Genomic DNA, 261,343 nt, shown 5'->3' on the forward strand with positions numbered 1-261,343 from the left:
CCGTGTGCAATCTAAGAGTCACATGTCTGTCAGTATATACACTTTACCTTTTCTAAAAAACCATAGACGCTACAACACTATTAACAAGAGGCTCCACTAACCAAACACCACGAAGACCAAGGAGATCTCCAAACAACACCATCAACACCAAGGAGATCTCCAAACAACACCACGAAGACCAAGGAGATCTCCAAACAACACCATGGAGATCTCCAAACAACACCATGAAGACCAAAGACATCTCCAAACAACACCACAAAGTCTAAAGAGATCTCCAAACAACACTATGAAGACCAAGGAGATCTCCAAACAACACGAAGGAGATCTCCAAACAACACCATGAAGACCAAGGAGATCTCCAAACAACACCATGAAGACCAAGGAGATCTTCAAACAGCACCATGAAGACCAAGGAGATCTCCAAACAATACCATGAAAACCAAGGAGATCTCCAAACAACACCATGAAAACCAAGGAGATCTCCAAACTACACCATGAAAACCAAGGAGATCTCCAAACAACACCATGAAAACCAAGGAGATCTCCAAACAACACCATGAAAACCAAGGAGATCTCCAAACAACACCATGAAAATCAAGGAGATCTCCAAACAACACCATGAAGACCAAGGAGATCTCCAAACAACACCATGAAGACCAAGGAGATCTTCAAACAACACCATGAAGACCAAAGAGATCTCCAAACAACACCATGAAGACCAAGGAGATCTTCAAACAACACCACAAAGTCCAAAGAGATCTCCAAACAACACCACAAAGTCCAAAGAGATCTCCAAACAACACCATGAAGACCAAGGAGATCTCCAAACAACACGAAGGAGATCTCCAAACAACACCATGAAAACCAAGGAGATCTCCAAACAACACCATGAAGACCAAGGAGGTCTACAAACACCATGAACACCAAGGAGATCTACAAACAACACCACAATGACCAAGGAGATCTCCAAACAAGTCAAGGACAAAGTACAAGTCAGACTTTGATTATAAAAAAAAATATCCCAATCTCTGATGATCCCCCGGAGCACCATTAAATCCATTATCATCAAATGGAAAGAACATGGTACCACAACAAACTTACCAAGAGTGGGCGCGCACCAAAATGGTCAGCTCAGGCAAGGAGGACATTAATCATAGAGGCAGCACAGAGAGCGAAGGTGACCCTGAAGGAGCTGCTGAGTTCCCAAGCAGAGTCTTTAGTATCTGTCCATACAACCACAATAAGCCATACACTCCATAGAGGTCACCATTATGGAAGAGTGGGAAGAAAAAAAGCTTTTACTTACAAAAATCTTAATGCTCATTTTGAGTTTGCCAAAAGACATGTGGGAGACTCCCCAAATGTATTGAGGAAGGTGCTGTGGTCAGATGAGACCAAAATTGAACTTTTGGCCACGAAGGTAAACACTATGGCACCAAACCAACACAGCTCATCGCCCCAAGAACACCATCCCCACAGTGAAACATGGTGGTGTCAGCATCATTTTATGGGGAGGTTTTCGGCAGTAGGGACAGGGAAAATGGTCTGAGTCAAGGGGAAGATGGATGGTGCACAATACTTTTTTTTATAGTAAAACCTGCTTCAGTCTGTCAGTGATTTGAAAATGGGGCAGAGATTCACCTTCCAAGAAGACAATGACCCAAAACATACTGCTAAAGCAACACTAGAAAGGTGTAAGGGGAAACGTGTGAATGTTCTGGAGAGGCCGAGTCACAGCCCAGACTTTAATCCAATGGAGAATCTGTGGTCAGATGTGAAGATCACCGTTCACCAGAGGAAACATCTAACGTGAAGGAGCTGGAGCAGCTTTGTCTTGAGGAATGGGCAATATCCCATTGAATTTTGTAGCGGCTGCTACACACTCGGTGGAGCCACACTTTATAGCTTTGGTCAAGGTGTTTATATCTGGCTGCTGCCAGAACAAATGACAGCCGATCAGTAGGGGTGTTGAGCGTCGGACCCCCATCTAGCTGATATTGACTCCTATACTACAGATAGGTCATCAATATTATTTTACCGGACAACCCCTTTAACTTGAATAAATGGAAAGAAAATAAGGAAAGTGCAGGACGTTCTATTACAGGTGTAATGGGATGTAATAATGTGGGGCGCAGCACTCTGATGTGTGCTGCGCTCAGTTTGCTGTACCCAAACGCAGATAAAATGACCAAGATGGAGACGCTCGCAGGCACTATGGGCGCTGACAGCAAACTAGAGACTTGTAGTACTTCATGGCTCTTCTTTGTAGAAAGTAACGCGTTTTAGAATCTGAGCAGAATTCTGTTTCACTTGATGTTTGTTTTCTAAAACGTGTTATTTCTGCACAATGGAAAACCCTGAAGAAGTCTCCAGTTTGCTGTTAATGCTGACAGGCCTCTCCTCCATCCTGGGGTTGTTAGACATATCGTTAGTAAGTCCCATTATTCAATCAACTCTACCTACATAGTATTTTACTTACTGAAGGATATATGCTCTTTTTTTTTCTTGGGTTTTGTCTACATAGTAATATTCTGTTTATTTTCTAACTTTATGCCACCTTGTGGTTGCTGCACACGTTGGTCTTCAACCGTGCCCCTACCTGGCAAAGCCACAATGCTTTTCAGAAAGCTCGTGGCCACTTGCTGAGTGAATCACAGAAAGTGTCTAATAATCGTGGTGATGGGCAGCCGCTGTGTGCACTTGTGATGGGGGCAGAAATCATAAGAATGCCTATGCACTGAGCTCCCCGTGTGGCAGCTGCAGGGAGCAGATGGAGCTTGGTGTCTCTCAGGCCCCAGGTGCGCTCTCACTATGGTCCGCATAGTGGTGTGGTCGGTTGGACTGTTCAGTGAGCATGCCATTGCTTCTGTAATTATACTGTATTTGATGTAATATGAGAACTATGGTATAATGTGATATACCAGTATGGCGCAATGTATGGGCACAGAGTCACGTCTCACGTCCGGCAGCACCAGAAGCTGTCATCAGTGATAACAAACAACTCCGCAGCACTGGAGCTCCAGACCCACACCTGCATGAAGTCAGCGAAACAACATCCTAGCAGGGGTAGCAGAGCGCCTTTTATTTTACTCACATGTATAGCAGCCATTAATTCCACAGCGTTTTACAGACCTTATCGGCACTGTCCTCATTGGGGCTCACAACTTAGATTCCCTATCTGTATGCTTTTGGGGCTTCACCTTACCTGCTGCAGGGACAGGAGGAGTCGGGCTAGAGTCTGCAGGGGCAGGAGGAGTCGGGCTAGAGTCTGCAGGGGCAGGAGGAGTCGGGCTAGAGTCTGCAGGGGCAGGAGGAGTCGGGCTCGAGTCTGCAGGGGCAGGAGGAGTCGGGCTCGAGTCTGCAGGGGCAGGAGGAGTCGGGCTCGAGTCTGCAGGGGCAGGAGGAGTCGGGCTCGAGTCTGCAGGGGCAGGAGGAGTCGGGCTCGAGTCTGCAGGGGCAGGAGGAGTCGGGCTCGAGTCTGCAGGGGCAGGAGGAGTCGGGCTCGAGTCTGCAGGGGCAGGAGGAGTCGGGCTCGAGTCTGCAGGGGCAGGAGGAGTCGGGCTCGAGTCTGCAGGGGCAGGAGGAGTCGGGCTCGAGTCTGCAGGGGCAGGAGGAGTCGGGCTAGAGTCTGCATGGACAGGAGGAGTCGGGCTAGAGTCTGCAGGGGCAAGAGGAGTCGGGCTAGAGTCTGCAGGGGCAGGAGGAGTCGGGCTAGAGTCTGCAGGGGCAGGAGGAGTCGGGCTAGAGTCTGCAGGGGCAGGAGGAGTCGGGCTAGAGTCTGCAGGGGCAGGAGGAGTCGGGCTAGAGTCTGCAAGGGCAGGAGGAGTCGGGCTAGAGTCTGCAGTGGCAGGAGGAATCGGGCTAGAGTCTACAGGGGCAGGAGGAGTCGGGCTAGAGTCTGTAGGGGCAGGAGGAGTCGGGCTAGAGTCTGCAGGGGCAGGAGGAGTCGGGCTAGAGTCTGCAGGGGCAGGAGAAGTCGGGCTAGAGTCTGCAGGGACAGGAGGAGTCGGGCTAGAGTCTGCAGGGGCAGGAGGAGTCGGGCTAGAGTCTGCAGGGGCAGGAGTAGTCGGGCTAGAGTCTGCAGGGACAGGAGGAGTCGGGCTAGAGTCTGCAGGGACAGGAGGAGTCGGGCTAGAGTCTGCAGGGACAGGAGGAGTCGGACTAGAGTCTGCAGGGACAGGAAGAGTCGGGCTAGAGTCTGCAGGGACAGGAGGAGTCGGGCTAGAGTCTGCAGAGACAGGAGGAGTCGGGCTAGAGTCTGCAGGGGCAGGAGGAGTCGGGCTAGAGTCTGCAGGGACAGGAGGAGTCGGGCTAGAGTCTGCAGGGGCAGGAGGAGTCGGGCTAGAGTCTGCAGGGACAGGAGGAGTCGGACTAGAGTCTGCAGGGACAGGAGGAGTCGGGCTAGAGTCTGCAGGGACAGGAGGAGTCGGGCTAGAGTCTGCAGGGACAGGAGGAGTCGGGCTAGAGTGTGCAGGGACAGGAGGAGTCGGGCTAGAGTGTGCAGGGGCAGGAGGAGTCGGGCTAGAGTCTGCAGGGTCAGTAGAAAGGTGAGTTTGCACTGGATAGGAGTAGTCAAGAGAGAGTCTGCAGGAAATGGAGAAGGCGGGAGAGAATCTGCAGTAAAAGGAGGAAGTAGGATGCAGACAGCATGGACAGGAGAAAGAAAGTCTGCATGGACAGTAGGAGTTGAGAGAAAGTCTGCATGGACAGTAGGAGTTGAGAGAAAGTCTGCATGGTCAGGATGAAACAAGAGTGTCTGCAGGGATAGGAGGCAGTAGAGAGTCTGCAGGGACAGGAGGAAGCACAAGAGAGCCTGCAGGGTCAGAAGGGTGAGTCTGCAGGGACATGAGGAGGCGGAAGATAGTCTGTAGGGACAGGAAGATGCAGGAGTTTGCAGGGTCATGAGAAGGGTGAGAGAGTATGCAGAGACAGGAGGAGGCAGGAGAGAGTCTGCAGTAACAGGAGGAAGTGGGAGAGGGTTTGTTATGACAGGAGGAAGCAAGAGTCTTCAGGAGCAGGAGGGAACCTGCAGGAACAGGAGGAAGAGAGTCTGCATGGACAGGAGGAGGTGGGAGAGAGTCTGCAAGGACAGGAGGATGCAAGAGAGAGTCTGCACTGAAAAGAGGCAGGGAAAGAATTTGCAGGGACAGGAGGAGGTGGCAGAGTATTTATGGACAGGAGGCTGGAGAGTCTGCAGGAACAGGAGGAAGTAGGAGAGAGTCCAACAGCAGGAAGAGGCCGGAGTCTGCAGGGATAGTACTGGGTGTTAACAAGAAAGGAAGCTGAGTAATAGTCTATCTCTCCTGCCTAAAAAGTACCTGTGTGATTATATTGATTCCATATGTGTTTATGGTGTGTGTTGTGCAGGTTTGATGGATATGTGTTGTGTAAATTTATATTATGTGCAGTATATGTGTATATTCAGTATTTGAGTGTGTTGATGTATTTGTAATGTGCTTATGTGGTGTGTCCATGTGTGTGTGACGAAAACAAGACAGCGGATGTGGAGACAGCAGCCAAAACTGCTGAAGAACCACTACGTGGCTCTCACGCAGGACAACTATGTAGATGTACATAAAAAAGTTGAGTGCTCACAAAGAACACCCCAAGAAGGGAGAGAAATAAGCGCTGTGGTGAAGAAGAAAAGGAGAGTGGTGGTCTTGGCAGATTCCTACTCAGAGGCCGCTACCTGCCGACCGGACATTACTTCACGAGACGTGTGCCGTCTTCCAGGTGCACAAATCAAAGATGTGTCTGATCGGATATCAAGACTCCTCAGTGCTACAGACAACCACCAATGACCACTAATACACGTAGGAACAAATGATACAGCAGGAAAGGACCTGAGGACTATAGGCAGAGACATTGAAGACCTGGGCGGGAAAGTGAAGGAACTGGGAGCGCAGGTCGTCTTCTCATCCATCCTCCCAGTGGATGGACATGGACCTAGGAGACTGATCAGGATTCTACAGGTGAACAGCTGGCTACATTGTTGGTGCCGTGAGCAGTGTTTTGTGTTTCTTGACCATGGGGTGTATTACCTGTATGAAGGACTCCTTGCTAGAGATGGGTTGCATTTTATGAGAATCGGAAAACACATATTTGGTAGACGCCTCGCTGCACTCATCAGCAGAGCTTCACACTAAAGCAATATGGGATGAAAACCATACAGCCGGGAAGAAATATGCAGGTATGAATTACTTTGAGATTTTGAGAACCTGCTACTAGAAGTGGAAAGGAAGAACAAAAACAGCAAACTCTGAACGAAAATAGATAAGAGAAACCGACTACAAACTAAAATGTGTCGATACAACTGCACAGAGCACGGGAAACCAGGAGAAGCCCAGCTGCCGACTCCACTTCTCCTAGTTTGGTATTTTTCTCCTTTCACATTTCCATGTGTATTTGAGTCACTTGTTCGTTATGGCATCAGATCCACACTCCGGCCATGTGCAGGAGCTTTCTGCTATTTACAAGGACTGGTCGGTGCGAAGAATGGACAAGATGATCAGAGTGCGTGGAATATCACTGCTGTGCACAGGCACATAGGCGTTCATTGGGCAGCGCTGTCCATTCATAGGTTTATTGGGCAGCGATGTCCGTTCACAGGTGTTTATTGGGCAGCGCTGTCTGTTCATAGGTGTTTACTGGGCAGCGCTGTGCGTTCATAGGTTTATTGGGCAGCGCTGTCCGTTCATAGGTGTTTACTGGGCAGCGCTAACGTTCATAGGTGTTTACTGGGCAGCGCTGTCCGTTCAAAGGCGTTTACTGGGCAGCGCTGTCCGTTCACAGGTGTTTATTGGGCAGCGCTGTCTGTTCATAGGTGTTTATTGGGCAGCGCTGTCCGTTCATAGGTGTTTACTGGGCAGTGCTGTCCGTTCATAGGTGTTTATTGGGCAGTGCTGTCCGTTCATAGGTGTTTATTGGGCAGTGCTGTCCGTTCATAGGTGTTTACTGGGCAGTGCTGTCCGTTCATAGGTGTTTATTGGGCAGTGCTGTCCGTTCACAGGTGTTTATTGGGCAGCGCTGTCCGTTCATAGGTGTTTACTGGGCAGCGCTGTCCGTTCATAGGTGTTTACTGGGCAGTGCTGTCCGTTCATAGGTGTTTATTGGGCAGTGCTGTCCGTTCATAGGTGTTTATTGGGCAGTGCTGTCCGTTCATAGGTGTTTATTGGGCAGTGCTGTCCGTTCATAGGTGTTTATTGGGCAGCGCTGTCCGTTCATAGGTGTTTACTGGGAAGCGCTGTCCGTTCATAGGCGTTTACTGGGCAGCGCTGTCCGTTCACAAGTGTTTATTGGGCAGCACTGTCTGTTTATAGGTGTTTACTGGGCAGTGCTGTCCGTTCATAGGTGTTTATTGAGCAGCGCTGTCCATTCATAGGTGTTTATTGAGCAGCGCTGTCCGTTCATAGGTGTTTATTGAGCAGCGCTGTCCGTTCATAGGTGTTTACTGGGTAGAGCTGTCTGTTCATAGGCGTTTATTGGGCAGCGCTGTCTGTTCATAGGCGTTTATTGGGCAGCGCTGTCTGTTCATAGGTGTTTATTGGGCAGCGCTGTCCATTCATGGGTGTTTATTGGGCAGCGCTGGCCGTTCATAGGTGTTTATTGGGCAGCGCTGTCCGTTCATAGGTGTTTATTGGGCAGCGCTGGCCGTTCATAGGTGTTTATTGAGCAGCGCTGTCCGTTCATAGGTGTTTATTGGGCAGCGCTGTCCGTTCATAGGTGTTTATTGGGCAGCGCTGGCGGTTCATAGGTGTTTATTGGGCAGCGCTGGCCGTTCATAGGTGTTTATTGGGCAGCGCTGTCCGTTCATAGGTGTTTATTGGGCAGCGCTGGCCGTTGAGCACATGGCCATGGCCAGGAACGTGCACCTCATCTCATCTATTTTATACGCAGCGAGTCATGCAATATTTATTTTTATTGTATGAAGGAGGCGTCGCTGAGCTGCAAATGTGGCAGAAAGATCCTTGTTGTCACGTATTCAGCCTCCTTCTACATTTTCATTGTTGGTTAAATCTGGTGCTGGAAAAGCTGGGTGGTAACCAAACCAAGCACCATCACTGTGTCCTGGTGCAAGTAACAGTATCCGCACCAGATCTCCTGGATCGTGAAGTGACAAATCTTCAGATGTCGCTTCAATGTTTTCCCCACTTCTGTATTATTGATTGACAAGAATGAGTGCTGTACAGGATTCTGAGAAAGCTGGATCCCGTCCAAACCATATGTGATCCCTGATAGCATCTCTGTTGTATTACTCAGCTTTCCCAGAAAAAGGAACCAAGAACTAGAGCGGAGAGATGATGTCCAGCGCTGAAGCTGTCAGGCTTGTTGTGTTAGTAGTCACCCAACTTTCCCAGGAGCTGATAGGACAGATAGAACTGTGACAAAGTCTCTTCCGGATTCTTCCCACCCTGATTCCCTAGACCCTCTGTACACACACATAGGAAAAGACCCGTCCGGCAGGGGATTGGGGCGGGAGAAACCGGGAGAGGCATGTTACCGGAGACGCACGGTCCCTGGACCGATATTCAAACTTTGTTCTTCTGACACCGCGGGGTTTACAGTAAAACAATCACGGCTGCAACAATGTGACCAGTGATTCCTGCTGTTCGCGGACCGGGCTGCATGAATCGAATTCTCTTCCAGGATCTGTTCACATTGAGAATTTAGAGCAGAAACCCTCCAAATCTTTCTCAGAACTTGGAGGTTTGAGTTTTTCACAATGATTCGGAAACTTCCTGCTCAATTTCTGCTCCAAAATCTGTGTGAACACGACTGTAATGTCCGGGCGCGCAGAGTTCTGCTGACTGATGGGTGCTGGGCGTCAGAGCCCACTCATCTGTCACTGATGACCCATCATATGGAAAGTTCTAAGCAGTGGAAAACCCCCTTTAGGTTGGATTTATCTGTGCACTGCAGTCGGAGTACAGAGCACGATGTGCGGAGCGACCGGGGGGCTCCTATCCAGAATATGAGGCTGCAGAGCTTAGGTCAGGAGACCCATGGCCGAACCACACAGACCCTGACACTTATCTGCTGGGGTCTGCACGCTGAGCTCTGGGGTCTGTGCGCTGAGCTCTGGGGTCTGCATGCTGAGCTCCGCTCTGGGGTCTGCGCGCTGAGCTCCGCTCTGGGGTCTGCGCGCTGAGCTCCGCTCTGGGGTCTGCGCGCTGAGCTCCGCTCTGGGGTCTGCGCGCTGAGCTCCGCTCTGGGGTCTGCGCGCTGAGCTCCGCTCTGGGGTCTGCGCGCTGAGCTCCGCTCTGGGGTCTGCGCGCTGAGCTCCGCTCTGGGGTCTGCGCGCTGAGCTCCGCTCTGGGATCTGCGCGCTGAGCTCCGCTCTGGGGTCTGCGCGCTGAGCTCCGCTCTGGGGTCCGTGCGCTGAGCTCCGCTCTGGGGTCCGCGCGCTGAGCTCCGCTCTGGGGTCCGCGCGCTGAGCTCCGCTCTGGGGTCTGTGCGCTGAGCTCCGCTCTGGGGTCCACGCTCTGGGGTCCGCATGCTGAGCTCTGCTCTTGGGTCTGTGAGCTGCGTTCTGCTCTAGGGTCCACGTGCTGAGCTCTGCTCTGGAGTCTGCGCTGAGCTCTGGGGTCCACGCGCTGGGGTCTGCATGCTGAGCTCTGCTCTAAGGTCCACGTGCTGAGCTCTGCTCTGGAGTCTGTGCACTGAGCTCTGGGGTCCACGTGCTGAGCTCTGCTCTGGAGTCTGTGCACTGAGCTCTGGGGTCCGCGTGCTGAGCTCTGCTCTGGAGTCTGTGCACTGAGCTCTGGGGTCCACATGCTGAGCTCTGCTCTGGAGTCTGTGCACTGAGCTCTGGGGTCCGCGTGCTGAGCTCTGCTCTGGAGTCTGTGCACTGAGCTCTGGGGTCCGCGTGCTGAGCTCTGCTCTGGAGTCTGTGCACTGAGCTCTGGGGTCCGCGTGCTGAGCTCTGCTCTGGAGTCTGTGCGCTGAGCTCTAGGGTCCGCGTGCTGAGCTCTGCTCTGGAGTCTGTGCGCTGAGCTCTAGGGTCCGCGTGCTGAGCTCTGCTCTGGAGTCTGTGTACTGAGCTCTGGGGTCCGCGTGGTGAGCTCTGCTCTGGATTCTGTGCGCTGAGCTCTGCTCTGGAGTCTGTGTACTGAGCTCTGGGGTCCGCGTGCTGAGCTCTGGGGTCTGCGTGCTGAGCTTTGCTCTGGAGTCTGTGCACTGAGCTTTGGGGTCCGCGTGTTGAGCTCTGCTCTAGAGTCTGTGCACTGAGCTCTGGGGTCCGCGTGCTGAGCTCTGCTCTGGAGTCTGTGCACTGCGCTCTGGGGTCCGCGTGCTGAGCTTTGCTCTGGAGTCTGTGCACTGAGCTCTGGGGTCTGCGTGCTGAGCTCCGCTCTGGGGTCCGCGTGCTGAGCTTTGCTCTGGAGTCTGTGCACTGAGCTCTGGGGTCTGCGTGCTGAGCTCTGCTCTGGAGTCTGTACGCTGAGCTCTGGGGTCCGCGTGCTGAGCTCTGCTCTGGAGTCTGTGCGCTGAGCTCTGGGGTCCGCATGCTGAGCTCTGCTCTGGGGTCCACAATCTGAGCTCCGCTCTGGGGTCTACCTGCTGAGCTCCGCGCGCTGAGCTCTGCTCTGGAGTCTGTGCGCTGAGCTCTGGGGTCCGCATGCTGAGCTCTGCTCTGGGGTCCACAATCTGAGCTCCGCTCTGGGGTCTGCCTGCTGAGCTCCGCTCTGGGGTCCACACGCTGGGGTCCGCGCGCTGAGCTCCGCTCTGGGGTCCGCACGCTGAGCTCCGCTGGGATCTGTGTACTGAGCTCTGGGGTCCACACGCTGAGCTCTGGGGTCTCCTGCAGAGTCGAGTATCTTTGGTCTTCGACTCTTCTGCCATGTCTTTCTGTTCGCTGCACTGACCGTGGTCGGGGCACAGAATGTTATATTGCTGCGTCACTGGTGTGAACAGGCGACGATCCGCAGTACAAACCCATGACATCACTAAGCCGCCGTGTACACAGGAGGAGTCAGACAGGACTCAGGAGCCGCTCACATGTCACCTGCGTCATCATCACACTCCGATCTAATGCAATGTATCACATCCCAGCGTTAAAGGGACAGCATCTAAACAGTATCACACAAGAGAGGATTAGATACACGGCTCAACAGTCAGTATCACACAGGAGAGGATTAGATACAGCTCAGCAGACATTATCACACAGGATAGGATTAGATACACAGCTCAGCAGTCAGTATCACACAGGAGAGGATTAGATACACAGCTCAGCAGACAGTATCACACAGGAGAGGATTAGATACAGCTCAGCAGACAGTATCACACAGGATAGGATTAGATACAGCTCAGCAGACATTATCACACAGGAGAGGATTAGATACAGCTCAGCAGACAGTATCACACAGGATAGGATTAGATACACAGCTCAGCAGACAGTATCACACAGGAGAGGATTAGATACACGGCTCAGCAGACAGTATCACACAGGATAGGATTAGATACACGGCTCAGCAGTCAGTATCACAGAGGATAGGATTAGATACACGGCTCAGCAGTCAATATCACACAGGATAGGATTACATACACAGCTCAGCAGACAGTATCACACAGGAGAGGATTAGATACACGGCTCAGCAGACAGTATCACACAGGAGAGGATTAGATACACGGCTCAGCAGACAGTATCACACAGGATAGAATTAGATACACAGCTCAGCAGTTTCACACAGGAGAGGATTAGATACACAGCTCAGCAGTCAATATCACACAGGATAGGATTACATACACAGCTCAGCAGACAGTATCACACAGGATAGGATTAGATACACGGCTCAGCAGACAGTATCACACAGGAGAGGATTAGATACACAGCTCAGCAGTCAGTATCACACAGGAGAGGATTAGATACACGGCTCAGCAGTCAGTATCACACAGGATAGGATTAGATACACAGCTCAGCAGACAGTATCACACAGGATAGGATTAGATACACGGCTCAGCAGACAGTATCACACAGGAGAGGATTAGATACACGGCTCAGCAGTCAGTATCACACAGGATAGGATTAGATACAGCTCAGCAGACAGTATCACACAGGATAGGATTAGATACACAGCTCAGCAGACAGTATCACACAGGAGAGGATTAGATACACGGCTCAGCAGACAGTATCACAGAGGATAGGATTAGATACACGGCTCAGCAGTCAATATCACACAGGATAGGATTACATACACAGCTCAGCAGACAGTATCACACAGGAGAGGATTAGATACACGGCTCAGCAGACAGTATCACACAGGAGAGGATTAGATACACGGCTCAGCAGACAGTATCACACAGGAGAGGATTAGATACACAGCTCAGCAGTCAGTATCACACAGGAGAGGATTAGATACACGGCTCAGCAGTCAGTATCACACAGGATAGGATTAGATACACAGCTCAGCAGACAGTATCACACAGGATAGGATTAGATACACGGCTCAGCAGACAGTATCACACAGGAGAGGATTAGATACACGGCTCAGCAGTCAGTATCACACAGGATAGGATTAGATACAGCTCAGCAGACAGTATCACACAGGATAGGATTAGATACACAGCTCAGCAGACAGTATCACACAGGAGAGGATTAGATACACGGCTCAGCAGACAGTATCACAGAGGATAGGATTAGATACACGGCTCAGCAGTCAATATCACACAGGATAGGATTACATACACAGCTCAGCAGACAGTATCACACAGGAGAGGATTAGATACACGGCTCAGCAGACAGTATCACACAGGAGAGGATTAGATACACGGCTCAGCAGACAGTATCACACAGGAGAGGATTAGATACACAGCTCAGCAGTCAGTATCACACAGGAGAGGATTAGATACACGGCTCAGCAGTCAGTATCACACAGGATAGGATTAGATACACAGCTCAGCAGACAGTATCACACAGGATAGGATTAGATACACGGCTCAGCAGACAGTATCACACAGGAGAGGATTAGATACACGGCTCAGCAGTCAGTATCACACAGGATAGGATTAGATACACAGCTCAGGAGACAGTATCACACAGGATAGGATTAGATACACGGCTCAGCAGTCAGTATCACACAGGATAGGATTAGATACACGGCTCAGCAGTCAGTATCACAATCACACTGGATAGGATTAGATACACAGCTCAGCAGACAGTATCACACAGGAGAGGATTAGATACACAGCTCAGCAGTCAGTATCACACAGGATAGGATTAGATACACGGCTCAGCAGTCAGTATCACACAGGATAGGATTAGATACACGGCTCAGCAGTCAGTATCACACAGGAGAGGATTAGATACACGGCTCAGCTCAGTATCACACAGGAGAGGATTAGATACACAGCTCAGCAGACAGTATCACACAGGAGAGGATTAGATACACGACTCAGCTCAGTATCACACAGGAGAGGATTAGATACACAGCTCAGCAGACAGTATCACACAGGAGAGGATGAGATACACGGCTCAGCAGTCAGTATCACACAGGAGAGGATTAGATACATGGCTCAGCAGTCAGTATCACACAGGAGAGGATGAGATACACGGCTCAGCAGACAGTATCACACAGGAGAGGATTAGATACACGGCTCAGCAGACAGTATCACACAGGAGAGGATTAGATACACGGCTCAGCAGACAGTATCACACAGGAGAGGATTAGATACACGGCTCAGCAGTCAGTACCACACAGGATAGGATTAGATACACGGCTGCTCTCCCGGTGACTCTTGCAGGGAGACTCCGTCCGGTCATCGGATTATTATGCTCTTACACTCGGGGGCGTGGTCTGGATGTTTCTGTCTCGGGGTCACGTGCTTCTGTTTACAAGTCTGTGCTGTGAGTGGCTGACATGACAGCTGCATCAGGCACCGCCCATTGTGATCACACGTGACCACAGGCTGCAGCCACTCACAGGACGGCCCGTGGTCACATGACTCGGGTTACTTCATGGTCCGCACTTCGGGCGCCGGAGTTTCCGGTCCCGGGATGGGGGAGTGTCCGGTGTATCACGAGCGGCAGCGGCTGGAGCTGTGCGCGATCCACGCGCTGAACAACCTGCTGCAGAGGGCGGAGGTCACACAACACCGGGCCGAGGAGATCTGCTGGGGGTGAGAGACACCGACCGGGAGAAAAGGGAGAGAAGAGAGGGAGCGGGGAGGAAAGAGAGGAAGCAGGGAGGGAAGAGAGAGGGAGCGGGGAGGGAAGAGAGGAAGCGGGGAGGGAAGAGAGAGGGAGCAGGGAGGGAGCGGGGAGGAAAGGGAGGGAGCAGGGAGGGAAGAGAGAGGGAGCGGGGAGGAAAGAGAGGAAGCAGGGAGGGAAGAGAGAGGGAGCGGGGAGGGAAGAGAGGAAGCAGGGAGGGAAGAGAGAGGGAGCGGGGAGGAAAGGGAGGGAGCGGGGAGGAAAGGGAGGGAGCAGGGAGGGAAGAGAGGAAGCAGGGAGGGAAGAGAGAGAGGGAGCGGGGAGGGAAGAGAGGGAGCGGGGAGGGAAGAGAGGAAGCAGGGAGGGAAGAGAGAGGGAGCGGGGAGGAAAGAGAGGAAGCAGGGAGGGAAGAGAGAGGGAGCGGGGAGGAAAGAGGAAGCAGGGAGGGAAGAGAGGAAGCAGGGAGGGAAGAGAGGAAGCAGGGAGGGAAGAGAGAGGGAGCGGGGAGGAAAGGGAGGGAGCAGGGAGGGAAGAGAGGAAGCAGGGAGGAAAGAGAGGAAGCAGGGAGGGAAGAGAGAGAGGGAGGGGAGAGGGAGCAGGGAGGGAAGAGAGGAAGCAGGGAGGGAAGAGAGGAAGCAGGGAGGGAAGAGAGAGTGAGCAGGGAGGGAAGAGAGGATGCAGGGAGGGAAGAGGATGCAGGGAGGGAAGAGAGGAAGCAGGGAGGGAAGAGAGAGAGGGAGCGGGGAGGAAAGAGAGGAAGCAGGGAGGGAAGAGAGAGAGGGAGCAGGGAGGGAAGAGGGAGCAGGGAGGGAAGAGAGGAAGCAGGGAGGGAAGAGAGGGAGCAGAGAGTGAGCAGGGAGGGAAGAGAGAGAGGGAGCAGGGAGGGAATAGGAAGCAGGGAGGGAAGAGAGGGAGGGAAGAGGGAGCTGGGAGGGAAGAGAGATTGGGAGCGGGGAGGGAAGAGAGGAAGCGGGGAGGGAAGAGAGGAAGCGGGGAGGGAAGAGAGGGAGCGGGGAGGGAAGAGAGGGAGGGAAGAGAGGGAGCGGGAAGGGAAGAGAGGAAGCGGGAAGGAGGGAGGGAAGAGAGGGAGCGGGGAGGGAAGAGAGGGAGCAGGGAGGGAAGAGAGGAAGCAGGGAGGGAAGAGAGGGGGAGGGAAGAGAGGAAGCGGGGAGGAGGGAGGGAAGAGAGGGAGGGAAGAGAGAGGGAGCAGGGAGGGAAGAGAGGAAGCAGGGAGGTGAGAGAGGAAGCAGGGAGGTGAGAGGAAGCGGGGAGGAGGGAGGGAAGAGAGGGAGCAGAGAGGAGGGAGGGAAGAGAGGGAGCGGGGAGGGAAGAGAGAGGGAGCGGGGAGGAAAGAGGAAGCAGGGAGGATTGAGGGAAGAGAGAGAGGGAGCGAAGAGAGGAAGCAGGGAGGAGGGAGGGAAGAGAGGGAGCGGGGAGGGAAGAGAGGAAGCGGGGAGGGAAGAAAGGGAGCGGGGAGGGAAGAGAGGGAGCAGGGAGGGAAGAGAGGGAGCAGGGAGGGAAGAGAGGAAGCAGAGAGGGAAGAGAGGAAGTGGGGAGGAGGCAGGGAGGGGAGAGAGGAAGCAGGGAGGGGAGAGAGGAAGCAGGGAGGGGAGAGAGGAAGCAGAGAGGGGAGAGAGGAAGCAGAGAGGGGAGAGAGGAAGCAGAGGGGAGAGAGGAAGCAGAGAGGGAAGAGAGCGGGGAGGGAAGAGAGGAAGCGGGGAGGAGGCAGGGAGGGGAGAGAGGGAGCAGGGAGGGGAGAGAGGGAGCAGGGAGGGGAGAGAGGGAGCAGGGAGGGGAGAGAGGGAGCAGGGAGGGAAGAGAGGAAGCAGGGAGGGAAGAGAGGGAGCATGGAGGAAAGAGAGGAAGCAGGGAGGGAAGAGAGGAAGCAGGGAGGTGAGAGGGAGGGAAGACAGGGAGCAGGGAGGGGAGACAGGAAGCAGGGAGGGAAGAGAGGGAGCAGGGAGGGAAGAGGTAGCAGGGAGGAAAGAGGAAGCAGGGAGGGATGAGAGGGAGCAGGGAGGGAAGAGAGGAAGCAGAGAGGGAAGAGAGGGAGCAGGGAGGGAAGAGAGGGAGCAGGGAGGGAAGAGAGGAAGCAGAGAGGGAGCAGGGAGGGAAGAGAGGGAGCAGGGAGGGAAGAGAGGGAGGAAAGAGGAAGCAGGGGGGAGCAGCGAGGGGAGAGAGGAAGCAGGGAGGGGAGAGGAAGCTTGGAGGAAAGAGAGGGAGCAGGGAGGAAAGAGGGAGCAGGGAGGGATGAGAGGGAGGGAAGAGAGGGAGCAGGGAGGGGAGATAGGAAGCAGGGAGGAAAGAGCGAGCATGGAGGAAAGAGGAAGCAAGGAGGGAAGAGAGGGAGCAGGGAGGAAATAGGGAGAGGGAGGGAAGAGAGGGAGCAGGGAGGGAAGAGGGAGCAGGGAGGGAAGAGAGAGCAGGGAGGGAAGAGAGAGCAGGGAGGGGAGACAGGAAGCAGGGAGGGAAGAGAGGAAGCAGGGAGGGGAGAGAGGAAGCAGGGAGGAAAGAGGGAGAGGGAGGGAAGAGAGGAAGCAGGGGGGAAGAGAAGGAGGGAAGAGAGAGCAGCGAGGGGAGAGAGGAAGCAGGGAGGGAGCAGGGAGGGGAGATAGGAAGCAGGGAGGAAAGAGAGGGAGCATGGAGGAAAGAGGGAGCAGGGAGGGAAGAGAGGAAGCAGCGAGGGGGAGAGGGAGCAGGGAGGAAAGAGGGAGCAGGGAGGAAAGAGGGAGCAGGGAGGAAAGAGGGAGCAGGGAGGAAAGAGGGAGCAGGGAGGAAAGAGGGAGCAGGGAGGAAAGAGGGAGCAGGGAGGAAAGCGGGAGCAGGGAGGGAAGAGGAAGCAGGGGGGAAGAGAGGGAGGGGAGAGAGGAAGCAGGGAGGAAAGAGAGGGAGCATGGAGGAAAGAGGAAGCAGGGAGGGAGGGAAGAGAGGAAGCAGGGGGGAAGAGAGAGAGCAGGGAGGGGAGACAGGAAGTAGGGAGTGAAGAGAGGAAGCTGGGAGGAAAGAGAGGGAGGGGAGAGAGGAAGCAGGGAGGAAAGAGGGAGAGGGAGGGAAGAGAGGAAGCAGGGGGGAAGAGAGGGAGCAGGGAGGGAAGAGAGAGCAGGGAGGGAAGAGAGGAAGCAGGGAGGGGAGACAGGAAGCAGGGAGGAAAGAGAGGGAGGGAGGGGAGGGAGGAATCAGGGAGGGAAGAGAGGAATCAGGGAGGGAAGAGAGGAAGCAGGAAGGGAAGAGAGGGAGCAGGGAGGGAAGAGAGGAAGCAGAGGGAGCAGGGAGGGAAGAGAGGAAGCAGAGAGAGGGAGGAAAGAGGAAGCAGAGAGGGAAGAGATGGAGCAGGGAGGGAAGAGAGGGAGCAGGGAGGAAAGAGGGAGAGAGCAGGGAGGGAAGAGGAAGCAGGGAGAGAAGAGAGGGAGCAGGTAGGGGAGAGAGGGAGCAGGTAGGGAAGAGGGAGCAGGGAGGGGAGAGAGGGAGCAGAGGGAATAAGGAGGGAGATAGAGCAGGGAGGAAAGAAAGAGGGAGAGAGCAGGGAGGAAAGGAAGCACGGAGGGGAAAGAGCTGGGAGGTAAGAGACAGAGAGAGCAGGGAGGGGAGAGAGAGCAGGGAAGAGAGAGCAGAGGGGGGTGGGGGGAGAGAGGGAGCAGGGAAGGAAGAGAGAGCAGGGAGGGGAGGGCAGCGGCTGTTGGACGTTTCGGATTAGACCGCTGGGTTATTTGCCTTTTATTTCCAGGTTGTCTCCGAATTCGGTGATAAATCCGCATCGCAGTTTCCTCGGCACCGGTAACTATGACGTCAATGTCATCATGGCGGCGCTGCAGACTCTGGACTACGCTGCCGTGTGGTGGGATAAGAGAAGGTGATGACGACCCCTGACCTTAGAGATCTGTATTCATGGCAGATTCTGGGCGGGCCTGTGCCGGCCCCTGAGGATCTCTAAGCTCCGCCTCTTCCCCTGCAGGTCTCTGGACACTTTGGCCTTGAGTGAAATCTTCGGCTTCATCCTGAACATCCCGTCGCCCATCTCCCTGGGGTTCTTCTCTCTCCCGATCACCCGCAAACACTGGATCGCTGTGCGCCAGATCGGCGGCATCTACTACAACCTGGACTCCAAGCTGAAGTCTCCGGTGCGGCTCGGGGGCCCCCGGGAGCTGAGGTGAGTGATGGCCGCCTCCAGGGGACGTGCAGGCGGGGGCTTTTCCTGGAGAATGCCACAAGCCCCTTCCCCCGACTACTGTAATTTAGAGGCCAGCACCCTCTGCTGCCGGAGGTGGAGCTCCCTTTACGTGACGTTTGTGATGATATTGTGGCCCCCGAGGGCCGGTGTGAGTGTGTGGTTGATAGTTGGATGCTCCTCCGGAGCTGTAGTTGTAATTCTGCCGTCCTGTCGCCTCTAATTCTGCTGCTCTCTATAACTTCACTATAATGTATGTGACCCCTGCGGGGTGATGGGGCGATCTCCATGGCTCCGCCCCATTGTCACTTATTCCCTGTGAGCAGCAGATGGCGCTGCTGTAATGACAGTATATAGCGGCCTCGTTCATTGGACGTTTAACCCTTTCTGCCTCCAGGGATTTCCTGCAGGGCTGCATCTCCCGGGGAAGCTGCGAGATCCTCCTAGTCGTGACGAAGGACGTGGAGGAATCTCGGCTGTGGATGAAGGAAAGTGAAGAAACCTCATGAGCCGGACTCCGCTCTGCACCCAGAGACTTTACCACCATAACCCCGGCGGCGTCTATTTATTGGGGACCCCCCACCCCACCCCCGTCTTCCTGATCAGGTCACCTCCGCCTCATGGATGGAGTCTCCCATCATCCTGAGCCTCGAACTGATATGCACTACTCTGATGCCTTAATGCCGCTTGTTATCTTTTATTGTTTTTTTTTTTACCAGGTGCTGAATATTAATATATTACACGAACGTCGCTACTTTATGCTAATTCCATTAAAGACTTTTTATATATGAGCAGCAGACTCCGCCCCTGTATTCTGCGGCTAAACGATACGACCACGAGGCCGGGCTGTAGATTTACTTCATTCTACTTTTTCTGTGGTTGTTTAAAAAAAAAAAAAAAAAAAAAAGAATTTGGTAGAAAAAAACAAAAAAAAAAACGTGCATAAAACTGTAACTAACAAGACCTGACACCAGGTGGCGCTGTGTAGTTAAAAAAGCCTCATGTCACAGGCAGGAAGTTGTCGCCACCTGGTGACTGATGTCTTGTATCGCAGCCATAAACAAATCAATGAACGGAATATTACAAATACTTTTCTCTGAGGCAAAAAAAAAAGTTGAATATTTTATTAAAATTGTCATTTACAAGAGATTGTATAGAAGTGGATACATTTCATGGTGGAGGAGAATTAGAAATGTTCTCTCGCAACTCTAAAAAAAGAAAGGTGGTTCCGAAGTTCTTCATCCTTCATCTGTTTGTTTTTCTTTCTCCATTATGTTTTTCACACCTAGAAAAATAAAAAAATAAAAAAGTGAAGATGCGCTTCCAATTACATCGGGAGACCAGCAACGTATTGAAGAGAAAGGAACTTTTTGTTTTTAGTCTTTGCACTTAATATATTTAACTCTTTAGCGACCAGAGGTATTTTTCCATCTTCATTTTTTGCTCACCTTCTTCCCAGAGCCATAACTTAATTTTCTTCAGTCCATATGGCCAAGTGAGGGCTTGTTTTTTGGGGGACGAGTTGTACTTTTGAACAATACCATTAGTTTTAACATATCGTGTACTGGGAAACAAATTCCAAGTGCTGTGAAATTGCAAAAAAAAAAATTGCAATCCCACGGATGTATTTTGTGTTTTTGTTTACCATGTTCACTAAATAATAAATCTGACCTGCCATTCTGATTCTCCAGATCATTACGAGTTCATAGACACCAAACATGTTTAGGTTCTTTTTTAAATCGTGAAAAAAAAATCCAAACTATGTAAAACTAAACAAAAAAAAAATTGCGCCATTTTCCGAGACCCGTAGCGTCTGCATTTTTAATGATCTGGGTGAGGGCTTATTTTTTCTGCACAGAGTAGATGTTTTTAATGATACCATTGTGGTGCAGATATGATCTTGAGATCGCCTGTTATTGCATTTTAATGCAATGTTGTGACCAAAAAAACGTAATTCTAGTGTTTTGACTTTTTTCTGGTTACGCCGTTAAACGATCGGGCGATTCTGAAATCGGCGATACCAAATATGTGTATGTTTGATTATTTTTTTAGTGTTTTATTTTGAATGGGGTTAGGGTTAGGGTTAGGGTGATTTGAACTTTTATATTTTTATTTTTTTAATATTTTTTATAACTTTTGGCATGCTTCAACAATCTCCAAAGGGGAGCCTAGAATCTGCCATAATCCGATTGGCTCTGCTGCCCAATGTCGAAAAAGAGTTAAAAAACATCTGAGGCAATATATACAGGGACGCTGTCATGGCTGGTAATCTGGGGTACGGGCCCTTAAAAATAATTTTTATATATATTATGGGTTGTGATTGGACATAAACTGAAGCCGAAATTTGCTTCTGATCACACCACACCGCTCACAAGACTCGTGTTTGTAGCTTATACTCTGCCAAGAGGTTGGCAGAAAAAAAGATGAGTGGTGACAAAAAGAGTCCAGAAGGAAAGTAATAATCTAACCTCAATCTACAGTGGTGGCTGCAGACAGAATCTCATGTATCTCTGTATACAGGGAGCTCCCCCTAGTGGTGACTGCAGACAGGATATTATCATGTATCTCTGTATACAGGGAGCTCCCCCTAGTGGTGACTGCAGACAGGATATTATCATGTATCTCTGTATACAGGGAGCTCCCCCTAGTGGTGACTGCAGACAGGATATTATCATGTATCTCTGTATACAGGGGGCTCCCCCTAGTGGTGACTGTAGACTGGATCTTATCATCTATCTCTGTATACAGGGAGCTCCCCCTAGTGGTGACTGTAGACAGGATCTTATCATGTATCTCTGTATACAGGGAGCTCCCCCTAGTGGTGACTGCAGACAGGATCTTATCATGTATATCTGTATACAGGGAGCTCCCCCTAGTGGTGGCTGGAGACATGATCTTATCATGTATCTCTGGATACAGGGAGCTCCCCCTAGTGGTGACTGCAGCAGGATCTTATCATGTATCTCTGTATACAGGGAGCTCCCCCTAGTGGTGACTGCAGGCAGGATCTTATCATGTATATCTGTATACAGGGAGCTCCCCCTAGTGGTGGCTGCAGTCAGGATCTTATCATGTATCTCTGTATACAGGGAGCTCCCCCTAGTGGTGGCTGCAGTCAGGATCTTATCATGTATCTCTGTATACAGGGAGCTCCCCCTAGTGGTGGTTGCAGGCACAATCACTGTGATAGTGATAATGATATACTCAGATGTGTGTCACTTTGTGGACTATGCCATGATTTGTGTCAGTTCTATGTTATGTGCTTGTTCTCTGCAGCGTTCACCCTGGCTGTTGTCCTCTTATTTGTGGCTCTGTCGCACTGCTGTCTCTATGCTGTATCTCCCCTTGGTTGACTCGGCAGCATTCTTGCCACTTTGCTACGCACCGGGTTCTGGCAGGACGCGCCGCTGCAGGTGTTTTGGCAGCACTTCTGTTCACCCTCACAGTTGTTATCGGAGCTGCAGTGTTTGGTTTGGTCGCAGGTCGTCCCATCGACAATCTCAGGAGAAGGGCAGGAGCCGGGTTTATCTGGGGAGCAATGAAGATGGAGCGGTCACGGCGGGTCGCTGCTATGGTCTCCCGGTCGGACAGTCGGGTTCCTACTCACCGTCCGGGATCTGACACTGGAATCCGTCGCAGGACGTCTTACAACATTTGCGGTTGCCTTCACAGTCAGAGTCGTAGGAGCATTTCTTGGCGCAGATCCCAAGAGACAAATCACGGATAGTCGGGCACGTTCCTGGCTTAGCTGAAAGGGTTAAAGTAAAGAAATGAACATCATTGAGGCACGGACCCCGTCACCCATCTTGCCCCTGAGCTTAGGATTGCTGAATGGATGGAGCTTGCTGTGACTTGTGGTGCATCCTATTGGGCAGCACAGCAGCTTTTTTAGATGATGTTTCTTTGCATGTTACCCCGCCCCCGCAGAACCATCTATACACACACAGCCACGCACATTTACCTAAATCTTGTCCCTTCCGGTCACAGCTCAACAGTGAATGTGCCGAAGTCCTACAGTGACGTTTCTACAACCAATGGCTTCCTCCTGACAGCCTCCACCATTGCCTAAGGGTCTGGACGTGCCATGATATTAGTCTACAGCAGCGCCGTGTGCTCAGGAGCCGGGGGGTGCGCAGGATTTTGGCAATTATCTCTTAAAGGTCTGGACTGAACATTCCTATCAGAAGAGAAGACACGTCTGGTGAAGTCCAACAGAAAATGCATCTCTTTAACTTCGAGAGAAACAGAATGACAGCGTCCGTCATATCCGCCTCCACATGCTGCCGGAACGTCACGGCGAGACCCCCAGACCTGGACATGAGAGCTCAGCGCTGGGGCCACAGGAGGGGCACCTAACCTTACAGACCTCTAAAGATGGATTCCAGCCTCTCCATGATGGTCGGAGCACGGACAATGTATTGATTCTACATTGGCAGAACAGATTTACCGGCAGACGGTTCATCAGCGACAGAAGACCCTCAATAAGTCATTGCTTGTTCTCCCAAATAGTCCAAACCCCAAGTTACTGTGATGTCTGCTACAAAGGATTAGTGACATCACATGGAAAGAAAACAAGGGATGATTAGGACGACTGAGGGTCATCACCCAACAGGACTGGAATCGTTCATATTAGAATGGATAAAGGGTTAATGATCTGTAGAATTCTAGAATTCCGAAAACGAAATAAATGTCCTAATTGTCCAACATTCTGCGCTATTCAATTTATAGAAGAGGCGTCAATCCAAATACCCCCAAAGGTCGCCCAAAGATTATTGCTGCCCATGGGGGTGATGGCGCCCGTCTGGTCTGGACCATCGTAAGAGTGGTCAGTGCCCGGACTGCCCCCTGTATAACAAGGACCAGAACTGGACATGGAGCGATGAAAGGAGGAGGCCTTGTGTGGGGAACGGATGGCACCAGGACGCACTATGGGCAGAAAGAAAGCTGGCCGAGGTGGTGTGACGGGGGCCACGCTCTGCGGGGTGACGGGGGCCACGCTCTGCGGGGTGACGGGGGCCACACTCTGCAGGCATCGTACCAGGTACCTAGACATTGCGCAGCCCACCCTTCATGGCAGTGCGACTCCATAATTATCGGTCACGAATGGTCTGAGGATCGAAGTGATGGTTTCTCTCCAGATCCGTCATCAGACAATGATAGGGCCACAGCCAGGAGCGCACAGGCTGTAACATGGCAGCAGGGGCCCCGGAGCGCGTCCACGTCTTAGACATTGATCTCTTGCATCTCAGCAAAAAATGTTCAGAACTGAAGACGAGGATCTTGGGTGACATCTGATCGGACTGTATGGACCCCACAACCATGTCACCGCAAAGCTCTCAGAGGGGCCCGGACTATAAAGATGCAGCACCGCGGCCGCATGGATACTGCACCTGCAGGGGGTGCAGCCCACAGCACCATGCTGCCAGAATAAGACCCCATGGCTCCAGTTCACTCCACCCTACAAGCACAGCAGCAATGGCCGCCACACCTCACCAAGTGAAAGACGCTAAACCCCCTCACCTTCCACATGGTCTCATACTTCGGGCGCAGTCAGACGGCCGTGTAACATGGATGACGATTTCATCGCAGAGCTCGGACTGGCCGGCGGCTCTCCTGACCCTGCATAGAATACATGCGATCACACTCAGGTCTGGAGAGCCGCCGGCCAGTCCGAGCTCTGCGATGCGATCGTCATCCATGTTATACGGAGGTCTAACTGCGCCCTGAGAGCAAAAATAGGCAGAAACCCCCGGCGTCTCCTGGAAAAAAAAAGGGACAGTGTGCCGTGTGCTTTAGGTGGGCGCACAAGGTCAGGGACCCGCTAGGAGTCCGCACATTTTTGTGGATCCGCCGTGGTTCAATGTCGGAGTTGTGGACGTGCATCTTGGGATCCTACAGTTATAATGCACAGGATCTGCGGCCGATCCCACCGGATTTCTGCAGAGCAGTCTGGGAGAATTTGTCAGTAAAAACCACAATTGGAAACTCGTCACCACTTCTGCATTTATCACCCACTCCTGGTTTTGGCTACAAATACTGATTTAAAAGACTGACCAAATACTGCTAGTGTGAACGTGGCCTTAATCTTATGGCTGATGAGACGCCCGTACACCTCAGATCGTTGTGAATTCGGGTGGCTTTTTCTGTGGCCGCAGCCATTGCACTAGATCCCACATCCATGACCTGACGTCCCCGTAACCACCTGTGAATTATTCCAGGAGGGGCACAGATATAAGCGTCTGATTCCCACCTGCCACAAAACCTCTGGTAACATAAGACCCTCATGTCGGACCCCTGAGAGACATTGGGGTCAGGCAGAGTCATCTCTGCGCTCGGCTCCTAATGCAGAAACTTTCTAATTACATTGTAACCAAACAGTAAACAAATGTAACAGAATGTAACAAGATGTCCCATTCCCCCCGGGGTAGCACAATGGGGTCTGTGGGCCTTACCTACAGCTTTGGTCACCTCTGCTCCCTGGGATAGAACAATGGGGTCTGTGGGCCTTACCTACAGCTGTGGTCACCTCTGCCCCCCGGTGTAGCACAATGGGGGTCTGTGGGCCTTACCTGCAGCCGTGGTTACCTCTGCCCCCCGGGTAGCACAATGGGGTCTGTGGGCCTTACCTACAGCAGTGGTCACCTCTGCTCCCTGGGATAGAACAATGGGGTCTGTGGGCCTTACCTACAGCTGTGGTCACCTCTGCCCCCCGGGGTAGCACAATGGGGGTCTGTGGGCCTTACCTACAGCTGTGGTCACCTCTGCCCCCAGGGTAGCACAATGGGGGTCTGGGGGCCTTACCTACAGCTGTGGTCACCTCTGCCCCCCGGGGTAGCACAATGGGGGTCTGTGGGCCTTACCTGCAGCCGTGGTCACCTCTGCCCCCTGGGGTAGCACAATTGGGGTCTGTGGGCCTTACCTGCAGCCGTGGTCACCTCTGCCCCCCGGGGTAGCACAATGGGGGTCTGTGGGCCTTACCTGCAGCCGTGGTCACCTCTGCCCCCCGGGGTAGCACAATGGGGGTCTGTGGGCCTTACCTGCAGCCGTGGTCACCTCTGCCCCCCGGGGTAGCACAATGGGGGTCTGGGCGTCTTACCTGCAGCCGTGTCCCCCTCCTCCGCACGGACACAGGTCAGTCCCAGCAGCAGTGCCAGCAGGAGGTGTTGCTTCATTGTGCTGCTCGTGGCTCTGAGTGCACACAATCCTGCGAATCACCCAAATAGCATTTAATGTGAGGCGGCGCAGGGAGGAGCGGCCGGGGTGGGGTCTGCGGAGGGGACGGACCCTGACACCTGCTACCTGCAGCCTCAGGCAACTTCAGGAAAGAATTAGAAAACTCTCCAAGCTGAGATAAAGTATCCGCCGAGGTCAGATGGCAAAGAACGGAAAGAAACGCAACGTCTCAGAGGGAACAGTGTGTACGAGGTCCGGGACATCCAGATCTATGGGATCAAAAGGCTCAATGTACTGACCTCACCCTGTGTCCACAGACCCGGCCCCAGCACAGAGGCTTGTAGGTCCCCAAAACCCAGCACCTGGGGCAATTCATACTGGGAGTTGTAGTTCCACAGCCAGTGGTGTAACTTGAAGCTTGTGGGTTCCAATGCAAAAGCTCAAAGAAACTTATTGCAACTCTTTAAAGCAGGGGTGGATTAAGGGTAGCCAGGGCCCCGGGCTGTTCAGACACTGTGGGCCCCCCGGTCATGTGACGGGGGTCATGATATACCTGAACCAGATTATTCCAGAAAAATGGCCGGGCCCTACTCTACTGTAACCTATTAAATATTTGTTAAAATATGCAATACAATTTAGGTATATTTTGATTTATTTTTCAATTTTTAAAATTACCAATACCACATACAAGGAACAAATACCACCGCACCATGACCAGACCACAAATTACAACCAAAGTGATCGAATAATATCACATACAAGGAACAAATACCACCGCACCATGTCAAGACCACATATTACCACCACTTGGTGACCAAATAGCACATTCAAGGGACAAATACCACAACACCATTTCCAGACCACATATTACCACCACATAGTGACCGAATACTACAATACTGATCAGTAATAAAAACAAAGCACAATACTATCACCATAAGTGCCAGTATTCACAGGAGATCTGTACTTAGTATGCAGTGTCTGTGTAGAGGTAATACAGAGATCACTGGTGACATTATACACAGGAGCTCTGTATATAATGTATAGGTAATACAGAGATCACTGGTGGTATTATACACAGGACCTCTGTATATAGTATACAGTGTATAGTGTCAGTGTATAGGTAACACTGACTCACCAGTGACATCTCTAGGTGAAGTCCTTTATCTTTCATCCAGCACAGACCGCCATCACTTCATCCAGCCAGGACTCGTCTCTGCAGGAAATAAAACAGTTATCTCGAGCTCCGCTTGCAGAACACATTACTTAATTTTTCACAACTTCTACATTACACCACATGAAGAAAAAAAGGCGATATAGTGTCACTGCACAGTAACAGGACCGCACCCCCATTTAAAACAGTATACTCAAAAAATAAATTAAGTACATCACTGCAGTAATAATATCCCTTAATTAGCCCCTATGGTAATAATATTCCCCATCCTGGCCCCGTTTATCTCATTCCTGGCGTCAGCCATATGTTCTCGCATCCTGCCCTCATGAGTATCCATTTTGCCCCATATGATCTCCCCATCCTGCCCCATCTGTCTCCTTCGGATCCATCCTGCCCCATGATCCAATCCTGCCCCATGTCTTTCATTCTGCCCCGTGTCTCCAATCATGCCCCATATCTACATTCTGCCCATGCCTCCAGTCCTGCCCCCAGTGTGTCCAGCAATCTGCCCCAGTATGTCCAGCATATTGCCTTAGAGTGTCCAGCAATCTGCCCCAGTATGGTCACCATATTGCCCCAGTGTCCAGCAATCTGCCCCAGTGTGTCCAGCATATTACCCCCAGTGTGTCCAGCAATCTGCCCCAGTGTGTCCAGCATATTGCCCCAGAGTGTCCAGCATTGCCCCCAGACAGTGTGTCCAGCATTGCCCCAGTGTATCCATCAATCATGTGCCCCAGTGTGTCCTCCAGCATTGTCCCCAGTGTGTCCAGCAATCTGCCCCAGTGTCTCCAGCATTGCCTCAGGGTGTCCAGCTATCATCTGCCCCAGTTTAAAAGTTTAAAGGTATTGTTCTTTTCTTATAGGCTCAGGTCCCCTTAAGCCTGGGGCCCGGGTGCGATTGTGACCCCTGGACCTAGAGCAGTTATACCCCTGCCCACAGCTGGAGAGACACAAGTTATCGGGGCCAGACAGACCATTGGTGCAGCCGCCCAGGGGCCAAAGAGACGAGGGGCCACAGCAGGCCTTGTGCATCATGAGGAGCTGTAGGACTGCAGAGACCCCTGTCCTCCTGTCTGTGTCCTGGAGACCCCATTGTCACCTAGCCGGGGTGCGGGGGCTTCACACTTCCTTTGCTCTGGTTACATTCATACAACGGTTTCAATGTACATTGGGTTCAGTAAACTACGTGGATGATGTATCAGATGCGAGGGACTACACCTCCCAGCATTGCAATGAGACTTCTTCACCGCCACCTGCTGGTATTACAACTCGATCTCCAGATACCAGTAATGGGAGCAGCGCTGAGGTTTTGGGGCAAGTGACCCCTAATCTGGGCCTATTTCTTACCAAAGTGGTTGTCACTAATCTTATTGGACCCAACACTGTGGTTACAGACTCAGAAACACTGAAGCAATGTCTGCAGCTGTGTGCAGACCGGGGTGGTGACGCATGGAATTCTCTGAATCTCTTTACTGGGAAGCAATGGTGACAAACTGGTAAAAAGTTGCACAACTGAAGTCATGGAAACATGTTGTCATGTAGTGACGTGTGCCGGGCGCCATCGTGTGCAACGTTTTCATAGAAAAATAGAAATGGAATCGGCTCCTCTGCCATCCACTGCCGACACTGGCATCGATCCGGTGACAGTGCCCGGGCGGCTCAGACAGGTTCCGGTGCACTGTCCGCGTGGGTTCACCTCTGTACAGGGTTTGTGGCGTTTCTGACGCATTTCGCGCCTTCATTCTCATTCGCCATTGTCGTGTTTAGAGTCGCAGAAAGTTCTCTGACAGATTCGTGATTTGCGCACATTTTGGTGCAATTTTACAAATGAAAACCAAATTCTGATGACAATTGCAACAAATTTACCGTCCATTGTGCGTGTTCAGACACTGGTTGGGATTGACGCTGCGGACGTGATGACAGCGTGCACCAACACACCTGCGTTTCCAGTCCTCGGCGGCGTCTTGTTCCCGCTCCGCTCAGTCATTGCTGATGTAAGTGGATCTGCCGGAGCCGCCGCAGGTTTCTCCATTGTCAGGAGCTGATCATTTGGCTCCTCGGCTCATAGACCCGAGATCACCGGTAACGTCTCCACCAACGTCGCCTAATTGTGGTTGCTGTGATGATAAATTATGTTCCAAAGATGCCTAACACCGAAGCTGCCAAAATCCATGGCCCCGGAGTACAAACCCCACCGGGCGGCTGCGTACACATGTGATCCTGGCAATACGAGGCACTGAGGTCCACTCCAACTGCCCCGGGCTTCCTAGGGAAAGAAGAACCTGTTACTGACTGTACCCGGGAGCCTTCATCTTCTCATGCCTAAGATGTCTACATTGCAGCCATAAATCAGAACACAACGCCCTGTACCTGTCTACAGAGGGGCGAAAACTGGAGGACACGGCCCAGAAAGCTGCCGGACATAGGATCATTCACCACCGAAAGTGCATCTCCATAGGCACGATCTCAAAAGGAATATCCAGATCCTTCTATCCGCCTCCCCAAGAACCTTCTGTCTCCTCTAGACCCTCTAATCTCCTCCAGACCCCTCTGTCTCCTCCAGACCCCTCTGTCTCCACTAGACTTCTCTGTACCACATATACATCTGTTCCTCTTACAGACCCCTCCATCCTCTGCAGAACTCTGTCACTTTATATACATCTGTCCCCTTCAGATCCCTCTGTCTCCTCCAGACCCTTTTTTTCTCTCCTTACCCTCTATTCTTCACTAGACTTCTCTGTCTCCTGTATATATCTGTTACTCTTACGGACCCCTCTATCCCCTGCAGACCCCTCTTTTCCTCTTACAGACCCCTCTATCCCCTGCAGACCCCTCCATCCTCTGCAGACTCCTCTGTCCCCCTTACAGACCCATCCATCCTCTACAGACCCCTCTGTCTCTCTTACAGACCCCTCCATTCTCTGCAGACCCCTCTATCCCCTGCAGACCCCTCTGTCCCCCTTACAGACCTCTCTATCCCCTGCAGACCCCTCTGTCCCTCTTACAGACCCCTCTATCCCCTGCAGACCACTCCATCCTCTGCAGACCCCTCTATCCCCTGCAGACCCCTCTGTCCCCCTTACAGACCCATCCATCCTCTGCAGACCCCTCTGTCCCTCTTACAGACCCCTCCATCTCCTGCTGACCCCTCTGTCCCTCTTACAGACCGCTCCATCTACTGCAGACCACTCTCTTCCTCTTACAGACCACTCTGTCCCTCTTACAGACCCCTCTGTCCCCTTTACAGACCCATCCTCTGCAGACCCCTCTGTCCCTCTTACAGACCCCTCCATCCACTGCAGACCACTCTCTTCCTCTTACAGACCACTCTGTCCCTCTTACAGACCCCTCCATCCACTGCAGACCACTCTCTTCCTCTTACAGACCACTCTGTCCCTCTTACAGACCCCTCCATCCACTGCAGACCACTCTCTTCCTCTTACAGACCACTCTGTCCCTCTTACAGACCCCTCCATCTCCTGCTGACCCCTCTGTCCCTCTTACAGACCCCTCCATCTCCTGCTGACCCCTCTGTCCCTCTTACAGACCCCATCTCCTGCTGACCCCTCTGTCCCTCTTACAGACCCTTCCATTTCCTGCAGACCCCTCTGTCCCTCCTGTTCTTCTCCAGAGTCCTCTTGCCATATTTCATCATCTCTTTATGAGGCTTATGCAAATCCCAAATACTCAATGGTTTTCTGACATTTGCTTTGTAGGAACAGCCAGGACACCTCCTTATGTATCAGATGGTTGGGCGACAGTGGGTTTGGCAAACAACTTATGGATCCACCATTAGGCTGCAGTCGCGCACTGGTGTTTGTGGTGGGTCGCACCAATGTGCCCCCAATTTGTGCACTGCAGACCAGTTATAGTTGTAATCTCTGAGTAGTGTCTGTTACTGATATTCCCACCAGAATCCCCCTATATTACATCACTCGTCTCTGCCGCGACCCTGCGCTGCCCAATATCCCAACAGGAGCCCAATCAGCAGCCGCTCCAATGCCCAAATCTCCTCCTGGACCAATCGCTACAGTGTCGGGCAGAAACGACCACAGATAGGACCAATGATGGTTCTTAGACTGGATGGTCAGGAGCCTCATGGAAAAGCACCAGAATATGGGCACCGTGGTAATATGAAGCCTGCGCAACGACTCGCAATACTGGATTAATGCAGGATTCCATCCGCTTTGCATCTTCTTCTTGACGTTTCCTTCTCTTTTCCGTTTTATTGCAGAACATGTCATAGAGCATTAAGTCAACAGCCGTCTGGAAATATTAAATTCCTCCCCCCAATATTCACCTTCCATTTACTTAGCGATGTTGACATAACAAAGGATAATATTTCACGGCTCGAGATCTGCACTGATTCAATATCACCCCCCCCCCCCCCCCCACTCCTTAGATACAAAAGGTCCTTAAGGTCGATTTGCCAAGATGTTGTAAGAGGAAGACTCCCCATCTTGCATAACAAAGCCCTGAGCGGAGCTTATACCCTGCTGCATCTTCTGATGATCCCGGGTTGGATCGTCTCCTGGATTTGCAGGAAACGTTACATCTAATCACTGTTATCATGGTGAATGTGTCACTTTGTAGATTTCACGTTCCCAGTAACTTTTATTTTTTGCAACACAATTATAGAAAGGGTTGACGTTGTGCATAGAAAAGCGGAGGATCATCTGGTGGCTGCCGTAATAGGAATCCACCACAGTGGGGCGTGCAAGATGCCGATCGGTTGCCCTGGAGCAAGTGTCCACAATTTGTGTCTTTTCTCATAAACAAAGAAAAATGTGCTAACTTTTTTAACCTTTCTCTAAATGGTCTCATTAGTCAACACTTTAGTGTCCGCTGGAACCTGTTTGTCTTCTCCTGTCATGTCTCCCACATAGCAGAAGTGCGGCCATTGTGCTGCCGTCTTGTCATATTTGTACTCATAGTACATTAAGTACTAGGATAGTCTTAACCTATACGAAAGCAATAACGAAAAAAATGGTGATCGGAAAATGATTGACGGGAACTATAGATAAAAATCTGCGTTATAGCCTCCCTTCATGCCTATGACTTTCTATCTTTTGACCACAATCTTTATGACTAATTAATCAATAATGGTCTGGATCAGTTCAATTTATTGGAAGATGAAACAAACAATGTACGAGTAGAAACATCCTAGAATATGGAAAATAAACATATTCACTAATATGTCAGAGCAGTTTACATGAAATTATATCAGGGCTTGTTTGGATGAGCAACCCAGGATCCAGTAACTATCATCAAGATGTCCACGATAGGGTCTAGAAAAAGATAGACTTGTGCAGTCCTCGATGGCATTTTCTATTGATGTAAAACCTCCAGTTCAGAAAAAGAGGACAGGAAAAGTGACACCATTGAATATTTCAAAGAGTATTAGGAAGAACATTAACCAAACCAAGGAAATGGAGCAGAGCATGAACAAGGCAAGAAAAATAGTGTGGAACATTGACCTAACCTAACAAAATGGTGAAGAAAATGGACCAAACCAAGTAAAATGAAGACAAACATAAACCAGACCAAGGAAAATGGTGAAGGACAAGGACCAAGCCAAAGAAAATGGTGAAGAACAAAGACCAAGTCAATGAAAATAGCATAGGACTTGGACCCAGCCAAGAAAAATCATGAAAAAAAGGAACCAAACCAAGGAAAATGGGGTAAAGCATGAACCAATCCAAGGAAAATGGCAAAGAACATGTACCAATCCAAGAAAAAGGGTGAAAAACATGGACAAAGCCAAGGAAAATGGTGACGAAAATGCACTAAACCAAGTAAAATGGAGACAAACATGAACCAGACCAAGGAAAATGTGGTAAAGCATGGACTATTTCAAGGAAAATTGCAAAGAACATGGACCAAGTCAAGGAAAATGGTGAAGAACATGGACCCAGTCAAGAAAAATTGTGAAAAACATGGATCAAGCCAAGGAAAATACTGAAGATGGACCTAGTCAAGAAAAACAGAGAAGAACATGGACCAAGACAAGGTAAATGGAAAAGAAGATGGACCAAACCAGTTAAATTGGTGAAGAACATGGATTAAACCAAGAAAAATGGAGAACGTGGATCACATTAAGGAAAGTTGTGAAGAACATGGACCAAGTCAATAAGAATGGAGAAGAGTATGGACCAAATCAAGAAAAATGGTGGAAAACATGGACAAATAAAGAAAAATGGTGAAAAACAGGAACCAAGCCGAAAAAACGTGGTAAAGAACATAAGCAAAATAAATGAACATGGTGAACAAGTACCAAACCACATAAAATAGTGAAGACTCCCCATCTTGCATAACAAAGCCCTGAGCGGAGCTTATACCGTGCTGCATCTTCTGATGATCCGGGGTTGAATCGTCTCCTGGATTTGCAGGAAACGTTACATCTAATCACTATTATCATGGTGATTGTGTCACTTTGTAGCTTTCGCATTCCCGGTAGCTTTTATTTTTTGCAACACAATTATAGAAAGGGTTGAAGTTGTGCATAGAAAAGCGGAGGATCATCTGGTGGCCGCCGTAATAGGAATCCACCACAGTGGGGCGTGCAAGATGCCGATCGGTTGCCCTGGAGCAAGTGTCCACAATTTGTGTCTTTTCTCATAAACAAAGAAAAATGTGCTAACTTTTTTAACCTTTCTCTAAATGGTCTCATCAGTCAACACTTTAGTGTCCGCTGGAACCTGTTTGTCTTCTCCTGTCATGTCTCCCACATAGCAGAAGTGCGGCCATTGCACTGCCGTCTTCTTATATTTGTACTCATAGTACATTAAGTACTAGGATAGTCTTAACCTATACGAAAGCAATAAAGAAAAGAATGGTGATCGAAAAATGATTGACGGGAACTATAGATAAAAATCTGCGTTATAGCCTCCCTTCATGCCTATGACTTTCTATCTTTTGACCACAATCTTTATGACTAATTAATCAATAATGGTCTGGATCAGTTCAATTTATTGGAAGATGAAACAAACAATGTACGAGTAGAAACATCCTAGAATATGGAAAATAAACATTTTCACTAATATGATAAACTCGATCAAAAGGTCACTATATAATTACTGTGTGTAATTTGTAATATTCAAAAACCCACTTAGAAGTCTAATACGCCGCACGAAGCCATAGACCCCTATAATACACACTAAACCATAGTAAAATCAGTAATTTTATTAATAATATAATAATGCCAACAATAAACAATAAACAAAGAAAAAACCTCCAATGTACACAGAACGGACCTATACACATAACACCAAGATAATATTTGTCTAAGTATACAATGGCAAATGCCAGACCAAAATACACAAACTGCCTATTTATGCCAACAAACACTGGCCAGACAGTAAATCATCATACAATCAGAATGGCTCAGTGTGATAGGGAAGAGCACTATAAGGTAGATTAAGCTACTTGTTTAACTGCCAAACGGCATGTATATAATGTAGCGCAATCACCGAAATGATGCTATTGCCACTGCAACCGAACTATGGCAGAAGGAAAGGCAAGCAAAAAGTACACTTACAAAAGTATGTGGTGTCCGTAGTCCGTTCCTTCACCCCCTGTTCCTTCACCCCAGAGGGTGAAGGAACGGACTACGGACACCACATACTTTTGTAAGTGTACTTTTTGCTTGCCTTTCCTTCTGCCATAGTTCGGTTGCAGTGGCAATAGCATCATTTCGGTGATTGCGCTACATTATATACATGCCGTTTGGCAGTTAAACAAGTAGCTTAATCTACCTTATAGTGCTCTTCCCTATCACACTGAGCCATTCTGATTGTATGATGATTTACTGTCTGGCCAGTGTTTGTTGGCATAAATAGGCAGTTTGTGTATTTTGGTCTGGCATTTGCCATTGTATACTTAGACAAATATTATCTTGGTGTTATGTGTATAGGTCCGTTCTGTGTACATTGGAGGTTTTTTCTTTGTTTATTGTTTATTGTTGGCATTATTATATTATTAATAAAATTACTGATTTTACTATGGTTTAGTGTGTATTATAGGGGTCTATGGCTTTGTGCGGCGTATTAGACTTCTAAGTGGGTTTTTGAATTTTCACTAATATGTCAGAGCAGTTTACATGAAATTATATCAGGGCTTGTTTGGATGAGCAGCCCAGGATCCAGTAACTATCATCAAGATGTCCACGATAGGGTCTAGAAAAATATAGACTTGTGCAGTCCTCAATGGCATTTTCTATTGATGTAAAACCTCCAGTTCAGAAAAAGAGGACAGGAAAAGTGACACCATTCAATATTTCAAAGAGTATTAGGAAGAACATTAACCAAACCAAGGAAATGGAGCAGAGCATGAACAAGGCAAGAAAAATAGTGTGGAACATTGACCTAACCTAACAAAATGGTGAAGAAAATGGACCAAACCAAGTAAAATGGAGACGAACATGGATTAGACCAAGAAAAATGGAGAACGTGGATCATATTAAGAAACGTTGTGAAGAACATGGACCAAGTCAATTAGAATGGAGAAGAGTATGGACCAAATCAAGAAAAATGGTGAAAAACATGGACAAATAAAGAAAAATGGTGAAAAACAGGAACCAAGCCAAAAAAAGTGGTAAAGAATATAAGCAAAATAAATAAAAATAGTGAACAAGGACCAAACCAAATAAAATAGTGAAGTACATGGACAAAGATATGAAAAATGGAGAGGAACATGGACCAAGCCAAAGAAAACGAAGAAGGAAATGGAAAATGTTGAAAAATGTGGGCCAAACCAAGGATTATAGTGAAGAACGTGGACCAAACAAATGGACATGACGAATAACGTGGATCAAACCAAGGACAATGGTGAAGAACATAAGCGAGATCAAGGAAAATGGTCAACAAGGAACAAACCAAGGTAAATGGTGAAGAATGTAGACTAAGCCAAGGAAAATGGCAAAGAATGTGCACCAAACCAAGGAAGAATGTGGACCATGGCAATGTAAATGGTGAAGAATATAGAACAAGCCAAGAAAATGGAAAAGAATGTGGACCAAAATAAGGAAAATTTTGAAGATCATTGACTAAACCAAGGAAAATCTTCTTCAAGAACTGAAATGACCGGGCATATGCTCCATCTCTTAGTGGAAAATATTATTATCATCTCATCATTTATAGAATTTGGAAAATTCCAAGTATAAATACAACCGCCATGCAGATTTTAGGAAACGCATTATCACTTAGATTTTTTGCTCATTGTTCTGCTGCGTTGTCTTGCGATGCCTGTGATGACACAAAGCTTATTCTTCATTATGCCAGACGTATTGTTCAGTAGGTCAAGGGACATGAGCCATTGTTCATAGGAGCCTGTACATTGACTCTTGTATGTTAATTTGTTGAATGCCTGCTGATTACGTATCGTATCAACCCCTTGCGGTTTACTAGTCTACACACCTTGAAGAACAAAAATACAGGTTAATTGAACAATTAGGGATTACCTCCCCCGTCCTTCCCCCAATCCTGTGAGAATGCTCTGATTGAGAGCTGTGGAATATAAAAAGGGGCTTCTTCTATCTACAGAGAGACTCTGGAGCTGGAAAACACATGCTATGGTCGTGAATGATATCTGCCATCTGGAAGAGTACAGGCTGTGACTACAGACTACAGGTCCTTCTCAAAAAATTAGCATATAGTGTTAAAGTTCATTATTTACCATAATGTAATGATTACAATTAAACTTTCATATATTATAGATTCATTATCCACCAACTGAAATTTGTCAGGTCTTTTATTGTTTTAATACTGATGATTTTGTCATACAACTCCTGATAACCCAAAAAACCTGTCTCAATAAATTAGCATATTTCACCCATCCAATCAAATAAAAGTGTTTTTTAATAACAAACAAAAAAACCATCAAATAATAATGTTCAGTTATGCACTCAATACTTGGTCGGGAATCCTTTGGCAGAAATGACTGCTTCAATGCGGCGTGGCATGGAGGCAATCAGCCTGTGACACTGCTGAGATGTTATGGAGGCCCAGGATGCTTCAATAGCGGCCTTAAGCTCATCCAGAGTGTTGGGTCTTGCGTCTCTCAACTTTCTCTTCACAATATCCCACAGATTCTCTATGGGGTTCAGGTCAGGAGAGTTGGCAGGCCAATTGAGCACAGTAATACCATGGTCAGTAAACCATTTACCAGTGGTTTTGGCACTGTGAGCAGGTGCCAGGTCGTGCTGAAAAATGAAATCTTCATCTCCATAAAGCATTTCACCTGCATTCCCCAGGTAAAGCCACTTTTGAACCATAAACAGCGGCAGAGGCGCCTGACCTGGGCTACAGAGAAGCAGCACTGGACTGTTGCTAAGTGGTCCCAAGTACTTTTTTCTGATGAAAGCAAATTTTGCATGTCATTCGGAAATCAAGGTGCCAGAGTCTGGAGGAAGACTGGGGAGAAGGAAATGCCAAAATGCCTGAAGTCCAGTGTCAAGTACCCACAGTCAGTGATGGTGTGGGGTGCCATGTCAGCTGCTGGTGTTGGTCCACTGTGTTTCATCAAGGGCAGGGTCAATGCAGCTAGCTATCAGGAGATTTTGGAGCACTTCATGCTTCCATCGGCTGAAATGCTTTATGGAGATGAAGATTTCATTTTTCAGCACGACCTGGCACCTGCTCACAGTGCCAAAACCACTGGTAAATGGTTTACTGACCATGGTATTACTGTGCTCAATTGGCCTGCCAACTCTCCTGACCTGAACCCCATAGAGAATCTGTGGGATATTGTGAAGAGAAAGTTGAGAGACGCAAGACCCAACACTCTGGATGAGCTTAAGGCCGCTATTGAAGCGTCCTGGGCCTCCATAACATCTCAGCAGTGTCACAGGCTGATTGCCTCCATGCCACGCCGCATTGAAGCAGTCATTTCTGCCAAAGGATTCCCCACCAAGTATTGAGTGCATAACTGAACATTATTATTTGTTGGTTTTTTTGTTTGTTATTAAAAAACACTTTTATTTGATTGGATGGGTGAAATATGCTAATTTATTGAGACAGGTTTTTTGGGTTATCAGGAGTTGTATGCCAAAATCATCAGTATTAAAACAATAAAAGACCTGACAAATTTCAGTTGGTGGATAATGAATCTATAATATATGAAAGTTTAATTGTAATCATTACATTATGGTAAATAATGAAATTTAACACTATATGCTAATTTTTTGAGAAGGACCTGTATACCTGCAGGAGATACAAAAGTTGGGAGACCGTGGTTATCGTCTGGTACGGGGGCAGTGGAATTACCGTTCCCGGGTTGGGATCTCCTAGACTGGAGGCATTATGTGGTGGCCATCTGCCCGGAATTGCTGTAAGACTGTGGAGGTAAGGAATAAAAATAGTTGCATTGTTAACCTGGCTGGGTGATTATTACAACCCGCCACCTCAGATCTTCACAATGCCTCAGATAAAGTATTCACAAACATCAAAGGCCACGGATCCCAAAAAGGGAATCTCAATTATCATTGCTTATTAACAACCAAAAATTGTGCAATTTACTGACAGAACACCTGGATATAATTATGCCTGGGAAGCCCGATGCCCCACATTTCCAGGTGACAGTGAGGAAGAGAACGAAAGCTCGAACCTGCCCAAAAAGAGATTGAGACAAATGTATCTGAGACATTCACAAGGAATCCAGCAATGAGTACAGAGAGACCAATTAAATACGAAGGAACCGGAAGACAGAAAATGAAAAAGTATTACAACATGATCATAAGGTGGAAAAAGTCACAGAATCACCCCAAAAATAGACATTCAGTAGCATCAGTACAATACAGCAGTATTATAGTAGTTATATTCCTGTACATAGGAGCAGTATTATAGTAGTTATATTCTTGTACATAGGAGCAGTATTATAGTAGCTATATTCTTGTACATAGGGGACAGTATTATAGTAGTTATATTCTTGTAAATAGGAGCAGTATTATAGTAGTTGTATTCTTGTACATAGGAGCAGTATTATAGTAGTTATATTCCTGTACATAGGAGCAGTATTATAGTAGTTATATTCTTGTACATAGGGGACAGTATTATAGTAGTTATATTCTTGTAAATAGGAGCAGTATTATAGTAGTTATATTCTTGTACATAGGGGGCAGTATTATAGTAGTTGTATTCTTGTACATAGGAGCAGTATTATAGTAGTTATATTATTGTACATAGGGGCAGTATTATAGTAGTTATATTCTTGTACATAGGGGGCAGTATTATAGTAGTTATATTCTTGTACATAGGGGGCAGTATTATAGTAGTTATATTCTTGTGCATAGGAGCAGTATTATAGTAGTTATATTCCTGTACATAGGAGCAGTATTATAGTAGTTATATTCTTGTACATAGGGGACAGTATTATAGTAGTTATATTCTTGTAAATAGGAGCAGTATTATAGTAGTTATATTCTTGTACATAGGGGGCAGTATTATAGTAGTTGTATTCTTGTACATAGGAGCAGTATAATAGTAGTTATATTATTGTACATAGGGGCAGTATTATAGTAGTTATATTCTTGTACATAGGGGGCAGTATTATAGTAGTTGTATTCTTGTACATAGGAGCAGTATTATAGTAGTTATATTCCTGCACATAGGGGACAGTATTATAGTAGTTATATTCTTGTACATAGGGGACAGTATTATAGTAGTTATATTCTTGTAAATAGGAGCAGTATTATAGTAGTTATATTCTTGTACATAGGGGGCAGTATTATAGTAGTTGTATTCTTGTACATAGGAGCAGTATAATAGTAGTTATATTATTGTACATAGGGGCAGTATTATAGTAGTTATATTCTTGTACATAGGGGGCAGTATTATAGTAGTTGTATTCTTGTACATAGGAGCAGTATTATAGTAGTTATATTCCTGCACATAGGGGACAGTATTATAGTAGTTATATTCTTGTAAATAGGAGCAGTATTATAGTAGTTATATTCTTGTACATAGGAGCAGTATTATAGTAGTTATATTCTTGTACATAGGGGCAGTATTATAGTAGTTATATTCTTGTACATAGGAGCAGTATTATAGTAGTTATGTTCTTGTACATAGGAGCAGTATTATAGTAGTTATATTCTTGTACATAGGAGCAGTATTATAGTAGTTATATTCTTGTGCATAGAAAAGCGGAGGATCATCTGGTGGCCGCCGTAATAGGAATCCACCACAGTGGGGCGTGCAAGATGCCGATCGGTTGCCCTGGAGCAAGTGTCCACAATTTGTGTCTTTTCTCATAAACAAAGAAAAATGTGCTAACTTTTTTAACCTTTCTCTAAATGGTCTCATCAGTCAACACTTTAGTGTCCGCTGGAACCTGTTTGTCTTCTCCTGTCATGTCTCCCACATAGCAGAAGTGCGGCCATTGTGCTGCCGTCTTCTTATATTTGTACTCATAGTACATTAAGTACTAGGATAGTCTTACCCTATACGAAAGCAATAAAGAAAACAATGGTGATCGAAAAATGATTGACGGGAACTATAGATAAAAATCTGCCTTATAGCCTCCCTTTATGCCTATGACTTTCTATCTTTTGACCACAATCTTTATGACTAATTAATCAATAATGGTCTGGATCAGTTCAATTTATTGGAAGATGAAACAAAAAACGTACGAGTAGAAACATCTTGGAATATGGAAAATAAACATTTTCACTAATATGTCAGAGCAGTTTACATGAAATTATTACAGGGCTTGTTTGGATGAGCAATCCAGGATCCAGTAACTATCATCAAGATGTCCACGATAGGGTCTAGAAAAAGATAGACTTGTGCAGTCCTCAATGGCATTTTCTATTGATGTAAAACCTCCAGTTCAGAAAAATAGGACAGGAAAAGTGACACCATTCAATATTTTAAAGAGGATTAGGAAGAACATTGACCAAACCAAGGAAATGGAGCCGAGCATGAACAAGGCAAGAAAAATAGTGTAGAACATGGACCTAACCTAACAAAATGTAAAGAAAATGGACCAAACCAAGTAAAATGGAGACGAACATAAACCAGACCAAGGAAAATGGGGTAAAGCATGGACCAGTCCAAGGAAAATGGTGAAGTACATGGACCAAGCAAAGGAAAATGGTGAAGGACAAGGACCAAGCCAAAGAAAATGGTGAAGGACAAGGACCAAGTCAAGGAAAATAGCATAGGACATGGACCCAGCCAAGAAAAATCATGAAAAAAAAGGAACTAAACCAAGGAAAATGGGGTAAAGCATGGACCAGTCCAAGGAAAATGGCAAAGAACATGTACCAATCCAAGAAAAATGGTGAAGAACATGGACAAAGCCAAGGAAAATGGTGACGAAAATGCACTAAACCAAGTAAAATGGAGACAAACATGAACCAGACCAAGGAAAATGTGGTAAAGCATGGACTAGTCCAAGGAAAATGGCAAAGAACATGGACCAAGTCAAGGAAAATGGTGAAGAACATGGACCAAGCCAAGGAAAATGGTGAAGGACAAGGACCAAGCCAAGTAAAATAGCATAGGACATGGACCCAGCCAAGAAAAATTGTGAAAAACATGGATCAAGCCAAGGAAAATACTGAAGATGGACCTAGTCAAGAAAAACAGAAAAGAACATGGACCAAGACAAGGTAAATGGAAAAGAAGATGGACCAAACCAGTTAAAATGGTGAAGAACATGGATTAAACCAAGAAAAATGGAGAACGTGGATCACAAATAAATTAGTAAAGTACATGGACAAAGATATGGAAAATGGAGAGGAACATGGACCAAGCCAAAGAAAACGAAGAAGGAAATGGAAAATTTTGAAAAATGTGGGCCAAACCAAGGATTATAGTGAAGAACGTGGACCAAACAAATGGACATGACGAATAACGTGGATCAAACCAAGGACAATGGTGAAGAACATAAGCGAGATCAAGGAAAATGGTCAACAAGGAACAAACCAAGGTAAATGGTGAAGAATATAGACTAAGCCAAGGAAAATGGCAAAGAATGTGCACCAAACCAAGGAAGAATGTGGGCCATGGCAATGTAAATGGTGAAGAATATAGAACAAGCCAAGAAAATGGAAAAGAATGTGGACCAAAATAAGGAAAAGTTTGAAGATAATTGACTAAACCAAGGAAAATCTTCTTCAAGAACTGAAATGACCGGGCATATGCTCCATCTCTTAGTGGAAAATATTATTATCATCTCATCATTTATAGAATTTGGAAAATTCCAAGTATAAATACAACCGCCATGCAGATTTTAGGAAACGCATTATCACTTTGATTTTTTGCTCATTGTTCTGCTGCCTTGTCTTGCGATGCCTGTGATGACACAAAGCTTATTCTTCATTATGCCAGACGTATTGTTCAGTAGGTCAAGGGACATGAGCCATTGTTCATAGGAGCCTGTACATTGACTCTTGTATGTTAATTTGTTGAATGCCTGCTGATTACGTATCGTATCAACCCCTTGCGGTTTACTAGTCTACACACCTTGAAGAACAAAAATACAGGTTAATTGAACAATTAGGGATTACCTCCCCCGTCCTTCCCCCAATCCTGTGAGAATGCTCTGATTGAGAGCTGTGGAATATAAAAAGGGGCTTCCTCTATCTACAGAGAGACTCTGGAGCTGGAAAACACATGCTATGGTGGTGATATCTGCCATCTGGAAGAGTACAGGCTGTGACTACAGACTATACCTGCAGGAGATACAAAAGTTGGGAGACCGTGGTTATCGTCTGGTACGGGGGCAGTGGAATTACCGTTCCCGGGTTGGGATCTCCTAGACTGGAGGCATTATGTGGTGGCCATCTGCCCGGAATTGCTGTAAGACTGTGGAGGTAAGGAATAAAAATAGTTGCATTGTTAACCTGGCTGGGTGATTATTACAACCCGCCACCTCAGATCTTCACAATGCCTCAGATAAAGTATTCACAAACATCAAAGGCCACGGATCCCAAAAAGGGAATCTCAATTATCATTGCTTATTAACAACCAAAAATTGTGCAATTTACTGACAGAACACCTGGATATAATTATGCCTGGGAAGCCCGATGCCCCACATTTCCAGGTGACAGTGAGGAAGAGAACGAAAGCTCGAACCTGCCCAAAAAGAGATTGAGACAAATGTATCTGAGACATTCACAAGGAATCCAGCAATGAGTACAGAGAGACCAATTAAATACGAAGGAACCGGAAGACAGAAAATGAAAAAGTATTACAACATGATCATAAGGTGGAAAAAGTCACAGAATCACCCCAAAAATAGACATTCAGTAGCATCAGTACAATACAGCAGTATTATAGTAGTTATATTCCTGTACATAGGAGCAGTATTATAGTAGTTATATTCTTGTACATAGGAGCAGTATTATAGTAGTTATATTCCTGTACATAGGAGCAGTATTATAGTAGTTGTATTCTTGTACATAGGAGCAGTATTATAGTAGTTATATTCTTGTACATAGAGGGCAGTATTATAGTAGCTATATTATTGTACATAGGAGCAGTATAATAGTAGTTATATTCTTGTACATAGGAGGTAGTATTATAGTAGCTATATTCTTGTACATGGGGCAGTATTATAGTAGTTATATTCTTGTACATGGGGAAGTATTATAGTAGTTGTATTCTTGTACTTAGGGGCACTATTATAGTAGTTATATTCTTGTACATAGGAGCAGTATTATAGTAGTTATATTCTTGTAGATAGGGGCAGTATTATAGTGGTTATATTCTTGTACATAGGGGCAGTATTATAGTAGTTATATTCTTGCACATAGGGGCAGTATTATAGTAGTTATATTCTTGTACATAGGGGCAGTATTATAGTAGTTATATTCTTGTACATAGGAGCAGTATTATAACAGTAATATTCTTGTACATAGGAGCAATATTATAGTAGTTATATTCTTGCACATAGGGGCAGTATTATAGTAGTTATATTCTTGTACATAGGAGCAGTATTATAGTAGTTATATTCTTGTATATAGGAGCAGTATTTTAGCAGTAATATTCTTGTACATAGGAGCAATATTATAGTAGTTATATTCTTGTACATAGGGGCAGTATTATAGTAGTTATATTCTTGTACATAGGAGCAGTATTATAGTAGTTATATTCTTGTACATAGGAGCAGTATTATAGTAGTTATATTCTTGTACATAGGAGCAGTATTATAGTAGTTATATTCTTGTACATAGGGGCAGTATTATAGTAGTTATATTCTTGTATATAGGGGGCAGTATTATAGTAGTTATATTCTTGTATATAGTGGCAGTATTAGTATTAGTCTAAGGGTTTTTCCGTCTGTCTGTCTGTCTGTCTGTCTTTCTGTCTGTCTGTTCTGGAAATCCCGGCTCTCTGATTGGTCGAGGCCGCCAGGCCTCGACCAATCAGAGACCGGCACAGCATCAACGTAGAAATCCCGCGTCTCTGATTGGTCGAGGCCGCCAGGCCTCGACCAATCAGCAACAGGCACAGCGACGATGATGTCATAAAGGACGTAGAAATCCCGCGTCTCTGATTGGTCGAGGACGGCAGGCCTCGACCATTCAGCAACGGGCACAGCGACGATGATGTCATAAAGGACGTAGACATCCCGCGTTTCTGATTGGTCGAGGCCGCCAGGCCTCGACCAATCAGCGACGGGCAGAGCGACAATGATGTCATAATGGTTGCCATGGCGACGATGTCATAAAGGTTGCCTCGACCAATCAACGACAGGCACAGTCTGCCGCGAATTCTGGAATCATCATTGTCCATATACTACGGGGACATGCATATTCTAGAATACCCGATGCGTTAGAATCGGGCCACAATCTAGTAGTAGTTATATTCTTGTACATAGGGGCAGTATTATAGTAGTTATATTCTTGTACATAGGGGCAGTATTATAGTAGTTATATTCTTGTACGTAGGAGCAGTATTATAGTAGTTATATTCTTGTACATAGGAGCAGTATTATAGTAGTTATATTCTTGTACATAGGAGCAGTATTATAGTAGTTATATTCTTGTACATAGGGGCAGTATTATAGTAGTTATATTCTTGTTTATAGGAGCAGTATTATAGTAGTTATATTCTTGTACATAGGGGAAGTATTATAGTAGTTATATTCTTGTACATAGGAGCAGTATTATAGTAGTTATATTCTTGTACATAGGGGCAGTATTATAGTAGTTATATTCTTGTATATAGGAGCAGTATTATAGTAGTTATATTCTTGTACATAGGGGAAGTATTATAGTAGTTATATTCTTGTACATAGGGGCAGTATTATAGTAGTTATATTCTTGTATATAGGGGCAGTATTATAGTAGTTATATTCTTGTACATAGGAGCAGTATTATAGTAGTTATATTCTTGTACATAGGGGCAGTATTATAGTAGTTATATTCTTGTATATAGGGGCAGTATTATAGTAGTTATATTCTTGTACATAGGGGCAGTATTATAGTAGTTATATTCCTGTACATTGGTAGCAGTATTATAGTAGTTATATTCTTGTACATAGTGGCTGTATTATAGTAGTTATATTCTTGTACATAGCGGCAGTATTATAGTAGTTATATTCTTGTACATAGTGGCAGTATTATAGTAGTTATATTCTTGTACATAGTGGCAGTATTATAGTAGTTATATTCTTGTATATAGGGAGCAGTATTATAGTAGTTATATTCTTATACATAGGAGCAGTATTATAGTAGTTATATTCTTTTACATAGGAGCAGTATTATAATAGCTATATTCTTGTACATAGGAGCAGTATTATAGTAGTTATATTCTTGTACATAAGGGGCAGTATTATAGTAGTTATATTCTTGTACATAGGAGCAGTATTATAGTAGTTATATTCTTGTACATAGGAGCAGTATTATAGTAGTTATATTCTTGTACATAGGAACAGTATTCTAGTAGTTATATTCTTTTACATAGGGGGCAGTATTATAGTAGTTATATTCTTGTATATAGGAGCAGTATTATAGTAGTTATAATATTGTGTAGAATGTCCCTGGTGATCCCTGTATTACCTGTACACTGACACTATATACAGATCATCTATGTATAATGTCACTGGTAATCACTGTGTTACCTGTACACTATACACTATATACAGAGCTCCTGTGTATCATGTCACCTATGATCACTGTATTACTTGTGCACAACACTATATGCAGAGCTCCTGTGTATAATGTCACTGGTGATCGCTGTATTACTTGTACACTGACACTATACACCAGGGGTGTCAAACTGCATTCCTCGAGGGCTGCAAACAGGTCATGTTTTCAGGATTTCCTTGTACTGCACAGGTGATAATTTAATCACCTACACACAATGATTGCAGCACCTTGTGCAATGCTAAGGAAATCTTGAAAACACGCAAGGTTTGCGGCCCTCGAGGAATGCAGTTTGACACCCCTGCTATACACTTTGTAATATATAAGCTCCTGTGTATAATGGCACTTATGGTAAAATTACTATTGTTTTTAATGATCAGTATTGTAGCATTCGGTCACTATGTAATATATGATACGGCCATGGGGTGGAGGTATTTGTCCCTTGTATGTGGTATTATTCGGTCACTATGTGGTGGTGTTATGTGGTCTGGTCATGGTGTGGTGGTATTTGATCCTTGTATGTGGTATTATGTGGTCACTATATGGTGGTAATATGTAGTCTGATTATGGTGTGGTGGTATTTGTCCCTTGTATGTGGTATTATTCGGTCACTATGTGGTGGTTTTATGTGGTCTGGTCATGGAGTGGTGGTATTTGATCATTGTATGTGGTATTATTTGGTCACTATGTGGTGGTAATATGTAGTCTGGTTATGGTGTGGGGGTATTTGTCCCTTGTATGTGGTATTATTCGGTTACTATGTGGTGCTAATATGAGGTGTGTTCATGGTATGGCGGCATTTGTCCCTTGTTTGTGGCATTATAGGTCACTATGTGGTGATAAAATGTAGTCTGGTCATGGTGTGGTGGTATTTGTCCCTTGTATGTGGTATTATTTAGTTACTATGTGGTGGCAATATGTGGTCTGGTCATGGTTTGGGGGTATTTGTCCCTTGTATGTGGTATTATTCGGTTACTATGTGGTAGTAATATGTGGTCTGTCATGATGTGATGGTATTTGTCCCTTGTATTGGGTATTATTCGGTTACTATGTGGTGGTAATATGTGGTCTGGTCATGGTGTGGCAGTATTTGTCCCTTGTATGTGGTGTTATTCAGTCACTACGTGGTGGTAATATGTGGTCTGGTCATGGTGTGGCAGTATTTGTCCCTTGTATGTGGTGTTATTCAGTCACTACGTGGTGGTAATATGTGGTCTGGTCATGGTGTGGGGGTATTTTTCCCTTGTATGTGGTATTATTTGGTTACTGTGTGGTCGTAATATGTGATCTGGTCATGGTGTGGGGGTATTTGTCCCTTGTATGTGGTATTATTCGGTTACTATGTGGTGGTAATATGTGGTGCGGGCAGCCGTTTACTGTAATGGATAGGTTCGTTGGGGGGTGACGTGAGATGGGGGAAAGACAATGAATTCTGTTTTGTCCATGTTAAGTTTAAGAAATCTAGCGGAGAAGAAGGCTGAAATAGCGGATAGACATTGAGGGATTCTGGTTAGTAGGGAGGTGATATCTGGTCCAGAGATGTAGATCTGTGTGTCATCAGCATAGAGATGATACTGAAAGCCATGAGATTCTATGAGCTGTCCCAGGCCAAAGGTGTAAATGGAGAAGAGCAGGGGCCCTAGGACTAAACCTTGCGGGACTCCGACAGATAGGGGGCGAGGTGAGGAGGTGGTGTGTGAGTGGGAGACGCTGAATGTCCGGGCTGTTAGGTATGACGAGATCCAGGATAGGGCCAAGTCTGTGATGCCAAGGGATGAGAGGGAATGTAATAATAGGGAATGGTCCTCTGTGTCAAAGGCAGCCGACAGGTCGAGGAGGAGGAGGACAGAGTAGTGTCGCTTGCTCTTGGCGGTTAATAGATCATTGGTGACCTTAGTTAGGGCAGTTTCAGTGGAGTGGTGTGACCAGAAGCCTGATTGTAAGCGGTCGAAAAGGTAACAGGAAGAGAGATGGGAGGACAGTTCAAGATGGACGTGTTGTTCCAGTAGTTTTGAGGCATAGGGGAGAAGTGATATAGGGCGATAGCTAGATACAGAGGATGGGTCGAGAGAGGGCTTTTTGAGGATAGGTGTGATGGAGGCATGTTTAAAGCTTGAGGGGAAAACACCAGTTGTTAGTGATAGGTTGAAAAGATAGGCTAGGGTTGGGATGAAGACTGTGGCGAGGTTTGGGATGAAGTGGGAAGGGATCGGCCAAGTGCACAGGTGGTGAGATGCGATCTTGAGAGTAGAGTGAAGAGTTGATCTTCTATAATAGTGGAGAAGTTGGTTTTCGAGGAGGAGGGTTGGGTAGTTAGGAGGAAGGGCTCTGGGGTCTGATCTGGTCATGTTGTGATGGTGGTATTTAATCCTTGTATGTGGTATTATTCGGTCACTATGTGGTGGTATTATGCGATCTGGTCATGGTGTGACAGTATTGTTCCTTATATGTGGTATTATTCGGTTACTATGTGGTGGTAATATGTGAGCTGGACATGGTGTGGTGGCAGTTGTCCCTTGTATGTGGTATTATTTGGTCACTGTGTGGTGGCAGTATGTGATCTGGTTATGGTGTGGGGGTATTTGCCCCTGGTATGTGGTATTGTTTGGTCACTCTGTGGTGGTAAGTGGTCTGGTAATGGTGCGACAGTATTTGTCCCTTGTATGTGGTATTATTCGGTTATTATGTGGTGGTAATATGTGATCTGGTCGTGGTGTGACAGTATTGTTCCTTATATGTAGTATCAGCTACTATGTGGTGGTAATATGTGGGCTTGACATGGTGTGGTGGTATTTGTCCCTTGTATGTGGTATTATTTTGTTACTATGTGGTGGTAATATGTGATCTGGTCATGTGTCGTGGTATTTGTCCCTTATATATGGTATTATTTGGTCACTGGTGGTAATATGTGGTCTGGTCACGGTGTGACAGTATTGTTCCCTATATGTAGTATTTTTCAGTTACGATGTGGTGGTAATATGTGATCTGGTCATAGTGTGGTGGCATTTGTTCCTTGTATGTGGTATTATTTGGTCACTATGTGGTGGTGGTATGTGGTCTGGTCATGATGTGGCGGTATTTGTCCCTTGTATGTGGTATTATTTGGTCACTATGTGGTGGTGGTATGTGGTCTGGTCATGGTGTGGTTGTATTTCTCCCTTGTATGTGGTATTATTAGGTCACTATGTGGTGGTGGTATGTGGTCTGGTCATGTGTGACAGTATTTGTTCCTTGCATGTTGTATTATTGTTCATTTAAAAATAATGTATGTGACACATTCCCTTAAAGAAAATACACAAAAATATAACTAATATGAGTATTGGATATTTTAGCAAATATTTAATGGGTTAAAGTAGGGTAGGGTATGTGTTATGACCTGGTGGTCAGGACAATAATGGACCTGGTGGTTAAGAGCACACGGAATGACCAGATAGTTACTGATAATAAAGTACGAGCTCTGGGACGTGGGAACTCTGCTGACCGCAATCCCTAATCCTATCAAACACACTAGAAATAGCCGTGGATTGCGCCTAACGCTCCCTATGCAACTCGGCACAGCCTAAGGAACTAGCTAGCCCTGAAGATAGAAAAATAAAGCCTACCTTGCCTCAGAGAAATTCCCCAAAGGAAAAGGCAGCCCCCCACATATAATGACTGTGAGTAAAGATGAAAATACAAACACAGAGATGAAATAGATTTAGCAAAGTGAGGCCCGACTTACTGAACAGACCGAGGATAGGAAAGGTTACTTTGCGGTCAGCACAAAAACCTACAAAAAGACCACGCAGAGGGCGCAAAAAGACCCTCCGCACCGACTCACGGTGCGGAGGCGCTCCCTCTGCGTCCCAGAGCTTCCAGCAAGCAAGACAACAATAAAAATAGCAAGCTGGATAGAAAAATAGCAAACCAAAGAAATACAAGCTGGAACTTAGCTTCTGCTGGGAAGACAGGTCACAAGAACGATCCAGGAGTGAACTAGACCAATACTGGAACATTGACAGGTGGCATGGAGCAAAGATCTAAGTGGAGTTAAATAGAGCAGCCAGCTAACGACTTAACCTCGTCACCTGAGGAAGGAAACTCAGAAACACCCACCAGAGGAAGTCCATGGACAGAACCAGCCGAAGTACCATTCATGACCACAGGAGGGAGCCCGACAACAGAATTCACAACAGGTATGGCCAAAAGAGTCTACCTAGTCATGGTGGCTTAAAAAAAACCCTTGTAGCCAAAGCAAAAGCTGCTGGCTGTGTATGTGATCTGGTGTTAGATGGGAATGATAATGTGTGATTGGGGAGGACGTGGTGCAGATGAGGAGTTTCTCTATGAGTGGGCGGTGGGACTGTGGAATTGTCCAGGGTTGGCGGCGGAGTTGGTGTGGAACCTGGGTGGAGTCTCAATGGGGCCCGAAAATGTTGCCAGTATGGGGCCCCGAAATTCCTGGTGGCAGCCCTGGGCATTAGTACAGAAGTCTATGAATCGTCCCCTTGTGTCTGGGTCGCCCTGTACCGTGTCTTACAATGTGCCGCCCTTTCAGCCTCGGGAGTCTGCACGTTGTGTACGGGGCCGCGCTGTGACCCTGGGTTTGGATGCTTTTCTTTCTTTGCTGCCCGTGGGAACAAGAATGTGTTAATGACTGAGGATTGTAATAGAACCGGTTGCCTCAGGATTTCTCATGACTGATTATTAAGCTGTAAATAAATGACTTGGCGCGGGAAGAGGAGTATTTGATAACAAAAGGAATAGTGGGCGCCACCGGTGAGAGATCGAGCGTGACGGTAACAAGCGGACGACTTCCAGCGGATAATGCGCGGCTGCTTTTCAGAAATACTTGGTAACCTTAGGGGACTTGTGTTGTGTCGGGATCTATGGAGATGAATGTACCCGAGGCCACAAAGCCTCCATTGTGACTGGGGCAGGTAACAGGGACGTGCCAGGGCCAAGGAATCACCTGAGCGCTCCGCGGTGGGGCCCTCGGGACACAATCTGTGACTTGTGCCAGGAACGGTTCTTACGCTTCACTGGACGTTCGTGTTCCCAGAAGGATGGAGGTTACATTACATCAGGGCAGATTGCGGCAGAGATGACCTCTATCCTTCTAAACTAAGGCCACATAAGAAGAAGAGAATCTCTGCGGGAGGCCGAGGACTGGAGGCTCCTGGAAGCAACCAGAATGTGCCATGTCCCTGCGTCCACTGAGAGAGCGGTCATGTGTTTACATGGTATAGCGCCCCCTGGTGCGCACAGTGTGTATTAATGTGCACATCCCCCTCTGTTTATAGCGCCCCCTGGTATGCACAGTGTGTATTAATGGGCACAAACCCCTCTGTATATAGCGCCCCTGGTGCGCACAGTGTGTATTAATGGGCACATCCCTCTATACAGTGGGGCAAAAAAGTATTTAGTCAGTCAGCAATAGTGCAAGTTCCACCACTTAAAAAGATGAGAGGCGTCTGTAATTTACATCATAGGTAGACCTCAACTATGGGAGACAAACTGAGAAAAAAAATCCAGAAAATCACATTGTCTGTTTTTTTAACATTTTATTTGCATATTATGGTGGAAAATAAGTATTTGGTCAGAAACAAAATTTCATCTCAATACTTTGTAATATATCCTTTGTTGGCAATGACAGAGGTCAAACGTTTTCTGTAAGTCTTCACAAGGTTGCCACACACTGTTGTTGGTATGTTGGCCCATTCCTCCATGCAGATCTCCTCTAAAGCAGTGATGTTTTTGGCTTTTCGCTTGGCAACACGGACTTTCAACTCCCTCCAAAGGTTTTCTATAGGGTTGAGATCTGGAGACTGGCTAGGCCACTCCAGGACCTTGAAATGCTTCTTACGAAGCCACTCCTTCGTTGCCCTGGCGGTGTGCTTTGGATCATTGTCATGTTGAAAGACCCAGCCACGTTTCATCTTCAATGCCCTTGCTGATGAAAGGAGGTTTGCACTCAAAATCTCACGATACATGGCCCCATTCATTCTTTCATGTACCCGGATCAGTCGTCCTGGCCCCTTTGCAGAGAAACAGCCCCAAAGCATGATGTTTCCACCACCATGCTTTACAGTAGGTATGGTGTTTGATGGATGCAACTCAGTACTCTTTTTCCTCCAAACACGACAAGTTGTGTTTCTACCAAACAGTTCCAGTTTGGTTTCATCAGACCATTGGACATTCTCCCAAAACTCCTCTGGATCATCCAAATGCTCTCTAGCAAACTTCAGACGGGCCCGGACATGTACTGGCTTAAGCAGTGGGACACATCTGGCACTGCAGGATCTGAGTCCATGGTGGCGTAGTGTGTTACTTATGGTAGGCCTTGTTACATTGGTCCCAGCTCTCTGCAGTTCATTCACTAGGTCCCCCCGCGTGGTTCTGGGATTTTTGCTCACCGTTCTTGTGATCATTCTGACCCCACGGAGTGGGATTTTGCGTGGAGCCCCAGATCGAGGGAGATTATCAGTGGTCTTGTATGTCTTCCATTTTCTAATTATTGCTCCCACTGTTGATTTCTTCACTCCAAGCTGGTTGGCTATTGCAGATTCAGTCTTCCCAGCCTGGTGCAGGGCTACAATTTTGTTTGTGGTGTCCTTTGACAGCTCTTTGGTCTTCACCATAGTGGAGTTTGGAGTCAGACTGTTTGAGGGTGTGCACAGGTGTCTTTTTATACTGATAACAAGTTTAAACAGGTGCCATTACTACAGGTAATGAGTGGAGGAAAGAGGAGACTCTTAAAGAAGAAGTTACAGGTCTGTGAGAGCCAGAAATCTTGAGTGTTTGTTTCTGACCAAATACTTATTTTCCACCATAATATGCAAAAAAAATGATTAAAAAACAGACAATGTGATTTTCTGGATTTTTTTTTCTCAGTTTGTCTCCCATAGTTGAGGTCTACCTATGATGTAAATTACAGACGCCTCTCATCTTTTTAAGTGGTGGAACTTGCACTATTGCTGACTGACTAAATACTTTTTTGCCCCACTGTATATGGCGCCCCCTGGTGTGCACAGTGTATATTAATGGGCACATCCCCCCCTCTGAGTATAGCGCCCCCTGGTGTGCACAGTGTATATTAATGGCATGTATATCCATGACTGGGATCAGTGTAGATCTTATCTGGTGGAAGGTGTTAAAGTAGATGTTACCAGGCTGAATGTATTTTATCTTAAAAAAAAAAAGAAAAAAAAGCCTCTGGTTTGCTGGCCCCAGCTGCCAAATTATCCTCAATCAGCTCACACAATCCATCTCTTCTGACCCAGCAGTTTGGACTATAAATTTATAAATTATAAATTTGTAAATAAATAATAAATGTAAATAAATTTATAAATAAACAGTGCTGGCTGCAGACAGGATCTTATCCTATATCTCTGTATACAGGGAGCTCCCCCTAGTGGTGGCTGCAGACAGGATCTTATCATGTATCTCTGTATACAGGGAGCTCCCCCTAGTGGTGGCTGCAGACAGGATCTTATGTATCTCTGTATACAGGGAGCTCCCCTAGTGGTGGCTGCAGACAGGATCTTATCACGTATCTCTGTATACAGGGAGCTCCCTCTAGTGCTGGCTGCAGACAGGATCTTATCCTATATCTCTGTATACAGGGAGCTCCCTCTAGTGGTGGCTGCAGACAGGATCTTATCCTATATCTCTGTATACAGGGAGCTCCCTCTAGTGGTGACTGCAGACAGGATCTTATCCTATATCTCTGTATACAGGGAGCTCCCCCTAGTGGTGGCTGCAGACAGGATCTTATCCTGTATCTCTGTATACAGGGAGCTCCCCCTAGTGGTGACTGCAGACAGGATCTTATCATGTATCTCTGTATACAGGGAGCTCCCCCTAGTGGTAACTGCAGACAGGATCTTATCATGTATCTCTGTATACAGGGAGCTCCCCCTAGTGGTGGCTGTAGACAGGATCTTATCATGTATCTCTGTATACAGGGAGCTCCCCCTAGTGGTGGCTGCAGACAGGATCTTATCATGTATCTCTGTATACAGGGAGCTCCCCCTAGTGGTGGCTGCAGACAGGATCTTATCATGTATCTCTGTGTACAGGGAGCTCCCCCTAGTGGTGGCTGCAGACAGGATCTTATCATGTATCTCTGTATACAGGGAGCTCCCCCTAGTGGTGACTGCAGACAGGATCTTATCATGTATCTCTGTGTACAGGGAGCTCCCCCTAGTGGTGACTGCAGACAGGATCTTACCATGTATCTCTGTGTACAGGGAGCTCCCCCTAGTGGTGGCTGCAGACAGGATCTTATCATGTATCTCTGTATACAGGGAGCTCCCCCTAGTGGTGGCTAGAGACAGGATCTTATCATGTATCTCTGTATACAGGGAGCTCCCCCTAGTGGTGACTGCAGACAGGATCTTATCATGTATCTCTGTATACAGGGAGCTCCCCCTAGTGGTGACTGCAGACAGGGTCTTATCATGTATCTCTGTATACAGGGAGCTCCCCCTAGTGGTGACTGCAGACAGGATCTTATCCTATATCTCTGTATACAGGGAGCTCCCCCTAGTGGTGACTGCAGACAGGATCTTATCCTATATCTCTGTATACAGGGAGCTCCCCCTAGTGGTGGCTGCAGACAGGATCTTATCCTATATCTCTGTATACAGGGAGCTCCCCCTAGTGGTGACTGCAGACAGGATCTTATCATGTATCTCTGTATACAGGGAGCTCCGCCTAGTGGTGGCTGCAGACAGGATCTTATCATGTATCTGTATACAGGGAGCTCCCCCTAGTGGTGACTGCAGACAGGATCTTGCCATGTATCTCTGTGTACAGGGAGCTCCCCCTAGTGGTGGCTGCAGACAGGATCCTATCATGTATCTCTGTATACAGGGAGCTCCCCCTAGTGGTGACTGCAGACAGGATCTTATCCTATATCTCTGTATACAGGGAGCTCCCCCTAGTGGTGACTGCAGACAGGATCTTATCCTATATCTCTGTATACAGGGAGCTCCCCCTAGTGGTGGCTGCAGACAGGATCTTATCCTATATCTCTGTATACAGGGAGCTCCCCCTAGTGGTGACTGCAGACATGATCTTATCATGTATCTCTGTATACAGGGAACTCCCCCTAGTGGTGGCTGCAGACAGGATCTTATCATGTATCTGTATACAGGGAGCTCCCCCTAGTGGTGACTGCAGACAGGATCTTATCATGTATCTCTGTATACAGGGAGCTCCCCCTAATGGTGGCTGTAGACAGGATCTTATCATGTATCTCTGTATACAGGGAGCTCCCCCTAGTGGTGACTGTAGACAGAATCTTATTATGTATCTCTGTATACAGGGAGCTCCCCCTAGTGGTGGCTGCAGACAGGATCTTATCATGTATCTCTGTATACAGGGAGCTCCCCCTAGTGGTGACTGCAGACAGGATCTTATCATGTATCTCTGTATACAGAGAGCTCCCCTTAGTGGTGACTGCAGACAGGATCTTATCATGTATCTCTGTATACAGGGAGCTCCCCCTAGTGGTGACTGCAGACAGGATCTTATCATGTATCTCTGTATACAGGGAGCTCCCCCTAGTGGTGACTGCAGACAGGATCTTATCCTATATCTCTGTATACAGGGAGTTCCCCCTAGTGGTGACTGCAGACAGGATCTTATCATGTATCTCTGTATACAGGGAGCTCCCCCTAGTGGTGGCTGCAGACAGGATCTTATCATGTATCTGTATACAGGGAGCTCCCCCTAGTGGTGGCTGCAGACAGAATCTTATCATGTATCTCTGTATACAGGGAGCTCCCCCTAGTGGTGGCTGTAGACAGGATCTTATCATGTATCTCTGTATACAGGGAGCTCCCCCTAGTGGTGGCTGCAGACAGGATCTTATCATGTATCTCTGTATACAGGGAGCTCCCCCTAGTGGTGACTGTAGACAGAATCTTATTATGTATCTCTGTATACAGGGAGCTCCCCCTAGTGGTGGCTGCAGACAGGATCTTATCATGTATCTCTGTATACAGAGAGCTCCCCCTAGTGGTGGCTGCAGACAGGATCTTATCATGTATCTCTGTGTACAGGGAGCTTCCCCTAGTGGTGGCTGCAGACAGGATCTTATCATGTATCTCTGTATACAGGGAGCTCCCCCTAGTGGTGGCTGCAGACAGGATCTTATCATGTATCTCTATATACAAGGAGCTCCCCCTAGTGGTGACTGCAGACAGGATCTTATCATGTATCTCTGTATCCAGGGAGCTCCCCCTAGTGGTGACTGCAGACAGGATCTTATGTATCTCTGTATCCAGGGAGCTCCCCCTAGTGGTGACTGCAGACAGGATCTTATGTATCTCTGTATCCAGGGAGCTCCCCCCTAGTGGTGACTGCAGACAGGATCTTATCATGTATCTCTGTATACAGGGAGCTCCCCCTAGTGGTGACTGCAGACAGGATCTTATCATGTATCTCTGTATACAGGGAGCTCCCCCTAGTGGTGACTGCAGACAGGATCTTATCATGTATCTCTGTATACAGGGAGCTCCCCCTAGTGGTGGCTGCAGACAGAATCTTATCATGTATCTCTGTATACAGGGAGCTCCCCCTAGTGGTGGCTGCAGACAGAATCTTATCATGTATCTCTGTATACAGGGAGCTCCCCCTAGTGGTGGCTGCAGACAGGATCTTATCATGTATCTCTGTATACAGGGAGCTCCCCCTAGTGGTGGCTGCAGACAGGATCTTATCATGTATCTCTGTATACAGGGAGCTCCCCCTAGTGGTGGCTGTAGACAGGATCTTTTCATGTATCTCTGTATACAGGGAGCTCCCCCTAGTGGTGGCTGTAGACAGGATCTTTTCATGTATCTCTGTATACAGGGAGCTCCTCCTAGTGGTGGCTGCAGACAGAATCTTATCATGTATCTCTGTATACAGGGAGCTCCCCCTAGTGGTGGCTGCAGACAGTTAAGTCATGTACATATAACATTGGCTTAGCCCGTATATAATGATGCATTTGACGCCCTCCGTTTATTTTCCTGCCCTTTGATCTTACTTCCACGTCAATTTTCTTGCTTTTCTGGGGCTGAGTCCGGACGTCATGTAACAAGTAATCGCCCACCAGACAACGACAAGTCGGCAGCTGATTAAAAAACAAGGTACTTTTTATTTGTTTTTCTATAGAAAATACAGAGCTAAGAGTGAATCTGTCTGATTTGTACGGTCGGCTCTAATTTCTGGAATGTAAACCACCCCCAAGAGAAGAAAATAAAACGTAACGACCCGGGATGACGTCGGCAGCGCTGAACGATCTGGCACTTTAGCTCATGCGTCTCATGTGACCTCGTCGGAGCCACATTTACACGTTTTTTTTCCTTGGGAAGAGCCCGCAATCCCTAAATGCAGCATGCGGCCGGCCCCTCCCCCGCAGCGATCGTTTCGAGCTGATCTCACAGGATGCGACGCTGGACGTCTGCCACCCAAATCCAAAAGTAAACAAATAATAATGGCACCGGCAAGTAGCGTAAAATCAAGGATGGCGCCACTTCTCCTCCTGCCGCTCCACTGTATCCAGAGAACAATAACGGAGACGGCGGCGGCGAGTCACGTGACTTATCCCGACCCGAGCCAACAGGAGGGAGGGCATAAAAATGTGCGAGGGAAGATCTTCAGCAAATCCGACATCATTCAGGCACAGACAAAAGCAAAAAAGAGGAAAAGGCGACCAGGAACGTGTCCGTGTAGGAAGCCATGATGACCAGAGGAGGCGCAGCAGAGATTCCAGAGACCCCCGCGCCGGATCCACACCATCCTGGGCAGGGAAAGCAAAATGTAGGCCGAGGTCTCAGCCCGTCCCAAGGGCCCGGTCTGGGCGCTCTTCTCTCAGGCCGTACTTGGCAGCGAGTCAGGCTCTAACTGTCCTCGCCGTTCTCGCCAGGACCCTTAATCAGCCGCTTCTGTCCTCGTTTCCCCGCAGGTCCTTTGGGTTTGGCAAAAGCTTGTTTGAAGGCGTGCTGCTTGGGGTGCACCTCGTCATAGAGAAACTCGGGGGTCAGCTCCGCACCGTCCTCTATTTCAATCTGGAGGACAACAACAGATGGGGGTGAGCACAGCACGCCATGACGCAGGTGGCGACTAAAGGAGCGCTGCGCCGGCACCCAAAGGAGCGCTGCGCCGGCACCCAAAGGAGCGCTGCGCCGGCACCCAAAGGAGCGCTGCCCCGGCACCCAAAGGAGCGCTGCCCCGGCACCCAAAGGAGCGCTGCCCCGGCACCCAAAGGAGCGCTGCCCCGGCACCCAAAGGAGCGCTGCCCCGGCACCCAAAGGAGCGCTGCCCCGGCACCCAAAGGAGCGCTGCCCCGGCACCCAAAGGAGCGCTGCCCCGGCACCCAAAGGAGCGCTGCCCCGGCACCCAAAGGAGCGCTGCCCCGGCACCAAAAGGAGCGCTGCCCCGGCACCAAAAGGAGCGCTGCTCCGGCACCAAAAGGAGCGCTGCTCCGGCACCAAAAGGAGCGCTGCTCCGGCACCAAAAGGAGCGCTGCTCCGGCACCAAAAGGAGCGCTGCTCCGGCACCAAAAGGAGCGCTGCTCCGACTATGTAAAGACGGTGATAAGTGCCATAAGCTTCTATAATTCTCACCATTCTCAAGATCTCTGCTTGCTGTGACGACATTGAGGCTAAAACAGCTTCTTGGCCTAATAAGTCTCACAGCTGAGGGTTTGCTACAATTGTAACCAGTCTTTACAATCAATACACAATGTATCCGGCTCATCAGCTCACAGGGGACTTTCCAGACTGGATACAGGTGTAACAAACTCTCTGCTGTGAGAATTAGGGAATGTGTCCACATTCAGATGTTACAGCATAGTGGAGGGGATTTTATGAAATCCTGTCTGCACTATGCGGAACACGCACCCGGCGGCCCTGCGTTTACAGACATGCGGCGCGGCCTTTTAGATCGCAGCATGTCTGTTTACCTTGCAGCGAAGCACCGTCACCACAAGGTAAATCACAGGGTCCTATGTGTGGGGTGCGGAGATTCCGGATGTGTGCAATGAACACATCCGGAATCACCGCGCGTACAGAAGGGGGTGGCGCTTTTGGCAGAGCGGGTTTTCCGCTCCGTCCACAGCGCCGTCATTACGGACCGTGGACACGCACCCTTAAAGAAGCTTTATTGACTTATCAGCCTCTGGATGAAAACAAGGTTTCCATTCATTTCCAGCAAGCAGATATCCGATCATAAAACCAGTAGAAGCTGAAATACAGCTTTATTTACAGGAACCTGGAGTCCCCCTTTATAGAGAATGTCCCTCTATGAACGAAAAGGAAATTCAGAAATCAAAAATTATAGCTGTCTGCTCCTAGGAAAGTTGGGTGCCACCAAATAGAACTGCAATAATGGATCCAGCATGGTCGTCACTCAACTCAATGTGATCGCTGCAGAACAGGAGTTACCTTTTTTGCAATTTCAAGCTGAAAATCCTGCTCCACAGATTCCAGAAGTCGGTTCTTACAGCTGGAGTACAACATGCGCTCCTTTATACTGCACTTATAGCCCGGCATGGAGTAAATAAAAACTGGAAGAGAGAAGAGGGAATAATGAAAACATGCAAGAAAGTAAAAAGGAAACTTTTGCAGCATTGGAAAGAGTAAAATTATATTATTCTGCCTGAGGCCACCACTAGGGGGAGCTCCCTGTATACAGAGATACACGATAAGATCCTGTCTGCGGCCACCACTAGGGGGAGCTCCCTGTATACAGAGATACATGATAAGATCCTGTCTGCAGTCACCACTAGGGGGAGCTCCCTGTATACAGAGATACATAAGATTCTGTCTGCAGTCACCACTAGGGGGAGCTCCCTGTATACAGAGATACATGATAAGATTCTGTCTGCAGTCACCACTAGGGGGAGCTCCCTGTATACAGAGATACATGATAAGATCCTGTCTGCAGCCACCACTAGGGGGAGCTCCCTGTATACAGAGATACATGATAAGATCCTGTCTGCAGCCACCACTAGGGGGAGCTCCCTGTATACAGAGATACATGATAAGATCCTGTCTGCAGCCACCACTAGGGGGAGCTCCCTGTATACAGAGATACATGATAAGATCCTGTCTGCAGTCACCACTAGGGGGAGCTCCCTGTATACAGAGATACATGATAAGATCCTGTCTGCAGCCACCACTAGGGGGAGTTCCCTGTATACAGAGATACATGATAAGATCCTGTCTGCAGCCACCACTAGGGGGAGCTCCCTGTATACAGAGATACATGATAAGATCCTGTCTGCAGCCACCACTAGGGGGAGCTCCCTGTATATAGAGATACATGATAAGATCCTGTCTGCAGCCACCACTAGGGGGAGCTCCCTGTATATAGAGATACATGATAAGATCCTGTCTGCAGACACCACTAGGGGGAGCTCCCTGTATACAGAGATACATGATAAGATCCTGTCTGCAGCCACCACTAGGGGGAGCTCCCTGTATACAGAGATACATGATAAGATCCTGTCTGCAGCCACCACTAGGGGGAGCTCCCTGTATACAGAGATACATGATAAGATCCTGTCTGCAGCCACCACTAGGGGGAGCTCCCTGTATACAGAGATACATGATAAGATCCTGTCTGCAGCCACCACTAGGGGGAGCTCCCTGTATACAGAGATACATGATAAGATCCTGTCTGCAGCCACCACCAGGGGGAGTCATCGCTCACCTACAGACTCCAGGTAATCCCCCTCATGGGAGTGTTTATACAGGAAGAGGTGGTAGCGTGCGGTGTCCTTGGGGATCCGCGCCGGCAGCTCCTGGATGTCCGTGTGCTTCGTATGGACCAGATCGATGGTCTCCTTTTCTTGATCTAGTTTCTAACAGATGAGAGAAGAGATGTGATGTCGGTGACTGATGCCGACGACTATAACTCACATCCACAATATCTGATTTCTCCACATTGTGAGACTTTCTGATTTGTTACATTGTGGCTTCTACATTGTAACAAGCTGCAGCTGTTATCTCCATGACAACGATTGTCCCACACTACAGCACAGGTGTCAGGCTCCACCCATTTATAGGACTTTCCTTTCCATGTATAGGGGTCAGATACTAAGCATTGCCCAGGGTGGGGATATACCGGGCGGTGGTCTTCACCCCATGTGACTGGCGGCAGCGAGTCATCGTCACCCGATTAGTCACATGAGATGTTTGTCACATTTACCTCTTAACCCCTTAGTGACCGGGTCAACTTTTACAATTCTGACCACTGTCACTTTACGTTATAGCTCAGGAACGCTTCAACGCTTCCCACTGATTCTGAGACTAAAAACTTTTTTTTAGGGACCACCTCACATTTGAAGTGAGCGTGGGGGTCAATATGACAGAAAATATCTTAAAGTGACTCCATTCTAAAAACTGCCCCCCTCAAGGTGCAAAACCACAGTTAAGAAGTTTATTAACCCTTCAGGTGCTTCACGAGAACTAAAGAAATGTGGAACGAAAAGATGAACATTTTACTTTTTTCCACAAAAAATTTACTTTGGGACCAAATTATTTTTAACTTTCACAAGGAAATGAGGAGAAAATGGACCCTAAAATGTGTTTCTCCTGAGTGCGCCAATATCCCCTATGTGGGGGAAAGCCACTGTTTGGGTGCATGGCAGGGCTCAGAAGGGACAGAGCACCGTTTGGCTTTTTGAACGAAAAATTTGTTGGATTCAATGGTGGGAGCCATGTTGTGTTTCGAGACCCCCTGATGTACCTAAACAGTGGAAATACACAGTTATAACTCCAACCCTAACCCCAACACACCCCTAACCCTAATCCCAACCCCAACCATAATACGTCCCCAACCCCAACCTTAGCCCCAACCCCAACCTTAGCCCCAACCCCAACACACCCCCAACTCTAACCCCAACACACCCCCAACCCTAATCCCAACCTTAGCCCCAGCCCCAACCTTAGCCCCAGCCTTAGCCCCAGCCCCAACCTTAGCCCCAGCCCCAACCTTAGCCCCAGCCCCAACCTTAGCCCCAGCCCCAACCTTAGCCCCAGCCTTAGCCCCAACCCTAGCCCCAGCCCCAACCTTAGCCCCAGCCCCAACCTTAGCCCCAGCCCCAACCTTAGCCCCAGCCCCAACCTTAGCCCCAGCCCCAACCTTAGCCCCAGCCCCAACCTTAGCCCCAGCCCCAACCTTAGCCCCAGCCCCAACCTTAGCCCCAGCCCCAACCTTAGCCCCAGCCCCAACCTTAGCCCCAGCCCCAACCTAAGCCCCAGCCCCAACCTTAGCCCCAGCCCCAACCTTAGCCCCAGCCCCAACCTTAGCCCCAGCCCCAACCTTAGCCCCAGCCCCAACCTTAGCCCCAGCCCCAACCTTAGCCCCAGCCCCAACCTTAGCCCCAGCCCCAACCTAAGCCCCAGCCCCAACCTTAGCCCCAGCCCCAACCTTAGCCCCAGCCCCAACCTTAGCCCCAGCCCCAACCTTAGCCCCAGCCCCAACCTTAGCCCCAGCCCCAACCTTAGCCCCAGCCCCAACCTTAGCCCCAGCCCCAACCTTAGCCCCAGCCCCAACCTTAGCCCCAGCCCCAACCTTAGCCCCAGCCCCAACCTTAGCCCCAGCCCCAACCTTAGCCCCAGCCCCAACCTTGGCCCCAACCCCAACCTTGGCCCCAACCCCAACCTTAGCCCCAACCCCAACCTTAGCCCCAACCCCAACCTTAGCCCCAACCTTAGCCCCAACCCCAACCTTAGCCCCAACCCCAACCTTAGCCCCAACCCCAACCATAATACGCCCCTAACCACAACCCTAACCTTAGCCCCAACCCTAACCATAATACGCCCCTAACCACAACCCTAACCTTAGCCCCAACCCTAACCCTAGCCCAACCCTAACCCCAACACACCCCTAACCCTAAACCCAACCTTAGCCCCAGCCCTAACCTTAGCCCCAGCCCTAACCTTAGCCCCAGCCCTAACCTTAGCCCCAACCCTAACCTTAGCCCCAACCCTAACCTTAGCCCCAACCCTAACCTTAGCCCCAACCCTAACCTTAGCCCCAACCCTAACCTTAGCCCCAACCCTAACCTTAGCCCCAACCCTAACCTTAGCCCCAACCCTAACCTTAGCCCCAACCCTAACCTTAGCCCCAACCCTAACCTTAGCCCCAACCCCAACCTTAGCCCCAACCCCAACCTTAGCCCCATATATTTTTTTTAATTTTATTATTCTTACCTAACTAAGGGGGTGATTGATAAAGGGGGGTTTGATTTACTATAAACGTATTTCTCAGCACCGTTTAAGTGCGTATCGGAGGTCGTTAAGGGGTTAAAAAAACAGCCCAGAGAGCCTCCAGTGTAGCACTGGTGACTATTGGGGTCTGATCCATGATTTGCCCTTCAATCAGTACAATGAGCAGAGACTAAGTTTCCTGTAATGTGTATTGCCGCCTTATTGGATGCTTTACACTGCAGCTCTGCTCTATTAGTACCTGCCTCATCATACAGACTGCTGCTCCCCGCAGCCTCCTCTCGCTTTATACCGCAGCTCTGCTCTAATAGTACCTGCCTCATCAGATACAGACTGCTGCTCCCCGCAGCCTCCTCTCGCCTTACACTGCAGCTCTGCTCTATTAGTACCTGCCTCATCAGATACAGACTGCTGCTCCCCGCAGCCTCCTCTCGCTTTACACTGCAGCTCTGCTCTATTAGTACCTGCCTCATCAGATACAGACTGCTGCTCCCCGCAGCCTCCTCTTGCTTTACACTGCAGCTCTGCTCTATTAGTACCTGCCTCATCAGATACAGACTGCTGCTCCCCGCAGCCTCCTCTTCCTTTACACTGCAGCTCTGCTCTATTAGTACCTGCCTCATCAGATACAGACTGCTGCTCCCCGCAGCCTCCTCTCGCTTTACACTGCAGCTCTGCTCTATTAGTACCTGCCTCATCAGATACAGACTGCTGCTCCCAGCAGCCTCCTCTCGCTTTACATAGCAGCTCTGCTCTATTAGTACCTGCCTCATCAGATACAGACTGGTGCTCTCCGCAGCCTCCTCTTGCTTTACACTGCAGCTCTGCTCTATTAGTTCCTGCCTCATCAGATACAGACTGCTGCTCCCCGCAGCCTCCTCTCGCTTTACACTGCAGCTCTGCTCTATTAGTACCTGCCTCATCATACAGACTGCTGCTCCCCGCAGCCTCCTCTCGCTTTAGACTGCAGCTCTGCTCTATTAGTACCTGCCTCATCAGATACAGACTGCTGCTCTCCGCAGCCTCCTCTCGCTTTACACTGCAGCTCTGCTCTATTAGTACCTGCCTCATCATACAGACTGCTGCTCCCCGCAGCCTCCTCTCGCTTTACACTGCAGCTCTGCTCTATTAGTACCTGCCTCATCAGATACAGACTGCTGCTCCCCGCAGCCTCCTCTCGCTTTACACTGCAGCTCTGCTCTATTAGTTCCTGCCTCATCAGATACAGACTGCTGCTCCCCGCAGCCTCCTCTCGCTTTACACTGCAGCTCTGCTCTATTAGTACCTGCCTCATCATACAGACTGCTGCTCCCCGCAGCCTCCTCTTGCTTTACACTGCAGCTCTGCTCTATTAGTACCTGCCTCATCAGATACAGACTGCTGCTCCCCGCAGCCTCCTCTCGCTTTACACTGCAGCTCTGCTCTATTAGTTCCTGCCTCATCAGATACAGACTGCTGCTCCCCGCAGCCTCCTCTCGCTTTACACTGCAGCTCTACTCTATTAGTACCTGCCTCATCAGATACAGACTGCTGCTCCCCGCAGCCTCCTCTCGCTTTACACTGCAGCTCTACTCTATTAGTACCTGCCTCATCAGATACAGACTGCTGCTCCCCGCAGCCTCCTCTCGCTTTACACTGCAGCTCTGCTCTATTAGTACCGGCCTCATCAGATACAGACTGCTGCTCCCCGCAGCCTCCTCTCGCTTTACACTGCAGCTCTGCTCTATTAGTACCTGCCTCATCAGATACAGACTGGTGCTCTCCGCAGCCTCCTCTTGCTTTACACTGCAGCTCTGCTCTATTAGTACCGGCCTCATCAGATACAGACTGCTGCTCCCCGCAGCCTCCTCTCGCTTTACACTGCAGCTCTGCTCTATTAGTACCTGCCTCATCAGATACAGACTGCTGCTCCCCGCAGCCTCCTCTCGCTTTACACTGCAGCTCTGCTCTATTAGTACCTGCCTCATCAGATACAGACTGCTGCTCCCCGCAGCCTCCTCTCGCTTTATATTGCAGCTCTGCTCTATTAGTACCGGCCTCATCAGATACAGACTGCTGCTCCCCGCAGCCTCCTCTCGCTTTATACTGCAGCTCTGCTCTATTAGTACCGGCCTCATCAGATACAGACTGCTGCTCCCCGCAGCCTCCTCTCGCTTTACACTGCAGCTCTGCTCTATTAGTACCGGCCTCATCACATACAGACTGCTGCTCCCCGCAGCCTCCTCTCGCTTTATACTGCAGCTCTGCTCTATTAGTTCCTGCCTCATCAGATACAGACTGCTACTCCCCGCAGCCTCCTCTCGCTTTACACTGCAGCTCTGCTCTATTAGTACCTGCCTCATCAGATACAGGCTGCTGCTCCCCGCAGCCTCCTCTCGCTTTATACTGCAGCTCTGCTCTATTAGTTCCTGCCTCATCAGATACAGACTGCTACTCCCCGCAGCCTCCTCTCGCTTTACACTGCGGCGCTGCTCACTTACAGTGGTTTATATATACTGGCACCGACAGCCCCTTTATGTAGTTCTGCTCCGGTGGTCTTACACCTGCTGTCCAAGTACAACTCCTAGCACACCCTGGAAGTCAAAGGATGCCAGAGCATGCTGGGAGTTGTAGTTTCACAGAGAATCATGGCCTGTACTGTACAATGCTGATGACCTAAGAACAACCACTCCTAACATTCATGTGCATGATGAGTGTCCGCCACCTACCAGCTGGATGTAGTTGATCTTCCTCTGCTTCAGGAGCTGAACGGCCTCCACGGCCTCCGGCCTCAGAGGGAAGGACAATCCCTGCAGCGTCTGCTGCTTACTCTCCACGCTGATCTCAGTCTTCACCTGCAGAGGAGCAGAGGTGATTATAGAAGTGTGATGTGGCCCGGAGACCCCCAGTCACGTCCTCGCCCACCTCATTGATCTTGATCTCCCGCAGCTCCCTCTCGGCGGCGGTGAGCGGCGCGGGGGCAGCACAGGACGACACGTGTCTCTGGTATCCGCTGAGCGTGATGTCTTCCTACCACACAAAGACACAATGAGAACGGCCCCCCATGTAGATCCCACCATCCAATAGTCCGGAATGGCGGACGGTGGGACTAGTCCTGTATGTGACCCGAGCCGCCCGGCCCTCTTTGGATTCTGACCTTTATGGTGCCAAACAGTTCGTCCTTTATGTGTCCGCCGCCGAACTCTTTCTTCACGGTCGCCCTGGTGGCCGCGTACAACATCTTCAGCCGCACCTGTCAGCGGAGGACAGAGGACTCCGTTATATCGGAAGGGCACGACCCCTGAACACCGCGCCGGTCATTACCCAGAATCCCCCATGTGACGCACCTCCACAAAGGTCACATCCCAGAGTCGAAAAACTCCAAACGTTTACAACAGCATGAAACTTTCCATGTCTCTGCTTGCTGTCAGTGAATGCACCTTCCCCGCACTGATACATTGTAACACGCTGACAGCAGAGACTGATGCTCCGCCACATTCGCACCAGCACATTTTAACCCTCTGTTCTCCACTGTCTATAAAGCTTCACTGTCGCATCATGAAATGTTTTTCAACTTTATAATTGACTTTGTGCTTTAATTTATCTCCCTTCTTTAAGATCTGTGCTTGCTGTCAGTGACTGGAAAGTTCTAATATCTACAGTCAGAGGTGGAACAGTCGTCCTGACCTCGGCCTGCTTATAGAGCGGCTTGTTACAATGTGTCCAGACTATACAATCCTCAGATCTTTCCTGTGATGACTGTTTGTTACAATGTATCAGTGCAGGTAATAATGTATCAGGCTGTTCAGCTCACAGAGTCTACAAGTGTAACGAACCCTCAGCAGTGACAAGTACTAGGTGCCCATGCCTCTCCATGGATGTATATGACAGGCGGCAGCTTCAGATACAGAGGGTCTACCTGTGACCGGGGGTCTTACCGGCGAGTGATCAGGAGACCATGACAGGAAGAGCCACTCGTAGCCCTGTGCGTTCTGGCTGTCCAGGCGGTACAGGACGTAACACGGCTGAACGTCGTCCAGGAGCGGGAGGATGAGGGCGTCATAGTCATGGTCCCAGCTCTTCCGCAGCTCCTTGTGCGCCCCTAGAACGAGCTGCTCTGCAGGAGGGAAGAAGAAACGACACATTGTAACAAACCATCCAGGTACAACTACGTGATCAGGACCGCCGCTCAGCCTCTGGAGGTGAACAAGGAATCTTTCTATTCACTGACAACAAGCAAGAATCTGGAGAACAATGGCGAAGAGAAACAAAGCGAAAAAAAAAAAAAGTTTAAAACTGGACACTGGCCCTTTAATAATCACTCACTACCTCCCGAGCACATGATGACCCCAACATGTCCATCGCTGGCAGGCTTCTAACCAGCCCTGGTGGTCGCGTGTCCCGGCACGAGGTGTTTAGCTGGCAGCTATTCTGAGCGCAGCATTCCTCGCCGCCAGGCGCGCACTTTCCATGACATCTGCAGGGCTCCTCCCAGGTGACCAGACGTGGAGGACAAAGGGTTAAACGGGAAAAAGGTCATTGGCCGCCTCTGCTGCCACAGGCAGATGACGCCAGCGACATGTTATCTCTTAGTACATTATGCCTAAATGGGGATTCGGGGGTTAATGAGTCATCTTAAAGGGCCAGCGTCCAGTCTCTCAACCAGAGAGCGTCTTCACTGTATCCTAAAACGCTCTGCTATGTCCTGATTGGCGTTTTGTTTTCATTCGTCAGTCTTCTTAAGATCTCTGTTTGCTGTCAGTGAGTCCAGATTCAACATTTACATGCAGAGTTGGAGACTTCGGCGCTGTTACAATGTTTGTCATAATTTACCAGCTCTGATACATTGTATCTAGCCATTTACCTGGAGGAGGACGGCGCAGCCAGGATACAATTGTAACAAACCCTCAGATGGGACAGATGATGATCTTGTAAGCAAAATTAATATCGCTATTCACTGACAGCAAGCACAAAACTTGAAAGTGGTAAAGCTGAAAGAACGATGCAGAACTTTTCATACATGAATTACAGCTACACCTCAACGAAAGCAGAAACCGCACCGCGAGACGGGCCGGAAGATACTGTATCCACTCCAAGAAAGCCCACCAGTCCTGACACTTCCACCGAGGACGGCGCCCGGTGTTCACCCAGAGGGGCTGTCGCCGAGGCTGTCACCCAGAGGGGCCGTCGCCGAGGCTGTCACCCAGAGGGGCCGTCGCCGAGGCTGTCACCCAGAGGGGCCGTCACCAAGGTTGTCACCCAGAGGGGCCGTCGCCAAGGCTGTCACCCAGAGGGGCCGTCGCCAAGGCTGTCACCCAGAGGGGCCGTCGCCAAGGCTGTCACCCAGAGGGGCCGTCGCCAAGGCTGTCACCCAGAGGGGCCGTCGCCAAGGCTGTCACCCAGAGGGGCCGTCGCCAAGGCTGTCACCCAGAGGGGCCGTCGCCAAGGCTGTCACCCAGAGGGGCCGTCGCCAAGGCTGTCACCCAGAGGGGCCGTCGCCAAGGCTGTCACCCAGAGGGGCCGTCGCCAAGGCTGTCACCCAGAGGAGCCGTCGCCGAGGCTGTCACCCAGAGGGGCCGTCGCCTAGGCTGTCACCCAGAGGGGCCGTCGCCGAGGCTGTCACCCAGAGGAGCCGTCGCCGAGGCTGTCACCCAGAGGGGCCGTCGCCTAGGCTGTCACCCAGAGGGGCCGTCGCCAAGGCTGTCACCCAGAGGGGCCGTCGCCGAGGCTGTCACCCAGAGGGGCCGTCGCCGAGGCTGTCAACCAGAGGGGCCGTCGCCGAGGCTGTCACCCAGAGGGGCCGTCGCCGAGGCTGTCAACCAGAGGAGCCGTCGCCGAGGCTGTCACCCAGAGGGGCCGTCGCCTAGGCTGTCACCCAGAGGGGCCGTCCCAAGGCTGTCACCCAGAGGGGCCGTCGCCGAGGCTGTCACCCAGAGGGGCCGTCGCTGAGGCTGTCAACCAGAGGGGCCGTCGCCGAGGCTGTCAACCAGAGGGGCCGTCGCCGAGGCTGTCAACCAGAGGGGCCGTCGCCAAGGCTGTCACCCAGAGGGGCCGTCGCCGAGGCTGTCACCCAGAGGGGCCGTCGCCCAGCTTTCCAAAAGGCTGAATGGGAGTGAATTTACCACCTTAACTAATGGCCAAATAAGGGCGTCCATGAAAACAAGGTGACAAACTTTGGGGTACGATGACATTGACACCACGGGGACTATCAGGACTTATAAGCCTCCCACCCTCCCTGTGGCCCCCGGGGACTCACCATCTTCGATGACCACTTTGATCAGCCGGATGGATCCATTTCGAGCTTTTGCGAAGAAATCCTTCAGTTCCGGAGTAGCTACAAGAACCAAGAACATACCGGTGAGTCAGTGAGAGAAAGCGGGCGAGGGCTGCGCGCGAGGAGAGGGCTGCGGGACGTCTGTCTGGGATCAGCTACAGATGGGCAACAGCAGCACATGAGCTGAACCTGATCCCTGGCTGCGTCACCTCCCAAATATAGCCGAGGGCACTAGAGGGGGCGGCCGGCTGCTTAATACCAGGGGGATAAACACGGGGTCTTATGTACATAGAAACGTCTTTGTGGAGTCACCGGGGGCAGAGGGTGATGCCCATTGGTGCTCTACAGATGGAGTTTCCGCATCTTCCATGATTGATGGTCGGGCGGAATCAGCGTCTCCAGGAAACTCAGTGTAAGCAAATGCAGAAGGTGACCCCGAACCTGCACCACCGGGAGACTGCATGGCAGTAGTGATGTCACCGCATACAATGGGTTCTCTTGACCTGTGGGGGGAGGGGCCGTGTGCCCTCCTGACCAGTGGGGGAAGGGGCAGTGTGCCCTCCTGACCTGTGGGGCCGTGTGCCCTCCTGACCTGTGGGGCCGTGTGCCCTCCTGACCTGTGGGGGTGGGGCCGTGTTCCCTCCTGACCTTGTGGGAGTGGGGCAGTGTGCCCTCCTGACCAGTGGGGGTGGGGCCGTGTGCCCTCCTGACCAGTGGGGGTGGGGCCGTGTGCCCTCCTGACCTGTGGGAGGTGGGGCCGTGTGCCCTCCTGACCTGTGGGGCCGTGTGCCCTCCTGACCTGTGGGGGTGGGGCAGTGTGCCCTCCTGACCAGTGGGGGTGGGGCCGTGTGCCCTCCTGACCAGTGGAGGGGTGGGGCCGTGTGCCCTCCTGACCAGTGGAGGGGTGGGGCCGTGTGCCCTCCTGACCTGTGGGGGTAGGGCCCTGTGCCCTGACAATATACAGGGGGTGGTGTTGTGAAGGGAGCTGTGACCTCACGCCGACGCCACCTCCTCCCCCCGTGTGCCCTCCTGACCTGTGGGAGGTGGGGCCGTGTGCCCTCCTGACCTGTGGGGCCGTGTGCCCTCCTGACCAGTGGGGGTGATGCCGTGTGCCCTCCTGACCAGTGGGGGTGGGGCAGTGTGCCCTCCTGACCTTGTGGGAGTGGGGCAGTGTGTTCTCCTGACCTGCGGGGCCGTGTGCCCTCCTGACCAGTGGGGGTGGGGCAGTGTGCCCTCCTGACCAGTGGGGGTGGGGCAGTGTGCCCTCCTGACCTTGTGGGAGTGGGGCCGTGTGCTCTCCTGACCTGTGGGGCCGTGTGCCCTCCTGACCTGTAGGGCCGTGTGGCCTCCTAAACCTGTGGGGGGAGGGGCAGTGTGCCCTCCTGACCTTGTGGGAGTGGGGCAGTGTGTTCTCCTGACCTGCGGGGCCGTGTGCCCTCCTGACCTGCGGGGCCGTGTGCCCTCCTGACCAGTGGGGGAGGGGCAGTGTGCCCTCCTGACCTTGTGGGAGTGGGGCCGTGTGTTCTCCTGACCTGCGGGGGGGGTGGGGGGCCGTGTGCCCTCCTGACCTGTGGGGCCGTGTGGCCTCCTGACCAGTGGGGGAGGGGCAGTGTGCCCTCCTGACCTTGTGGGAGTGGGGCCGTGTGTTCTCCTGACCTGCGGGGGTGGGGGGGGGGGTGGGGGGCGTGTGCCCTCCTGACCTGCGGGGGGGGGGGCGTGTGCCCTCCTGACCTGCGGGAGGGGGGGGGGGGGGGCGTGTGCCCTCCTGACCTGCGGGGCAGTGTGCCCTCCTGACCTGCGGGGCCGTGTGCCCTCCTAAACCTGTGGGGGGAGGGGCAGTATGCCCTCCTGACCTTGTGGGAGTGGGGCCGTGTGTTCTCCTGACCTGCGGGGAGTGGGGGCGTGTGCCCTCCTGACCTGCGGGGGGGGGGGGGGGGCGTGTGCCCTCCTGACCTGCGGGGGTGGGGTGGGCGTGTGCCCTCCTGACCTGCGGGGCAGTGTGCCCTCCTGACCTGCGGGGCAGTGTGCCCTCCTGACCTGCGGGGCCGTGTGCCCTCCTGACCTGCGGGGGGGGGGGGGCGTGTGCCCTCCTGACCTGCGGGGCAGTGTGCCCTCCTGACCTGCGGGGCAGTGTGCCCTCCTGACCTGCGGGGCCGTGTGCCCTCCTAAACCTGTGGGGGGAGGGGCAGTGTGCCCTCCTGACCTTGTGGGAGTGGGGCCGTGTGTTCTCCTGACCTGCGGGGAGTGGGGGCGTGTGCCCTCCTGACCTGCGGGGGGGGGGGGGGGGGCGTGTGCCCTCCTGACCTGCGGGGGTGGGGTGGGCGTGTGCCCTCCTGACCTGCGGGGGTGGGGTGGGCGTGTGCCCTCCTGACCTGCGGGGCAGTGTGCCCTCCTGACCTGCGGGGCAGTGTGCCCTCCTGACCTGCGGGGCAGTGTGCCCTCCTGACCTGCGGGGCAGTGTGCCCTCCTGACCTGCGGGGCAGTGTGCCCTCCTGACCTGCGGGGCAGTGTGCCCTCCTGACCTGCGGGGCAGTGTGCCCTCCTGACCTGCGGGGCAGTGTGCCCTCCTGACCTGCGGGGCAGTGTGCCCTCCTGACCTGCGGGGCAGTGTGCCCTCCTGACCTGCGGGGCAGTGTGCCCTCCTGACCTGCGGGGCAGTGTGCCCTCCTGACCTGAGGGGCAGTGTGCCCTCCTGACCTGCGGGGCAGTGTGCCCTCCTGACCTGCGGGGCAGAGTGCCCTCCTGACCTGCGGGGCAGTGTGCCCTCCTGACCTGCGGGGCAGTGTGCCCTCCTGACCTGCGGGGCAGTGTGCCCTCCTGACCTGCGGGGCAGTGTGCCCTCCTGACCTGCGGGGCAGTGTGCCCTCCTGACCTGCGGGGCAGTGTGCCCTCCTGACCTGCGGGGCAGTGTGCCCTCCTGACCTGTGGGAGGTGGGGCAGTGTGCCCTCCTGACCTGTGGGGGGTGGAGCCGTGTGCCCTCCTGACCTGTGGGGGGTGGAGCCGTGTGCCCTTTTGACCTGTTGAGGGGTGGAGCCGTGTGCCCTCCTGACCTGTGGGGGGGTGGGGCCGTGTGCCCTCCTGACCTGTGGGGGGGTGGGGCCGTGTGCCCTCCTGACCTGTGGGGGGGTGGGGCCGTGTGCCCTCCTGACCTGTGGGGGGTGGAGCCGTGTGCCCTCCTGACCTGTGGGGGGTGGAGCCGTGTGCCCTCCTGACCTGTGGGGGGTGGAGCCGTGTGCCCTCCTGACCTGTGGGGGGTGGAGCCGTGTGCCCTCCTGACCTGTGGGGGGTGGAGTCGTGTGCCCTCCTGACCTGTGGGGGTTGGAGCCGTGTGCCCTCCTGACCTGTGGAGGGGTGGAGCCGTGTGCCCTCCTGACCTGTGGGGGGTGGAGCCGTGTACCCTTCTGACCTGTGGGGGGTGGAGCCGTGTGCCCTCCTGACCTGTGGGGGGTGGAGCCGTGTACCCTTCTGACCTGTGGGGGGTGGAGCCGTGTGCCCTCCTGACCTGTGGGGGGTGGAGCCGTGTGCCCTCTTGACCTGTTGAGGGGTGGAGCCGTGTGCCCTCCTGACCTGTCGGGGGTGGGGCCGTGTGCCCTCCTGACCTGTGGGAGGTGGGGCCGTGTGCCCTCCTGACCTGTGGAGGGGTGGAGCCGTGTGCCTTCCTGACCTGTGGGGGGTCGAGCCGTGTGCCCTCCTGACCTGTGAGGGGTGGAGCCGTGTGCCCTCCTGACCTGTGGAGGGGTGGAGCCGTGTGCCCTCCTGACCTGTGGGGGGTGGGGCCGTGTGCCCTCCTGACCTGTGGAGGGGTGGGGCCGTGTGCCCTCCTGACCTGTGGAGGGGTGGGGCCGTGTGCCCTCCTGACCTGTGGAGGGGTGGGGCCGTGTGCCCTCCTGACCTGTGGAGGGGTGGGGCCGTGTGCCCTCCTGACCTGTGGAGGGGTGGGGCCCTGTGCCCTGACAATATACAGGGGGTGGTGTTGTGAAGGGAGCTGTGACCTCACGCCGACGCCACCTCCTCCCCTCAGAGGGCTCCCTCTCCGCAGTTACTGATCCACATTTCTCTTTTCTTCATTCTCTTCTGGTCATTGATGATAATTTATTAACCCCTCCACGTCTGAAGCATCTGACTCTGCAGCTCGTCTCTGACCTGCCTAAGACTAGCGCCCAGTCCGGTCACACACGGAGCTCCTCGCCCTGCAGACTCTTATTACACTCCAGCACGATTATAACCACCAGGATTCAAGTTACTGGCCCTTTAAAAATCAGGTCCATGTTGTCAGCTCCGGCGCCCCCACAGATCCCGCTCACAGGCTGTATCATGCACAGCCAGGACGGGGATTACGTGGGAGCTGATTCCGTGAAGTCAGCATTCTATAAATAGCAGCGATTGCAGCAGCAGAGACACCACAAGTCCCAGCAACTTCATGGAAAACGTATCCATTAGATCTGCTCCTGAGGATTGTGACAGGCGGCCGTTACATTGTATCAGGCCATAAAGGAAAAACATGGAAAAGGTGATGAGTTACTGATCGCTGGGGGCCCGACCAGCAGAGCCGGCCCCCGGTATGATGGACCCTCCAGTCGAATATTCTCTGCTCACTGCGGCACTTGACTCTGTAGGGCGACCATCATATATAACTGCCCCCTCTGCCAGTCAGTTCCAGCAGTTGGACCCCCAGCGATAAGCAAAAGAGGTTCCCAGAATCTGGATGTTAGTAGCGTTCTCATTCACTGACAACAAGCAGAGATCCAGAAAATGGTGAAGAACGGAAAGGTCCACGAGGAAATGGAGAAATGTAAGAAGCTAAGAGGAATGTTATGGGGGTCTTATAAAGGACACATGCCTGGAGGATTCGGGAGTGGCAGCTGGAGGACCAGGGGAGGGGCACCGCCAGGAGGACCGGGGGGGGGGGGGGGGGGGGGGTAGGTTGAGGATTGGGGGATGGCGACACATTAGCTGGAGGATTAGGGAGGGGAGAGGGGGAAGACATCAGCTGGAGGGGGGAGGAGACACCAGCTGGAGAACAGGAGGGGGGGGGGGGACATCGGCTGGAGGATTGAGGGGGGGGGACACACTGGCTGGAGGATTTGGGGGGGGGGGGGGGGAAGACACCGGCCGGAGGAATGGGGGGGGGGAGACACCGGCTGGAGGATTGGGGGGGGGCGGAGACACCGGCTGGAGGATTGGGGGGGGGGGGAGACACCGGCTGGAGGATTGGAGGGGGGGAGACACCGGCTGGAGGATTGGAGGGGGAGACACCAGCTGGAGGATTGGAGGGGGGGAGACACCAGCTGCAGGATTGGAGGGGGGAGGGTGGAGACACCAGCTGGAGGATTGGAGGGGGGGAGACACCGGCTGGAGGATTGGAGGGGGGGGAGACACCAGCTGGAGGATTGGAGGGGGGGAGACACCAGCTGGAGGGGGGGGGGGGGAGACACCAGCTGGAGGATTGGAGGGGGGAGACACCAGCTGGAGGATTGGAGGGGGGAGACACCAGCTGGAGGATTGGAGGGGGGGAGACACCGGCTGGAGGGGGGGGGGGGAGACACCGGCTGGAGGATTGGAGGGGGGGAGACACCGGCTGGAGGATTGGAGGGGGGGGGGGGGAGACACCGGCTGGAGGATTGGAGGGGGGGGGGGGGAGACACCGGCTGGAGGATTGGAGGGGGGGGAGACACCGGCTGGAGGATTGGAGGGGGGGGAGACACCGGCTGGAGGATTGGAGGGGGGGCACCGGCTGGAGGATTGGGGGGGGGGGGGGAGACACCAGCTTGAGGGGAGGAGACACCGGCTGGAGGATTGGAGGGGGGGGAGACACCGGCTGGAGGATTGGAGGGGGGAGACACCAGCTGGAGGATTGGAGGGGGGGAGACACCGGCTGGAGGGGGGGGGGGGGAGACACCGGCTGGAGGATTGGAGGGGGGGGAGACACCGGCTGGAGGATTGGAGGGGGGGGGGGGGAGACACCGGCTGGAGGATTGGAGGGGGGGGAGACACCGGCTGGAGGATTGGAGGGGGGGCACCGGCTGGAGGATTGGGGGGGGGGGGGAGACACCAGCTTGAGGGGAGGAGACACCGGCTGGAGGATTGGAGGGGGGGGAGACACCGGCTGGAGGATTGGAGGGGGGGAGACACCGGCTGGAGGATCGGAGTGGGGGGGGGGGGGAGACACCAGCTGGAGGATTGGGGGGGGGGAGAGAGACACCAGCTGGAGGATTGGGGGGGGAGACACCAGCTGGAGGATTGGGGGGGGGGGGGAGACACCGGCTGGAGTATTGGGGGGGGGGGGGGAGACACCGGCTGGAGGATTGGGGGGGGGAGACACCGGCTGGAGGATTGGGGGGGGGGGGAGACACCAGCTGGAGGATTGGGGGGGGGGGGAGACACCAGCTGGAGGATTGGGGGGGGGGACACCGGCTGGAGGATTGGGGGGGGGGGACACCGACTGGAGGATTGGGGGGGGGGGGGGGGGAGACACCAGCTGGAGGATTGGAGGGGGGGAGACACCAGCTGGAGGATTGGAGGGGGGGGAGACACCGGCTGGAGGATTGGAGGGGGGGGAGACACCAGCTGGAGGATTGGAGGGGGGGAGACACCAGCTGGAGGATTGGAGGGGGGGGGAGACACCAGCTGGAGGATTGGAGGGGGGAGACACCAGCTGGAGGATTGGAGGGGGGGGGGGACACTGGCTGGAGGATTGGAGGGGGGGAGACACCGGCTGGAGGATCGGAGTGGGGGGGGGGGGGAGACACCAGCTGGAGGATTGGGGGGGGGGAGAGACACCAGCTGGAGGATTGGGGGGGGGGGAGACACCAGCTGGAGGATTGGGGGGGGGGAGACACCGGCTGGAGTATTGGGGGGGGGGGGGAGACACCGGCTGGAGGATTGGGGGGGGGAGACACCGGCTGGAGGATTGGGGGGGGGGGGGGGGAGACACCAGCTGGAGGATTGGGGGGGGGGGGAGACACCAGCTGGAGGATTGGGGGGGGGGGACACCGGCTGGAGGATTGGGGGGGGGGGGGGGACACCGACTGGAGGATTGGGGGGGGGGGGGGGAGACACCAGCTGGAGGATTGGAGGGGGGGAGACACCAGCTGGAGGATTGGAGGGGGGGAGACACCGGCTGGAGGATTGGAGGGGGGGAGACACCAGCTGGAGGATTGGAGGGGGGGAGACACCAGCTGGAGGATTGGAGGGGGGGGGAGACACCAGCTGGAGGATTGGAGGGGGGAGACACCAGCTGGAGGATTGGAGGGGGGGGGGGGGGACACCGGCTGGAGGATTGGAGGGGGGGGGGAGACACCGGCTGGAGGATTTGGGGGGGGGGGAGGCAGCGGCTGGAGGATTGGGGGGGGGGGATGTGTCTCCTGCAGGTGACATCTTGTGGGGAGCAGTCAGTCTCACACCTATAAGGAGCCGTTTCCTCAGTTCTTGGCGCTCCCGTCGCTGCTGTCTCGGGTTTTGTCGCACATGTCGCGCTCGTACTCACCGTGGATCCCGGTCTGGTGCGCCATGTCGTGATATCGTGACAGCTCGGGATCAGGGAGCGGCTCTCAGAGGCTTGCGGGGAGGGGCGTGGCCGGATACCGGGGAGGCGGAGCTAGGCCGCGGTGAGCGCAGTCAGCCAATCAGAGGTTGAGCCGCGCGGCGTGCTGGGAGGAGTGGAGCATGCCGGGAGATGTAGTCCGCAGCTGCTCTGCTGCCCCCAGGCGGCGCTGTGCTCTCTGCGGTCTCAGGAATGTGTGTGAGGCGCTGGGCATGCTGGGAGGGACTTGTAGTTCTAGATCCTCTTTTCTGACTCGTCAGGATTCAGAATTGTGTTTTTCATGACCAGAAATATCTGCAAGTTCATAGAAAACGCACCAGAGACGCTGCAGTCGCTCCGGGGCCTGAACGCCACTTCTGTCCTCATGAACAGACCAGAAATAATTGTGGCCCTTGTGGGAGTTTTGCATTAGGGCCCATGAACTTCACATTTCGCTCCTGGAGAAAGTGCTCGAAAATCCTGTCAGCGACAGAAAAGACGCCAGAAACGTCTGCGAGGAAAACACCGGAATTCAACAGCGAGCGGCTGCGGACCCCGACCTGCGGAACGTCCCCCCCGACCTGCGGAACGTCCCCCCCGACCTGCGGAACGTCCCCCCCTGACCTGCGGACGTTCGGAACGTCCCCCCTGACCTGCGGAACGTCCCCCCCGACCTGCGGAACTTCGCCCCCGACCTGCGGAACATCCATCCCCAACCTGCGGAACATCCCCCCGACCTGCGGAACATCCATCCCCAACCTGCGGAACATCCATCCCCAACCTGCGGAACATCCATCCCCAACCTGCGGAACATCCCCCCCGACCTGCGGAACATCCCCCCCGACCTGCGGAACATCCCCCCCGACCTGCGGAACATCCCCCCCGACCTGCGGAACATCCCCCCCGACCTGCGGAACATCCCCCCCGACCTGCGGAACATCCCCCCCCGACCTGCGGAACATCCCCCCCGACCTGCGGAACATCGCCCCCGACCTGCAGAACATCCATCCCCAACCTGCAGAACATCCCCCCGACCTACTGAACATTCCCCTCCCCTACTGAACATTCGTCCCCGACATGCGGAACATTCCCCCCTGCGGTATATTCATTCCCAACCTGCAGAACATTCATCCCTGACCTGCGGAACATTCCCCTCCCCTACGGAACATTCATCCCCGACATGCGGAACATCCCCCCGACCTGCGGAACATTCCCCCCTGCAGAACATTAATCCTGACCTGCAGAACTTTCATCCCCAACCTGCGGAACATTCATCCCCACCTGCGGAACATTCCCCCCCGCAGAACATTCATCCCCGATATGCGGAACATATCCCCCCCACCCCCACCCCCCGAACATTCATCCCCGACCTGCGGAACATCCTCCCTGCGGAACATCCCCCCTGAGCCGCAGAACATTCATCCCCAACCTGCGGAACATTCATCCCTGACCTACAGAACATCCCCCCTGAGCCGCAGAACATTCATCCCCAACCTGCGGAACATTCATCCCTGACCTACAGAACATCCCCCCTGAGCTGCAGAACATTCATCCCCAACCTGCGGAACATCCCCCCAACAGAACTTTGTGCAAATAAACAACGAGAGAAAATGAGCTCGGTGCTGACCGGGGATTTTGAACCTCTCATGCGCCATTTTAAAATATTTGGTGCAAAATATGAGAACAAAGATCACGAAGGAAATGAGAAGACGCAGGTGAGGAGTCGTCGTTTCTTGTGAACGCTTCCTGTAATTTTAGTGTTTGGGGAAACTAGAACCACCGGACACTTCCTCTAGATATTTAGAGAAATCCACACATTCGCAGTCGTCCGCCATGGCGGGATTCTGTCAGTCGCCTCCTTTATTGGGGTCTGTATACATTGCACCAGTAAATATTATATGTTATATTACGGGGGTCTGGTGGGATCGGTCTCTGTCGTCACAGTTTTCAGACTTTTGGGGGTCCGATTTTCTTTTATTCGACTCCTTTCATGAACTCTAGAAATTCTATGAAGAGAGAAAAGATGAAGAAATGAGGTTCTGTCGCAACGGTGTGCAGCCCTGCACCGTATATCGCAATATGGCGAGGCGTGCGGTCCTGGACTGTATATCGCGATATGGTGAGGAGCACTGCCCTGCACCGTATATCGCGGCATGGCGAGGAGCTGTACCGTATATCGTGATATGGCAAGGAGCACTGCCCTGCACATATATCGCGATATGGCGAGGCGCGCGGCCCTGTCTGTATATTGTGATATGGTAAGGAGCACTGCCCTGCACTGTATATCGTGATATGGCGAGGCGCGCGGCCCTGTCCGTATATCGCGATATGGCAAGAATCACTGCCCTGCACCGTATATCGTGATATGGCAAGAATCACTGCCCTGCACCGTATATCGTGATATGGCAAGAATCACTGCCCTGCACTGTATATCGTGATATGGCGATTCGCGTGGCCCTGTACCGTATATTATGATATGGCAAGAATCACTGCCCTGCACCGTATATCGCGATATGGCGAGGCGCGCAGCCCTGTACCGTATATTGTGATATGGCAAGAAGCACTGCACCGTATATCGTGATATGGCAAGAATCACTGCCCTGCACCGTATATCGCGATATGGCAAGAATCACTGCCCTGCACCCGCGCAGCCCTGTACCGTATATTGTGATATGGCAAGAAGCACTGCACCGTATATCGCGATATGGCAAGAATCACTGCCCTGCACTGTATATCGTGATATGGCAAGAATCACTGCCCTGCACCATATATCGCGATATGGCGAGGCGCGCAGCCCTGTACCGTATATTGTGATATGACAAGAATCACTGCCCTGTACCGTATATCGCGATATGGCGAGGCGCACAGCCCTGTACCGTATATTGTGATATGGCAAGAAGCACTGCACCGTATATCGCGATATGGCAAGAATCACTGCCCTGCACCGTATATCGTGATATGGCGAGGTGCGTGGCCCTGTACCGTATATTGTGATATGGCAAGAAGCACTGCCCTGCACCATATATCGCGATATGGCGAGGCGCGCAGCCCTGCACCGTATATCGTGATATGGCAAGAATCACTGCCCTGCACCGTATATCGCGATATGGCGAGGTGCGCGGCCCTGTCCGTATATTGTGATATGGCAAGAAGCACTGCCCTGCCCCATGTATCGCGAGCGCTCGGCCCTGCACCGTATATCACGATATGGCGACTATTTCCGGCTCCCGACGTGAACTTACCGTCGTAATCGATTTTGCCGTCATTGTTTTTGTCGCCGTCTTTCATCAGCTCCTCGATGTCGTCCTCGGTTATGGTCTCGCCGGTCGCTTCCAGCATGTTCTTCAGCTCCTCCAGGTCAATGTATCCGTCGGCATTTCTGCAGAGATGTGAAGATCTGGAAATATCTGTGTTCCTTCTCCCATCATGCCTTGCGCAGGAACAACTACCCAAATTCTGTCCCTAATTTGATACAATGTTGCGGGACTTCACAGATACTTTGTCATTTTTTACTTTCCTAACTCCCAGTGGCGTATCTAGGGGGGGGCAGCCGGGGCATGTGCCCCGGGCGCAGCTGGCAGGGGGGCGCAGTTGGGCCGCCAAATGTCTCCCCTGGCAGCTGCATTCTGCCGCCCTGCACTCGGAGTCAGCTGTTCTCTGTGTCGGACTGTCAAGCTGACATCCGGCACAGAGACGCTGCAGCGCGCGGCTCCCAGTGTTCAATTGTACTCGTATCTTACGGACATGAGTACAATTGAACATCTGACTGCACTGCAGGGCCTGTCTAGAATGGAGCTGAGGTAAGATGTCACCGGAAGGGGCGGGGCCTCCTTCAGTCCAGTGAAGGAACCAGGAAGCTGCTGGAGTCGTGTGAGGAGGACTGAGGGTCTGCAGCATGCAGCCATGTGAGGAGATTACCGAGGTGTGTGGGGATTGGAGGGATAATGATGAGGGGCTGTGTAGTGGATGATGAGAAGCTGTGGGGATTGGAGAGATAATGATGAGGGGCTGTGTAGTGGATGATGAGAAGCTGTGGGGAATGGAGGGATAATGATGAGGGGCTGTCTAGTGGATGATGAGAGGCTGTGGGGAATGGAGGGATAATGATGAGGGGCTGTGTAGTGGATGATGAGAGGCTGTGGGGAATGGAGGGATAATGATGAGGGGCTGTGTAGTGGATGATGAGACGCTGTGGGAAATGGAGGGATAATGATGAGGGACTGTGTAGTGGATGATGAGACGCTGTGGGGAATGGAGGGATAATGATGAGGGGCTGTGTAGTGGATGATGAGAAGCTGTGGGGAATGGAGGGATAATGATGAGGGGCTGTCTAGTGGATGATGAGAGGCTGTGGGGAATGGAGGGATAATGATGAGGGGCTGTGTAGTGGATGATGAGAGGCTGTGGGGAATGGAGGGATAATGATGAGGGGCTGTGTAGTGGATGATGAGACGCTGTGGGAAATGGAGGGATAATGATGAGGGACTGTGTAGTGGATGATGAGACGCTGTGGGGAATGGAGGGATAATGATGAGGGGCTGTGTAGTGGATGATGAGACGCTGTGGGGAATGGAGGGATAATGATGAGGGGCTGTGTAGTGGATGATGAGACGCTGTGGGGAATGGAGGGATAATGATGAGGGGCTGTGTAGTGGATGATGAGAAGCTGTGGGGATTGGAGGGATAATGATGAGGGGCTGTGTAGTGGATGATGAGAAGCTGTGGGGATTGGAGGGATAATGATGAGGGGCTGTGTAGTGGATGATGAGACGCTGTGGGGAATGGAGGAATAATGATGAGGGGCTGTGTAGTGGATGATGAGAGGCTGTGGGGAATGGAGGGATAATGATGAGGGGCTGTGTAGTGGATGATGAGACGCTGTGGGGATTGGAGGGATAATGATGAGGGGCTGTGTAGTGGATGATGAGAAGCTGTGGGGAATGGAGGGATAATGATGAGGGGCTGTCTAGTGGATGATGAGAGGCTGTGGGGAATGGAGGGATAATGATGAGGGGCTGTGTAGTGGATGATGAGAGGCTGTGGGGAATGGAGGGATAATGATGAGGGGCTGTGTAGTGGATGATGAGACGCTGTGGGAAATGGAGGGATAATGATGAGGGACTGTGTAGTGGATGATGAGACGCTGTGGGGAATGGAGGGATAATGATGAGGGGCTGTGTAGTGGATGATGAGACGCTGTGGGGAATGGAGGGATAATGATGAGGGGCTGTGTAGTGGATGATGAGAGGCTGTGGGGAATGGAGGGATAATGATGAGGGGCTGTGTAGTGGATGATGAGAAGCTGTGTGGGGAATGATGATGGGCTGTGTAGTGGATGATGAGGGGCTGTGTGGGGAATGGAGCATGATGAGGGGCAGTGTGGAAAAAGAAGGAATGATGAGGGGCTGTGTGGGAGAAGGGGGGTGATGAGGGGCTGTATGGGGGTGATGGGCTGTGTGGGGAATGGGGGATGAGAGGCTGTGTGGGTGATAATGAGGGCCTGTGGGGAATGGGGGGATGATGAGGGGCTCTGTGGAGAAGCGGGGTGATGAGGGCCTTTTTGGGGAATGATGAGGGCCTGTGGGGAATGGGAGGGTGATGAGGGGGAGATGGGGTTGATGAGGGGCTGTGTGGGGGATCAGGAGATGGGGGTGATGAGGGGCTGTGTGGGTAATGGGGGGATTTATTGTGTGGGGTTGAATTGGAGTGGAGATGGGAGATTTGAGGACACAAAATGAACAGCAAAGGGGGTGATGGGGCACAGAATAGAAACTGAGTAGTGGGTTCGTAGCATGGGGGCAGTGTAAGGGCACAGCCAGGAGGGGACAGTATACCAAGGAGGGGGAGTGTGATGAGAGAGTACAGTGTAAATACTGGGCCCTATATGGGGGACACAGTGTGAGAGGACAGTGTGAAGAGGGGACCGGTATGGAAAGGAGAGGTCAGTGTGAAGAGCATGTACCATAAGAGGAACAGTGTGGGGGTCATATTTTGTGAAGACAATATAGTGAGGGGCAATTTTTCATTCAGGAGCATTATAATGACACTTGTATCTTTAAGGGCATCGTGAAGATGAAGAAAAGAAGAACGACTCCAGAGACGACATCATCTATAAGGTACCTGGATGTAAATGTTAATTGTGATACTGACTAACTCTCATGTTTTTATTTATGTTAGGAGCATTAAAGGGGATGTCCAGGTTTGTAATGTGTCTGCAGTCATTCTTCGTGACTGCAAACTTCTGAGTTCTCACAGTGCTCATTGCACACTGTCAGGATTCTCTCGTGCTGGCAATTTACATACATGTGGTCACGTGCTGACTAGACATGTGTGGCCTCCGTCAATGAAAATGAACTGAGCGAGGCCGGGCACGTCTAGTCGGAATGTGTTCAGAATTATACAAATCACATGCTTGTACTGACATGACCGTCCACCAGCAAGGGAGAATCCTAAAAGTGTCCAGTGCATTCGTTGTGAGAATTCAGAAGTCTGCGATGTCAGGATTCAGGTCAGCAGGTTCCAGTAGTCGTCACATGGACACGTCACTCATATGTGACTTTCACACTTATGGTCTGGTGACAACGAGCTTTTCTTCTGCTTCTCAGTTTTTCACTGAACATTGAGAGCATTAGGGAGAGGAGCTTGTGGGTACATGACTAAGTGCGCAAATTGCATATGTGCTGGGGGGGAAGGGGAGGGGGGGGCGCCAAAATGAATTCTTGCCCCGGGTGCCAGAAACCCTAGATACGCCTCTGCTAACTCCACTCACATCCAGAGCTGCAGCAATTGTATCTCTAGTCTCCAGCCAGAGGTCAGTCTGCAGATCTGTGCTGCTGCCACCTGCTGGTCGTTGGCCTGTAGAGCACATCCTGCTGCTTTATGATGATGCCCTGTGTGGGATCTCAGACCCTCAGACAATGAATGCCAGCATAGTGCATGAAAGAGCAGAATTTAGACTGCAGCTCTGCATGTGAGTGGAGTATAAGAACTTCAAATGCAGCTGTGGATGTGACTGGAGTACACTATCTGTGTGAAAACAAAGGCCAATGTGAACAGAACAATAAATGCAGCTGTCACAGGGGTCATGCTGAGTGGTCGGCCCTGTGCCGCTGTCGTCTTTCCATGGTTTCCCTCACAATCACTTAATTTTGCAACCTAAATGTGACTGGAAAATATTACTTGTGAATGCAGCCCCTCGTGTGTGATTGTTGATGCAGCTTTGGATGTGACTGGAGCGTATACTATTATTATTATTATAGCGCCATTTATTCCATGGCGCTTTACATGTGAGGAGGGGTATACATAATCAACCCAAAGTGACCGTATAAACTAAGCACATGGCAGTGCAGGGGATAAAACATATCTCCCAACCATCCGGGATCCAACAGTCCTGAATGCGGGAGGTCGGGGGAAAGTCTCCAGAACATGGACATGATGGAGGAATAGGAGCCGACATAAGGACCTGCAGGTGATTGACAGCGCTGCTGTCTGCAGCCTAATCTCAAGCAGGTCAGTGCTGTCAATCATCTATGAGGGGGCGGGGACATGCAAAACCGTGGCTCTTGGTCACGCCCAGAGTGCACCAAGCACCTAATTAGTATATTTGATCAGAACTGTAGTTTCTGCAGAGGAGGCCGCGATCACTAACGGTGCGATGATTATAGGGGCCACATCCCCTACAAGGCCGTGTGCTTAGATTGGGCTGACACACTCCCTTTAATGCTGACCAGAGGATTTTGCTGCATTATGTCTTAAAGGGCAAGTTCACAATGTCCCTCATCACTCACTTGTCGAACATGCGGAAGAGATCTGACAGCTCCTCCTCGGATTTCCCTTTACTGTCGTCTTTCATGCACCGAACCATCATGACCAGAAACTCATCGAAGTCCACAGTGCCGCTGCCTGGAGGAGGGAAGCGCCAGCGATGAACATCATCATACACTGCCAGCCCCAGAACTACAACTCCCATCAGGCCTCCTGACATGCAGCATGCTGAGACTTTTCATACTTTAATCATTGTGCTCCAGTCCAGGGGTGGAGATGGGGCCCCGGAGATCAGGGGGCCACGGTCACCTCCAAAGCAGATGGAATTGTGCATTATGAGGAGCTATTGGACTGTAAGGGCCCATGTATTGTTCTTGCACAGGGGTCTCGTCTGTCTGTTTCCACCAGTGCTCCACTCACACCCAGAGCTGCAGTCACAGTTGTGCTTTGCTGCCCCCTGGTGGTTCTGTGTCTGGGCTGAGCTGCATATTCAGTGATGCTGCTCATGCAGCTGAACTGTGATTGCAGCTCTGGATGGGACTGGAGCATAAGATGTCAGGTTATATGTGATCTATAAAGTACAACTCTCACCATCCTCATCCACCTCGTCTATCATCTCCTGCAGCTCCTCGGGGGTGGGGTTCTGTCCCAGCATTCTCATCACTTTGCCCAGCTCCTTTGTGCTGATGCATCCGTCCTCCGCATCTTGGACGAAAATATCAAAAGCTGCTCTGAATTCTGGAAAAAAAATGAAAAAACAAAACACAAAACTTTATGAAACTGTAAATCGGAATGATGTCATTTGTAGCCAGTTATTGGGATATTGTGGAGTATTTTTAGGACAGGATGAATCTACATTTGTCCATCTGCTCATTTTCCCAAAAGACTCCTGGCAACTTCTTATCGCTATGCCTATTACCAGCAGAGTGACAGGAAGTGTTATCATGGGGACACAGGCAGAGCAGTTCTTATAAGTGGAAGTGGTAAATTCTAATTGTGAACTTCTGCTAATGAGCGCACATATAACATATATCAGGCGCCTTGTCTTCTGCTTCTTGTCAGTTCATTATTCATTTTTTTATAGATAGAATGAAAACCTGTACAAATAGCTTCTCACAGCTGAGGGTTTGTTACTTTTTGGATCGAATCTAAATAATCCTCTGTGACATAAACTCCCTGACCGCTGCAAACTGATACATTGTAACAAAATATCAGGACTGGAGAGACTTGTGCTGCTCGCAGAGGATTGTATGGACTAGATACAAGTGTAACAAACCCTCAGCTGTGAGAGGATCAGGATGGCATTTCAGCTCCTCACGGTTTCCATTCACTGACAGCAAGCAAAGCATTTACAGTTATGAAATGAAAATTTCCAGATTATTTGGATATTTACCGTTTTTTTGCTCGTCTGTAAGTTGTTCAACCTGAAAATTAAAAAGATGAAGAAGTAAAAGAGGAAAAAAACAATAATTAGTGTCGCTGTCAATGCACAATATTATTATTAACAACAAACCATAAAAAGCAACAGGTCAGTTACGATGGAAAAACTTGTTAATAGGAGCTTTATATATGCGACGCCCATTGTAACAAACCCTCAGCTGTGCACAGGACTGGAGGGGATTTCTGTTCACAGACATAAAGCGCAGATCTTGGAATAAATAATTGAATATCTTCTTTTTCTTACAAGATAAACACAGTTGTGATGATGGAACAATGGAGCAATCACCGGATGCTCCGAAGCGTCGCCCTCATCACTGTACTAAATCCAATCAGGCGATCGGCGCGGCCGGAGGATTATATCTGGCTCAGTGATACAAACGGCGGAGATCGGGATAAAACACCTTGTTCCCAGTGCTGGCAGCGAATCCAGGAGCCTTTATCTCCTCAGCCAGGAATAGCATCAAGAGGGGCCAAAATATAGTCCAGAGGGCACGTCACCTAATGTGGGGGGGGGGGGGGACCCAGAGGAACAGACCCCAAAACTGCCAAAATCCCCAGTGATACCATTCTCTGCGGTGCATCACCGCTGATCTCTGGTGATGGATAGGAGGCATTCTCGGTGAGGTCACCACTGATCTCTGGTGATGGACAGGAGGCATTCTCAGTGATGTCACCGCTGATCTCTGATGGATAGGAGGCATTCTCAGGGATGTCACCTCTGATCTCTGGTGATGGATAGGAGGCATTCTCAGGGATGTCACCTCTGATCTCTGGTGATGGATAGGAGGCATTCTCAGTGATGTCACTTCTGATCTCTGGTGATGGATAGGAGGCATTCTCAGTGATGTCACCTCTGATCTCTGATGGATAGGAGACATTCTCAGTAATGTCACCGCTGATCTCTGGTGATGGATAGGAGGCATTCTCAGTGATGTCACCTCTGATCTCTGGTGATGGATAGGAGACATTCTCAGTGATGTCACCGCTGATCTCTGGTGATGGATAGGAGGCATTCTCGGTGAGGTCACCACTGATCTCTGGTGATGGACAGGAGGCATTCTCAGTGATGTCACCGCTGATCTCTGATGGATAGGAGGCATTCTCAGGGATGTCACCTCTGATCTCTGGTGATGGATAGGAGGCATTCTCAGGGATGTCACCTCTGATCTCTGGTGATGGATAGGAGGCATTCTCAGTGATGTCACTTCTGATCTCTGGTGATGGATAGGAGGCATTCTCAGTGATGTCACCTCTGATCTCTGATGGATAGGAGACATTCTCAGTAATGTCACCGCTGATCTCTGGTGATGGATAGGAGGCATTCTCAGTGATGTCACCTCTGATCTCTGGTGATGGATAGGAGACATTCTCAGTGATGTCACCGCTGATCTCTGGTGATGGATAGGAGGCATTCTCGGTGAGGTCACCACTGATCTCTGGTGATGGACAGGAGGCATTCTCAGTGATGTCACCGCTGATCTCTGATGGATAGGAGGCATTCTCAGGGATGTCACCTCTGATCTCTGGTGATGGATAGGAGGCATTCTCAGGGATGTCACCTCTGATCTCTGGTGATGGATAGGAGGCATTCTCAGTGATGTCACTTCTGATCTCTGGTGATGGATAGGAGGCATTCTCAGTGATGTCACCTCTGATCTCTGATGGATAGGAGACATTCTCAGTAATGTCACCGCTGATCTCTGGTGATGGATAGGAGGCATTCTCAGTGATGTCACCTCTGATCTCTGGTGATGGATAGGAGACATTCTCAGTGATGTCACCGCTGATCTCTGGTGATGGATAGGAGGCATTCTCAGTGATGTCACCGCTGATCTCTGGTGATGGATAGGAGACATTCTCAGTGATGTCACCTCTGATCTCTGGTGATGGATAGGAGACATTCTCAGTGATGTCACCGCTGATCTCTAGTGATGGATAGGAGGCATTCTCAGTGATGTCACCTCTGATCTCTGGTGATGGATAGGAGGCATTCTCAGTGATGTCACCGCTGATCTCTTGTGATGGATAGGAGACATTCTCAGTGATGTCACCGCTGATCTCTGATGGATAGGAGGCATTCTCAGTGATGTCACCGCTGATCTCCGGTGATGGATAGGAGACATTCTCAGTGATGTCACCTCTGATCTCTGGTGATGGATAGGAGGCATTCTCAGTGATGTCACCGCTGATCTCTGGTGATGGATAGGAGGCATTCTCAGTGATGTCACCGCTGATCTCTGGTGATGGATAGGAGACATTCTCAGTGATGTCACCGCTGATCTCTGGTGATGGATAGGAGGCATTCTCAGTGATGTCACAGCTGATCTCTCATGAATGGACTTGTTACATTAAGAATCTGAGGTCACTCCGCAGGAAGGTAAGGGTTAATGGTGAGGTGGAGAATATTCCCTTTTTGGAAATCAAAGCTGAGTGGCAATATGTTCCATAATCCTCAGTGGTTTATTTCGAGCTGTGCGGATTTCTGTAGAATAGACAGGTGGGTGATAATCTCCATTGTCTCCAGTAATGTTACTATATATAGTGAGGATCACATGACTTCAGACATACGAGGACACATTCTGGGAATTAGGACGATCCCTGTGATGTTGGATCATCTATAGTCAGGTCTGTAAATGCAGCTATGAATTCTCTGCAGACAAGTGAGGCACCGAACACCTTGAACCTCTCTAGGCTCTACATTAGGATTTGTTTCCCCAGGAATGATCCTACAGTTCCTTGTCCTGCGGGAAGAACTCCGGATTATAGGACCAGAGACAAAATTACAAGTTTATCAAGTGCAGAAAATTCTGAACGTGCACAAAAAAGTCAAAATCTGGAATTTCCAGTATTTATTCGATCATCAGATTCCGTTATCAAGAACATGAATGTTCCTGTCACTCACCCTGTCCTACAATCTCCTCCCCTAGTAATGGCTGATAACAGGGAATAATAGCTTGTAGGCTCCTGTCCTACAGTCTCCTCCCCATTAATGGCTGATAACGGAGTAATAGCTTGTAGGCTCCTGTCCTACAGTCTCCTCCCCCAGTAATGGCTGATAACAGGGAGTAATAGCTTGTAGGCTCCTGTCCTACAGTCTCCTCCCCCAGTAATGGCTGATAACAGGGAGTAATAGCTTGTAGGCTCCTGTCCTACAGTCTCCTCCCCCAGTAATGGCTGATAACAGGGAGTAATAGCTTGTAGGCTCCTGTCCTACAGTCTCCTCCCCCAGTAATGGCTGATAACAGGGAGTAATAGCTTGTAGGCTCCTGTCCTACAGTCTCCTCCCCCAGTAATGGCTGATAACAGGGAGTAATAGCTTGTAGGCTCCTGTCCTACAGTCTCCTCCCCCAGTAATGGCTGATAACAGGGAGTAATAGCTTGTAGGCTCCTGCCCTACAGTCTTCTCACCAGTAATGACTGATAACAGGGAGTAATAGCTTGTAGTCTCCTCCCCAGTAATGGCTGATAACAGGGAGTAATAGCTTGTAGGCTCCTGCCCTACAGTCTCCTCCCCCAGTAATGGCTGATAACAGGGAGTAATAGCTTGTAGGCTCCTGTCCTACAGTCTCCTCCCCATTAATGGCTGATAACAGGGAGTAATAGATTGTAGTCTCCTCCCCAGTAATGGCTGATAACAGGGAGTAATAGATTGTAGTCTCCTGCCAGTAATGGCTGATAACAGGGAGTAATAGATTGTAGTCTCCTCCCCAGTAATGGCTGATAACAGGGAGTAATAGCTGAGGCTGTAATCTTGTTCTGATCTAATACATCTCACAGCTGGGGACTTGGTACAATTGGATCCAGGCCAGACAATCCTCTGAGGCCCTTGTCACAAATTTACCTATAACTCTATTAATACACTGGGTAGTTTGGATAATGAATGATGAGATGCTGCTTTTTTCTGTACAGAGTGAATCCAGTGAATTATGCCAAGTGCTGCCCATACAGTGAGGTTGGGGGCCCAGGTCTCCACAGGGGTCCGTCGGGGGATTCCCCTGTTACCCTGTGGTCCAGTCCGAGCCTGGCTACAATGTATCAGTCTGGAGTTCAGACTGTTCAGGTCACAGAGGATCTAGACCTGATACAATGTAACAAACTCTCACCTGTGTGTTGTATTCGATCAGGATTTTGTGTCTGGCTGCTAACACAAATGTTCCCATTTACCGGCAGCAAAGATTTAGAACTAGGTGAGACAATGAAGTGTACAGTGTATCAGAGGCGTCACATCGTATAGTCACTTACCGCTGCCTTGTAGATGTCGTCCATGATGGCGGAGGTTGCAGAGATGAGTGTAGCGGCATCGGCTGTGAGTGGAGCTTATATGTGAGGGGGGACTGTATGGGGTCCCAGCCCTGCGCCCGTCCCACCCTTATAGGGAGCACATCAGGTGCCTATTTATACCTCAGCCAGGACGCTGCATTGTCCTCAGCTGGGGGGACTCCTCACAATTGTCCCCATTTTCTGGCTGCGGTGGTATCTCACTCCGATGTAACGCACCAGAACCAAAAATGTGACAAAGCCTTGTAAGATTGCTCTCACTAAGTGTATTGGGGGACACTCGCTTGGCACGGGATTAACGTAGTCAGGCACGATTTTTGAACACAAAACAGTCCATGGGGTTTATTAAAGTGTCATAAACCGGGTTATGCACAGTTCATATTATACATTCCATAGAACACAATAGGCACCAACTGGTGATATTAACTTGCAGCTTTGTTTTAACACTTCATTTACGGCTTTGACTCACGTTTACGGCTTTGTCTCACAGACACTAAGCATGCTGGACCTCTCACTTCGCCCAGTTACCATGGCTGTCTGTACGCCGTACACTTCACCAATGTCCAAAGTCACATACAGCGCATATGACACTGGGTCGCGGTCTCTAAACACGCCGAACCTCACTCCGTTCAGTCACCGTGGGAGACCACACAGTTCATAGAGCATCACAAGCACCAACAGTCTGTAAAGGTACCTGACGGGAGCTCCTGCTCCACCTGCTGACTCCTCGACAGTCCTCTCCTCCGGGAAAGCTGCCTCACAGGGATCACCATCTTGCCTGTGCGGCATATCCTAGTCAGTCCAGACCCACCGAAGGACGGTAGCTTCCCAAACAGTTCTTCAGTGTGCTATTCAGGACTCCTACTCCCAGGAAATCCAACACACCAGGCTCACCAGGTCCAAAGCCCCACCATGTGCTCTTCAGGACTCCTACTCCCAGGAAATCCAACACAGGTGGTTCAGTGTGCTATTCAGGGATCCGGTCCTACTCCCAGGACCTCCCAACACACAGGCTCTCCAGGACTTTCCACTGGAACCATACAGAAACCATGTGACCCACACCCTGGTCACATTATATACCCTTAACCACTCCTCTAGATGGGAGTGTGGATGTGTGGCTAATTTGTCCCACCCATCTCACACAACTAGCCAAGTAAGTCTCCCTTACAGCTACACCATACATATACAAACTTGAGGGACTACAGGTCCCAGAACAACAACATTGCATCAAACTTACTACAAAGACTCCCTCTGCGACACATATCGGCCATTCATAACACAGCCAGTCACTGTTTCACCACCATTATCACAATAGATATGCCTCCATGCACATCCCAAAGAGCACTCACAGCGCCCCCTAGCTGTCACAGGGGTCACTGCATCACAGCCTATAGAAAAATCCTTAAATGAAGAGAAACAGCGTGTAACCAGTGGCGTAGGAAGAGGGGTGCGGGGGGGGCGGTCCGCCCCGGGCGGCACAATGCGGGGGGCGGCCGGCGCTGCAGAAGAAAAAAAAAAAAAAAAAAGACGCCCCTTTAAATCTTCGGGCGGCGCCGTCCGCCGCCACGAGCAGGGCCAGCTCCCCCCACCACCGGACCCCGCCCCCCGCTCTATACTCACCTCTCCTGGTTCCTGCGGCGCCGGCAGCTGCAGCGTCCTCTGACTCTGCGACGTCTCAGAGCAGAGGGCGCGATGACGTCACTACTGTGCGCGCCGCTCTGCCTCTCTGTCCTGAGCGTCGCAGAGCCGGAGAGACGCTGACTGCACCGGACCTGCGCTAGGAACGGGAGAGGTGAGGATTTTACTTTTTTTTTTCTTTATGTCTGACTGTCTGGGGCTGGGGCAATGCTGGAGACCATGGGGCAGATTGCTGGACACACTGGGGCAGTACTGGAGACCATGGGGCAGAATGCTGGACACACTGGGGCAATACATGAGACCATGGGGCAGATTGCTGGACACACTGGGGCAATACATGAGACCATGGGGCAGATTGCTGGACACACTGGGGCAATACAGGAGACTATGGGGCAGATTGCTGGACACACTGGGGCAATACAGGAGACCATGGGGCAGATTGCTGGACACACTGGGGCAATACTGGAGACCATGGGGCAGAATGCTGGACACACTGGGGCAATACAGGAGACCATGTGGCAGAATGCTGGACACACTGGGGCAATACAGGAGACCATGGGGCAGATTGCTGGACACACTGGGGCAATACTGGAGACCATGGGGCAGAATGCTGGACACACTGGGGAAATACTGGAGACCATGGGGCAGAATGCTGGACACACTGGGGCAATACAGGAGACTATGGGGCAGATTGCTGGACACACTGAATACTGGAGACCATGGGGCAGATTTCAGGACACATTGAGGCAATGCTGGAGACCCTGGGCAGACTTCTGGACATACTGGGGCAATACTGGAGACCATGGGGCAGATTGCTGGACACACCGGGGCAATATTGGAGACCATGGGGCAGAATGCTGGACACACTGGGGCAATACAGGAGACCATGGGGCAGATTGCTGGATACACCGGGGCAATACTGGAGACCATGGGGCAGAATGCTGGACACACTGGGGCAATACAGGAGACCATGGGGCAGATTGCTGGATACACTGGGGCAATACTGGAGACCCTGGGGCAGATTTCTGGACACATTGAGGCAATGCTGGAGACCCTGGGGCAGACTTCTGGACACACTGGGGCAATGCTGGACACTGGGGCAGATTGCTGGACACACTGGGGGTAATATGCTGGATACACTGGGGCAATGCTGGACACTGGGGGTAATATGCTGGACACACTAGGGCAGACTGCTGGACACACTGGGGAAAGGCTGGACACTGGGGCAGATTGCTGGACACACTGGGGGCAGTGCTGGACATACTGGGGCAGATTGCTGGACACACTGGGGGTAATATGCTGGACACACTGGGGCAGATTGCTGGACAACATGGGGGTAATATGCTGGACACACTGGGGCAGATTGCTGGACAACATGGGGGTAATATGCTGGACACACTGGGGGCAGGACTTGAGGCATGGGCAGAATGTAGATACGGGGCATGATTGGAGACACGGGGCAGGATTGGATCATGGGGCAGGACGGATACGATGGAGGCTGGTGGGGCAGGATGGGGAGATCATATGGGGTAGAATGGATACTCATGAGGGCAGGATGCGAGAACATATGGCTGGAGCCAGGAATGAGAAACGGGGCCAGGGTGGGGAATATTATTACCATAGGGGCTAATTAAGGGATATTATTACTGCAGTGATGTATTTATTTTATTTTTTGAGTGTACTGTTTTAAATGGGGGTCGGTCCTGTTACTGTGCAGGTGACACTATATCACCTTTTTTTCTTCATGTGATGTAATGTAGAAGTTGTGAAAAATTAAGTAATGTGTTCTGCAAGCGGAGCTCGAGATAACTGTGTTATTTCCTGCAGAAACGAGTCCTGGCTGGAAGGAATGATGGCGGTCTGTGCTGGATGAAAGATGAAGGACTTCACCTAGAGACGTCACTGGTGAGTCAGTGTTACCTATACACTGACACTATACACTGTATACTATATAGAGGTCCTGTGTATAATGTCACCAGTGATCTCTGTATTACCTCTACACAGACACTGCATACTAAGTACAGATCTCCTGTGAATACTGGCACTTATGGTGATAGTATTGTGTTTTTTTTTTTATTACTGATCAGTATTGTAGTATTCAGTCACTATGTGGTGGTAATATGTGGTCTGGAAATGGTGTTGTGGTATTTGTCCCTTGTATGTAGTATTATTCGGTCACTATGTGGCCTGGTCATGGTGTGGTGGTATTAAGTCACAGGTGTGGCATGTGGGGGTGACACCATTAGGCCCAGTTTAAGTTCTACAAAACAGGAAAACCGTTTTTGGTAACCTTTGTGTGTATTGAGCCGGGGGGGGGGGGGGGGGGGCGCCAAACTCGGGAACAGCCCCGGGCGGCAAAAGCTCTAGCTACGCCTCTGCGTGTAACATCCGGAGTCACTCCGCTCGGGGCGTTCATGTTGTGTGGAGACATTGTATCAGCACCCGTAGACTGGAGCCAGTGACACACATAGGGGGGATTCAATGGAAATGTTCGGAGGGGCTCAGATATTTCTCAGTCCCGGGGGCAGGAGCTGGAAATCATGATTGGCGTAAGTCCACATAGACGCACATTCCGCCACTATTCAGACCAGGCAGATCGGGAAGATTGAAGGTGACGAGAAAGCTGCAGAGAAAAGGCAGCGATGTTTACCTGCCCAGGTCTCCACACAACTTTGCTTTTTTGATGAGAAACCTGCGCCTGCGATCACAAGACGCACAGTCATCGGATGTCTCAGTAGCGCAAACTTGAGATGGGATGGAAATTTCCAGAACTTGTATCCAATCATCTGATCTGAAAGGGTTAAATTTACTAGAGGGATAGTTTTTGGTGCAGGTATAGAAACAATTTCTGCACGTTCCGCCCCCTCTGTGGCCGATGATGGAGGGTCCTGAATGTGTGATGTCTTTTTGCCGGACACATGATTTTTTTTAAAGAACATAAACATGAAATATGTTAATATGTTGTTCATGACAATCCTCAATGTAACATTTACCGAATTGTGTTCTTACAGTAATTGGCATTTTCCTAGCGCGTCTGCAATTTATGACTTGGCCACCAGGTGGTGATGTAATTTATTTATTTTTATTTATTTTACTCCTTTTATAGCGCCATTAATTCCACAGCACTTTACAGACATCATGTAACAAGAGCGTCAGACACTAAATAACAGAAATAATGGAAGAAATCCCTGATTCCTTCATTCTGCTCTCTGTGCACTGACTTCCTGAGCAAGCTGGAAAAGTAAAGCTGTAGTGTAAAGTATGGAGGAGGAACACAGAAGAAGCTTGCACCTCAAATGACACAAGAGGTCGGTTTTAGACTTGCCCAGTCTCCTACATTGTAGGATTTTTACATATTTAATTTGCATTTTATTGCGTGAAATAAGTATTTGATCACCGACCAACCAGCAGGAATTCTGCTCTCACAGACCTGTTAGTTTTTCTGTAAGAAGCCTCCTACTCTGCGCTCATTACCTGGATTAATTACACCTGTGTGACCTTATTACCTGTATAAAAGACCCCTGTCCACTCACTCAATCACACTCCAACCTCTCCACCATGGCCAAGACCAAAGAGCTGTCTAACGACACCAGGGACAAAACTGTAGCCCTGCACAAAGCTGGGATGGGTGACAGGAGAATAGACAAGCAGCTGGGCGAGAAGGCAACAACTGTTGGCACAATTATTAGAGGATAGAAGAAACACAAGATGACTGTAAATCTTCCTCAGTCTAGGGATCCATGCAAGATCTCGCCTCATGGGTTAAGGAAGATTCTGAGAAAGGTCAGGAATCAGCCCAGAACTACACAGGAGGACCTGAACAATGACATGACCTGAAGAGAGCTAGGACCACAGTCTCGAACATTACCGATAGTAACACACTACCTCGTCATGGATTAAAATCCTGCAGGGCTCCCCTACTCACACCAGCACATGTCCAGGAACATTTAAAGTTCACCAATAACCATCTGGATGATCCAGAGGAGGCCTGGGAGAAGATCATGTGGTCAGATGAGTGGAAAATAGAACTTTATGGTATCAACTCCACTCGCCGTGATTGTCGGAAGAAGGATAAGTTCAACCCCAAGAACACCGTCCCAACCGTGAAGCATGGTGGGGGAAACATCATACTTTGGGGGTGCTTTTCTGCAAAGGAGACAGAACAATTGGACCGTACTGAAGGGAGGATGGACAGGGTCTTGTATCGTGAGGTTTGAGCCAACAACCTCCTTTTCTCAGTAAGAGCATTGAAGATGGGTCGTGGCTGGGAATTCCAGTATGACAATGACCCGAAACACACAGTCAGGGCAACTAAGGATCGGCTCCGTAAGAAGCATTCCCAGGTCCTGGAGAGGCCTAGCCAGTCTCCAGACCTGAACCCAATAGAAAATCTTTGGAGGAGCTGAAACTCAATGTTGTCCAGTGACAGCCCCGAAACCTGAAAGATCTGGAGAAGATCTGTATGGAGGAGGGGGCCAAAATCCCTGCTGCCATGTCTGAAAACCTGGTCAAGAACTACAGGAAACGTCTGACCTCTGTGACTGCAAACAAAGGTTTCTGGACCAAATATTAAGTTCTGTTTTTCTGAAGAACGGTATCTAAACCTCCTAAAACAACAATTTGTCCCATCATCCAGAACAATGTGGGGGTGATTCTATTACCCCCATGATGGAGACCAGGTCATAAGTCAAAAGTGAGAACTAAGTGATTGGGGAACAAAACATTGACATTTTGTGTCCATGGGCAGAAACTCCCCAGATTTCATCCCACTGAAAACCTGCAGTCAATCCTCAAAATGAGACAAACAAAACCCCAAAATTGTGATAACTCCGAGCTTTACTGAGACAAGAACGGGCGGCCAGAAGCCGATATCCAGCTGCCGGGGGAAGGGCAGAAATCTAGTGAATAAGGGGCAGATGACTGGAGAATGATTGGCAGCAGTGTGGAGAATATGAGGCAGGAGTCTGGAGAATAAGGGGCAGGAGTGCGGAGAATAAGGGGCAGGAGTGTGGAGAATAAGGGGCAGGAGTCTGGAGAATAAGGGGCAGGAGTGTGGAGAATAAGGGGCAGGAGTGTGGAGAATAAGGGGCCGGAGTGTGGAGAATAAGGGGCAGGAGTGTGGAGAATAAGGGGCAGGAGTGTGGAGAATAAGGGGCAGGAGTGTGGAGAATAAGGGGCAGGAGTGCAGAGAATATGAGGCAGGAGTCTGGAGAATAAGGGGCGGGAGTGTGGAGAATAAGGGGCGGGAGTGTGGAGAATAAGGGGCGGGAGTGTGGCGAATAAGGAGCGGGAGTGTGGAGAATAAGGGGCAGGAGTGTGGAGAATAATGGGCGGGAGTGTGGAGAATAAGGGGCGGGAGTGTGGAGAATAAGGGGCGGGAGTGTGGAGAATAAGGGGCGGGAGTGTGGAGAATAAGGGGCGGGAGTGTGGAGAATAAGGGGCAGGAGTGTGGAGAATGAGGGGCAGGGGTGTGGAAAATGAGGGGCGGGAGTGTGGAGAATAAGGGGCGGGAGTGTGGAGAATAAGGGGCGGGAGTGCGGAGAATAAGGGGCGGGAATGCGGAGAATAAGGGGCGGGAGTGTGGATGCGGAGAATAAGGGGCGGGAATGCGGAGAATAAGGGGCGGGAGTGTGGAGAATAAGGGGCGGGAGTGTGGAGAATAAGGGGCAGGAGTGTGGAGAATAAGGGGCAGGAGTGTGAAGAATAAGGGGCAGGAATGCGGAGAATAAGGGGCGGGAGTGTGGAGAATAAGGGGCGGGAGTGTGGAGAATAAGGGGCGGGAGTGTGGAGAATAAGGGGCAGGAGTGTGGAGAATAAAGGGCAGGAGTGTGGAGACTAAGGGGCAGGAGTGTGGAGAATAAGGGGCGGGAGTGTGGAGGATAAGGGGCAGGAGTCTGGAGAATAAGGGGCAGGAGTCTGGAGAATAAGGGGCAGGAATGTGGAGGATAAGGGGCAGGAGTGCGGAGAATAAGGGGCAGGAGTGAGGAGGATAAGGGGCAGGAGTGTGGGGAATAAGGGGCAGGAGTGTGGAGAATAAGGGGCAGGAGTGTGGAGAATAAGGGGCAGGAGTGTGGAGAATAAGGGGCAGGAGTGTGGAGAATAAGGGGCAGGAGTGTGGAGAATAAGGGGCAGGAATGCGTAGAATAAGGGGCGTGAGTGTGGAGAATAAGGGACGGGAGTGTGGAGAATAAGGGACGGGAGTGTGGAGAATAAGGGACGGGAGTGTGGAGAATAAGGGACGGGAGTGTGGAGAATAAGGGGCGGGAGTGTGGAGAATAAGGGGCAGGAGTGTGGAGAATAAGGGGCGGGAGTGTGGAGAATAAGGGGCGGGAGTGTGGAGAATAAGGGGTAGGATTGTGGAGAATAAGGGGCAGGAGTGCGGAGAATAAGGGACGGGAGTGTGGAGAATAAGGGACGGGAGTGTGGAGAATAAGGGACGGGAGTGTGGAGAATAAGGGACGGGAGTGTGGAGAATAAGGGGCGGGAGTGTGGAGAATAAGGGGCAGGAGTGTGGAGAATAAGGGGCGGGAGTGTGGAGAATAAGGGGCGGGAGTGTGGAGAATAAGGGGTAGGATTGTGGAGAATAAGGGGCATGAGTGTGGAGAATAAGGGGCGGGAGTGTGGAGAATAAGGGGCAGCGCTGGGAATATTGAGGCATCACAGGAACTTCATGGATTTGTCAATAAAATGTAACACGGTGCGGAATGTTTATTATTGTCTGTCAGTAACCATAGAAACAACGACTAAAGAGTGAAAGCACTGAAGAGGCAAAATGTGAAAACTAAAACCTGTACCAGTCTCTGAACTTTTGGCCAAGGCTGTAGACATTTTGCTTGTGTTTGTGAAACAAGGAGGCAAATTAGTGTAATATAGTATTTTCCAAAAACTCATAACTTTGCAAAGGCTGATCAATAATTATGTATAACATTTTTTAGAGACCGTGCCTAATATTAATCACTGTGAATTCCTGTATCTTGCAGACTGGTTGCTCGGTTTTCGCTCTTTCTATAGGCGCTGTGCTCTATAGGGATTGTGCATCTGTTGTTTCCATGTCTGAGGCGGTGACACATTATGGAAACATTGGGTCACTGTTTGCCGATTGATCATAATACAGGGCTCAGGGTCTGAGCTTCATAAATCCGTGAGCCCCATTGTGGTGTGGAGTCATAGAGGAGGGGTCCCTGGTTAGGACCCTAAACAGCAGTTTTTCATTTTAGAGGAATCTGTGCCAATAAAGCACCATGCTCTATGCAGACATTGGACCAGCAGGGGGCAGCACTCAGATGTGAATTCAAACAGCAATAATGCTAGCATGAAGCCAATAGACTAGTGAGTGCAGCTCTGGACGTGACTGGAGTATTAGACGTGATGTAACAGCAGAATAGTGAGTGCAGCTCTGGAGGTGACTGGAGTATAAGACGTGACTTACGTGAATACCTGTAAAAAATTATAAATAATAAATAGTATAAAATCATGTAAGACCCCCGGCCCAGCTTCATTCATACTACTATATACAACCCCAACTACATTCACACCGTCCTATATACAATATTATATACAATATATACACTATAAACACATTATACTAAACCAAACACTATACAACACAACAAAACCCTGCTGGTCCCACTGCCGAACCTTACAGCCCCCCCTTACACCACCACATTCTCCCTACAACAAACCTAAACACAACACAGTGTACAACATTAACATTTGCTTTTTTTTTTTAATTTATTTATTTTATTTTTTTTATTTATTTATTTTTTTATGTTATTGGAATTTTTCTTTCACGTCCTTGATTTGTAGGACATGAACTTTCTCCATTTTTGTTCCATTTCCGGTTTATTTCTTTGTGGCTTTTTGTCGTTTGTTGTCGTCTGATTGGAGCTTTGTTCTTATGTTTTGTTCTGTTGTGTTTTATTTGTAATGTATCACAGTTATTGTCATGTAAAGTATTTCATTTTATTTAATAAAAGACCTGGAGTATAAGACGTGATGTAACAGCAGAATAGGGACTGCAGCTCTGGAGGTGACTGGTGGATAAGATACAATGTAACAGCAGAATAGTGAGTGCAGCTCTGGAGGTGACTGGAGAATAAGACGTGATGTAACAGCAGAATAGTGAGTGCAGCTCTGGAGGTGACTGGAATACAGATATATGTCTCTTCCAGAGAATTATTATTAACCTGCTGACTATATATAACTAATGATGTCCGTGTAACTCTGAGGGTGTGACGGGGGAATAATCGAGGCTTTCTCCGAGGTGCAGCGTCCTGGACACGACTGAGATTTTCCTGAATGCAGCGAATATTCCTCGCTCCTCGGAGACATCACATCATCTGCAGCTGCCACAATACAAGGACTGGGACCAGTTAATGCTGCAGCTGCATGATGGAGTCTGGTCCCTGACATGGAGGACACGGGGGATTCATGGCTGCTCCGCTCACCCGTGACATCATCACAAGTAACAAACTGGGGTCCTATGGAGCCCAGAACCCAGAACTGCAGGCAGCCGAGGATGTGCGCACTACAAATCCCAGCAGAGAAATGGAGGGTGTTCTAATCCACGTAATCAGTATCCTGCAACATCAGTTACTGAAAAGGTAGACAGTATCACACAGGATCGGATTAGATACACAGCTCAGCAGTCAGTATCACACAGGAGAGGATTAGATACACGGCTCAGCAGACAGTATCACACAGGAGAGGATTAGATACACAGCTCAGCAGTCAGTATCACAGGATAGGATTAGATACACGGCTCAGCAGACAGTATCACACAGGAGAGGATTAGATACATGGCTCAGCAGTCAGCATCACACAGGAGAGGATTAGATACAGCTCAGCAGTCAGTATCACACAGGAGAGGATTAGATACATGGCTCAGCAGTCAGCATCACACAGGAGAGGATTAGATACAGCTCAGCAGTCAGTATCACACAGGAGAGGATTAGATACACGGCTCAGCAGTCAGTATCACACAGGAGAGGATTAGATACAGCTCAGCAGACAGTATCACACAGGAGAGGATTAGATACACAGCTCAGCAGACAGTATCACACAGGAGAGGATTAGATACACGGCTCAGCAGTCAGTATCACACAGGATAGGATTAGATACATGGCTCAGCAGTCACTATCACACAGGATGGGATTAGATACACAGCTCAGCAGTCAGTATCACACAGGATAGGATTAGATACACGGCTCAGGAGTCAGTATCACACAGGATGGGATTAGATACACAGCTCAGCAGACAGTATCACACAGGAGAGGATTAGATACACAGCTCAGCAGTCAGTATCACACAGGAGAGGATTAGATACACGGCTCAGCAGACAGTATCACACAGGAGAGGATTAGATACACAGCTCAGCAGTCAGTATCACAGGATAGGATTAGATACACAGCTCAGCAGACAGTATCACACAGGAGAGGATTAGATACATGGCTCAGCAGTCAGCATCACACAGGAGAGGATTAGATACACGGCTCAGCAGACAGTATCACACAGGAGAGGATTAGATACACGGCTCAGCAGACAGTATCACAGGAGAGGATTAAATACACAGCTAAGCAGTCAGTATCACACAGGATAGGATTAGATACACGGCTCAGCAGTCAGTATCACACAGGATAAGATTAGATACACGGCTCAGCAGTCAGTATCACACAGGAGAGGATTAGATACACAGCTCAGCAGACAGTATCACACAGGAGAGGATTAGATACACGGCTCAGCAGTCAGTATCACACAGGATAGGATTAGATACACGGCTCAGCAGACAGTATCACACAGGAGAGGATTAGATACACAGCTCAGCAGTCAGTATCACACAGGAGAGGATTAGATACACGGCTCAGCAGACAGTATCACACAGGAGAGGATTAGATACACGGCTCAGCAGTCAGTATCACACAGGATGGGATTAGATACACGGCTCAGCAGACAGTATCACAGAGGATAGGATTAGATACACGGCTCAGCAGACAGTATCACACAGGATAGGATTAGATACACGGCTCAGCAGACAGTGTCACACAGGATAGGATTAGATACACGGCTCAGCAGACAGTATCACACAGGAGAGGATTAGATACACGGCTCAGCAGACAGTATCACACAGGATAGGATTAGATACACGGCTCAGCAGACAGTATCACACAGGATAGGATTAGATACACGGCTCAGCAGACAGTATCACACAGGATAGGATTAGATACACAGCTCAGCAGTCAGTATCACAGGATAGGATTAGATACACGGCTCAGCAGACAGTATCACACAGGAGAGGATTAGATACATGGCTCAGCAGTCAGCATCACACAGGAGAGGATTAGATACAGCTCAGCAGTCAGTATCACACAGGAGAGGATTAGATACATGGCTCAGCAGTCAGCATCACACAGGAGAGGATTAGATACAGCTCAGCAGTCAGTATCACACAGGAGAGGATTAGATACACGGCTCAGCAGTCAGTATCACACAGGAGAGGATTAGATACAGCTCAGCAGACAGTATCACACAGGAGAGGATTAGATACACAGCTCAGCAGACAGTATCACACAGGAGAGGATTAGATACACGGCTCAGCAGTCAGTATCACACAGGATAGGATTAGATACATGGCTCAGCAGTCACTATCACACAGGATGGGATTAGATACACAGCTCAGCAGTCAGTATCACACAGGATAGGATTAGATACACGGCTCAGGAGTCAGTATCACACAGGATGGGATTAGATACACAGCTCAGCAGACAGTATCACACAGGAGAGGATTAGATACACAGCTCAGCAGTCAGTATCACACAGGAGAGGATTAGATACACGGCTCAGCAGACAGTATCACACAGGAGAGGATTAGATACACAGCTCAGCAGTCAGTATCACAGGATAGGATTAGATACACAGCTCAGCAGACAGTATCACACAGGAGAGGATTAGATACATGGCTCAGCAGTCAGCATCACACAGGAGAGGATTAGATACACGGCTCAGCAGACAGTATCACACAGGAGAGGATTAGATACACGGCTCAGCAGACAGTATCACAGGAGAGGATTAAATACACAGCTAAGCAGTCAGTATCACACAGGATAGGATTAGATACACGGCTCAGCAGTCAGTATCACACAGGATAAGATTAGATACACGGCTCAGCAGTCAGTATCACACAGGAGAGGATTAGATACACAGCTCAGCAGACAGTATCACACAGGAGAGGATTAGATACACGGCTCAGCAGTCAGTATCACACAGGATAGGATTAGATACACGGCTCAGCAGACAGTATCACACAGGAGAGGATTAGATACACAGCTCAGCAGTCAGTATCACACAGGAGAGGATTAGATACACGGCTCAGCAGACAGTATCACACAGGAGAGGATTAGATACACGGCTCAGCAGTCAGTATCACACAGGATGGGATTAGATACACGGCTCAGCAGACAGTATCACAGAGGATAGGATTAGATACACGGCTCAGCAGACAGTATCACACAGGATAGGATTAGATACACGGCTCAGCAGACAGTGTCACACAGGATAGGATTAGATACACGGCTCAGCAGACAGTATCACACAGGAGAGGATTAGATACACGGCTCAGCAGACAGTATCACACAGGATAGGATTAGATACACGGCTCAGCAGACAGTATCACACAGGATAGGATTAGATACACGGCTCAGCAGACAGTATCACACAGGATGGGATTAGATACACGGCTCAGCAGACAGTGCCACACAGGAGAGGATTAGATACACGGCTCAGCAGTCAGTGCCACACAGGAGAGGATTAGATACACGGCTCAGCAGACAGTGTCACACAGGATAGGATTAGATACACGACTCAGCAGACAGTATCACACAGGATAGGATTAGATACACGGCTCAGCAGTCAGTATCACACAGGAGAGGATTAGATACACGGCTGAGCAGTCAGTATCACACAGGAGAGGATTAGATACACGGCTCAGCAGACAGTGTCACACAGGATAGGATTAGATACACGGCTCAGCAGACAGTATCACACAGGAGAGGATTAGATACACGGCTCAGCAGTCAGTATCACACAGGAGAGGATTAGATACACGGCTCAGCAGACAGTATCACACAGGATGGGATTAGATACACAGCTCAGCAGACAGTATCACACAGGATAGGTTTAGATACACAGCTAAGCAGACAGTATCACACAGGAGAGGATTAGATACACGGCTCAGCAGTCAGTATCACACAGGATAGGATTAGATACACGGCTCAGCAGACAGTATCACACAGGAGAGGATTAGGTACACGGCTCAGCAGACAGTATCACACAGGAGAGGATTAGATACACGGCTCAGCAGACAGTATCACACAGGAGAGGATTAGATACACGGCTCAGCAGACAGTATCACACAGGAGAGGATTAGATACACGGCTCAGCAGACAGTATCACACAGGAGAGGATTAGATACACGGCTCAGCAGACAGTATCACACAGGAGAGGATTAAATACACGGCTCAGCAGACAGTATCACACAGGATAGGATTAGATACACGGCTCAGCAGACAGTATCACACAGGAGAGGATTAGATACACGGCTCAGCAGACAGTATCACACAGGAGAGGATTAGATACACGGCTCAGCAGACAGTATCACACAGGATAGGATTAGATACACGGCTCAGCAGACAGTATCACACAGGATAGGATTAGATACACGGCTCAGCAGACAGTATCACACAGGAGAGGATTAGATACACGGCTCAGCAGACAGTATCACACAGGATAGGATTAGATACACGGCTCAGCAGACAGTATCACACAGGATAGGATTAGATACACGGCTCAGCAGACAGTATCACACAGGAGAGGATTAGATACACGGCTCAGCAGACAGTATCACACAGGATAGGATTAGATACCCGGCTCAGCAGACAGTATCACACAGGATGGGATTAGATACACGGCTCAGCAGTCAGTATCACACAGGAGAGGATTAGATACACGGCTCAGCAGACAGTATCACACAGGATAGGATAAGATACCCGGCTCAGCAGACAGTATCACACAGGATAGGATTAGATACACGGCTCAGCAGACAGTATCACACAGGAGAGGATTAGATACACGGCTCAGCGGACAGTATCACACAGGAGAGGATTAGATACACGGCTCAGCAGTCAGTATCACACAGGAGAGGATTGGATACACAGCTCAGCAGTCAGTATCACACAGGATAGGATTAGATACATGGCTCAGCAGTCAGTATCACACAGGAGAGGATTAGATACATGTCATTCTCACATTCACGGAGCAGTCACTGCTGACATAAAAATTAATGTACAATTTGTTGCTGTTTCTATAGTTCTGACTCTGCTCGGATCCCGCTGATCCAGGAGCAGAGATGATGGGAGTAGAGGTAGTTTTTATTTATTTTTTTACATTTCATTCTGTGGGAGGATTAATGCCTCACGATACAATGCAGCCACTATTCGGGGGGACGCAGACAGACGAGGCCCCGGCATAGAACATTATATGGGCCCTTTGAGGTCTGTATCTGCCCATATTGCACAGTTCTTCCTACTTTGGGGCTGGATGTGGCCCCCAGATCTCTTGGGCCCCTTTGCGGCTGCAGAGGTTGCACCAGTGATATGTTCGCCTCTGCACCCATGATATGGCGCCAATCACTGACTGGCCCTTATGGCGCTGGGGTCTTCCTTAAAGGGCTCCTGTATATTTCTACAAGCAGTGAGTGGAGATTCTGGATGTCGGATCCGGATCTCATCGTCTCCACATTTGGTTGTAATCTCATTATTTCGGGGTAATCAGCTGTAATTTGAGGTTTCCTGCACTAATTTCTCTCATTTAACATCCTCTGATGTAAGCACTGAGTGGTGAAGGGTTAATGGCCTGGATGTAGAACCGCTGACATACAGCAGCTTCTAGCACAGCGGCCACCCAACTTTCCTGGACTCTGAATGGCGAGATCTGGCTTGTGATATACTCCCCGGTCCAGATGTCACAGAAGCCGTGGTGGATGTCACCCGCTCGCCGCCATTTATAGCGAGACTTTCCTTTCTGTGCAGGAAACTCAAAGATCAGAGAGGAGACAGATTGGTTGTCACTCAACTTTCCTTGAATCCTGAAAGGAAAAACTGCCTAAATGATGAAATGATGTTCTCTCCCAATCCTAAATGATGGTGGTGATAGTGAGGATTATGATGATGTAACCCCAAATGATGGTGGTGATAGTGAGGATGATGATGATGTAACCCCAAATGATGGTGGTGATAGTGAGGATGATGATGATGTAACCCCAAATGATGGTGGTGATAGTGAAGATGATGATGATGTAACCCCAAATGATGGTGGTGATAGTGAGGATGATGATGATGTAACCCCAAATGATGGTGGTGATAGTGGGGATGATGATGATGTAACCCCAAATGATGGTGGTGGTGATAGTGAGGATGATGATGATGTAACCCCAAATAATGATGGTGGTGATAGTGAAGATGATGATGATGTAACCCCAAATGATGGTGGTGATAGTGAAGATGATGATGATGTAACCCCAAATGATGGTGGTGATAGTGAGGATGATGATGATGTAACCCCAAATGATGGTGGTGATAGTGAAAATGATGATGATGATGTAACCCCAAATGATGGTGGTGATAGTGAGGATGATGATGATGTAACCCCAAATGATGGTGGTGATAGTGAAGATGATGATGATGTAACCCCAAATGATGGTGGTGATAGTGAGGATGATGATGATGTAACCCCAAATGATGGTGGTGATAGTGAGGATGATGATGATGTAACCCCAAATGATGGTGGTGATAGTGAGGATGATGATGATGTAACCCCAAATGATGGTGGTGATAGCGAGGATGATGATGTAACCCCAAATGATGGTGGTGACAGTGAGGATGATGATGATGTAACCCCAAATGATGGTGGTGATAGTGAGGATGATGATGTAACCCCAAATGATAGTGGTGATAGTGAGGATGATGATGATGTAACCCCAAATGATAGTGGTGATAGTGAGGATGATGATGATGTAACCCCAAATGATAGTGGTGATAGTGAGGATGATGATGATGTAACCCCAAATGATAGTGGTGATAGTGAGGATGATGATGATGTAACCCCAAATGATGGTGGTGATAGTGAGGATGATGATGATGTAACCCCAAATGATGGTGGTGACAGTGAGGATGATGATGATGTAACCCCAAATGATGGTGGTGATAGTGAGGATGATGATGTAACCCCAAATGATGGTGATGACAGTGAGGATGATGATGATGTAACTGTTTCTGATGAGATTTAGGTTCCTCGCACTTTATTTTGGAGTTTGTGCCTTAGACAGAATCCAAAATTCCAAAAATGAATTTTTGTTGTTGTTGGACCCCTCCCAGGATGCATTGTGGTATCTGCCGCCAACCACAAATGGAAATAAATCACAGTAATGAGAAGGCAGAAAAGGGGACGAGGAATGAAAAAGGGGGAACTGAATTTAAATGGGACTTCTGTATGAATGTGGAGGCCGGAGCGGTGGCCAACCGTGAAGCTCATGGGCCCCAATGCCAAAGCTCCAACAGGGCCCCACTTATTGCAAACCTTTAATAGTGTTGGTATATTCATATAGGCCAAGGGGACTTTGGGGGCCGTTTAGGCTTCGGGACCCGGGTGTAAACCCTGCACCTACTGTAGCTATGTCCCTGGGCAGGGTCCGCACTTCTGGCTGCTCATCGTCACCGGACTGGACGGAATCCGCAGAAAGAAAACAATGTAACAAGAGCGGAGATCGTTACAGTATCCGCTACTGTCCATATAATCCGGCATCTGATAATCGGGAGCAGCATCTGAAGGGGCTGTGACCACCAAGAGCTACGAACCCGAGGCCCCCCATGGGGCCCGTAGACCGAGGGGCCCAAACCTGGATGGTCTTCTCCTTTGCTGATTGGGTGAAGGGAACCTGTATAGGTGGGAGCAAAGAAAGGTGTGCAGGAGGGTGTGAAGGGGTCCTTCTGTTCTATAAGTCAGACCCCCACCCCTCGAAATGAAGCACTGCCATTAGCAGCAGCAGCACAGAGGATTTCCAGCACTGGGCTCATGCTGCCGCAGGAGACCTGGAAATACATTTTTCTTTATTTTCGGAGTTAATTCCGAGTTGTGAGACGGATTGTTCTGCCCGGGGTTCAGGAACGCGGCTATTTTCTCTGAACCCCCTGAGAGGAGCTTTATGTAATTCGCTCAGTAGAGCTGGAACAGCATTACAATCCCTGAATGTCGGAAAAAAACAAAAAAAAAGAATTTTGCAGAAATTTCAACGTTTTCCACATCGTGAACCACAAAATAAGTAAATATTGAACTAAAAATGTAACAAAAAGTAGCAGAAACCTCAAATCCACGTCTGATCCTGGGGGGGGATGTAAATGTCCTTTATCATCCACATATGGGAGTGGAGGGCTCAGGTTACAGCTCGGTCCCTTTCTCCTTCTGCTTTTTTCCTTTCCTCTGGAAACATCTCGGTGTTTGGTCTCCGCAGAGAATCATTTACCAGGAATCGTCTGCAAGGACCAAGAACCTGGGGACAATTTTCAGGTTGGTGAAACTTAGTTGGAAACTTTTGGCATCTCCTGAGGTCGCTGGACCTTCACAAGGAGACAATGGAGGAGAGTTCTAGATGGCAATGGCGGGAGGTCACACATGCTCCATCTGATCAATGTATACTCACATGTAGCAGAGCTGACATTGTCATCTAGAAGAACTCACACAATGTGTTATTTGCAAACAGTACTAATGCATTCCCTACGCTCTATAAAGGTTTAATGACAAACTCAGCTCTGCTATATCTTATGTACGTGAATTGTGGTTGTGGAGGATTCTCCTGTCTTGTCCAACATGTAAATGAAGTCCAAGGTCAGTATGTAACTTTTATAGTGTGCCAATACTGTGTCATGTTATTTACAAGTCTGATGCCACTTACACTAAATGTCATAATAAGGCTATTAGCATAATAGAAATCACAAGGCACTTTCATTGGATGCCATAGATAAGGCAGCCACCACGAGAGGGAGTCCGTGAGCTCAAGGTGTATACAGCATGTAGGGAGCTCCCCCTAGTGGTGACTGCAGTCAGGATCTTATCATGTATCTCTATATACAGGGAGCTCCCCCTAGTGGTGGATGCAGACAGGATCTTATCATGTGTTTTTTGTATACAGGGAGCTCCCCCTAGTGGTGACTGCAGACAGGATCTTATCATGTATCTCTGTATACAGGGAGCTCCCCCTAGTGGTGACTGCAGACAGGATCTTATCATGTCTCTATATACAGGGAGCTCCCCCTAGTGGTGGCTGTAGACAGGATCTTATCACGTATCTCTGTATACAGGGAGCTCCCCCTAGTGGTGACTGCAGACAGGATCTTATCATGTATCTCTGTACACAGGGAGCTCCCCCTAGTGGTGGCTGCAGACAGGATCTTATCACGTATCTCTGTATACAGGGAGCTCCCACTAGTGGTGGCTGCAGACAGGATCTTATCATATATCTCTGTATACAGGGAGCTCCCCCTAGTGGTGGCTGCAGACAGGATCTTATCACGTATCTCTGTATACAGGGAGCTCCCCCTAGTGGTGACTGCAGACAGGGTCTTATCATGTATCTCTGTATACAGGGAGCTCCCCCTAGTGGTGACTGCAGACAGGATCTTATCATGTATCTCTGTATACAGGGAGCTCCCCCTAGTGGTGACTGCAGACAGGATCTTATCATGTATCTCTGTATACAGGGAGCTCCCCCTAGTGGTGGCTGCAGACAGGATCTTATCACGTATCTCTGTATACAGGGAGCTCCCCCTAGTGGTGGCCGCAGACAGGATCTTATCACGTATCTCTGTATACAGGGAGCTCCCCCTAGTGGTGACTGCAGACAGGGTCTTATCATGTATCTCTGTATACAGGGAGCTCCCCCTAGTGGTGACTGCAGACAGGATCTTATCATGTATCTCTGTATACAGGGAGCTCCCCCTAGTGGTGGCTGCAGACAGGATCTTATCATGTATCTCTGTATACAGGGAGCTCCCCCTAGTGGTGGCCGCAGACAGGATCTTATCACGTATCTCTGTATACAGGGAGCTCCCCCTAGTGGTGGCTGCAGACAGGATCTTATCACGTATCTCTGTATACAGGGAGCTCCCCCTAGTGGTGACTGCAGACTAGATCTTATCATGTATCTCTGTATACAGGGAGCTCCCCCTAGTGGTGGCTGCAGACAGGATCTTATCATGTATCTCTGTATACAGGGAGCACCCCCTAGTGGTGGCTGCAGACAGGATCTTATCATGTATCTCTGTATACAGGGAGCTCCCCCTAGTGGTGACTGCAGACAGGGTCTTATCATGTATCTCTGTATACAGGGAGCTCCTCCTAGTGGTGACTGCAGACAGGGTCTTATCATGTATCTCTGTATACAGGGAGCTCCTCCTAGTGGTGACTGCAGACAGGATCTTATCATGTATCTCTGTATACTGGGAGCTCCCCCTAGTGGTGGCTGCAGACAGGATCTTATCATGTATCTCTGTATACAGGGAGCTCCCCCTAGTGGTGACTGCAGACTAGATCTTATCATGTATCTCTGTATACAGGGAGCTCCCCCTAGTGGTGACTGCAGACAGGGTCTTATCATGTATCTCTGTATACAGGGAGCTCCTCCTAGTGGTGACTGCAGACAGGATCTTATCATGTATCTCTGTATACTGGGAGCTCCCCCTAGTGGTGGCTGCAGACAGGATCTTATCATGTATCTCTGTATACAGGGAGCTCCCCCTAGTGGTGACTGCAGACTAGATCTTATCATGTATCTCTGTATACAGGGAGCTCCCCCTAGTGGTGGCTGCAGACAGGATCTTATCATGTATCTCTGTATACAGGAAGCACCCCCTAGTGGTGGCTGCAGACAGGATCTTATCATGTATCTCTGTATACAGGGAGCTCCCCCTAGTGGTGGCTACAGACAGGATCTTATCATGTATCTCTGTATACAGGGAGCTCCCCCTAGTGGTGACTGCAGACAGGATCTTATCATGTATGTCTATATACAGGGAGCTCCCCCTAGTGGTGGCTGCAGACAAGATCTTATCATGTATCTCTGTATACAGGGAGCTCCCCCTAGTGGTGGCTGCAGACAGGATCTTATCATGTATCTCTGTATACAGGGAGCTCCCCCTAGTGGTGACTCCAGACTGGATCTTATCATGTATGTCTATATACAGGGAGCTCCCCCTAGTGGTGGCTGCAGACAGGATCTTATCATGTATCTCTGTATACAGGGTGCTCCCCCTAGTGGTGACTGCAGACAGGATCTTATCATGTATCTCTGTATACAGGGAGCTCCCTCTAGTGGTGACTGCAGACAGGATCTTATCATGTATCTCTGTATACAGGGAGCTCCCCCTAGTGGTGGCTGCAGACAGGATCTTATCATGTATCTCTGTATACAGGGAGCTCCCCCTAGTGGTGACTGCAGACAGGATCTTATCATGTATCTCTGTATACAGGGAGCTCCCCCTAGTGGTGGCTGCAGACAGGATCTTATCATGTATCTCTGTATACAGGGAGCCCTCCCTAGTGGTGGCTGCAGACAGGATCTTATCATGTATATCTGTATACAGGGAGCTCCCCCTAGTGGTGGCTGTAGACAGGATCTTATCATGTGTCTCTGTATACAGGGAGCTCCCCCTAGTGGTGACTGCAGACAGGATCTTATCATGTATCTCTGTATACAGGGAGCTCCCCCTAGTGGTGACTGCAGACAGGATCTTATCATTTATCTCTGTATACAGGGTGCTCCCCCTAGTGGTTTCTCTAAGAATTTTCTAATGTAACTATTTCTGTGCAGTGGATTTGGAGCTCTGTATCACTCACTGTAATGTCTTATTCTTGGTCTTCTCTCCTCAGGTACATTACATTGTTCATCTGACTGACACATTTCCATCCATTTGGCTTTGAACATGAACAGAATAAATAAGTCGGTATTTTTAGTGGTTTTCATTTTACTGTCACAATGCACCAAACCCTCCTTGTCTCAGGCCGACTGCTCAGGGGCTGTGTGCAAACCCCTGGAGAATTGTATATTGGAGGTGGTGGAGGTGGGGTCCTGCTGCCCATCGTGTGCACAGCTCGGGTGCCCATGTGAAGGTTACCAGTACTATGACTGCGTCAGTGTTGGATTTCAAGGTGGAAAAGTTCCTGAAGGCGAGTCTTACTTTGTCGACTTTGGCAGCACGGAGTGCAGGTGCCCCCCAGGAGGTGGAAGGATCAATTGCCATTTTATACCGTGTCCCGAACTTCCACCAAATTGCATTGACATCCTGCAGCCGGCAGACGGCTGCGCTCAGTGTGGTCGGATTGGCTGCATCCATGGCGAGGAGAAGTACGAGGCCGGGCACACGTTTCACATGTCGCCCTGTAAGGTCTGCCATTGCCCCAATGCTGGGGGCGACTTAATGTGCTATGCCCTTCCTGACTGTGACATGGAGGGAGATAACACCACCGAGAGCGACCCCGAGAGACAGTTTGACTACCTCTACAGCCACGAGCAGGACCCTCAGGAGATTGTGGATAAAAACAATAATTACAAGAGGAATGCTCTGCAGGATCACTCCATGGTGGACTATGAAGATGTCACCGACGAAGAGGTGACCATCTTATCAACCACTGCAACTCCCATCATCTTGGTGGAATACACCACTGCCCATTACTCAACTGATCCTACTACCCAACCATCCACCATGATCTACCCCTCCGAGAGCAGCACCACCATGGCTCCCATGACTTCCGAGAGTGGGGATAATGCCAAGACCACCGCCCAACCAGATGTGGCAGAGCCAAGCACCAGCCCTGCCCCCACCTCCCCGTATGAACCCATGGAGGAAATCAAAGCCTCGTCGATGGCAAACAGCACGGAGAAAGGCGAAACCCTGGAATCAGCGCCACCAATAAACCAAACACAGGAGCCGGATCTGGGAGCAAATAAAGATGATTTCCCAGAAAGGGAAAAGGAAGGAAACAACGTTTCCACAACCGTGAAAGCAACAGCGACATCTGTTCACTGGAGCACAAGTCCCTCCGAGGGGCCACAGGTCACCTTCCCTACTCTGGGGGCCCCGAAGGACGTTCTCAATCAATCTAGACCCCATGATGGTAAGATGCTGTGTACACGAGGAGAGGGAGCTACATTTAGGGTAAGGTTACACTTGTGACTATGGATCTGACATGTGGACCCTGGGCCCCTCCAGTCACTCTGGAACTTCAGCCCCCAACTTACTGACATGACTGGAGAATCTCAGGATCCAATGCATTCAATATACTAATCGCCAGATCCTCAGTCAGCCCTCTTGGCCCATCCAAAGCCCCATGAGGCTCAAGCATAGACCAAATGTGCAATAAATCAGGTTTAAAGGGGCCCTGTCTGCAAGGTGGGGGGGGGGCATTGCCACCTAAAAGGGAAATAGTAACACACCAACAGTGAATTAGGTGTCGCTTAAAAGATGCACATAGACAATGGCAGACACATAGGACCCCTGTTCAAGAAATGAACAGTATATGGGCCGCAGTGGTGTAACTATAGTCTGATGGGCCCCCTGGTATAATACCACATACAAGGGAGAAATATTGTTAACCGTGACCAGACCACATATGACCACCACATAGTGACTGAATACTACAATACTGATCATTAATAGAAACAATACTAACAACACTGTTATTACCACCAGTGACATTATACACAGGAGCTCTGTATATAGTGTCAGTGTACAGGTAATACAGTGATCACCAGTGCCATTATACACAGGAGCTCTGTATATAGTGTATATTGTACAGGTAATACAATGATCACTAGTGACATTATACACAGGAGCTCTGTATATAGTGTCAGTGTACAGGTAATGCAATGATCACTAGTGACATTATACACAGGAGCTCTGTATATAGTGTCGGTGTACAGATAATACAGTTATCTCCAGTGACATTATACACAGGAGCTCTGGATATAGTGTCAGTGTACAGGTAATATAGCGATCACCAGTGACATTATACAAAGGAGCTCTGTATATAGTGTAAATTGTGCGTATGCATGTGATACAATGACTCACTGGTGACATCTCTAGGTGAAGTCCTTCATCCTCACTTTTCTTCTTCATCGGGCACAAACGGCTATCAGTTTTTCCTGCCGAGACTGGTGTCTGCAGAGAATAACACAGTCCTTAATATCTGATCTCCTCTAGAGCACATTCCTCACTTTTTCCCCGACTTCTACACTATGCCAGATGAAGAAAATAAGCAATATAATGCCATCCTGCACAGTAACAGGACCCCCCATTTATTCCACCCTATGGAAAATAGTCTCCTAAAAAGTAAATTATATTATGTAATAGAGTCCCCTAGTTGCCCCCTACAGTAATTATATGTCCCTTAGCCTGGCTGATCTCCATGCATATCCCTTTGCCTGACTGGCCCCTATGTCCCTTGGCCCAGCTGGCCCCCATGTCTCTTGACCTGGCTGACCTCCATGTCCCTTGGCCTGGTTGGCTCCATGTCCCTTTTCCTGGTTGGCCCCCATGTCCCTTGGCCTGGTTGGCCCCCATGTCCCTTGGTCTGGTTGGCCCCCATGTCCTTTGGCCTGGCTGGTCTCCATGTCCCTTGGCCTGGCTGGCCCCATGTTCCTTGGCCTGGCTGGTCTCCATGTCCCTTGGCCTGGCAGGCCCCATGTTCCTTGGCCTGGCTGGTCTCCATGTCCCCTGGCCTGGCTGGCCCCATGTTCCTTGGCCTGGTTGGACTCCATGTCCCTTGGCCTGGCTGGCCCCCATGTCCCTTGGCCTGGTTGGCCCCCATGTCCCTTGGCCTGGTTGGCCCCCATGTCCTTTGGCCTGGCTGGTCTCCATGTCCCTTGGCCTCGCTGGCTCCATGTTCCTTAGCCTGGCTGGTCTCCATGTCCCTTGGCCTGGCTGGCCCCATGTTCCCTGGCCTGGCTGGCCCCATTTTCCTTGGCCTGGTTGGACTCCATGTCCCTTGGCCTGGCTGGCCCCCATGTCCCTTGGCCTGGTTGGCCCCCATGTCCCTTGGCCTGGTTGGCCCCCATGTCCTTTGGCCTGGCTGGTCTCCATGTCCCTTGGCCTCGCTGGCTCCATGTTCCTTAGCCTGACTGGTCTCCATGTCCCTTGGCCTGGCTGGCCCCATGTTCCCTGGCCTGGCTGGCCCCATTTTCCTTGGCCTGGTTGGACTCCATGTCTCTTGGCCTTGCCGGCCCCCATGTCCCTTGGCCTGGTTGGCCCCCATGTCCTTTGGCCTGGCTGGTGTCCATGTCCCTTGGCCTGGCTGACCCCCATGTCCCTTGGCCTCGCTGGCTCCATGTTCCTTAGCCTGGCTGGCCTCCATGTCCCTTGGCCTGGCTGGCCCCATGTTCCCTGGCCTGGCTGGCCCCATGTTCCTTGGCCTGGTTGGACTCCATGTCCCTTGGCCTGGCTGGCCCCCATGTCCCTTGGCCTGGTTGGCCCCCTTGTCCTTTGGCCTGGCTGGTCTCCATGTCCCTTGGCCTCGCTGGCTCCATGTTCCTTAGCCTGGCTGGTCTCCATGTCCCTTGGCCTGGCTGGCCCCATGTTCCCTGGCCTGGCTGGCCCCATTTTCCTTGGCCTGGTTGGACTCCATGTCCCTTGGCTTTGCCGGCCCCCATGTCCCTTGGCCTGGTTGGCCCCCATGTCCTTTGGCCTGGCTGGTGTCCATGTCCCTTAGCCTGGCTGACCCCCATGTCCCTTGGCCTGGCTGGCTCCATGTTCCTTTGCCTGGCTGGGCTTCATGTTCCTTTGCCTGGCTGGACTCCATGTCCCTTGGCCTGGCTGGCCCCATGTTCCTTGGCCTGGCTGGCCCCATGTTCCTTGGTCTGGTTGGACTCCATGTCCCCTGGCCTGGCTGGCCCCATGTTCCTTGGCCTGGTTGGACTCCATGTCCCTTGGCCTGGCTGGCCCCCATGTCCCTTGGCCTGGTTGGCCCCCATGTCCTTTGGCCTGGCTGGTCTCCATGTCCCTTGGCCTCGCTGGCTCCATGTTCCTTAGCCTGGCTGGTCTCCATGTCCCTTGGCCTGGCTGGCCCCATGTTCCCTGGCCTGGCTGGCCCCATTTTCCTTGGCCTGGTTGGACTCCATGTCCCTTGGCCTTGCCGGCCCCCATGTCCCTTGGCCTGGTTGGCCCCCATGTCCTTTGGCCTGGCTGGTGTCCATGTCCCTTGGCCTGGCTGACCCCCATGTCCCTTGGCCTCGCTGGCTCCATGTTCCTTAGCCTGGCTGGCCTCCATGTCCCTTGGCCTGGCTGGCCCCATGTTCCCTGGCCTGGCTGGCCCCATGTTCCTTGGCCTGGTTGGACTCCATGTCCCTTGGCCTGGCTGGCCCCCATGTCCCTTGGCCTGGTTGGCCCCCTTGTCCTTTGGCCTGGCTGGTCTCCATGTCCCTTGGCCTCGCTGGCTCCATGTTCCTTAGCCTGGCTGGTCTCCATGTCCCTTGGCCTGGCTGGCCCCATGTTCCCTGGCCTGGCTGGCCCCATTTTCCTTGGCCTGGTTGGACTCCATGTCCCTTGGCTTTGCCGGCCCCCATGTCCCTTGGCCTGGTTGGCCCCCATGTCCTTTGGCCTGGCTGGTGTCCATGTCCCTTAGCCTGGCTGACCCCCATGTCCCTTGGCCTGGCTGGCTCCATGTTCCTTTGCCTGGCTGGGCTTCATGTTCCTTTGCCTGGCTGGACTCCATGTCCCTTGGCCTGGCTGGCCCCATGTTCCTTGGCCTGGCTGGCCCCATGTTCCTTGGTCTGGTTGGACTCCATGTCCCTTGGCCTGGCTGGCCCCCATGTTCCTTGGCCTGGTTGGCCCCCATGTCCTTTGGCCTGGCTGGTCTCCTTGTCCCTTGGCCTGGCTGACCCCCATGTCCCTTGGCCTGGCTGGCTCCATGTTCCTTTGCCTGGCTGGTCTCCATGTCCCTTGGCCTGGCTGGCTCCATGTTCCTTAGCCTGACTGGTCTATATGTCCTTTGGCCTGGCTGGCCCCCTTTCCCGTGGCCTGGCTGGCCCCCATGTCCTTTAGCCTGGCTGGTCTTCATGTCCCATGGCCTGGCTGGCCCCCATTTCTCTTGTCATGGCCCCAGTATCCGCATCCACAGAAGAAAAAAAAGATTCCTCTGATCCCTGAGCCCAGAGGCCAGCGGCTGACATGAGTGCACGCCTCACAGGTGGCACGACAGTGACGTCATATGCCGGTGACATCACTGTCATTCGCTGCCTGCGATGGGCACACTCACATCAGCCGCCGTCTTCATTAACTAATGCGGCGGGACAATGCATTTGACAGAATGTGCATCCTCGTACATATATTCCGTTGAAATCAGTGGGCCCGCTCTACATCCTGCTATATCCAACTGAAGTATTTGCTGGCATCGGCAACCCCTGACCCACTGGGTCCGGTGACTACTGCAACTGCTGTCATTACGCCCCTGATAAGCTCATCTTTGTGACTGCTTTATGATTTGGAGGTGGTACTGGCCCCCACACCTCCTGGGCCCCTGTGTGGCTGCACATGTTCCGCCAATGATACGTCCGCCCCTGCATAGAGGTGCACTATAGAATTATCAGACTGGGGGGTGGACTTTTAGGAGAGCCGTGATGGATCCACACAATGATGAGCCAATGATGCTCAGGCCTTCCTGCTCCACAGATTCCTTATAGCGCCCCCTGTGGAAGTGACCAGTATCACTCATCAGGGTTCAATGTCAAGGTGGGCAGGTTCTAAAGTCATCTAGAGCCGCCAGCCGTCAGCGGTGTGTATTATATGCACATGGCCAGCCATAGTTCTCAAGGTAGAAAGGTCTCTGCAGAGTGGTCCGGAAAGGGAGGAGAATCTGAGGGAGAGAAGGATCTGAAGGGGACACAGGAATTGTAAAGGGTATGGAGGAATTTTGAAGAGAATTTGTGGTCTGGAGGGAACAGAGTTGTCTGGAGATGGGCAGAGGGATCTGGAGGAAGACATACAAGTCTTGAGGAAGACAGTTAAGTCTGGGAGAGGACAAGGAAGTCTGGAGGATAACAGAAGATTCTGGAGTGGGACAGAGGGATTTGCAGGATTACAGAGGAGTCTGGAGGGGGACAGAGGGGTCTGGAGGGGGAAAGGGGAGCTGGACAAGATCATGGGAGTCAGGAGGAGGAGGACAGGGCCGTATAGAGGGAGAGAGATAAGTCTGGAGGAGGACTGGAGAGTCTGGAAAAAACAAGGGAGCATGGAGGATGACAGAGGGGAGTCTGAATGATAACAGAGGAGTCTGGAGGGGTACTGAGGAGTTGGGAAAAGGACAGGTGAGTCTAAGAGGAGATAGATAAGTCTGGAGGAGGACTAGATGTCGTCATGAGGAAGTGAGTCTGGAGGATGACGGGGGTCTGGAGAATAACAGAGGAGTCTGGAGGAGAACAGGTATGTCTAGAGGGAGATAGATAAGTATGGAGGAGGACAGAGGAATCAAGAGGGAGACAGAGGGGTCTGGAGGGAGATAGAAGGGTCTAGAGGGAGACGGAGGAGTCAGGAGGGAGACAGAGGGGTCTGGAGGGAGACAGAGGGGTCTGGAGGGAAACAGGAGTCAGGAGGGAGACAGAGGAGTCAGAAGGGAGACAAAGGGGTCTGGAGGGAGACAGAGGAGTCAGGAGGGAGACAGAGGTGTGTCTGGAGGGAGACAGAGGAGTCAGGAGGGAGACAAAGGGGTCTGGAGGGAGACAGAGGAGTCAGGAGGGAGACAGAGGAGTCAGGAGGGAGACAGAGGAGTCAGGAGGGAGACAGAGGGGTCTGGAGGGAGACAGATGAGTCAGGAGGGAGGCAGGAGTCTGGAGGGAGACAGAGGAGACTGGAGGGAGACAGAGGAGTCTGGAGGGAGACAGAGGAGTCAGGAGGGAGACAGGAGTCTGGAGGGAGACAGAGGAGTCTGGAGGGAGACAGAGGAGTCTGGAGGGAGACAGAGGAGTCTGGAGGGAGACAGAGGAGTCAGGAGGGAGACAGGAGTCTGGAGGGAGACAGAGGAGTCTGGAGGGAGACAGATGAGTCTGGAGGGAGACAGAGGAGTCAGGAGGGAGACAGAGGGGTCTGGAGGGAGACAGAGGAGTCAGGAGGGAGACAGGAGTCTGGAGGGAGACAGAGGAGTCTGGAGGGAGACAGATGAGTCTGGAGGGAGACAGAGGAGTCAGGAGGGAGACAGAGGGGTCTGGAGGGAGACAAATGAGTCAGGAGGGAGACAGAGGGGTCTGGAGGGAGACAGAGGAGTCAGGAGGGAGACAGGAGTCTGGAGGGAGACGGAGGAGTCTGGAGGGAGACAGAGGAGTCTGGAGGGAGACAGAGGAGTCAGGAGGGAGACAGAGGAGTCAGGAGGGAGACAGAGGGGTCAGGAGGGAGACAGAGGAGTCTGGAGGATAACAGAGGAGTCTGGAGGGAGACAGAGGGGTCTGGAGGGAGACAGAGGGGTCTGGAGGATAACAGAGGGGTCTGGAGGATAACAGAGGGGTCTGGAGGATAACAGAGGGGTCTGGAGGAGTAGAGATGGATCTGGAGGGGAAAGATGAGTCTTGTGGGGACGGGAGTCTGGAGGGAGACAGAGGGGTCTGTAGGGCATAGATTAGTTGTGAGGGGAAGATTAGGGTCTGTAGGGGGACAGAGGAGTACATGTGGAAATGGAGTCTGGAGAAATAGCTGTTGGCCAATGAAGATGCCATGTTTAGCCGTAGCCGGGGCCACTATGGACTCCTCGTTTGTCACATGGTGCTGAAGATTGGCTGTGAATTGCTGAGGAAGGTGAGAATCCTGCAGGTAGGGACTGGGGCTGAAATTCTGGTCCCTGAGGACTTGCTTGCTGCTGATTTCCCTTGTAATTATCTCTTGGCTCCATCTTGTCCCAGTGGAAGAATTTTGTGTGGAATTTGCGCTGAGACATTTTGCAGCCACAATGATCCCAGGACACGTTATCTCTGTCTGTAGATAAGGGCTGTGAGACGTCAACGTCCCGCATGTTCACAACCGCCCGCAGGATGGCTGACGGTATGCGGGCTCCAGTTAGGCCTCAGCGCTCTGTTAGTGGGGCCCCTGGAATGTCAGGACTCCGGGCCGCATTCTGTGCATCGCTCTGTTAGTGGGGCCCCTGGAATGTCAGGACTCCGGCCCGCATTCTGTGCATCGCTCTGTTAGTGGGGCCCCTGGAATGTCAGGACTCCGGCCCGCATTCTGTGCATCGCTCTGTTAGTGGGGCCCCTGGAATGTCAGGACTCCGGCCCGCATTCTGTGCATCGCTCTGTTAGTGGGGCCCCTGGAATGTCAGGACTCCGGGCCGCATTCTGTGCATCGCTCTGTTAGAGGGGCCCCTGGAATGTCAGGACTCCGGCCCGCATTCTGTGCATCGCTCTGTTAGTGGGGCCCCTGGAATGTCAGGACTCCGGCCCGCATTCTGTGCATCGCTCTGTTAGTGGGGCCCCTGGAATGTCAGGACTCCGGCCCGCATTCTGTGCATCGCTCTGTTAGTGGGGCCCCTGGAATGTCAGGACTCCGGGCCCGCATTCTGTACATCGCTCTGTTAGTGGGGCCCCTGGAATGTCAGGACTCCGGGCCGCATTCTGTGCATCGCTCTGTTAGTGGGGCCCCTGGAATGTCAGGACTCCGGCCCGCATTCTGTGCATCGCTCTGTTAGTGGGGCCCCTGGAATGTCAGGACACCGGGCCGCATTCTGTGCATCGCTCTGTTAGTGGGGCCCCTGGAATGTCAGGACTCCGGGCCGCATTCTGTGCATCGCTCTGTTAGTGGGGCCCCTGGAATGTCAGGACTCCGGGCCCGCATTCTGTACATCGCTCTGTTAGTGGGGCCCCTGGAATGTCAGGACTCCGGGCCGCATTCTGTGCATCGCTCTGTTAGTGGGGCCCCTGGAATGTCAGGACTCCGGGCCCGCATTCTGTGCATCGCTCTGTTAGTGGGGCCCGTGGAATGTCAGGACTACAGGCCGCATTCTGTGCATCGCTCTGTTAGTGGGGCCCCTGGAATGTCAGGACTCCGGACCGCATTCTGTGCATCGCTCTGTTAGTGGGGCCCCTGGAATGTCAGGACTCCGGGCCCGCATTCTGTACATCGCTCTGTTGGTGGGGCCCCTGGAATGTCAGGACTGCGGCCCGCATTCTGTACATCGCTCTGTTAGTGGGGCCCCTGGAATGTCAGGACTCCGGGCCCGCATTCTGTGCATCGCTCTGTTAGTGGGGCCCCTGGAATGTCAGGACTCCGGCCCGCATTCTGTGCATCGCTCTGTTAGTGGGGCCCCTGGAATGTCAGGACTCCGGGCCCGCATTCTGTACATCGCTCTGTTAGTGGGGCCCCTGGAATGTCAGGACTCCGGGCCGCATTCTGTGCATCGCTCTGTTAGTGGGGCCCCTGGAATGTCAGGAATCCGGGCCGCATTCTGTGCTTCGCTCTGTTAGTGGGGCCCCTGAAATGTCAGGACTCCGGGCCGCATTCTGTGCTTCGCTCTGTTAGTGGGGCCCCTGGAATGTCAGGACTCCGGGCCGCATTCTGTGCATCGCTCTGTTAGTGGGACCCCTGGAATGTCAGGACTCCGGGCCGCATTCTGTGCATCGCTCTGTTAGAGGGGCCCCTGGAATGTCAGGACTCCGGGCCCGCATTCTGTACATCGCTCTGTTGGTGGGGCCCCTGGAATGTCAGGACTCCGGGCCGCATTCTGTGCATCGCTCTGTTAGTGGGGCCCCTGGAATGTCAGGACTCCGGGCCCGCATTCTGTGCATCGCTCTGTTAGTGGGGCCCCTGGGATGTCAGGACTCCGGGCCCGCATTCTGTGCATCGCTCTGTTAGTGGGGCCCCTGGAATGTCAGGACTACAGGCCGCATTCTGTGCATCGCTCTGTTAGTGGGGCCCCTGGAATGTCAGGACTCCGGGCCGCATTCTGTGCATCGCTCTGTTAGTGGGGCCCCTGGAATGTCAGGACTCCGGGCCGCATTCTGTGCATCGCTCTGTTAGTGGGGCCCCTGGAATGTCAGGACTCCGGCCCGCATTCTGTGCATCGCTCTGTTAGTGGGGCCCCTGGAATGTCAGGACTCCGGGCCCGCATTCTGTACATCGCTCTGTTAGTGGGGCCCCTGGAATGTCAGGACTCCGGGCCGCATTCTGTGCATCGCTCTGTTAGTGGGGCCCCTGGAATGTCAGGACTCCGGGCCGCATTCTGTGCTTCGCTCTGTTAGTGGGGCCCCTGAAATGTCAGGACTCCGGGCCGCATTCTGTGCTTCGCTCTGTTAGTGGGGCCCCTGGAATGTCAGGACTCCGGGCCGCATTCTGTGCATCGCTCTGTTAGTGGGGCCCCTGGAATGTCAGGACTGCGGTCCGCATTCTGTGCATCGCTCTGTTAGTGGGACCCCTGGAATGTCAGGACTCCGGGCCGCATTCTGTGCATCGCTCTGTTAGAGGGGCCCCTGGAATGTCAGGACTCCGGGCCCGCATTCTGAACATCGCTCTGTTGGTGGGGCCCCTGGAATGTCAGGACTCCGGGCCGCATTCTGTGCATCGCTCTGTTAGTGGGGCCCCTGGAATGTCAGGACTCCGGGCCCGCATTCTGTGCATCGCTCTGTTAGTGGGGCCCCTGGGATGTCAGGACTCCGGGCCCGCATTCTGTGCATCGCTCTGTTAGTGGGGCCCCTGGAATGTCAGGACTACAGGCCGCATTCTGTGCATCGCTCTGTTAGTGGGGCCCCTGGAATGTCAGGACTCCGGGCCGCATTCTGTGCATCGCTCTGTTAGTGGGGCCCCTGGAATGTCAGGACTCCGGGCCGCATTCTGTGCTTCGCTCTGTTAGTGGGGCCCCTGAAATGTCAGGACTCCGGGCCGCATTCTGTGCTTCGCTCTGTTAGTGGGGCCCCTGGAATGTCAGGACTCCGGGCCGCATTCTGTGCATCGCTCTGTTAGTGGGGCCCCTGGAATGTCAGGACTGCGGTCCGCATTCTGTGCATCGCTCTGTTAGTGGGGCCCCTGGAATGTCAGGACTCCGGGCCGCATTCTGTGCATCGCTCTGTTAGAGGGGCCCCTGGAATGTCAGGACTCCGGGCCCGCATTCTGTACATCGCTCTGTTGGTGGGGCCCCTGGAATGTCAGGACTCCGGGCCCGCATTCTGTGCATCGCTCTGTTAGTGGGGCCCCTGGGATGTCAGGACTCCGGGCCCGCATTCTGTGCATCGCTCTGTTAGTGGGGCCCCTGGAATGTCAGGACTACAGGCCGCATTCTGTACATCGCTCTGTTAGTGGGGCCCCTGGAATGTCAGGACTCCGGGCCGCATTCTGTGCATCGCTCTGTTAGAGGGGCCCCTGGAATGTCAGGACTACAGGCCGCATTCTGTGCATCGCTCTGTTAGTGGGGCCCCTGGAATGTCAGGACTGCAGGCCCGCATTCTGTGCATCGCTCTGTTAGTGGGGCCCCTGGAATGTCAGGACTCCGGGCCGCATTCTGTGCATCGCTCTGTTAGTGGGGCCCCTGGAATGTCAGGACTCCGGGCCGCATTCTGTGCATCGCTCTGTTAGTGGGGCCCCTGGAATGTCAGGACTGCGGGCCGCATTCTATGCATCGCTCTGTTAGTGGGGCCCCTGGAATGTCAGGACTCCGGGCCGCATTCTGTGCATCGCTCTGTTAGTGGGGCCCCTGGAATGTCAGGACTCCGGGCCCGCATTCTGTGCATCGCTCTGTTAGTGGGGCCCCTGGAATGTCAGGACTGCGGGCCGCATTCTGTGCATCGCTCTGTTAGTGGGGCCCCTGGAATGTCAGGACTGCGGCCCGCATTCTGTGCATCGCTCTGTTAGTGGGGCCCCTGGAATGTCAGGACTCCGGCCCGCATTCTGTACATCGCTCTGTTAGTGGGGCCCCTGGAATGTCAGGACTCCGGGCCGCATTCTGTGCATCGCTCTGTTAGTGGGGCCCCTGGAATGTCAGGACTGCGGGCCCGCATTCTGTGCATCGCTCTGTTAGTGGGGCCCCTGGAATGTCAGGACTGCGGGCCGCATTCTGTGCATCGCTCTGTTAGAGGGGCCCCTGGAATGTCAGGACTCCGGGCCGCATTCTGTGCATCGCTCTGTTAGTGGGGCCCCTGGAATGTCAGGACTCCGGGCCGCATTCTGTGCATCGCTCTGTTAGTGGGGCCCCTGGAATGTCAGGACTCCGGCCCGCATTCTGTGCATCGCTCTGTTAGTGGGGCCCCTGGAATGTCAGGACTCCGGGCCGCATTCTGTGCATCGCTCTGTTGGTGGGGCCCCTGGAATGTCAGGACTCCGGGCCGCATTCTGTGCATCGCTCTGTTAGTGGGGCCCCTGGAATGTCAGGACTCCGGGCCCGCATTCTGTGCATCGCTCTGTTAGTGGGGCCCCTGGGATGTCAGAACTCCGGGCCCGCATTCTGTGCATCGCTCTGTTAGTGGGGCCCCTGGAATGTCAGGACTCCGGGCCGCATTCTGTGCATCGCTCTGTTAGTGGGGCCCCTGGAATGTCAGGACTCCGGGCCCGCATTCTGTGCATCGCTCTGTTAGTGGGGCCCCTGGGATGTCAGGACTCCGGGCCCGCATTCTGTGCATCGCTCTGTTAGTGGGGCCCCTGGAATGTCAGGACTACAGGCCGCATTCTGTACATCGCTCTGTTAGTGGGGCCCCTGGAATGTCAGGACTCCGGGCCCGCATTCTGTGCATCGCTCTGTTAGTGGGGCCCCTGGAATGTCAGGACTCCGGGCCGCATTCTGTGCATCGCTCTGTTAGAGGGGCCCCTGGAATGTCAGGACTACAGGCCGCATTCTGTGCATCGCTCTGTTAGTGGGGCCCCTGGAATGTCAGGACTGCAGGCCCGCATTCTGTGCATCGCTCTGTTAGTGGGGCCCCTGGAATGTCAGGACTCCGGGCCGCATTCTGTGCATCGCTCTGTTAGTGGGGCCCCTGGAATGTCAGGACTCCGGGCCGCATTCTGTGCATCGCTCTGTTAGTGGGGCCCCTGGAATGTCAGGACTGCGGGCCGCATTCTATGCATCGCTCTGTTAGTGGGGCCCCTGGAATGTCAGGACTCCGGGCCGCATTCTGTGCATCGCTCTGTTAGTGGGGCCCCTGGAATGTCAGGACTCCGGGCCCGCATTCTGTGCATCGCTCTGTTAGTGGGGCCCCTGGAATGTCAGGACTGCGGGCCGCATTCTGTGCATCGCTCTGTTAGTGGGGCCCCTGGAATGTCAGGACTGCGGCCCGCATTCTGTGCATCGCTCTGTTAGTGGGGCCCCTGGAATGTCAGGACTGCGGGCCGCATTCTGTACATCGCTCTGTTAGTGGGGCCCCTGGAATGTCAGGACTCCGGGCCGCATTCTGTGCATCGCTCTGTTAGTGGGGCCCCTGGAATGTCAGGACTGCGGGCCCGCATTCTGTGCATCGCTCTGTTAGTGGGGCCCCTGGAATGTCAGGACTCCGGGCCGCATTCTGTGCATCGCTCTGTTAGTGGGGCCCCTGGAATGTCAGGACTGCGGGCCCGCATTCTGTGCATCGCTCTGTTAGTGGGGCCCCTGGGATGTCAGGACTCCGAGCCCGCATTCTGTGCATCGCTCTGTTAGTGGGGCCCCTGGAATGTCAGGACTCCGGGCCGCATTCTGTGCATCGCTCTGTTAGTGGGGCCCCTGGAATGTCAGGACTCCGGGCCCGCATTCTGTGCATCGCTCTGTTAGTGGGGCCCCTGGGATGTCAGGACTCCGGGCCCGCATTCTGTGCATCGCTCTGTTAGTGGGGCCCCTGGAATGTCAGGACTCCGGGCCGCATTCTGTGCATCGCTCTGTTAGTGGGGCCCCTGGAATGTCAGGACTCCGGGCCCGCATTCTGTGCATCGCTCTGTTAGTGGGGCCCCTGGGATGTCAGGACTCCGGGCCCGCATTCTGTGCATCGCTCTGTTAGTGGGGCCCCTGGAATGTCAGGACTACAGGCCGCATTCTGTACATCGCTCTGTTAGTGGGGCCCCTGGAATGTCAGGACTCCGGGCCGCATTCTGTGCATCGCTCTGTTAGAGGGGCCCCTGGAATGTCAGGACTACAGGCCGCATTCTGTGCATCGCTCTGTTAGTGGGGCCCCTGGAATGTCAGGACTGCAGGCCCGCATTCTGTGCATCGCTCTGTTAGTGGGGCCCCTGGAATGTCAGGACTCCGGGCCGCATTCTGTGCATCGCTCTGTTAGTGGGGCCCCTGGAATGTCAGGACTCCGGGCCGCATTCTGTGCATCGCTCTGTTAGTGGGGCCCCTGGAATGTCAGGACTGCGGGCCGCATTCTATGCATCGCTCTGTTAGTGGGGCCCCTGGAATGTCAGGACTCCGGGCCGCATTCTGTGCATCGCTCTGTTAGTGGGGCCCCTGGAATGTCAGGACTCCGGGCCCGCATTCTGTGCATCGCTCTGTTAGTGGGGCCCCTGGAATGTCAGGACTGCGGGCCGCATTCTGTGCATCGCTCTGTTAGTGGGGCCCCTGGAATGTCAGGACTGCGGCCCGCATTCTGTGCATCGCTCTGTTAGTGGGGCCCCTGGAATGTCAGGACTGCGGGCCCGCATTCTGTGCATCGCTCTGTTAGTGGGGCCCCTGGAATGTCAGGACTCCGGCCCGCATTCTGTACATCGCTCTGTTAGTGGGGCCCCTGGAATGTCAGGACTCCGGGCCGCATTCTGTGCATCGCTCTGTTAGTGGGGCCCCTGGAATGTCAGGACTGCGGGCCCGCATTCTGTGCATCGCTCTGTTAGTGGGGCCCCTGGAATGTCAGGACTGCGGGCCGCATTCTGTGCATCGCTCTGTTAGTGGGGCCCCTGGAATGTCAGGACTCCGGGCCCGCATTCTGTGCATCGCTCTGTTAGTGGGGCCCCTGGAATGTCAGGACTCCGGGCCGCATTCTGTGCATCGCTCTGTTAGAGGGGCCCCTGGAATGTCAGGACTCCGGGCCGCATTCTGTGCATCGCTCTGTTAGTGGGGCCCCTGGAATGTCAGGACTCCGGCCCGCATTCTGTGCATCGCTCTGTTAGTGGGGCCCCTGGAATGTCAGGACTCCGGGCCGCATTCTGTGCATCGCTCTGTTAGTGGGGCCCCTGGAATGTCAGGACTCCGGGCCGCATTCTGTGCATCGCTCTGTTAGTGGGGCCCCTGGAATGTCAGGACTCCGGGCCGCATTCTGTGCATCGCTCTGTTAGTGGGGCCCCTGGAATGTCAGGACTACAGGCCGCATTCTGTGCATCGCTCTGTTAGTGGGGCCCCTGGAATGTCAGGACTGCGGCCCGCATTCTGTGCATCGCTCTGTTAGTGGGGCCCCTGGAATGTCAGGACTCCGGCCCGCATTCTGTGCATCGCTCTGTTAGTGGGGCCCCTGGAATGTCAGGACTCCGGGCCGCATTCTGTGCATCGCTCTGTTAGTGGGGCCCCTGGAATGTCAGGACTCCGGGCCGCATTCTGTGCATCGCTCTGTTAGTGGGGCCCCTGGAATGTCAGGACTGCGGCCCGCATTCTGTACATCGCTCTGTTAGTGGGGCCCCTGGAATGTCAGGACTCCGGGCCGCATTCTGTGCATCGCTCTGTTAGTGTGGCCCCTGGAATGTCAGGACTCCGGCCCGCATTCTGTGCATCGCTCTGTTAGTGGGGCCCCTGGAATGTCAGGACTCCGGGCCGCATTCTGTGCATCGCTCTGTTAGTGGGGCCCCTGGAATGTCAGGACTGCGGCCCGCATTCTGTACATCGCTCTGTTAGTGGGGCCCCTGGAATGTCAGGACTCCGGGCCGCATTCTGTGCATCGCTCTGTTAGTGTGGCCCCTGGAATGTCAGGACTCCGGGCCCGCATTCTGTGCATCGCTCTGTTAGTGGGGCCCCTGGAATGTCAGGACTCCGGGCCGCATTCTGTGCATCGCTCTGTTAGTGGGGCCCCTGGAATGTCAGGACTGCGGCCCGCATTCTGTACATCGCTCTGTTAGTGGGGCCCCTGGAATGTCAGGACTGCGGCCCGCATTCTGTGCATCGCTCTGTTAGTGGGGCCCCTGGAATGTCAGGACTACAGGCCGCATTCTGTGCATCGCTCTGTTAGTGGGGCCCCTGGAATGTCAGGACTCCGGCCCGCATTCTGTGCATCGCTCTGTTAGTGGGGCCCCTGGAATGTCAGGACTACAGGCCGCATTCTGTGCATCGCTCTGTTAGTGGGGCCCCTGGAATGTCAGGACTCCGGGCCGCATTCTGTGCATCGCTCTGTTAGTGGGGCCCCTGGAATGTCAGGACTCCGGCCCGCATTCTGTGCATCGCTCTGTTAGTGGGGCCCCTGGAATGTCAGAACTCCGGCCCGCATTCTGTGCATCGCTCTGTTAGTGGGGCCCCTGGAATGTCAGGACTCCGGGCCCGCATTCTGTGCATCGCTCTGTTAGTGGGGCCCCTGGAATGTCAGGACTACAGGCCGCATTCTGTGCATCGCTCTGTTAGTGGGGCCCCTGGAATGTCAGGACTCCGGCCCGCATTCTGTGCATCGCTCTGTTAGTGGGGCCCCTGGAATGTCAGGACTACAGGCCGCATTCTGTGCATCGCTCTGTTAGTGGGGCCCCTGGAATGTCAGAACTCCGGGCCGCATTCTGTGCATCGCTCTGTTAGTGGGGCCCCTGGAATGTCAGGACTCCGGGCCCGCATTCTGTGCATCGCTCTGTTAGTGGGGCCCCTGGAATGTCAGGACTCTGGGCCGCATTCTGTGCATCGCTCTGTTAGAGGGGCCCCTGGAATGTCAGGACTCCGGGCCGCATTCTGTGCATCGCTCTGTTAGAGGGGCCCCTGGAATGTCAGGACTCCGGGCCGCATTCTGTGCATCGCTCTGTTAGTGGGGCCCCTGGAATGTCAGGACTCCGGCCCGCATTCTGTGCATCGCTCTGTTAGTGGGGCCCCTGGAATGTCAGAACTCCGGCCCGCATTCTGTGCATCGCTCTGTTAGTGGGGCCCCTGGAATGTCAGGACTGCGGGCCGCATTCTGTGCATCGCTCTGTTAGTGGGGCCCCTGGAATGTCAGGACTACAGGCCGCATTCTGTGCATCGCTCTGTTAGTGGGGCCCCTGGAATGTCAGGACTGCGGGCCGCATTCTGTGCATCGCTCTGTTAGTGGGGCCCCTGGAATGTCAGGACTGCGGCCCGCATTCTGTGCATCGCTCTGTTAGTGGGGCCCCTGGAATGTCAGGACTCCGGGCCGCATTCTGTGCATCGCTCTGTTAGTGGGGCCCCTGGAATGTCAGGACTCCGGGCCGCATTCTGTGCATCGCTCTGTTAGTGGGGCCCCTGGAATGTCAGGACTGCGGGCCGCATTCTGTGCATCGCTCTGTTAGTGGGGCCCCTGGAATGTCAGGACTGGGCCCGCATTCTGTGCATCGCTCTGTTAGAGGGGCCCCTGGAATGTCAGGACTCCGGGCCGCATTCTGTGCATCGCTCTGTTAGAGGGGCCCCTGGAATGTCAGGACTCCGGGCCCGCATTCTGTGCATCGCTCTGTTAGTGGGGCCCCTGGAATGTCAGGACTCTGGGCCGCATTCTGTGCATCGCTCTGTTAGTGGGGCCCCTGGAATGTCAGGACTACAGGCCGCATTCTGTGCATCGCTCTGTTAGTGGGGCCCCTGGAATGTCAGGACTGCGGGCCGCATTCTGTGCATCGCTCTGTTAGTGGGGCCCCTGGAATGTCAGGACTGCGGCCCGCATTCTGTGCATCGCTCTGTTAGTGGGGCCCCTGGAATGTCAGGACTCCGGGCCGCATTCTGTGCATCGCTCTGTTAGTGGGGCCCCTGGAATGTCAGGACTCTGGGCCGCATTCTGTGCATCGCTCTGTTAGAGGGGCCCCTGGAATGTCAGGACTACAGGCCGCATTCTGTGCATCGCTCTGTTAGTGGGGCCCCTGGAATGTCAGGACTGCGGGCCGCATTCTGTGCATCGCTCTGTTAGTGGGGCCCCTGGAATGTCAGGACTGCGGCCCGCATTCTGTGCATCGCTCTGTTAGTGGGGCCCCTGGAATGTCAGGACTCCGGGCCGCATTCTGTGCATCGCTCTGTTAGTGGGGCCCCTGGAATGTCAGGACTCCGGGCCGCATTCTGTGCATCGCTCTGTTAGTGGGGCCCCTGGAATGTCAGGACTGCGGGCCGCATTCTGTGCATCGCTCTGTTAGTGGGGCCCCTGGAATGTCAGGACTGGGCCCGCATTCTGTGCATCGCTCTGTTAGAGGGGCCCCTGGAATGTCAGGACTCCGGGCCGCATTCTGTGCATCGCTCTGTTAGTGGGGCCCCTGGAATGTCAGGACTGGGCCCGCATTCTGTGCATCGCTCTGTTAGAGGGGCCCCTGGAATGTCAGGACTCCGGGCCGCATTCTGTGCATCGCTCTGTTAGAGGGGCCCCTGGAATGTCAGGACTCCGGGCCCGCATTCTGTGCATCGCTCTGTTAGAGGGGCCCCTGGAATGTCAGGACTCCGGGCCCGCATTCTGTGCATCGCTCTGTTAGTGGGGCCCCTGGAATGTCAGGACTCCGGGCCGCATTCTGTGCATCGCTCTGTTAGAGGGGCCCCTGGAATGTCAGGACTCCGGGCCGCATTCTGTGCATCGCTCTGTTAGAGGGGCCCCTGGAATGTCAGGACTGCGGCCCGCATTCTGTGCATCGCTCTGTTAGAGGGGCCCCTGGAATGTCAGGACTGCGGCCCGCATTCTGTGCATCGCTCTGTTAGTGGGGCCCCTGGAATGTCAGGACTCCGGGCCGCATTCTGTGCATCGCTCTGTTAGAGGGGCCCCTGGAATGTCAGGACTCCGGGCCGCATTCTGTGCATCGCTCTGTTAGAGGGGCCCCTGGAATGTCAGGACTCCGGGCCGCATTCTGTGCATCGCTCTGTTAGTGGGGCCCCTGGAATGTCAGGACTCCGGCCCGCATTCTGTGCATCGCTCTGTTAGTGGGGCCCCTGGAATGTCAGGACTACAGGCCGCATTCTGTGCATCGCTCTGTTAGTGGGGCCCCTGGAATGTCAGGACTGCGGGCCGCATTCTGTGCATCGCTCTGTTAGTGGGGCCCCTGGAATGTCAGGACTGCGGGCCGCATTCTGTGCATCGCTCTGTTAGTGGGGCCCCTGGAATGTCAGGACTACAGGCCGCATTCTGTGCATCGCTCTGTTAGTGGGGCCCCTGGAATGTCAGGACTCCGGCCCGCATTCTGTGCATCACTCTGTTAGTGGGGCCCCTGGAATGTCAGGACTGCGGGCCGCATTCTGTGCATCGCTCTGTTAGAGGGGCCCCTGGAATGTCAGGACTCCGGGCCCGCATTCTGTGCATCGCTCTGTTAGAGGGGCCCCTGGAATGTCAGGACTCCGGGCCGCATTCTGTGCATCGCTCTGTTAGTGGGGCCCCTGGAATGTCAGGACTCCGGGCCCGCATTCTGTGCATCGCTCTGTTAGAGGGGCCCCTGGAATGTCAGGACTCCGGGCCCGCATTCTGTGCATCGCTCTGTTAGTGGGGCCCCTGGAATGTCAGGACTCCGGGCCGCATTCTGTGCATCGCTCTGTTAGTGGGGCCCCTGGAATGTCAGGACTCCGGCCCGCATTCTGTGCATCGCTCTGTTAGAGGGGCCCCTGGAATGTCAGGACTCCGGGCCGCATTCTGTGCATCGCTCTGTTAGTGGGGCCCTTGGAATGTCAGGACTCCGGGCCGCATTCTGTGCATCGCTCTGTTAGAGGGGCCCCTGGAATGTCAGGACTCTGGGCCGCATTCTGTGCATCGCTCTGTTAGAGGGGCCCCTGGAATGTCAGGACTCTGGGCCGCATTCTGTGCATCGCTCTGTTAGTGGGGCCCCTGGAATGTCAGGACTCCGGGCCGCATTCTGTGCATCGCTCTGTTAGAGGGGCCCCTGGAATGTCAGGACTCTGGGCCGCATTCTGTGCATCGCTCTGTTAGAGGGGCCCCTGGAATGTCAGGACTCTGGGCCGCATTCTGTGCATCGCTCTGTTAGTGGGGCCCCTGGAATGTCAGGACTCCGGCCCGCATTCTGTGCATCGCTCTGTTAGTGGGGCCCCTGGAATGTCAGGACTCCGGCCCGCATTCTGTGCATCGCTCTGTTAGTGGGGCCCCTGGAATGTCAGGACTACAGGCCGCATTCTGTGCATCGCTCTGTTAGTGGGGCCCCTGGAATGTCAGGACTCCGGCCCGCATTCTGTACATCGCTCTGTTAGTGGGGCCCCAGGAATGTCAGGACTGCGGGCCGCATTCTGTGCATCGCTCTGTTAGTGGGGCCCCTGGAATGTCAGGACTGCGGCCCGCATTCTGTGCATCGCTCTGTTAGTGGGGCCCCTGGAATGTCAGGACTCCGGCCCGCATTCTGTGCATCACTCTGTTAGTGGGGCCCCTGGAATGTCAGGACTGCGGCCCGCATTCTGTGCATCGCTCTGTTAGAGGGGCCCCTGGAATGTCAGGACTCCGGGCCGCATTCTGTGCATCGCTCTGTTAGAGGGGCCCCTGGAATGTCAGGACTCCGGGCCCGCATTCTGTGCATCGCTCTGTTAGAGGGGCCCCTGGAATGTCAGGACTGCGGGCCGCATTCTGTGCATCGCTCTGTTAGTGGGGCCCCTGGAATGTCAGGACTGCGGCCCGCATTCTGTGCATCGCTCTGTTAGAGGGGCCCCTGGAATGTCAGGACTCCGGCCCGCATTCTGTGCATCACTCTGTTAGTGGGGCCCCTGGAATGTCAGGACTCCGGCCCGCATTCTGTGCATCGCTCTGTTAGTGGGGCCCCTGGAATGTCAGGACTACAGGCCGCATTCTGTGCATCGCTCTGTTAGTGGGGCCCCAGGAATGTCAGGACTGCGGCCCGCATTCTGTGCATCGCTCTGTTAGTGGGGCCCCTGGAATGTCAGGACTGCGGCCCGCATTCTGTGCATCGCTCTGTTAGTGGGGCCCCTGGAATGTCAGGACTCCGGCCCGCATTCTGTGCATCACTCTGTTAGTGGGGCCCCTGGAATGTCAGGACTGCGGCCCGCATTCTGTGCATCGCTCTGTTAGTGGGGCCCCTGGAATGTCAGGACTCCGGCCCGCATTCTGTGCATCGCTCTGTTAGAGGGGCCCCTGGAATGTCAGGACTGCGGGCCGCATTCTGTGCATCGCTCTGTTAGTGGGGCCCCTGGAATGTCAGGACTCCGGCCCGCATTCTGTGCATCGCTCTGTTAGTGGGGCCCCTGGAATGTCAGGACTACAGGCCGCATTCTGTGCATCGCTCTGTTAGTGGGGCCCCTGGAATGTCAGGACTCCGGGCCGCATTCTGTGCATCGCTCTGTTAGAGGGGCCCCTGGAATGTCAGGACTCCGGGCCGCATTCTGTGCATCGCTCTGTTAGAGGGGCCCCTGGAATGTCAGGACTGCGGGCCGCATTCTGTGCATCGCTCTGTTAGTGGGGCCCCTGGAATGTCAGGACTCCGGCCCGCATTCTGTGCATCGCTCTGTTAGTGGGGCCCCTGGAATGTCAGGACTACAGGCCGCATTCTGTGCATCGCTCTGTTAGAGGGGCCCCTGGAATGTCAGGACTCCGGGCCGCATTCTGTGCATCGCTCTGTTAGAGGGGCCCCTGGAATGTCAGGACTCCGGGCCGCATTCTGTACATCGCTCTGTTAGTGGGGCCCCTGGAATGTCAGGACTCCGGGCCCGCATTCTGTGCATCGCTCTGTTAGAGGGGCCCCTGGAATGTCAGGACTGCGGGCCGCATTCTGTGCATCGCTCGGTTAGTGGGGCCCCTGGAATGTCAGGACTGCGGGCCGCATTCTGTGCATCGCTCTGTTAGTGGGGCCCCTGGAATGTCAGGACTCCGGCCCGCATTCTGTGCATCGCTCTGTTAGTGGGGCCCCTGGAATGTCAGGACTACAGGCCGCATTCTGTGCATCGCTCTGTTAGAGGGGCCCCTGGAATGTCAGGACTCCGGGCCGCATTCTGTGCATCGCTCTGTTAGAGGGGCCCCTGGAATGTCAGGACTCCGGGCCGCATTCTGTACATCGCTCTGTTAGTGGGGCCCCTGGAATGTCAGGACTCCGGGCCCGCATTCTGTGCATCGCTCTGTTAGAGGGGCCCCTGGAATGTCAGGACTGCGGGCCGCATTCTGTGCATCGCTCGGTTAGTGGGGCCCCTGGAATGTCAGGACTGCGGCCCGCATTCTGTGCATCGCTCTGTTAGAGGGGCCCCTGGAATGTCAGGACTGCGGGCCGCATTCTGTGCATCGCTCTGTTAGTGGGGCCCCTGGAATGTCAGGAATGCGGCCCGCATTCTGTGCATCGCTCTGTTAGAGGGGCCCCTGGAATGTCAGGACTCCGGCCCGCATTCTGTGCATCGCTCTGTTAGAGGGGCCCCTGGAATGTCAGGACTCCGGGCCGCATTCTGTGCATCGCTCTGTTAGAGGGGCCCCTGGAATGTCAGGACTCTGGGCCGCATTCTGTGCATCGCTCTGTTAGAGGGGCCCCTGGAATGTCAGGACTCTGGGCCGCATTCTGTGCATCGCTCTGTTAGTGGGGCCCCTGGAATGTCAGGACTGCGGGCCGCATTCTGTGCATCGCTCTGTTAGTGGGGCCCCTGGAATGTCAGGACTCCGGGCCGCATTCTGTGCATCGCTCTGTTAGTGGGGCCCCTGGAATGTCAGGACTCCGGGCCGCATTCTGTGCATCGCTCTGTTAGTGGGGCCCCTGGAATGTCAGGACTGCGGCCCGCATTCTGTGCATCGCTCTGTTAGTGGGGCCCCTGGAATGTCAGGACTCCGGCCCGCATTCTGTGCATCGCTCTGTTAGTGGGGCCCCTGGAATGTCAGGACTCCGACCCGCATTCTATGCACTGTAATGATCGCGGTTCTTACGTCTTTCATATGTCACCAACCTGGAAAATATCAATTGCGATTTCTATTATCGGCTTCACCTCCAGGGAAAATCTGACAAATTCCATAAGAACAGTCTGATACATTGTATAATGATACATTGTAACCACAGAGCAAAGGTCATCACTACATAACCCACATGGGACAACACTGAAGAGCTGACACTGATACAATGTACAGAAGTCTTTGGTGCCATCTAAATAGCTCAACACACAGCCATTAATGTCTAAACCGCTAGCAACAAAAGTGAGTACACCCCTAAGGGAAAATGGCCAAGTTGTGCCCTAAGTGTAAATATTTTGTGTGGCCTCTAGGGTTGAGTGAAACGGATCGTTCATTTTCAAAAGTCGCCGACTTTTGGCAAAGTCGGGTTTCATGAAACCCGACCCGATCCCTGTGTGGGGTCGGCCATGCGGTACGCGACTTTCGCGCCAAAGTCGCGTTTCGTATGACGCTCTTGGCGCCATTTTTTCAGCCAATGAAGGAGCGTGGGCAGAGTGATGACATAGGTCTTAGGGGTGTGGACGCCTATCGCCATCTTTTCGCTTGTGCGCTGTAGCGATTTGCAATGTGTAACACCAGTTTTTCTGTTCAGGGACGGAGGAGAGAGAGAGAAGAGAGAGAAAAAAAAATACCTATTGACTTTGCATTGGGTTTCGTGTTTCGGTCGATACCCGACTTTTTGCCATAATCGGCCGATTTCACTCGACTCGACTTTTGAGATAGTCGAGTTTCGCGAAACCCGACTCGACCCTAAAAAAGTAAAAGTCGCTCAACCCTAGTGGCCTCCATCATCTTCTGCCTTCACCCTCTTGGCCATGGAGGTCACTAGAGCGCCACCGGAGGCCCCTGGTATCGTCCTTCCCTGGTGATGTTGGAGACCCCACAGATGCCTATAGGGCTCAGCTCTGCAGACTTGGTCGGCCAATCCAGCACCAGTACCCTCAGCATCTTTACAAGGCGGTGGTGGTCTTGAAAAGAAAGTGACCCACCAACCCCAGACCCACCGCACGATTGTGACATATGGTAAGGTGTGGACTATGCAGGTGCATTCGTTTATATTCGCCGTCGTGTTTGCTTTTTTATTTGAGCAATAAAATCCAGAAAATTGATCCACAGTCTCAGTGGAAATTGCCGGCTAATGACGAGGATAATAACTTCCATCCGAAAACCATTTCTCACCCCTCCACCTCCAGCGTAAAAAACACAAATAATCTCTAACGATCAGGAAATATGTGATCCTGGCCGGAATGATGGATTCCAACCTCTCGCAGCCCGCGACGCTCATCACACTATTAATATAAACCCGCAGCCCCGTCCTTCAGCGGCGCAGCACATCTGTGTATCTGCAGCTGCCCAGCGATTGTACCGCCATCATCTCTCCACTTTACATTCAGTCCCATGTAAATGAAGCGTAATCACTGTTTAATGACTTTAGTCACAAATTTCCTATTAAAGATCGTCACCATCTACAAGATCTCTGCTTGCTGTCAGCAAATGCAAACATTCATTGTTGATCTTCACTGGCTGAAAGCACCAACCCTGACCTGTCACTTCTCACAGCTGAGGGTTTGTTTTGACTGCGTCCAGTCTGAACAATCTTCTGTGGACTCCAGGTTGATACATTTTACCTGCAGTGATACATTGTATTCACGGTGGACTTACAGGGACAGACACAGACAGGAGGGGCCCCTGTGTAAGGACATTATAGGGGCCCTCCGCAGTACAATTATGTGTCTGTGACAGAAGCTGCCCTAGAGGAGGTGGCCCCTGATTTCTTGGGGCCCCTGTGCGATTGCCCAGGTTGCACTATTGGGTGAAGATAGTAATAGAAGTACAGTCATCTGCAATGTGGAGTGTGAGCGAGAGGTGGAAAGACGGAGAAAAAACGGAAGGGCAATAGTTAAAGTTGCGATGGCGAAGCAGCGCTCCTCTTCCGTCAGCCCTATACCTGGCGCATATTACATACCGGCCTGTAATAACGTTAGAGGTATTTTGAGGTCAAACACAAATTAAAGGCGCCATCTTTTTTTCCCCCTCTATTTCTTTTTTGGCTCTTGTACCAAGCAGAAGGGTGGAGTGGGGGAGGGGAGGGCGCTGCATACCTGGGTCTTCCTTACATCACACCCCAAGTTGCGGCCAATTCCTTGTCCTAATCGGAATCACAGACGTATTTTCTTCTTCTCCCGTTTCTGACTCATTCTTTCCCGGCCTCATTACTCAGGTTTTCGTGCCTCTCTTGGCGAGGCAGCCCTGAGCTTACAGATGGAGCAGGTTGTAGTGAAGTCAGAAAATATTATTTTCTACTTTATTTCGCTTAATCAGATTTATTCCGGGCATCTCGTGTCCTAAACTTCTCACAATGTCAATGAATGGATATGGCGCTGACGGCGACAGTCGATGCCGGGGGGCGCGGGGTGGGGAATGGAAGGTGGCAAAGTTCATTAATTGGCAGCAATGAGTCCACGTGTAGGGTCCCATCCCAGTCCTATAGGAGCCAATGACTGTAGTTTACAATTATTTTGCCCTTGCTGTAATTTAAATCAGTGGAGAGCTGCAGTGTAAAGCAGGGGTGTCAAGCTGCATTCCTCGAGGGCTGCAAACAGGTCATGTTTTCAGGATTTCCTTGTACTGCACAGGTGATAATTTAATCACCTACACAAATAATGAGTTGGTGATTAAATTATCACCTGTGCAGTACAAGGAAATCCTGAAAACATGACCTGTTTGCAGCCCTCGTGGAATGCAGTTTGACACCCCTGGTGTAAAGCATGGAGGGTGGACAAAGAAGACACCTGAGTCTGGGACAGGATGTTGGCTTTAGACTACATGGCGAAAAGAACTTGGCGAAGTATTAAAAATAAAAAAAATAAAAACTTGCTATAGCTTTAGACTTTTGGGTCCATGCTCTACACTGCAGCTTTGCTTGTCCCTCCATAAACTCAGCAGTGATGACAACTTGATACAAAGTAGATCTACAAAAAAAAGTTTCAATTCCTGACTGAGTGACGCGTGGCATCGAGAGGGTTAATCCCGCATGCAGCCCACTCTCCTGCCTGATCCTTGGATCGTCTTGTTTTTCCATTTGGCACCAAACGTCTTTTTATAAAACTTAAATCTAATATTCAGGCCTTTGCTGTAAATTGGATATTTTGACCCCTCGGCGCCATGTTTTCCTTGGCCGCGGCGTCTTTCCTTCAGTTTCACTCCATATTCACATTATCCCGCATTCCCTCGGTTGCTGTTACAAACACGTTGGGAGCCGCCCTCCTCGGCTTCACGGTTTTTGACTTCCAGAAATTTATTTTTTTTCCTTTACTAAAAAAAAAAAAATGTATCATAAGAATTTAAACTAAACCAGAACCAAAGAGAGACGCGACCCCTCCGGGTAACGCAAGACTGGAACGCCAGCGAAACACGGAACAGCGAGAAAAAAACGAGAGGGAAGGGGCAAGCGGAAAAAGGGAAAATACGGAATAAAGTGAAAGGCGGCAAAATCCCCAAATCTGAAGAAATATCTGATGATTTCTGCATCTCTACATTAGGATATGGATAGGACAGGGTGGGGTATATACAGCATAGGCTATGGGGGTGTATATAGCGGATAGTGGAAGGGTTAAAGGTGGAGTTATGGATTGGAAATCCCAATATTGACCCCAAAATAGTCTTGCAGTCACTTCCATATATTTCCAAACCGATAAGAAAAGGAAGCTGGTGCCCAATGACATCAGAAATAATCTTTATTAATGCAAACAAAAGACAATAAACACAAAGGTGTACAGAAGGAAAAAAAGTATGCTACATTACTCAGAAAAATGATTGTAACACATGGACCCCAGCACAGGGAGCACCTGAAAAATACTAGTGTGGGTCAAATATAGCTAATATATACAGCTAATATATCAATAGAATGAAAAAGAACATAGTTGTATATAACCATTGTGCGGTATAGCTGGCTACACTATCTATGGACACATCAAGCAATGCACAAAGCAATTAGACACATTATAATAAATTCATACAAGCAAGTGGTCAATACATGATGTATGAATAGTGCAAATTCATGCCATTATGCAATGCTAGTAAATACGTTTGTAGCAAAAAAAAAAAAAAGTAGCAAAAAATGTTTATATATAAGTCACATAGTTAAGGTGCAACAGAATGAATCTAAAGTGCTAATGAGGGGAAGTGCCTGGTGAAGCATCAATAGATCACATCAATAGTGTGCAGCAAAAAGCTACAAATGACCAAATCTAATGTTATACCATATTGGCTACAAGGGCAGATGCTGGTGCGGAGCAGCCGTACAATACAAAGGCTTATAGGACCAAAGTTGTCATACTTATTACCACGACATTAAATGATGAAACATAACAACCAAAAATAAAGGGAAGATTGAAATATACAACCTGAGTAAGCAGCCGACAGGCATTTTTATATATCAAATTGATATATTAGCTGTATATATGTATATATTAGCTATATTTGATCTACACTGGTATTTTTCAGGCGCTCCCTGTGCTGGAGTCCATGTGGGAAGGATTGCTACAATCATTGCTCTGAGTAATGTAGCATAATCTGCATTGGTTTTTCCTTCTATACACAGGTGTGTTTATTGTCCTTTGGTTGCATTAATAAAGTTTTTTTCTCATTTCATTGGGCATCAGCTTCCTTTTCATAAATGTTTATTTTTAGAGTTATGGACTCGTGTATGGATAGAAGGGCCAGGTATATACAGTATAGGATAAGGGGGTGCACAGTATATATCTAGTGGTGGATAGGTGACAGGTAACATTATGGGCTGGTGTATGGATAGGGCGGCCTGGGGTGTATACTGTACAGTATAGGATATGAGAGTGTATATCTCTAGTAGTGGACGGGTTACAGGTAGAGTCATGGGCTAGTGTATGGATAGGATATGAACTGGGGTATATATAAGATATGGCAGTAAATACAGTATTTCTGATGGTGGATGGCCGGTTATAAGGAGGGTAATAGATCGGTTTATGGCCAGGATGGGCTGGGTATATACTGTATAAGATATGGGGGAGTATACAGTATATCTGATAATGGACAGGTTACAGGTAGAGTTATGGACTGGTGTATGGATAGGATAATGGGCAGAGTAATGTATAGACCATAGTGATATGTAGAATAATGGACGGGTTATAGGTCAGGTTGTGGACTAGTTTATGGATTGGATAGACATGGGCCAGGGAATTCACTGGATGCCTGATTGGCATATAGACACTATTAATTGTTGGGTACATATACGATAGTAGAGAGGTAAGGACACGTTCACACATTCAGTTTTTGGTCAGTATTTTACATAGTATTTCTAAATAAAAATCAGGAGTGAAACAATCAGACGAGAAGTATAATAGAAACACGTCACTACTTCTGTATTTATCACCCACTCCTGGTTTTAGCTTTCAATACTGATGTAAAATACTGACCAAATACTGATCTTGACCTTAGGCTGCCGTCACACTAGCAGTATTTGGTCAGTATTTTACATCAGTATTTGTAGCCAAAACCAGGAGTGGAACAAATGGAGGAAAAGTATAATAAAAACACATGCTCCACTTCTGCATTTATCACCCACTCCTGGTTTTGGCTACAAATACTGATGTAAAATACTGACCATTAGTGTGACGGCAGCCTTAAAGATAAATGAAAGTTATAGACTGGTGAATAGAGCAGACAGGGGCGACTCCGGCGAGGACAGATTACATACAGTCATTGCCAAAACTGACACAAGTTTTGGTTTCCACATTTTTCGTCTTCAGTGTTTTCGCTCTTTAGTCGCTGTTTCTATAGTTACTGACGGGCAATAATAAACATTCCGCACCTTGTTACATTTTATTGACTAATCCATAAAGTTCCTGTGATGCCTCAATATTCCCAGTGCGGCCCCTTATTCTCCACACTCCTGCTCCTTATTCTCCACACTCCTGCCCCTTATTCTCCACACTCCTGCTCCTTATTCTTCACACTCCTGCCCCTTATTCTCCACACTCCTGCCCCTTATTCTCCACACTCCTGCCCCTTATTCTCCACACTCCTGCCCCTTATTCTCCACACTCCTGCCCCTTATTCTCCACACTCCTGCCCCTTATTCTCCACACTCCTGCCCCTTATTCTCCACACTCCTGCCCCTTATTCTCCACACTCCTGCCCCTTATTCTCCACACTCCTGCCCCTTATTCTTCACACTCCTGCCCCTTATTCTCCACACTCCTGCCCCTTATTCTCCACACTCCTGCCCCTTATTCTCCACACTCCTGCCCCTTATTCTCCACACTCCTGCCCCTTATTCTTCACACTCCTGCCCCTTATTCTTCACACTCCTGCCCCTTATCCTCCACACTCCTGCCCCTTATTCTCCACACTTCTGCCCCTTATTCTCCATTTTCCTGCCCTTTATTCCCTACACTCCTGCCCCTTATTCCCCACACTCCTGCCCCTTATTCCCCACACTCCTTTCCCTTGTTCTCCACACTCCTGCCCCTTATTCTCCACACTCCTGCCCCTTATTCTCCACACTCCTGCCCCTTATTCTCCACACTCCTGCCCCTTATCCTCCACACTGCTGCCCCTTATTCCCCACATTCCCGCCCCTTATTCTCCACACTCCCGCCCCTTATTCTCCACACTCCTGCCCCTTATTCTCCACACTCCTTTCCCTTGTTCTCCACACTCCTGCCCCTTATTCTCCACACTCCTGTCCCTTATTCCCCACACTCCTTTCCCTTGTTCTCCACACTCCTGCCCCTTATTCTCCACACTCCTGCCCCTTATTCTCCACACTCCTGCCCCTTATTCTCCACACTCCTGCCCCTTATTCTCCACACTCCTGCCCCTTATTCTTCACACTCCTGCCCCTTATTCTCCACACTCCTGCCCCTTATTCTTCACACTCCTGCCCCTTATTCTCCACACTCCTGCCCCTTATTCTCCACACTCCTGCCCCTTATTCTCCACACTCCTGCCCCTTATTCTCCACACTCCTGCCCCTTATTCTCCACACTCCCGCCCCTTATTCTCCACACTCCCGCCCCTTATTCTCCACACTCCCGCCCCTTATTCTCCACACTCCCGCCCCTTATTCTCCACACTCCTGCCCCTTATTCTTCACACTCCTGCCCCTTATTCTCCACACTCCTGCCCCTTATTCTTCACACTCCTGCCCCTTATTCTCCACACTCCTGCCCCTTATTCTCCACACTCCTGCCCCTTATTCTTCACACTCCTGCCCCTTATTCTCCACACTCCTGCCCCTTATCCTCCACACTCCTGCCCCTTATTCTCCACACTTCTGCCCCTTATTCTCCATTTTCCTGCCCTTTATTCCCTACACTCCTGCCCCTTATTCCCCACACTCCTGCCCCTTATTCCCCACACTCCTTTCCCTTGTTCTCCACACTCCTGCCCCTTATTCTCCACACTCCTGCCCCTTATTCTCCACACTCCTGCCCCTTATTCTCCACACTCCGGCCCCATATTCTGCACTCTCCTGCCCCTTATTCTCCACTCTCCTGCCCCTTATTCTCCACTCTCCTGCCCCTTATTCTTCACACTCCGGCCCCTTTTTCTCCACACTCCCGCCCCTTGTTCTCCACACTCCTGCCCCTTATTCTTCACACTCCGGCCCCTTATTCTCCACACTCCGGCCCCTTATTCTCCGCACTCCGGCCCCATAATCTCCACTCTCCTGCCCCTTATTCTCCACTCTCCTGCCCCTTATTCTCCACTCTCCTGCCCCTTATTCTTTACACTCCTGCCCCTTATTCCCCACACTCCTGCCCCTTGTTCTCCACACTCCTGCCCCTTGTTCTCCACACTCCTGCCCCTTATTCTCCACACTCCTGCCCCTTATCCTCCACACTCCTGCCCCTTATTCTCCACACTTCTGCCCCTTATTCTCCATTTTCCTGCCCTTTATTCCCTACACTCCTGCCCCTTATTCCCCACACTCCTGCCCCTTATTCCCCACACTCCTTTCCCTTGTTCTCCACACTCCTGCCCCTTATTCTCCACACTCCTGCCCCTTATTCTCCACACTCCTGCCCCTTATCCTCCACACTGCTGCCCCTTATCCTCCACACTGCTGCCCCTTATTCCCCACATTCCCGCCCCTTATTCTCCACACTCCCGCCCCTTATTCTCCACACTCCTGCCCCTTATTCCCCACACTCCTTTCCCTTGTTCTCCACACTCCTGCCCCTTATTCTCCACACTCCTGTCCCTTATTCCCCACACTCCTTTCCCTTGTTCTCCACACTCCTGCCCCGTATTCCCCACACTCCTGCCCCTTATTCCCCACACTCCTTTCCCTTGTTCTCCACACTCCTGCCCCTTATTCTCCACACTCCTGCCCCTTATTCCCCACACTCCTTTCCCTTGTTCTCCACACTCCTGCCCCGTATTCCCCACACTCCTGCCCCTTATTCTCCACACTCCTGCCCCTTGTTGTCCACACTCCTGCCCCTTATTCCCCACACTCCTGCCCCTTATTCTCCACACTCCTGCCCCTTATTCTCCACACTCCTGCCCCTTATTCTCCAGATTTCTGCCCCTTATTCCCCACACTCCTGCCCCTTATTCTCCACACTTTTAAAAAAAATAACATTGCACTCAATCAGATAACTTGTGGCCACATCTGTATTGGGTCATGTTGAATACAATGTATTGTGGAGGGATTTTGTATTAGTGGGATAGAGATGGGTTGTAGGTGGGTACAGGCCGTGATAAGGAAGCTGATACGGTTATAAATAGGGTTATTTGCGGGATTCTGTAAGGGTCATAGATATAGATAAGGTGATGGATCAGGTCAGGGGCGGACATATCCTGTGGAGCTGCACAAGGACCCAAGATGTCAGGGGCCACAGCTGCAGGTGGAGGTGGAATTGTGCATTATGATAGGATATTGGACGGCCAGGGCCCCTCTACTGTTCTGCACAGGGGCCTCGTCTGTGTCCACCAGTGGATCAGGTTACAGGTAGAAGGATGAATAGGTACAGAATATGGATTCGGTTTTGGGTCGAGGTTTTGGGCCAGGTTCCCCTGTACAAGAGCGATGCAAGAGCAGCTCATCCAATACTGTACGAACCCTCCGGACTTCTCTGATGATGACGATGAGGATGATGGATATTTCCAGCTGTCAGTGACTTTTTCTTTCCTTTTTCCAGGATCCTCTAAGGATCTGGTGGAGACGTGCTGTGCGGCCGGTCAGCAGTGGTCCATTGACCATGGAGAATGTGAGAACCTGCCCCTGAGCGTCTCCGAGGACTGCAGGTAGGTGATAGCGCCCAGGTTATAGCAGCCAGGAATCCTGCTCCTCTTATCAGACCTTTTATCAGGAGGTGGAAAATGTTTTGTGATGTTCCATAGATTAAATATTTTACACATTAAAGTGATAGAATTCCATCCTCATGCAATACAGCCCATTACCAGCAGAGGGCGCATCCAACATAGGCTCCTCCCACATGACTCTCTGTGTTCCTCCAGTCATTGATGGGAACACATTTCAGCCCTAAATTAAGGAATGGAGTTAATTCTGGAGATATCGCGTCTTTCCTCCTCACCAGGAATCTGAATATCAGCTCTGCATGGAGATCCCCTCTAAGAAGTCTTTTAGGGGCAGCACATTTTCCTTTCCTGGCACAGAGGGTCTGATCCAACCACCGGAGCCGCTCGGTAATTGAACACAACTGCTGGTTACAGATGTCGACACGACATTCACCGCTGCACCAGGAAATTAAATTAAAGAAAGTGCTGGAAGCTTCGGCCGGAGATTGGGGGTTTCACATTTGTTCATTTCTTTGCTCGTAAAAACAAACACCCAAAACCGAATAAAAATTCCAAGAAACAAATAAAATCCACTTACAAGATTCTTCTGAGGCTTCATGAATAAGGATAACATTCAGTTTAAGCCACAGAGGTCCAACCCAGGAGGAACAGTCCCATGTTTTGTAGTCCTTTAATATTTGGTTGAGCTCTGTTCATCCTGGGCCTCCTGGTTCACTGCAGCACTGTTCATCCAGAGCCCTCTATTTCAGTATAGCATTGTCCATCCTGAGCCTCCTAGTTCAGTATAGCACTGACCATCCTGCGCCACCTAGTTCACTATAGTTCTGTCCACCCTGGGCCTCCTGGTTCACTATAGTGCTGCCCATCCTGAGCCACCTGATTCAGTATAGCACTGTCCATCCTGAGCCACCTGATTCAGTATAGAGCTGTCCATCCTGGGCCTCCTAGTTCACTATGGCGCTGTCCATCCTGAACCTCCTAGTTCAGTATAGCACTGTCCATCCTGCGCCTCCTAGTTCAGTATAGCACTGTCCATCCTGAGCCTCCGAGTTCAGCATAGCACTGTCCATCCTGCGCCTCCTAGTTCACTATAGTGCTGTCCACCCTGGGCCTCCTGGTTCACTATAGTGCTGTCCATCCTGAGCCACCTGATTCAGTATAGCACTGTCCATCTTGAGCCACCTGATTTAGTATAGAGCTGTCCATTCTGAGCCTCCTAGTTCACTATGGCGCTGTCCATCCTGAGCCTCCTAGTTCACTATGGCGCTGTCCAGCCTGAGCCTCCTAGTTCACTATGGCGCTGTCCATCCTGAGCCATCTAGTTCACTATGGCGCTGTCCATTCTGAGCCTCCAAGTTCACTATGGCGCTCTCCATCCTGGGCCACCTGGTTCAGTATAGCGCTGTCCATCCTGAGCCACCTAGTTCACTATGGCGCTGTCCTTCCTGTGCCTCCTGATTCAGTATAGCGCTGTCCATCCTGAGCCTCCTGGTTCACTATAGCGCTGTCCATCCTGGGCCTCCTGGTTCAGTATAGCACTGTCCATCCTGGGTCTCCTGGTTCAGCACAGCCCTGTCCATCTTGAGTCTCCTGGATCAGAATAGCGCTGTCCATCTTGAGTCTCCTGGCTCAGCACAACTCTGTTCATCCTGGGCCACCTGGTTCAGTATAGCACTGTCCATCCTGAGCCTCCTAGTTTACTATGGCGCTGTCCATCCTGGGCTTCCTACTTCAGTATAGCACTGTCCATCCTGAGCCGCCTAGTTCACTATAGTGCTGTCCACTCTGGGCCTCCTGATTCACTAGAGTGCTTTCCATCCTGAGCCACCTGATTCAGTATAACACTGTCCATCCTGGGCCACCTGATTCAGTATAGAGCTGTCCATACTGAGCCCCCTAGTTCACTATAGCGCTGTCCATCCCGAGCCTCCTAGTTCAGTATAGCGCTGTCCATCCTGGGCCTCCTGGTTCAGTATAGCGCTGTCCATCCTGAGGCCCCTGGTTCACTCTAGCACTGTCCATCCAGCCATCCAGGGCCTCCTGGTTCAGTATAGCGAAGTCCATCTTGAGTATCCTGGCTCAGCACAGCTATGTTCATCCTTAGCCTCCTGGTTCAGCATAGTTTTGTCCATTCTAGGACCGCTGGTTCAGCACAGCTCTGTCCATATGGAGACCCCTGATCAGATGACTGTGTGTGGTGATTATTCTTGGGGGTCTTGTCTATGTGGCACCCCAGGAATCCGGTTGTCACAGTGGTATTGCCTGCCTCCCGGGGAGGGTGATGCCATGCCTGGAAGCGAGAAGGAATCCCCTTAGCAGGTAACACTAGCCATTGGCTGAGGACTCCGGTGGTCTCACGCTCTCCGGCAGCAATCGCTCAGCTGCTATGGGGGTTTCTGCAGCATCTGGCTGGGAGCTGAGATGGTAAAAACAGCTGCACTCCCAGGCTTAGTTTCCATGGTGGTTGTGTGGGGCCCCTCACAGAGTTATCATGGGGACGCCCCGCTCTGCATAGATTTCATAGAATGCAACAAAGAAGAGCGGAGTTATCCGAGAAATTGCTAAATACTAATCACTGGGAATAGTTCTAATAGAAGTGGCCCCTGATCTGCGGCAGTGACCTGAGCAGGCAGATAGGGGGCGCCTGACTCCAGACTCCTGGGAGAGAAGAGGAGCTACAGGGAATAGTGTCTCCTTCCACATCTATCCAGCAGTAGATCCAAAAGCTTCATCCAGTAGTGCCGTAAAGGAATTGTTACTTCCGCGACTCCTGAGCCCTAGACACTGACTGTCCACAGGTGTCCAGATATCAAATCTGCCAGATTTCATGAATGAACAAATCCCTGGGATATTCTCAATCACGTTTTCCCCTTGGATGTTAATAACATTACAGCATGAAACACAAAAACTGCCAAACAGTGACACATTGTAACAGAGAACGTCCGGAAACAAAGCCAAGAAGTCTCATCTACATAATGAAAATTACCAAATATGAAGGAATCCTGATAACGAGCCAGAACAAGGACGAGCAGAAAAAAACCGACAAATATATCTGCAAAATCAGCGCAAATATGTGATATACTGTACATAGGAGCAGTATTATAGTAGTTATATTCTTCTATATAGGGGCAGTATTATAGTAGTTATATTCTTGTACATACGAGCAGTATTATAGTAGTTATATTCTTCTATATAGGGGCAGTATTATAGTAGTTATATTCTTGTACATACGAGCAGTATTATAGTAGTTATATTCTTGTACATAGGGGGCAGTATTATAGTAGTTATATTCTTGTACATAGGAGCAGTATTATAGTAGTTATATTCTTGTACATAGGGGCAGTATTATAGTAGTTATATTCTTGTACATAGGGGGCAGTATTATAGTAGTTATATTCTTGTACATAGGAGCAGTATTATAGTAGTTATATTCTTGTACATAGGAGCAGTATTATAGTAGTTATATTCTTGTACATACGAGCAGTATTAAAGTAGTTATATTCTTGTACATAGGGGGCAGTATTATAGTAGTTATATTCTTGTACATAGGGGCAGTATTATAGCAGTTATATTCTTGTACATAGGGGCAGTATTATAGTAGTTATATTCTTGTACATAGGGGCAGTATTACAGCAGTTATATTCTTGTACATAGGGGCAGTATTATAGTAGTTATATTCTTGTACATAGGAGCAGTATTATAGTAGTTATATTCTTCTATATAGGGGCAGTATTATAGTAGTTATATTCTTGTACATAGGAGCAGAATTATAGTAGTTATATTCTTGTACATAGGATCAGTATTATAGCAGTTATATTCTTGTACATAGGAGCAGTATTATAGTAGTTATATTCTTGTACATAGGGGCAGTATTATAGTAGTTATATTCTTCTATATAGGTGCAGTATTATAGTAGTTATATTCTTGTACATAGGGGCAGTATTACAGTAGTTATATTCTTGTACATAGGGGCAGTATTACAGTAGTTATATTCTTGTACATAGGGGCAGTATTATAGTAGTTATATTCTTGTACATAGGGGGCAGTATTATAGTAGTTATATTCTTGTACATAGGGGCAGTATTACAGTAGTTATATTCTTGTACATAGGGGCAGTATTATAGTAGTTATATTCTTGTATATAGGGAGCAGTATTATAGTAGTTATATTCTTGTACATAGGGGGCAGTATTATAGTAGTTATATTCTTGTATATAGAACAGTATTATAGTAGTTATATTCTTGTATATAGAACAGTATTATAGTAGTTATATTCTTGTACATAGGGGCAGTATTATAGTAATAATAATAATATAATAATAATTTTATTTATATAGCGCCAACATATTCCGCAGCGCTTTACAAATTATAGAGGGGACTTGTACAGACAATAGACATTACAGCATAACAGAAATACAGTTCAAAACAGATACCAGGAGGAGTGAGGGCCCTGCTCGCAAGCTTACAAACTATGGGGAAAAGGGGAGACACGAGAGGTGGATGGTAACAATTGCTTTAGTTATTCGGACCAGCTATAGTGTAAGGCTCAGGTGTTCATGTAAAGCTGCATGAACCAGTTACCTGCCTAAGTATGTAGCAGTACAGACACAGAGGGCTAATACTGCATAAAGTGTATGAGAACATGATGCGAGTTAGTAGTTATATTCTTGTACATAGGGGCAGTATTTTAGTAGTTATATTATTGTACATAGGGGCAGTATTATAGTCGTTATATTCTTGTACATAGAGGCAGTATTATAGTAGTTATATTCTTGTACATAGGGGCAGTATTATAGTAGTTATATTCTTGTATATAGGGGCAGTATTATAGTAGTTATATTCTTGTACATAGGAGCATTATTATAGTAGTTATATTCTTGTACATAGGGGCAGTATTATAGTAGTTATATTCTTGTACATAGGAGCAGTATTATAGTAGTTATATTTTTGTACATAGGGGCAGTATTATAGTAGTTATATTCTTGTACATAGGAGCAGTATTATAGTAGTTATATTTTTGTACATAGCAGCAGTATTATAGTAGTTATATTCTTGTACATAGAGGCAGTATTATAGTAGTTATATTCTTGTACATAGGGGCAGTATTATAGTAGTTATATCCTTGTATATAGGAGCAGTATTATAGTAGTTATATTCTTGTACATAGGGGCACTATTATAGTAGTTATATTCTTGTACATAGGAGCAGTATTATAGTAGTTATATTCTTGTACATAGAGGCAGTATTATAGTAGTTATATTCTTGTACATAGGGGCAGTATTATAGTAGTTATATTCTTGTACATAGGAGCAGTATTATAGTAGTTATATTTTTGTACATAGCAGCAGTATTATAGTAGTTATATTCTTGTACATAGAGGCAGTATTATAGTAGTTATATTCTTGTACATAGGGGCAGTATTATAGTAGTTATATTCTTGTACATGGGACAGTATTATAGTAGTTATATTCTTGTTCATAGGAGCAGTATTATAGTAGTTATATTCTTGTACATGGGGCAGTATTATAGTAGTTATATTCTTGTTCATAGGAGCAGTATTATAGTAGTTATATTCTTGTACATAGAGGCAGTATTATAGTAGTTATATTCTTGTACATAGGGGCAGTATTATAGTAGTTATATTCTTGTATATAGGGGCAGTATTATAGTAGTTATATTCTTGTACATAGGAGCAGTATTATAGTAGTTATATTCTTGTACATGGGGCAGTATTATAGTAGTTATATTCTTGTTCATAGGAGCAGTATTATAGTAGTTATATTCTTGTACATAGAGGCAGTATTATAGTAGTTATATTCTTGTACATAGGGGCAGTATTATAGTAGTTATATTCTTGTATATAGGGGCAGTATTATAGTAGTTATATTCTTGTACATAGAGGCAGTATTATAGTAGTTATATTCTTGTACATAGGGGCAGTATTACAGTAGTTATATTCTTGTACATAGGGGCAGTATTATAGTAGTTATATTCTTGTTCATAGGAGCAGTATTATAGTAGTTATATTCTTGTACATAGAGGCAGTATTATAGTAGTTATATTCTTGTACATAGGGGCAGTATTATAGTAGTTATATTCTTGTATATAGGGGCAGTATTATAGTAGTTATATTCTTGTACATAGGGGCAGTATTATAGTAGTTATATTCTTGTAAATAGGAGCAGTATTATATTAGTTATATTCTTGTACATAGGAGCAGTATTATAGTAGTTATATTCTTATACATAGCGACAGTATTATAGTAGTTATATTCTTGTATATAGGAGCAGTATTATAGAAGTTATATTCTTGTATATAGGAGCAGTATTATAGTAGTTATATTCTTGTACATAGGAGCAGTATATAGTAGTTATATTCTTGTACATAGGAGCAGTATTACAGTAGTTATATTCTTGTACATAGGGGCAGTATTATAGTAGTTATATTCTTGTACATAGGGGCAGTATTATAGTAGTTATATTCTTGTACATAGGTGCAGTATTATAGTAGTTATATTCTTGTACATAGGGGCAGTATTACAGTAGTTATATTCTTGTACATAGGGGCAGTATTACAGTAGTTATATTCTTGTACATAGGTGCAGTATTATAGTAGTTATATTCTTGTATATAGGGAGCAGTATTATAGTAGTTATATTCTTGTATATAGGAGCAGTATTATAGTAGTTATATTCTTGTACATAGGAGCAGTATTATAGTAGTTATATTTTTGTACATAGCAGCAGTATTATAGTAGTTATATTCTTGTACATAGAGGCAGTATTATAGTAGTTATATTCTTGTACATAGGGGCAGTATTATAGTAGTTATATTCTTGTACATAGGAGCAGTATTATAGTAGTTATATTCTTGTACATGGGGCAGTATTATAGTAGTTATATTCTTGTTCATAGGAGCAGTATTATAGTAGTTATATTCTTGTACATGGGGCAGTATTATAGTAGTTATATTCTTGTTCATAGGAGCAGTATTATAGTAGTTATATTCTTGTACATAGAGGCAGTATTATAGTAGTTATATTCTTGTACATAGGGGCAGTATTATAGTAGTTATATTCTTGTATATAGGGGCAGTATTATAGTAGTTATATTCTTGTACATAGGGGCAGTATTATAGTAGTTATATTCTTGTACATAGGAGCAGTATTATATTAGTTATATTCTTGTACATAGGAGCAGTATTATAGTAGTTATATTCTTATACATAGCGACAGTATTATAGTAGTTATATTCTTGTATATAGGAGCAGTATTATAGAAGTTATATTCTTGTATATAGGAGCAGTATTATAGTAGTTATATTCTTGTACATAGGAGCAGTATATAGTAGTTATATTCTTGTACATAGGAGCAGTATTACAGTAGTTATATTCTTGTACATAGGGGCAGTATTATAGTAGTTATATTCTTGTATATAGGGGCAATTTTTATTATAAAAACCAAACATAAATACAATTATAATAAAAACAAAAAATCACCCAGAATTACAAGAATTACAAAACACAATTCACTTTAGTCATATATACACAAGTACTAAATAATCAGATCATATTGATACATAAATTAAAGTGTCCACACCTGGAGGTAGAAGAAAATAAAACAAAAAAAAAACAAAAAAAAAAAAAAAAAAAGTCATATCATATTTTCTAACTGAATTTTACATTGCTCCATAACTTAATATTTCTCGGACTCCTTCCAACTTCTAGCGATTTTATCCACCGGAGTTCTGACATAACCTGAGCAGCCGCAGCGGTGTGATCGAACAGCTCATTGTGCAGTGACACCCGGGTTCTCATGTGCCAATGATAGTATTTAATGACGCTTATTATAATGTACATCGTCTCTCTGTCGATGTTACTAACAGTGGAGGGGACACCATAGATAATGTCAGGATACTTTAGAGTCCGCAGTCTGGGGATTTTTAGATTATCAGACACTTCCTCCCAGATCTTCCTCCCTTCCCAGCAATCACATATAAAATGCTCCATAGTCTCCTCCTGCTGACAACCAAGGGGACAATTCCGATCGGAGACACTCAAGTGTTTCAGGTTCCCCCTGACAAAGAGCCGACTATGCAGCGAAAGCCAAGTGATGTCAAACAGTTTAGGAGGAAGTCTTTTCCCGTTTAGGAACCTAAGGCTTTCCTGCAGGGTGGTGGTGACACAATCTCTCAGGGCCAGTGGAGAGTAGAAGAACGTCCTACATACATGAGCATACAGGTCTCTTCTCGTACTGCTCTCAATGTAAGACTTCTCCAGTCCCCACCTCCTAACACACTTCAGACCATAGTCCAGATACTGGGGGAGGTGGTCACCTGTCCATCTCCTCCTCTTGAGACTGCCGCCTCGCACCCAAGATTCTGCAAAAGGCAATATCCAGTACCTGATACTGTTTACCCACAGAGAGCTACTGTTTGAGTCCATGTTCCCAAAATTTACCTTTAGAAACAAGGAGTCAAAGAAAACCCTTGGATTCAACATATCCAGCCCACCCTCTCTCCGCCGTAGGTAGGTTATTCCCCTCTTTATTAGGTTCAACCTATTCCCCCACAAGAGCTGGAAGAACAGGCTGAAGAGCCTCGCTGAGAAAGATTCTGGCAAAGGGAAAATGACAGAGACATACAAGAAAACAGGGACCAGGTAAGTCTTCAACATTGCGACCCTTTCTCTGTAGGTCAGCCTCCAGTTCTTCCATCGCTGAACCTTTGCATTTCCGGCTTCCAATTTCTCCTCCCAATTTAGCGTGGCATTATCATCCCTCCCAAATTTAACCCCGAGGATCTTAATATGGGTGGAGGCTTTGGCAAACTGCCGCAGATCATAGCTGGGATCAGTATCTAATGTCCACAGAGCTTGACTCTTCTCAAGGTTGACCAGAGACCCGGAGGCCTCTGAGTAACTTCTGATAGACGCAGATAACATCTGCACCTCTCGAGGATTAGAGATCACCAACGTCACATCATCCGCATAGGCAACAACATTCAGAGGCAGGCAATGGGGGACCGGCACCCCCTGAAAATCACACTCCTGCAGTGACCTCAGAAACGGGTCTAGGACAAAAACGTACAGGAGGGGACTCAGTGGGCAACCCTGTCTCACCCCTGCCCCAACTCCAAAACTGTCACCCTGCCAACCATTAATCAGAGGAAAGCTCACCATCTCTCTGTACAATGTCTTCAGCCAATCCACAAATTGTCCCGGAATACCGTACTTTGACAAAGTGGCCCACAGATAGTCATGATCAACCCTGTCAAAGGCTTTAGCTTGGTCCAGACTAACAATATATTTCCCACACCGCAGGGCTTTACATCTCTCAAACATCTCCCGTATCGAGATGACTGCTCCAGAGATGTTCCGCCCTTTTACTGTGCCAAACTGAGAGCCTGCCAACAGTGCTGGGGACAAACAGACTAATCTAGAAAACAGGATCTTTGCTAGAATCTTCCTGTCCACATTCAAGAGGGCAATTGGCCTCCAGTTCTTGATGTCGCTCGGCTCTTTACCTTTAGACAGCAGAATCAACGAGGACACTCTCATGGATGGAGGCATCAGGTGATTTTCTAGACAACTTCTATACACATCCACGAGGATTGGAGCCAGGAGGTCTCTGAATTTCCTATAAAATTCTGCTGTTATGCCATCTGGACCTGGTGCCTTCTTCAGATGTAATTTATCAATAGCCTCCTTAACTTCCTCCACCGTTAACTCCGCTGTCAAAGGAGAAAAGTCCAGATCATTAGTATCAGGCGCAGGAGTTGCCTCCAAGAATTGAGCCATCTTATCTTTATCCAAAACTTTCCTCTGAAACAAGTCAGCATAGTAAGATCTCACCACCTCCAGGATACCCTCCCGTGAATCCTGCAATACACCCTGGAAGTCAGTGAGACCCGTGACCATTTTTTTGACTACCCTCTCCCTGCAATTCTCAAAGGGATCAGGGGCCCCCAAGGACCCATAATCCCGTTCAAGAACCAGGGAGGTATACCTACTATACTGATACTGCCTTATCTCAGATTTCAGTCGGTCGATCTTCACTTTGTCATCCCCGCCCGCCGAATATAGTGACTCCAATTCTTTACGCAGCTTTAGGTACTGGCTGTACTTATTCCTCCCTTTATTAACTGACAGTCTCTTTAAGAGGGATCTGATATCCTCCTTGACGTCCTCCCACCAGTCGGTCATGTTATCATAGAAGTCAACCCTATCTAGATGAAGCTGGATAAGGGAGTAGACACGACTCTGAACATAAGCATCATCCAGGAGACTGGAATTGAGCTTCCACAACCCTCTACCGATGTCTGGACGGTTAGAGGTCCCCAGACAGAAACACAAGGCGAGGTGATCAGAGTAAGGGACGACCTTCTCACTCAGGGTGTCAACAGCCTCAGTAGGACTCACAAAAGCAAAATCTATCCTACTGCTCCTGTTGGAACATGAATATGTGAATTTTGGCTGTCGACCTCCCCGTGCGAAAACGTCAGTCAGTCCAGCCTGCATTATAATGTTATGTAGGACCTTACCGTCCCTGGTCACTGTCCTGCCCGAGGAACTGTCACCTGACGTCAGTATGGCATTAAAGTCCCCTGCCATCACCACCGGAAGAGAAGTGAAGAGGTAAGGCTTAACATTATTAAACAGCTGGATCCTGTCAGTCACTGTCTGTGGCCCATAGATGTTAATAAGCCGGAGTCGCCTCCCATGAATAGTGACTTCCAGGACCAAACATCTTCCCATGACCACCTCCGTCATCCTATGCACAGTCACATCATTGGTGTTAAACAGGACAGCGACTCCGGCGTAAGGCTCCACAGCCAGTGACCAGAAAGAAGGACCGCACCGCCATTCCCTCTCAGCCTCTCTCATAAGCCCCAGAGATGTCAGTCGTGTCTCCTGCAGGAAAATGACATCGGTGTCCAGATGTGTGAGATGTTCATACACCACATGTCTCGTCCTCCTTGCCTTAATACTGTTGACATTACTTGAGGTCAGTGTTAATGAGAACCCCGCCATCACAACACAATAGAGAAGGAGCACAGTAACTGCCATCATCATGAGTCAGGGATGTTCTGTCCACCACCGGTGTCCATGTCAGACTCTACCCGAGGGTCCACAGATAAGGGCTTCCGCTTTGACGGAGGGTGGTCCTCTATGTCCCTGTCACACTCTGCATCAACTTTCCTCAACTCTGTCTCATAATCATCATCATTAGACTCCGATAAAACTCCATACTTGTTGGACACAACCATCACTCCTGCAGAATTCTGAACCTTCTTAGTAGCACTCTGACGGGCGTCATATTCTGCCTCAGGTTTACGGGAGGACGTGCTCTTTTTCTTCCTTTTATTGTGATTAACGCTCCAGTCATCAGATTCAGACAGTGATGCTGAAGGGGGGGCTTCCTGAGGCTGCTGGACCTGAGGAGCGACCTCCGAGTTCCCCTCTGCACCCTCTATACCCTGCTTCTCTGGTGTTACATGAATGGACTCCTGCTGGGCATCTGGGCTGGTCACCATCTCTCCTGACATTAAATCCTCCCCCTCATGCGCCCCTGCCACCACATCCTCATCCTCCTGAGCCTCTGCCCCTGCCAGTACAGCCTCATCAGGGAAGACTCTGCAGATATTATGCCAGGCGTCTGGACAGTCCCTGTGAGGGTGGCCCATCTTACCGCAGAGGTTGCATCTAACATCCCGGCAATCCACAGCGACATGGCCGATATCCCCACACAGGCTGCACTTCACCACAGTACAGGCGTTGGCCAGATTACCTTTCTCACCACATTTGAAGCATTTCCTGGGCTGCCCGGGGTAATAACATCTTCCCTTCTCCCTCCCAATGAAGGAGTTGGGTAAATGGGCAGTAATGTTATTGAGTTGCCGCAGTTTCACCACAGCTTTCCACCCCATTGTCCAGATACCATCCTCACCTCTGACCTTGGAGAGTCCAGAGGCGAGGTCACAGTGTCTCCGGAGCCACACCTCGATGTCCTGTGGGGGAACGGCCTCATTCCAGAAGGTGATGTTTACCGTGACAGTGTCCGGCCTGGAGATAGGAACCAATATAAACTTATTCCAGCCTTCAGCGTCTCTGAACCTGGGGTAATTGGACCAGAACCTGTCCAGGTCACACTGCAGCTTGAAGCTGACCTCATAGCCCTGTCTGTCCAGAAGATTGGACACCGCCAGTATCTCGTTTGCCACAAACCCCATCTGGCCGCATAGCAGCTCTCTCACCACATACCTGCGCTGTGGCAGATCCTCCTTGGCACCTATGTACTTAAACCGCACCACATTAATGCGCTTAAAAGTCTGGCTGGTATACCTGGCGCTGGAAGTGAAGGATGGGGCGCCGCGGCTCCAGGCATTCCTGGGGGGCACCTGCCGGGTCACACTGGGCCGACTGACAGGGAGAGGGTCTGCAGCAGGGAGAGGGTCTGCAGCAGGGGGGGCTGCCACACCTTGTGGACTAGATGGTAACGGGGGATAGTCACACATATCATGCATATTATTATTAGCAGTATCATTATCAGACAGTGCCACGTCCATGACAGAATGTGAAGCCTCCCCAACCCCCGACTCCATGGGCACAACATCACCAGCCCCGGTCTGTGCCTCAGCCTCAGCCTCATCAGCACAAACAGTCTCACAAACACTGTCCTGCTCCTGCATGGGGCATTCTGGGACCTGTGGTGCCTCTGTTGGAGTCTGAAGTGCATGCTCCTGTTCACACTCAGCTGCTTGCTGCTGCAGTTTTTTTCCTTCTTGGAAGCAGAAGCGGGCAGCCTGTAACACAGGCCGTGTCCGCTGCTGGGGGGTCCCGTCCTGAATATCAGGGGTCCTGGTCTCTACAGCACAGTCCTGCTTATAGGAGGCGAACCGCTCCCGGTTCCTGTAGGTCTCCGCCAGGGGCCCCATGCCCTCCAGCACAGATTCAATGTCCTGCACCACACTTGCCAGCTGCACCCCCAGTGTGTTCAGTCTCAGGTCATACACATCATTACTGGCAGGGTTAGTGGTCTTTAGACTATAGATGAAGTCTACCTCCATTTGCAGCGCTTTTTTTTGCTGCTGTAACTCACCCAGCTTTCTGACAAGTCCTGGTATCTCGTCCGCTAGCTGCAGCTCGGGTGCACGCGCCGGCTGCACAGGTTTTGTCTTCACCACGGGTACAGGGGTTTTGAATACAGACTTGTGCGGTTCCACCACAGATGGCTTTGTGGCTCCTCGGCTGGATGCCGGCTCCGCAGCAGGTTTATCGCTGCCACCTGACTGTGACCGGGTGCGTCCTGACAGCGCCACACTGCCATGTTGCTGCAAGTTCTCCTGTATAGTTTGTCTTTCCAAAGACGTCCGTCTCTGCCTGGAAGCAGGAGAGGTGATTGGTACAGCTGAGAGTGATCTCACCTGAGCCTCAGGCAGGGGCTGCTGACTGACCGGGGAGTTACAGGACTTCATACTGTGCTGTGGAACATCACTCACCAACACTTTACCTTCTGGCTTCTTTGCTGGACTTGGAGTAGATTTTCCTCCCAAACCTTTACTTGCTGGTTTTTCTTCCATCACAGAACTGCTGCAGCTTTGGCCGCTGCATTCACTGGTCTCACAGAGGCTTTGGGATTAACATTCCCATTCAGAGAGGTCTGGGAGCCTTGACCCAGTGTAGGCCGAGAAGCCTGGGCCTTGCCTGGGGAGCTTCCCCGCCCAGGGTGGCCCCTCCCTGGGCTTGCTCCAGACATCAGGAGAACTACCAACACACAACCTCACAGCTAGGAGGCAGTATTATAGTAGTTATATTCTTGTATATAGGGGCAGTATTATAGTAGTTATATTCTTGTACATAGGAGCAGTATTATAGTAGTTATATTCTTGTACATAGGGGCAGTATTATAGTAGTTATATTCTTGTACATAGAGGCAGTATTATAGTAGTTATATTCTTGTACATAGGGGCAGTATTATAGTAGTTATATTCTTGTATATAGGGGCAGTATTATAGTAGTTATATTCTTGTACATAGGAGCAGTATTATAGTAGTTATATTCTTGTACATAGGGGCAGTATTATAGTAGTTATATTCTTGTACATAGGAGCAGTATTATAGTAGTTATATTTTTGTACATAGCAGCAGTATTATAGTAGTTATATTCTTGTACATAGAGGCAGTATTATAGTAGTTATATTCTTGTACATAGGAGCAGTATTATAGTAGTTATATTCTTGTACATAGGGGCAGTATTATAGTAGTTATATCCTTGTATATAGGAGCAGTATTATAGTAGTTATATTCTTGTACATAGGGGGCAGTATTATAGTAGTTATATTCTTGTATATAGGGGCAGTATTATAGTAGTTATATCCTTGTACATAGGGGCAGTATTATAGTAGTTATATTCTTGTACATAGGGGCAGTATTATAGTAGTTATATTCTTGTACATAGGAGCAGTATTATAGTAGTTATATTCTTGTACATAGGAGCAGTATTATAGTAGTTATATTTTTGTACATAGCAGCAGTATTATAGTAGTTATATTCTTGTACATAGAGGCAGTATTATAGTAGTTATATTCTTGTACATAGGGGCAGTATTATAGTAGTTATATTCTTGTACATAGGAGCAGTATTATAGTAGTTATATTCTTGTACATGGGGCAGTATTATAGTAGTTATATTCTTGTTCATAGGAGCAGTATTATAGTAGTTATATTCTTGTACATGGGGCAGTATTATAGTAGTTATATTCTTGTTCATAGGAGCAGTATTATAGTAGTTATATTCTTGTACATAGAGGCAGTATTATAGTAGTTATATTCTTGTACATAGGGGCAGTATTATAGTAGTTATATTCTTGTATATAGGGGCAGTATTATAGTAGTTATATTCTTGTACATAGGGGCAGTATTATAGTAGTTATATTCTTGTACATAGGAGCAGTATTATATTAGTTATATTCTTGTACATAGGAGCAGTATTATAGTAGTTATATTCTTATACATAGCGACAGTATTATAGTAGTTATATTCTTGTATATAGGAGCAGTATTATAGAAGTTATATTCTTGTATATAGGAGCAGTATTATAGTAGTTATATTCTTGTACATAGGAGCAGTATATAGTAGTTATATTCTTGTACATAGGAGCAGTATTACAGTAGTTATATTCTTGTACATAGGGGCAGTATTATAGTAGTTATATTCTTGTATATAGGGGCAGTATTATAGTAGTTATATTCTTGTACATAGGTGCAGTATTATAGTAGTTATATTCTTGTACATAGGGGCAGTATTACAGTAGTTATATTCTTGTACATAGGGGCAGTATTACAGTAGTTATATTCTTGTACATAGGTGCAGTATTATAGTAGTTATATTCTTGTACATAGGGGCAGTATTACAGTAGTTATATTCTTGTACATAGGTGCAGTATTATAGTAGTTATATTCTTGTACATAGGGGCAGTATTACAGTAGTTATATTCTTGTAAATAGGGGCAGTATTACAGTAGTTATATTCTTATACATAGGGGGCAGTACTATAGTAGTTATATTCTTGTATACAGGGAGCAGTATTATAGTAGTTATATTCTTGTATATAGCAGCAGTATTATAGTAGTTATATTCTTGTATATAGGAACAGTATTATAGTAGTTATATTCTTGTACATAGGAGCAGTATTATAGTAGTTATATTCTTGTACATAGGGGCAGTATTATAGTAGTTATATTCTTGTACATAGGAGCAGTATTATAGTAGTTATATTCTTGTACATAGGGGCAGTATTATAGTAGTTATATCCTTGTACATAGGAGCAGTATTATAGTAGTTATATTCTTGTACATAGGGGGCAGTATTATAGTAGTTATATTCTTGTATATAGGGGCAGTATTATAGTAGTTATATCCTTGTACATAGGGGCAGTATTATAGTAGTTATATTCTTGTACATAGGGGGCAGTATTATAGTAGTTATATTCTTGTACATAGGAGCAGTATTATAGTAGTTATATTCTTGTACATAGGGGCAGTATTATAGTAGTTATATTCTTGTACATAGGAGCAGTATTATAGTAGTTATATTCTTGTACATAGGGGGCAGTATTATAGTAGTTATATTCTTGTACATAGGAGCAGTATTATAGTAGTTATATTCTTGTATATAGGGGCAGTATTATAGTCGTTATATTCTTGTATATAGGAGCAGTATTATAGCAGTTATATTCTTGTATATAGGGGCAGTATTATAGTAGTTATATTCTTGTATATAGGGACAGTATTATAGTAGTTATATTTTTGTACATAGGAGCAGTATTATAGTAGTTATATTCTTGTACATAGGAGCAGTATTATAGTAGTTATATTCTTGTACATAAGAGCAGTATTATAGTAGTTATATTCTTGTACATAGGAGCAGTATTATAGCAGTTATATTCTTGTACATGGGGCAGTATTATAGTAGTTATATTCTTGTTCATAGGAGCAGTATTATAGTAGTTATATTCTTGTACATAGAGGCAGTATTATAGTAGTTATATTCTTGTACATAGGGGCAGTATTATAGTAGTTATATTCTTGTATATAGGGGCAGTATTATAGTAGTTATATCCTTGTACATAGGGGCAGTATTATAGTAGTTATATTCTTGTACATAGGGGGCAGTATTATAGTAGTTATATTCTTGTACATAGGAGCAGTATTATAGTAGTTATATTCTTGTACATAGGGGCAGTATTATAGTAGTTATATTCTTGTACATAGGAGCAGTATTATAGTAGTTATATTCTTGTACATAGGGGGCAGTATTATAGTAGTCATATTCTTGTACATATGAGCAGTATTATAGTAGTTATATTCTTGTATATAGGGGCAGTATTATAGTCGTTATATTCTTGTATATAGGAGCAGTATTATAGCAGTTATATTCTTGTATATAGGGGCAGTATTATAGTAGTTATATTCTTGTATATAGGGACAGTATTATAGTAGTTATATTTTTGTACATAGGAGCAGTATTATAGTAGTTATATTCTTGTACATAGGAGCAGTATTATAGTAGTTATATTCTTGTACATAAGAGCAGTATTATAGTAGTTATATTCTTGTACATAGGAGCAGTATTATAGTAGTTATATTCTTGTACATGGGGCAGTATTATAGTAGTTATATTCTTGTTCATAGGAGCAGTATTATAGTAGTTATATTCTTGTACATAGAGGCAGTATTATAGTAGTTATATTCTTGTACATAGGGGCAGTATTATAGTAGTTATATTCTTGTATATAGGGGCAGTATTATAGTAGTTATATTCTTGTACATAGGGGCAGTATTATAGTAGTTATATTCTTATACATAGGAGCAGTATTATAGTAGTTATATTCTTGTACATAGGAGCAGTATTATAGTAGTTATATTCTTGTACATAGGGGCAGTATTATAGTAGTTATATTCTTGCACATAGGAGCAGTATTATAGTAGCTATATTCTTGTATATAGGAGCAGTATTATAGTAGTTATATTCTTATACATAGCGACAGTATTATAGTAGTTATATTCTTGTATATAGGAGCAGTATTATAGAAGTTATATTCTTGTATATAGGAGCAGTATTATAGTAGTTATATTCTTGTACATAGGAGCAGTATTACAGTAGTTATATTCTTGTACATAGGGGCAGTATTATAGTAGTTATATTCTTGTATATAGGGGCAGTATTATAGTAGTTATATTCTTGTACATAGGTGCAGTATTATAGTAGTTATATTCTTGTACATAGGGGCAGTATTACAGTTGTTATATTCTTGTACATAGGGGCAGTATTATAGTAGTTATATTCTTGTACATAGGTGCAGTATTATAGTAGTTATATTCTTGTACATAGGGGCAGTATTACAGTAGTTATATTCTTGTACATAGGGGCAGTATTACAGTAGTTATATTCTTGTACATATGTGCAGTATTATAGTAGTTATATTCTTGTACATAGGAGCAGTATTATAGTAGTTATATTCTTGTACATAGGGAGCAGTATTATAGTAGTTATATTATTGTACATAGGAGCAGTATTATAGTAGTTATATTCTTGTACATAGGGGCAGTATTATAGTAGTTATATTCTTGTACATAGGGGCAGTATTATAGTAGTTATATTATTGTACATAGGGGCAGTATTATAGTAGTTATATTCTTGTACATAGAGGCAGTATTATAGTAGTTATATTCTTGTACATAGGGGCAGTATTATAGTAGTTATATTCTTGTATATAGGGGCAGTATTATAGTAGTTATATTCTTGCACATAGGAGCAGTATTATAGTAGCTATATTCTTGTATATAGGAGCAGTATTATATTAGTTATATTCTTGTACATAGGAGCAGTATTATAGTAGTTATATTCTTATACATAGCGACAGTATTATAGTAGTTATATTCTTGTATATAGGAGCAGTATTATAGAAGTTATATTCTTGTACATAGGAGCAGTATTATATTAGTTATATTCTTGTACATAGGAGCAGTATTATAGTAGTTATATTCTTATACATAGGAGCAGTATTATAGTAGTTATATTCTTGTACATAGGAGCAGTATTATAGTAGTTATATTCTTATACATAGCGACAGTATTATAGTAGTTATATTCTTGTATATAGGAGCAGTATTATAGAAGTTATATTATTGTATATAGGATCAGTATTATAGTAGTTATATTCTTGTACATAGGAGCAGTATATAGTAGTTATATTCTTGTACATAGGAGCAGTATTACAGTAGTTATATTCTTGTACATAGGGGCAGTATTATAGTAGTTATATTCTTGTACATAGGAGCAGTATTATAGTAGTTATATTCTTGTACATAGGGGCAGTATTATAGTAGTTATATTCTTGTACATAGGGGGCAGTATTATAGTAGTTATATTCTTGTACATAGGGGCAGTATTATAGTAGTTATATTCTTGTACATAGGAGCAGTGTTATAGTAGTTATATTCTTGTACATAGGGGGCAGTATTATAGTAGTTATAATCTTGTACATAGGGGCAGTATTATAGTAGTTATATTCTTGTACATAGGGGCAGTATTATAGTAGTTATATTCTTGTACATAGAGGCAGTATTATAGTAGTTATATTCTTGTATATAGGGGCAGTATTATAGTAGTTATATTCTTGTATATAGGGGCAGTATTATAGTAGTTATATTCTTGTACATAGGAGGCAGTATTATAGTAGTTATAATCTTGTACATAGGGGCAGTATTATAGTAGTTATATTCTTGTACATAGGAGCAGTATTATAGTAGTTATATTCTTGTACATAGGGGCAGTATTATAGTAGTTATATTCTTGTACATAGGGGCAGTATTATAGTAGTTATATTCTTGTATATAGGGGCAGTATTATAGTAGTTATATTCTTGTATATAGGGGCAGTATTATAGTAGTTATATTCTTGTACATAGGGGCAGTATTATAGTAGTTATATTCTTGTACATAGGAGCAGTATTATAGTAGTTATATTCTTGTACATAGGGGCAGTATTATAGTAGTTATATTCTTGTACATAGGGGCAGTATTATAGTAGTTATATTCTTGTATATAGGGGCAGTATTATAGTAGTTATATTCTTGTATATAGGGGCAGTATTATAGTAGTTATATTCTTGTACATAGGGGCAGTATTATAGTAGTTATATTCTTGTACATAGGAGCAGTATTATAGTAGTTATATTCTTGTACATAGTAGCAGTATTATAGTAGTTATATTCTTGTACATAGGAGCAGTATTATAGTAGTTATAATCTTGTACATAGGGGCAGTATTATAGTAGTTATAATCTTGTACATAGGAGCAGTATTATAGTAGTTGTATTCTTGTACATAGGGGCAGTATTATAGTAGTTATATTCTTGTATATAGGAGCAGTATTATAGTAGTTATAATCTTGTACATAGGGGCAGTGTTATAGTAGTTATATTCTTGTATATAGGGGCAGTATTATAGTAGTTATATTCTTGTACATAGTAGCAGTATTATAGTAGTTATATTCTTGTTTATAGGGGCAGTATTATAGTAGTTATATTCTTGTATATAGGGGCAGTATTATTGTGGTTTCATCTCTTAAGTTGTTAATCTCTCCCATTTCCAGGCTGGCGGAGCGGCAATGCTGTATTTCTTACATTAAGGATAACTCTTGTATTTCTGGGATGATTGCCGCCAAAGAACATGGAGTCTGTCTTCAGGCAGAGAACGATCTCTGTGAAAGGTCGCACTTCAAGGTGAGTTACAGTGTAATGTGTATGGCGGCTGATCATCGTGGGAGATGTGTATCGGGCAGGGCCTGTCTGGTCATGGGCCGCCTCGTCTGCTACGTTGTTAGCAGAATCCGTGTTCTCAGGACCCCCATACTGTTAGGAGTTGTGATGGAGCACAAAGTCGCTGACTCCGTCACTTACCCCATCAGCCGCGGGGATCATTAGAAATATTGGTCTTGTAGTAAATCTTCCTTTCCTCCATCCAGGGTAATATTAGTGATAGATCCCGTCTGGTTCATGGGGACGGGGACAATTTGGGCCTGTGTGATTCCAAATGCCAGGACTGAATTTCAGCCCCAGTCCGTACCTGGTATCGGGGATGTCTGATCGTTTTGTTCTTCCGGTGTCCAGCAGAGATGTCTGTTGCTTTCTTGTACAGAACACAGGAGCACTCGGCCTAATGTGTGACTTTTAGTTCAGGCTGTTTTGCAGCAATGAGGATCATGTTGTAACATTGATACAAGCGGCTCCATAGATAAATCTAATGTAACCCCTTCTCATGTAAAGCACCATGGAATTAATGGTGCTATATAAATAAATAATAATAATAATCACAGGAGGACATGCTATGATACAGTGCAGCGCTGCCTGGTGGCCATCAGTGACACTGCAGCACATGGAACCATCATCCTGCGTTCCCCTGGGTTCTGCCTCATCCTCCAGAAATCTAAGTTTCCTCTACGGCCTTTAGGACACCACAATCCCCCAAGGATCAGGGACCCAAACCGTTAGTTCCCCTTCTCCAGGGATCCGCATTAATATTCCTTTGTTCCTCCCTCCTTGTTACATTGTAGCTTTGCTGTGACTGTTGTTCGCTGGGACTGAAGATCCAGAAGGAAGGAGATTCCTGCGAGTCCAACCTGAACCTGGGCTACCCCTGCAACCACATGATGATGCTGTGCTGCAATGGAGAAGAGCAGTTACTTCCTCCAGAAATCAAACTTCTGGCCAAATCCGAACCAACACCAGAACCTAAAAAAGGCAAGTATCCAACACCCCCCAATGATATACATATATTAAAATAGATTTTAAAAAAGGAAGTTTGCAAATAGATTATTATAATTAACATTGTGTGTCTACAGCTCCCATGCAGAGTGATGTATTTCCATGGTAACGGACTACAGCAATCCTTGTATTTGTTCCTGCAGTCACTGGTCACTTTCTATCTTCTACTGGCTTTAGGTTATTAAGAAAACAAGTGTAAGGATTAGATACAGTTCTGTTACCATGGAGACACATGAACCTGCAGAGGAATGTTCTGCCCCATATTCTACAGCAAATGTTTGTAGCCAAATGAAGTTCTCGCCTCAGTCCCCGCCGCTCACAAAATGTCAAAAGTGCTGCGTGTAACAACAATCAGGAAAGACATTGTATGTAAATCCCCCAATCTTATCGTCCCCGGGGGCAGATGTCGATGAGTGCAGCCTGAATACGCACACCTGTGGCAGAGGCGAGCGCTGCGTGAACACGGCGGGGTCGTTTGTGTGCGCCGTGGACGTGACGTGTGACATCGGGTTCACCCTGGATGACGGCGTATGTCAAGGTTAGAATTTGCCATTGAAATACTGCGAAGGGTTAATAAAAGTTATCAGAACATCATTGTGGGATCGTGGCCTAAAGATCTCTGCTTGCTGTCAGGGGAGATATTCATTGTGGGATCGTGGCCTAAAGATCTCTGCTTGCTGTCAGGGAGATATTCATTGTGGGATCGTGGCCTAAAGATCTCTGCTTGCTGTCAGGGAGATATTCATTGTGGGATCGTGGCCTAAAGATCTCTGCTTGCTGTCAGGGAGATATTCATTGTGGGATTGTAACCTACAGATCTCTGCTTGCTGTCAGGGGAGATATTCATTGTGGGATTGTAACCTAAAGATCTCTGCTTGCTGTCAGGAGAGCTATTCATTGTGGGATCGTAACCTAAAGATCTCTGCTTGCTGTCAGGAGAGCTATTCATTGTGGGATCGTAACCTAAAGATCTCTGCTTGCTGTCAGGAGAGCTATTCATTGTGGGATCGTAACCTAAAGATCTCTGCTTGCTGTCAGGAGAGCTATTCATTGTGGGATCGTAACCTAAAGATTTCTGCTTGCTGTCAGGGAGATATTCATTGTGTGATTGTAGCCTAAAGATCTCTGCTTGCTGTCAGGGGAGATATTCATTGTGTGATTGTAACCTAAAGATCTCTGCTTGCTGTCAGGGGAGATATTCATTGTGGGATCGTGGCCTAAAGATCTCTGCTTGCTGTCAGGGGAGATATTCATTGTGGGATCGTGGCCTAAAGATCTCTGCTTGCTGTCAGGGGAGATATTCATTGTGGGATCGTAACCTAAAGATCTCTGCTTGCTGTCAGGGAGATATTCATTGTGGGATCGTGGCCTAAAGATCTCTGCTTGCTGTCAGGGAGATATTCATTGTGGGATTGTAACCTACAGATCTCTGCTTGCTGTCAGGGGAGATATTCATTGTGGGATTGTAACCTAAAGATCTCTGCTTGCTGTCAGGGGAGATATTCATTGTGGGATCGTAACCTAAAGATCTCTGCTTGCTGTCAGGGGAGATATTCATTGTGGGATTGTAACCTAAAGATATCTGCTTGCTGTCAGGGGAGATATTCATTGTGGGATCGTAACCTAAAGATCTCTGCTTGCTGTCAGGGAGATATTCATTGTGGGATCGTGGCCTAAAGATCTCTGCTTGCTGTCGGGGAGATATTCATTGTGGGATTGTAACCTAAAGATCTCTGCTTGCTGTCAGGGGAGATATTCATTGTGGGATCGTAACCTAAAGATCTCTGCTTGCTGTCAGGGAGATATTCATTGTGGGATCGTGGCCTAAAGATCTCTGCTTGCTGTCAGGGAGATATTCATTGTGGGATTGTAACCTACAGATCTCTGCTTGCTGTCAGGGGAGATATTCATTGTGGGATTGTAACCTAAAGATCTCTGCTTGCTGTCAGGGGAGATATTCATTGTGGGATCGTGGCCTAAAGATCTCTGCTTGCTGTCAGGGAGATATTCATTGTGGGATTGTAACCTAAAGATATCTGCTTGCTGTCGGGGAGATATTCATTGTGGGATTGTAACCTAAAGATCTCTGCTTGCTGTCAGGAGAGCTATTCATTGTGGGATCGTAACCTAAAGATCTCTGCTTGCTGTCAGGAGAGCTATTCATTGTGGGATCGTAACCTAAAGATCTCTGCTTGCTGTCAGGAGAGCTATTCATTGTGGGATCGTAACCTAAAGATCTCTGCTTGCTGTCAGGGAGATATTCATTGTGTGATTGTAGCCTAAAGATCTCTGCTTGCTGTCAGGGGAGATATTCATTGTGTGATTGTAACCTAAAGATCTCTGCTTGCTGTCAGGGGAGATATTCATTGTGGGATTGTAACCTAAAGATCTCTGCTTGCTGTCAGGGAGATATTCATTGTGGGATCGTGGCCTAAAGATCTCTGCTTGCTGTCAGGGAGATATTCATTGTGGGATTGTAACCTACAGATCTCTGCTTGCTGTCAGGGCAGATATTCATTGTGGGATTGTAACCTAAAGATCTCTGCTTGCTGTCAGGGAGATATTCATTGTGTGATTGTAACCTAAAGATCTCTGCTTGCTGTCGGGGAGATATTCATTGTGGGATCGTAACCTAAAGATCTCTGCTTGCTGTCAGGGGAGATATTCATTGTGGGATTGTAACCTAAAGATCTCTGCTTGCTGTCGGGGAGATATTCATTGTGGGATCGTAACCTAAAGATCTCTGCTTGCTGTCAGGGGAGATATTCATTGTGGGATCGTAGCCTAAAGATCTCTGCTTGCTGTCAGGGAGATATTCATTGTGGGATCGTAACCTAAAGATCTCTGCTTGCTGTCAGGGAGATATTCATTGTGGGATCGTAACCTAAAGATCTCTGCTTGCTGTCAGGAGAGCTATTCATTGTGGGATTATAGCCTAAAGATCTCTGCTTGCTGTCAGAGAGATATTCATTGTGGGATCGTAGCCTAAAGATCTCTGCTTGCTGTCAGGGAGATATTCATTGTGGGATTGTAACCTAAAGATCTCTGCTTGCTGTCAGGAGAGCTATTCATTGTGGGATTATAGCCTAAAGATCTCTGCTTGCTGTCAGAGAGATATTCATTGTGGGATCGTAGCCTAAAGATCTCTGCTTGCTGTCAGGGGAGATATTCATTGTGGGATCGTAACCTAAAGATCTCTGCTTGCTGTCAGGGGAGATATTCATTGTGGGATCGTAACCTAAAGATCTCTGCTTGCTGTCAGGGGAGATATTCATTGTGGGATCGTAGCCTAAAGATCTCTGCTTGCTGTCAGGGAGATATTCATTGTGGGATTGTGGCCTAAAGATCTCTGCTTGCTGTCAGGGGAGTTATTCATTGTGGGATCGTAACCTAAAGATCTCTGCTTGCTGTCAGGGGAGATATTCATTGTGGGATTGTAACCTAAAGATCTCTGCTTGCTGTCAGGGAGATATTCATTGTGTGATTGTAACCTAATGATCTCTGCTTGCTGTCGGGGAGATATTCATTGTGTGATTGTAACCTAAAGATCTCTGCTTGCTGTCAGGGAGATATTCATTGTGGGATTGTAACCTAAAGATCTCTGCTTGCTGTCAGGGAGATATTCATTGTGTGATTGTAACCTAAAGATCTCTGCTTGCTGTCAGGGGAGATATTCATTGTGGGATCGTAACCTAAAGATCTCTGCTTGCTGTCAGGGGAGATATTCATTGTGGGATTGTAACCTAAAGATCTCTGCTTGCTGTCAGGGGAGATATTCATTGTGGGATCGTAACCTAAAGATATCTGCTTGCTGTCAGGGGAGATATTCATTGTGGGATTGTAACCTAAAGATCTCTGCTTGCTGTCGGGGAGATATTCATTGTGGGATCGTAACCTAAAGATCTCTGCTTGCTGTCGGGGAGATATTCATTGTGGGATCGTAACCTAAAGATCTCTGCTTGCTGTCAGGGGAGATATTCATTGTGGGATCGTAACCTAAAGATCTCTGCTTGCTGTCGGGGAGATATTCATTGTGGGATCGTAACCTAAAGATCTCTGCTTGCTGTCGGGGAGATATTCATTGTGGGATTGTAACCTAAAGATCTCTGCTTGCTGTCGGGGAGATATTCATTGTGGGATCGTAACCTAAAGATCTCTGCTTGCTGTCAGGGGAGATATTCATTGTGGGATTGTAACCTAAAGATCTCTGCTTGCTGTCAGGGGAGATATTCATTGTGGGATCGTAACCTAAAGATCTCTGCTTGCTGTCGGGGAGATATTCATTGTGGGATCGTAACCTAAAGATCTCTGCTTGCTGTCAGGGGAGATATTCATTGTGGGATCGTAACCTAAAGATCTCTGCTTGCTGTCGGGGAGATATTCATTGTGGGATCGTAACCTAAAGATCTCTGCTTGCTGTCAGGGGAGATATTCATTGTGGGATTGTAACCTAAAGATCTCTGCTTGCTGTCAGGAGAGCTATTCATTGTGGGATCGTAACCTAAAGATCTCTGCTTGCTGTCAGGGAGATATTCATTGTGGGATCGTAACCTAAAGATCTCTGCTTGCTGTCAGGGAGATATTCATTGTGGGATCGTAACCTAAAGATCTCTGCTTGCTGTCAGGGGAGATATTCATTGTGGGATCGTAACCTAAAGATCTCTGCTTGCTGTCAGGGGAGATATTCATTGTGGGATCGTAACCTAAAGATCTCTGCTTGCTGTCAGGGGAGATATTCATTGTGGGATTGTAACCTAAAGATCTCTGCTTGCTGTCGGGGAGATATTCATTGTGTGATTGTAACCTAAAGATCTCTGCTTGCTGTCGGGGAGATATTCATTGTGTGATTGTAACCTAAAGATATCTGCTTGCTGTTGGGGAGATATTCATTGTGTGATTGTAACCTAAAGATCTCTGCTTGCTGTCGGGGAGATATTCATTGTGGGATCGTAACCTAAAGATCTCTGCTTGCTGTCAGGGGAGATATTAATTGTGGGATTGTAACCTAAAGATCTCTGCTTGCTGTCGGGGAGATATTCATTGTGTGATTGTAACCTAAAGATCTCTGCTTGCTGTCGGGGAGATATTCATTGTGTGATTGTAACCTAAAGATCTCTGCTTGCTGTCAGGAGAGCTATTCATTGTGGGATCGTAACCTAAAGATATCTGCTTGCTGTTGGGGAGATATTCATTGTGTGATTGTAACCTAAAGATCTCTGCTTGCTGTCGGGGAGATATTCATTGTGTGATTGTAACCTAAAGATCTCTGCTTGCTGTCAGGGAGATATTCATTGTGGGATCATAACCTAAAGATCTCTGCTTGCTGTCGGGGAGATATTCATTGTGTGATTGTAGCCTAAAGATCTCTGCTTGCTGTCAGGGGAGATATTCATTGTGGGATCGTAACCTAAAGATCTCTGCTTGCTGTCGGGGAGATATTCATTGTGTGATTGTAGCCTAAAGATCTCTGCTTGCTGTCGGGGAGATATTCATTGTGGGATTGTAACCTAAAGATCTCTGCTTGCTGTCAGGGGAGATATTCATTGTGGGATCGTAACCTAAAGATCTCTGCTTGCTGTCGGGGAGATATTCATTGTGTGATTGTAACCTAAAGATCTCTGCTTGCTGTCGGGGAGATATTCATTGTTGGATTGTAACCTAAAGATCTCTGCTTGCTGTCAGGAGAGCTATTCATTGTGGGATCGTAACCTAAAGATCTCTGCTTGCTGTTGGGGAGATATTCATTGTGTGATTGTAACCTAAAGATCTCTGCTTGCTGTCGGGGAGATATTCATTGTGGGATTGTAACCTAAAGATCTCTGCTTGCTGTCAGGAGAGCTATTCATTGTGGGATCGTAACCTAAAGATCTCTGCTTGCTGTCGGGGAGATATTCATTGTGGGATTGTAACCTAAAGATCTCTGCTTGCTGTCGGGGAGATATTCATTGTGGGATCGTAACCTAAAGAACTCTGCTTGCTGTCAGGGGAGATATTCATTGTGGGATCGTAACCTAAAGATCTCTGCTTGCTGTCGGGGAGATATTCATTGTGTGATTGTAGCCTAAAGATCTCTGCTTGCTGTCGGGGAGATATTCATTGTGTGATTGTAACCTAAAGATCTCTGCTTGCTGTTGGGGAGATATTCATTGTGTGATTGTAACCTAAAGATCTCTGCTTGCTGTCAGGGGAGATATTCATTGTGTGATTGTAACCTAAAGATCTCTGCTTGCTGTCAGGGAGATATTCATTGTGGGATCGTAACCTAAAGATCTCTGCTTGCTGTTGGGGAGATATTCATTGTGGGATTGTAGCCTAAAGATCTCTGCTTGCTGTCAGGGAGATATTCATTGTGGGATCGTAACCTAAAGATCTCTGCTTGCTGTCAGGGAGATATTCATTGTGGGATTGTAACCTAAAGATCTCTGCTTGCTGTCGGGGAGATATTCATTGTGTGATTGTAACCTAAAGATCTCTGCTTGCTGTCAGGGGAGATATTCATTGTGGGATCGTAACCTAAAGATCTCTGCTTGCTGTCGGGGAGATATTCATTGTGTGATTGTAACCTAAAGATCTCTGCTTGCTGTCGGGGAGATATTCATTGCGCACCATCAGATGTTATAGATCTAGCTCTGTGATCACAACTGGTGGTTGTCACAATGTATCAGAGTAAATAATAATAATTACGTGTATAATATTTTGTCACAATGTATCACTGTAGATATATATATTTGGGACAGGGGTTTGAGGAAACAGTTAAGGCACCCCTAGAGATAGTGGGTCCCCCGTTGGGCTTTGCTCCGGCCCCTCCCCTGGGACCTCTAGAGATAGTGGGACCCCGTTGGGCTTTGCTCTGGACCCCTCCCCTGGGACCCCTAGAGATAGTGAGTCCCCCGTTGGGCTTTGCTCCGGCCCCTCCCCTGGGACCTCTAGAGATAGTGGGTCCCCCGTTGGGCTTTGCTCCGGCCCCTCCCCTGGGACCTCTATAGATAGTGGGTCCCCCGTTGGGCTTTGCTCTGGGCCCCTCCCCTGGGACCTCTAGAGATAGTGGGACCCCGTTGGGCTTTGCTCTGGACCCCTCCCCTGGGACCCCTAGAGATAGTGGGACCCCGTTGGGCTTTGCTCTGGGCTCCTCCCCTGGGACCTCTATAGATAGTGGGTCCCCCGTTGGGCTTTGCTCTGGGCCCCTCCCCTGGGACCCCTAGAGATAGTGGTCCCCGTTGGGCTTGGCTCCGGCCCCTCCCCTGGGACCTCTATAGATAGTGGGTCCCCCGTTGGGCTTTGCTCTGGGCCCCTCCCCTGGGACCTCTATAGATAGTGGGTCCCCCGTTGGGCTTTGCTCTGGGCCCCTCCCCTGGGACCTCTATAGATAGTGGGTCCCCCGTTGGGCTTTGCTCTGGGCCCCTCCCCTGGGACCTCTAGAGATAGTGGTCCCCGTTGGGCTTGGCTCCGGCCCCTCCCCTGGGACCTCTATAGATAGTGGGACCCCGTTGGGCTTTGCTCTGGACCCCTCCCCGGGACCCCTAGAGATAGTGGTCCCCGTTGGGCTTGGCTCCGGCCCCTCCCCTGGGACCTCTAGAGATAGTGGGTCCCCCGTTGGGCTTTGCTCTGGGCCCCTCCCCTGGGACCTCTATAGATAGTGGGTCCCCCGTTGGGCTTTGCTCTGGGCCCCTCCCCTGGGACCTCTAGAGATAGTGGGACCCCGTTGGGCTTTGCTCTGGGCCCCTCCCCTGGGACCCCTAGAGATAGTGGTCCCCGTTGGGCTTGGCTCCGGCCCCTCCCCTGGGACCCCTAGAGATAGTGGGTCCCCGTTGGGCTTGGCTCCGGCCCCTCCCCTGGGACCTCTATAGATAGTGGGTCCCCCGTTGGGCTTTGCTCTGGGCCCCTCCCCTGGGACCTCTAGAGATAGTGGGACCCCGTTGGGCTTTGCTCTGGGCCCCTCCCCTGGGACTTCTATAGATAGTGGGTCCCCCGTTGGGCTTTGCTCTGGGCCCCTCCCCTGGGACCTCTAGAGATAGTGGTCCCCGTTGGGCTTGGCTCCGGCCCCTCCCCTGGGACCTCTATAGATAGTGGGACCCCGTTGGGCTTTGCTCTGGACCCCTCCCCTGGGACCCCTAGAGATAGTGGTCCCCGTTGGGCTTGGCTCCGGCCCCTCCCCTGGGACCTCTATAGATAGTGGGTCCCCCGTTGGGCTTTGCTCTGGGCCCCTCCCCTGGGACCTCTAGAGATAGTGGGACCCCGTTGGGCTTTGCTCTGGGCCCCTCCCCTGGGACCTCTATAGATAGTGGGACCCCGTTGGGCTTTGCTCTGGGCCCCTCCCCTGGGACCTCTATAGATAGTGGGTCCCCCGTTGGGCTTGGCTCCGGCCCCTCCCCTGGGACCTCTATAGATAGTGGGTCCCCCGTTGGGCTTTGCTCTGGGCCCCTCCCCTGGGACCTCTAGAGATAGTGGGTCCACCGTTGGGCTTTGCTCTGGGCCCCTCCCCTGGGACCTCTATAGATAGTGGGTCCCCCGTTGGGCTTTGCTCTGGGCCCCTCCCCTGGGACCTCTAGAGATAGTGGGACCCCGTTGGGCTTTGCTCTGGGCCCCTCCCCTGGGACCTCTATAGATAGTGGGACCCCGTTGGGCTTTGCTCTGGGCCCCTCCCCTGGGACCTCTATAGATAGTGGGTCCCCCGTTGGGCTTTGCTCTGGGCCCCTCCCCTGGGACCTCTAGAGATAGTGGGTCCCCCGTTGGGCTTTGCTCTGGGCCCCTCCCCTGGGACCTCTAGAGATAGTGGGACCCCCATTGGGCTTGGCTCCGGCCCCTCCCCTGGGACCTCTATAGATAGTGGGTCCCCCATTGGGCTTTGCTCTGGGCCCCTCCCCTGGGACCTCTATAGATAGTGGGACCCCGTTGGGCTTTGCTCTGGACCCCTCCCCTGGGACCCCTAGAGATAGTGGGACCCCGTTGGGCTTTGCTCTGGGCCCCTCCCCTGGGACCTCTAGAGATAGTGGGACCCCCATTGGGCTTGGCTCCGGCCCCTCCCCTGGGACCTCTAGAGATAGTGGGACCCCGTTGGGCTTTGCTCCGGCCCCTCCCCTGGGACCTCTATAGATAGTGGGTCCCCCGTTGGGCTTTGCTCTGGACCCCTCCCCTGGGACCCCTAGAGATAGTGGTCCCCGTTGGGCTTGGCTCCGGCCCCTCTCCTGTGTGTGGCCCTGTGGGGTCCCGGCCAGAGCGGTCACTGGTGTCCTGTGCGTCCTGGACTGACTTTCCTATTCTTTCAGATATTAACGAATGCTCGTCCAGCCCGGCCCCCTGCACACAAGGATTCACCTGTATCAACACCCTGGGGTCGTACGTGTGCCAGCGGAAACACCTGAACTGCAACCGAGGGTACAAGGCCAACCACAACGGGACCACGTGCATTGGTGAGGAGGGTCACACAGTACTCAGCCAGCCATAGATCCTCCTCTAGTCCTGGGCCCCAGGGTAGACCCTGTGCCAGCGGCCCCTCGGCCCCCGGCAGGCACCAGGGCTCCACAATCCCCCCTCTCCTATTTTTGGAAACACAACCTTGCTGTCATTGAATAGACATATTCTTTCCAGCTGAGGGCTGGTGACATTCGCATTCAGTAGCAGCACACATCTTTCTTCGGTTCTGATAATTTGTTACACTGTATCAGCGCAGGTGTAATTATTAGACCCATTTTCATACCATTGGGGTTAGGGTTTGTGTGGTGCTTAACCCTTTCAGTCCTGTGTAGAGTGTCTGGACATGAAGCCCCCACTGAAGAGCTCCTGGGGGTCATATCATTGGTGCAAGCTGTGCAGCTAAACCAGGGCCCTGAGTTGAGGGTCCACATCCACCTCCAGAACAGATGGAGCTCTTGGATGCACATGGCTCGTAGTACGGGGGTCCCTCTGCCTGGTCGCCAGTCTCCGAGTGGATCAGATGTGGCCCCCAGGTGCCTGGTAGACTCGGATGTCACATTGTGTCCCTTCATTGCAGACATTGATGAATGTGCCGGGGGGGCACACAACTGCTCGGCTGAACAGGCCTGCCACAATGTCGCTGGGTCGTATCGCTGTGACTGTAAGGCCGGGTATCGCTTTGACACGTTCCGGCGGAGATGTCTCGGTGCGTAATATGCAGAATACTATTATAGTCTCGTATAATCTCCAACACTTGTGTCTTCAGCGTCTCCTGTCCGATCTTTTCAGACGTCAATGAGTGCTGGGTGTATCCGGGGAGAATGTGTCACCACACGTGTGAGAATACGGTGGGCTCCTACCGCTGCTCCTGCTTCACCGGCTTCCACCTGGGGCAGGACGGGAAACATTGTGAAGGTAAAACTGCACTGTCCTTCCTGTGTGTCAGTCCACACTGCAGTCCTGTCATTCTGTTCATCAACCAAAGCTCAGGGGCCATAGGCAGAGTGTACACTCAGGACCACCCATGGAGCGCGGTCTATCCAGGATGATTGTACATCAGACATGTGACCTGTGATTGTTTATCTGCAGATGTAAATGAGTGTGAGCAGAACCCGTGTAACCAGGAGTGCACCAACATCTACGGCTCCTACCAGTGTTACTGCAAGGAGGGCTACAAGCTGGGCGACGACGGCGCCACCTGCGAAGGTAACATGAGCTAGAGACACTGGGGCACCGTGTGCTGCTGTTATTGGGGCACTGTGTGATGCTGTTATTGGGGCACTGTGTGCTGCCGTTATTGGGGCACTGTGTGCTGCTGTTATTGTGGCACTGTGTGCTGCTGTTATTGGGGCACTGTGTGCTGCTGTTATTGTGGCACTGTGTGCTGCTGTTATTGGGGCACTGTGTGCTGCTGTTATTGGGGCACTGTGTGCTGCTGTTATTGGGGCACTGTGTGCTGCTGTTATTGGGGCACTGTGTGCTGCTGTTATTGTGGCACTGTGTGCTGCTGTTATTGTGGCACTGTGTGCTGCTGTTATTGGGGCACTGTGTGCCGCTGTTATTGGGGCACCGTGTGCTGCTGTTATTGGGGCACCGTGTGCTGCTGTTATTGGTGCTCTGTGTGCCGCTGTTATTGGGGCACCGTGTGCTGCTGTTATTGGGGCACTGTGTGCTGCTGTTATTGGGGCACTGTGTGCTGCCGTTATTGGGGCACTGTGTGGTGCTGTTATTGGGGCACCGTGTGCAGCTGTTATTGGGGCACCGTGTGCCGCTGTTATTGGGGCACTGTGTGCTGCTGTTATTGGGGCACTGTGTGCCGCTGTTATTGGGGCACTGTGTGCTGCTGTTATTGGGGCACTGTGTGCTGCTGTTATTGGGGCACTGTGTGCTGCTGTTATTGGGGCACTGTGTGCTGCTGTTATTGGGGCACTGTGTGCTGCTGTTATTGTGGCACTGTGTGCTGCTGTTATTGGGGCACTGTGTGCCGCTGTTATTGGGGCACCGTGTGCTGCTGTTATTGGGGCACCGTGTGCTGCTGTTATTGGTGCTCTGTGTGCCGCTGTTATTGGGGCACCGTGTGCTGCTGTTATTGGGGCACTGTGTGCTGCTGTTATTGGGGCACTGTGTGCTGCCGTTATTGGGGCACTGTGTGGTGCTGTTATTGGGGCACTGTGTGCTGCTGTTATTGTGGCACTGTGTGCTGCTGTTATTGTGGCACTGTGTGCTGCTGTTATTGGGGCACTGTGTGCCGCTGTTATTGGGGCACCGTGTGCTGCTGTTATTGGGGCACCGTGTGCTGCTGTTATTGGTGCTCTGTGTGCCGCTGTTATTGGGGCACCGTGTGCTGCTGTTATTGGGGCACTGTGTGCTGCCGTTATTGGGGCACTGTGTGCTGCCGTTATTGGGGCACTGTGTGCTGCTGTTATTGGGGCACTGGGTGCCGCTGTTATTGGGGCACTGTGTGGTGCTGTTATTGGGGCACCGTGTGCTGCTGTTTTTGGGGCACCGTGTGCTGCTGTTATTGGGGCACTGTGTGTTCCTGTTATTGGGGCACTGTGTGCCGCTGTTATTGGGGCACTGTGTGCTGCTGTTTTTGGGGCACTGTGTGGTGCTGTTATTGGGGCACTGTGTGGTGCTGTTATTGGGGCACTGTGTGGTGCTGTTATTGGGGCACTGTGTGGTGCTGTTATTGGGGCACTGTGTGCTGCCGTTATTGGGGCACTGTGTGCTGCTGTTATTGGGGCACTGTGTGCCGCTGTTATTGGGGCACTGTGTGCTGCTGTTATTGGGGCACTGTGTGCTGCTGTTATTGGGGCACTGTGTGCTGCTGTTATTGGGGCACTGTGTGCTGCTGTTGTTGGGGCACTGTGTGGTGCTGTTATTGGGGCACTGTGTGGTGCTGTTATTGGGGCACTGTGTGCTGCCGTTATTGGGGCACTGTGTGCTGCTGTTATTGGGGCACTGTGTGCCGCTGTTATTGGGGCACTGTGTGCTGCTGTTATTGGGGCACTGTGTGCTGCTGTTATTGGGGCACTGTGTGCTGCTGTTATTGGGGCACCGTGTGCTGCTGTTATTGGGGCACCGTGTGGTGCTGTTATTGTGGCACTGTGTGCTGCTGTTATTGGGGCACCGTGTGGTGCTGTTATTGGGGCACTGTGTGCTGCTGTTATTGGGGCACTGTGTGGTGCTGTTATTGGGGCACTGTGTGCTGCTGTTATTGGGGCACTGTGTGCTGCTGTTATTGGGGCACCGTGTGGTGCTGTTATTGTGGCACTGTGTGCTGCTGTTATTGGGGCACCGTGTGGTGCTGTTATTGGGGCACTGTGTGCTGCTGTTATTGGGGCACTGTGTGCTGCTGTTATTGGGGCACTGTGTGCTGCTGTTATTGGGGCACCGTGTGGTGCTGTTATTGGGGCACTGTGTGCTGCTGTTATTGGGGCACCGTGTGGCGCTGTTATTGGGGCACTGTGAGCTGCCGTTATTGGGGCACCGTGTGCTGCTGTTATTGGGGCACTGTGTGCTGCTGTTATTGGGGCACTGTGTGCTGCTGTTATTGGGGCACTGGGTGCCGCTGTTATTGGGGCACTGTGTGCTGCTGTTATTGGGGCACCGTGTGGTGCTGTTATTGGGGCACTGTGTGCCGCTGTTATTGGGGCACTGTGTGCTGCTGTTATTGGGGCACTGTGTGCTGCTGTTATTGGGGCACTGGGTGCCGCTGTTATTGGGGCACTGTGTGCTGCTGTTATTGGGGCACCGTGTGGTGCTGTTATTGGGGCACTGTGTGCTGCTGTTTTTGGGGCACTGTGTGATAAAGCACAATAACCAATGATCGTTCTATTCCAGATATTGATGAATGTCGACAGAGTATCGGCTCTCTGTGCACTTTTGCCTGTGTCAACACGCCAGGAAGCTACCAGTGTGCGTGCCCAGAGCATGGATACACCATGGCAGCCAATGGGCTAACGTGCAAAGGTAAAATGTAACTAAATTACATTTTCAGTGGTCCTGACATTCACATGTCTTATACATAGTATCCACTAACAACAAACACCCACATAGAAGAATCTGTCATGACCGCACCCCAAACCCCCCAATAAGAATTACATAGACTGCAGCTCCATCTACTGGATAATGTCATGTAGTGCAGAAAAATCAACTTTACTGAAACATTTCATGCTCTGACCAATATGAATTATTCTTGGAATCTTCTTGCTTTCGTTCTGAGCGTCTGTTTAGTTTTCTAATGCACATTAAGTTGATGATTCTGCCTGTAAATAGGTTTTTAGCGCTTAGAGTAACATTTTCATTAATTTGTTTAAACTACAAAGTTACATTGATGTTAAACTTCTTTTTCTTGGTCAGACATTGATGAGTGTGAAATCGGGACCCACAACTGCTCAACGTCAGAGGAATGTTACAACATCCAAGGAAGTCACAAGTGTTTGTCCTTTGACTGTCCAGAAAATTACCGAAGAGTCTCCAACATGTAAGTTTTATAGACTGAAACGTAATTTATATATTAGTGACATCAATGTACATAGAAAGTAGGAAATAAACTCATCAGTCGTGGCTTCAGACACAATCTTGTCATGTATCTCTGTATACAGGGAGCTCCCCCTAGTGGAGGCTGCAGACAGGATCTTATCATGTATCTCTATACAGGGAGCTCCCCCTAGTGGTGGCTGCAGACAGGATCTTATCATTTATCTCTGTATACAGGGAGCTCCCCCTAGTGGTGACTGCAGACAGGATCTTATCATGTATCTCTGTATACAGGGAGCTCCCCCTAGTGGTGGCTGCAGACAGGATCTTATCATGTATCTCTGTATACAGGGAGCTCCCCCTAGTGGTGACTGCAGACAGGATCTTATCATGTATCTCTGTATACAGGGAGCTCCCCCTAGTGGTGACTGCAGACAGGATCTTATCATGTATCTCTGTATACAGGGAGCTCCCCCTAGTGGTGGCTGCAGACAGGATCTTATCATGTATCTCTGTACACAGGGAGCTCCCCCTAGTGGTGACTGCAGACAGGATCTTATCATGTATCTCTATATACAGGGAGCTCCTCCTAGTGTTGGCTGCAGACAGGATCTTATCATGTATCTCTGTATACAAGGCGCTCCCCCTAGTGGTGACTGCAGACAGGATCTTATCATGTATCTCTGTATACAGGGAGCTCCCCCTAGTGGTGGCTGCAGACAGGATCTTATCATGTATCTCTGTATACAGGGAGCTCCCCCTAGTGGTGACTGCAGACAGGATCTTATCATGTATCTCTGTATACAGGGAGCTCCCCCTAGTGGTGACTGCAGACAGGATCTTATCATGTATCTCTGTATACAGGGAGCTCCCCCTAGTGGTGACTGCAGACAGGATCTTATCATGTATCTCTGTATACAGGGAGCTCCCCCTAGTGGTGGCTGCAGACAGGATCTTATCATGTATCTCTGTATACAAGGTGCTCCCCCTAGTGGTGGCTGCAGACAGGATCTTATCATGTATCTCTGTATACAGGGAGCTCCCCCTAGTGGTGGCTGCAGACAGGATCTTATCATGTATCTCTGTATACAGGGAGCTCCCCCTAGTGGTGGCTGCAGACAGGATCTTATCATGTATCTCTGTGTACAGGGAGCTCCCCCTAGTGGTGGCTGCAGACAGGAGCTTATCATGTATCTCTGTATACAGGGAGCTCCCCCTAGTGGTGGCTGCAGACAGGATCTTATCATGTATCTCTGTGTACAGGGAGCTCCCCCTAGTGGTGGCTGCAGACAGGATCTTATCATGTATCTCTGTATACAGAGAGCTCCCCCTAGTGGTGGCTGCAGACAGGATCTCATCATGTATCTCTGTATACAGGGAGCTCCCCCTAGTGGTGGCTGCAGACAGCATCTTATCATGTATCTCTGTATACAGGGAGCTCCCCCTAGTGGTGACTGTAGACAGGATCTTATCATGTATCTCTGTATACAGGGAGCTCCCCCTAGTGGTGACTGTAGACAGGATCTTATCATGTATCTCTGTATACAGGGAGCTCCCCCTAGTGGTGACTGTAGACAGGATCTTATCATGTATCTCTGTATACAGGGAGCTCCCCCTAGTGGTGGCTGCAGACAGGATTTTATCATGTATCTCTGTATACAGGGAGCTCCCCCTAGTGGTGGCTGCAGACAGAGTCTTATCATGTATCTCTGTATACAGGGAGCTCCCCCTAGTGGTGGCGGCAGACAGAATCTTATCATGTATCTCTGTATACAGGGAGCTCCCCCTAGTGATGACTGCAGACAGGATCTCATCATGTATCTCTGTATACAGGGAGCTCCCCCTAGTGGTGGCTGCAGACAGGATCTTATCATGTATCTCTATACAGGGAGCTCCCCCTAGTGGTGGCGGCAGACAGAATCTTATCATGTATCTCTGTATACAGGGAGCTCCCCCTAGTGGTGACTGCAGACAGGATCTTATCATGTATCTCTGTATACAGGGAGCTCCCCCTAGTGGTGGCTGCAGACAGGAGCTTATCATGTATCTCTGTATACAGGGAGCTCCCCCTAGTGGTGGCTGCAGACAGGATCTTATCATGTATCTCTGTGTACAGGGAGCTCCCCCTAGTGGTGGCTGCAGACAGGATCTTATCATGTATCTCTGTATACAGAGAGCTCCCCCTAGTGGTGGCTGCAGACAGGATCTCATCATGTATCTCTGTATACAGGGAGCTCCCCCTAGTGGTGGCTGCAGACAGCATCTTATCATGTATCTCTGTATACAGGGAGCTCCCCCTAGTGGTGACTGTAGACAGGATCTTATCATGTATCTCTGTATACAGGAAGCTCCCCCTAGTGGTGACTGTAGACAGGATCTTATCATGTATCTCTGTATACAGGGAGCTCCCCCTAGTGGTGACTGTAGACAGGATCTTATCATGTATCTCTGTATACAGGGAGCTCCCCCTAGTGGTGGCTGCAGACAGGATTTTATCATGTATCTCTGTATACAGGGAGCTCCCCCTAGTGGTGGCTGCAGACAGAGTCTTATCATGTATCTCTGTATACAGGGAGCTCCCCCTAGTGGTGGCGGCAGACAGAATCTTATCATGTATCTCTGTATACAGGGAGCTCCCCCTAGTTATGACTGCAGACAGGATCTCATCATGTATCTCTGTATACAGGGAGCTCCCCCTAGTGGTGGCTGCAGACAGGATCTTATCATGTATCTCTATACAGGGAGCTCCCCCTAGTGGTGGCGGCAGACAGAATCTTATCATGTATCTCTGTATACAGGGAGCTCCCCCTAGTGGTGACTGCAGACAGGATCTTATCATGTATCTCTGTATACAGGGAGCTCCCCCTAGTGGTGGCTGCAGACAGGATCTTATCATGTATCTCTGTATACAGGGAGCTCCCCCTAGTGGTGACTGCAGACAGGATCTTATCATGTATCACTGTATACAGGGAGCTCCCCCTAGTGGTGGCTGCAGACAGAATCTTATCATGTATCTCTGTATACAGGGAGCTCCCCCTAGTGGTGACTGCAGACAGGATCTTATCATGTATTTCTGTATACAGGGAGCTCCCCCTAGTGGTGGCTGCAGACAGGATCTTATCATGTATCTCTGTATACAGGGAGTTCCCCCTAGTGGTGACTGCAGACAGGATCTTATCATGTATCACTGTATACAGGGAGCTCCCCCTAGTGGTGACTGCAGACAGGATCTTATCATGTATCTCTGTATACAGGGAGCTCCCCCTAGTGGTGGCTGCAGACAGAATCATATCATGTATCTCTGTATACAGGGAGCTCCCCCTAGTGGTGACTGCAGACAGGATCTTATCATGTATCTCTGTATACAGGGAGCTCCCCCTAGTGGTGGCTGCAGACAGAATCATATCATGTATCTCTGTATACAGGGAGCTCCCCCTAGTGGCGGCTGCAGACAGGATCTTATCATATATCTCTGTATACAGGGAGCTGCCCCTAGTGGTGGCTGCAGACAGAATCGTATCATGTATCTCTGTATACAGGGAGCTCCCCCTAGTGGTGGCTGCAGACAGGATCTTATCATATATCTCTGTATACAGGGAGCTCCCCCTAGTGGTGGCTGCAGACAGAATCGTATCATGTATCTCTGTATACAGGGAGCTCCCCCTAGTGGTGGCTGCAGACAGGATCTTATCATGTATCTTTGTATACAGGGAACTCCCCCTAGTAGTGGCTGCAGACAGGATCTTATCATATATCTCTGTATACAGGGAGCTCCCCCTAGTGGTGGCTGCAGACAGAATCGTATCATGTATCTCTGTATACAGGGAGCTCCCCCTAGTGGTGGCTGCAGACAGGATCTTATCATGTATCTCTGTATACAGGGAGCTCCCCCTAGTGGTGGTTGCAGACAGGATCTTATCATGTATCTCTGTATACAGGGAGCTCCCCCTAGTGGTGACTGCAGACAGGATCTTATCACGTATCTCTGTATACAGGGAGCTCCCCCTAGTGGTGGCTGCAGACAGGATTTTATCATGTATCTCTGTATACAGGGAGCTCCCCCTAGTGGTGGCTGCAGTCAGAATATTGTCATGTATCTGTATACAGGGAGCTCCCCCTAGTGGTGACTGCAGACAGGATCTTATCATGTAAGGTTATACACATGGGAAGAAGGAATCAATATCACCATTACACACTGAATGGGAAACCACTGGGTAAATCTGACAGGGAGAAGGACTTGGGGATCCTAGTTAATGATAAACTTACCTGGAGCAGCCAGTGCCAGGCAGCAGCGGCCAAGGCAAACAGGATCATGGGGTGCATTAAAAGAGGTCTGGATACACATGATGAGAGCATTATACTGCCTCTGTACAAATCCCTAGTTAGACCGCACATGGAGTACTGTGTCCAGTTTTGGGCACCGGTGCTCAGGAAGGATATAATGGAACTAGAGAGAGTACAAAGGAGGGCAACAAAATTAATAAAGGGGATGGGAGAACTACAATACCCAGATAGATTAGCGAAATTAGGATTATTTAGTCTAGAAAAAAGACGACTGAGGGGCGATCTAATAACCATGTATAAGTATATAAGGGGACAATACAAATATCTCGCTGAGGATCTGTTTATACCAAGGAAGGTGACGGGCACAAGGGGGCATTCTTTGCGTCTGGAGGAGAGAAGGTTTTTCCACCAACATAGAAGAGGATTCTTTACTGTTAGGGCAGTGAGAATCTGGAATTGCTTGCCTGAGGAGGTGGTGATGGCGAACTCAGTCGAGGGGTTCAAGAGAGGCCTGGATGTCTTCCTGGAGCAGAACAATATTGTATCATACAATTATTAGGTTCTGTAGAAGGACGTAGATCTCGGGATTTATTATGATGGAATATAGGCTGAACTAGATGGACAAATGTCTTTTTTCGGCCTTACTAACTATGTTACTATGTTACTATGTATCTCTGTATACAGGGAGCTCCCCCTAGTGGTGGCTGCAGTCAGAATATTATCATGTATCTGTATACAGGGAGCTCCCCCTAGCGGTGGCTGCAGACAGTATCTTATCATATATCTCTGTATACAGGGAGCTCCCCCTAGTGGTGGCTGCAGACAGGATCTTATCATGTATCTCTGTATACAGGGAGCTCCCCCTAGTGGTGGCTGCAGACAGGATCTTATCATATATCTCTGTATACAGGGAGCTCCCCCTAGTGGTGGCAGCAGACAGGATCTTATCATGTATCTCGGTATACAGGGAGCTCCCCCTAGTGGTGGCTGCAGACAGGATCTTATCATGTATCTCTGTATACAGGGAGCTCCCCCTAGTGGTGGCTGCAGACAGGATCTTATCATGTATCTCTGTATACAGGGAGCTCCCCCTAGTGGTGACTGCAGACAGGATCTTATCATGTATCTCTGTATACAGGGAGCTCCCCCTAGTGGTGGCTGCTGACAGGATCTTATCATGTATCTCTGTATACAGGGAGCTCCCCCTAGTGGTGACTGCAGACAGGATCTTATCATGTATCTCTGTATACAGGGAGCTCCCCCTAGTGGTGGCTGCAGACAGGATCTTATCATGTATCTCTGTATACAGGGAGCTCCCCCTAGTGGTGGCTGCAGACAGGATCTTATCATGTATCTCTGTATACAGGGAGCTCCCCCTAGTGGTGACTGCAGACAGGATCTTATCATGTATCTCTGTATACAGGGAGCTCCCCCTAGTGGTGGCTGCAGACAGGATCTTATCATGTATCTCTGTATACAGGGAGCTCCCCCTAGTGGTGGCTGCAGCCAGGATCTTATCATGTATCTCTGTATACAGGGAGCTCCCCCTAGTGGTGACTGCATACAGGATCTTATCATGTATCTCTGTATACAGGGAGCTCCCCCTAGTGGTGACTGCAGACAGGATCTTATCATGTATCTCTGTATACAGGGAGCTCCCCCTAGTGGTGGCTGCAGACAGGATCTTATCATGTATCTCTGTATACAGGGAGCTCCCCCTAGTGGTGGCTGCAGACAGGATCTTATCATGTATCTCTGTATACAGGGAGCTCCCCCTAGTGGTGGCTGCAGACAGGATCTTATCATGTATCTCTGTATACAGGGAGCTCCCCCTAGTGGTGGCTGCAGACAGGATCTTATCATATATCTCTGTATACAGGGAGCTCCCCCTAGTGGTGGCCGCAGACAGAATCTTATCATGTATCGCTGTATACAGGGAGCTCCCCCTAGTGGTGGCTGCAGACATTATCTTATCATGTATCTCTGTATACAGGGAGCTCCCCCTAGTGGTGACTGCAGACAGAATCTTATCATGTATCTCTGTATACAGGGAGCTCCCCCTAGTGGTGACTGCAGACAGGATCTTATCATGTATCTCTGTATACAGGGAGCTCCCCCTAGTGGTGGCTGCAGACAGGATCTTATCATGCATCTCTGTATACAGGGAGCTCCCCCTAGTGGTGACTGCAGACAGGATCTTATCATGTATCTCTGTATACAGGGAGCTCCCCCTAGTGGTGACTGCAGACAGGATCTTATCATGTATCTCTGTATACAGGGAGCTCCCCCTAGTGGTGACTGCAGACTGGATCTTATCATATATCTCTGTATACAGGGAGCTCCCCCTAGTGGAGGCTGCAGACAGGATCTTATCATGTATCTCTGTATACAGGGAGCTCCCCCTAGTGGAGGCTGCAGACAGGATCTTATCATGTATCTCTGTATACAGGGAGCTCCCCCTAGTGGAGGCTGCAGACAGGATCTTATCATGTATGTCTGTATACAGGGAGCTCCCCCTAGTGGAGGCTGCAGACAGGATCTTATCATGTATGTCTGTATACAGGGAGCTCCCCCTAGTGGTGACTGCATACAGGATCTTATCATGTATCTCTGTATACAGGGAGCTCCCCCTAGTGGTGACTGCAGACAGGATCTTATCATGTATCTCTGTATACAGGGAGCTCCCCCTAGTGGTGACTGCAGACAGGATCTTATCATGTATCTCTGTATACAGGGAGCTCCCCATAGTGGTGGCTGCAGACAGGATCTTATCACGTATCTCTGTATACAGGGAGCTCCCCCTAGTGGTGGCTGCAGACAGGATCTTATCATGTATCTCTGTATACAGGGAGTTCCCCATAGTGGTGGCTGCAGACAGGATCTTATCATGTATCTCTGTATACGGGGAGCTCCCCCTAGTGGTGGCTGCAGACAGGATCTTATCATGTATCTCTGTATACAGGGAGCTCCCCCTAGTGGTGGCTGCAGACATTATCTTATCATGTATCTCTGTACACAGGAGTCTCTCATATGGATCCTTGACTTCCCAATTCACAGATTTACCTTGATAAAGGCCCAAATGACTGAAACATTGGCTTGTTTTTTTTTTTTTGTGAAGACATCAATCTCTTTTTTGAATGCATCTCATATCCTTATTTAATTTGCTATTTTTGTGTGCTGAAGTATTTTCTATATACAGGCAGCTCCCCTTAGTGGTAGCAGCAGACACAATGTTATACTATATTTCCATGTGTTTTCAGGGAATTTGGAGCTCTGGATCACGAAATTGAGCTCTAACAGCAGTATAGACATAATAGATAATCAATTAGCACATTTTGTCTTTATTTAGAGTAAAATAAACCCAAATAATGGGAATTCAGTTGACACCTGGATCCCTTTAATACATGTTGATCTTTTATGTGATATTATGCTGCATTATCAGGGATATAGCTCCATAACCAGTAGTTACAGAAGCCTTCTCTGATCAGGGATTACTCTTGTGATGCCACACTGTAACTTTCCTTTTATTTTCTTTTTCCAGCCAATGTGAGCGGATCACCTGCTTCAACTACCAGGACTGTCAGAACACCCCGGTGCGGATCTCCTATCATCGCCTCAACTTCCCAATCGGTGTGGTGGTCCCAGCTCAGATTTTCCGCATTTCCCCGTCTCCAGCCTATGCTGGAGATAGTATCATCATGGACATCAAGAAAGGAAATGAGGAAAATTATTTCAGCGTTAGAAAATTAAATCCATATACTGGTATCCTCTACATGCAGAGACCCCTCAGGAAGCCCAAGGATTTCCTGCTGGACGTGGAGATGAAGCTGTATCGCCAGGGAACATTGACAACCTTCCTGTCTAGGATATACATATTTATAACTGCGCCTGTCTCCTAATATTGCTGTCTTTATAACGAGGACAACAGTAAAGTTACAGGAACCTAAGAAGGGGTCATGGGATGTGTCTATTCATACTGCAGCATCTCTGGAAACAGGTCCGAGCGAGATCAGCAAGATGGAATATGGGCATCTGGAAATGGGACTAATGTACCCAACAATGTAACCTCCATAACCTCAGTTATCTGTAGGAAATCAGCGTAATATTTATACTCAGGTGATGGGTTGGGATTTGGTTTGGTTCCATGGAGCAAGTGCTGATGTTTTTTCTTATATTATTTATCTTTTAAACTGTGGGAATGAGTTAAATCAATGAGGCACCTTGCAGCTCATCCCTCATTGGTGTCACCAGGTTATCGAATATTTCTCATAAACGTTGGCCACTCCTACAAAATAATGGCAGCTCCCACATTATCGAACGTTCCTTTAAAAGTCACGCTTCTAGTTAATTGTCTTTCGCTCTTTTATATTTTGCGTATGTTATATTTTAGGGCTTTTGCATTTGCTACCTACAGGGACTGCATGTACCAGATCTGTGGTATTTTATTTATTATGTTTTTAATTTATGTAAATGAATGTAACTTTGTTTATTCGCACAAATAAAAAAGGTAATGCTACGCTAATGTTGTCAGTTGTTGCGAATCTCATGGCAGAGGAGATAATGATCCTTCAAGAATTTCACAAACTGGAGGTTCAGACAGATTCAAAAAGATCTCAGGATCTCCCAGGGTTACACAAATATGACATTCTATGCAATATGTCTCTCAACCTCCGCATTAGAGGGCACTGCCCAGCAATAACATGTCAATGTGCTGTTTATTCCAGGCAGTCAGTGTATTTCATTGGTTAGTGTTTACATACAAAAAAATCAGGTTTCACACCGCACCCAATTTGGAGGAGAACATAATGCCTGGAGATGGACACAATGGTCGAGGGTGGAGGATCATGGGCGTAGATGAATGAAGCTTTGGCTTCGGATATGTTGGCGACTTGGGTCATCACTGACTATTACGCTATGTGCACACGTTGCGGATTTCACTGCGGATCCACAGCGGATTGGATGCTGTGGATTTGCAGCAGTTTTCCATACGGTTTACAGTACCGTGTAAACCTATGGAAAACAAAATCCGCTGTGCACATGCTGCAGAAAATACCACGCAGAAACGTTGCAGTTTATTTTCTGCAGCATGTCAATTCTTTGTGCGGATTCCGCAGCATTTTTCATCTGCTCCTCAATAGGAATCCGCCGGTGTAAAACAGCAGGTAAAATCCGCACATAAAATGCAGGAAATCCATGAGTAATCCGCAGGTAAAATGCAGTGCATTTTACCTGTGGATTTTACAAAAACTGAGCAGAAAAATGTGCACAGAAATCCGCAAGGTGGGCACATAGCCCTGCACCACTTTATTACACTATTTAGGATATGCACTGAGAGATTCAGCACTCTCCCACACTCCACACGCAAGGAGCTGTAGGTCGCTGGTTCCTAGATTGGCACCAAGTAGAGGCTAAAAATGAGCCTAATAATAGGAAATGTGACAATAACCAAAAAAAAATACAAAACTATCAAATTTAATCCATTGCTGATATGAGGCTACTAATTTGATTTGTTCCTTAGGCTTCCTTCACACTTGCGTTGTTTGTAATCCATCGCAATGCGTCGTTTTGGGGAAAAAACAGATCCTGCAAATGTGCCGGCAGGATGCGTTTTTTGCCCATAGACTTGTATTGCCGACGGATCGTAATGTATGGCCATACGTCGTGCACTGGATGCGTCGTGTTTTGGCGGACCGTCGGCACAAAAAAACGTTCAATGTAACTTTTTTTGTCTGTTGCGTCCGCCATTTCCTACCGCGTATGTGCAGTCGGAACTCCGCCCCCTCCTCCCCGGGACATAGAATGGGCAGTGGATGCGTTGAAAAACTGCATCCGATGCCCACGTTGTGGCGAATTTTCACAACGTACGTCGGGCCGACGCATTGCGACGGCCCCGTACCGACGCAAGTGTGAAAGAAGCCTTAGTGACGATGTGATACACATTTGTCTGCTGCAGACAATCTCTGACCGCTGCACTGATCATGTGGCTGTATATCATGTCCATAAAGAAAACAGCACATAACATCATTTTCTTTGCAATTTTTATCAATTTGGATTTCATAAGTTTATGTTCAAATACTTCATTCTTTCATAATATTCTATTCCCTAATGTGAAAAAAACATCCAGAGTGCGATGCGGGCTCCAACAAAGCTTCCAGGCTGCAGTCACAGCTTTGGTGTGGGCCGTACATGGGCACATGAGCGCCGCCGAGGAATGAACAGAGATGCTGAGCTACAGGGAAGCGCCTGAGGCCACATTTGTGGGGACCTACCCCTGTGTCAAGCCTCTATGAAAGCATAAAGGGTGGCCTTGTTCACACTAGCAGTATTTGGTCAGTATTTTACATCAGTATTTGTAGCCAAAACCAGGAGTGGAACAATTAGAGGAAAAGTATAATAGAAACATATGCACCACTTCTGCATTTATCACCCACTCCTGGTTTTGGCTACAAATACTGATGTAAAATACTGACCCAATACTGCTAGTGTGAACTGTGGACCGGACGTGTGAACTGTGGACCGGACGTGTGAACTGTGGACCGGACGTGTGAAATGTGGACCGGACGTGTGAACCGTGGACTGGACGTGTGAAATGTGGACCGGACGTGTGAAATGTGGACCGGACGTGTGAAATGTGGACCGGACGTGTGAACCGTGGACTGGACGTGTGAAATGTGGACCGGACGTGTGAAATGTGGACAGGACGTGTGAAATGTGGACCGGACGTGTGAACCGTGGACTGGACGTGTGAAATGTGGACCGGACGTGTGAACCGTGGACTGGACGTGTGAAATGTGGACCGGACGTGTGAAATGTGGACAGGACGTGTGAAATGTGGACCGGACGTGTGAACCGTGGACTGGACGTGTGAAATGTGGACCGGACGTGTGAACCGTGGACCGGACGTGTGAAATGTGGACCGGACGTGTGAAATGTGGACCGGACGTGTGAACCGTGGACCGGACGTGTGAACCGTGGACCGGACGTGTGAACCGTGGACTGGACGTGTGAAATGTGGACCGGACGTGTGAACCGTGGACCGGACGTGTGAACCGTGGACCAGACGTGTGAAATGTGGACCGGACGTGTGAACCGTGGACCGGACGTGTGAACCGTGGACCGGACGTGTGAACCGTGGACCAGACGTGTGAAATGTGGACCGGACGTGTGAACCGTGGACCGGACGTGTGAACCGTGGACCGGACGTGTGAACCGTGGACCGGACGTGTGAAATGTGGACCGGACGTGTGAAATGTGGACCGGACGTGTGAACCGTGGACCGGACGTGTGAACCGTGGACTGGACGTGTGAAATGTGGACCGGACGTGTGAAATGTGGACCGGACGTGTGAACCGTGGACCGGACGTGTGAAATGTGGACCGGACGTGTGAACCGTGGACTGGACGTGTGAAATGTGGACCGGACGTGTGAACCGTGGACCGGACGTGTGAAATGTGGACCGGACGTGTGAACCGTGGACTGGACGTGTGAAATGTGGACCGGACGTGTGAAATGTGGACCGGACGTGTGAAATGTGGACAGGACGTGTGAAATGTGGACCGGACGTGTGAAATGTGGACCGGACGTGTGAACCGTGGACCGGACGTGTGAAATGTGGACCGGACGTGTGAAATGTGGACCGGACGTGTGAACCGTGGACCGGACGTGTGTACTGGACCTGTGGACCGAGGCCAGGATGCCAGTGAAGACCCCTCTGTTTTCACTCGTGGCCCCTGCAGCTGAGGAGACATGACCCCACTGCCAGTGTCTCAGGTCCTCGCTGCCCCTTCCGCCATCAGGTTTGTTTACACAGAGAACATAAATATTTAAGAATCAGAACAGAATTCTGTAAATATTGAAGTCAGAGAAAGATACAATGTAACAACCAGAACCCTCCGCTGGCTCCTCCCACAATCCCGCCCCTGGGAACGTCCCGGCAGCAGATTGGACGGCGCAGAGTGAGAAGTTGTAGTGGGCGGGGCCGCAGTGATTGACGGCAGCGCTGCTCCAGGCTAAATTGTGAGGAGGAAGATGTGAGGCCGCGACTGCCCGGAGCACAGGGGAGGACGGCGGTCAGGATGAGCTCCAAGCCCGGCGCGGAGCGGGACAGTGAGTGCGGAGGCCGCGGGTGTGTCCGGGCCTGTAACATCGTGTACAACACAGCGACCAATCCGGAGATGCTGGGGGTGATGTGCTGCCGACCGTGTGTGAGGGGAAGGGGGGCGATGTGCTGCCGACCGTGTGTGAGGGGAAGGGTGGTGATGTGCTGCCGACTGTGTGTGAGGGGAAGGGTGGTGATGTGCTGCCGACTGTGTGTGAGGGGAAGGGTGGTGATGTGCTGCCGACCGTGTGTGAGGGGAAGGGTGGCGAAGTGCTGCCGACCGTGTGTGAGGGGAAGGGGGGCGATGTGCTGCCGACTGTGTGTGAGGGGAAGGGGGGCGATGTGCTGCCGACTGTGTGTGAGGGGAAGGGTGGTGATGTGCTGCCGACCGTGTGTGAGGGGAAGGGTGGTGATGTGCTGCCGACTGTGTGTGAGGGGAAGGGGGGTGATGTGCTGCCGACCGTGTGTGAGGGGAAGGGGGGCGATGTGCTGCCGACCGTGTGTGAGGGGAAGGGGGGCGATGTGCTGCCGACCGTGTGTGAGGGGAAGGGTGGCGAAGTGCTGCCGACCGTGTGTGAGGGGAAGGGTGGCGAAGTGCTGCCGACCGTGTGTGAGGGGAAGGGGGGTGATGTGCTGCCGACCGTGTGTGAGGGGAAGGGGGGCGATGTGCTGCCGACCGTGTGTGAGGGGAAGGGTGGCGAAGTGCTGCCGACCGTGTGTGAGGGGAAGGGTGGCGAAGTGCTGCCGACCGTGTGTGAGGGGAAGGGGGGTGATGTGCTGCCGACCGTGTGTGAGGGGAAGGGGGGTGATGTGCTGCCGACCGTGTGTGAGGGGAAGGGGGGTGATGTGCTGCCGACCGTGTGTGAGGGGAAGGGTGGCGAAGTGCTGCCGACCGTGTGTGAGGGGAAGGGTGGCGAAGTGCTGCCGACCGTGTGTGAGGGGAAGGGTGGTGATGTGCTGCCGACCGTGTGTGAGGGGAAGGGTGGTGATGTGCTGCCGACCGTGTGTGAGGGGAAGGGTGGTGATGTGCTGCCGACCGTGTGTGAGGGGAAGGGGGGTGATGTGCTGCCGACCGTGTGTGAGGGGAAGGGGGGCGATGTGCTGCCGACCGTGTGTGAGGGGAAGGGTGGCGAAGTGCTGCCGACCGTGTGTGAGGGGAAGGGTGGCGAAGTGCTGCCGACCGTGTGTGAGGGGAAGGGTGGTGATGTGCTGCCGACCGTGTGTGAGGGGAAGGGTGGCGAAGTGCTGCCGACGTGTGTGAGGGGAAGGGGGGTGATGTGCTGCCGACCGTGTGTGAGGGGAAGGGTGGCGAAGTGCTGCCGACCGTGTGTGAGGGGAAGGGTGGCGAAGTGCTGCCGACCGTGTGTGAGGGGAAGGGTGGTGATGTGCTGCTGACCGTGTGTGAGGGGGAAGGGTGGTGATGTGCTGCTGACCGTGTGTGAGGGGAAGGGTGGTGATGTGCCGCCGACCGTGTGTGAGGGGAATGGGGGTGATGTGCTGCCGACCGTGTGTGAGGGAAAGGGGGGGTGACGTGCTGCCGACCGTGTGTGAGGGGGAAGGGTGGCGATGTGCTGCCGACCGTGGAATAAAGGTGCGCTGTGAGATTGCTGAAAAGCCTGTGTCACTGAGTAATGAGGGAAGGTTTTCTGTCGGTTGTTCTACGTGCGCAGCCAGATGTCCCCGTGTGCTGGCGAATGCTCCCAGGATGGCGATTACCCGGCTGACCAAGAGGTGGCGCTCAGCAGTGACACCTCCTGGTCACCAAAGCGCTAAAAATGGCAAACACTGAACCCGCTGCAATGTGAGAGCGACTCGCTGAGCACAAGATTCCGTCTTTTGTCGCTTCTAGCTCCCCCTAGTGGTGGCTGCAGACAGAATCGTATCATGTATCTCTGTATACAGGGAGCTCCCCCTAGTGGTGGCTGCAGACAGAATCGTATCATGTATCTCTGTATACAGGGAGCTCCCCCTAGTGGTGGCTGCAGACAGAATCGTATCATGTATCTCTGTATACAGGGAGCTCCCCCTAGTGGTGGCTGCAGACAGGATCTTATCATGTATCTCTGTATACAGGGAGCTGCCCCTAGTGGTGGCTGCAGACAGAATCGTATCATGTATCTCTGTATACAGGGAGCTCCCCCTAGTGGTGGCTGCAGACAGGATCTTATCATATATCTCTGTATACAGGGAGCTCCCCCTAGTGGTGTCTGCAGACAGAATCGTATCATGTATCTCTGTATACAGGGAGCTCCCCCTAGTGGTGGCTGCAGACAGGATCTTATCATGTATCTCTGTATACAGGGAGCTCCCCCTAGTGGTGGCTGCAGACAGAATCGTATCACGTATCTCTGTATACAGGGAGCTCCCCCTAGTGGTGGCTGCAGACAGGATTTTATCATGTATCTCTGTATACAGGGAGCTCCCCCTAGTGGTGGCTGCAGTCAGAATATTGTCATGTATCTGTATACAGGGAGCTCCCCCTAGTGGTGGCTGCAGACAGGATCTTATCATGTAAGGTTATACACATGGGAAGAAGGAATCAATATCACCATTACACACTGAATGGGAAACCACTGGGTAAATCTGACAGGGAGAAGGACTTGGGGATCCTAGTTAATTATAAACTTACCTGGAGCAGCCAGTGCCAGGCAGCAGCGGCCAAGGCAAACAGGATCATGGGGTGCATTAAAAGAGGTCTGGATACACATGATGAGAGCATTATACTGCCTCTGTACAAATCCCTAGTTAGACCGCACATGGAGTACTGTGTCCAGTTTTGGGCACCGGTGCTCAGGAAGGATATAATGGAACTAGAGAGAGTACAAAGGAGGGCAACAAAATTAATAAAGGGGATGGGAGAACTACAATACCCAGATAGATTAGCGAAATTAGGATTATTTAGTCTAGAAAAAAGACGACTGAGGGGCGATCTAATAACCATGTATAAGTATATAAGGGGACAATACAAATATCTCGCTGAGGATCTGTTTATACCAAGGAAGGTGACGGGCACAAGGGGGCATTCTTTGCGTCTGGAGGAGAGAAGGTTTTTCCACCAACATAGAAGAGGATTCTTTACTGTTAGGGCAGTGAGAATCTGGAATTGCTTGCCTGAGGAGGTGGTGATGGCGAACTCAGTCGAGGGGTTCAAGAGAGGCCTGGATGTCTTCCTGGAGCAGAACAATATTGTATCATACAATTATTAGGTTCTGTAGAAGGGCGTAGATCTCGGGATTTATTATGATGGAATATAGGCTGAACTGGATGGACAAATGTCTTTTTTCGGCCTTACTAACTATGTTACATGTTACTATGTTACTATGTTACTATGTATCTCTGTATACAGGGAGCTCCCCCTAGTGGTGGCTGCAGTCAGAATATTATCATGTATCTGTATACAGGGAGCTCCCCCTAGCGGTGGCTGCAGACAGTATCTTATCATGTATCACTGTATACAGGGATCTCCCCCTAGTGGTGACTGCAGACAGGATCTTATCATATATCTCTGTATACAGGGAGCTCCCCCTAGTGGTGGCTGCAGACAGGATCTTATCATGTATCTCTGTATACAGGGAGCTCCCCCTAGTGGTGGCTGCAGACAGGATCTTATCATGTATCTCTGTATACAGGGAGCTCCCCCTAGTGGTGGCTGCAGACAGGATCTTATCATGTATCTCTGTATACAGGGATCTCCCCCTAGTGGTGACTGCAGACAGGATCTTATCATATATCTCTGTATACAGGGAGCTCCCCCTAGTGGTGGCTGCAGACAGGATCTTATCATGTATCTCTGTATACAGGGAGCTCCCCCTAGTGGTGGCTGCAGACAGGATCTTATCATGTATCTCTGTATACAGGGAGCTCCCCCTAGTGGTGGCTGCAGACAGAATCTTATCATGTATCTCTGTATACAGGGAGCTCCCCCTAGTGGTGGCTGCAGACATTATCTTATCATGTATCTCTGTATACAGGGAGCTCCCCCTAGTGGTGACTGCAGACAGGATCTTATCATGTATCTCTGTATACAGGGAGCTCCCCCTAGTGGTGGGTGCAGACAGGATCTTATGTATCTCTGTATACAGGGAGCTCCCCCTAGTGGTGACTGCATACAGGATCTTATCATGTATCTCTGTATACAGGGAGCTCCCCCTAGTGGTGGCTGCAGACAGGATCTTATCATGTATCTCTGTATACAGGGAGCTCCCCCTAGTGGTGGCTGCAGACAGGATCTTATCATGTATCTCTGTATACAGGGAGCTCCCCCTAGTGGTGGCTGCAGACAGGATCTTATCATGTATCTCTGTATACAGGGAGCTCCCCATAGTGGTGGCTGCAGACAGGATCTTATCATGTATCTCTGTATACGGGGAGCTCCCTCTAGTGGTGGCTGCAGACAGGATCTTATCATGTATCTCTGTATACGGGGAGCTCCCCCTAGTGGTGGCTGCAGACAGGATCTTATCATGTATCTCTGTATACAGGGAGCTCCCCCTAGTGGTGGCTGCAGACAGGATCTTATCATGTATCTCTGTACACAGGAGTCTCTCATATGGATCCTTGACTTCCCAATTCACAGATTTACCTTGATAAAGGCCCGAATGACTGAAACATTGGCTTGTTTGTTTTTTTTTGTGAAGACATCAATCTCTTTTTTGAATGCGTCTCATATCCTTATTTAATTTGCTATTTTTGTGTGCTGAAGTATTTTCTATATACAGGCAGCTCCCCTTAGTGGTAGCAGCAGACACAATGTTATACTATATTTCCATGTGTTTTCAGGGAATTTGGAGCTCTGGATCACGAAATTGAGCTCTAACAGCAGTATAGACATAATAGATAATCAATTAGCACATTTTGTCTTTATTTAGAGTAAAATAAACCCAAATAATGGGAATTCAGTTGACACCTGGATCCCTTTAATACATGTTGATCTTTTATGTGATATTATGCTGCATTATCAGGGATATCGCTCCATAACCAGTAGTTACAGAAGCCTTCTCTGATCAGGGATTACTCTTGTGATGCCACACTGTAACTTTCCTTTTATTTTCTTTTTCCAGCCAATGTGAGCGGATCACCTGCTTCAACTACCAGGACTGTCAGAACACCCCGGTGCGGATCTCCTATCATCGCCTCAACTTCCCAATCGGTGTGGTGGTCCCAGCTCAGATTTTCCGCATTTCCCCGTCTCCAGCCTATGCTGGAGATAGTATCATCATGGACATCAAGAAAGGAAATGAGGAAAATTATTTCAGCGTTAGAAAATTAAATCCATATACTGGTATCCTCTACATGCAGAGACCCCTCAGGAAGCCCAAGGATTTCCTGCTGGACGTGGAGATGAAGCTGTATCGCCAGGGAACATTGACAACCTTCCTGTCTAGGATATACATATTTATAACTGCGCCTGTCTCCTAATATTGCTGTCTTTATAACGAGGACAACAGTAAAGTTACAGGAACCTAAGAAGGGGTCATGGGATGTGTCTATTCATACTGCAGCATCTCTGGAAACAGGTCCGAGCGAGATCAGCAAGATGGAATATGGGCATCTGGAAATGGGACTAATGTACCCAACAATGTAACCTCCATAACCTCAGTTATCTGTAGGAAATCAGCGTAATATTTATACTCAGGTGATGGGTTGGGATTTGGTTTGGTTCCATGGAGCAAGTGCTGATGTTTTTTCTTATATTATTTATCTTTTAAACTGTGGGAATGAGTTAAATCAATGAGGCACCTTGCAGCTCATCCCTCATTGGTGTCACCAGGTTATCGAATATTTCTCATAAACGTTGGCCACTCCTACAAAATAATGGCAGCTCCCACATTATCGAACGTTCCTTTAAAAGTCACGCTTCTAGTTAATTGTCTTTCGCTCTTTTATATTTTGCGTATGTTATATTTTAGGGCTTTTGCATTTGCTACCTACAGGGACTGCATGTACCAGATCTGTGGTATTTTATTTATTATGTTTTTAATTTATGTAAATGAATGTAACTTTGTTTATTCGCACAAATAAAAAAGGTAATGCTACGCTAATGTTGTCAGTTGTTGCGAATCTCATGGCAGAGGAGATAATGATCCTTCAAGAATTTCACAAACTGGAGGTTCAGACAGATTCAAAAAGATCTCAGGATCTCCCAGGGTTACACAAATATGACATTCTATGCAATATGTCTCTCAACCTCCGCATTAGAGGGCACTGCCCAGCAATAACATGTCAATGTGCTGTTTATTCCAGGCAGTCAGTGTATTTCATTGGTTAGTGTTTACATACAAAAAAATCAGGTTTCACACCGCACCCAATTTGGAGGAGAACATAATGCCTGGAGATGGACACAATGGTCGAGGGTGGAGGATCATGGGCGTAGATGAATGAAGCTTTGGCTTCGGATATGTTGGCGACTTGGGTCATCACTGACTATTACGCTATGTGCACACGTTGCGGATTTCACTGCGGATCCACAGCGGATTGGATGCTGTGGATTTGCAGCAGTTTTCCATACGGTTTACAGTACCGTGTAAACCTATGGAAAACAAAATCCGCTGTGCACATGCTGCAGAAAATACCACGCAGAAACGTTGCAGTTTATTTTCTGCAGCATGTCAATTCTTTGTGCGGATTCCGCAGCATTTTTCATCTGCTCCTCAATAGGAATCCGCCGGTGTAAAACAGCAGGTAAAATCCGCACATAAAATGCAGGAAATCCATGAGTAATCCGCAGGTAAAATGCAGTGCATTTTACCTGTGGATTTTACAAAAACTGAGCAGAAAAATGTGCACAGAAATCCGCAAGGTGGGCACATAGCCCTGCACCACTTTATTACACTATTTAGGATATGCACTGAGAGATTCAGCACTCTCCCACACTCCACACGCAAGGAGCTGTAGGTCGCTGGTTCCTAGATTGGCACCAAGTAGAGGCTAAAAATGAGCCTAATAGGAAATGTGACAATAACCAAAAAAAAATACAAAACTATCAAATTTAATCCATTGCTGATATGAGGCTACTAATTTGATTTGTTCCTTAGGCTTCCTTCACACTTGCGTTGTTTGTAATCCATCGCAATGCGTCGTTTTGGGGAAAAAACAGATCCTGCAAATGTGCCGGCAGGATGCGTTTTTTGCCCATAGACTTGTATTGCCGACGGATCGTAATGTATGGCCATACGTCGTGCACTGGATGCGTCGTGTTTTGGCGGACCGTCGGCACAAAAAAACGTTCAATGTAACTTTTTTTGTCTGTTGCGTCCGCCATTTCCTACCGCGTATGTGCAGTCGGAACTCCGCCCCCTCCTCCCCGGGACATAGAATGGGCAGTGGATGCGTTGAAAAACTGCATCCGATGCCCACGTTGTGGCGAATTTTCACAACGTACGTCGGGCCGACGCATTGCGACGGCCCCGTACCGACGCAAGTGTGAAAGAAGCCTTAGTGACGATGTGATACACATTTGTCTGCTGCAGACAATCTCTGACCGCTGCACTGATCATGTGGCTGTATATGATGTCCATAAAGAAAACAGCACATAACATCATTTTCTTTGCAATTTTTATCAATTTGGATTTCATAAGTTTATGTTCAAATACTTCATTCTTTCATAATATTCTATTCCCTAATGTGAAAAAAACATCCAGAGTGCGATGCGGGCTCCAACAAAGCTTCCAGGCTGCAGTCACAGCTTTGGTGTGGGCCGTACATGGGCACATGAGCGCCGCCGAGGAATGAACAGAGATGCTGAGCTACAGGGAAGCGCCTGAGGCCACATTTGTGGGGACCTACCCCTGTGTCAAGCCTCTATGAAAGCATAAAGGGTGGCCTTGTTCACACTAGCAGTATTTGGTCAGTATTTTACATCAGTATTTGTAGCCAAAACCAGGAGTGGAACAATTAGAGGAAAAGTATAATAGAAACATATGCACCACTTCTGCATTTATCACCCACTCCTGGTTTTGGCTACAAATACTGATGTAAAATACTGACCCAATACTGCTAGTGTGAACTGTGGACCGGACGTGTGAACTGTGGACCGGACGTGTGAACTGTGGACCGGACGTGTGAACTGTGGACCGGACGTGTGAAATGTGGACCGGACGTGTGAAATGTGGACCGGACGTGTGAACCGTGGACTGGACGTGTGAAATGTGGACCGGACGTGTGAAATGTGGACCGGACGTGTGAAATGTGGACCGGACGTGTGAAATGTGGACCGGACGTGTGAAATGTGGACCGGACGTGTGAAATGTGGACCGGACGTGTGAAATGTGGACCGGACGTGTGAAATGTGGACCGGACGTGTGAAATGTGGACCGGACGTGTGAAATGTGGACAGGACGTGTGAAATGTGGACCGGACGTGTGAAATGTGGACCGGACGTGTGAACCGTGGACCGGACGTGTGAAATGTGGACTGGACGTGTGAACCGTGGACCGGACGTGTGTACTGGACCTGTGGACCGAGGCCAGGATCCCAGTGAAGACCCCTCTGTTTTCACTCGTGGCCCCTGCAGCTGAGGAGACATGACCCCACTGCCAGTGTCTCAGGTCCTCGCTGCCCCTTCCGCCATCAGGTTTGTTTACACAGAGAACATAAATATTTAAGAATCAGAACAGAATTCTGTAAATATTGAAGTCAGAGAAAGATACAATGTAACAACCAGAACCCTCCGCTGGCTCCTCCCACAATCCCGCCCCTGGGAACGTCCCGGCAGCAGATTGGACGGCGCAGAGTGAGAAGTTGTAGTGGGCGGGGCCGCAGTGATTGACGGCAGCGCTGCTCCAGGCTAAATTGTGAGGAGGAAGATGTGAGGCCGCGACTGCCCGGAGCACAGGGGAGGACGGCGGTCAGGATGAGCTCCAAGCCCGGCGCGGAGCGGGACAGTGAGTGCGGAGGCCGCGGGTGTGTCCGGGCCTGTAACATCGTGTACAACACAGCGACCAATCCGGAGATGCTGGGGGTGATGTGCTGCCGACCGTGTGTGAGGGGAAGGGGGGCGATGTGCTGCCGACTGTGTGTGAGGGGAAGGGTGGTGATGTGCTGCCGACCGTGTGTGAGGGGAAGGGTGGTGATGTGCTGCCGACTGTGTGTGAGGGGAAGGGTGGTGATGTGCTGCCGACTGTGTGTGAGGGGAAGGGTGGTGATGTGCTGCCGACCGTGTGTGAGGGGAAGGGTGGCGAAGTGCTGCCGACCGTGTGTGAGGGGAAGGGTGGCGAAGTGCTGCCGACCGTGTGTGAGGGGAAGGGGGGCGATGTGCTGCCGACTGTGTGTGAGGGGAAGGGTGGTGATGTGCTGCCGACCGTGTGTGAGGGGAAGGGTGGTGATGTGCTGCCGACCGTGTGTGAGGGGAAGGGTGGTGATGTGCTGCCGACCGTGTGTGAGGGGAAGGGGGGTGATGTGCTGCCGACCGTGTGTGAGGGGAAGGGGGGCGATGTGCTGCCGACCGTGTGTGAGGGGAAGGGGGGCGATGTGCTGCCGACCGTGTGTGAGGGGAAGGGTGGCGAAGTGCTGCCGACCGTGTGTGAGGGGAAGGGTGGCGAAGTGCTGCCGACCGTGTGTGAGGGGAAGGGGGGTGATGTGCTGCCGACCGTGTGTGAGGGGAAGGGGGGCGATGTGCTGCCGACCGTGTGAGAGGGGAAGGGTGGCGAAGTGCTGCCGACCGTGTGTGAGGGGAAGGGTGGCGAAGTGCTGCCGACCGTGTGTGAGGGGAAGGGGGGTGATGTGCTGCCGACCGTCTGTGAGGGGAAGGGGGGTGATGTGCTGCCGACCGTGTGTGAGGGGAAGGGGGGTGATGTGCTGCCGACCGTGTGTGAGGGGAAGGGTGGCGAAGTGCTGCCGACCGTGTGTGAGGGGAAGGGTGGCGAAGTGCTGCCGACCGTGTGTGAGGGGAAGGGTGGTGATGTGCTGCCGACCGTGTGTGAGGGGAAGGGTGGTGATGTGCTGCCGACCGTGTGTGAGGGGAAGGGGGGTGATGTGCTGCCGACCGTGTGTGAGGGGAAGGGGGGCGATGTGCTGCCGACCGTGTGTGAGGGGAAGGGTGGCGAAGTGCTGCCGACCGTGTGTGAGGGGAAGGGTGGCGAAGTGCTGCCGACCGTGTGTGAGGGGAAGGGTGGCGAAGTGCTGCCGACGTGTGTGAGGGGAAGGGGGGTGATGTGCTGCCGACCGTGTGTGAGGGGAAGGGTGGCGAAGTGCTGCCGACCGTGTGTGAGGGGAAGGGTGGCGAAGTGCTGCCGACCGTGTGTGAGGGGAAGGGTGGTGATGTGCTGCTGACCGTGTGTGAGGGGGAAGGGTGGTGATGTGCTGCCGACCGTGTGTGAGGGGAAGGGTGGTGATGTGCCGCCGACCGTGTGTGAGGGGAATGGGGGTGATGTGCTGCCGACCGTGTGTGAGGGAAAGGGGGGGTGACGTGCTGCCGACCGTGTGTGAGGGGGAAGGGTGGCGATGTGCTGCCGACCGTGGAATAAAGGTGCGCTGTGAGATTGCTGAAAAGCCTGTGTCACTGAGTAATGAGGGAAGGTTTTCTGTCGGTTGTTCTACGTGCGCAGCCAGATGTCCCCGTGTGCTGGCGAATGCTCCCAGGATGGCGATTACCCGGCTGACCAGGAGGTGGCGCTCAGCAGTGACACCTCCTGGTCACCAAAGCGCTAAAAATGGCAAACACTGAACCCGCTGCAATGTGAGAGCGACTCGCTGAGCACAAGATTCCGTCTTTTGTCGCTTCTATAAACCGGTTTCGGCGCTGGATGCTGTGAAGCGACTGCTCCGTTCTTCGGGCGCCTTCACCTTGCACTGCTGATGAGGGTTGTAGTTTTCAGCAGCTGTTTAGGTTCCTATGAATTGGATGTAATTGTAACAAACCCTCAGCTGAGAAGTGGCTCTTCAATGCGGAAGAGGGTGGACCCCACTAGTGATTTTTCTGGGGGCTCTAATGAGGTTTCCTGTGTGAACGTGTACCTACAATCTCCAGAACTCGTTTCCCTGTGTTGTAGCTGACATCAATGTCCGCCATCATGCGCTGCAGAGAAGCAGAGCCGACATCCCCCCCATCGACCTGGAGGTGTTGAAGGACCTGGAGATCCTCACTCAGGAAGTTGCACTAAAAGTCGATCAGATGATGAAAAGTTTGAGCGGCACAATCCAAAATGTAAGATCGTACATGAGCGCTATCAGCTGTAGCAGGGGAGGCGATCAGCGAGACCACGATCAATGGCGCGTGCGACTGATATGGACAAATGCCCCAGAGAGCGGCCCCCTCGTATCTCCAGAGCTGACCACACCTTTATTTGCAGATGACGGCGCTCAGCGTGGGATACATCCAGACGTACAGGGATTCTGTGGACAGTCTCGGGGAGTCAGTGGACATGAGCATCAAGGTAGGAGACGGAACGACAAGTAGAGAAGGTCGGATACCCCCCCCCCCCCCCCTATTTAATAAAACTCCAATCCTGGAACATCTTTTGTTAAAATTCTACATTGTACTGTTCCTACTCCAGAGCTGCACTCACTATTCTGCTGGTGCAGTCACTGTACATACAGGATCTAACTCAGGATCAGTAATGTATTATACTCCAGAGCTGCACTCACTATTCTGCTGGTGCAGTCACTGTGTACATAGATTACTGATCCTGAGTTACATCCTGTATTATACCCCAGAGCTGCACTCACTATTCTGCTGGTGCAGTCACTGTGTACATAATTACATTACTGATCCTGAGTTACATCCTGTATTATACCCCAGAGCTGCACTCACTATTCTGCTGGTGCAGTCACTGTGTACATACATTACATTACTGATCCTGAGTTACATCATGTATTATACTCCAGAGCTGCGCTCACTATTCTGCTGGTGCAGTCACTATGTACATACATTACTGATCCTGAGTTACATCCTGTATTATACTCCAGAGCTGCACTCACTATTCTGCTGGTGCTGTCACTGTGTACATTACTGATCCTGTATTATCCTCCAGAGCTGCGCTCACTCTTCCTCCTTCTCTCCGCAGGGGATGTACACCCTGATGGCGCGCTGTGAGGAGCTGGACCGGTCCATGCAGCCCATTCATGCTCTGGCCAAGCAGATCCGGGAGATTAAGCGCACGCTAGAAATGTTTGAGACGTTGTGTAAATAATTATTGATACTGCGGATTCTATTTTTAATAAACGTATTATTGCACCAAAGATCCAGCGAGTCCTGAGCAGTCTGTGGCGGAGCTGGGGGCCCCTGGTCTGATCAGCCGGAGCTTCCTGCATGGGATAGGATGGGGGAGGGGAGCTGCGGATAGTGGGGGTCACTCAGTGCAATCATGAGATTAATTCCATTTATTTTGACAGTTTAAAGTTACAGAAACATCGATACAAAAGAAAAATATAATAATGAAAGAGGAAAGTGATCTGATTGGCACAACGACCCGCGACCTCGCCGCCATCCAGGAATAGCGCAGCCCATGGCTTCTGTCGGCCAATAAAGTGAAGAGTAAAACGGAGGAAGGATCGGGGGACGCCGCTGTAAACGTAGATGAAGGGGGTCCGCAGCGTCTAGGTCAGAGTCTCTCCTTTAGTGACCTGCAATAGAAAAAGATGAGTGATCAGATGGCGAAAACCGGACGTAATGGACGAGTCGTCAGACATGAAGCACGGGGGTCTCTGCCAGGCCACAGCACATGCAGAAGAGCGCAGCCACAGAACAGCACAGAGCACGGCCACGAGCAGACACGGAAATACGCGGCACTCTGTAAATACCTGGTGGGGGGAGGAGCTACAGCTCTGTTCATCCTGAGCCTCCCAGTTCATGAATAGAATGCTAGAACTACAGTAAAGACTGACAAGATGGAGAGGGGGGTGGGGAGGGATGAAGCTGCAGAAGGGCATGCTATACGGAGGGGACTCAGCAGTCCATACCCCCACCCTATCAGCCCAGAGCGGTGGTCAGGTGATGTAGTGATCCGGCTACGGGCTGCTCTCCTGCGCCTGTCCAGTTATGATGGGAGCTGGAGATCCACAGGTTAGGACCCGCTATGATCTACTGGGTGGAAGGAAGTCATGGCTTTTTCTAACCGAACCACCACTATTCCCTATCAGAAGCCTTTACAAGGTGCGTTCACCCCATTAATCTTCATCCGTTTTGTGTGCACAGCTCGCATGCAGACTGATGTGTTGCCGTAGTTACACCCTGTGTAGTCTGACACTGCAGTTGTGTGCTGCCGTCCGCCTCCTCTACAGCGTGATGATGAAGAAGAGAGGACAGACACTAATAGATGAGTGGAGCTGTGAACACTAAACGGGAGGAGGTTTTACATGAAGACCGGGAGCAATGTTGCTTCATTTTCTATTTTAGATACATTAAGACCCCATAACCCCTGCCCCCGCCCTTTAGGATAATGTCGGCTTCCCCATCACTGGTCCTGGATAGATTTCAGGACTAATAACTAAAGAGACAGAATTACCCAATAGATAAAGAGAGAAAATAATATCAGACATGTCACCAGCAGCTTACTGATGGTTTCCAGATAGCAAAGTATTGCTCCAAACTGCAGCACTGATGACTTAAAGGGCCGGTAACGTCTGTAAGTTTACAGTAGTCTCCCCCTCCTGATTGGAGAAGAGGAGGTGGCTGCATGTTGTTACTCAATGTCCACACAAGCTCATGTTATAGCGGATATTGGGCTCAGCCGCTTCCCCTCACAGATGCTGATCTAGCAAATCGTATGTAGAAAATGGGGTGGGGGGAGTTCACACAAAGGGTTAATATCAGGCAAAAAAAAAATCCAACACAACAAGAAGGGACAGCAAAGGGGGATGAGACCATGGGGGGTTCATGCAGCACTACAGTTATTCTGCGGTCACCACCATTCCAGAGGGCGGCAGAAAATCAAAAGAAATATGAAAGTAAGATTCAGAGCAAGAGGCGACGGCTACAATGTAACACGCGGGATCAGTCGCCAGACTGGGGCCCAGGTGCAGCGAGCGCTGTTACTATACGTTTCCCCTGTGGTGGCGAAAAACAATCCCCCAAAAAACTCCATTCTGGTTTTGGCGACAGAAACCACATTGATCACAAGAGTTCTGCATTATCCGATGTGGAGAGTGCGGCAGGACCTGTGGTGACAGTGTAGTCATGTGACCGCTCAGGTCCTGTACCCTGCGGGAGTCTGGAAGATCTGAGGAGGAGGAAACTGGCAAGTCATCTATAATGTGTGAGTATGTATGAATGTATGTGCTCTGAGTGTGCATACAGGTGTATGTATGTGCTCTGTGAGGCTGGGATCACACATGCGAGAAATACGTCCCGAGTCACGCATGGTAATACCCGGCACTGCCGCCGTCACTCAGGAGCGGAGAGTGCGGCCGCATAGCAATACATGCAGCCTCACGCTCCGAGAGACGGCGGCAATGCCGGGTATTACCATGCGTGACATGTATTTCTCACATGTGTGATCGCAGCCTGAGTATGTACACACGCGTGTATGTATGTGCTCTGTGAGTATGTATACACGTGTATGTGCTGTGAGTATGTATACACGTGTATGTATGTGCTCTGTGAGTATGTATCTGAGTATGTGTGTGTATGTGCTGAGTATGTATACACGTGTATGTGCTCTGTGAGTATGTATCTGAGTATGTGTGTGTATGTGCTGAGTATGTATACACGTGTATGTGCTCTGAGTATGTATCTGTGAGTATGTGTGTGTGTGTGTGTGTATGTGCTGAGTATGCACACACGTGTGCATACACAATGTGTGTATACACTATGTACAGGCATGGTATGTGTGCTCTGTGAGTGTGTATACACATATGTATGTGCTCTTGGAGTATGTATACACATGTGTATGTATGTGCTCTGTGTATACATGTATGTCCGGGCTTGGTGTATATACCTGTGTGTATGTAGTATCCACATTTATAAATCCCCGCTGTTCATAGGTGTAATGATGTCAATAATCGCCTAATGAATGTGTAAAATGCTGCCTACTCATCGAGTGACTGGATTGTCTATGGTGGAACATAAATCCTTGTTCTCGGCAGCACATCGCCGCTGTACAGGGAGAGACGGATCTGCTAGTGATTGTACAGAGGCCGGAGACGAGCGACTTCAGTGCTGTCCATCACTCGTATAACGGCCTGAACTCCGCGCATGTGACCACAACCGAGACGTTCCTGTGACGGAGCGATGTGTCACATTGGGGATCTGCGCCCGGCTCGCCCCTCGCTGCAGAGATGAATGTTGGCGGCTCAGAGTATTGATACAATGTAACACGCAGGATACAAGGTTCTCTGCTCCGATGCATCCGCCGCTGCGGCCACAGACACGTCATGCAGACTCCCGCGTGTCAGACATGCAGAATGGCCGCAGAGGGCAGCACGTACCCGCGCCTCTATGTACTCGATCCGCCGCTCCAGAGCCGTCAGCTTCTCGTTCAATGTCGCCAGTCGTGATCGGCAGGACATGTCTGCAAACAAGAGGAGAGGTCAGAGGACAGCGCCGGACCCCGGACATCCCACCACCCTGCACATAGGGGGCGCCCTGCACCCAGGACATCCCAGCACCTGCACATAGGGGGCGCCCTGCACCCAGGACATCCCAGCACCTGCACAAAGGGGGCACCCTGCACCCCGGACATAAGAGGAGAGGTCAGAGGACAGCGCCGGACCCCAGACATCCCAGCACCTGCACATAGGGGGCACCCTCCATCCCAGCACCTGCACATAGGGGGCGCCCTGCACCCAGGACATCCCAGCACCTGCACATAGGGGGCGCCCTGCACCAAGGACATCCCAGCACCTGCACATAGGGGGCGCCCTGCACCCCGGACATCCCAGCACCTGCACATAGGGGGCGCCCTGCACCCAGGACATCCCAGCACCTGCACATAGGGGGCGCCCTGCACCCCGGACATCCCAGCACCTGCACATAGGGGGCGCCCTGCACCCAGGACATCCCAGCACCTGCACATAGGGGGCGCCCTGCACCCAGGACATCCCAGCACCTGCACATAGGGGGCGCCCTGCACCCAGGACATCCCAGCACCTGCACATAGGGGGCGCCCTGCACCCAGGACATCCCAGCACCTGCACATAGGGGGCGCCCTGCACCCCGGACATCCCAGCACCTGCACATAGGGGGCGCCCTGCACCCAGGACATCCCAGCACCTGCACATAGGGGGCGCCCTGCACCCCGGACATCCCAGCACCTGCACATAGGGGGCGCCCTGCACCCCGGACATCCCAGCACCTGCACATAGGGGGCGCCCTGCACCCCGGACATCCCAGCACCTGCACATAGGGGGCGCCCTGCACCCAGGACATCCCAGCACCTGCACATAGGGGGCGCCCTGCACCCAGGACATCCCAGCACCTGCACATAGGGGGCGCCCTGCACCCCGGACATCCCAGCACCTGCACATAGGGGGCGCCCTGCACCCCGGACATCCCAGCACCTGCACATAGGGGGCGCCCTGCACCCAGGACATCCCAGCACCTGCACATAGGGGGCGCCCTGCACCCCGGACATGAGGGGAGGTCATCACCGGACATCACCTCACGACATGACAGGCGCCCCCTCAGTATTACACCGCCCTGCACATAGGGGGCGCCACTATTCACAATATATTTACACAGTGACATCCTGTCTATGATATCGCGATTACAAGCCCCCGCCTCCGATCTCATGTCGCGATATTCACCGAATGAGTTGAGGAAGTCGGCGATCTTCTTGATGCTGCTGGTGATCACCTCGATATACTCGCGGTTGGCCCAGTCCTGGTGGATCTCCCGCTGCACCGGGTCCTCCTGACTCGACATCTTCCGTCTATTCTCCGTGGTCTCCCGGGAGCAGCAGCGCCACCTGCAGGACGAGCCGTCACCTCAGCACGTCACATCCGAGGCGCCGGCGGCCATCTTTGTACCTGGCGGAGCTGACGTCCCGCAGCCCCAGAGGTCCGCGCTCAGTATCTGCAGCCGCTCCCATAGTTCTATGCGGCAGAGTGACGTCACAGAAGAGGCCAAATCTCCACCAGCAAAACCGAGAAACGAGAGAAAGAAACCGAGGGCGGAATAATGTACGGGAGGAGAGAGGGACCAAAATCCACCGGACCGCGCCCGACAGTGACGTCATAGAAGGCAGGAGGAGGGGCTTAGTGTATCACATCACACAGGAGAGGATTAGATACACGGCTCAGCAGTCAGTATCACACAGGAGAGGATTAGATACACGGCTCAGCAGACAGGATCACAGGAGAGGATTAGATACACAGCTCAGCAGACAGTATCACACAGGATAGGATTAGATACACGGCTCAGCAGTCAGTATCACACAGGAGAGGATTAGATACACGGCTCAGCAGACAGTATTACACAGGAGGGGATTAGATACACGGCTCAGCAGACAGTATCACACAGGATAGGATTAGATACACGGCTCAGCAGTCAGTATCACACAGGACAGGATTAGATACACGGCTCAGCAGGCAGTATCACACAGGAGAGGATTAGATACACGGCTCAGCAGTCAGTATCACACAGGAGAGGATTAGATACACGGCTCAGCAGTCAGTATCACACAGGAGAGGATTAGATACACGGCTCAGCAGTCAGTATCACACAGGAGGGGATTAGATACACGGCTCAGCAGTCAGTATCACACAGGAGAGGATTAGATACACGGCTCAGCAGTCAGTATCACACAGGAGAGGATTAGATACACGGCTCAGCAGTCAGTATCACACAGGAGGGGATTAGATACACGGCTCAGCAGACAGTATCACACAGGATAGGATTAGATACACGGCTCAGCAGACAGTATCACACAGGATAGGATTAGATACACAGCTCAGCAGTCAGTATCACACAGGAGAGGATTAGATACACAGCTCAGCAGACAGTATCACACAGGATAGGATTAGATACACAGCTCAGCAGTCAGTATCACACAGGAGAGGATTAGATACACGGCTCAGCAGTCAGTATCACACAGGAGAGGATTAGATACACGGCTCAGCAGACAGTATCACACAGGATAGGATTAGATACACAGCTCAGCAGTCAGTAGCACACAGGATAGGATTAGATACACGGCTCAGCAGTCAGTATCACACAGGAGAGGATTAGATACACGGCTCAGCAGACAGTATTACACAGGAGGGGATTAGATACACGGCTCAGCAGTCAGTATCACACAGGAGGGGATTAGATACACGGCTCAGCAGACAGTATCACACAGGATAGGATTAGATACACGGCTCAGCAGACAGTATCACACAGGATAGGATTAGATACACAGCTCAGCAGTCAGTATCACAGGAGAGGATTAGATACACAGCTCAGCAGACAGTATCACACAGGAGAGGATTAGATACAGAGCTCAGCAGACAGTATCACGCAGGATAGGATTAGATACACAGCTCAGCAGACAGTATCACAGAGGAGAGAATTAGATACACGGCTCTGCAGTCAATATCACACAGGAGAGGATTAGATACACGGCTCAGCAGTCAGTATCACACAGGATAGGATTAGATACACGGCTCAGCAGTCAGTATCACACAGGATAGGATTAGATACACGGCTCAGCAGTCAGTAGCACACAGGATAGGATTAGATACACGGCTCAGCAGTCAGTATCACACAGGAGAGGATTAGATACACAGCTCAGCAGTCAGTATCACAGGAGAGGATTAGATACACAGCTCAGCAGACAGTATCACACAGGAGAGGATTAGATACACAGCTCAGCAGACAGTATCACACAGGAGAGGATTAGATACAGAGCTCAGCAGACAGTATCACGCAGGATAGGATTAGATACACAGCTCAGCAGACAGTATCACAGAGGAGAGATTAGATACACGGCTCAGCAGACAGTATCACGCAGGAGAGAATTAGATACACGGCTCTGCAGTCAATATCACACAGGAGAGGATTAGATACACGGCTCAGCAGTCAGTATCACACAGGATAGGATTAGATACACGGCTCAGCAGTCAGTATCACACAGGATAGGATTAGATACACGGCTCAGCAGTCAGTATCACACAGGAGAGGATTAGATACACGGCTCAGCAGACAGTATCACACAGGATAGGATTAGATACACGGCTCAGCAGTCAGTAGCACACAGAATAGGATTAGATACACGGCTCAGCAGTCAGTATCACACAGGAGAGGATTAGATACACAGCTCAGCAGTCAGTATCACAGGAGAGGATTAGATACACAGCTCAGCAGACAGTATCACACAGGAGAGGATTAGATACACAGCTCAGCAGACAGTATCACACAGGAGAGAATTAGATACAGAGCTCAGCAGACAGTATCACGCAGGATAGGATTAGATACACGGCTCAGCAGTCAGTATCACACAGGAGAGGATTAGATACACAGCTCAGCAGACAGTATCACAGGAGAGGATTAGATACACAGCTCAGCAGACAGTATCACACAGGAGAGGATTAGATACAGAGCTCAGCAGACAGTATCACGCAGGATAGGATTAGATACACAGCTCAGCAGACAGTATCACAGAGGAGAGATTAGATACACGGCTCAGCAGACAGTATCACGCAGGAGAGAATTAGATACACGGCTCTGCAGTCAATATCACACAGGAGAGGATTAGATACACGGCTCAGCAGTCAGTACCACACAGGATAGGATTAGATACACGGCTCAGCAGTTAGTATCACACAGGAGAGGATTAGATACACGGCTCAGCAGTCAGTATCACACAGGAGAGGATTAGATACACGGCTCAGCAGTCAGTATCACACAGGAGAGGATTAGATACACGGCTCAGCAGACAGTATCACACAGGATAGGATTAGATACACGGCTCAGCAGTCAGTAGCACACAGGATAGGATTAGATACACGGCTCAGCAGTCAGTATCACACAGGAGAGGATTAGATACACGGCTCAGCAGTCAGTATCACACAGGAGAGGATTAGATACACAGCTCAGCAGACAGTATCACACAGGATAGGATTAGATACACAGCTCAGCAGACAGTATCACACAGGATGGGATTAGATACACAGCTCAGCAGTCAGTATCACACAGGAGAGGATTAGATACACGGCTCAGCAGTCAGTATCACACAGGAGAGGATTAGATACACGGCTCAGCAGACAGTATCACACAGGAGAGGATTAGATACACGGCTCAGCAGTCAGTATCACACAGGATGGGATTAGATACACAGCTCAGCAGACAGTATCACACAGGATAGGATTAGATACACGGCTCAGCAGTCAGTATCACACAGGAGAGGATTAGATACACGGCTCAGCAGTCAGTATCACACAGGATGGGATTAGATACACAGCTCAGCAGACAGTATCACACAGGATAGGATTAGATACACGGCTCAGCAGACAGTATCACACAGGATGGGATTAGATACACAGCTCAGCAGTCAGTATCACACAGGAGAGGATTAGATACACGGCTCAGCAGTCAGTATCACACAGGAGAGGATTAGATACACGGCTCAGCAGACAGTATCACACAGGATAGGATTAGATACACGGCTCAACAGTCAGTAGCACACAGGATAGGATTAGATACACGGCTCAGCAGTCAGTATCACACAGGAGAGGATTAGATACACAGCTCAGCAGTCAGTATCACAGGAGAGGATTAGATACACAGCTCAGCAGACAGTATCACACAGGAGAGGATTAGATACACAGCTCAGCAGACAGTATCACACAGGAGAGGATTAGATACAGAGCTCAGCAGACAGTATCACGCAGGATAGGATTAGATACACAGCTCAGCAGACAGTATCACAGAGGAGAGATTAGATACACGGCTCAGCAGACAGTATCACGCAGGAGAGAATTAGATACACGGCTCTGCAGTCAATATCACACAGGAGAGGATTAGATACACGGCTCAGCAGTCAGTATCACACAGGATAGGATTAGATACACGGCTCAGCAGTCAGTATCACACAGGATAGGATTAGATACACGGCTCAGCAGTCAGTATCACACAGGATAGGATTAGATACACGGCTCAGCAGTCAGTATCACACAGGATAGGATTAGATACACGGCTCAGCAGTCAGTATCACACAGGAGAGGATTAGATACACGGCTCAGCAGTCAGTATCACACAGGAGAGGATTAGATACACGGCTCAGCAGACAGTATCACACAGGATAGGATTAGATACACGGCTCAGCAGTCAGTAGCACACAGGATAGGATTAGATACACGGCTCAGCAGTCAGTATCACACAGGAGAGGATTAGATACACAGCTCAGCAGTCAGTATCACAGGAGAGGATTAGATACACAGCTCAGCAGACAGTATCACACAGGAGAGGATTAGATACACAGCTTAGCAGACAGTATCACACAGGAGAGAATTAGATACAGAGCTCAGCAGACAGTATCACGCAGGATAGGATTAGATACACAGCTCAGCAGACAGTATCACAGAGGAGAGATTAGATACACGGCTCAGCAGACAGTATCACACAGGATATGATTAGATACACGGCTCAGCAGTCAGTAGCACACAGGATAGGATTAGATACACGGCTCAGCAGTCAGTATCACACATGATAGGATTAGATACACAGCTCAGCAGTCAGTATCACACAGGAGAGGATTAGATACATGGCTCAGCAGACAGTATCACACAGACTGCAGAGACCCGTGTGTCGTAACCAGTGCCTTCCCCCGTCCCACCACTCCGTAATAAAAGATACCAACAATCCTGGATGGGTTGAACAGGTCGGTCACAGTTTTATTATTTGCAAAGTAGAGAAGGGCAATTACACATCGTGACGCACTCATTGCTGAAGGCCCCAGCCGACGACCGCTGGGCCAGCAAGCCGATGAGAGGTTACGAACCTTTGCCCCCCTCTACCTACCGCTGTGACGTATATAAAAGAACGTCAACATTTATTTTTTTTTATAAAATTTAAAATTCAAAACATTTTAACAGTAATTGCACAGTACATTTACCAGTTTATAAGGGAGGGAGGGTGGGACAACAGCTTCCAAGGGTCAGCCGGGGAGAAAGAGGGAGAACCTGGCCCGGTCACTAGAATTTAACCCCTGAGGGTGTGGCCTGACTCACCTCTTCTCCCCGGTTGGTCCGCTGGGCGTCCCAATCATGACCTCACCTGGGGAGGTAGTGGGAGGGGGGAATTGGGCACTGCACAGATTTCCCCTCTAGCTATCCCTTAGGGGCTCTGCAGTCAGAGGCACGTTCCTTATACAGTACCGTGCCTACCAGACTGCAGAGACCCGTGTGTCGTAACCAGTGCTTTCCCCCGTCCCACCACTCCGTAATAAAAGATACCAACAAACCTGGATGGGTTGAACAGGTCTGTCAGTTTATTATTTGCAAAGTAGAGAAGGGCAATTACACATCACGACGCACTCATTGCTGAAGGCCCCAGCCGACCACCGCTGGGCCAGCAAGCCGATGAGAGGTTATGAACCTTTGCCCCCCTCTACCTACCGCCACGGAGGATCATGTGTATGACCTACACAGGACTCCGACCCCCACACAACATCATTAGAGCCTGTTCAACACCATCCCGCAAACCCTCCAAGAATATGTCGAGCCCGATGTCCGTGAGGTGGATGCCATCTGGTCTCAGCAAAGCAAAATTGTTCCCTTCTAGCTCTTGGTGTCGAACCACAATGCCGTAATTTTCTCTCACAAACTTCGACATCTTTGTGTTAATCCTTTTTCTTGCGTTTTCGATGGCTTTTACGTCCTTAGCTCCGTGCCAGACCGCTCGAGGTATTATCTCGGACCACACCACCACCATATCTGGTAATAAACAGACAAACCGATCGATGTCCGTTGACATTACTGTGTACAGCTCGGCCCCTTTCCGCTTGCCCAAATCATTGCCTCCGGCATGTAGCACCAGAACCACCGGCCCCTTGGCCTTCTTAGCGATGTCGACCAACTCCGGGAAGATCTGACGCCACCGGAGCCCTCTGATGCCCCTCCAGTTGACTTCCAAATTCGGGAAGCCAAAATTGGTTCCCCCCGTCCTGAGTTTGGCCCTTTTGCATGCCCAGTAGACAAAAGAATGCCCCACTACCCAGACTGTGGGCCTACAGCTGCCTGTAATAGACAAAAAGTGTTAGAGCAGGTCTGGTCTTATGTATCTTGCAAAGCATGCGGATTTCCAGCGGCCCATTCTCTGCACCTCGACTTCCGATACCCCCGCTCTAGCTGCTTCGGTCGCCGCCCCTATTCGGAATGAATGTGTCCCATATTCCTTTGGAGCCACGCCGAGTGCCTCTAGGCACTGTCTAAAGATCGCTTGAAATTGATATTTAGTAAGAGGGGACCCGTCCGTGTGTGAAAGAAAGAATCTACCCGGACGTCTTACTAGCGCATAGTTTTTAACTATTTTTACGGGGCATATTGGGACGCCTGACGCCTTGACCAATACCCATGTCCCCCTCCCGGTGGGGTCGCATTTGGATCTCCGTACTCTAATGCGCAGAGCTTCGCTGCATATGACGAGGTCTTCATTGATTAAGCCGCCTACTGATGCGGATTTTGACTGGGGCACTAATTCGCTGATGCGAAGCGCCCCGAAGAAGGCGATTGCGAACGCTGCAGATATCAGCGTTGCCTCGTATTGCGATTTGCACACCGATGAAGAAATTGCAATTATGTCGGCCAGCAGCCTTAAGGAAACTGGGCGACGGCATTCCTGACTAGGTTGCCGCCTTCTCCAGCCTTTAACGGCTTCTCTGATGAAAAAATATTTGGTTACGTCCACCCACCCCAGCAGCTGAAAGAAGAAGGCTATTCCCGACAGATGACGTTGCGCTAATGTCCCCGACGCACCTCCCCGCCTGAGCTTTTCTAAGAGTTCTACTAAGACGTCGCATCTCGCCCGGTCGCACCTATCGACTGGTCTTCCTTGCGTTAGCGAGCACCACTCCTCCCACGCCTTACCGTAAACCTGCCAAGTCGCCGGTGTCACCGAAGCGCGAATCAAGGGCATCAGTGATTGGCCACCATGTCCAAGAGGGAAGGAGGACACCGCAGGCCCGACGTTCGCGCCCTGGGGAGGAAGAGTTTGAATGCCTTTGAACCTCGCAGGTGCTCTATTTGACTGGCGGGTACATCTGGCCGCAGGGTGTCCACCTCCGCAGGAGGAGCATTCGTGTCTATATTTACAGGACCCTTGGAAACGGCAGTATCCATCGTTAAACAGTAAGCAGGCCCCAGGTCCGCGTACGACCACTGTATTCTGGCCTGCTGCTGTTGAGTGATAAGTGGTCGCTGCAGAAGAGGGGGGTTGTTTTTGGGACAACATCAGTCGTAACCAAACGTCCGTCGCTTTTACCCCCCAGCCCAAATCCGGTTGCATGGCCAACCGCCTGCGGAACTCCTCGTCGTACCGTTTCCATGCCGCCCCGCTGTGGCACTTATATGAATTATAAATTAGATCTTGGTAAATAAATAATTCGGAACAACGCTCTGGGTGCTTTTGGCCCATTATACATCCGAGAACCGCGAAGGCCTGGAGCCAGTTATTCATCGTTTGAGCTATTTTTGGTTTGCTCCTATCTTGTAACCGCTCGCCTACTCTCCTTTCCTTGTCCACGGACTGTTGGTCGGCAGATAACAGTGACCATATATCTACGTATCCATTATCCCAAATTTTTTGCCTTGTCTCTAACTCAACATGCGCTCCCAGTGGGCTAACTCCACAGAAAAATGCATCCTTGTGCAGACTAGCTGCCTGGGTGGTGCTAGTGTCAGTTGGTACGCCTGGGCGTGTCAGCTGCTGAACTAGGGTCTTAATAGCGGCCGCCAGCTCGCTTTCTCCCACATTTTGTATTGTAGAGCGCTCACCGACATCAAGGAACTCACCGCTGTCAGATGCCGGCCGAGTGTCTCCGGACGGAGGTACTCTGGCTCCTGCCGTGGCGCTGTCCTGGTGCTGGCCGCCCGCCCAGGAGGATGAAGATGGCAGGCCAGCGGCCAGCGCCGTGGCACGGGGATGTATTCTGCTGCATTGTGTCTGGTGCCGAGCGTCCCCCGGAGAGGGAGGTTCTCCGGCTTCTATTGTCTCGATGGTTCGATGCTGGCTGGTGGACCGGGGAGGTATGTATGGCGTGTCTCCCCGTGCGTCAGCCCAGGACGGAGCACGTGACGGATGACCTCTGTCGTCTGCTCGAGGATGAGAGGCTATTGGGGCGCCGATCTCGGCCTGATCGGTAACGGGGGGTGTCAGTGTCTGTTCCCACCGGGTACCCGCTCTGGGTGTCCGGTGAGACTGCCGTCTTTCGGCATGTGACCGGTACTGCCCGTTGTAACTCCCCGATGTATCTGAGCCGGTTGTGGATGGCGAGCGCCATCTGGAGGAGCGGGATCTGTGGTGGCTCCTGCGGCTCCTGTATGAGTGGTGTCGGCTTCTGGAGTGGGAATAGCGACAGCTAGAGGGACAGCGGGGACGGTGGTGGGAGTCTACTGATGAGGGTGAGGATGATCTGCGGCATCTATGCCTGCGATCGCCCTGTCTAGGGGTTGCGTTAGGTGCATTCACCTCGGGAGTAGGGGGGACGTTACCTTGGCCATGGGGCGTGAGTGGCGGTGCAGGGGGTAGAGCCGGGGAAGGTGCGGTGACTGTTAAGCTAGCACCGCAATAGGGTGAGCGCAAAAGGGCGGGGACTGATAGGGAACTGTCTGCGATTAGCGTTTGGGAGCATGGGGGTGTTGGCGGCGCGTAATTTAATGCGGCTGTGTTAGTGTTTGGTGCGACTGTGTGCGTGCTTGGTGCGTACATTCCTGGCCGCGGAGCGTGCTGGTCGGTCTGGATAGACCAGTCATCACGCTCTGCGGCCGTGTTCGTGGCTCTGGCCCCCGACCGCCCGCCCCCCCGCACAGGCAACGCCGATGTGCCTGCTTGGGTGACGCGGCGGACCAGGAGTGGGCTGGCCAGAGGTCCACGGTGCTGCAGTCCTGGTGAGGCAGGGGACGCTGCAGCACACCGTGGAGGGACCTGGCTCGGGGGGCTTGTGAGCGCTGTTTTTGAGGCGCCCCCCCGACCGATTTGGCGGGTTGGGGCCCCGCCGGCTAAAACTGTGCTGCTGATGCTTCCCGGGGAGTTAGTGGGCGGGGCTTGGTGGTCCCAAGCCGGCATCAGGGAGAGGGGACTCCCTGACGCTGCAGGGGACCAGAGGTGTGCCTGGGCCGGCTGCCCACGCTGGCCCCCGATCCCCCCGAGCGGCTGACACGCCGCCGAGGGGACAGAGGCAGCGGGCGGCCCCCTGCCTGTCCCCACACTGCAGTGGGATTGCCGGGAGGAAGTGGGGCCGGAAGTGGGTGTGTCCCGCCCAGCCCGCACTGCACTCTGGGAGGCAGGGCGGGCCTGAACAGAATGAGAGGGCGGCGGGGGTTCCAATACGCGCGTCGGGCCCCGGGTTTCAGAGCGGGGACAGGAAGTGCAGTATGGAGCAGGCACCTGGCACCGGCGGGCAGCGGCGCCAGAAGCAAGCGCCGAGACGTCCGCCGCGCATCCCGGTGCCACACGTGGGGCAGAAGCACGGCAACTTAGCAGGGCCGGCTCCCCTCCGACACGTAGACGCACGGGAGGACGGGAAGACCGCCCCGAACGTCTGCCCTGGGGCACCGCTGCGGCCCGGTCAGCCGGAGCGCCGGGGGCTAGTAGCGGGAGCCCCGGACGACCGGAGTCTGCAGAGGCAGGGGCCGATACGATGAGCCGGTGAGTGGGGGTTAGTAGCGCTGGGGAGACAGGAGAGGACGAGGCCCCAGGAGGGGGGGTGTGCAGGGATGGAGCCCTGGGGGACGACGGGGAGGCCTGAGGGGAGGCTAGGGGGTGAGGAGAGGGCACAGGAAGGTGAGCGCCCAGACCAGGATTAGGGGATCGCAGCCATTGCTCACCTTCCTGTGCAGCTCCCTGCTGTAGGGCCTCGGTCGTAGGGGCAGCCATGGTGGTCAGGAGATCAGGGACGACAACAGCTTCCAAGGGTCAGCCGGGAAGAAAGAGGGAGAACCTGGCCCGGTCACTGGAATTTAACCCCTGAGGGTGTGGCCAGACTCACCTCTTCTCCCCGGTTGGTCCGCTGGGCGTCCCAATCATGACCTCACCTGGGGAGGTAGTGGGAGGGGGGAACTGGGCACTGCACAGATTTCCCCTCTAGCTATCCCTTAGGGGCTCAGCAGTATCACACAGGAGAGGATTAGATACACAGCTCAGCAGTATCACACAGGAGAGGATTAGATACACAGCTCAGCAGTATCACACAGGATAGGATTAGATACACGGATCTGCAGTCATCACACAGGAGAGGATTAGATACACGGATCTGCAGTCATCACACAGGAGAGGATTAGATACACGGATCTGCAGTCATCACACAGGAGAGGATTAGATACACAGGTCAGCAGTCAGTATCACACAGGAGAGGATTAGATACACAGCTCAGCAGTATCACACAGGAGAGGATTAGATACACGGATCTGCAGTCATCACACAGGAGAGGATTAGATACACGGATCTGCAGTCATCACACAGGAGAGGATTAGATACACAGGTCAGCAGTCAGTATCACACAGGAGAGGATTAGATACACAGCTCAGCAGTCAGTATCACACAGGAGAGGATTAGATACACGGATCAGCAGTCAGTATCACACAGGAAAGGATTAGATACACGGCTCAGCAGTCAGTATCACACAGGAAAGGATTAGATACACAGCTCAGCAGTCAGTATCACACAGGAAAGGATTAGATACACGGCTTAGCAGTCAGTATCACACAGGAGAGGATTAGATACACGGCTCAGCAGTCAGTATCACACAGGATAGAATTAGATACACAGCTCAGCAGACAGTATCACACAGGAGAGGATTAGATACACAGCTCAGCAGACAGTATCACACAGGAGAGGATTAGATACACAGCTCAGCAGACAATATCACACGGGATAGGATTAGATACGGCTCAGCAGTCAGTATCACACGGGATAGGATTAGATACACGGCTCAGCAGACAGTATCACACAGGAGAGGATTAGATACACGGCTCAGCAGACAGTATCACACAGGAGAGGATTAGATACACGGCTCAGCAGTCAGTATCACACAGGAGAGGATTAGATACACGGCTCAGCAGACAGTAACACACAGGAGAGGATTAGATACACAGCTCAGCAGACAGTATCCCACAGGAGAGGATTAGATACACGGCTCAGCAGACAGTATCACACAGGAGAGGATTCGATACATGGCTCAGCAGACAGTATCACACAGGAGAGGATTAGATACACGGCTCTGCAGTTAGTATCACACAGGAGAGGATTAGATGCACGGCTCAGCAGTCAGTATCACACAGGATAGGATTAGATACATGGTTCAGCAGACAGTATCACACAGGATAGGATTAGATACACGGTTCAGCAGACAGAATCACACAGGATAGGATTAGATACACGGCTCAGCAGACAGAATCACACAGGATAGGATTAGATACACGGCTCAGCAGACAGAATCACACAGGATAGGATTAGATACATGGTTCAGCAGTCAGTATCACACAGGATAGGATTAGATACACAGTTCAGCAGACAGTATCACACAGGATAGGATTAGATACATGGCTCAGCAGACAGTATCACACAGGTTAGGATTAGATACATAGTTCAGCAGACAGAATCACACAGGATAGGATTAGATACACAGCTCAGCAGTCAGTATCACACAGGATAGGATTAGATACATGGCTCAGCAGACAGTATCACACAGGATAGGATTAGATACATGGCTCAGCAGTCAGTATCACACAGGATAGGATTAGATACACGGCTCAGCAGTCAGTATCACACAGGATAGGATTAGATACATGGCTCAGCAGACAGTATCACACAGGATAGGATTAGATACACAGTTCAGCAGACAGTATCACACAGGATAGGATTAGATACATGGCTCAGCAGACAGTATCACACAGGTTAGGATTAGATACATAGTTCAGCAGTCAGTATCACACAGGATAGGATTAGATACATGGCTCAGCAGTCAGTATCACACAGGATAGGATTAGATACACGGCTCAGCAGTCAGTATCACACAGGATAGGATTAGATACATGGTTCAGCAGTCAGTATCACACAGGATAGGATTAGATACACAGTTCAGCAGACAGTATCACACAGGATAGGATTAGATACATGGCTCAGCAGACAGTATCACACAGGTTAGGATTAGATACATAGTTCAGCAGACAGAATCACACAGGAGAGGATTAGATACATGGCTCAGCAGTCAGTATCACACAGGATAGGATTAGATACACGGCTCAGCAGTCAGTATCACACAGGATAGGATTAGATACATGGTTCAGCAGTCAGTATCACACAGGATAGGATTAGATACACAGCTCAGCAGTCAGTATCACACAGGAGAGGATTATATACACAGCTCAGCAGACAGTATCACACAGGAGAGGATTAGATACACGGCTCAGCAGACAGTATCACACAGGAGAGGATTAGATACACAGCTCAGCAGTCAGTATCACACAGGATAGGGTTAGATACATGGTTCAGCAGTCAGTATCACAGGATAGGATTAGATACACGGCTCAGCAGTCAGTATCACACAGGATAGGATTAGATACACGGCTCAGCAGACAGTATCACACAGGAGAGGATTAGATACACGGCTCAGCAGTCAGTATCACACAGGATAGGATTAGATACATGGTTCAACAGTCAGTATCACACAGGATAGGATTAGATACATGGTTCAGCAGTCAGTATCACACAGGAGAGGATTAGATACACGGCTCAGCAGTCAGTATCACACAGGATAGGATTAGATACACGGCTCAGCAGTCAGTATCACACAGGAGAGGATTAGATACACGGCTCAGCAGTCAGTATCACACAGGATAGGATTAGATACATGGTTCAGCAGTCAGTATCACACAGGAGAGGATTAGATACATGGTTCAGCAGTCAGTATCACACAGGAGAGGATTAGATACACGGCTCAGCAGTCAGTATCACACAGGAGAGGATTAGATACACGGCTCAGCAGTCAGTATCACACAGGATAGGATTAGATACACGGCTCAGCAGTCAGTATCACACAGGATAGGATTAGATACACGGCTCAGCAGTCAGTATCACACAGGATGGGGATATTGCAGGGTTCAGTATCAGAATAAATAAATGAATGAAAACCGGATTTATAAACATTAGATTGTTACGATTCCATTGATCCCGTTGTCGTCCGCCATGTTGGATTTGGTCGTTAATGGTCGGTCAGCAGGGCGGCTCCTGACATTTTCTAGTCGCGACCGCTGTGCGGTTTCTGCTTCTTGCCCGAGTCGTCCATCGCGGGGATCAGGACTTATTATCAGGGTGTGACGCCGGCTCCTCGTAGCTTTACAATTAGCTTTATACTGAACGAAATCCATCAGCAGCAGAGTCCAGAGGTGCAAGCACTGATACAGTGTAACACAAACACTATTTGTATTGATGACGTCACCAATTTTCTAAGTAAATCTATTTGTAAAGATGCTATTGACATGAAATTCTCCCCATATGTCGGTAATATCCTGTCCGATCCACCCAGGAAAGAAATCACCAGATATGTCCATAAGTTGTGTGCAATAATGAGAAATTATAAAGGGAAAAGGTATTGCACACACTGACATTTATTTAATACTTTGTATAAAAGCCTTTCTTTTATTGGTGATGAAGCTTCTAGACCAGGGATCCCCAACTCCAGTCCTCAAGGCCCACCAACATGTCATGTTTTCAGGATTTCCTTAGTCTTGCCCAGGTAATAATTGCATCACCTGTTCAATGCAAAGGAAATCCTGAAAACATGACCTGTTGGTGGGCCTTGAGGACTGGAGTTGGGGACCCCTGTTCTAGACGTCTCCTGGAGAAACTAGTCGCAGACATTGCTCAGGTGAGATTTTGGCCCATTCTTCCACACAAACACTCGTCACATCCTGAAGTTTCCATGGCTCCTTCTATGAACGCTGATTCTTTAGTTCCTTCCATACATTTTCTACAGGATTCAGATCTGATCTGTTCGGCCATTCCAGCAAATTTACGTTCTTCTCTGAAACCAGTTGGAAGCTTCTTTGTGGTGTGTTTGGGATCATTGTCTTACTGAAGTGTCCACCAACGTTTCATCATCTTGGTAGATGGCAGCAGATTGTTATCCAGAATGTCTCGGAACATTTGTCCCTTCAGCCTTCAATGACAAAGTTTGCCAGAGCTGAAAATAAGCAGCACACCATGAAGTTCGCACCTCCAAGCTTCACTGTTGGTGTTTTTGGGGCGATCTGCAGTGCCTTTTGGCCTCCAAACATGTGTTATGGCATTCCAAGAGCTTAATTTGGGTCTTTTCTGACCAGACTATATTTTCCCAGTATTTAACAGAATAGTCTAAATGTTGTTCAGCAAGCTGTAAACGTGCTTAACATGCTTTTAGTTCAGCAATGGAGTTTAGTGTGGTGAGCGTGCATACAGGCCATAGAGGATGCATAGTGAGCGTGCGTGCAGGTCGTAGAGGATGCACAGTGAGCGTACGTGCAGGTCGTAGAGGATGCACAGTGAGCGTGCGTGCGTGCAGGTCGTAGAGGATGCACAGTGAGCATGCGTGCAGGTCGTAGAGGATGCACAGTGAGCATGCGTGCAGGTCGTAGAGGATGCACAGTGAGCGTGCATTAGTTTTTTGTGAAACAATTGTACCTGTTTCACACGTCTTTCTGTAGGTTTCCACAGTTGGTCCGTGGCTCTCAGCCAACTCGTCTGATAATTCTTTTAACTCCTGTCTGAAATCTTGCAGGGAGCATCTGGTCATGGTTGGTTTATGGTGACATGATGTTCTTTCCACTTCCAGATTATGGCCCCAGCGGTGCTCAGTGGACCGTTCAGTAGTTTAGAAATTCTTCTGTAAACAATGTTATTGGGATGTTTTGCAACAATAAGGTTGTGACGGTCTTGAGACAGCTCGCTGGTGTTTCTTGTGTGGCCCCTTGGTAATGAGACTCCTTTTTATCGGCCATCAGTTGAACCAGCTGATATTATTTGTCACCGAGTGGCAGGATTGCTTCCTAATTACTGCTAGATCACAGCAGATACCAGGAGTTTTCAAAAACTTTTTGCTCCTCTCGCTCTTCTAGGGATCAAAACTTTTCCCCCTGTGTCATTTCTCATTATTGCACATCATTTATGGACACCTATGGTGCTTTCTTTCCTGTGTGGATTGGATGTTACCAACATCTGAGGAGAATTTCATGTCAATAGCATCTTTAGAAAAACAATTACTTAGAAAATTGGTGACGTGTCCAATATTTATACCACTGTATATAGCGATCCCTTTAGGTCAGTCCTGACTGTTATTCTTGCATTCTCTTATGGACTGGACGATCCCTGCATCACATTACTGCTCTATTAGTGCATCACAGCCCAGCAACATCCTGTGTTTCCATCTGTCACCAGCTCTGCTTGCAGGCAGTGAATAGGATTATTCTTGGTAACACTGGGCAGGATTCCTCCTGGATGTGCAGCCGTTCTGGGGGCACAGCACTTCCTAACCTGTTGCTCTCAGGTTGTTACATGATCTCCGCTGTTCTTTTGATCCCAGGTTTGGAGATCACTGCTGCAGACAAAGCCCTGACCCAAACCATTAGAGCGTACCGGCGCTGATACAATGTAACAGATTTCTGTCTGTGTCAGTCCTCACTGCTGCTCTGCAATCCGTCCATGAATTGTCGATGGCGGACGCCCACCACACATGACGGCGATGTGTAACAGTAAGAAATATAGAGACTTTATTAAAAGACATAGGCAGATACGATACTCCGAGGACAGTGACCACCGTACTATGTAGTGTGTGACATTCAGGACTATAGAGCGGCTCCGCGGCGCCCCCCGGGGTGGGCTCTGTGTTATGCGCTCACAGATACCACTTTGCTTAGACCGGAGAAGTAGGATTTCTCACGCTCGCTCATCACCTCGAAGTGCAGCGGCTGCCGGCAGAAGTTACACTCGGCCGTGGAGTGCGGCTTCAGGTCCAGACCAACCTCCTTCCAGGTGATCAGCAGCTTCTCTGTGGAGGGAGACAAAAGGAAAAGCTCAGGGATCGATCCCGAGAAGATCTGCACTCAGCCATTATCTACGCAGCTACGTCCTGAGTGTAAGATTCACAGCCGGAGAGAAGGTGGGAAGCCCAGAGTAGGGGGTCTGGACTGCTGGGACCCCCAGCAAGCAGAGGGGGTGAGGGTCCGCACTATTCATTGTCTATATGAGCTTTGTCCAGACTGATCTCTGGCCATCCCATAAATAATGAATGGAGGTAAAGCATGTGCACCCCCCTCCCCTCACTGGGGGTCCCAGCAGTCAGGTCTCTATGAACAAGGGATACTTTCCAATTTGGGGAATATCCCTTCAATGAAAAAAGGCCAAAACCCACTGTAACCTTATCCTGTACACACAGCTGTAGGTTTGTGACAATGTATCTGTGCGGCATAGATCTGTCCTGATCACTACACGGATGCGCCGAGGCCATAAAGCTACAGGTTTTACAGGGTCCTCTGCCCGCTACCACCTCTTATGGATGAACGCTGTGGTTGTAGTGATACAATGTAACAACTTGTGTCCCGTGCAGGAACCCAGTGAGATCTCTCTGCTCTAGGAGCGCAGGTTTCGACAGGACCCACACCCGGCTCATCCCCTCCGCTCCTATGAATAATACTTAGACTTGGGAGGAGCGTGCCTTTAAGACAATAGTACATACCCAAGAAGTAGCTCATCATCTGGGGCGTGTGGTGCGGGGTGGGTGCGATCCGCAGCAGCTCCTCTCCACGTGGGACCGTGGGGTAATTAATCGCCTGGACGTAGATATCGTATTTACTCATCAGCTGGTCGCAGATTTCTGTATTTTTGGCAGCGTCTGCAACCTGGAGGCGAAAATGAAACATGATCATCCGATACTCCGGCACCGAATGATCCCATTCATGCTGGATTAAAGGACTTTAGGTAACATGTTCCCACTAGCCCCCATGGACCTGTACACTGGGTGCATACTAGAGCCCTGATCCCAGTAGATTGCTAATGCTCAGATATTCTGGATTATCGGACGCCGGGCTTTGCCCAATAGTCCGCAATCACCGCTCTCAGTCTTGTGCTAACTTGTATCCTGTAACTGGGATTAGCTGATGAATACCCGGAGCGGCGCCACCCCGGACACGGTAGTCAGCCTCCCACCACCGCTCCGCCCTGGACACGGTGCCTCACTGGACACGGTAGTCAGCCTCCCACCACCGCTCCGCCCTGGACACAGTGCCTCACTGGACACGGTAGTCAGCCTCCCACCACCGCTCCGCCCTGGAAACTGCGCCACCCTGGACACGGTCTTCAGCCTCCCACCACCGCTCCACCCTGGACATTGTGCCACCCTAGACACGGTGCTCAGCCTCCCACCACCGCTCCACCCTGGACACGGTAGTGAACCTCCCACCACTGCCTTGTACTGGACATGGTGCCACCCTAAACACAGTGCTCAGCCTCCTACCACTGCTCCACCCTGGACATGGTGCCACCCTGGACATAGTAGTCAGCCTCCCACCACCACTCTACCCTGGACATTGTGCCACCCTAGACACGGTGCTCAGCCTCTTACCCCCGCTCCGCCCTAGACATGGTGCCACCCTGGACACGGTGCTCAGCCTCCCATCACTGCTCCACCCTGGCCAGTCCTTACTCTGATAGGGATGATATGGCTGGGGCAGTGCACCACAGGGAGCCCGGCGTCCATCAGCATCTGCCGCAGGAGCTTGACGTTGCGCTGATGCTGGCGCCTCAGGACCTGCCCTTCTTTGCTCTTCAGCACACGGACAGACGCCATGGCTCCGGCCAGCAGCATGGGCGGTAGGGAGGTGGTGAAGATGAAGCCGGCGGCATAGGAGCGGACCGTGTCGATCAGAGCGCTGGTGCTGGCGATGTAACCTCCGACGCAGCCGAACGCTTTGCCTGGAGAATAGACGCCGAGCGGTGAACTACGAGGATTCACATCAAATCTAGAAGATCTCCGCTTGCTGTTAATGAATGGACCATTTACCCAGAGTGCCGGAGATCATATCCATCTTACTCATGACTCCATCACGATCTCCGATCCCCCCGCCCCGGGCGCCATATAACCCGACTGCGTGCACTTCATCCACAAACGTGATTGCTCCGTACTCGTGCGCCACGTCGCACAGCTCCTCCAGGGGGCAGACGGCGCCTGCAACAGTCAATCGTTAACACATCAGAATAGACATCGACACAAGGAACAAAGGATTCATAAGAAGTTTTACACTCAATCAGAAGACGGCAGATAATGGTGACAAGTCTGCAATATCGCCACCAAGTATTTACCGGGAACACGCCCCTCCCCGAGCGACCTGGCGCACACAGCGGCAATAGAGAATGTCCCCAGTAAGTTTATCATCTTCCCTCTCTGCATAACCCAAAACCTCCGACCTGCAGGATCCTACACGGAGCTCAGGATGCTGCCCTTCCCGTCGCTGGGACCCCCAGGATCCCGAGAACAGGGGTCTTAAAGTGGTAGTAAGCATGTGTGAACCCTGCGCCATTCACGGTGTATAATGGGGGGGTGCGGTGCTCCATTTATATAATACATGGGAGGGGGGCATAAGTTTGGGGTGGTCTTAGCAGCCAGAACCTCCAGCAATCGGTAATGTCTATGGGACAAATACTTTAATAAAATATAAAAGCAACTGTGTAACCCACTTTAATTTCTTACCAATGCAGCATCACTGCTTGCTGTCAGTGAACGTTAAGCTCTCTAGGTTAGATTTACCTGCACAAATACGATGTTGCATTTGCATCCAGTTTAGACAATGCAGTCAGTGACGCAGCTCTGGACTCCCGGCTGATACAATGTATCAGTGTAAGCAAAGAGTATATGTCAGGATGGGAGAGATCCGTGTCGCTTGTCTACATTGATACATTGTAACAAACGTATTTGCTCCAGATGTGATTAAGCCCATCTGTTTCCATTCACTGACAGCCAGCAGAGGTCCTGAAAATTGGGAAGAACTGAAAAAAAAAGTTTGTTAGAAAGTTGTAACGTTTTTCTTTCATGCTGGTGAAGCCGCACGACGCTCCACGCACTCACCATCCATGGAATGGACGGTCTCGAAGGCCACGATCTTGGGGGTGGAGGGGTCGGAGTTCTTCAGCAGCTCCCGCAGGTGAGCCACGTCGTTGTGGCGGAAGATGTACTTGGGCACACGGCTGTTGCGGATCCCCTGGATCATGGAGGCGTGATTCCCAGAGTCCGAGTAGATCTCACAACCTAGAAGATCAGGAGTTAAAGTCGCCTTAATACAGTATCGCACAGTCCTATAAGCTGTTCTGAAGCTGCGCATGCTGGGACTTGTAGTCCACACAGACTGCATGCTTCACACCACCAGTCCGGCAGATCCTCCCTCACTTACCGGGTAACATCTTAGCCAGGGTGAAGAGCGTGGAGTCGTTCGCCACGAAACACGAGGAGAAGAGCAGCGCCGCGTCTTTACCGTGCAGGTCGGCCAACTCGTGCTCCAGATCCACGTGGAATTTACTCGTGCCCGAGATGTTCCTGGTGCCGCCCGCTCCGGCCCCGTGATATTTCAGGGTCTCACTATAGGAATATACAAGAGCAAATTCTTCTTAAAGGGGAAGTGCATAAAGCAATCTCTGTGGGGCAACATTGCACAGGCATCATGTAATGGTTTGCATAACTGCGATGTGTCGCCCTGCGGCTGCGGAAGCTTCCTCCTTCTACTACTTGTAACATACGGAGGAAAGCAATAAAAGGAGTCAATATTCTGGATATACGGTATTGCTTCAACCTGTGGCCCAACTGCTGTTGTGAAACTACCACTCCCAACATGCAAAAACAAAATGCTGATACATTGTAGGAGGAGGAGGAGGAGGAGGAGAAGGAGGAGGAGGAGGAGTGGGCGAGTAGATGTCAATCAGCCACAAGCGAGAAGGTGAACATCCAGTATAGATCGTGTATAAAGGAGACGGATCTCTGTACAAAGGGCCAATTCCTGATCTATTCTAATCCCCGGATCACAGGGGCAGCGGGTCCCTTACACAGAGCTCGGCTTCCATCTGGGTCACGGCACCTCAGAAGCCTGAACACTGTGTCCACGTGAGAATGTCCGACGTCACAACACACCGTCTCCATTATAAAAGGACGTTACCCAACCAGGGAGGAACGTGGACCGAAACATGAGAAACAAGAGGCGACGTGACCCAGATCAGGCCCCGCTAGAAGCAGATTCAGGTCAGGACATAATCACCTCGTTATCGCTCCTTTATCCCATGTGAACGGAGGAAGTGTAATTATGTTCTATACCATACAGCCTGGGATTAGCCCAGCACATAATGGGGGCCGCACTCCTGGGCCCCCCGGGGAATCGACCTACATTCTAGGTGATAGGTCACACGGGGGAGACGAGGGGCCGCAGAAACGATCACCGACACGTAATGAAGTCACATTTGGGCTCACTAATAGATCAGGGGACTTTGTTGTTTTGGGTCACTGGTTCCAAGTGTAGAATGTCTGCAGTGATACATTGTATCCAGGCCATCAGATAGAAGGCGAGCGCTCGGCAGCCTCCTGCACCCACACAGGATAAATGCAGCGCCGGCGGGACACGTGCCCCGAGGATCTATACTAACGGGACAAGAGTGCCCCAGTCTGACAACCTGTGCCCTTCTCTGACAACCATTTCTGCTCCCAGCTTTCAGATCCTGACTGATCCGTTTTCACAGGTCAACCCCTTTAAGAAATGTGAAAATCAAAACTCACACGACCGCTCCGACCACTTCTGGATGGCGGCTCATCCCCAGGTAATCGTTGCTGCACCAGACTGACACGGACTTCTTACTGACCAGCGAGTCAGAGTAGTCGTCGGCCATGGGAAAGACCTGAGCGCGGCGGTTGACGGTCTTGAACACGCGGTAGGTGTGGTCGCTTTTTTTTTCTTCTATTTTTTTCTCAAAGAAGTGGTCGTATTGGAACGTGCGCACGGCTGAGAAAAAAAAAAATTATATATATATATATATACATACATACATACATACATACATACATACACATTACATGAATGCAAAGATTACACAGAAGTGCTGCACCGGCCGGGGTCTCATCACACCGCGATCGCAGCCGTGCCGGCCTCGTCTTACCAGACGTACAGTGACAGGGTCAGTAAGATCAGGAGTATTTATACTGAGGAGTGGTTACATACCATTTCTAGATTGTTTCCATTCCTCAGGATGCAGCCTGCAGTGTAAAGCATGGAGGATGTCAATCACCTTTTTACATCACTTGTAGGGGATCTTATTTAATATAATTTGCAGGGGTGTAACTATAATAGGTGAAGGCTGTAATTGGAGCCTGGAGGGGCCCATATGTAGCGACTATTACCATTAGCCATCTACAATAGTTGGGGGTCCGGTTTGAGACTTCAGGTGACACCGCTGATCATCTGTATACAGAGGGAGGTTTATTACACACTGGATGGACAAGCCATGGCGGCCCCCATTCTTTACACTGCAGGCTACATCCTGAGAAATGAGGCAGCGAGGAGCGCAGGACGGACAGTTACATTTTGGCATGTTGTCCTGCAGGAGGTGAGACACCAGTTCGGGCTTCTGGAATTGCTCCAGGACCCTCATCTTCCTCGCCGGCTTCGGATCAGATATGGCCGGCTCCTCGACAGGCAGCGACTTCTGGTCTGAAAACGTAGAATTCAGGAATGTTTTTCAAACAAGAAAATCCAACGACAATACGGCGAGAATAGCGGGAGCCGAGCCCATGGGGGAGGGGAGTCTGGAGCGTAATAGTCACACCTTCATTATAAGCAAGGAGCGGCCCAGGAGCCAAGAGGCGAAGAAGCAGCCGCGACCACTACATATGCTGGATTATAATGGGGGCGACCATACCGCATCCTGACTGGGGGCGTCCCGATGGGAGCGGTAATTGCAGCAGATTGAGAATTACCCCCTTCTCTTAAAGCTAATAAGCAGCTGTCTACAATGGCGGGAGGTGCAGAACGTACCTCTCCGGCGGCTCCGCACTTCGCGCACGTCCTCCTGCAGAGCGAGGCTGGCCTTGCGGAGCACGCTGCTGCTCTCCTGGCTCAGCTCTCCGGCCAGGAAGGGGCACTTGGACACGCTCTGGTCGACCGGCGCCGGGGACACGGGGCAGGAGACGGCCGCTGCCGGAGGCTTCGTATCTGGAGAGAAGAAATACAAATATTCCACTTTATAAGAAGCTGTGTTAGTAATAAATGTCCGATCATCCGGCATCGTGATATCTGAGAGGTGCCGGATTACCGGGCGATCAGAGAAGACTACACCCCTCACTGCGCAGCGGATTTATCAGGTCATCGGCCGCAGGATTAAATGGAATCTTACTGAATAAAGTCTGAACCTAATAAAACATTTGTTACATCACAGAATGACACAGCAAATTAAGATCTGGCAGGACAGAACATTCCAGAACACAAAGAGCGCAGGAGCAGCAGAGTTCAGAGATAAGGCCGGTGTGTGCCGCACCTCCCGGGTCAGATCCGTCCTCAGGACAGAGGGATCTGCACCAGCAAACTCCGCTCACCCCGCAGTCCTAGAACAAGTGCCGGATTATCAGATGCCGGATTACAAGAGCGACGGCTCATGCAGATCGGTCCGCGCAGGGGCTGGTGGTGCACGGACCGACCGTGAGTCTCCGGAGCACGACGGCCTCAGTATTTCTATGCCGGGGTCGGGAGAGTCGCGGACAGTCCTGGTATTACGGTCAGAGATCGGATCAGGATCCACATGAGCCCAACACTAATGTTTGTACCCCACCATCCAGTAATCAGGAGAGTCTGATAATCCGGCACGCGGCCGGTAACTTGTTAAAGTGACAATTTTGCATTCACAAATGACTTATGTGGTTCCTTCTTTGGAAATCTCAATCGGGTCACTGATGCCAGATTAAAGGAATTTTACATAATGAGACCTTTCTATGGATATTACATCCTGTAATCCGGCACATGACCAGCAACAATCTGAGACGTAGAATCTTCAGCCGTGGAAAATCACGAGACGAAGACACGAGTGCGGATCCAGAACCCATGATCCCAGCAGCAGCATAGGCACCGGGAGGAAGGAGGGCAGAGGGTGCGGTGCCCCGGGCCCCCAGGAGCTGCGCGGCAGCAGGGACACGATGGCTCTGCCCGGACTGTAGGTCACATTAGTCCATAGCAAGTAATGGTAAACTGACTGAACAGAGGACCAGTCTGAGTTTTCATAGATTTCACCAGCCATTGTGCTATTCACACTTCATGTATCACATTCATTTGCTTTAGTGGTCACATTAGTCCAGCGGCCGCAGAGCAGCCGGTCCAGAGCGGAGCGCAGCAGCACACGGCGTCACCGGATTCGTGTGCCCGGGACCTGCCGCTGTTTGCTGTACTGGCGGGAGTAAGGACCGTACAGGAGGCCGATTCTTTTCTTTTAAAATTGTGTTATGGCTGTAACGTGTGGGGGCTACAAACGGGGCCTCTAAATAGTAGGTGCTACTAAGGGGAGGCCATGATACAGTGTGGGGCTCATGACACTATGTGGGAGCATTATACTGTGTATAGGGGAGCTGCACAGGGGGAGACTCGGGACATTATTACATGTAAAGTGGACACTTAATGTTCTAGGGGAACTCAGGTTACTGTGACTATCAAAGGGGCACACAGGGCAATATTACTTTCTATAGGACAATATGGGCACTGTTTTCTAGAGCACTTGCACCCGGCATTACTATATTATAGGGGGGTGCTTTACCAGTAAGAGGGCACAGAGAACCACACAGCAGCAGTAATAGGGACATATGGCAGCAGCGGCTCAGTATTGGGGTATCAGGGGCAGTAATAGGGACACATGGCATCTACCACTATATGGGCACCATATGGCAGTAATATCAACATTGGTCTTTGCACAGTGATTATTTTCAGTAACAGCGCGGTCATCTGCTGAGGGTCTCCTACATCCACCATTGGGGGCGTCACCATAGTGGTAATCAGGGATACCTGGTTAGGGGCCCAGTGAGAAGTTTCGCCCCCTCTGAACCAAACCCCTAGCTACGCCTCTGGATCCCAGGTTAAAAGAATTTTCTATTTTTTGTATCTTCCGTCCGTCCGGCATTTATAAGACACTGATCTATTGGGATTTCTGGACTGAAATGTTCAATGCTCAGATCCTTCTAACCCGTCATCAGTCTGGGTAGAATCAGGAGTCACATCGATTTGTGTTATTCCAGATTAAAGGAATTTTATGGATTTAAAACTTTAGTCATATCGCAACCAATTATAGAAAAGCAGATAACCGCCCCTCCCCCTCAGGTGAATATTTGCCGTCGAGGTTCCGGCAGATCCAGATCGATGACCTTTGTCGCTCCAATGTGACAACCAGCAGTGATCGCTTGTACGTTCAGTCTGTGTCAGCGCCATTGTTTTATAGGGTGAAGTGCAACAGAGTCCAAAGCCCAGAGGACAAAGGGCGGACTGATATAAATACATAATATCCATGTACTGAAGGTCAGGGACAATTCCAGAACCCTCGGTGGGGGAGGACCCCTAATAAAAGGGATTGGCGCCTCGCTGCCCAATAATACACTGTGGGGGGAGGGGATATTTGCGCTCAAGGGTTTATTTTAGAGTGCAAGCTCCGTGTGCAGGAATGTCATGTGACCAGCAATGAGCGTTAGGAACACTACCCCCATCAGGCACCCTCACTGTAGGACAGGTAACCACTGACAGCAATGATGGGAACATGACTAATCTGCAATCAAAGGGAATTACCAGTTAATGGAATATTTTAGGGAATTGCCATTTATGCATTTGTTCATATAATCTAGGCCCAGCGGTTTAACTACAACTCCCAGCATCCCATACACCCAGGTGACTGCCGGCTCTTACTCTGACCGCTGCTCGACGTCTCCTTGGTCTCCTGGCGGTGCGCAGCGGAGGTGCTGAGCTGGGCGCTGGACAGGGCTCTGGGCGCCATCATCACAGGGCAGTTCTGGGCATAGGAGATTAGAGATTTGCCGGCTTTCTGGAGGAAGGTCTGCGAGACCCTGGAGAGGAAGGGGCAACGGCGGACGATTGCCTCCATGCTGATCACTGGATCTACGAAGAGACAAGAGTCAAGGTCAGCGGCACAGACCGCAAACAACACTGGAGAGCGACCAAGAACAGAAAAAAAAAAAAAGTTAAACCAAAAATGTGACATTTGTAACAAAGAAATGACGACAATATCTGTTACCAATCAGTGACTACATTTACCTTCGCAGATTAAGCACCTGACCTTATACTTCTCACAGGTGGAGATCCGTAACAATTGCAGCTGTTCTGCACAATCCTTTGTGAGCCGAACACATCGCACAGATCTCCCCCTGTCCCGATAGTACGAAAGATGCTTTGTATCAGCATTTACAAGACTACTGCTTGTTGTCAGTGAATGGATACCTCCATCTTTACATCTAGTCATAAAAACGGCTTAGCTCAGATTGTTACAATGTGTCACTGCAGCCATGAAAAAAAAACGTATCCAGAGGATTGTCTAGACTGGAGAAAATTATAACAACAAACTCTCAGCTGTGAGAAGGAATTAGGCAGAGCAGGTTTTATGACTAGGAGTTAGTATTGATGTATCCGTTCACTGACAGCAAGCAGTAGTCTTAGAAACGAACATACAAGGCAGGTTTCATACTGTGCCGGAGGTTTCCCACAAATCTTATTTCTTGGCTCCGAGTCACCGTTCATCTGACGCTTCAGAAACAAACAGACCGTGAGACCCGAGACCGTGACCTAAACTGCGAATTACTACAATCCGCCCCCCCCCCCCCCCCTCCACTTCATCTATTGGAACACAGATAAATATTTACTAAGAAATGTTACAATGTTTCTAATCCTGGCCGGTTATTAACCCGCCATCGTCCAGTACAGATAATCACTGCGGCTCCAGTCGTTATCTAGGAGCGATTATAACAATCCGATATCAGACAGCAACATTGTATCGTGACAATGGCGCCCGGCCAGGATAATAATAATAATTGTTATTTATATAGCGCCAACATATTCCGCAGCACTTTACAAAGCGGGGACATGTGCAGACAATAAATTCAGTACAAGTTGAAGCGCTTGAATAGGTCGGGGCTAGGGATCAGTCTGATCGTCTGGGGAAGGGCATTCCAGACAGCTGGCGCAGCACGAGAGAAGTCCTGGAGACGGAGGTGCGAGGTTCGGATTACGGGGGATGTTAGTCTTAGGTCATTTGTAGAACGGAGGGCACGTGTAGGGAGATAGACGGAGATGAGAGAGGAGATATAAGGTGGTGCAGAGCTGTGGAGAGCTTTGTGGGTGAGAGAGATGAGTTTATACTGGACCCTGTAGCGAATGGGTAGCCAGTGTAATGACTGGCACAAGATGGAGGCATCGGTGAAGCGGCTGGACAGAAATATGACCCTGGCTGCTGCATTCAAGATGGATTGGAGGAGAAAGTTTGGAAAGAGGGAGAGCGATCAGAAGAGAGTTGCACTAGTCCAGACGAGAATGAATGAGAGCGACAGTGAGAGTCTTAGCAGTGTCAACGGTGAGAAAAGGTCGGATTCTGGAGATGTTTATAAGATGCAGGTGACAAGAGCGAGTGATCGGATATAGGGAGTAAAGGAAAGTTCAGATAGATACAGGGGGATGGGGGGTCCTCCCTACAGGCAGCACGGTGGCTCAGTGGTTAGCACAGCAGCGCTGGAGTCCTGAGCTCAAATCCCACCCAGGACAACATCTGCAAAGAGTTTGTATGTTCTCCTCGTGTTTGCGTGGGTTTCCTCCGGGTTCTCCGGTTTCCTCCCACATTCCAAAGACATACTGATAGGGAATTTAGATTGTGAGCCCCAATGGGGACAGCGACGATAATGTGTGCAAAACTGTAAAGCGCTGCGGAATATGTTAGCGCTATATAAGCAATGAATAATAATAATAATAATAATAATACTACAGGGGGCACAACCTACAGGCGCACCCTGAATAAACCAGGAGAGAAGGCACAAAATCTCATCATAGGGAAAAGTAAATAATAATAATAATAATAATAATTTATATATACTATTTACTTTTCCCTATGATGGGATTTTGTGCCTTCGCTCCTGGTTTATTGAGGGTGCGCCTGTAGGAATAATAATAATAACAATAATAATAATAATAACAATAATAATAATAATGTAACCTAAAAAAGTCAAGAAAGTGAAGACAAATAGAAACATAAGATAAAATATGAATTAACAGACTGTAGAACCCCCGAGGAGCGGCCACCTGTGGAACTACAAGTCTCAGCACAGCGGCTGCGCCCGGAGGGGTCTGCAGGCAGGCGGCGGCGGCGGCGGCGGTCACTCACGGTGCTCGGTGCGGGCGCGGTCGGTGCGGGCTGAGGTCTCTGGCGGAGCCGCAATGTCACCTGGTAATGTAAGGTCTTCCGGCTGATCGCTCACCGTGCCCTGCGATCTGCGATTGGTGCAAGCTAACGCCCTCCTCCCGTCACTGACCAATCCCGTTACAGTATAGCGATGACTGACGTCCTTTTGCTACCAATCAATATTAATTACATGACTGACGTAACAAAAAAATGTTCTCGTTGTGATCCCGCCCACTTTTTAAAGGGCCACACGCGTGTTTCGGTCTGTGCCCCGGGATCTGGATTATTCGGAGAAGCACCGACCTCAGTACAGATTCCCCGCAGCATTATATGGGAAGAGGGCGCTTTATTACTTAAATGTAAATATTAGTGTCTAAAAAATCATTTCTGTAATTTGGTTTCATTAAACATGTTGCAGTGTTGGCCGTGTCTGGCCCCGGGCTGCTCGGTGCATTGTGGGTGAGTTCACACAAGAAGTAATATCACCGGGAATCCAGAAAAATCTGCACTGAATCCATGGTCACCTGTGATGGGAGCGGAGGAGACGGGATGTGCCACTGCCAGGAGCGGAGGAGACGGGATGTGCCGCAGCCAGGAGCGGAGGAGACGGGATGTGCCGCTGCCAGGAGCGGAGGAGACGGGATGTGCCGCTGCCAGGAGCGGAGGAGACGGGATGTGCCGCAGCCAGGAGCGGAGGAGACGGGATGTGCCGCTGCCAGGAGCGGAGGAGACGGGATGTGCCGCTGCCAGGAGCGGAGGAGACGGGATGTGCCGCAGCCAGGAGCGGAGGAGACGGGATGTGCCGCAGCCAGGAGCGGAGGAGACGGGATGTGCCGCAGCCAGGAGCGGAGGAGACGGGATGTGCCGCTGCCAGGAGCGGAGGAGACGGGATGTGCCGCAGCCAGGAGCGGAGGAGACAGGATGTGCCGCAGCCAGGAGCGGAGGAGACGGGATGTGCCGCTGCCGGGAGCGGAGGAGACGGGATGTGCCGCAGCCAGGAGCGGAGGAGACGGGATGTGCCGCAGCCAGGAGCGGAGGAGACGGGATGTGCCGCAGCCAGGAGCGGAGGAGACGGGATGTGCCGCTGCCAGGAGCGGAGGAGACGGGATGTGCCGCTGCCAGGAGCGGAGGAGACGGGATGTGCCGCAGCCAGGAGCGGAGGAGACGGGATGTGCCGCAGCCAGGAGCGGAGGAGACGGGATGTGCCGCAGCCAGGAGCGGAGGAGACGGGATGTGCCGCTGCCGGGAGCGGAGGAGACGGGATGTGCCGCTGCCAGGAGCGGAGGAGACGGGATGTGCCGCAGCCAGGAGCGGAGGAGACGGGATGTGCCGCAGCCAGGAGCGGAGGAGACGGGATGTGCCGCAACCAGGAGCGGAGGAGACGGGATGTGCCGCTGCCAGGAGCGGAGGAGACGGGATGTGCCGCAGCCAGGAGCGGAGGAGACGGGATGTGCCGCAACCAGGAGCGGAGGAGACGGGATGTGCCGCAGCCAGGAGCGGAGGAGACGGGATGTGCCGCAGCCAGGAGCGGAGGAGACGGGATGTGCCGCAGCCAGGAGCGGAGGAGACGGGATGTGCCGCTGCCGGGAGCGGAGGAGACGGGATGTGCCGCTGCCGGGAGCGGAGGAGACGGGATGTGCCGCAGCCAGGAGCAGAGGAGACGGGATGTGCCGCTGCCGGGAGGGGAGGAGACGGGATGTGCCGCTGCCGGGAGCGGAGGAGACGGGATGTGCCGCTGCCGGGAGCGGAGGAGACGGGATGTGCCGCTGCCGGGAGTGGAGGAGACGGGATGTGCCGCTGCCAGGAGCGGAGGAGACGGGATGTGCCGCAGCCAGGAGCAGAGGAGACGGGATGTGCCGCTGCCGGGAGTGGAGGAGACGGGATGTGCCGCAGCCAGGAGCGGAGGAGACGGGATGTGCCGCAGCCAGGAGCGGAGGAGACGGGATGTGCCGCTGCCAGGAGCGGAGGAGACGGGATGTGCCGCAGCCAGGAGAGGAGGAGACGGGATGTGCCGCTGCCGGGAGCGGAGGAGACGGGATGTGCCGCTGCCAGGAGCGGAGGAGACGGGATGTGCCGCTGCCGGGAGCGGAGGAGACGGGATGTGCCGCAGCCAGGAGCGGAGGAGACGGGATGTGCCGCTGCCGGGAGCGGAGGAGACGGGATGTGCCGCTGCCGGGAGCGGAGGAGACGGGATGTGCCGCAGCCAGGAGAGGAGGAGACGGGATGTGCCGCTGCCGGGAGCGGAGGAGACGGGATGTGCCGCTGCCAGGAGCGGAGGAGACGGGATGTGCCGCTGCCGGGAGCGGAGGAGACGGGATGTGCCGCTGCCAGGAGCGGAGGAGACGGGATGTGCCGCTGTTGGGAGCGGAGGATCCACCACTACAGTCTCCTCAGACCACAGGGAAATCTGCAGTAGGATGTGGTGTAGAAGAGCAGTCATCACCCGCAGATTTGTCATCACCTGCAGAGCAGCCATAACTGGAGGAAAGACTAATGCGTATGTAGAAAGTGCACACCCGAGGTACAGAAAATATCTAAAACTACTTTATTATCACCAAAGCACAAACATGATTAAAAACATTTAAAAACAATGCTAACACCCCATCCATGTGCAATAATACATGTATGTGACCCTAGGACATGATACCGTATCAACATAGGCGCTCATAATGGAAGAGCAATATGCATGAATAATATAAACACCAAAAAGTTATCATAAGGTCACAACAATCCGGCCGTAAATAATAAAATAACAATCAATTACGTTAATCTTGTTGGCTGAGTGTACAAACCATGGACCCTGGAGTGTGGGCGTCCCCACAGGTGTACGCTCCGTGTCTGCAGAAGGGGGTCACATACTGTGACAGGAGGCCGTCCGGAGCCCCTCATGGGTGCAAGATCGCACTATACAGATTGCAACAAGAGCGCAGAAAAAACAAAGTTATTATCCCATAATGAATACCTGCAATGTAGAGCCAGGTGGTGATCACAGGGGAGAGCCCATGTAAATAGCTAGAGGGTCCCGATAATGGCAGCAGGGGGCCCCTGGATGAAGGGAGCGAGATGGACGGCGTGGATGGCTGGGAGTGTGGCAGAGCCCACCACTTGTGTCACGGCCGTGGCTTTGTCAGGATTGTTCAGTCCCTGCGGCAGCGGCTCCGTCACATGCAGGACGTCTCTCACAGACACTTTTTTATTCCCAGGAGCCTCAGACTCTGATTCATTTGCATTTTTTAAGTCCCTTTTCTTTTCCATCTTGTATTTGTTGCCATTTTTGTGCCAGTTCTTCACCTTAGTGCAGTTGCTTTTTGAATTTTGTTCAAATTTTTTTTTTTTTTAATGCTTTTTATTTTTGCCTCTAACTTTTTATTGTGACTTTTTAAGGCAAAAACTTGCATGCTTTGCTAAAATGTTGTAATATTTGCACCAAAAAATCTGACAAACATAAAATCACTCCGAGGAGGATGGAGAATATTTGCTCCGAAATGTTGTGACTCTTTAAAAAGTCACAAGTGAATCAACCAAAAAACATCTGGGCAACAAAACCGCCCCCACATCAGCGAAGATGGAAACAGGAAAACGTAAAATAAACTTGCAGTAAAGAATCGGACCCTGAGAGGCGATCCCCCTCCCCGCACTCTCCCACCATCAGATCCCAACACCTGAAACAGCAACACAAAGAGAAACGTTCAGCAAGAAACCGAGTAATGATAATGTAACATCGCAATGTAGCAGAAGCAGAAGAAACATTTATTTTTTTACTTATTTATATAGCACCATTAATTCCGCAGCTTTACAGACATTATCATCACAGTCCCAATGGGGCTCACAATCTACTATTCCTTATGAGTATGTCTCTGGAATGTGGGAGGAAACTGGAGAGCCCGGAGGAAACCCACGCAAACACGGGGAGAACATACAAACTCCTTGCAGATGTTGTCCTTGGAGGGATTTGAACCCAGGACCCCAGCGCTGCAAGGCTGCAATGCTAACCACTGAGCCACCATACAGTGCTAACCACTGAGCCACCGTACAGTGCTAACCACTGAGCCACCGTACAGTGCTAATCACTGAGCCACCGTACAGTGCTAATCACTGAGCCACCGTACAGTGCTAACCACTGAGCCACCATACAGTGCGAACCACTGAGCCACCATACAGTGCTAACCACTGAGCCACCGTACAGTGCTAATCACTGAGCCACCATACAGTGCTAACCACTGAGCCACCATACAGTGCTAACCACTGAGCCACCATACAGTGCTAATCACTAAGCCACCGTACAGTGCTAACCACTGAGCCACCGTACAGTGCTAACCACTGAGCCACCATACAGTGCTAATCACTGAGCCACCGTACAGTGCTAACCACTGAGCCACCACACAGTGCTAATCACTGAGCCACCATACAGTGCTAATCACTGAGCCACCATACAGTGCTAACCACTGAGCCACCATACAGTGCTAATCACTGAGCCACCATACAGTGCTAATCACTGAGCCACCGTACAGTGCTAACCACTGAGCCACCGTACAGTGCTAACCACTGAGCCACCATACAGTGCTAATCACTGAGCCACCATACAGTGCTAATCACTGAGCCACCATACAGTGCTAACCACTGAGCCACCATACAGTGCTAATCACTGAGCCACCATACAGTGCTAACCACTGAGCCACCGTATAGTGCTAACCACTGAGCCACCGTACAGTGCTAACCACTGAGCCACCGTACAGTGCTAACCACTGAGCCACCATACAGTGCTAAGCACTGAGCCACCACACTGCCACGGGCCGGGTGACCCTCCATCTCCCTGTGCCACGGGCCGGCTGACCCTCCATCTCCCTGTGCCACTAGCAGGCTGACCCTCCATTTCCCTGTGCCACGGGCCGGCTGACCCTCCATATCCCTGTGCCACAGGCTGGCTGACCCTCCATTTCCCTGTGCCACTGGCTGACTGATCCTCCATCTCCCTGTGCCATGGGCCGGCTGACCCTCCATCTCCATCCCACTGGCCGGCTGACCCTCCATCTCCCTGTCTCACTGGCCAGCTGACCCTCCATCTCCCTGACCCACTGGACAGCTGACCCTCCATCTCCCTGTCCCACTGGCCGGCTGACCCTCCATCTCCCTGTCTCACTGGCCAGCTGACCCTCCATCTCCCTGTCCCACGGGCCGGCTGACCCTCCATCTCCCTGTCCCACGGGCCGGCTGACCCTCCATCTCCCTGTCCCACGGGCCTGCTGACCCTCCATCTCCCTGTCCCACGGGTCGGCTGACCTCCATCTCCCTGTGCCACTGACCCTCCATCTGCGCTGGGCTGCAGTCTCTCTCATCAGTGGCTGTCTCACCTGCCTGATCTACTCTCAGTTGGGCTGTCAGACTGTCGCCGCCGGTCTCCCCGTCTCAGGCTGCCTCCTGCTTGGGAACGTGACCTTAGGTGGGAATGGGGCACAGTTCACCTGCTGAACCTCCCTCCTAGCACCAAGCCTGGTGCCTTCATGTCGCTCTTCCCCTCCAGAGCATCGGGGTGCAAAGTTTAGCACCAGCCTGCTCCCCCGCTGACCTGGCACCCCGTCCCACCTGTCCCCTCCCCCATATGGCCGGTGCACGGGTCCTGTAACCGGCCTCATCATTACTGACCAGATCCTTACGGTCGCAGGTCTGCTACTTTAGAGTTTGCAGCCAAAAGTGGATCCAGAAGGATCTGGAGAGAATATGGAACATAATAAATATGGTGAGAGGCGACAATGGCGATTTCAGTCATCACGGAATGTAACGCTGATCCCGAGGCCTCGGCTTGCCTCTCCTAATCCATCTCGTCTTTGCTTTTTCTTGGGAACATTTTATGGGTCAAGTTGGTTCTTTTCACTTCTCGTTCTCAGGTCAAGTTTAACAATGTAACAAGATGTTACGTGAGCGAAATCTGCAGGAGAGATCTGATCCGTGAGAGCCGAGGAGGAAGAAAAGGAGGATAAAGCCTGAATGGCGGAGGGCGGGAAACGTGAGAGGCCGCGTCTTACACAAGGGGCTCGAGCACCTGGCGGCTCACACACCGGGCGGATCCAGAACTCGCAGGATCACGTGTCTGCAGTTCTAGAGATCTCACTCAGATTTACACAAAGAGGAATAACCGGTCAGAAATCTACAGAGACGGCTCCATCTACAGGATTCAATGTTAATTCACGCTCTGAACCATCCGCAATAGATCATTCCGTGCACAAACTGTTTACACGGGACGATGTGCTGCCGAGAATGATGATCAATACAAGGTGTCTCCCATGCAGACTTGGTGCGGCCCCTCCACTAGGCCACCGCAGCTGCTCGGGGGTCTGACATTGGCTGCGGTGGTGATGTCACATGTGGCATCCAATCAGTGAGCTCTGCCAGCTGGGACGGACCACCCCTGCAGAGCTGCTACGCCCCCTGATTGGTGACATCAGCGCCAGCATCCACCTCAGCAGACCCTGAGCCAGCAGCGATGACTGGGAGATTTCAGCTCTGAAGCTGCGGACATTACAGCTGCTCTGGGATCATTGCCGTTAATGTTCTGTGCCGATGTATGACAGCGCTCGTCGCTCCCCGCTCCCTCCTCTGGTGCCGCCATATCCGGGTTCTCGGGTGTTTTCTATCTTCTACGCCTTGGGGCAGATCTTATAAAGTACACAATGACTGACACGGGGAAAAACTACAACCACCATCATGGATAGCAGCGTCTCATGATGGCAGCACAGTCACAAGCGTATTGACATTTCCCGCTACAGTTACATGTAAAGTGGAACGCCAGAAAGATAAAGGTTCCCACGTGAACGAAGTCTCAGATACCAGCAGTCATTCTATAAATTATTCTTTTTATATATTTATGGAAACTGTCAACAAGTTGCTGTTAATCTACAATCAATTACGATATTTGGTCATCATAAACTAATGATATGTTAATGAGTATCAGGAATTTGTTAACAAACCACACCTGGAATGAAAATGAAGCAATAATGGGATCTGTCAACAGCACCGGCCTACTTGTTTATGGTTTCCAGATAGAGTCTTAAACAAATGTGACACTGCTTATGTCTTGTTACATTTTCTGACAGTTTCACCAATATTAATGACAGGAGGAGCATCGCTTCGACCTAATATATGACGTGCAGTGGCGGTCTCGGCTGCTGGGAGTTGTAGTCACAGGCGTCACCATTTCAGGCACCATGGGCAGAATGTGGGCGCTGGTTATGGTGGTCTGTTCACACTGTAACAGAAAAGTATCAAACTCATCACAACAGCCACGAAGATCACAGACTGTAAGGGGTTAACATTGGGGTCCTGGGTTTTCACACATCCACATTGCTCCACCAGTGGGTTCCCTCTTCCTCAACTGCTAAAATGATGCAAACATTTCTGGTTTTGCAATTTGGACAGTTGTGTTGAGTTCTTGCTAAAAAGAACTGAACTCCCCACGAATAAAAAAAAACGACAACTGTCCACAGGCAGAGGCGGCGGGTCACCGGCAAAGTGGGCCGCACCGGCCACAGATCACTGCTGTCACCGTGGACCCATTTTGGCCATTCCCAATACTATCTCCAGCCTAGGGGAAATAATGAAATATCCCTTTTAACGCACCGGAGATGATGACCTGGTCCTTCTCACACAGCTGAGTGTTTGTTACAGTTGTATCCAGCATGCGCAATGCTCTGCAATGAAAACAACCTGGACTCCAGACCGATACATTGTCGCCAACTACTGTGACTGCAGAGATCTGTATTAAACATAGTCAAGGGTAAGCCCACTTCTCCAAAACGAATGAACCCTACGGTAACTATAAACCTTTGGTAAAAGGAAGTGGTTCAAAAGATATGTATATTAAAAAAAGTATTTTTATTAAATATTCAATGCCAATAAAAACAGAGAAAAGGTACAGAAAAAGGATGAAAGTAGAAGGACCGGAGTGTAGAAATAAGTTTTGCAGCAGGTAAGGGCTTCACACTTGTGACATTGCATCAAATAGACGTGATTATATCAGAAATAATTCTGGGTTCAGAGAGTTCAAAAGATAAAAAAATGAATGCAGCTTACAGGATAGTCTCTATGGCACTGAACCTTAAGAATATCTATTAAAGGGAACCTGTCACCCCGTTTTTTCAAGATGAGCTACAAATAGCGTTAAATAGGGGCAGAGCTGGGCTTTACATTAGTGTATTTTGGAGCCTTTATTCCCCACCTATGCTGCCGAAATACCTTTGTAAAGTCGCCGTTTTGGGCTGTTACTCACGCTGGTCTGGTCAGGTGGGCGTGGTGACAGCGCTGTTTCTTCCCCAGATCTCCGTTGGTGGCGTAGTGGTGTGCGCATGTCCAACTGGCGAATCCACTGCGCAGCTTGAAGGAAAAGAGCGCGATCTGCGCTATTCAGCCGTTTATCGGTGGGCGCGGCCATCTTTGTGAGGCCGCGCATGCGCAGATGATTCTTCTCGGCTTCCCGGGGCTTCAGGAAAATGGCCGCGGGATGCCGTGCGTGCGCACATGGAGATCGCGGCGGCCATTTTCCTGAAGCCGAGTTCGCATCTCGGCTGCAGGAAAATGGCCGCCGCGATCGCCATCTGCGCACGCACGGCATCCCACGGCCATTTTCCTGAAGCCCCGGGAAGCCGAGAAGAACCATCTGCGCACGCGCGGCCTCAGGAAGATGGCCGCGCCCACCGATAAACGGCTGAATAGCGCAGATCGCGCTATTTTCCTTGAAGCTGCGCAGTGGATTCGCCACTTGGACATGCGCACACCACTACGCCACCAACGGAGATCTGGGGGAGAAACAGCGCTGTCACCACGCCCATATGACCAGACCAGCGTGAGTGACAGCCCAAAACGGCAGCTTTATACAAAGGTATTTCGGCAGCATAGGTGGGGAATAAAGGCTCCAAAATACACTAATGTAAAGCCCAGCTCTGCCCCTATTTAACGCTATTTGTAGCTCATCTTGAAAAAACGGGGTGACAGGTTCCCTTTAAATTAGTAATGAAGTCATGTCTTTTGGTGCCAAATATTGTCACTAATTATGCATTATGCATGCAGGACTATTTCTCTGCACATTATACGAACCCATAATGTATCAGTATTACAGCACTGTTTGCACTTTACTTTGATTTCCATGTGACTGTATGTTCCCCGCTAGCGCCTGATATTTATTTTATTTGACTTGGCACCAAAAGACGTAACTTAATTACTAATTTAATAGATATTCTTAAGGCTCAGTGCCATAGAGACTATCCTGTAAGCTGCATTGATTTTTTTTAATCTTTTGAGCACTCTGAACCCAGAATTATTTCTGATATAATCACGTCTATCTGATGTAATGTCAGAAGTGTGAAGCCCTTACCTGCTGCACAACGTGTTTCTACACTCCGGTCCGTCTACTTTCATCCTTTTTCTGTACCTTTTCCCTGTTTTTATTGGCATTGAATATTTAATAAAAATATATATTTTTTTAAATATACATATCTTTTGAAACACTTCCTTTTACCAAAGCTTTATAGTTTTTGTTGTGAGAGATTTGTGACTGTTCAGCTCACAGAGGGCTGTCTGCACTGGATACAATTGTAACGAACCCTCAGCCGTGTGACAAAATCTATGACCAGGTTTTAAGCCTCTGGATGTCGACAAGGAAGATTTCAATCGCTGAAAACAAGCAGACATCTTGAAAAGGGACAAAAAAAGTGAGAACATTAAAAAGTTGTAAAACTTTTCATAAAACTTTTCATTATTTATAATTCAGCTTTAATTACAGAGGGGCCGGTAGGGTGAGGCTGGGGGCCGCACACAGGATCCTTTATGGGGGCCACACAAACTCTGCAGTGTATTTCCACATTCTTTGATCTTCTGTCCTTATCTGTTCTTCCAAGGTAATTACACAGATCTGACAATTAGTGATGTGGAAAGTCATGGATCTCCTCCAAAGGATAATGTGGAGCGCCCCAAGGATGTTGCAATCCCAAGGATCTGGCAGGCTTTTATCAATAGGGAACATTGCGAACTCCCTTGACCCAGTACTGAGCACGCACGGCGCCGCCAAGGATGATCGGCCGCATTATATTAACCATTTACTAAAAATATCATCCTAATATTCCAAAAATGCAAAAGCCCCTAACATATCCTCTCCGAGCTCATATAGTGTTGTCGCTCCCTCTCCTGTGTTTCTCTGCATAAGGATACGGTAACATGTTCAGTATTCGGTCAGTATTTTATATCAGTATTTGTAGCCAAAATCAGGAGAGGAACAATCAGAGGAAAAGTATAATAGAAACATATGCACCACTTCTGTATTTATCACCCACAAATACTGATGTGAAATACTGACCAAATACTGAACGTGTGAATGCGGCCGTAGTGTCAGTCTTCACAGCAGTCCTGAGATTCTATTCCAGGATGAAAGTGACTAAAGATGATACCAGGAAATAATTCTGCAAATCACAGGATAGATAGATATGATAATGATCTGCAAATCAGCAGAAAAAAGGGAACAAAACTTTCCAAACATCTCACTTTATTCAGCGCGGAGTCTAAGGCCGGCGTCACACTCAGCGTATGCAAATACGGTCCGTATATTACGGCCGTAATACGCTGAAAAGTCCCGAAAATAGTGGTCCGTAGCTCCTCCGTAGGCAGGGTGTGTCAGCGTTTTTTGCGCATGGCATCCTCCGTATATAATCCGTATGGCAGCCGTAATGTGTGTTTTTATCGCAGGCTTGCCAAACCGACATACGGCTATAGAAGGGATCCATGTGTTAAAAAAAAAATAAAAACATATATACTGTCTATATATATATATATACAGTGGGGCAAAAAAGTATTTAGTCAGTCAGCAATAGTGCAAGTTCCACCACTTAAAAAGATGAGAGGCGTCTGTATTTTACATCATAGGTAGACCTCAACTATGGGAGACAAACTGAGAAAAAAAAATCCAGAAAATCACATTGTCTGTTTTTTTATCATTTATTTGCATATTATGGTGGAAAATAAGTATTTGGTCAGAAACAAACAATCAAGATTTCTGGCTCTCACAGACCTGTAACTTCTTCTTTAAGAGTCTCCTCTTTCCTCCACTCATTACCTGTAGTAATGGCACCTGTTTAAACTTGTTATCAGTATAAAAAGACACCTGTGCACACCCTCAAACAGTCTGACTCCAAACTCCACTATGGTGAAGACCAAAGAGCTGTCAAAGGACACCAGAAACAAAATTGTAGCCCTGCACCAGGCTGGGAAGACTGAATCTGCAATAGCCAACCAGCTTGGAGTGAAGAAATCAACAGTGGGAGCAATAATTAGAAAATGGAAGACATACAAGACCACTGATAATCTCCCTCGATCTGGGGCTCCACGCAAAATCCCACCCCGTGGGGTCAGAATGATCACAAGAACGGTGAGCAAAAATCCCAGAACCACGCGGGGGGACCTAGTGAATGAACTGCAGAGAGCTGGGACCAATGTAACAAGGCCTACCATAAGTAACACACTACGCCACCATGGACTGAGATCCTGCAGTGCCAGACGTGTCCCACTGCTTAAGCCAGTACATGTCCAGGCCCGTCTGAAGTTTGCTAGAGAGCATTTGGATGATCCAGAGGAGTTTTGGGAGAATGTCCTATGGTCTGATGAAACCAAACTGGAACTGTTTGGTAGAAACACAACTTGTCGTGTTTGGAGGAAAAAGAATACTGAGTTGCATCCATCAAACACCATACCTACTGTAAAGCATGGTGGTGGAAACATCATGCTTTGGGGCTGTTTCTCTGCAAAGGGGCCAGGACGACTGATCCGGGTACATGAAAGAATGAATGGGGCCATGTATCGTGAGATTTTGAGTGCAAACCTCCTTCCATCAGCAAGGGCATTGAAGATGAAACGTGGCTGGGTCTTTCAACATGACAATGATCCAAAGCACACCGCCAGGGCAACGAAGGAGTGGCTTCGTAAGAAGCATTTCAAGGTCCTGGAGTGGCCTAGCCAGTCTCCAGATCTCAACCCTATAGAAAACCTTTGGAGGGAGTTGAAAGTCCGTGTTGCCAAGCGAAAAGCCAAAAACATCACTGCTCTAGAGGAGATCTGCATGGAGGAATGGGCCAACATACCAACAACAGTGTGTGGCAACCTTGTGAAGACTTACAGAAAACGTTTGACCTCTGTCATTGCCAACAAAGGATATATTACAAAGTATTGAGATGAAATTTTGTTTCTGACCAAATACTTATTTTCCACCATAATATGCAAATAAAATGTTAAAAAAACAGACAATGTGATTTTCTGGATTTTTTTTTCTCAGTTTGTCTCCCATAGTTGAGGTCTACCTATGATGTAAATTACAGACGCCTCTCATCTTTCTAAGTGGTGGAACTTGCACTATTGCTGACTGACTAAATACTTTTTTGCCCCACTGTATATATATATATGTGTCAGTAGATATATATATATATATATATATATATATATATATATATATTATTCCTTCATACAGCGCGAGATAGCAAAAAGCTGGTAATTCAATTACCGGCTTTTTCTTTCTCCTTGCTAAACCCCACATGATTTGAGACCTGGTTTACATACAGTAAACCATCTCATATCACCATTTTTTTTGCATAATCCACACTACTAATGTTAGTAGTGTGTATCTGCAAAATTTAGCCGTTCTAACTCTTAAAATAAAGGGTTAAATGGCGGAAAAAATTGGCGTGGGCTCCCGCACAATTTTATCCGCCAGAGTAGTAAAGCCAGTGACTGGGGGCAGATATTAATAGCCTGGAGAGGGTCCACGGTTATTGGCCCCCCCCCCCTGGCTAAAACCACCTGCCCCCAGCCACCCCAGAAAAGGCACATCTGGAAGATGCGCCTATTCTGGCACTTGGCCACTCTCTTCCCATTCCCGTGTAGCGGTGGGATATAGGGTAATGAAGGGTTAATGCCACCTTGCTATTGTAAGGTGACATTAAGCCTAATTAATAATGGAGAGGCGTCAATTATGACACCTATCCATTAATCCAATTGAATGAAAGGGTTAAAAAAAACACACACACATTATTAAAAATTATTTTAATGAAATAAAAACAATGGTTGTTGTAATATTTTATTTAACGCCCAATCCAGTCACTGAAGACCCTCGTTCTGTAACAAAAAAAACATAATAAACCAACAATATCCTTACCTTCCACAGATCTGTAACGTCCAACGATGTAAATCCTTCTGAAGGGGTTAAAACATTTTGCAGCAAGGAGTTCCGCTAATGCAGGCTGCTCCTCGCTGCAAAACCCAGATGTGCCTTTTATTGGGTGGCTGGGGGCAGGTGTTTTTAGCCAGGGGGGGGCCAATAACCGTGGACCCTCTCCAGGCTATTAATATCTGCCCTCAGTCACTGGCTTTACTACTCTGGCGGAGAAAATTGCGCGGGAGCCCACGCCAATTTTTTCCGCCATTTAACCCTTTAATTTAGTAGATAGAACGGCCAAATTTTGCAGATACACACTACTGACAGTAGTAGTGTGGAATATGCAAAAAAAATGGAGAGAAGACATGGTTTACTGTATGTAAACCATGTCTCAAATCATGTCGGGTTTAGGAAGGAGAAAGAAAAAGCCGGTAATTGAATTACCGGCTTTCAAGCTGTCTAGCGCTGGAATAAATATTAATATATATACATATATGTGTCTCACTGACATATATATATATCTACCTATTCTATGTGTACACATTTATTCTACCTATTCTACTGTAAGCTGTCAGTGTGATTTTACTGTACACCGCACTGAATTGCCGGCTTTTCTCTCTAACAGCGCTGCGTATTCCTCGCAAGTCACACTGCTGGTCCGTGTGTAATCCGTATTTTTCACGCTTCCATAGACTTTCATTGGCGTATTTCTTGCGCAATACGGTGACAAAAGCAGCATGCTGCGATTTTCTACGGCCGTAGAAAGCCGTATAATACTGATCAGTAAAATACGGCAGATAGGAGCTGGGGCATAGAGAAAAATTGTGCCGTATTTTTTGCGAGCTTTACGGACGTAGTTTCTGCGCTCTTACGTCCGTAAAACTCGCAAGTGTGACGCCGGCCTAAAAGTCACGTGCAGAAATCCTGGCACTGACAGTTTACACAAGCAGATAATAATAATAATAATAATTTTTATTTATATAGCGCCAACATATTCCGCAGCGCTTTACAAATTATAGAGGGGACTTGTACAGACAATAGACATTAGCAGATGGGTAATACAGGACTTTTCCATTATCATCATTTGCAACGTCTCCATCCTGTGATTTCCATCATCCACTACTTCATCGTTGTGCTGTTGCAATTTCAATATTGAGGAATATATATATAAAGGGTACACTTAAACAACAGAATCTAACTCCAAGTAAATCAACCTTCTGTGAAATCAGACTGTCCACTTAGGACACAACACTGTTTGACAATCAATGTCACATGCTAATGTGCAAATGGAATAGACAACAGATGGAAATTATTGGCAATTATTAATACACGCTCAATAAAGGAGCGGTTCTGCAGGTGGGGACCACAGACCACAACTCAGTACCAATGCTTTCTGGCTGATGTTTTGGTCACTTTTGAATGTTGGTTGTGCTTTCACACTCGTGGTAGCATGAGACGGACTCTACAACCCACACAAGTGGCTCAGGTAGTGCAGCTCATCCAGGATGGCACATCAATGCGAGCTGTGGCAAGAAGGTTTGCTGTGTCTGTCAGCGTAGTGTCCAGAGGTGCTACCAGGACACAGGCCAGTACACCAGGAGACGTGGAGGAAGCCGTAGGAGGGCAACAACCCAGCAGCAGGACTGCTACCTCAACCTTTGTGCAAGGAGGAACAGGAGGAGCACTGCCAGAGTCCAGCAAAATGACCTCCAGCAGGCCACAAATGTGCACGTGTCTGCACAAACGGTGAGAAACCAACTCCATGAGGATGGTCTGAGTGCCCGACGTCCACAGATGGGGGTTGTGCACACAGTCCAACACTGTGCAGGATGCTTGGCATTTGCCACAGAACACCAGGATTGGCAAATTCACCACTGGTGCCCTGTGCTCTTCACAGATGAAAGCAGGTTCACACTGAGTACATGTGACATACGTGAGAGTCTGGAGACGCCGTGGAGAGCGATCTGCTGCCTGCAACATCCTTCAGCATGACCGGTTTGGCAGTGGGTCAGTAATGGTGTGGGGTGGCATTTCTTTAGAGGGCCGCACAGCCCTCCATGTGCTCGCCAGAGGTAGCCTGACTGCCATTAGGTACCAAGATGAGATCCTCTGACCCCTTGTGAGTCCATATGCTGGTGCGGTTGGCCCTGGGTTCCTCCTAATGCAGGACAATGTCAGACCTCATGTGGCTGGAGAGTGTCAGCAGTTCCAGCAAGATGAAGGCATTGAAGCTATGGACTGGCCGCCCGTTCCCCAGACCTGAATCCGATTGAACACATCTGGGACATCATGTCTCGCACCATCCAACAACGTCACGTTGCACCACAGACTGTCCAGGAGTTGGCGGATGCTTTAGTCCAGGTCTGGGAGGAGATCCCTCAGGAGACCATCCGCCAGGGCCAGACTGGCCATCTGGTAATTCTGGCAAATGCCAGAAGGGCCTGTCTGGTCATGGGCCGCCTTGTCTGCTATGTTATTAGCAGAATCTGTGTTCTCAAGACCCCCATACTGTTAAGAGTTGTGATGGAGCACAAAGTTGCTAAATCCGTCACTTACCCCAGCGGCCACGGGGATCATTAGAAATATTGGTCTTGTAGAAAATCTTCCTTTCCTCCATCCAGGGTAATATTAGTGATATATCCCATCTGGTTCATGGGGACGGGGACAACATGGGCCTGTGTGATTTCAAATGCCAGGGCTGAATTTCAGCCCCAGTCCGTACCTGCCATCCGCCGCCTCATCAGGAGCATGCCCAGGCGTTATAGGAAGGTCATACAGGCACGTGGAGGCCACACACACTACTGAGCATCATTTCCTTGTCTTGAGGCATTTCCACTGAAGTTGGATCAGCCTGTAAGTTCATTTTCCACATTGATTTTGAGCATCATTCCAACTCCAGACCTCTGTGGGATATTAGTTGTGATTTACGTTGATCATGTTTAGGTTTTATTGTTCTCAACACATTCCATTGTATCCAGGTGTTAGAATGGCCAAGTCAGAGTCCAGATCTCAATCCAATCGAGAATCTGTGGAAAGAGCTGAAAACTGCTGATCACAAACGATCTCCATCAAACCTCACTGAGCTCGAGCTGTTTGCCAAGGAAGAATGGGTGAGAATTTCAGTCTCTCGATGTACAAAACTGATAGAGACAAACCCCAAGAGACTTGTAATCGCAGCAAAAGGTGGAGAAACAAAGTATCAAGTTACAGGGGCCGAATAATATTGCACCATCCACTTTTCAGTTTTTGAATTTCCACAAAAATTTTAAATAACCAATAAATTTTGTTCAACTTCACATTTGTGTTCCACTTATTGTTGATTCTTCACCAAAAATTTACATTTAGTATCTTTATGTTTGAAGCAGGATATGTGGGAAAAGGTTGGAAAGTTCCAGGGGCTGAATACTTTCACAAGGCACTGTATATGTGTGTGTATAGTGAGGAGTATATATATACAGTATATATCTGTATAGTGAGGAGTATATATATATATATATATATATATATATATACAGTATATATGTGTATAGTGAGGAGTATATATATATATATTGTATAGTGAGGAGTATATATATGTGTATAGTGAGGAGTATATATATACAGTATATATCTGTATAGTGAGGAGTATATATATATATATATACAGTATATATGTGTATAGTGAGGAGTATATATATATATATATTGTATAGTGAGGAGTATATATATGTGTATAGTGAGGAGTATATATATATATATATATATATATATATTGTATAGTGAGGAGTATATATATATGTGTATAGTGAGGAGTATATATATGTATAGTGAGGAGTATATATATATACTGTATAGTGAGGAGTATATATATATACTGTATAGTGAGGAGTATATATATATATACTGTATAGTGAGGAGTATATATATATATACTGTATAGTGAGGAGTATATATATATATATAAATACTGTATAGTGAGGGGTATATATATATATACTGTATAGTGAGGAGTATATATATATATTGTATAGTGAGGAGTATATATATATACTGTATAGTGAGGAGTATATATATATGTGTATAGTGAGAAGTATATATATATGTGTATAGTGAGGAGTATATATATATGTGTATAGTGAGAAGTATATATATATGTGTATAGTGAGGAGTATATATATGTATAGTGAGGAGTATATATATGTGTATAGTGAGGAGTATATATATATATACTGTATAGTGAGGAGTATATATATATATTGTATAGTGAGGAGTATATATATATATATACTGTATAGTAAGGAGTATATATATATATTGTATAGTGAGGAGTATATATATATATATACTGTATAGTAAGGAGTATATATATATATACTGTATAGTAAGGAGTATATATATATATACTGTATAGTGAGGAGTATATATATATATTGTATAGTGAGGAGTATATATATATATATATACTGTATAGTGAGGAGTATATATATATATATTGTATAGTGAGGAGTATATATATATATATATATTGTATAGTGAGGAGTATATATATATATATATATACTGTATAGTGAGGAGTATATATATATATATACTGTATAGTGAGGAGTATATATATATATATACTGTATAGTGAGGAGTATATATATATATTGTATAGTGAGGAGTATATATATATACATACTGTATAGTGAGGAGTATATATATATACTGTATAGTGAGGGGTATATATATATATACTGTATAGTGAGGAGTATATATATATGTGTATAGTGAGAAGTATATATATATGTGTATAGTGAGGAGTATATATATGTATAGTGAGGAGTATATATATATACTGTATAGTGAGGAGTATATATATATATATACTGTATAGTGAGGAGTATATATATATATACTGTATAGTGAGGAGTATATATATATATATACTGTATAGTGAGGAGTATATATATATATACTGTATAGTGAGGAGTATATATATATACTGTATAGTGAGGAGTATATATATATATATATTGTATAGTGAGGAGTATATATATGTGTATAGTGAGGAGTATATATATGTATAGTGAGGAGTATATATATATACTGTATAGTGAGGAGTATATATATATATATACTGTATAGTGAGGAGTATATATATATATACTGTATAGTGAGGAGTATATATATATATATTGTATAGTGAGGAGTATATATATATACTGTATAGTGAGGAGTATATATATATACTGTATAGTGAGGAGTATATATATATACTGTATAGTGAGGGGTATATATATACTGTATAGTGAGGAGTATATATATATACTGTATAGTGAGGAGTATATATATATACTGTATAGTAAGGGGTATATATATACTGTATAGTGAGGAGTATATATATATATACTGTATAGTGAGGAGTATATATATATATACTGTATAGTGAGGAGTATATATATATATATACTGTATAGTGAGTATATATATATATATATACTGTATAGTGAGGAGTATATATATATATATATTGTATAGTGAGGAGTATATATATATATACTGTATAGTGAGGAGTATATATATATATATACTGTATAGTGAGGAGTATATATATATATACTGTATAGTGAGGAGTATATATATATATATATATACTGTATAGTGAGGAGTATATATATATTGTATAGTGAGGAGTATATATATATATACTGTATAGTGAGGAGTATATATATACAGTTAGGGCCAGAAATATTTGGACAGTGACACAAGTTTTGTTATTTTAGCTGTTTACAAAAACATGTTCAGAAATACAATTATATATATAATATGGGCTGAAAGTGCACACTCCCAGCTGCAATATGATAGTTTCCACATCCAAATCGGAGAAAGGGTTTAGGAATCATAGCTCTGTAATGCATAGCGTCCTCTTTTTCAAGGGACCAAAAGTAATTGGACAATGGACTCTAAGGGCTGCAATTAACTCTGAAGGCGTCTCCCTCGTTAACCTGTAATCAATGAAGTAGTTAAAAGGTCAGGGGTGGATTCCAGGTGTGTGGTTTTGCATTTGGAAGCTGTTGCTGTGAGCAGACAACATGCGGTCAAAGGAACTCTCAATTGAGGTGAAGCAGAACATCCTGAGGCTGAAAAAAAAGAAAAAATCCATCAGAGAGATAGCAGACATGCTTGGAGTAGCAAAATCAACAGTTGGGTACATTCTGAGAAAAAAGGAATTGACTGGTGAGCTTGGGAACTCAAAAAGGCCTGGGCGTCCACGGATGACGACAGTGGTGGATGATCGCCGCATACTTAATTTGGTGAAGAAGAACCCGTTCACAACATCAACTGAAGTCCAGAACACTCTCAGTGAAGTAGGTGTATCTGTCTCTAAGTCAACAGTAAAGAGAAGACTCCATGACAGTAAATACAAAGGGTTCACATCTAGATGCAAACCATTCATCAATACCAAAAATAGACAGAAAAACACCTCAAGAAGCCAGCTCAGTTCTGGAAAAGTATTCTATGGACAGATGAGACAAAGATCAACCTGTACCAGAATGATGGGGAGAAGAAAGGGAACGGCACATGATCCAAGGCACACCACATCCTCTGTAAAACATGGTGGAGGCAACGTGATGGCATGGGCATGCATGGCTTTCAATGGCACTGGGTCACTTGTGTTTATTGATGACATAAGAGCAGACAAGAGTAGCCGGATGAATTCTGAAGTGGACCGGGATATACTTTCAGCCCAGATTCAGCCAAATGCTGCAAAGTTGATTGGACGGCGCTTCATAGTACAGATGGACAATGACCCCAAGCATACAGCCAAAGCTACCCAGGAGTTCATGAGTGCCAAAAAGTGGCACATTCTGCAATGGCCAAGTCAATCTCCAGATCTAAACCCAATTGAGCATGCATTTCACTTGCTCAAATCCAGACTTAAGACGGAAAGACCCACAAACAAGCAAGACCTGAAGGCTGCGGCTGTAAAGGCCTGGCAAAGCATTAAGAAGGAGGAAACCCAGCGTTTGGTGATGTCCATGGGTTCCAGACTTAAGGCAGTGATTGCCTCCAAAGGATTTGCAACAAAATATTGAAAATAAAAAGATTTTGTTTGGGTTATGTTTATTTGTCCAATTACTTTTGACCTCCTAAAATGTGGAGTGTTTGTAAAGAAATGTGTACAATTCCTACATTTTCTATCAGATATTTTTGTTCAACCCTTCAAATTAAACGTTACAATCTGCACTTGAATTCTGTTGTAGAGGTTTCATTTCAAATCCAATGTGGTGGCATGCAGAGCCCAACTCGCGAAAATTGTGTCACTGTCCAAATATTTCTGGCCCTAACTGTATATGTGTGTATAGTGAGGAGTATATATATATACACTGTATAGTGAGGAGTATATATATATATATATATATATACACTGTATAGTGAGGAGTATATATATATATACTGTATAGTGAGGAGTATATATATATACACTGTATAGTGAGGAGTATATATATATACACTGTATAGTGAGGAGTATATATATATATATATATATATACACTGTATAGTGAGGAGTATATATATATATACTGTATAGTGAGGAGTATATATATATACACTGTATAGTGAGGAGTATATATATATATATATATATATATACACTGTATAGTGAGGAGTATATATATATATACTGTATAGTGAGGAGTATATATATATATACACTGTATAGTGAGGAGTATATGGAGCTCGTGTGTTGAGGCCACTTCTGTCTCTGGAGATTGGTCCCGACATCAGACCCTTATATTATAATTAGCGGCCCCCCATCCCCTTGTCCCCCGCAGATGGTCGCTGTGTTTCCTCGTCACGATGCGGCTCCTGGACGTCGGCTCCATGAATATTTCAGGCTTCTGTTTCCTGCGGTCGATAATAATGAGGTTTTGGTAGATTTTCTTATTTGATGAACAGATACATTTGCAATCATTATGTATCACCCCGGGGAATGTTTGCGCCTCTTCTTCCTACTCACTGACACCAAATCACTCAGAAATCAGATCTGTTCAGCCCCATTCCCTATAGGGGAAGATAAACAATGAGCAGATCACAGTCACACACAGCGCCCCCTAGAGCAAGACAGTGTTACCTACAGTTATGCCTTGTGGTATATCATATAGGCAGGGATCACACACAGCGAGATACGGCCGAGTCTTGCAGGTGAAATCCCTCCAATGGCGCCGGCACTCCGGAGCGGAGCGTGCAGCCGCACAGCAACACATGGAGCCGCACAGCAACACATGGAGCCGCACAGCAACACATGGAGCCGCACAGCAACACATGGAGCCGCACAGCAACACATGGAGCCGCACAGCAACACATGGAGCCGCGCAGCAACACATGGAGCCGCGCAGCAACACATGGAGCCGCGCAGCAACACATGGAGCCGCGCAGCAACACATGGAGCCGCGCAGCAACACATGGAGCCGCGCAGCAACACATGGAGCCGCGCAGCAACACATGGAGCCGCCCGGCAACACATGGAGCCGCGCAGCAACACATGGAGCCGCGCAGCAACACATGGAGCCGCGCAGCAACACATGGAGCCGCGCAGCAACACATGGAGCCGCACAGCAACACATGGAGCCGCAGAGCATGGAGCCGCAGAGCAACACATGGACCCTCACAGCAACACATGGAGCCGCGCAGCAACACATGGAGCCGCGCAGCAACACATGGAGCCGCACAGCAACACATGGAGCCGCACAGCAACACATGGAGCCGCGCAGCAACACATGGAGCCGCGCAGCAACACATGGAGCCGCGCAGCAACACATGGAGCCGCGCAGCAACACATGGAGCCGCGCAGCAACACATGGAGCCGCTCGGCAACACATGGAGCCGCGCAGCAACACATGGAGCCGCGCAGCAACACATGGAGCCGCGCAGCAACACATGGAGCCGCGCAGCAACACATGGAGCCGCACAGCAACACATGGAGCCGCAGAGCATGGAGCCGCAGAGCAACACATGGACCCTCACAGCAACACATGGAGCCGCGCAGCAACACATGGAGCCGCGCAGCAACACATGGAGCCGCGCAGCAACACATGGAGCCGCGCAGCAACACATGGAGCCGCGCAGCAACACATGGAGCCGCACAGCAACACATGGAGCCGCAGAGCATGGAGCCGCGCAGCAACACATGGAGCCGCACAGCAACACATGGAGCCGCAGAGCAACACATGGAGCCGCGCAGCAACACATGGAGCCGCACAGCAACACATGGAGCCGCACAGCAACACATGGAGCCACACAGCAACACATGGAGCCGCAGAGCAACACATGGAGCCGCACAGCAACACATGGAGCCGCACAGCAACACACGGAGCCGCACAGCAACACACGGAGCCGCACAGCAACACATGGAGCCGCACAACAACACATGGAGCCGCACAGCAACACATGGAGCCGCACAGCAACACAAGGAGCCGCACAGCAACACATGGAGCCGCACAGCAACACATGGAGCCGCAGAGCAACACAAGGAGCCGCACAGCAACACATGGAGCCGCACAGCAACACATGGAGCCGCAGAGCAACACATGGAGCCGCAGAGCAACACATGGAGCCGCACAGCAACACATGGAGCCGCATAGCAACACATGGAGCCGCACAGCAACACATGGAGCCGCACAGCAACACATGGAGCCGCACAGCAACACATGGAGCCGCAGAGCAACACATGGAGCCGCAGAGCAATACATGGAGCCGCACAGCAACACATGGAGCCGCAGAGCAACACATGGAGCCGCACAGCAACACATGGAGCCGCACAGCAACACATGGAGCCGCAGAGCAACACATGGAGCCGCACAGCAACACATGGAGCCGCACAGCAACACATGGAGCCGCATAGCAACACATGGAGCCGCACAGCAACACATGGAGCCGCACAGCAACACATGGAGCCGCACAGCAACACATGGAGCCGCAGAGCAACACATGGAGCCGCAGAGCAATACATGGAGCCGCACAGCAACACATGGAGCCGCAGAGCAACACATGGAGCCGCACAGCAACACATGGAGCCGCACAGCAACACATGGAGCCGCATAGCAACACATGGAGCCGCACAGCAACACATGGAGCCGCACAGCAACACATGGAGCCGCACAGCAACACATGGAGCCGCAGAGCAATACATGGAGCCGCACAGCAACACATGGGGCCGCACAGCAACACATGGAGCCACATAGCAACACATGGAGCCGCACAGCAACACATGGAGCCGCACAGCAACACATGGAGCCGCAGAGCAATACATGGAGCCGCACAGCTACACATGGAGCCGCATAGCAACACATGGAGCCGCACAGCAACACATGGAGCCGCGCAGCAACACATGGAGCCGCCCAGCAACACATGGAGCCGCACAGCAACACATGGAGCCGCACAGCAACACATGGAGCCGCACAGCAGCACATGGAGCCGCAGAGCAATACATGGAGCCGCACAGCAACACATGGAGCTGTACAGCAACACATGGAGCCGCACAGCAACACATGGAGCCGCAGAGCAATACATGGAGCCGCAGAGCAATACATGGAGCCGCACAGCAACACATGGAGCCGCACAGCAACACATGGAGCCGCACAGCAACACATGGAGCCGCAGAGCAATACATGGAACCGCAGAGCAATACATGGAGCCGCACAGCAACACATGGAGCCGCACAGCAACACATGGAGCCGCACAGCAACACATGGAGCCGCAGAGCAATACATGGAGCCGCACAGCTACACATGGAGCCGCACAGCAACACATGGAGCCGCACAGCAACACATGGAGCCGCACAGCAACACATGGAGCCGCACAGCAACACATGGAGCCGCAGAGCAATACATGGAGCCCCACAGCTACACATGGAGCCGCACAGTAATACATGGAGCCGCATAGCAACACATGGAGCCGCACAGTAATACATGGAGCCGCACAGCAACACATGGAGCCGCACAGCAACACATGGAGCCGCACAGCAACACATGGAGCCGCACAGCAACACATGGAGCCGCACAGCAACACATGGAGCCGCAGAGCAATACATGGTGCCGCACAGCTACACATGGAGCCGCACAGCAATACATGGAGCCGCAGAGCAATACATGGAGCCGCAGAGCAATACATGGAGCCGCACAGCAACACATGGAGCCGCACAGCAACACATGGAGCCGCACAGCAACACATGGAGCCGCACAGCAACACATGGAGCCGCACAGCAACACATGGAGCCGCACAGCAACACATGGAGCCGCAGAGCAATACATGGAGCCGCACAGCTACACATGGAGCCGCACAGCAATACATGGAGCCGCAGAGCAATACATGGAGCCGCAGAGCAATACATGGAGCCGCACAGCAACACATGGAGCCGCACAGCAACACATGGAGCCGCACAGCAACACATGGAGCCACACAGCAACACATGGAGCCGCAGAGCAATACATGGAGCCGCGCAGCTACACATGGAGCCGCACAGCAACACATGGAGCCGCAGAGCAATACATGGAGCCGCAGAGCAATACATGGAGCCGCACAGCAACACATGGAGCCGCACAGCAACACATGGAGCCGCACAGCAACACATGGAGCCGCACAGCAACACATGGAGCCGCGCAGCAACACATGGAGCCGCAGAGCAATACATGGAGCCGCACAGCTACACATGGAGCCGCACAGCAACACATGGAGCCGCGCAGCAACACATGGAGCCGCGCAGCAACACATGGAGCCGCAGAGCAATACATGGAGCCGCACAGCAACACATGGAGCCGCACAGCAACACATGGAGCCGCATACAACACATGGAGCCGCACAGCAACACATGGAGCCGCGCAGCAACACATGGAGCCGCACAGCAACACATGGAGCCGCACAGCAACACATGGAGCCGCACAGCAACACATGGAGCCGCACAGCAACACAT

At 49.8% G+C, this 261,343-nt stretch overlaps 9 protein-coding genes and 1 long non-coding RNA gene across 13 annotated transcripts; 4 read left to right on the forward strand and 6 right to left on the reverse strand.

Moving 5' to 3' along the window:
* The first annotated feature begins 13,909 nt into the window (after nt 1-13,909).
* On the forward strand, nt 13,910-19,099 carry JOSD2 (Josephin domain containing 2). The gene is made up of 4 exons (XM_069736146.1): nt 13,910-14,112; nt 17,868-17,993; nt 18,096-18,290; nt 18,706-19,099. Exons 1-4 carry the CDS (start codon nt 13,952-13,954, stop codon nt 18,815-18,817), a joined length of 594 nt encoding a protein of 197 aa, XP_069592247.1. The 5' UTR covers nt 13,910-13,951; the 3' UTR covers nt 18,818-19,099.
* Nucleotides 19,100-19,417: 318 nt separating this feature from the next.
* LOC138647252 (waprin-Phi1-like) lies at nt 19,418-25,558 on the reverse strand. The gene is made up of 4 exons (XM_069736147.1): nt 25,405-25,558; nt 21,916-22,056; nt 21,694-21,836; nt 19,418-19,593 (listed from the first exon to the last, which is right to left on the reverse strand). The coding sequence occupies exons 1-4, from the start codon at nt 25,478-25,480 to the stop codon at nt 19,588-19,590; spliced, it is 366 nt and encodes a 121-aa protein (XP_069592248.1). The 5' UTR covers nt 25,481-25,558; the 3' UTR covers nt 19,418-19,587.
* A 31,295-nt stretch (nt 25,559-56,853) lies between these two features.
* TWF2 (twinfilin actin binding protein 2) lies at nt 56,854-76,814 on the reverse strand. The gene is made up of 9 exons (XM_069736148.1): nt 76,699-76,814; nt 69,194-69,271; nt 66,876-67,054; nt 66,095-66,190; nt 65,863-65,967; nt 65,667-65,792; nt 60,437-60,587; nt 59,167-59,288; nt 56,854-57,789 (listed from the first exon to the last, which is right to left on the reverse strand). The coding sequence occupies exons 1-9, from the start codon at nt 76,721-76,723 to the stop codon at nt 57,622-57,624; spliced, it is 1,050 nt and encodes a 349-aa protein (XP_069592249.1). The 5' UTR covers nt 76,724-76,814; the 3' UTR covers nt 56,854-57,621.
* Nucleotides 76,815-78,268: 1,454 nt separating this feature from the next.
* FBLN2 (fibulin 2) lies at nt 78,269-188,149 on the forward strand. Of its 2 annotated transcripts, none has more exons than XM_069736152.1 (13): nt 78,269-78,449; nt 111,826-113,070; nt 144,016-144,121; nt 164,283-164,412; nt 165,243-165,429; nt 165,857-165,991; nt 174,720-174,863; nt 175,445-175,573; nt 175,657-175,782; nt 175,957-176,073; nt 178,711-178,839; nt 179,230-179,353; nt 187,175-188,149. In XM_069736152.1, exons 2-13 carry the CDS (start codon nt 111,879-111,881, stop codon nt 187,530-187,532), a joined length of 2,877 nt encoding a protein of 958 aa, XP_069592253.1. In that variant the 5' UTR covers nt 78,269-78,449; nt 111,826-111,878; the 3' UTR covers nt 187,533-188,149. The 2 variants fall into 2 exon arrangements, with proteins under 2 accessions (XP_069592253.1, XP_069592252.1); XM_069736151.1 differs by lacking the exon at nt 78,269-78,449 and adding an exon at nt 108,272-108,468.
* On the reverse strand, nt 78,577-90,265 carry TNNC1 (troponin C1, slow skeletal and cardiac type). The gene is made up of 6 exons (XM_069736155.1): nt 90,181-90,265; nt 85,892-85,922; nt 85,090-85,236; nt 84,522-84,636; nt 79,977-80,113; nt 78,577-78,740 (listed from the first exon to the last, which is right to left on the reverse strand). Exons 1-6 carry the CDS (start codon nt 90,202-90,204, stop codon nt 78,709-78,711), a joined length of 486 nt encoding a protein of 161 aa, XP_069592256.1. The 5' UTR covers nt 90,205-90,265; the 3' UTR covers nt 78,577-78,708.
* A 3,486-nt stretch (nt 188,150-191,635) lies between the features above and the next one.
* LOC138647256 (uncharacterized) lies at nt 191,636-197,766 on the forward strand. The gene is made up of 2 exons (XR_011314936.1): nt 191,636-191,739; nt 196,792-197,766. It is a non-coding gene; the product is annotated as an uncharacterized lncRNA (long non-coding RNA).
* A 2,692-nt stretch (nt 197,767-200,458) lies between these two features.
* BORCS6 (BLOC-1 related complex subunit 6) lies at nt 200,459-203,908 on the forward strand. 2 transcript variants are annotated; one of them, XM_069736154.1, is made up of 4 exons: nt 200,459-200,613; nt 202,720-202,874; nt 203,020-203,103; nt 203,734-203,908. In XM_069736154.1, the coding sequence occupies exons 1-4, from the start codon at nt 200,583-200,585 to the stop codon at nt 203,857-203,859; spliced, it is 396 nt and encodes a 131-aa protein (XP_069592255.1). In that variant the 5' UTR covers nt 200,459-200,582; the 3' UTR covers nt 203,860-203,908. The 2 variants fall into 2 exon arrangements, with proteins under 2 accessions (XP_069592255.1, XP_069592254.1); XM_069736153.1 differs by having other exon boundaries at nt 200,478-200,709.
* A 126-nt stretch (nt 203,909-204,034) lies between these two features.
* BRK1 (BRICK1 subunit of SCAR/WAVE actin nucleating complex) lies at nt 204,035-208,599 on the reverse strand. Its single transcript, XM_069736156.1, has 3 exons — nt 208,412-208,599; nt 207,095-207,177; nt 204,035-204,292 (listed from the first exon to the last, which is right to left on the reverse strand). Exons 1-3 carry the CDS (start codon nt 208,527-208,529, stop codon nt 204,266-204,268), a joined length of 228 nt encoding a protein of 75 aa, XP_069592257.1. The 5' UTR covers nt 208,530-208,599; the 3' UTR covers nt 204,035-204,265.
* Nucleotides 208,600-213,377: 4,778 nt separating this feature from the next.
* LOC138647261 (uncharacterized) lies at nt 213,378-216,726 on the reverse strand. Its single transcript, XM_069736157.1, has 3 exons — nt 216,596-216,726; nt 215,672-215,780; nt 213,378-214,822 (listed from the first exon to the last, which is right to left on the reverse strand). Exons 2-3 carry the CDS (start codon nt 215,718-215,720, stop codon nt 214,227-214,229), a joined length of 645 nt encoding a protein of 214 aa, XP_069592258.1. The 5' UTR covers nt 215,721-215,780; nt 216,596-216,726; the 3' UTR covers nt 213,378-214,226.
* A 7,796-nt stretch (nt 216,727-224,522) lies between these two features.
* On the reverse strand, nt 224,523-236,336 carry ALAS1 (5'-aminolevulinate synthase 1). 2 transcript variants are annotated; one of them, XM_069736158.1, is made up of 11 exons: nt 236,208-236,336; nt 233,738-233,941; nt 230,837-231,013; nt 230,384-230,512; nt 229,585-229,807; nt 228,218-228,402; nt 227,896-228,075; nt 226,834-226,998; nt 226,477-226,745; nt 225,511-225,673; nt 224,523-224,823 (listed from the first exon to the last, which is right to left on the reverse strand). In XM_069736158.1, the coding sequence occupies exons 2-11, from the start codon at nt 233,925-233,927 to the stop codon at nt 224,663-224,665; spliced, it is 1,842 nt and encodes a 613-aa protein (XP_069592259.1). In that variant the 5' UTR covers nt 233,928-233,941; nt 236,208-236,336; the 3' UTR covers nt 224,523-224,662. The 2 variants fall into 2 exon arrangements, with proteins under 2 accessions (XP_069592259.1, XP_069592261.1); XM_069736160.1 differs by having other exon boundaries at nt 233,732-233,941; nt 236,208-236,310.
* Between the last annotated feature and the right edge of the window lie 25,007 nt (nt 236,337-261,343).

Source organism: Ranitomeya imitator, chromosome 8 (assembly GCF_032444005.1).
Source record: "Ranitomeya imitator isolate aRanImi1 chromosome 8, aRanImi1.pri, whole genome shotgun sequence".
Classification (NCBI taxonomy): domain Eukaryota; kingdom Metazoa; phylum Chordata; class Amphibia; order Anura; family Dendrobatidae; genus Ranitomeya; species Ranitomeya imitator.

What these genes read in the sequence shown, in the direction of transcription:
- JOSD2 (XM_069736146.1), top strand. Translation starts at nt 13,952, where the DNA reads ATGGTCCGCACTTCGGGCGCCGGAGTTTCCGGTCCCGGGATGGGGGAG. An exon ending in GCCGAGGAGATCTGCTGGGG is followed by an intron (nt 14,113 to 17,867) that starts GTGAGAGACACC and finishes TTTTATTTCCAG; the next exon opens with GTTGTCTCCGAATTCGGTGA. An exon ending in GTGTGGTGGGATAAGAGAAG is followed by an intron (nt 17,994 to 18,095) that starts GTGATGACGACC and finishes CTTCCCCTGCAG; the next exon opens with GTCTCTGGACACTTTGGCCT.
- LOC138647252 (XM_069736147.1), bottom strand. Translation starts at nt 25,480, where the DNA reads ATGAAGCAACACCTCCTGCTGGCACTGCTGCTGGGACTGACCTGTGTC. An exon ending in GGAGGGGGACACGGCTGCAG is followed by an intron (nt 22,057 to 25,404) that starts GTAAGACGCCCA and finishes TAACCCTTTCAG; the next exon opens with CTAAGCCAGGAACGTGCCCG. An exon ending in CCAGTGTCAGATCCCGGACG is followed by an intron (nt 21,837 to 21,915) that starts GTGAGTAGGAAC and finishes ATTGCTCCCCAG; the next exon opens with ATAAACCCGGCTCCTGCCCT.
- TWF2 (XM_069736148.1), bottom strand. Translation starts at nt 76,723, where the DNA reads ATGGCGCACCAGACCGGGATCCACG. An exon ending in AACTGTTTGGCACCATAAAG is followed by an intron (nt 65,968 to 66,094) that starts GTCAGAATCCAA and finishes TTTGTGTGGTAG; the next exon opens with GAAGACATCACGCTCAGCGG. An exon ending in AGCTTGAAATTGCAAAAAAG is followed by an intron (nt 57,790 to 59,166) that starts GTAACTCCTGTT and finishes GTTGTCCTCCAG; the next exon opens with ATTGAAATAGAGGACGGTGC.
- TNNC1 (XM_069736155.1), bottom strand. Translation starts at nt 90,204, where the DNA reads ATGGACGACATCTACAAGGCAGCG. An exon ending in AGACGAGGTGGATGAGGATG is followed by an intron (nt 84,637 to 85,089) that starts GTGAGAGTTGTA and finishes TCCCTCCTCCAG; the next exon opens with GCAGCGGCACTGTGGACTTC. An exon ending in CGGCAAAATCGATTACGACG is followed by an intron (nt 78,741 to 79,976) that starts GTAAGTTCACGT and finishes CTCTCTTCATAG; the next exon opens with AATTTCTAGAGTTCATGAAA.
- FBLN2 (XM_069736152.1), top strand. Translation starts at nt 111,879, where the DNA reads ATGAACAGAATAAATAAGTCGGTATTTTTAGTGGTTTTCATTTTACTG. An exon ending in CAACGGGACCACGTGCATTG is followed by an intron (nt 174,864 to 175,444) that starts GTGAGGAGGGTC and finishes CCTTCATTGCAG; the next exon opens with ACATTGATGAATGTGCCGGG. An exon ending in TACCGAAGAGTCTCCAACAT is followed by an intron (nt 179,354 to 187,174) that starts GTAAGTTTTATA and finishes TTCTTTTTCCAG; the next exon opens with CCAATGTGAGCGGATCACCT.
- BORCS6 (XM_069736153.1), top strand. Translation starts at nt 200,583, where the DNA reads ATGAGCTCCAAGCCCGGCGCGGAGCGGGACAGTGAGTGCGGAGGCCGC. An exon ending in TGAGCGGCACAATCCAAAAT is followed by an intron (nt 202,875 to 203,019) that starts GTAAGATCGTAC and finishes CTTTATTTGCAG; the next exon opens with ATGACGGCGCTCAGCGTGGG. An exon ending in CAGTGGACATGAGCATCAAG is followed by an intron (nt 203,104 to 203,733) that starts GTAGGAGACGGA and finishes TTCTCTCCGCAG; the next exon opens with GGGATGTACACCCTGATGGC.
- BRK1 (XM_069736156.1), bottom strand. Translation starts at nt 208,529, where the DNA reads ATGTCGAGTCAGGAGGACCCGGTGCAGCGGGAGATCCACCAGGACTGG. An exon ending in CGACTTCCTCAACTCATTCG is followed by an intron (nt 207,178 to 208,411) that starts GTGAATATCGCG and finishes TCTTGTTTGCAG; the next exon opens with ACATGTCCTGCCGATCACGA. An exon ending in TCGAGTACATAGAGGCGCGG is followed by an intron (nt 204,293 to 207,094) that starts GTACGTGCTGCC and finishes TTTCTATTGCAG; the next exon opens with GTCACTAAAGGAGAGACTCT.
- LOC138647261 (XM_069736157.1), bottom strand. Translation starts at nt 215,720, where the DNA reads ATGCCCTTGATTCGCGCTTCGGTGACACCGGCGACTTGGCAGGTTTAC. An exon ending in GGCGACTTGGCAGGTTTACG is followed by an intron (nt 214,823 to 215,671) that starts GTAAGGCGTGGG and finishes TGTCTATTACAG; the next exon opens with GCAGCTGTAGGCCCACAGTC.
- ALAS1 (XM_069736160.1), bottom strand. Translation starts at nt 233,927, where the DNA reads ATGGAGGCAATCGTCCGCCGTTGCCCCTTCCTCTCCAGGGTCTCGCAG. An exon ending in CCTGGCTAAGATGTTACCCG is followed by an intron (nt 228,076 to 228,217) that starts GTAAGTGAGGGA and finishes CTGATCTTCTAG; the next exon opens with GTTGTGAGATCTACTCGGAC. An exon ending in TATGATCTCCGGCACTCTGG is followed by an intron (nt 226,746 to 226,833) that starts GTAAATGGTCCA and finishes TCTATTCTCCAG; the next exon opens with GCAAAGCGTTCGGCTGCGTC.